Source organism: Delphinus delphis, chromosome 4 (assembly GCF_949987515.2).
Source record: "Delphinus delphis chromosome 4, mDelDel1.2, whole genome shotgun sequence".
NCBI classification, from domain to species: domain Eukaryota; kingdom Metazoa; phylum Chordata; class Mammalia; order Artiodactyla; family Delphinidae; genus Delphinus; species Delphinus delphis.
Window position 1 is genome coordinate 67,825,966 of NC_082686.1, and position 239,073 is coordinate 68,065,038.

The window sequence follows — 239,073 nt, forward strand, 5'->3', positions numbered from 1 at the left end:
AAAAGATAGTCCCACAAGAGAAACATGATCTTAAATCATGATTTTTAAAATATTCAGTCAACCTTGTTGGTAATACTTCACCTACTGGGAAGTTTCATTTTGTACCTAAAAATACAATTAGAAAAACTTTTGAAAAGTGATAAAACCCAAAGCCTGCAAATCTTGAGGAAAGTAGATATCATCCATTAATGATAGCAATGCAAATGGAGCCAGTCTTTCTGAAGGGCAAAATGGTACTTTATTGAAGGAATCATAAATATGCCTAACCCCCCACTAAGTAATAGAATTTATCCTGAGGAAATAATGTTTAATAAAAACCAAAAGTCTACATAAACAATGTTTATTTTATGATATTGAAACACTGAAAGAAAGCTAAGATCCTAACAACGCCAAAATATAGAAGCTAACTGTGATATATCAAAATGATATACTCTAGTGATATACTAAAAATATAAATATGATGCAGGAAATAGAAAACATTTGGTTAAATCACATTACATAAGAGGAAGAATACCAAATTGTGTATACACACCCATTATAATGGTAAAAGAACAATGAATATGTAGAGGTAAAGGAGGCAAAAGGACAGATAGAGGGGATGTTTCTAGTCGGGTTAAGATCAACAGACTTGGAGTGAATTATTCTGTAAAGTTGCTAAAATTACATTTCAGAAGAATTTAATATTGCTCTAATGAGAGCAAGATTTTCTTTGCAGGACATTGAACTGACTTACAGAAATACAGTTATTTGCTGCCTTCTTGATCGGATAGATGGAAAGATGGTGTTGTTTCCGTTTGGTTATGTGAACTTTACTGCAGCTAAAGGTCATAGGTAAATGATGATCGAGTGGCTCACCCTAGTCCAGGGGAAGAGAAATAACTTTCCTTCTACCCTTCTGAGTTCTTGGCTGAGACCCATGTAATAAAAGACAGATTAACAACAGACAGACAAACAGAAGTTTATTGCATGTATACCTCATGTATATGTGGGAGATACCCAGAGAGAATGAATAACTACCCGAGGTGGTTTAGAATCCAGACTTAAATACCATCTTAATAGGGAAAGAGGAGGGGGATGTAGATCTCTTAGGTGAGAGTAAATGAATTTTAGGAAAAATGAAGGGCCCTTAGAAGGATAGATGAATGGTATCATAGTTTGTGACAAAGTGTGTCTAGGTGAGGTGTTAACTTCCAGTACCCTCTCCTGCAAAAAGAGTTGATCACCCCTGGCTGATGAAACTTCTGGGGGGTGTGGGGTTGGGTGTGGGTGGATTTATGACAACCGAGTTCCTTTTGGAGGATCTGTCTTTAGGCAGATAAGGGGAATCAGAGAAAGCCTCGCCCTGCATTCGCTGTTTTATATGTGCCTACAGCTCAAAATAATCAAGATACCAAAGCAGGATGTTTTAGGGGTGGCACACCTTGAACTCCTACAGTCATATTTTGGGGTGGCATATTCTGCAGCCCTTTAGTTCAACTAAGACTGTTAGCAAAAAAGGAATGTTTCCTAGTAAATGAGCAGAAAGGAACTCTTAGGTCTTAGCCACATGCCACAAAGTAATCTGAGAAGTGGGATGGCAGTGGGTAGAATTTTGTCCCCAAAAGGTATGTTGAAGTCCTAACCCCAACCCCATAATTGTAACATTTGGAAACAGGGTCTTTTCAGAGGTAATCAAGCTGAAAGGAGCTCATACTGCATCAGGGTGAAGCCTAATCTGATGACTAGTGTCCTTACAAGAAGATGGGCGTTTGGACACAGGCAGATGCCAGGAAGGCACTATGTGACAATGGAGCCAGAGAATGGAGTGGTGAGGCTGCCAGCCAGAGAATGCCAAGGACTGAGGGCAACCATGAGAAGCTAGGGGAGAGTCATGAAAAGCCTTCTTCCTCAGAGCCTACAGTAGGAACCAACCCTGCTGACACCCTGATTTCAGACTTCTGGCTCTAGAACTGTGAGAGAATAAATTTCTTTCCTTTTAAGCTACCCAGTTTGTGATACTTTGTTACAGCGGCCCTAGGAAATTAATACAGGGACTAAATGTGTACAGTCTAGTAGAAATACTAATTAAAACAAAAAACTGACAGCAGCTGACTACTGGCTTCCAAGGCAGTGGCAAAATCCGTGGTTCACTGTTTTTAGGAAAGCACCTTATGTGGAATCCCCATCACTGTCAGAGTCTAGGTCAGGGGTTGGTAAACTATGGTCCGCAGAACAAATCCACCCCACGGCTTGCAAGCCAAGAGTGGTGTTTACATTGTTAAATGGTTTCAGAAAAAAAAATCAAAAGAGGAATAATATTTCATGGCATGTGAAAATTAAATGAAATTCAAGTTTCTGTGTCCACAGTAGTTTCATTGAAACACAGCCATACTCCTTTGTTTACATACATTCTATGGCTGCATAAGATCAAAGATGAATTTAAAAATTAACTTGCTCAGGTGTTGAAAAGGGAAGAAATCTCCCCTCCACTTTCCATTTCAGCTTTAGAAAACTTGCAATTGTTAATGCTTTCTCTGTCCCTTTGAGATGTACATAAAACTTTTGAAAGCTAAAAAAGGCCTCTGGTCAGTTTTACAACCTAAGAGTGTTTTCTCAAAGATATGGGAACCATCTCTTTGAAATGCAGTCATCAAGGAATGTGGAACTCCATCTCCCAATTTCCCTGGGAGGGTAGGAGCCTAACTTCACCAGCAACTGGCTCCAAGTTGTAACTACCTACCGGTCATAGAGATGTGAGAAGTTGTATTATTCTTTTGGATAAAGGCAATTAGCTAACACAGATGGACACCCCAATTACCAGGTGAATTTAGGATGAATTGTGTGTAACAAATGGTGTTGTCAGGGCCTCTCACTTGAGGACTAGTTATTTTTCTTGAGGCCATGCGTGTTAACGGGCTGTATCTGCCTGGCTATATATAAAGGTGAGATTTCTGTCTGTCTTCTAAATTCCTTTAGTGGATTGCCTGTGATGAGTACCACACTCTGGTTTAATACTTAATCAATAATAAAACTATTTTCTTTCTCTTCTACTTTGCGGAGAGGTCTTCTGGGTTGGCAGAAGATACGTTTTTTAATATTTCCCCAACAGTTGCTTTTGGTCCATGACAGAAGAACTGTATGGTTGTAGCAGAGACCATATGGCCTGCAAAGCCTGAAATATTTACTATCTGGCTCTTAATAGAAAAAGCTTGTTGACCCCTGGTCTAATTGACCAGGTGTATGAGCAAGATAATGAAAAAGCTGAGTTATTTAGTATCATAAAGTGAGTGGAATTTTGGGTTTGTGTGGGTTCTAAAGAGGAGGGATAGGGGCCTGGGGACATGGGGAAGGGGTGGAGGAGGAAGTGGATCTTAGGGCAAGGGGTTGCAAACCCAGATGTCTAGAGGAGCTGGAGGTTACTGTAATGAATGAAGTGGGCCAAAGGAACTTTCAATGACCAGAAGCCAGGGATCGGATGATACTGGCTACACTTACTTGATTGCTGACATGCGAGGAGGTAAACCGAACGTTGGTAACCTGTCCTGCCTTTTCCCGAGAGAAGCTGGAAATCTGAGGTTTAATGGAAACTCACACTGTTACAATGTTATCATCTAATGCAAATTTCGAAAGCAGGTCTTGGGGCAGGCTTCAGTTGGGTGGCTACCAACATTTAACTGCTGATCTAGAGAGTGGGAGAGGACCTCTCCATGTTAACACGGAGCGAGGAGATGGTTAGGTAGGAAATGGCTGATGAATTCCTGGAAATATTTATGAGTGACGTTGACCTGGAAGTTGATTCCTGCACTAAGATGTAATTAGTCCAAACCTTCAGTGAACGTGCTAGTGATGATTTGGGGGAAAAAGAGGGGATGGTGTCTCTAGCACAGGAGCAGTGTGGAAACAGGAGCCAAGAAGTAGATTTCAATGTGGACCTTCTCTGGAAAATGTAGTCCACTGAAAAGAGCTATACTGGGGAGGGACTGTCCCGCAGTGCAGTGGATGGGGACTTGAGATATTTTATTTGGATACTAAGTGAAGGATAATTCAAAACAGGATCGAGAACTTGGGAACTTAGATTACCAGCACAAAATAAGCTCTAAATAAATGTTGGCTCTTGTCATTTTTCTTGTAAGTTTTCTGGAATGTACACAGAAACAGGATCACGTGGTCAGAATGCAACACCAACTAAGAAAGAAACAAAGGAGGCTCAACTGCTTTTCTGCTCAAAAGGAGAAGGTTTGGCATATGCAGTAGCTTTAAAACATGTCAGCAGGGCTTCCCTGGTGGCGCAGTGGTTGAGAGTCCGCCTGCTGATGCAGGGGACACGGGTTCGTGCCCCGGTCCGGGAGGATCCCACATGCCGTGGAGCGGCTGGGCCTGTGGGCCATGGCCGCTGAGCCTGCGCGTCCGGAGCCTGTGCTCCACAACGGGAGAGGCCACAACAGTGAGAGGCCCGCGTACAGCAAAAAAAAAAAAAAAAAAGTCATCAAGTTCTTATAAATACTCCTCCTGTGAGGAAGTGGAGTCTATTTCTCTCTCCTTGAATTTGAGCTGGCCTTAGTGACTCACTTCTAATGAACAGAATGCTGAGAAGTGACACTGCGTAACTTTTGAGGGCTAAGTCATAAAAAGTGATACAGCATTGGTCTCTCTCTTCTCTCTTTCTCTTTCCCTCCCTGTCCCTCTCAACACGCCTTAGGAGCTGAGCTGCCGTGTTAGAAGTCCAGCTACCCTGAAGCTGCCATGCTGGAGAGGCCACGTGATGAGCCCACATATTGATGGTGGTGCCAGAGGAGCCCCAGCTGCTCCAGCCCCCAGCTGTCTGAGTTGTCCCAGTCTTGGCACCAGACACGTGTCAGGCTAAAACAGCCTTTGAGACGACTCAAGCCTCACGCACAGATTGACCACAGGCACACGAGAGAACTTGAGGGAGATTGCCTATGTGAGCCCAGAATCTGGAGAGATAATAGTAACAAGTGATTGTCATTGTTTTATATCACTATATTTGGGGGAGGGTTGTTAAACGGCAAAAGATAACTGGAATAATGTACTCAGCTCCTGCTGTGTGCCAAGAATTTTTAAAAGTTAGGTTCACTGCTGGATATAGAAAGAGAGTAATTTATACTGAAATTTCTTTACGTTCATGTCTTGATTTCACTGACAGATTACGGCAATTAGGGAAGAAGTTGATATGTAGGATAGATATTTTATTTCTTTTAATTCAGGCATAAGACTGGCCTATGGAAACAGAAAAAATTACCAAACCTCTTCCATAGAACAAAGACCTCTAGAATGTAAGGGTTGTAAGATAATGCACCTTCTTGTATGTAGACTAACTCACAAGATTGTACTTTCAGACCGAAGATAATATAACATCCAAATACCTTGAATTTGAGACTGCGAGGAGGAAGGACACTGCTGATTTCTTCAGAAGGTGCTCTGGTTGGGCTGGGAAAGACACATGGATTGAGCGGATGGCCCTTGGTCCCAGTTGCTGATCTGCCTTCATTCAATGGAATGAAAAGATGCTTCAAAATGTCCTACCCAATTACGTTATGGGCTGGCTTCTCCAGGGGTCAGCTGCTGACATAAAATGTAACATACAGGATGTTTACTAAGGAATGCCCTCGGGGTCAGCACCTGTAGAAGAGAGACAGAGAAAGCTGGATTGGGCAAAGAGGTCAAGCTGCAATGCGGGCCTGAAGACAGGCTCAGTTGACCCCAAGGGGTGCTTGAGCATTAAAATGGCCCATCAAGGCTTCCCTGGTGGCGCAGTGGTTGAGGGTCCTCCTGCCAATGCAGGGGACATGGGTTCATGCCCCGGTCCGGGAAGATCCCACATGCCGCGGAGCGGCTGGGCCCGTGAGCCATGGCCGCTGAGGCTGCGCGTCCGGAGCCTGTGCTCCGCAGCGGGAAAGGCCACAGCAGTGAGAGGCCCGCGTACCGCAAAAAAAAAAAAAAAAAAAAGGTCCATCAGAGTTGTCCCACGTTTGGCTGGGAAGGCTGGGTCTTTATATTCCCACTTGAATCAGTCATTGGATGGGGGCTGCCCCAGGAAGGGCGTGACCCTGGGCAAGGTAGCTCTGCGGCTGCTGTAATCCCTAGTGGGCTGAAAGCTGAAGGCTGTTGGCTGATAGCACTTCCTGCAGCTGAGTCAACAAGTCCCTCCTTAAAGTGGACCCTGGGTGGTGCATCACTGTGAGCACCTCAAAAGAGATTAAAACTGGGCTTCCCTGGTGGCGCAGTGGTTGAGAGTCCGCCTGCCGATGCAGGGGACACGGGTTCGTGCCCCGGTCCGGGAAGATCCCACATGCCGTGATGCGGCTGGGCCCGTGGGCCATGGCCGCTGAGCCTGCGCGTCCGGAGCCTGTGCTCCACAACGGGAGAGGCCACAACAGTGAGAGGCCCGCGTACAGCCAAAAAAAAAAAAAAAAAAAAAAAGATTAGAACTGTGGCTGAGTATGGATCATCCATTCTGTTTCTGAGTGACTTTGGACTTCAAACCTCAGGGTTCCCACCAGAGCAATGAGTTTCAAGTGCAACTGACTGAGCTATAAGAGAGGAGACTCAAGAACATGACATAGTCTCCCTGGAGTTTGGGGAATGATTTTTATGAACCTCTGAATTATTCTGAAATTTCTGGCTGTGTGGCCAAATTGTGGGCAAAGTTGTGTCAACTCAAGTCTGTGAATTGAATATTTTAGTTTCTGGCTGTGAACTGCATTTTTATGACTCTCTTTTTGGCTGAGTTTGGATTTGACCACTGCTCACTGGACTTGAGGAAAATTTTTAAAGTAAAATTAGTAAAGACACAGGATTTAATAAAAACAGATTTGGATAGTGCATTGTTAAAAGTCACTTTTCCTGTACCCTATGGCTTATTTAGTTATAAAAAGCTTGTAATTCCAGTTGACCACATTATATTTCAAGTTACTGCTTTGAAGAATGTGGTTTAATCCAATTGATTTGACAGGAACATGCTTATGCAGAAAGAGTTAATTAACACAGTTATCCTTAGAAAGGCCTGCTTGTAAGGTTGATCCTGGCTGACGTCTGATCTTTGATTTGCGGAGGGGTCTCCCAATTCCCTAACTGATAAAAAGAGTGGCTCACAGAGTGCCTGTCTGTACAAACAGCGGGATTTGTGCTGAATACCTGCTTTCCTTTAAGGAGTCGGGAATTTTGGTATGTGCTAGGTAGAGGCTGCCTGCATGATCAGCCCCAAATAAAAACCTTGGGCACTGAGTCTGTAATAGGCCCCCTAGTAGACATTTCACATGCATGGTCACAGTTCAGTGCTTGAGGAATTCAGTGCGTCTTATGTGACCCCACTGGGAGAAGACCATCTCTCCTCCAGAGTCTCCTCGTGCTCTGTTCCCCACTGCTAACTTTGCTTTGTATCCTTTCACTATAATGAATCGCAACTGTTGAGTGTTTCTGTACTCTGAATCTTTTGAGTCCTCCTAGAGAATTACTGAAGCCAAGGGGTGGTATAGGGACCCCCAACACAATGTCATTGTCGTACATGTAATTAAATCATATTTTTCTCCCTGATGGTCTACACCTGTAAATTGTAGTTCTCAATTACAATTTTTCCTTAATTAAAGCCAGAAGTAGTCATATTTACTCATAAAGTTAAGTGAATGCAAACTTTGTGGTTTATATAGAAGGCAAAGGATAGATTTTAAGGGCTAAAATCCGCTATTAGCCATTTCCACAGAACTGATATGATCTGGGAGCAAGAGCTGGTAACCAAGATTTCCAGTGCAGCATCTTCTTCTTCTTCTTTTCTTTCTTTTGGCCATGTCTTGCAGCTTGCGCGATCTTAATTCCCTGACCAGGGATCGAACATGGGCCCCTGCGGCGAAAGCGCCCACTCCCAACCACTGGACCACCGGGGGATTCCCTCCTCTGCATTTTCTAAGGAGCCCCAGAAGGAAGCCTTCACCTCATCACTCCTCATCACCCTCTCCCTACCTTCCCCCTCAAACAAAGGATGGGATGCCGCTCAAGCAGTACTTAGTGGAAAAATTATAACATTAATGCTTACAAAAAAGAGAGAAAGGTCCCAAGTCAATGGTACAAATTTCTATCTTAAGAAACTAGAAAAAGAAGAGCAAGTTAAACCCAAAACAAACCAAAGAAAGACAACCGTAGAGATAAAAGCAGAAAACAATGCAATCAAAAATAGAGAAAGAGTAGAGGAAAAAAACAGCATAATTGAAACACGTGAAGTCAGACAGTATATGATACTCTTTATATACTTATCTTTTTGTCTTATATAATCCTGAAAAAAACTTTTCCTGGCAAGTACTATTAAACTTATTTTTTAAAGTTGAGAAAACCAAGATTTATAGATTTTGATTAATTTGCCCAAGGTCACATAGCTGGTAAAATCCAGAATAACTCTTGAACCCAAGTCTGTCTGACCCAGACCTTAACCATCATATTACCCTAACTCTTAATACCTTGAAGAGGATACAAGGGTGTCTCCTCTTGTATCCTCATTTCAGGAATGACTAGCGTTTCTCTCAGTTGCTCGAAACATCTGCTGCTGACAGGTCACAGCTTCATCCCTCACTGGAAGTTCATCTGAGGCTGCAGAGAACTGCCTCCCCCAAGACTGGCTGATGTTTTCAGCTGTAGGCAACTGAATATAAAACTAAAGGGGGCTTCAACAACAAGGACGTTTACTGACTCAATAAGAAATCTGGAGGTAGGTGGTTTTAGAGCTGATTCTGTACCTCGATTATGCCCTCAAGGACCTGGGCTCTTTCTCTCTCTTCAATTTGCCATTCTCAGTGTTTCTGGCTGCAGTATCTCTCATCAGCATATCCCACCGGATAACATCCCCAAAAAAGGAGGGAACAGAGATTTCTTGTTAAGTGTCTCTACATAAGGAATGGATGGCAGACTCCCTTTGTATCTCTTTGCCTAGAACTGGATCACAGGTCGTACCTAAACCAATTCCATGAGAAGGGAACCGAGAGTCAAGTGTGTGTCTGAAGGGGCACTTCCTTTACCTCAGCACTTTGCTCCTAACAAGGAAGGAGGGACTGTCTTTGAGTAAGCGGCCAACCTACTCAAGATATCTGTAACACTTAGCAAGGACTAACCAAATTAAAGTGGTTTTAATATAAGACAAAATGGACTTTAAGACAATGAGAATTAATAAAGGAGAAAGAACAGCACTCACTAATGACAAAAAGAAACAATTCACTTGGATGATATAAAAATCTTGAACCAATATAGCCTTAAATTAAGCAAAAGCAGATAAGCAAAAAGTGGCAAAATTACAAGGGGAAATTAACAAATCACCCACCACATGAGAGACCCCATTTCCCTACACCCTCACTATCACAGCTTTGCTATTTGGGCCACATAAGTATGATATGGTTAACCTAGCCTGTGGGTAGAACTGGACTCAAATGTAGGAGATATAAATATTCTCTGCCATGAGGAAACTGTTGATGGGAAAGATGAAGCAAAGGTAAGGCGAGTGAGAGATCCTGCTGTGAACTGTCAACAGCTGATATGACCAGCAGCTGGGGAGTGGGTTTATTACCCTGTAGAAGGGATCTGAGCAGAACGTCACTGTGCAAGGGTATCGTAATGTTGAGCTCTAGGGTAAGGTTGCCTGGGTTTGTATCCCAGCTTAACCTTTAACTAGTTGTGTGACATTGGGGCAAGATATTTAACGTTTTTTGTGCCCCAGTTTCCTCTTAGTAAAATGGAGGTAATATTAATTTTCTCATAAGTTTGTTGTATTAATTATTACACTTTAACATTTTAAACTACATTTGTCCTTGTTTCATGATTTTCATTACCCTTTTATTTCTTCCAGGGTAGAATTCTCAAAAGTAATGAACAGATTAATGAATGTCTTGGTGACTAATTGTCCATAGGAATGAAAGGAAGCAATCAGCTTTAAAGCCTATTTGACTAGGAGAATATCAGTATAACACTTGTACTAAGGTGTGTGTGGGAGGAGCTGGGAGGGGCGAGAGCATACCATCTGCTCTATCTGATAATACTACCTCTGATGTGAAAAGAGTAGTACGGTTTTATGCTGGAGGTACAAGTCATACTGGCTCACCAGAACTGATTCTTCAATTTTCAAAAATTTTGTGAGCCAGTTATTAAAAACCATTATTTAGAATTACATTGTATAAACTTATAATAAAATGGATTATATTTTTAAAAGATTCATCACTTTCTAATTATTTCACTACACTTTACTATTATCTGTACTCTTGAGTTACTTGTGTCTACTGTATGGGAGAAGTATTATACAATGGTATGCTACTGTTCATCTCTTCCCAACTCTGCATTCAGTGCTATCACACTGGGAGCTTAAAATCAGCCATGGTGAGAATATTTACACCATGGAATTGAAAAACGCTACAAATCAGGGCTTAATTTATTGTTTTGTTGATGAAGACTTAAGAAAGTAATGGAGAATATGTTAATAAGGCAGACTAAATTTAAAAGTATGTCATGTCTGTAGCCATAACCTTGTAAAGGAATTATTCTTCTGGTAGTTGAAAACTATTATCCCATTCAGCAAAGAAGGAGCCCATGGCATTGACAAATAACAAATTCTGACACATGTCTTCATTGTTTCATCTTCATCTCCCTTTTTAGTGTAGACAAAAGTATCGACCAACGACCAACGTTTATATCAGAACTACCCTCATTCATCAATTGCAACCATAGATTGGGTACAAATATGAGAGTTGGGCAAACATCTTTGAAACATTCAGTGAGAATCAACTATCTGAAATTTACAATAAAGAATATTATACATTTTATTATTATTTGTAAACTATGTGCTATACAACCTTTATGTCAGTAAAATTTATAATAACGTACACATAAATGTAAACTTTTTTTTTTTTCCCAGAGAGCAAGTTGTTCAATATTTAACAGCACATCACTGGGGATCATGCATGATATGGTGTAGGAATAAAATATTGTATGCTTTTCTTTTTTAGTATGATCTAGGTTGTACTCTCTCTGATAGTTAATGCCTGTCTTGAGACACGTGCATGTCTGTCTGATTCAGTACCTACTGAATGGCCAAGAAGGATCTTTACTCTGCTTTACTCTTCCCATCACATGAACTTGGAAAGATCAAGTCGGCTCTGGACTCTTCTGCAGAAGTCTCCCTCCACTTCCCAGCAACTATAGTATTAATGAACCTCAATGACCTTTTTTCACTTGGAAACACCCCTTATTTTTTAAAAAATAAATTCATTTATTTATTTGTTTTTATTTTTGGCTCCGTTGGGTCTTCGTTGCTGCGCATGAGCTTTCTCTAGTTGAGGCAAATGGAGGCTACTCTTCGTTGTGGTATGCGGGCTTCTCATTGTCGTGGCTTCTCTTGTTGCACAGCATGGGCTTTAGGCACACGGGCTTCAGTAGTTGTGGCATGTGGGCTCAGTAGTTGTGGCTCACGGGCTTAGTTGCTCTGCAGCATGTGGGATCTTCCCGGGCCAGGGGTCAAACCCGTGTCCCCTAAGTTGGCAGGCGGATTCTTAACCACTACGCCACCAGGGAAGCCCCTAAATGACTCTTATTTGGGAAAATATACCATTAGGGATTACCATACTAGAGAGTGGGGGCATCAGAGACATTCCTTGTGGAAGAGTGAAGAAGATGAAACTCCTAAAAGGGATTGGAGCACAGGGAATAAGTCCACAAACTGGTGCGTGTCCATCAGGTGACTCCATCTGAGGACTGAACTTGGAGTGGTAACGGGCAGGGGAGCTTGCCTCACTTCTGAGGTCACATTCTGTTTTGGGGGACCAGGCCAGCAGTTGCAGGAGCAAAGTGAGGCAGAGAGTTCGGCATGAGGTGCTCACAACTCACTGATTCAGGACAGATGGGAAAGCCAACCCCTTCCCCAATATATACTTCAGCGGGAGAAATGGGGGGCCTGATGCTGGCTTGTGGAGAACTTGAAAGGAGTCTGATGCTAGGTTATAGAAGTCTGTAGAGAGGCTGAAAGGCGAAATTTAGATGAAGCAGAGAAAGGGAAGTTCAGCCCCCAAATGCGGATGTGGGTTGTTCTATTAAGATCAGCCAGGACTTTTTGGTGGAAAGACAAACAGGGAACAGCCACGTAAACATGGCCGCCTCTCTGCTGGAATCTGCTCTCCCCCAGGCCCTGAGAGGATGCTTGCTTCCTTGGAAGGAAGTGAGTTTCAGGAGGCAAACACCCTATGGAGACAGAGAATTGAGAGAGGATAAGCACACTGGGGGAGGAGGGAGGGTATGGGTTCAACAAATGAAAAGGGTCAAAACGACTGAGGAGAGAAGACAAAGTACTTCAGGGGCTAATGATGGTTAGCAATTTGCTCCTTCTAGAATATTTTTTTTTTCCCTTGGCTTTCAAGACCTGACATCCTGATCCTCTGATAGATTCTTCCCAGTCAACCCAGGAATAATGAGCAGCCCATGTGTGACAAAATACACTGCTAATAATTAAATAAATCCTTGAAAGCAATCCAGAAATGGCCTGCCACAACTTCTACTATAGTTTATTTCTGATTTTATTTTTGTAAAACGATGGTGTGAGGAAAAAGATAAACTGTTTGCCCAGTTTAACCCAAACTGGTTAAAGGAGAGTGCTGATTTTAGTTGTGGTTTGAAGGGAAAGGGTGACAATGCCCTGAAGAGAAACAGTCACCACTGTGGCTGAGAGCCCTGGCTGGCTGTTCTGTATCTTCCCCACTTCCCCCTGCAGGGGCCCAGGGTGGTTTGGACTGGATGATGAGCGCCACCTGCAGGAAGAAAGCTGCAGGTAGGAGAAAATAGCTGAATATTGTTTAGCATTATTATGCATCAGAAATTAAAGTCCTGTAACCTCTCTTTGGCCCATCTCTGGTTCTCTTCTTCCTGAAATTTTGTTTCATTGTGATTAAGAGATAATACATAAGGTCCAGCCCTGCAGGGAGAAGCAGCTCTAATTTTGGCAGTGCCTAAGAGGCCTCATCACCTTCTTCACAGAGAAAACAGAATCTATCAGGAGAGAACTTACAGACCTTCCCATCGGCAGTCATTCAAAATCACCTACTTCTGTACTCCAGCTCCTCCTTCCTGGTGCAGTGGGAAAAGTGTCCCTTCCTTGGGCCAATGCCCCCAGGATCCCCTCCCACCTTCTCCCACAACCTGTGTCCTCAACCTTCCTTTTACTTTTCTAACACTATTTAAACATTTCTAAGCTTCTTCCAGCTTAAACATATTTTAAAAGCCAAAAACCAAAAATAACAACACCTCCCCGATTCTATAACCCCAGAAGCTGCTACCTAACTTCTTCCCTTTCACAGTCACACTTCTGGAAAGAGCTGACAGCGCTTGCTGCCTCCCTTCCCTTCCTTTCGGATCTCTGTACACCGCCCTCTACTCCCTCCTCACCAGAAGACAGCGCTTGCCAGGTCCTCTGAGTCCAAGAGACATTTCTCTCACCTGATGTATTGGTTGTATTTGATTTGAATGATGATCCCTCCTTCTCACTTGAAACATTCCCTTACTATGGTCAAGGATACACACATTCCTAGCGTCTGTCCCACGTTAGTGCTCCCATCGGGTAGATGCCACTTTATCTAGCCAGCTGCTCAGGCCATGCATGGATGACCATGGAATCACGCTTGAGTGTCTGCTCTCGCTTTCCACATCCTTCCGCAAGTCCAGTATCAATTCGGAACCCCACCCCTTCTCTGTCCTCCTGGATCAGTACCCTGGTCTCAGTCACCCTCATCTCTCCCCTGCGACACTACAGTAGCCACTTGGCTGGCCTCCTGCCTCTATTCTGGCTACCGCCCAGCAGCTCAAGGGATCCCATACAAGTAAATCACACGGAACTCCCCTCTTCCCCACCCGCCAAGGTTATCTCCAATCACCCTTGGCTTCAGGTTCCATGTTGCCTCCCCATAAACCCTCCCTGAGCTCCCACACCTGGGCTAGGAGCCCCTCCTAATTTGTTCCAGGAACACCTGCGTATTCCTTCCAAAAGCACTTATTCCACTGTGTCCTAACTGCTCTGCATCCCCACGGCTTCATGAGCGCAGGGAGGGCACAGACGGTGTCTGTTGGTTGAATCCATTCAGCGTGCGTGGCACCTAGCCAGTATTCCATAAAAAGACAGCTGTGAATGTACTGTCTCCCCCACGTCTCTAGACACAGAATATTAACAGGTCAGGAGGGAAGCAAGGTAAAATTCTGATAATTAGGTGACTGTCGAAAGAAGACTGAAAATGGGCCCCAGACATTCTAAAGAATCAGAGTTTGTAAAATGGCGGCCTGCGGCAAAAATTAAGCTTTCTTCGTGTTTCCGCAAGGTCCAGTGACCAGAGCTGCTGATTTCACCTGTGGCTTGGGTGAGTGGCAGAGAGTGCCCTGATCTTAGGGTCCCGCGTATACAGATGCAGGGAGGCCACGAAGGCGATACCACCTTCTGCCGTGGTCCAGAGATGAAGGTGAAGAATTGGGGAGGAGGCGTCGGGAGGACGGTGGTTTCTAGTCCCAGCTTGGGGCAGCTGGGGAAGTTCCAAAAGCAGGAACTAAGGGTGGGAGGAGTGTTCTGGGAAACGAAAGCGAAAGATGTTTAACCACCGGGATCTGGGAGGGGCCTGCAGTCGGAGCCAGACCAGCGGAGAGGAGGATGGCTGCGCCTGGCTCCTTCCCGCTGCTGGTCGAAGGGTCCTGGGGTCCTCACCCCCCGAAGAACTTGAGCACCAAGTTGCAGATGTACTTCCAGAGCCAGAAGAGATCAGGAGGCGGGGAGTGTGAGGTCCGCCAGGCGCCGGGGAGCCCGCCTCGTTTCCTTGTGCTCTTCTACCTCGACGACGGTGAGGGGGGCAAGGGGTGCGGGGGAGAGGGGACAGCGGGGGCTCTCCTTCCAGGGAAACTTGGGGCTGGGGCGCGGGGCGGGAGATTTCGTCCGGCTCCGGCAGCAGGTGTAGGAAAGAGCGTGGGGCGCGCAGAATAGACAAGGCGCGTCGGGGACGCTGCGTGCGCGGCGCTTCCAGGCGCTCCCGGAGCTGGTGGCAGACCGCCCAGGTGGTTTAAATAAACATTAGCACCGTGTGACTGAAGGGAGCTGCCTGAGAGCTGGTGCACCCACCTCATTTTACGAGGCTACATCGTGTAGTGGCATCGTGTGTTAGGGGCAGAGCTGCAATGCCATTGCAATTTTTGTCTTCTTCCTATGAAAGCCGCAGTTCTGGAACTCCAGAGGTTTTATGGGAACACAATTTGAAGGGAAGAGAAGGTTTCCAGGAAAGTCACATCTAAACTGACTCCTGAGGGTGAATTCAGTTCTTGATAGGCGAGATACTGGGGAGGGCTCTTCAGATGGGAGCTGACTACAGTGCTGGGGACGGGAGAGCAAAGGCATCTCCAGGGAAGTGCTGGGCGCCCTTGGGCAGCTTTGGTTTGAGGAATGAGCCCTTTCCTTATCTCTGTGCACAAGCGAGGTCTGGAGACTGGCTCTAAAAAGAACAGGTGGGATCTGGGAAATTTTATAAGATTACAAAGGGGGTGCTTGTATTTTAAAAAATCTTAGGCCTTCTTTTATTAAACTTCCTTTTTAAAAAGAAGTGGGGTGGAAATTAAGGCTAATAGAATATTGGGTTGAGATAAAAGAGGACCTTGCATGACGTGCTAAGGAGTATGAACTTTCCCCCACAGGGAGGCAGGGGAGAGCCATGTCCAAATATACTTTTGGGAGATAAGTTTGGTTGCAGATAAGTACAGTGATTTCTGTTGGGAGAGACCATGGACATCAGACCTTTGAAGCGTGTCATGCAATGTCCAAGTGAGGACCAGTGAGCCCTTGAACAAGGAAAGTCAGCATGGGGATGGAAGATGCATGTTTGCGTACCGTCTGGATTTGGTAACTGATTCTACAGGATGCTCCGCTTGGGAGAGAGAGAGAGGGAGAGCCCCTGTGCTTTCTCTTATTTTTTAGATGGGGAAGGATGGAGGGAGCTAAGCAATGTGAGGAGTCACAGGGATTTCCCCATGGTGGAGATTCCCAGTGATTCTGGGATCACTTGGGAGAGGGGCAGAAGCACTGCCTAGAATCTCATTGTCTGCATGTAAATATAGAGACTTATTGGAGGGGAAAGGCAGGTACTGTTGATCAGTGCACCGTATCTTCGTCGAGGATCTGCTGGAACCTCTCCAGTTGGTTTCAGGGTGGTCCTCAGGCTGGGAGCAGGGGTGGCATTCTGAGTTGATTGAGGGTTAGGAGTTTTGAACTTTGAGGGGGAAGTTCCCTCCCCATAGGCAATTGAGCAGCTGAGTTAACCTCTCCTCATGCTGTTGCTATTAGGGAAGCGGGAGGACAAGTACCCACCAGTTATCTGCTTGCTCGAGACACCTACCAGGTCTGCACTGGGAAGCACATGACCTGCTGTTCTCCCAGTGCACAGTTTTTTCCATCAGGATCTCAAAGGCAAGGATGTGGGCAACCACTGACCCTGCCTTCCTGTTGCTGGATTTGGAGAAGCATTTGGGTCAGAGGAGAAGCAAGGAGCCTTACGAGGCCATCAGAGCAATTGGAATGCTCTAGGGCAGGGATGCAGAAAGGAAAGAATGAAACCCAGAGAAGAGAGGGGTGCACAGACCCGTGTGAAGGAAGCGAGGTGGGCAGGGGTCAGGAGACCTGCCTGACTCAGAGCCCTTAGAACAATGTCAAAAAGTTTTCCAAGGGTTAATTTCACCAAGCAATGCTCAAAAGGGCATCTGTGCAATGTAAGCCGTTTCCCCGGGGCTTCACTTTTCCTCAAAGGATTTTACCATTTTGATTCCGATTATCAACATCACCATGGACCTGGCCCTTAGGGACACTTCTTTCTTCTTTAAAATCCCATTATCCTCCAGAGTAGTCCTCACATTGCGGCAACAGACCCCCTGCATCCAAATCACAACGGGTTAAACAGGCACATTCCCAGCTCTGTCCTAGAGACTCAGGTACCCTGAGTGTGGGGTGGGTGGGAATCTGCATGTTTAACTGCACCCCAGATGACACTGATTCGCTAAAGTCTGAGAATCCCTGTTGTTTGTTGATGACCCTGAATGAACAAAAAGGGAAATAATTGTAGAAAATACAAACCTCGTAAAAATACAAACAGCAAAAATATAATTGTGTGGTGATAACATCATTCTGTTCTAGTCCTCAAAGCAGAAGTGATTTCAGTCTCCCTGCGAGGTTTCTTCCTTCCCATCTCCCAGCCTGCTTTCTCCCTTCACCCACCTCTAGACTGCTCTAATGCCCTTCTTGCAGTAGTACCCACCCAGCCACACTCACAGCTTAGTGCAGCTCTTTGTATGGTCAAAGTTCTTAGGCGTGGAAAGTCCCTGTTCAGTTTTGGTTTCCTCCCAGAGGAATGGCTTTCTCAGAAGCAAGTGGTCAGGAGTTTGCTAACATCATATTACCTACCCCAGCACTGTCCCTCGGACAAAGGTCTTCTTCCACAGGAACACCCTCTGCCTTCCAGGGAAGGAAGTGGCCACAACAGGTGCAGGCCTATAGTGTAACACAACTTGATTCTTATCATTCACATAATAAGAATGAGCCCCAAAGCACTCCTCTGTAGAAATGAGTGGATAGCAAACAGAAACTACTTGGAAGCTGTGTACTTCTGTATAATTGGCTGAATTTCCGAAAAGTCGAGTGTAAATTGCCTTGTCAGATTTTAAATCCCGGGCTTCCCTGGTGGCGCAGTGGTTAAGAATCTGCCTGCCAATGCAGGGGACACGGGTTCAAGCCCTGGTCCCGGAAGATCCCACATGCCGCGGAGCAACTAAGCCCGTGCGCCACAACTACGGAGCCTGAGCTCTGGAGCCTGCGATCCACAACTACTGAAGCCCGCGCGCCTAGAGCCCATGCTCCGCAACAAGAGAAGCCACTGCAATGAGAAACGTGCGCACCGCAACGAAGAGTAGCTCCCGCTTGCTGCAACTAGAGAAAGCCCGCGTGCAGCAACGAAGATCCAACTCAGCCAAAAATAAATAAAAAAAAATTTATATAAAAAAACGATTTTAAATCCTGTTTCAGATGTGTACGTTTATCATCTTTTCTGGTCATAATTTTGCTCCTGATTATTGTCAGCTTCTCCTTAAATTAAATATGGATGGTCTGAGATTGGTGCAGAAGAGAGCCTGTCCACATGGGTAAGGGTGTTTAGATGGCAGCATTTCAGCTCTTCTTCCTCCCAGATTCACTTTCTCCTTGTTGCGGATCACTTGCTGTTACTGCTACCACTTGCTCTCTTAAAATAGTTGTGCCCATACATATTACACACAATCTCAGAACACGCTGGCACATGTAGATACCTGGACAGGACTCTACCAAAGTATAGGGAGTATTAAAAGGAATGTAACACAGAGGTCCATGACTCTAGATAGCTTGGCTTATAAAACTTAGCCTGCTCTCTGGGCTCAGGGGTCCTATCCAGTCCTTAGTCCTCACTCCAGCTTAGGACAGCTTATCAGGAGTCCATGCAAAAACACCCACCCTGCTCACAAAGAATGAAATTAGAGTCTGGCATTCCTTCTCATACTGTTTTTGAGGTGGCATCCAATTAAGTCATTACCTCCCTCATCCTCTGCATGGATGGTTGAGGTGGGAAAGCTATTCAAGTCCCTTTTTTTTTTTTTTTTTTTTTTTTTTTTTTTTGCGGTACGTGGGCCTCTCACTGTTGTGGCCTCTCCCCTTGCGGAGCACAGGCTCCGGACGCGCAGGCTCAGCCATGGCTCACGGGCCCAGCGGCTCCACAGCATGTGGGATCTTCCCGGACCAGGGCACGAACCCATGTCCCCTGCATCAGCAGGTGGACTCCCAACCACTGCGCCACCAGGGAAGGTCTCAAGTCCCTTTTGATGAAAGATTCTACCTGTATCTTCAGCCTCAGCAGGCAACCATATCAGAATACAACATAGTAGCCCAACATCCATAGCAGAGCCACACCTGTGAATGCAGGGCACTCTCCAGGGTTCTCCTTCGCCCTGACCTCTTCGTACCGCCTGACTACGTTGGCCAGGCCTCCTCCTGTAAACTCACTCATTCCCTGTTCTCCACTGTCTCAGATACACTGCTTTTCCTTTTCTCTCTCTGACTGCTCCTTCTTATAATTGTACAATAACTTACAGTTACACAGCTCTTATGGGTGTCACAAAATTCATTCACAGACACTGCTTCACGTATGGAAACTGAGACGCAAGAAGTTAAGATATTTTCTCAATGACACAGCTAGTTGGTGGCAGAGTTGGAATTTGAATCCAGGTCTTTGGACTCATGTCCACTGTTCATTTTTTTCTTCCACTACAGCCCAGCTGCCAAATATGTGTTAATTTTTTTTTTTTTTTTGGTAAGAATCTCTCCCATCTTATCATCACAGGTTAAAGAATTGATTGAAATACCTTTTTAATGAGGCTCCTCGCTATTCTGCTTATGTTCACCTGAGTCACTTTCCTAAAACATGGCTTTCATAATGTCATGTCCTAGCATCCCTGGCTCACAGTGAGGGATGCTTTAATTATTTCCTTTCACTGTAGAATAAATAATGTTACCTTTCTGAGTGCCTACTGGGCATCACATACTGTACTAAGTTCTTTATAATGTTTCTTGAATCTAATCCATGTTAACACCCACACAAGACAGTCTTCATCAATTAATAGACAAGAAGACTGAGATTTTGTAAATAAGGCTTATTAAGGAACATGCTCAGGGTTAAAAAAGTAAGTTTAAAGATAGAATTCAAATCTGTGTCTGCTTGCTAAACTTCCCCCTTTTCACCACACATAGCCTCTCTTGAGAAACTGACCAAGCCGTTGACTGATGATGATGAAGCCTACAGAAATCACAGAATAATTTTGTGAACAAAGATTGCTTTAACAGTTGCCTTTTTTTTAAAAAAAAATTTCAGTTCGGCAGCAAGTTCTGGCGAGAGAGAACCACGAGTTAGTATGGCCAGGAAAAGGAACATTCAAGTTAACTGTCCAGTTGCCGAGAGCCACGGATGAAGTCCAGGAGGGGAAAATTCCAAAAATGGTAAGGAAAGGGGTGATTACAAGGGAAGTAGGGTGTTCTCCCAAGGTGTGTGGGATGGGAACCACGATGAGGAAATACAGTGGAATGAGAAGTACAACTCAAATTGGGGTGAGGAAAGCAACTTACAGATGTGGAGGGAGTGAGAGTGGTGATAGGGTAGGTATGAAATAATGGAAGAAGAAGCACTTTTTGTTTGATTTTTGACGCTTTTGAAAATTCAAGATTGGGGGGTTACCATAATGGTGGTTTGAGATGTAAAATCTTGGGTCTGTTTGTCCCAGGTACTTGCTATATTGGTTTCATTTTCACATGGTTTAGAGGGGCCAGCGATCTATACTGTAATGTGCTAAGTATTTCCTCAAGTGTAAAATGGGATAGTAGTAGTACTGACCTCTTTGGATTATTGGGTTGTTGTGAGGATTAAATGAGACAGCCTTAGGAAAGCACATGGCCTAGTGCTTGTTAATAGTACACACTCAATAGATGTTAAATGGGAAAACGAACATGAGCTAAATTATTTCTCTGACTTAGGTCTTACCTCAGACACTTGGTGCTCCTTTGGGGTTTCTTTTATTTGTGACTCGTTTTTACAGGTGATTTGTGTGCTATATATTAAACAGCATCATTGCCTGTGCTTTTAGTTATAATTTCTGTAGACCCTACATCTCCAGTCTGGTCCTAGGGACACTTTCTTAATGTAAAGAGATTATTAGTAATTTATTAATGCTACTTTATTGTTTGGGTTTCAGGAATCCAAGACCAAAGAACATGTCAAAGAATCAGGTAACTTTTCATCCACCAGGCAGTTTTGCTTTCAATATTAAACACTATGTGTTGCGGAGGTCATCCTTCTCTTCTTGACTTCACAAGGCAGGGTTTGTTAGCTGAGAGATGCTTTGGGCTGCATCATCTCCATCCTCCTAGCCAGTTGTGCAAGGGTTGCCTCTTGAGCCCTAAGGGTTCAGGTCAGAAGGATGGGAACAGCTCTCTCTGTGGGGGCTGGGAGACACCTTGCAATTGATGGGAGGATAAAGAGGTACCCGGGAGGTGGATGAACTGACCTTCAGAGTCTACCTGTGCCCATCCAGCCATTGTGAAGCAAGGACATGATGTGACAGTGGGTGCTGTGTGTGGCTAAGTCAGTTAGTGTTGCTTTCTGAGCGCTGGGTGCAGGATGTGGGTGTAGCTCTCCAGACCAGCGGCAGCTCTTCTCGTCCCATCTGCCGTAGGAAACAGTCAGCAACCTAGTAGCTATACAGTAGGACCTTGTTGTTTATCCACCCTATATATAATAGTTTGCATCTGCTAATCCCAAACTCCCAATCCTTCCTTCCCTTACCCCTCCTCCCCCTTGCCAACCACCAATCTGTTCTCTATGTCTGTGAGTCTGTTTCTGTTTTGTAGATATGTTCATTTGTGTCGTATTTTAGATTCCACATAGAAAGACAAATACCATATGATATCACATACGTGGCCTCATTTCTTACACCTCTGCACAAGTGCTCCTTAAGCTTCATTTGTCAAATTGCCACCATTTCCTAAATGGTTTTGGTGTAGTCTCGGCACTCTGCCTATACTTCTGTTGCTCACAATACATTCTACTCCACTTTTCTCTACCTAAATTCTAGGATAGTCTTCAGGATCTACTCAGGTTCTTCCTCTTCTCTGAAGCCACTCCAGGCCAGCCCAGTTCCTTCATCTCCCTGGTTTGATTCTTGGCTTGATCGTTGACACAATCAAGTTGACTTTATTTGGCAGTCAACCAAGCCACTCTTGTGATGAAGCTTCTAATAGTCATGGGGTTATAAACTATATTGGTGGAAAGGCTCTTTCCATTCACTTAAGTCCAATCATCTCATTTTGTAATTAAGAGATGTGCCCAAGGTCACGTGGCTAAAGAGTGGCAGAGTCAAGGGTCGAGCTCATATAGCTCACCCCGACTCCGGTAGTCGTTCTGGTTTGTCATGCCTGTCTCACTGAATGCTAATTTATGTTGTTATCGAATCCTTAAGCTATTTTTTATTTGGCATGAGTGTGTGTTTGTGTGGTGTCACATCCAGCACATAACAGGAGTTTTTGTCAGGGTCATCTAACTGCTGTAACAAACAAGCCCCCCAGATCACAGTTCAGTGTAGTCGGCAGCTAGGGTGGTGGGGGGAGTCTAGACTGCTTCACACAATTATTCAGGAATCCAGGCTCCTTCCATCTTTTTGACACCGTTATCTGTGATATGTGGCCTTCAAGGTCACTGCAAGGGAGAAGGAGATTCACATAAAGGAGATTTGATTGGCCAGGTCTGGAAAATGGAATTCACCAGATCCACCCATATTCCATTAGCCACATGAACTCTACTGTAGGAACTCAACTGTAGGAAGTCTGGGAAATGTTGCCTAGGAAGGAAACAAAATGGATTTGGTGAGCACATAGCATTTTACTCTGCCATGATAAACATTTACAAATGTCAGTTCCATTTCTTATTTATTTATTTATTTTTGTATACATCCATTAGAAAACTGGTAATTTCCTTTTCTAGCATTTTTTGTATGCACCCATCCCCACACAACCAGTGCCTTGAACATAAGGGTGCTAATTGGATAGTTGCTCACAGAATGTCTAAAGATCATAACATACTCATTATGCTTCATTGCACAATCAGAGTGAGACTGACCTCCTGTATACAGTTAACCCTTGAACAACACGGCTTTGAACTGCGTGGCTCCACTTATACGTGGATTTTTTTCAATAAATATATTTGAAAAATTTCTGGAAATTTGAAAAAACTCACAGATGAACTGCATAGCGTAGAAATATTGAACAAATTAAGAAAAAATTAGCTATGTCATGAATGCATAAAATATATGTAGATGTACATATAACATACAAAAATATGTGTTAATCGACTGTACTGTTCATGTTATCAGTAAGGCTTCTGGTCAACAGTGGGTTATTAGTAGTTAAGGTTTTGAGAAGTCAAAGTTACACGCAGTTACTTGGCCGTGCAGGGGGTTGATGCTCCTATTCCCCGTGTTGTTCAAGGGTCAACTGTATATGTAACTCACTTATGGCCAACGATGAAGCAGAACAAGCTGGCTTGGGTGGTTGCTATTCTGTAAGTTTGAGGTATACCCATAATTCTCTGGGCCATTTTATCTTCCATGTGCATTCCTTAGTCATTCACCGTAAGTATCCTTTTTCTCTCCAGTGATAGGAAATTATTGCTTTTCAGAGCATAATGTGTTAGGTGATGCCCAAATATGGGCATGGGATAGTCTTGCTCTTCTCCAGTGACCTAAGCAGTAATTCTCCAATTCAAACATTTATTGAGCCTCAACTATATACCATATGCCATCCATACAAAGATGAATAAATATGTCCCTTGCTTTGGAGTAGCTTGGTTCAATAACTGTAATTTGGTGCTGTGATAGAAATATATGTCAAGTGCTATGAAAAACAAGGCAGGTTCCTTAGAGAAACAAGGCAGAAAAGAGTGTAATAAAATTGAACATAATCATCATCATATTAATAGACAATTAAGTACTATTTTTTATTTTAATTATATTAAGCTAAAAGTCCTCTAAGATCTGTTTTTTTTTAAAAATATATTTTTTTATTTGGCTGCGTTGGGTCTTCACTCTAGTTGCGGCCCCTGCGGCATGTGGGATCTTATTTCCCTGCCCAGGGATCGAACCCATGTCCCCTGCATTGGAAGGGGGATTCTTAATCACTGGATCACCAGGGAAGTCCCCTAAGATATGTTTTATTTGAGTTAGCCAAGAGACCAGGAAGGGAACAGGGCAGTGTAATTAGCTTATGATAATTTACTTTGCTAAGAACATGGTAGATAAATATAACATCTTGTACCCTTTTTGTCTCCCTAAAATCAGATGCATCAGAAGAACTAGATGCAAATATCTCTCTCAACAGAAGATCAGAAAAAAAGGAAGACGCCCCCAAAGAATGTGAAAATATTTCCTCTTTGGTTGCATTTGAAAATCTGAAGGCAAATGTGACTGATATGATGCTAATCTTCTTAGTGGAGAACATAAGTGGCCTGACCAATGATGACTTTGAAGTGGAATTAATACAAGATTTTAATGTTGCTGTAGTTACCTTTCAAAAATATACTGGTAAGATCGAAGGATGCTCCATTTGTCAGCCTACCTTGCACTACACTTTGGGATTTGGGACACCTAGATTACGGAACGTTTCTGAAAGCTTCACTCTTTCTAATAGCTAGTAAGAGAGGACTCCAAGTTAATACAGATGCTTTCTTATTTTGAAAGAGAAGCAAATTCGTTCTGAAACCAAATTCTGATTTTTTTAAATAAGTTTATTCATTTTATTTATTTATATTTGGCTGCGTTGGGTCTTTGTTGCTGTGCGCAGGATTTCTCTAGCTGCGGCGAGCGGGGGCTACTCTTTGTTGCTGTGCGCGGGCTTCTCATTGTGGTGGCTTCTCTTGTTGCAGAGCATGGGCTCTAGGCGCGCGGGCTTCAGTAGTTGTGGCACAGGGCTCGGTAGTTGTGGCTTGCAGTCTCTAGAGTGCAGGTTCAGTAGTTGTGGTGTACGGGCTTAGTTGCTCCGCCGCATGTGGGATCTTCCTGGACCAGGGCTCGAACCCGTGTCCCCTGCATTGGCAGGCAGACTCTTAACCACTGCACCACCAGGGAAGTCCCTCTGATATGTTTAATAAGTCAAACTTTATTGTATGAGTTTGTGTGTGCGTGAGAGAGAGAGACAGACAGACAGAAAGACAGAAATAACACACCGAAACAGAAATCTAAAGTCAGGTTATTAAAGAGATTCCAAGCAAAGGACTCAATGTTTTCCCATGTGTTATCTCATTGGGAGGAGTAAATATTGATCTGTGTTACTAAACTGGACTTATTGGAGAGTAATAATAACAGCAAATACTCATATAGTGTTACTATGAGTCAGGTACTATGCTAAGTTTGTTCCATGTATTAATTTATTTGTTCCTTTCAACAACCTTTTGAGATTATTATTATTCCTCATCTTACAGTTGAGGAGACAGAGACACAGAGATGATAATCAGAGACAGAGATGCTAATAACTGGAAGAACTGGATTTGAACTGAAGCAGCCCACCTCTGTAGAGCTTGTTCTCTTACCCCTTTACCATATATTTCCTTAGTGGGGTTGGCTAAAAAGTTCGTTTGGGTTTTTTGTAACATTTTACGGAAATACTTTCATGGTTGTCACATATGCAGGGATGAGTAAGTGCATGTGACGCAGAAAGTGAGTGCTCTTTAAGGTCTATGTGAGGAGTCTGTGGACAGTTTCTGAGATTGGAAGAGCCATCTCTGGAAGTCAAGGAAATTTTCCAAATCCAAGCCCTCACCATTCCACGGCCATGGCAGTGGAATGGTTGATCTTAATCAACCAGCACAGGTCATGAAGTCAAAATTCTAGTTCCACCATTTAACTAATTATCTGAGGTTGACCACGTTACTACCCTCTGTGTGCTTTACTTTCCTCATCTATAAAATGGGGACAATAATACTTACCTAATACAGTTTCTGTGAGGATCAAATAAGATGGTGTTTGAAAAGCTCTTAACATAGTACCTGAGACATGATAAGGACTCAATAAAGGGAGCTATTATTCAAATTTATGATTATTTCTTATAAAGGTAAAACTAAGTTGACTTGCTTTTGTTCATTGATCAAAAATCTTGATACCTACTATGTGCCAGGTACTTGTCTTGCTGTAGGTACATAGATGAATTTTTTGGTTCCTGCTCTTGAGGAACTTGTGTGGAGCAGGGAGGAAATCCATTCATAAGTGAACAATGAAGATGCAAGAGGAGAAGCTGCTTCCCTCATCTGTGAACAGCAGGCTGTGGGGAATGGGAGGAAAGAGGACACAAGAATGGTGGCTTGGTTTTTCTTTGAAGTTTATACTCCAGCAGTACCAGGCTATCAGGTCTCAGATGTGCTGTGTTGCTACACACCCCTGCTGGTCCCTCTGCCTGAAATGTTTCCTCCCCTTAAATACCCGGTAAACTCTTCTTCATCCTTCAAAACTCAGATCAGTGACTACTTACTCTGGGAATCCTTGTCTGATTCCCAGTATTAATCTTCCCACCTCATTTGATCCCCAAATAGGCCATTTGTTTGCTTTCAAGACTTCCTCCCTCCTGGATGGTGAACTTTCAAGGAGCTGTTATATCCATCCCCTCTATCCCCGGATCCTAGCCCGGAGCCTGTTACATCATGGGCTCACCGTCAATATTTATTAATTTGAAAGAGATAATTGGGCTGAGTCTGGAAGGAGGAACAGGACCAGGGTAAAAAAATTGGAGAAGGGCGCTTTAGACAGAGGAAATTGTATATACAAAGGCAAAAGAGAATGTAGTTTTCAAAATAATCACTGGGTTTTGTGGCAGTGTGGAAAATAAAATGAATGGTCGGTAATAACAAGAGGTGACATTTAGAAATTAGTTTGAAGTCAGATAGCCAAGGGCATTGTAAGCCTAGCCAAGGAGCTTGAACTCATGCCTGCAGGTAATGGGGAGCCGAGGAAGGAGTGAAATGAGGAGATTTGTATTGTAGAGAGTGCCTTCAGGTGGTGATGTCAAGGAGGGGTGGAAGGGGCTGTGACTAGAGGCAGGCGCACGACTCAGTGTCAGCAGTCCAGGTAACACGTTCCTATGTGCATTGCTGTTCAGAGACTGGAAGCTTTAGGCATGTAGATTCTCATGTGGGAATTAAAATCTTGCATTTAAAAATTGAGTGCTTAGCCTCCCTCCTTTATCTCAATTAATATTCAGTTTCTTCTATATAATATAAAGATATAATCATAATTTTTGATTGATTGATTAATTGATTATGGTTTGTAGATGCCCTGAAATTTGTTGATGAATGTGTCAAGCACCATTCAGTGAAAGAACTTCAGCTTTCTGCAAGACTTCTGGAAGTGACAAAAACAGTCCGAGTTGAAAACCTGCCACCTGGTGTTGATGACCATGATTTGAAATGTTTATTTGAAAATCCTCGTAACGGAGGGGGAAGAGTGGCCAGCATTGAATGTTTTCCTGACGAGAGTTCAGCACTGATTGAATTTTTCGACAGAAAAGGTAATACCTATTAGCCTAATTTTGTAAACCTTACCTAGCATAATTAAAACCATTTTAATAGATCTTAACAGTTAACAGTTGAATTCTGATGTATTTTATTTTTATCTGTATATATTTTTGTTTTTTTTGTTTTTAAAATTTATTTATTCATTTATTTTATTTTGGGCTGTGTCGGGTCTTAGTTGCGGCACACGGGACCTTTGTTGTGGTGCGCTGGCTCAGTAGTTGAGGCGTGCGGGCTTCTCTCTAGTTGTGGCGAGTGGGCTCCAGAGTGTGTGGGCTCTGTAGTTGCGGCACACAGTCTCTCTAGTTGTGGCTCGTGTGCTCAGTAGTTGCAGCACGTGGGCTTAGTTGCCCTGTGGCATGTGGGATCTTAGTTCCCCGACCAGGGATCGAACCCATGTCCCCTGCACTGGAAGGCAGATTCTTAACCACTGGATCACCAGGGAAGTCCCTCCATATATATTTTTGGAAATCCAAGTAGCAATCCCGTACGTCTGGTATATCATGCTAAGTGAATCCAGTGATTCAAAACTTTAGAGAAGTAATGTCAAGTTTTTGAAAGATATGAGGAGATTCTCTCATGGGTCTGTACTTGTGACAGACTGAAAAATATATAATTCTTAGAGTCTTTGAGATACCGTATTTAAAGAGGTGATCTCTGTTTTAGCTATACATTTGGTAGAAATTCTCAAGTTAACTTCAACAAGATTAGGTAAAGAAATACTCAGAAACACACAGTTCCTATAAAGTATCTTCACTTCCTGCTTCACTTGTCAGTGTCATCATTCAGAAATTAATAGGGGTGGTTTCACATGATCAGTGGACGCCTGCTGGATTGTGCTTTGCAATGACCCTGTGAAAACCTTGCCCAGCTGAACCTTAGGGAAATGTTTCTGAGGGATTCGTAGACATAGATTGCCAGTTCTCTGAGGCATGTGCAAGGTCAGCTTGGAGATTCCACTGATGTTCAGAGGTCAAGGCTGAGGAGTAGGAATTAGGGAGCCGGACTTCTTAGGGAAAGAAGGAACGTTGTGCTTGGGATCAACTGAGGGAGGATGAGATAGGATCATGTGGAATGCCACTCACTTAAAGTAAACTGTTTCATAGGGGTACTTGGAGGAACCTCCTTTCAGCTGTTATGAGTTGGGGAAATTGTGGTGAAGGTATGGTTTGGATTAAAATGGAATGAGAGACCTAGCGTTCCTTGGGCAGAGGGATGAAAGATGAGCTTCTGTTGCGTGTTCTTTAAATCTCTCTCAGGGAAATTTACCTTGGGCCCAGGGGGAGAGCTACATAGAACTGTTACTCTAGAAGTTAACCTCCCAGCTTATGATGGGAGTTGACAACTATGGGGCTTTCGATCATCTTGAGGGCATGGGGCAGTTGGGTGTGTCCTCAGAATGTCTATGTTACATGTGTATGAATAATGATAGGAGCTATTTTATTCAGGTTTATTTTATGCTAGAGCCACACTCGTAGGGCACTCTCAAAAGTTGCTCTTTGCCCTGACCTCTTTGCACCATCTGACTATGTTGACCACACCTTCTCCTCAAAACTCACTCATTCCCTGTTCTCTGTGTCTGAGATACACTGTGTCTGATTTTCCCTTTCTCTCTCTGGCTGTGTCTTCTTATGAATATGACTTACACTTGCACAGCTCTGCAGGGTGCTACCAAGTGCATTCTCAGACACTGCTTTATGGGCGTTGCTATTATTGTAATCCCTGTTTTACAAATGAAGAAACTGAGGCACCGGAAGGGCCAATAACTTGACCAAGGTTACACAGCTAGTAAGTGACAGAGCCAGGATTTGAACCTGGGTAGTCTGGCCCCATAATCTGTGCTCTTAACTTCTCCACTTTCCCCCAATCTCCTGTACATCTATAACATTAATTTTTCTTGTAGGATATTTCACCACTTACAATGAGTTAATAATGAGGCAAACTGTAGATAAAGCTGAATTAAAAACAGAATTTATTTAGCAATATTGTACTTTATATAGATCATTTGAGAGGAATAAGTTAGGCAGTTTACTCTGAAATTATTTTGTTCAACTTCACAGAATCCAATTCACAAAATCTTAAGGAAGGGAACTCTTATCGAATGCTTGTTGTACATGAGAACTTTTTTTAAAAAAATATTTTATTTATTTATTTATTTGGCTGTGCTGGGTCTTAGTTGCGTCATTCGGGATCTTGAGTAGCGGCATGCGAACTCTTAGTTGCGGCACGCATGTGGGATCTAGTTCCCTGACCAGGGAGCATTGGGAGTGCAGTGTCCTATCCACTAGACCACCAGGGAAGTCCCTACATGAGATCTTTTGCTGTGTTTTCTGCCATGGTATCTCATCACTGAATCCTCCTAAGAACCTGCACAGTTATATAGTGTTTTTTTTTTTTTTTTTTTTTAACAGAGGAGGAAAACAGGATGGAGAGCTTAAGCCACTTTAAGGTGATATCTGTGATGGTTCTTGGGTCAGACAGACCTGAGTCCAAATGCCTGGCTTTGGTGCTTACTAGCTTTGTGATCTTGGGGAAGTTACTTTAACCCACCAAAGCCTCTGTTTTCCGTCTGTAATAGAGGGCTCACATTACTACTTACCTCAGAGGAATGTTGTGAGGATCAAATTAAATTGTACCTGCAGAGTGCTTGGCACATGGTGGTACTCACTGGTACTCAGAATCTGTTCCAGGCCATGGTGGGAAGTTGAAGCCATGAGTCTGGGCCTCTGAAGGCCACTTTTTTTTCATTAGGTCTGGCTCCAGGCCTAGGAGCCAATCGTGCACAAGGTGAAGTTATTTTTAACATCTTTTCACAAGATGCTGTTTTAATCCAAGTTGTTACTGGAGTTCATTCTAATTCCCTTCCTGCTTAGACCCCTTGTAGCTGTCTAATAACTAACACAAAGTGAGGAGGGGTTTGGGGGAGAAGAGTACCCCTACACACACACAGGGACTGTCATAGTAAATGTGGCAGAAAGGGGATTAGAGCAGGGACAAGGGATGTACAGGACTTATTGAATCAGAGTCTCTGGGGCTGGGCTCTCTGATGACTGTGAGGATGCTCTTTGTTTGGAACCCTTGGAACAGGGGCAAGAGCATGGGCTTTGGGGTTAGACAGACACTGGCTTGAATCTTAGCTCAGATCTTTACAGTCTGTGTGACCCTATTCGAGTTACCTAACATTTCCTAGCTTCAGTTCTATCAATTGTAAAAAGGGATGATAATAATCGTGTCTCTACCTCAGAGGTTTGTTGTGAGCATTAAATATATGTAAACCACTTAGAATATTGTCTGACACGTAGTAAGCTGTTATAATTATTATTATGCTCCTCCTCTCAGAAGTATTAACAGAATCTAAGTCATCTATGAAATCTAAAACTGTGCAACTGTACAAGAAGAAATAAATAACATGATTCTTAGATTAGCTTTGCTTTGAGCTGGAAAGTATTCTTCACACTGGAGCAAACATTATCCCCTTGCTGGTGACCAAACTCTTCTCTCTCTCTCTCTTTTTTTTTTTTGTTTTTTGCATTTCACCACTATTTTTTTATTTTTTATTTTACTTATTTATTTATTTATTTTTAACATCTTTATTGGAGTATAATTGCTTTACAGTGGTGTGTTAGTTTCTGCTTTATAACAAAGTGAATCAGTTATACATATACATATATCCCCATATCTCTTCCCTCTTGCGTCTCCCTCCCCCCGACCCTCCCTATCCCACCCCTCTAGGTGGTCACAAAGCACCGAGCTGATCTCCCTGTGCTATGCGGCTGCTTCCCACTAGCTATCTATTTTACGTTTGGTAGTGTATATATGTCCATGCCACTCTCTCACTTTGTCACAGTTTACCCTTCCCCCTCCCCATATCCTCAAGTCCGTTCTCTAGTAGGCCTGTGTCTTTATTCTCGTCTTACCCCTAGGTTCTTCATGACATTTTTTTTTCTTAGATTCCATATATATGTGTTAACATACGGTATTTGTCTTTCTCTTTCTGACTTACTTCACTCTGTATGACAGACTCTGGGTCCATCCACCTCACTACAAATAACTCAGTTTCGTTTCTTTTTATGGCTGAGTAATATTCCATTGTATATATGTGCCACATCTTCTTTATCCATTCATCCGATGATGGGCACTTAGGTTGTTTCCATCTCCGGGCTATTGTAAATAGAGCTGCAATGAACATTTTGGTACATGACTCTTTTTGAATCATGGTTTTCTCAGGGTATATGCCCAGTAGTGGGATTGGTGGGTCATATGGTAGTTCTATTTGTAGTTTCTTAAGGAACCTCCATACTGTTCTCCATAGTGGCTGTACCAATTCACATTCCCACCAGCAGTGCAAGAGTGTTCCCTTTTCTCCACACCCTCTCCAGCATTTACTGTTTGTAGATTTTTTGATGATGGCCATTCTGACCGGTGTGAGATGATACCTCATTGTAGTTTTGATTTGCATTTCTCTAATGATTAATGATGTTGAGCATTCTTTCATGCGTTTGTTGGCAATTTGTATATCTTCTTTGGAGAAATGTCTAAATAAATTTATTTATTTATTTATTTTTGGCTGCATCAGGTCTTTGTTGCTGCACATGGGCTTTCTCTAGTTGCAGCGAGCAGGGGCTACTCTTCGTTGCCGTGCGCAGTCTTCTCATTGCGGTGGCTTCTCTTGTCGTGGAGCGTGGGCTCTAGGTGCGTGGGCTTCAGTAGTTGTTGCACAAGGGATCAGTAGTGTGGCTCGCGGGCTCTAGAGCGCAGGCTCAGTAGTTGTAGCGCACGGGCTTAGTTGCTCTGCTGCCTGTGGGATCTTCCCGGACCGGGGCTCAAACCCGTGTCCCCTGCATTGGCAGGCGGATTCTCAACCACTGCGCCACCAGAGAAGTCCCTCTTCTGTCTTTCTTAACCTGGTGGTGATATATCAGTGTTATCAGAAAAACAGAAAATTAGAATTTATTTAACAGAATTTCAACATAGAGTGTTCTTGGCTGGAAAGTAATTATTCCATGAAATAAGGAATCCCTGTGCAGTGTTAATACGTATCAGTTTATATTTGAGCACTCTGGGAGTAGTGCTGCTTTTTAATAGCATGTAACATCAAAGTTCTACAAACATTAGGATTTTTTTTTTCTCTAGAATAGGAAAGCTTGTTTGCTTGTTTTTTCATCTGAAACATATTACACTGAGATTACTTAATTTCTTTCCTTTAAGTGTTAGACACCATCATGACCAAGAAACTTGACCTCAATAATATGCCGCTCTCTGTGTTCCCGTACTATACTTCTTTGGGCACAGCCCTGTATGGACAGGAGAAGCCTCTGATCAAGCTTCCAGCGCCATTCAGAGAATCACTGGATCTTTCCTTATGGAAGTTCTTGCAGAAGAAGAATCACCTGATTGACAAGATAAATGATGAAATGAGACATTGTCACTGTGAGCTAACATTGTGCCAGCTTGGCAGTGAAGTGATCATCAGACCTGCAGCTACCTTAGTCAGTCAAGGAAGACCAAGAATCAAGACCTGGCAACAAGATGCTTCTACAGTATTCTCTGGTATCCGGTCTAAGTATACAGTGACCTCATTTAAAGTGGATTCAAAAGTATGGGACATCATAAAAGACAATTTAGAAGATGATAGGATTTTGATTGAGTTTGATGCACTAACAGGAATTGCAACCTTAGTGGGGAAATCAGAGGATGTACAGAACATTGAGCCACAGATCAAGGACTTAATAGAAAGCACCATTCTAGAAATGAGAAGAGAAGAGCAAAGTCTGAAGCAAAAACTGGCCATTTCTCCAGGAAGGTATTCACTTCTGTTGCACAGCGGTGTACTGGAGTATCTCCACACGGAGTGCCCAGAGGTGGAGATTTTTTATGATGAAGCCTCTCAACACATGTACTTCAAAGGACTCCCTGCAGATGTGTATAAAGTAAAGTGTGAAATCCAGGAAAAGGTATACACCATGGCTCAGAGAAACATTCAGGTTCGCCCAGAGGTTTTTCAGTTTCTGCAACAGGTTGACTGTGCAGAATTCTCTAAGTCTCTCTTTATAGCACAGAACATTCTTGCAGTTTATGAGCTAGAGGGCACAACTGTTCTCTTAACTGGTGCTTTTTCTGAAGTCCTGTTAGAAGCTGCAAAGCAAATGGTCAGAGCCTTAAAATATAAGTGCATTGACATTGAAGACAGGGAAGTTCTTAACAGTAAGAAATGGAAATGGCTCATTTGCAATTTGCGTAAGAAACACAATTCCTCCTCAAAGACTGTAATAATCCATGAGGTAACTTCAGCAACCACAGCCCAGGTCATCATCACAGGCTGTGTGAGAGAAGTAAATGAAATCTATGACTTGCTTTTTGACTTCCTGGAAAAACACACAAAAATAGAGAAATTGATTGAAGTAAAGCCTTCCTTAGTTATTGATTACTTAAGGGCAGAAAAGCTACTGTGGCAAAAGATAAAGAAGATGAATGTTCAGGTAATTTTTAATCCTGAGAACAAGCGAAAAGGCATTTTACTAACTGGCCCAAAGACCAAAGTCCTGGAGGGAAAGAACATTGTCACGCAAGCCTGGGATTTGGTCTGCGTTAAAAGCTTCCATATTGATAAGCCAGGAGCCAGTCAGTTCTTCCAGGATAAAGCACGGTATTATAAAAGTGAGGTCAGAAGGTTATTTGGTTGTTTTATTGAACTACAGAAGGATGGTGGGCAGAGGTGCTTGTTTCAGACAGATTTAGCCCCTGGAGTCTCGCTGATTGTGCAGCAAGGAGACTTGACCCAGTTCCCCGTCGAGGTGGTGGTGAATGCGGCCAATGAGGAACTCAAGCTCAAGGGGGGCTTGGCGGCTGCTCTTTTAAAAGCAGCTGGCCCTGAGCTCCAAGAAGACTGTGACCGGATAATGAAGACAAGACAGGCCAGGATCTTACCTGCCTGTGCCGTCATCTCGAAAGCAGGAAAGCTCCCGTACCACCACGTGATCCACGCAGTAGGGCCCCAGTGGAAGAGTGATGATACCCAGAAATGTGTGTGGCAGTTAAAGACTGTTGTAAAAGAAAGTCTCCATTTGGCTGTAAAACACAAGTACCGATCCATAGCCATCCCTGCTATTAGTTCCAGAGCCTTCGGCTTTCCCCTACCCCAGTGTGTGCAGACCATTATTTTGGCGATCAAGGAATGGTTCCAGTGTAAACAGGATGGATGCAGCTTGAAAGAGGTTTACCTTGTGGATATAGCTGAGAAGACTGTTGAGGCCTTTGCTGAAAGTGCAAAAATTATATTTAAAGACACCCTGCCTGATGTTACTTCCCTGCCCAGTTTACCAGCAGCAGTCCAGCCCAACTTGAGAAAAGATCATGGAAAAGGAGCAAGTCTGGTGTCCCCAGAAGGCCTGAGGATCCTGTTGGTGGAAGGAGATGTGCAGAGTGCTACAGTGAGTGCCCCTGTTTTCAGAACACCCACCAGCGTGCTGGGACTCCAGTTAGCCTGTTGCTCAAGGGAGATTAAGATCAAGGGGAGAATCCCATGCCCTCCATCCCTGCCTTGAAACAGGTTTCCTTAGAAAATTGGGCTACTTCACCAAGGCATTCACTAATTGAGATTGGCCAATTACCCGGGGGAGCTGATAGCATGTTCCGATCACTAGTTTCCAGTAAGTGTGAAAATCCACAATAATACCTAACATTTACGAGGCCCTCTATGCTTTTTCAGTGCTCTTACACCTGTCATATTTTGGCAAATCTAAGGTTAATTTCCTGTCACATTCACTGATAGCAGATGCAGAAAAATTAGAGCATAACACGGGGACGGAAGACGGTAATCTTATCAGCGGAACTGAACCAGAGGGTTCTGAGTTTGAGGGACCATCAGCTCCCAACACCATTAAGAAAATGTAGGGAGGAAGGTAGAAAGTGACCTGGGGAAGGTCTGGGTATTATGTGGGGACAATTCTTATAGCTCTGCCAGGGGGTGACATGTTTTTTAAAAATACTTAGCATTTAAAGTATTTAAAAATACTTTAAAAAGGTACTTAGCAACCTTTTCAACACAGGCTCTAACTAATCCAAACAGTCCTGGAAGCCCCCTGCTGTGCCAGGTGTTAACTTTCTGAGCTGGACGAATATGCGCAGTCCTGGGGCAGGGATGCTTAGGGAAGGCCATTTGCATATTTATTTGGAGAAAAGTCTATTCACATCCTTTGCTTACTTTAAAATTGAGTTACCTTTTTATTATTGAATTTTAAGAGTTCTTTATATATTCTGGATACAGGTCCTTTAACAGATATATGATTTGCAAATATTTTCTCCCATCCTGTGGGTCATCCTCCTGTTTTGTTCAAGTTGTTACTTGGTTTAAAATATTTTTCATTTGGTTTAAAATATGGAAAGAGATTGTAAAAAATTAGATCTCTACTTACAGTAAGCTTAAATCATAATTACAAGAATAATAGCTAACACTGTTTACTATGAGCCAGGCACTCTACTAAGTGCTTGACATGCATCTTCTTATTCAGTGCCATGAGGCAGATTCCAGGATTATTATTATTCTCATTTCACAGATGAAGGAATGAGATTTAGAGGGGTTAAATAATTTCCCCAAATCCCACATTTAACAACTGATGGAGCTAGGGTTGGAATGTGCGTTGCTCTATTTCAAAATATTAAAAATAATTTTGTTTCTCATTGAAAAGAACAAGCAAATAAACAAAAATCTCTTTTGGCCAAGGGTCAGTAATTGGAGTGAGTTCCAATCCTCATTCACCTTGAACGCTGAGTAGTAAGACATTCCTTCCGTGCCTTTCACTCCCATAGGTGTGTGCCCTCTGAAGCCAAGACCTGCTCTGCATTACTCCTCAGTGACCCACGTGGGGCAGCTTTGACAATCACTTGGTCACAGTCCCTCTCCTGTCTCCTCTTGGTGTCTTAGTCAAGCCTGATCAATCTGCTCACATTAACTGTCCTGCTGAAAAAGCTCCCATGGCTCTTCACTGCTGCTGGGAAGTCCAGTTGGCTTGGCACTCGAGGCCTTCTGTAGTCTGTGCTCAGAGTAACATTTCTAAACTGGCTGGCACCATTTTGCTGCAGAAGCTCTCTATCAGGTCAAACTGATCTCCTTGCCGCTCACAACCTGCCATGCTTCTGTCCATGCTGCTGCCCCTCCCGAATGACTTCCCCATCTCTGCCTGCTGCAACTATTCCCACTTCTCGGACACCACATCGCTCATAGTGTCTTTACTAGCCTCTGAAGGCACTTCCTCTGGACTCCTTTGGTGATCCCATACCATTTATGTATTGCTCTTTGACAGCTCTCTTTTGTCCTAGAGTGTTATTTAAATAAGTATCTAATAACACTCTCTTTTGGGGTGGTATTTCAATCTCTGAAAACTTAATCATCTTAGTTGTCCCCCATTGTGCCAAGCCCGGGGGCTCAAATACAGTAATCCTTGATGAATGCTTTTTCTTACAATTTGAAACAAATTGTTGGTTTTGTCTTTAAGACCGATGTGGTTGTCAACTCCATTTCGTCGGATCTTGAGCTCAATAGAGGGCCCCTTTCCAAGGCCCTCTTGGAAAAAGCGGGACAAAAGCTCCAGGAGGAGCTGAAGACAGCTGGACAAGGGGTGGCTGTTGAGGTCGGCACAGTTATCCAAACCAGTGGTTGCAATCTGCACTGCCACCGTGTGCTTCACGTGGTGGCTCCGGACTGGACAAATGACAGCACATCTTCACGCAAGGTGGGACCTGGTTTTAAATTCTCCAGGAAATTAAGTAGCCCTTTGGACTCTCCTTTCAGTAGAATGTAGCTTGAACCCTGGCTGTGTCTGTTCTGTAATAACAGCACATTCTCATAGCCATTTCTTTCAGCTGTAGCTGACTTCTCCCAAGGACCAGTTAATAATAGAAATTGATTACAGTTCTCAACCATTGCTGGGACTCGGGGAAGAATTACTGAAGATAGCACTCTTTAGTGAGGAAGGAAAAGTGAGGGCATGAAGAGTGGAAGAGACTGAAGGAACAGAACAGTAGCTGCTTTGCGTCTTTCCTTCATTGCTGAGTGAGTTTGAATCTTTTTGGAGGGTCTCACACGTTCTTCTTTACTTTTCCTTTTTTACTCTTCTGTTTTCCTTTCCCCTTCTGACTGCCCTTAACCTGCCTTTTGTTGAAAGGAAAAAGGAGTAGAGAGAGATCACAGAGTTGCTAAATTCTTGTTCTTTTTGTTCGAACTCTGATTTCCAGGCAAAATGTATAAGAATGTGCTTTGTGCTTTTCAGATCATGGAAAACATAATCAGAGAATGTTTGGAAATCACTGAGAGTTTGTCCTTAAACTCAATTGCATTTCCAGCAATAGGAACAGGAAATCTGGGGTTTCCTAAAAACATTTTTGCTGAATTAATCACCTCAGAAGTGTTCAAATTCAGTAGCAGGAATCAACCCACAACTTTACAAGAGGTTTGCTTTCTGTTGCACCCAAGTGATCATGGAAATATTCAGGTACAGTCTTTCTCATTACTCGTTATTTTGGCAACTGAGCCCTAACGTGTTCAAGTATCTTCTTGGTCTGATAGGTTGTTTCTTTCATGTATTTTCATACAGGAAAGTAAAAGAGTAGTGTAGACTAGTTGCAGCACGGCAAATTTCAAGCACATTTTTGGATATAGAAAAAAATTTGACTTCTTATTAAGAAAAATTTGAAACATATGCAAAAGTAAACCAAATAGTATAATGAAATCCCTTGTACCCATCGTTCAGCTTCATAGTTATCAACCTATGCCCAGTATGTTTCATCTCTATCTCCATTTATTTCCCTTCCGCCCATACTGTTTTTGAAGCAGATCCCATATATACCTTTTACCCATAAACAATTCAGTATTTGTTTTAGACATTAGGATTCTTTTTCAAAAGTAATCTAAGTACAATACTATTTCACACCTAAAAGAAATTGGCAGTCATTCCTTTATTTCATCGATTATCATGTCAGTGTTCACATTTCCGACTGTTTCGTAAGTATTTTATTTTGTTTTTATAGCTTGTTGGTTTCAATCAGAATCCAAATAAGGCCCAAATAGTGCAATGGAGTTGACATATCCCTTAAGCCTCTTCTAATCTATAGAATTTCCTTCCATATGAACATAGAAATTTTAATACATAATATAAAAGCTCAGTTGTGGTCCTACAAATAGGAGAATGTCAGAATAAGATACAACTGAAGGCTCAGCACATCCCCATAGGAGTAAGACGGTTGAGACCAGAAATACCAGAACCATCTTTGATCACAGAGAGTCCATCAACCAGCTCACGTTTGCTGAACACCAGCTGTGAGTAAGCCTCTGGACTCAGCATTATGGGGGAACAAGAGGCATTTAATATGAGGCCATTATTCCTGCCCTGCAAGTCCTTAGAGTCCAGGAGAGTAGATGATATTAATTGTTTGAAAAGTTCCATGATAATGCAAGAATTAAACAGATTAAGGCTAGCAACCCAAGAGATGTCCATAGATCATTGGACTAACTGAATTTTTAGGTCATACTTAATTTTTTTTCTGGATCTAGACACTACCTTTAAATACTTTGGAAGCAAACAAATCTAAATTCTAATCAGACAGCTAAACCACCTGGGCAAAATATGTGGTCCATTTAGTTGGCCTGCATAACTACAGTCATTTCTAGTCAATAAATGCTTTGTGAACAACCTCCCTATGACTTGCATTGTACAAAGTGATGTGGATTACAGAATGGGTATGTTGCATGTACTCTCCCTCCTATAAATCATAATTACTTTGGGAGCTAAGATTTATACACATAAAATGAACTAGAGACATGAAGTGCTGAGAGTTTTTGAATGAATGGCTGAGTTCATTGTAGGGAAGTGAGTCCTGTGACATGGATCTGAACCCTCGAATCTCACTCTTTCTGTGCATCGTCAGCCTTTGTTATCTTTCCTAAAGATTCAAATTCTGCAAGTATTTTGTGAAGGGATTAGTCTATACAGACATCTTTATTGCCATCGGAAATAGTACTGATTCTCCATACGTGGCTGTGACAATTTTTCTCTTAAGACTTTTAAAGACAGTTAAGCTTTGGTCATATTTTCACAAAAATCAGCAAAACTTATTGAAATATTTATAGGTGGAGACTGTAACAGAGGTTGCACACAGCAGCCTATGGTCGGAACATAGCCTTTAGATGTGCTTTATTTGGGCTATTTTTAAAAAATTTGAATCAGTTGCTGGCATTTAAGAACCAAACTTGTCACATACAACTCCAGATGTCCACTGGGACCTAAAAATTCAAAAGTTCTGGCACCTTGGACATGGATTTCTGCCTGAACAGTTCGCTGTGGCCAAATGGCAGCTCCTCTCTAGTTCTCCAGAGTCAAACCAGTCCAGCTTTACACCTGTCCACCTTTACACCTGTAGATCACGTGCCTGGTGCCTGGAGAACCCTGGCTCTGTAGTCTCTCCTGGTCCTTCTCCCATTATTGTATCAGCCTTTTAGCCAAGATGTTACTTGTTTTTTTTTCCAACAAAATTTCCTTGCTTGTTTACAAGGAGGAAGAAAGTGATGATTTTGGGGTGTCACTAACCAGGCAAAGAAATGGAATTCCAGCCTCTTGCTCCAAAAACACTACTCCCCTAGCTGTTTCTCTCCTGGTACAAATAAGAAGTTAAAAACTGAAGTGTTTGGGTCCTTGTGATTGTCTTTCTCTTAACACTGTAGTTTTAACAACAACAAAGTATTTACTTTTACTGATTATGAAAGTAATACATGTTCATTGTAGAAACTTTAAACAATAAAAAATGCATAAATTCTTTTAGTTGTATTTCATCTTAGTCTTCTTTTATATATGTGGACTTTTAAACGTGGTATTATATAATGTAATTTAGTATCATTCTTTTTTCATTTAATAGTATGAAATAAGCATTTCCCTATTCCATTAACTATTCTTTGAAAACATAGTTTTTAATGGCTGATAAATACTCCAACATATGGACATACTAAAATTTATTTAACCATTTCCCTGTTGGATTTTTAAACTGTTTATTTTTTTCTCAATTACAAATAGTATTGTAGTTATATTTTTGTTCACATCTTTGATAGTTTTCATAGTTTGTATTTACAGAAATAGAATTTATGAATTTTTCATAACGTAAAAATCTATAATGAAAATACATGATACTCTGAGAATTGTTCTCTCCTAAATATTTGTGCATGTAGGATCAGAAGGTCTGATGAATCAAATTCATTCATCTACAGAGAATTGTAGTGATTAAAACTGTCTTTGTATTTCTAGGCATTCTCAGATGAATTTGCCAGAAGGGCTAATGGAAATTTCATCAGTGACCAAGTTCCCAAGGCTGAAGATACACAAGGTTCAATAAAGCTTTTAAATAGAGAAATTATTTTTAGTTGCTAAATAAGTATTCAGTGTTAAGTGAAAAATGATAGGATAATTTTTATGAAAAAAACAATTTGTGATAAAGAAGATAATAAATTATACTCTACACACCTGAGCATGCAAGACACTGGCCATGTTTATGTGATCTGGGGTGAAAGAGTAGGCAGGCCAGATTATATAATCTGTACAATGGGTCTTTAAGTGGTGATGATGAGGCTACTATTTTCTAAGGATGATGTGATAAGTGTTTTCAGAAATAGACACATTTAAAGAGATGATACCAACCAAATGCTTCTCCTCTGTCAAAGCTACTTATATTTGAGTTTATCCTATTTGGAGTTTGCTGAAGCTTGTTAAATCTGAGTATGTATGTCTTCAGATCTGGGGATTTTTCAGTCATCTCTTCAGATATGTTTTTCTGTACTGGTCTCTCTCGCCTCTCCTTCTGGTGCTCCAATAACATGAATGGTAAGCCTTCTGATAATGTCTCTGAGGGTCTGTTCTTTTTTTTTTTTTTTTTCCCAGTCTTTTTTCTCTTTGTTCTTCAGATTGGATAATATTTATTAATCTACCTCCAAATTCACTGATTCTTTTCTCTGTCTACTATACTATTGAGCTAATCCAGTGAATTTTCGATTTCAAATATTGTATTTTTAAGTTCTGAAATGTCCATTTGATTCTTATTTTATAGTTTATATTTCTCTGCAGAGACCCCTATTTTTCCATTCATTCCAAATCATTTCCATACATTCAAGTGTGTTTACTTCGACCTCAGGGAGCGTAGTTATAGTAGATGCTTTGAAGTCTTTGTCTGATCATTCCAACATCTGAATCATCTTGGGATTAGCTTCTATATTGAGTGTCTTTATCCTTGAGAATTGGTCACATTTTCCTGGTTCTTTGTATGACAAGCAATTTTGGATTATAGAATGGGCATTTTAAACATCGTGTTGTAAGACTTGGGTCCTGTTAAAATCCTCTGGAAAATGGTGCTTGTTTTGTTTGTTTGTTTGAGCAGGTAGCCAATCAGTTAATGTCATTCTACAAGTTCTGCCTCACTTTCTGTGTGGGCAGTGGTTCCAAGGTCAATTCCATTCTCAAGGCCTTTGCTGTGCAGCTTGGGTCTGCCCCACGTGCACAGCTCTGGGGTGAGCTCAGGGTTGACTCCAGTCTTACACAGAACAGGGGGTCACCACTCCAGCATTCCCCTTACATTCTCTGACTTGCAAAAGCCCATTTTCCAGGTCTTCTGGCCAGAAGCACAAGGTTCTCTCAGAGTTGAAGCTGCCTGTTCTGTTGCCTCATTATTCTGCGTCATCAGGGGTGCCCTTGGGCAAAGCAGAGGGGGTGAGGGTTGAGGGGAGGGGACCAAATAAACAAAAACACAGGGATTTCCCATACACCACATATACACCTTTCAGACCACAAGGCCCTTTTTCCTGGTTCTTCTGGATAGAAATACAGAATGTCTTTCAGAGTTTTAGCTCCCTGCGGTGCCACTGTGGAGTTCTGCAACCGGGGCACCTTGGTACAGGGCCTGGATTTAAAAAGGAAAAATATGGAAAATAATGAGGCTTCTCTGCCATACTCTTCAGCTCACAGGGACCCATATTCCCAGTCCTCTGGCCGCAAAGACAGAGATTCTCTGAGAGTTTTGCTGCCTGTTCTCATTGTGTAGTTCTGTAACTAGGGCCATGCTTGGGTCAAAGCTGGGAGAGAAAAGAGGAAAAATTTCAAAACAAAACAAAATGGGAAGCAGCACAGGCTGCTCCTTCCTTTTTTTTTTTTGCGGTACGCGGGCCTCTCACTGTTGTGGCCTCTCCCGTTGCGGAGCACAGGCTCTGGACGCGCAGGCTCAGCGGCCATGGCTCACGGGTGCAGCCACTCCGCGGCATGTGGGATCTTCCCAGACCGGGGCACAAACCCGTGTCCCCTGCATCAGCAGGCGGACTCTCAACCACTGCGCCACCAGGGAAGCCCTCCTTCAAGTTTTGACTCCTTTCCCCAGTCTGCCTGCTGTTGTGCATGTCTCAGTTCTCAGAGTGGCTTTTTGTATTTGTCCCATGTTTTTACTTGTAGTCAGTGGGAAAGAAAGGCTCAAGTGGGCTAATTCACCTCAGCCAGCAGCAGAAGGCCATGTTTGATATGTATTATATTTTATAATCCTTTTCCAGAAACAGACCATCAGGGGCTCAAGGCCAGGGCCAGGTTAAATGCCAGAGATCACAGAGAGAGAGACAGAGAGAGAGAGAGAGAAAGAGAGAGAGAGAGAGAGAGAGGGAGAGAGAGAGGGAGAGAGAGAGGGAGAGATGAGAGGGGCACAGGTGAGAACCATGAGACCTAAGTCATTCTTGCTGTTGTCGACTTGTTACTGAGTCTATTTTTTTTTTCTTGTCAGGTTTATATGGGACTATTTCTAACCCTGATTCAGGAGTGCATGAAATGAAGATTGGGCCCATCATTTTCCAGGTAGCCTCTGGAGATATCACCAAAGAAGAGGCAGATGTGATTGTAAATTCAACATCAAAGACATTTAATCTCAAAGCAGGTACTTGACTTATGGAATTTTGACTAGTGTAATAGTCACAGTAGAGCCTGTGAAGGAGTTGCTATAGCCAAACTGGTTTCTACAACTTTGGCTTCTTGCTATTAATTCATCATTTAAAAATTATTTTGACATTGTTTCTCATAATCGGGAACAGCTCTTTTATGAGTTTTTCTCCTTTGTTATCAGAAATACCCAAGTTATAGGGTTCCTTTGATGATGGGGAAAGCATTTAGATAATTAGGCAATCATTCTGATCCAGATGTCCTGTAATTTTTTTTATTCATGTGTGTAAACATCTTGCTTTTCTCATGCAGGGGTCTCCAAAGCAATTTTAGAACATGCCGGGAAAAGTGTGGAAATGGAATGTTCTGATCAAGGTAAGGCACAATGCTATCTTTTTGGTTCTAAGTTTTAAGTGAAGACTGAATAGGGGAAGCTACGGAGGATGAGGAAAGTCCTGGGATTGGGGAGACAACATATTGATCTTAAAATCATACCTTTTACTAAAGAATTCCAGTTGTAGAGAATTAGAAGTGAAAAGTCATCTCACAGTTAAAAAGAGAAGCGAGAAAGATTCATCAAAGTTAGTATTTCAGGAGTTTCTTATTCACATAAAATGCTTTATCTGCCAATTCAGACATTTTGTTTTTTAAACAATCAAAGAGTGGGTTCAAAGTCTAAATCGACATTTCACCAAAGAAGACATGCAGATGGCCAAGAGGCACATGAAAAGATGCTCAACATCACTAATTATTAGAGAAATGCAAATCAAAACTACAATGAGGTATCACCTCACACCGGTCAGAATGGCCATCAACCCCAAATCTACAAACAATATATGCTGGAGAGGGTGTGGAGAAAAGGGAACCCTCCTGCACTGTTGGTGGGAATGTAAATTGATACAGCCACTATGGGGAACAGTATGGAGGTTCCTTAAAAAACTAAAAATAGAACTACATACGACCCAGCAATCCCACTACTGGGCATAGACCCTGAGGAAAACATAATTAAAAAAGAGACATGTACCACAATGTTCATTGCAGCACTATTTACAATAGCCAGGACGTGGAAGCAATCTAAATGTCCATTGATAGATGAATGGATAAAGAAGATGTGGCACATACATACAATGGAATATTACTCAGCCATAGAAAGAAACGTAATTGAGTTATTTGTAGTGAGGTGGATGGACCTAGAGTCTGTCATACAGAGTGAAGTAAGGCAGAAAGAGAAAAACAAATACCATATGCTAATGCATATATATGGAATCTAAAAAGAAAAAAAGAGGTACTGATGAACCTAGTGGCAGAGCAGGAATAAAGACGCAGACATAGAGAATGGACTTGAGGACACGGGGAGGGGGAGAGGGAAGCTGGGACCAAGTGAGAGAGTGGCATGGACATATATACACTACCAAATGTAAAATAGATAGCTAGTGGGAAGCAGCAGCATAGCACAGGGAGATCAGCTTGGTACTTTGTGACCACCTAGAAGGGTGGGATAGGGAGTGTGTGAGGGAGGTTCAAGAGGGAGGGGATATGGCGATATATGTATGTATATGGCTGATTCACTTTGTTGTACAACAGAAACTAACACAGCATTGTGAAGCAATTATAGTCCAATAAAGATGTATTAAAAAGAGTGGGTTCAGCATCTAATTTTGCATCTTTTTGTCTTGTGTTTCCCAGCTCAAGGGGGCCACAGAGATTATATAATTACCAAAGGTGGATTATTGAAGTGCAAGAATATTATTCATGTCATTGGTGGAAATAATGTCAAGAGATCGGTTTCCTGTGTTTTGCAAGAGTGTGAAAAGCGGAATTACTCATCCGTTTGCCTCCCAGCCATCGGGACAGGTTTGTAGCCTCTGGCTGTCAAGGCTAAATCCGAAGGTGACCAGTTTCCCTTGGAACTGGTGCTGATGGCTAATGTACTTATTGCTGAGTCTACATCAGGGCAGCTTCCTCAAGCCAGGGCAGCCCCCGAGGGAAGGAGCAAAGTCTGTGGATAGTTTAAGTAAAAAAGAGAAAACTGAAGAGAGTATTGGGATAGTAGACATTTGCTTTCTAATATGGAAGGGAAGGGAGAGGAAGGGAGGGGAAAGGAAAGAAAGTCCATCTCTCATTGCTTTCATGAGCTCCTTTCTCTTTTCCATCCTCTACACATCCCCCATTATTTAGTCTTTGACTTCCCCTCCATCCCCTCTCCATGGAAACATCAGTGCATGGACTTCCGCCTCCCCATGGCCGACTCTCAGACAGCATGGCTGTCCATCTTCTCTTACCTCCTTGACAGTGGGCTGGCTGTGGGGCATTGCGACCTCTCAGTTGCCAGAATCCAGTGGGTTCTAATGGGTCAGAAACTCTCCACCTTCCTCCTTTCAGCTTGCCTGCCTCTTGGAAGTTTCTTATTTTCCTTAAACTACATAATGATTGTATGAGTCTTCATTTACAAGGATGGTGCTTTGGGCTTATCATTTGTAAGGTGATGCTCTTTGAGCTCTTTCCCCAGCAATCTGAGTCATGTGCATTAATCAGGGATTCCTGCTTGGTCTCCTTTAAGAGAGCTGCTCAGGGGAGGCAAATACTCTCAGGCTTGAAGTGGAATGGAGCTGACTGGTCCCAGAAAGAGAAGGCTCAGCACTGGATTAACCATTCCACTGCTCAGGAATCTAAGTTTGAGTGTCTCACACTGGCATTCTAGGCCCTCCAAAAGTTTAGCCTTAATAAACCTAACCATCTTTGTCACTTTCTGGGCCTTCTTCTAATTCTCTTTCCCATACTTTGATTTCTCTTATTTTTCATTCCTCTTAATGTTCCCACATAGAATGTTATGTCTCCTTAGCTCTCTGTTTCTGAAAGTATAATTTATATTCCCTTTATGCTTTCATTCCCCTTGTAGTATCATTCAATCCTAGCAGATTAGCCAATGTATTATCTGTCTGTCTATCATCTATGTATCCTCTATCTATCGATCATCTATCATTTTCTATGGACACCCACTAATGATTCCCCAGTCTCTATCTCCATCTGCTTTTTCCTCTGAGCTCTTGTCTTGTGTTTCCATCTTAACTTTATTTGTGCCAAGAAAGCAGGCAGCCTAAGGGTGGCACAGACCTTCCCAAGGGAGTCCCTGGCTGGAGTCAAAGAAGAAATAAGGAAATGAGGCAGTTTTAGTTTTGTATAATTACTTCTGGCTTACTGCAAACCTGTTGTTTTTTCCACTGACCTGGTTGCATTGCTGGTCTGCACAAGTAAATCAAGGTTAGCAAATTCTCCTTCCTCATCTTCTTTACCTGTCTCTATCACCACCTGAGCAGGCCCTTAGACTAACAGATGGGGAGCTTTCTCCCTCAGTGGTGATTATGAGTTGAATTGAGACTGTGATTGAGACAGTTGCTGGCAGTAAAGGAAGCCCTCTCACTGTTCCTCACAGGCTTGAGGGGAGAGAATGGGTGCTCACTGGTACCTGCAAGTACCTCAAGCTCAAAGCAAACTCCAAACTCCAGTTCATTGTCTTCTCCCCCACACCTGCCCTTCCTCTTATATCCCTGAGCATGTTAAAAACATCACTTTCTATCTAGAATCCTTGACTCTACCTTCTTCATCACGCCTATGTGCATTAGTTGATTAATTAGTTCGATTAAATATTTACTGAGTGTCTGCATGTGCCGGGCACTGAGCTGAGGCAGCGGGGATAGAAAGATGACTAAGAAAAGGGGCACCTGGTGTCCACAAGGGGCACCTGGCCTTCTGTGAGACACAGACATGTCAACAAACAACTGCAGTGCAACAGGACTTATGAAATACACGTGAAGGCTGTGGGTGGCAAAAGACGGGGAACAAAGGGGCAAGTATAAAGCCAGTTGGCCACGGTCCTGCTGACTTTACTTTCTAAATAACTCCTCAATCCCTACAGCCAGCTCTTCATTCTGGCCTCGTCTCTTTGTTCAGCTCTTGTCTTTTGCCTAAACCTTTATTTAAATTCTCCTGTTTAGACCTGGCTCCCTGCTCCAGTGCCTCCTCCACCTACCCCCCTACCTCCCCCGTTTATCTTTCTCAAAAACAAACCTGTTCCCCTGAACACGCCAGGTTCAACATATCACACTTCTTACACAGTTCTGTCTGGTGTAGCCTTTCCCTCAGGTGTCCATACTTCACCTGTTGAACACCTGTTCATCCCCACATATCACATCCTCTGTGTCCCAAGTGCTTAGGTTATTGAGAGTGAATGGATATATCTGAACATTCCCATTTAAATTCTTCCAGATAGCATGGAATAACTACAACATTGCAATGGAGAATCTCCCTCTTTCCCCGATCATCTAATTAAAAAAAAACAACCTTCACAAACCTTCTAGGTTAGTTTTATATGGGGATTGTCTACATTCCTACAGTTGTCCCCATAGCCAAGCCACAGAGGTCTGCTCTCCTTTCTGCAGTAATAGTGGGCACGGTCAACAGGGATAACCCAAGTAGGCCCTTCGTCTATCACACCAAGTTGGCCAGAGGACTTTCACATTGCCCACTCCCCACCCCGCAATGTGACAGCTGCTATTCACCTGGAACTGCTTCCATGGCTTTTCGTGAGCCTTTTCAAGGAACTTTTCATGATCTTACCTAGCCAGTAGGCTTGAGAAACAAGATGTGGAGCATGCTTAAAATAGGAAAAGACCTTGCTCAGGTGGCAACCTTGAACCCTGCAGGTCAGCTAAAATCACAGTGACCGTGGGACGAAAAACTTTTGGAGGCTCATGGATAACTTGTATGCAAAGAATTATAGATTATAACAAATAGCTTATGGCTCTAGGTGTCTTACGAAATGAGCTCAGTTTAAATCAGGTCCCCAAAGACATCTGAGAGAATAAGGATATATACATAATAGTCAAGAAATGACTGAACAAAAAATAATGCTGTTCTCTTTATTTTTTAAGTTAATTAATTTATTTATAATTAGCTCTCTTTTATTTATTTACTTTTTGCCTGTGTTGGGTCGTCGTTGCCGTGTATGGGCTTTCTCTAGTTGCGGCAAGTGGGGGCTACTCTTTGTTGCGGTGCATAGGCTTCTCATTGCGGTGGCTTCTCTTGTTACGGAGCACGGGCTCTAGGGCACGGGCTTCAGTAGTTGTGGCACGCGAGCTCTAGAGCACGGGCTCAGTAGTTGTGGCACATGGGCTTAGTTGCTCCACAGCATGTGGGATCTTCCTGTACCAGGGCTCGAACCTGTGTCCCCTGCATTGGCAGGCGGATTGTTAACCAACTGTACCACCAGGGAAGACCTGTTCTCTTTAAAGAGCATGACATTTCAACATACATTAGCATCTTTTGCTTTTTGTGGATCTTTTGAGGACACCAGTGAGCCAAGAAAGGTTAACTGTGCTCTGTAACACAGAGGAACATAGTGAGCTGGGATCAGCTGAATAGAGCAAATAAGATATCAGACACCAAGTTATGTTTCTGGGCCCTTTGTTCATTGTTGGGCTGTTCCCGACATCCTGGAACAAAAACTCCCCGTTACATCTAGGACTTCAAGGGTGTCTGCTGATGCATTTTAGAAAAGTCCATGGTGATGAAAGAGTTGAGGAGTGGGAATTTATTCTGAGAATCAGAATCCCTAATTTATTCCTCAGCCTTCTCCAGTTGGGTCTTCTTTTACAAATCCAGTTGGATCTTTTTTTTTCCCAATCATTTTTATTATTTGCCTTTCTAGGAAGTGCCAACCAAGACCCAGATAAGGTTGCAGCAGCCATAATTGATGCCATTGAAGACTTTATTCAGAAAGGATTGGTCCAGTCTATGAAAAAAGTTAAAGTTGTTATCTTTCTGCCTCAATTACTGGATGTGTTTTATGCCATCATGAAAAAAAGAGAAGGATCTCAGGCTTCTCCCCAGCAGTCTATGATGTCTAAAATGACATGTGAGTTGTTCATTTTTATGAAATACATGTTCCTAATATTGATGTCACATGAGAAATAGCTATTTTTTTTTCTGGTAGTTTATTAGCTTTTTTCCAGCTTTATGGAGATAGTGTTGACATACATCACTGTATAAGTTTGAGGTATACAGCATAATGGTTTGACTTACATATATTGTGAAACGAATACCACAATAAGTTTAGTTAGCATCCATCATGTCACACAGATACAATAAAAAGAAAAGAATTTTTTCCTTGTGACAAGAACTCTCTTAACAACTTTCATATCTATCATATAGTAGTGTTAACTACAGTCATTAAAGAAGGTTTCTGGACCCAGTTCCAATGTGTATGGAGGCTTCCCTGTGCCTACAAGCAGTTCTCAGACACCAGCAGGGTGTCTGAGGATTCAACTCAATTCTGACATCATCTACCCAGAGATGGAATCAGATTCCACAGGTAAAGGGCTCAGTGCCCAAGACTGCCTTCCGCTTCAGATACCAAGCACAAGCCAAATACTGTATATATGGGAAAAATATTTGGTCATTCTGACCAAATATATTTTTTCATATATATATATATGTTTTTTTTTTTTTTTTGCAGTATGCGGGCCTCTCAGTGTTGTGGCCTCTCCCGTTGCGGAGCACAGGCTCCGGATGCGCAGGCTCAGCAGCCATGCCTCACTGGTCCAGCCGCTCCGCAGCATGTGGGATCTTCCCAGACCGGGGCACGAACCCGTGTCCCCTGCATCAGCAGGCGGACTCTCAACCACTGCGCCACCAAGGAAGCCCTATTTTTTCTTATAAATCACAATATTACAATCATCATTCTGTACATTACATCCCTAGTACTTATTTATCTTGTAATTGGAAGTTTGTATCTTTTGACCGCCTTTCTCCAATCTCCTCCCACCCTCACCCCGCTTTACTAGGAGTAATTTATGGTTACTCCTAGTAACCATAAATCTGATCTCTTTTTCTATGAGTTTTTTTTTTTCAGATTCTGCATATCAGTGAGGTCATACAGTATTTGTCTTTCTCTGTCTGACTTGAAATAGCTAATCTTTAGTGAACTGTCACAGAGATATTAAGAAAACAATCCCATTTATAATTGCATCAAAAAGAATAAAATACCCAGGAATACATTTAACCAAGGAGGTGAAAGACCTGTATCATGAAAATATACAACATTGATGAAAGAAACTGAAGAAGATACAAATAAATGGAAAGATAGTTCATGCTCATGGATTGGAAGGATTAATATTGTTAAAATATCCATACTACTTAAAGCAATCTACAGATTCAATGCTATCCCTATCAAAATTCCAGTGGCACTTCTGAGGTAGAACAAACAGACTTGAAACCATAAAACTCCTACAAGAAAACATATGGGTGAGCTCCTCAACACTGGTCTTAGCAATGATTTTTTAGATTTTACACTAAAATTACAAAAGCAAAATGAATAAGTGGGACTACATCAAACTGAAAATCTACACAGCAAAGGACATCATAAACAAAATGAAAAGAGAACCCACTGAATGGGAGAAAATGTTTGCAAATCGTATATCTGATAAGGGGTTAAATCCAAAATATATAAAGAACTCATACAACAATAGAAAAAACCCCAAACAATTTGATTTTAAAATAGAGTATCTGAATAGACGTTTTTCCAAAAAGATATACAACTGGCCAATAGGTACATGAAAAGGTGCTCAACATCATTAATCATCAGGGAAATGGAAATCAAAATCATAATGAGTGATCACCTCACATGATAGAACAGCTATTATCAAAAAGACAAGGGAGGGACTTCCCTGGTGGCACAGTGGTTAAGACTCCGTGCTCCCAATGCAGGGGGCCCAGGTTCGGTCCCTGGTCAGGGAACTAGATCCCACATGCACGCCACAACTAAGAGCTCACATGCCACAACTAAGGAGCAGGTGAGCTGCAACTAAGGAGCCCGCCTGCTGCAACTAAGACCCAGTGCAACCAAATAAATAAATAAATAAATAAAATATTTAAAAAAAAGACAAGGGACTTCCCTTGTGGTCCAGTGGTTAAGACTCCATGCTTCCACTGCAGGGGACATGGGTTTGATCCCTGGTCAGGGAACTAAAATCCCACATACCACATGTCACAGCCAAAAAAAAAAAAAAAAAAAAGTATTAAAAACTCAAATGTTAAGACCTGACCATAAAACTCCTAGAAGAAAACATAGGGGAAAATAAATGATTTAAAAAAAAAAAAAAGACAAGAAATAACAAGTGTTGGTGAGGATGTGGAGAAAAGGGAACCCTCATGCACTGCTGGTGGGAATGTAAATTGGTGCAGCTACTGTGGAAAACAGCATGGAGGTTCCTCAAAAGTCTAGAAATAGAACTACCATAGGATCCAGCAATTCCACTTCTGGGTATTTATCTGAAGGAAATGAAATCACTCTCTGGAATCCATGTTCACTGCAGCATTATTTTCAGTAGCCACAACATGGAAACATCGAAAGATGAATTATAAAGAAGATGTGGTGTATATGGAATATTACTCAGGCATAAAAAAGAAGGAAATCCTGCTACATGCAACAACATGTGTGGACCTTGAGGGCATTATGCTCAATGAAATAAGACAGAGAAAGACAAATACTGTATGATAGCACTTATACAAAGGACAGATTGGTTATTGCCGGTGGGTGCAGGGGGTGTGGGAGTTGGGTGAAATGGGTGAAGTTGGTCAAAAGGGTAAAAGCATCCAGTTATAAGATAAACAAGTCCTAGGGTTGTAATGTACAGCATGGTGACAAAGAAAGAGAGAGAGGAAGAGAGGAAGGAGGGAGGGAGGGAGGAGGGAGGGAGGGAAGAGGGAGGGAGGAAGGAAGAAGGAAAGAAAGAAAGAGCTAATCTTCCTTTCTTTTCTTTTTTAGCATTCTTGGGCTTCTCAAGTAAATCTCCCCCAAAACAGACTCCTTTGGTTTTAGAAAAGAAAACAGAATCAGCAATATTTCAGGTATGTGGTGAAAATGTAAAAAGTGTAGAAAACGTCCTCTTCTGGATACAGGATCTCATTCAAAAGGAACAGTGTCCCTACACCAGTGAAGATGAATGTATCAAAAACTTTGATGTAAAGGAATACCAGGAATTGAATGAGCTTCAGAAGAAGTTAAATATTTCCATTTCCTTGGACCGTGAAAGGCCTTTGATTGAGGTTTCTGGAATTACCAAAGATGTGGTACAGGTTAGAAATGCAATTGAGGACATGATCAAGAGAGTTAGATTGTCCAAAGAACAGGAATACCTGGCAGATCGTACCAGTGATTTTGTGGAATGGCAATATAAGGACGATAAAAATTTTCATAGTTTTGACAAAATTACCAATATGCAACTGGAGGATGCAAAGAAACAAAAGAGGAAGACAATTGATGTTAAAATTAATCATCAGAGCTACACAGTGGACTTGAAAACATACACTGCTACAGATGCAAAGGGAAAGAGTTTACCTGTTCGGCGCCATACAAAATCTGAAGGTGAATCAAACTTTCATGCTTGTTGTCCATTACTTTATGCCTGTGATGTGTGTTGTACATACATCAAAATGTTGTTCAAGTAGATAAAATCCAAGTACCCTTATGGAAGAAAATAGAAAACTTGGTCTCAGCTGAAGGAGCTTACACTTTGGCCACGAAAATATAGCACAGGGTGTACCCAACAGCTGATCATTATTATCTTAATGGTAACAATAGTCAAATGTTGCATTTGTTCTCATCTCTACAGTTTACAAGCTTCCCGGAGCCAGTTTTGCTGGGGAGGTAATGGCTGCTTCTGTCAGGAAAGGGAAAGCCATGGGCTGTAAAGAAGCCCAAGCCTTTCTAGAACAAAAGACTGAAGACAGCCTAGTCAGAGAGTGGGCACTCTGTGTCTGTGACTGATGACCCAGAGTGGATGGGGAGCCTGAAGGATCTTCTCCCAGAAGTCACTGGCTCCTCTGCCCCGAGGATAAGATTCTTTGACACACACATGAGGAAGCAGTCTTCAAGATTCCTGAGAAGGGAATACTTGTCTTGTGTAGTCAGCTATTCCTGCCTTTGAACCACATAAATCCCCCACTGAAAACTACTGAATTGGCTTTCAGTACATTGAGAGATCAATGTGAACGAATTCCTCAGACTCTGAGCAACCCTGGGGAAATGACAAGTCAAATACAGTATTCTGTTTAGCAGACGGGGAGACAGAGCTGCCACCACAACCTGCCATGTAGCAAAACCTCCCACCCACCCAACTGTTAAGGATGCTGTGAAGAATAATGAAAGAATAGATGTGGAAGGCCTGGTGGTTGTGGTGAGTTCTGGCAAAAAGCCATGCATTTGTAAGCAAAACATTAATGACTATTTATTGAAAACATTGTAGGGAAATCATTTATATTATATGTAAAATTATTAAATTATGACAGATTAGAGACTCAACAGAATATGCAGCTGAGTTACATTACACCGATAGTTCTCAAATCTGAGCATGATCAAACTTGTTAAGATGCAGGTACCCAGGTTCCACCCTCAGAGATTTTGATTCGGTAGATCTGTGAAGTTTTTTGTTTTGTTTTGTTTTTTTTTTTGCGGTACACGGGCCTCTCACTGCTGTGGCCTCCCCCGTTGCGGAGCACAGGCTCCGGACGCGCAGGCTCAGCGGCCATGGCGCACGGGCCCATCCGCTCCGCGGCATGTGGGATCTTCCTGGACCGGGGCACGAACCCGCATCCCGTGCGTCGGCAGGCGGACTCTCAACCACTGCGCCACCAGGGAAGCCCTGTGAGTTTTTTTTTAAGCAAGTGTTATAGTTGGTTCTGAGGCGGGTTATCTGTGGTCCACATTTTGAAAACATTCTTCTAGAAAGATAAGGGGCTTCTTGAACACCTTGAATTAGGAGATTGTAAAACAAGAGCACAAATGATACTCAGTTTTTCAAAGCATACCAGGAATGTGGACTATGCGGATGAGCCTTTCTAGGTGCGAGGGAGTTTTCAAATGTCTACTTTGCAGTTGAGATCCCCTTATACTGGAGTGATATGAAGCAGCAGAAAGTCCGTGTGGTTGAGCTACAGCCTGATAATTCAGAATACAAAACTGTGGCAAGCAAGTTTAATGAGACCTGTGCACACCTCATCATAGAGAAGGTAAGCCTTCCGCTGACATGGAGTTTCTACACGGTGGAGATAGAGGTATCATCGTCCTGGATAAATACACTTTCATTCACTTCCTATCACATTTTTACCCAGAATTAGAAATATTTTACGGCAATTAGTTTTTAAATTCTAGATTCTACTCATGTCACTATGATTACTGAGACACTGAAATTCTTGTGTCAGTTATTACAATATATTAGATTGTAATATATTAGAATAATAAAGATATATGTTTACTTTGTGAAGCAAGCTAATAATAACTCCTAGATATGGCTCCACAGTTGGAGTTGATAACTAGCAAAGTTGGAGTTGATAACTAGCACATCAGATCAGGATTATGTGCTTCTGCTCCTTGCTTCCTTGATAATCCAGCGGTCCTTTCCCTGTTCATTTCCCTTATTTTGGCATCTTCTGCTTTTAAACATTAATTTAGAAAGTTTCCTTTTTGAAATTATTTTTCTCCCTTGACTTCTAGGACAGTATTATTTTGATGCTTTCTTCTCCTTCTTTAACTAATGTTCCTTTCATTTTCACTGGCATCTGTTCTTCCTCTAAACCCCTAATCCTAGGTAACCCACAGGATTTATATTTTGGTATTCTGTCTCTGCAGTTCACCAGGGAACGTTTTTACTCTTCTTGGCTGCAGCTATTATTTCAGTGTTGATAGCTCTCAAATCAACATCACCGACCTGGATCTTTGACTCAAGTTCTAGAACTTGAGTTCCCAAGTGGCCTAAAAAAGTCTCCACTTGAATATCTGTCTGCTAAATCAATTTCCCTAAAATCTAACTCATCTCATCATTTCCCCTTCCTTCCTGCTTTCTGTCTTTGGTTCCACCACTTTCTGAGTAAAGCTAGAGATCTTTGAGTACCTTCCCTTCATCTGTAATAACAAGTCTGCCAGTAAGGCCTGCATTGTCTTTCTTTGCAAATTTTCTCTTATTCCCTATTTGTACTGCCACCACTCTGTTTATTCATGTACTTAATAATACATATATTATTATTATTACATAATAATTCAAAAAAGATTTGAAGCGTACTACAAAGATATACCTTCAGATAACATAAATATGGACAAAAAGAAAAGTAGGGCAGGGAAATTAAGATAATTACAGAGGTATTGTTAGTTCACAAAAATACATAACATGACGTCCTAGATAGTTACTAGAGGAGGCCCTCAAATTTGTCCTTGATCTGCCTAGTAGACAAAGTAAAGAAGTAAACACTCAGCTATAAGATTCATAATGTCCATAAATCAAAGAGCAAAGCATTTGATCAGGAGACTCAACAGTTTTTCACAATACTGAGACTGACTCCTGAAAGAGTTCTCCTGTGAATAAGTACTAGAGAACATCTTCAGAATCATCCTCACAGTAAATTCAGTATCAAATTTTATACCATTTGTTTTTAATCCCGCAATGTAGGAAGGAGAGGCATAGGTTAGAGAGATTGCTGAGTCACAGGTATGAAATGTGCAGTGTGGGTAATATAGTCAATAATTGTATCATATCTTTGTATGGTGACTGATCATGGCTGGGCTTATCTTGGTGATCATTTTGAAATATATGGAGGTATTGAATCGCTATGCTGTGTAACAGGAACTAGCAGTGTTGTAGGTCAGTTATACTTCAAAAATAAACAAACTCATAGAAAAAGAGATCAGATTTGTGGTTACCAGAGACAGGGGGTATAGGGAGAGGGAACTGGGTGAAAGGTAGGCAAAAGGTACAAACTTGCAGTTATAAGATAAATGAGTACTGGGGATGTAATGTACAACATGATAAATATAATCAACAGTGCTTTCATACACTATATTATGTGTGAAAGTTGTTGGGAGAGTGGATCCTGGGAGTTCTCATCACAAGGAAAAAATTTCTTTAATTTTCTATCTATATGAGATGATGGATGTTCACTGGACTTACGATGATCTTTTCATGATATATGTAAGTCAAACCACTATGCTGTACATCTTAAACTTATACAGTGCTATATGAACGTAAACTATATCTTAATAAAACTGGAAGAATAAATAACCTTGCCAAGTAGATAGATCCCTGTATGTTGAGCAAAACAATTATATGTGGTACCAAGAAAATGTAATTCAAGTACGCAGCTCTTTCATGGTCTGGTTCTGAGACAATAAGTTTCATTAAAGATACCAATTACAGTCCTCTGGGAGTGGCTGACTGGCACACTGTGATGAGATGTCAAGTCCAAATTGAGCAGGACCACCCAGTTGACCAGAAATGTCTGCATGGGCCCTGGAGTCTTACCATGTGTTGGCAGACCTTCACCAGAGAAATGACTTCACTACCCTTTTGTAGTGGAACCCTTTTTTCAAATAAAATCTTATGTGAAATCCCAGTCTATGACACCAGTAAAAGCAGAGCTAGGCTGTACTTAAGGCACCTCTGTGGAGGTGTCTAGTAGTGCAAAAGCGCTAACATGAGAAATGGGTGGTCTGTCATCCTTCATGACTGTCATGTCTTGTGACGACGATTTTTTAACACCCATGAACTTCCACCTAGATTCAACAATTTTGTAACATTTGCTTTTTTTCCCCTCACTCTGTTTTTCCTGAAACAATTGAAAGTAAGTTGCAGATATCATGACACTCCTAAATATTATAGCATATGTATCCTAAGAATAGAAACATTCTCTTAAATAACACAAATATCATTATCCTTTATAATAATATCCAATAGAAGGTCAATATTCAAATCACCCCTGTTGCTCTAAACAGCTTTCTTATAACTTCCTCCCAATCCCTGCCCCCAATCTGGACTCACACATTGCATTTTGTCATTGTGTCTCCTTCATCTCTTCTGATATAGAACAGTACTCCTGCATTTTTAAACATTATATTTCATGACATTGAAATTTTAGAAGAGTTTAAGCTAGTTGTATTGTAGAATGTTCCACATTCTGGCTCTGTCTCACCTAGATTTTTTAAGAATCCAAGCAGTTTTACAGATTCTAGATTTGTCTGATTGCCCATGGTGTCATTTAATTTATTCCTCTATCCGCTTTATTTATGGTAAGCTTGGAGTTAGGTTGAAAGGCTTGGGTAAATTCAGATGAATATTTTTTGCAAGAATATATTTTGTAGGTGAGGCATCAAAGAAGCTTTATTTATTTATTTACTTTTATTGAACTATTGTTGATTTACAATACTGTGTTAGTTTCTGGTATACAGCAAAGTGACTCAGATATGTGTGTGTGTGTATATATAATATGTATATAATTTTATATACATATTTACCCTTTCATCCCACTACTTTTCAGTCCTTCTTGTATTTCTGTGCCTCATCTGGGGTCATTTTCCTCTGGCTTTAGTATTTCTTCTAGTGCAGGTCTGGTAGTGATGAATTCTCTCAGTTTGTCTGAAAATTTATTTCACCCTCATTCTTTGAAGGATATTTTTGCTGGGTACAAAATTCTGAATTGGTAGTCATTTTCTTTAAGCACTTTGAAGAAGTTACTCTGTTATCTTCTGACTTTGTTTCACTCTGCACTTCCCTTCTCTCCAGGAACTTGGCTCAAATCCTTGTTGCCTTCAAACAGACTTTTTTTCCCACTAGCTCTTCTAGTAGTTGTTGGCAAGAAGTTTGGTCTGATACAAGTAGTCTATCATAGCCAGAGCCTGCTGCTAAAATAAGCCTACTAAGTAAAGCTTAGAATTTATCCTACTAGGAATACAGACTCAGATTACTGTGTTCAAAATTACTTGAAATAATTTTCTTTGTGTGGTTATTAAATTTTAAAAGGGTTTGTGCTCACTTCAGCATATACACTAAAAAAGGGTGAGAAACAAGAATAAAAGGACTAAGAAATTAAGAATGGTTTCAAAACTCGGTGTGAATAAAATTTTAAGGCTTTTAAAAATGAGTAAAATAAATAAGATTTAAAGTAAATAGAAATAAATTGGAAGTAGTTTGAAGATTAGAAACTCAGTTGTAGGTAAAAGGAAAAATAAAATTTAAGATTATAAATTGGATCAACAAAATACATGATAATGCTGAGACTTGGAACTAGAGGGAAAACTGTATCTTTTTTTTTAATTAATTAATTTTATTTATTTTTGGCTGCACTGGGTCTTCGTTGCTGCACGTGGGCTTTCTCTAGTTGTGGCAAGCGGGGGCTACTCTTTGTTGCAGTGCATGGGCTTCTCATTGTGGTGGCTTCTCCTGTTGCGGAGCACGGGCTCTAGGTGCCCGGGCTTCAATAGTTGTGGCACAAGGGCTCGGTAGTTGTGGCTCGTGGGCTCTAGAGCGCAGGCTCAGTAGTTGTGGTGCATGCAGCATGTGGGATCTTCCCTGACCAGGGCTCGAACCCACATCCCCTGAATTGGCAGGTGGATTCTTAACCACTGTGCCACCAGAGAAGCCTGCAAACTTAATTGTATTATGGTGTATTAATTGTATCTTAATTAAAAACGGGAAACCCAAAACTGAAAAAAAAAAAAAAAAGAAGAACCCAATAAAGGCAGGTAATAATAGTGTCAGACTCGAGAGTTCCCTGGACTGGAAGATTCTGACCACATGGAACCTTCACCTTGTGCCTGTCCATGAGGGTCCTTGCCTCCCTTACCCACCCTTCACTCTTTCCCAAGTCAACCTTATGAAACTGCCACCACCTGGTGATTAGGGGAGTGTAGAAACTGATCTGCAACCCAAGACCCAAGGAGTTTCCACCACAGCCCTGGAGGCCAAAGAGTATGGTCAAAGCATGGCCACTTTGGTCTATAACCAGATCCCCTCCCACCAGGATTCATGCCCCACTCTTCCAACTGGACCAGAGATTAATTTTCACTAATTAATATCCTTCTTGCCTAGACACTAGTGCTTCTCCCACTATTAGAATACTCTCTCACTGGAGGAGAGAGACAAAGTGACATAGTGAGGTAGATGGCAACAGGAGCAGTTAGGAGTTGAAGAGGCTTTGGTCAGCCAAGTTCAAATAATGAGGACTTAAGATCCTAAACACTGTCTGCTCTCATGTGGTACATAAAAGATGTTTAAAATTAAATTAACGTTCTTACCAAGGCCTGTTTCTGTGAAACTCTGGATCTAAAAAGACTTCTGAATGTAGAAATTTGCCATCTGGCATTGAATTTGCTGTTTTTTGTAGTTTGTATATACTTATGAGAAATAATGGTCGTGTTTCATCTGTTGTATCTTGCCAAGGGCTCTTGGCACTGACAGCAAATTTTTCCTTATTGATTTGCAGATTGAGAGGATCCAGAATCCAGAGCTCTGGAAACACTACCAGACAAAGAAAAACAACATGGACGCCAAAAATGGCCAATTAATAAATGAGAAGCTGCTCTTCCATGGGACAGATGCCGACTCAGTGACACTTGTGAACGGAAAAGGCTTTAACCGCAGTTATGCTGGAAAGAATGGTAAGGACGCAAGTAATCTGGCTGCTTCAAATGAGGTGTCAGCCATGAGAACCCAAGCTGGCTGGGGACAGTGTGGATGGTGGTGTGTTCTCTCATTGTTGGGGGCCATGTTACAGCCAAAGTTTTAGGTTAGACTCACTATATTTCATCCCGAAGGGACTGACTGGCCCTTCAGGGTGGGGGAATGATTTTTAAGAATAAAAAACCAGGGACTTCCCTGGTGGCACAGTGGTTAAGAATCTGCCTGCCAATGCAGGGGACACGGGTTCGAGCCCTGGTCCAGGAAGATCCCACATGCCACAGAGCAACTAAGCCCGTGCGCCACAACTACTGAGCCTGCGCTCTAGAGCCCACGTGCCACAACTACTGAAGCCTGTGTGCCTAGAGCCCATGCTCCGCAACAAGAGAAGCCACTGCAATGAGAAGCCCGCGCACCACAACGAAGAGTAGCCCCCGCTCGCCTCAACTAGAGGAAGCCTGCACGCAGCAACGAAGACCCAACATAACCAAAAAAAAAAAAAAAAAAAAAAGAATAAAAAACACACACAAAAAATTTAAAAGAAGCTTTAGAGAGAACTGAACATTATTTTAACATTATTTGACATATTGGGTCAACATGTCAAATTATAGACTAAATTGAAATCCTTAAAGATGTTTTGTTTTTCTCTTCACAGCTACGGCATACGGAAAGGGAACCTATTTCGCTGTCAGTGCCCATTATTCTGCCAGTGATACATACTCCAGACCGGACGCAAATGGGAAGAAGCGTATGTATTATGTGCGAGTACTCACTGGATCCTACACAGTTGGAAACAAGTCATTAATTGTGCCTCCTCTAAGGGACCCCCAAAATCCTACTGACTCATATGACACTGTCACAGATTGTGTGCAAAATCCAAATTTATTTGTGGTATTTTATGACTACCAGGCTTACCCAGAGTACCTCATCACTTTTAGATATTAACATTTTGGTATCCTTTGCAGAAGATATTCATCTATACATAGCTAACTGTAAAGCAAGCTGTAGGTTTTTTTTCTCTTAACAGCTTTTTCTAAGATCAGAGGACCCTTGTCACTGAAATCAGACATTCTCCAGCCTCTCTTTCAAAACTGGAATGAACCTCTCTTGAGAATTTGAGAATTTAATTGGATAACTTAGAGTTACAACTGTGTGTCCTCAACCATGGATATCACATCTGTAGACGTACAGGTGTTTATTTCCAGGAAGGAGAGTATAACATTAATCTGTCTTTTTTTTTAAATTGGGGTATAGTTGCTTTACAATGTTGTGTTCGTCTCTGCTATACAACCAAGTGAATCAGCTATGTGTATACATACATCCCCTCCCTCTTGGATCTCCCCCCACCCCCCGCCACCCCACCCATCTAGGTCACCACAGAGCACTGAGCTGAGCTCCCTGTGCTATACAGCAGGTACCCACTAGCCATCTATTTTACACTGGTAATGTATACATGTCAATCCCAATCTCCCAGTTCATCCCACCCCCACTTCCCCCTCCACGTCCACACATCCGTTCTTTACGTCTTCATCTCTATTCCTGCCCTGAAAATAGGTTCATCTGTACCATTTTTCTAGATTCCACATGTAAGAATAACATTAATCTTAAAGGCAGAGGACACAGTGATATAACTTCAGCTGCCACTGAGAGACAGCTGGTATCATGTCAGGACTCCATACTGCTGTGGGGAGCACAGTATTACTAAGTGGGTGGGGCTGCTGTCTTCCCTGGGTGCAGGGATGGCGTCTAATTTTCTTTATCCCTGGGCTGAGGTCTGTGCCTGATGTACAATAGATGCTGCATAAGTGTTTCATAAACCACTTAAGAATGAAGAAGCCCTGTCAGACTCCTAACCAAAGTGGGAACCATCTCTTCAACACCCTTGACTTATTGTCACTTTGCCTCAAATCGATGAGATTCCATGGCAGGGAGCTTTTTCACAAAGCAGCCTATGGACATGTGGGACAGCTCTGGTCAGGGCTCTGGGACTGCAATGCAGCCACGTCCTGCACAGTCTAGGGGGCTGTGGTCTAGCTTGGGGACTAGGTGAGCTGTATCCCATGGAGTTGTGCAGTGCAGCAGCCCTGTTTCCAATTGGTTCTTTCTAAAGTTGAACCCAAATCTGCCTTTTTATAACTTTTATTCATGGTCTTAGTTCTGCCCAGTGGAAAAAAGGGATAATGCCTGCTATATTTTCAGTATGAAGCCCTTCTACTATGTTAAGATTAAATGAATCTAAGGGTATTAAATAGCACATTTTCCTTGGCAGCCTAGCTTCTGATGATTTTAAAGCCTTGTGCATAAATAAACCAAAGGAATTAAGCAGTCATATTACTAATTTGCTAACTCAGTAGCTATAGGATAGTAATGGAAAGTTTCTTTTTTAACTTCCTCAGGTAAATTTCAGATTCTAAAACTGTTTATTGAGTGCCTCCATTAACCAGGTACTATAAGAGGTGCTTTCACATAACAGTATTTATTTTCTTCCCCCAAACACTCTTGTGAGGTAAGAATTATACCCCCATTTTAAAGCTGAGGAAACTGATGCTCAGAACACAAGAAGCTTCCTTGCCTTAAGTTGCCTGGGTAACAGGCCTCAGAGCCAGCAACTGAATCTGGGTCTCTGTGTCATCAAGCCCCTTGCTCTTCCCACTATAGAACATGGCTTCTAGATTAATGTTACTGATTCAGGAATATCTCAGACAATCTGTGAATTATCCTCATATTTCCTTGGCCTTGTCCCTTCTGGCTTTGGTTTTCATTGTAGAGTCTCTTTATTTGAAGTTCTATAGGCCAAGAGGCCAGAGCTATGCCCATGGGGAGCCAGGACAGATGATGAACTTGGATGCTAGGGGTCACCAGGAGGATAAAGGCCCCAGGGAGCAATGCCTGCACTTCAAGAAAAGGAGGTTGAGGGGGCCATAGTTGCTGCTTCATTAAACACAGATGTCTTGAAATTTTTCTTGCTGTTGCTGTTTTTTAAGTGGATTGGCAAAGACTTCTTATTGCTTAGGAGTAGCTTCCCAGCCACTGGCATCTGAACTTGGACTTGACAATGAATGTAAGAAATAAAAAAGGAGAGACGTGCTCTCTAATTTGTTCTTGTTCTCCAGTGGTTTGGTTAACTTAGGCAAGGCTGAATATCAGGGTGTATTGCACCAAGTATGATGATTCAGTCTGTAGATGTTATAGTTACCCTCAGTCTAAAGACATATGTCATACAACACAGGGAACACGGCCAATATTTTATAATAACTGTAAATGGAGTACAACCTTTAAAAATTGTGAATCACTGTACTGTACACATGCAACATATAATATACATCAACTATACTTCAATAAAAAATTTTTAAAATAAATATTTCCTCCTTTTTGAATAAAATGCTTGGAAAATGTTATTTGGTGGTTAAACATCTTTATCCTTTAGGGCAAATACAGGAGAGCTTGATGATAAACACAGGCCACTGCTGATAAAAGACCACAACTAAACATGACAGCATCAAGGTATCCTCACAGTATCAATAGCATTCAGCTGAAAATTACAGGAAGGGCACAGTACAGCTTTAGTTCAGTAAATCTGAAGGGCAGATTGACCCCAAGAAGTAGCCCCTGCTAAAACACGCCCACTTCGAGCCTGTGTTAGGTCTTGGTGGTCTACTCCAGGGCCAGAGATTCTTAAACTTCTTTGCTATTTGAAGCACTTCAGGTGCTTGCTGAGACTGCAAAATCTGGCCCATCCCAAAGGAGGCAAATTCTATAGCTCTAGAGTGGTACCCAGACATCTGCATCTTCAGCAAGCCCCTCAAATGATTCTGATATCCCTGATACCCAGAGCTGCTTAGGACTTTCATGGGCCCCAGGCAATTTTGCCTTTGTAGGCCCCTTACTCCATGAAAAGTATTAAACATGATACTTCGCTACTGCATTGGTATAAACATGAAGGTAATGAAACTAGATTATATTCTTTTTTTTATTTTTAAAGAAACTAAAACATTTCTGTAGACCCTAAAAGCTCAGGGGCCCTAGCTACTTTGCCTTCCGGATAGATCACCCTGCTTATACGTGGATACTGTAACTTTAGGTGTAACACTTCAATCCCTCTAACCCCTGGAGGGTCAACGTATTAATATTTATTTAATAATTGAGTTCACTCATTCGGGCAGGCTCTTCTGAGAAATGCAGGATGAAATGGGACCCTACTTGGTGGCTGACCATCTCTCCCTTTGACTGTTTTTTCTCCTTCCCACACTCCCCAGTTGCAGATAGCCAGGATCTCTTGCCGTGTCATAATCTCTATCTCTACAAAATTAGGAAATTATCTCCCAACACCCATTTACATTTCGAATGCATTCATATCAATGTCTTAACTCTCTACCCAGGTCTCTGCATGCCAGAAACTACTACCTCTAACTGAAATCAATACTTTGCCCTCAGAACAGCTTTCAAACCTTTCTGACCCTAACATACACTAAGAAATACATTTTATATCAGGCCCAGTACACACACAGATATAACTGAAAAGATTTATGAAGTATATTTACTCTGAAAGAAATTTTTCCTGGACAGTTTCACAAAATAATACTTATATTTTCTATTGAATTAACTGAAATTACATATCCTGCTCCATTAAAAAAAAAATGCTGGTCTCACCCACTAAATTGATTTTATGACTGGTTAATGGGTCACAATCTACAACTTGAAAAACACTGGTCCAAGTAATAGCAAATATAATAAAATATCTGGGAGGGAGCGGGGGAGGGAACCCTGGGGGAGGGAGCGGGGGAGGGAATTCTGTGTGAAGGAGGGTATGGGGTGCTCTCAGTGAGGGCAGGTGTAAAAAAAATATATAGCTGAAGACAAATGTCTATTTCTGCGATAGGGATATACCTACTACAGGTAACAGACATCTCACCTTTAGCCACAACATCCTCTGCCCCAGTGTTTCTGAAGGAGTATCAGCCAACAAGGTCTCCTTTTTAAAAAATCCACTCAAATATTTAAGCAGCACCTACCATGTGCTGGGCACTGATCAAGACTCTGCAAATATACAATAATCAAAACAAAGTCCAAACCTTCATGCAGTGACATTCTCGTTGGGGGAGACAGTAATCAAATAAATAGGCAAATATATAGTAGTCAGATGGTGGTAAGTGCTACAGAAGGGTCTTTTTTCAGACCCTTCTTTTCCTGGGCATGTTCATTTCCCTTCCTCCTTTCTCCCAGAAAGTACGTACTCTCTTGGGATTTACTGATACCATCAGTTTGACCTGAGAAGGATGGGGCCAGTAGTCAATTCTTCTTAAAAGGTGACTTTGTGTATCTTTTCTGTTTTGAATGGTTACTGAGTTCAATATGTTTTTATAATTTTTAAATTCTTACTTAGACGGTAATGATAATAATTACCCCACATACTGCAAATGTAATGAGAGTGGGATCAAGTTCACTAAGCCAAGCTTTTAGTTAGTTTCAGGAGTCAGTAGCATTTGGTCCTTTTTATTCCAAGGCTGGTGTTCCTAGATGTCCCAGTTCCTTACACAAGGAGGCCTCTTATTGGGCCCCCACCTACTTTTCTCCTGATTGGTATTCTGCTCTGGATTACAGGGGTTAACCAGTGAGAATTCTACGGATTTGAGAAATGTGATCACTTCAGATCAAGGCTAGACTTCAACCTGCATTTGAATTAAGAGATCAAGAACTTAAAACAATCATAAATCTTCCCACACCATCTTATGACAAAGAATCCATGATAACTACTGAAATTAACAACTGCACCCCTACCTCCCAAAAAGCTAGAATTCACCCAATGGATGCATTAGATCAGGAGTTAGCAAACTTTTAAAGTATTTTCAGCTTTTCAAGCCATACTGCCTCTGTCACCACTCAACTCTGCCACCGTAACCCTAAAGCCACCACAGACAATATGTAAATGAATGGCATGGCTGTGTTCCAATGCAACCTTATTTACAAAAACAAGCAGCAGGTGACCCCTGCTGATGGAGACACTATTTCTTGGTGAGAACACTAGGGGCTTACATTTGAGATAGGCTGATGAGATAGGAAAGGAAAGGCAAAGGCACTGAAGAAAGAGGCCTACCAATAACAAAGAGCCAGGTTGTCCAAAGAGCAACGTGTATGCAAGAAGGTGGCAAGAGACTAAAATGTTAATTAGGTGAGAACAGGACATTTATAAGCATATGCAAATTGCCCTTTTGCCATTTCATCTTTTATTTTAAAACTATATTATTTTAAAAATATTCTTAAAGTATTACTGAAAAAGTTATTTTCTATTAGAGTCGCAAACTTCTTCCTTGAATCAAAAGTTGTGCCACTATCCTGGTTACCTGTGGATTCACCAAGCAATCCAGCAAGTCATCTGTAGAAATGAATGTTTGGGAAGGGGCCACAGTACTATTTGAAGCAATTTGTTCCACAACTGCATTCTCACTTTCACTCATCATTCGTTGTCTCTTGGTACAATGCAATTTTCCAAAGCGTTTTCCATTTTTGCCAACAAAGTCTTCACCATCACTTTCAAACATGCCTCCTCTTTCTGAGGGTGGTTCTTGGGAACCTGGTATCACAGGAACCAGATCAGGACCAAAGGGACTTGCTGCCTCCTGTTTAACTGTTCCCAAGGTTAAGTTGTGGCTACTAGTTTGTGCTCCCTCCACGTGGTTGTGCACATTTAATTCTTCCTTTATCACGTACTCTCCGTCTGTGCTCAGCGCTTGGGTTTCTACTACCTTAGATGTTCCATAATGATCAAAAAAAGCAGAAACGGCTCCATTTAAGTAGCGACAGTTGACTTCATGGGATGTTTCCTCAACCTAAGGAAAAAGAAAAACTCTTTAAAATGGCTATAGGCACTTACATAAATTGGAAAACAAATGTTCCAGCCGGGATTGGTTTATCACAGGATACTAACTGCCATGATGAAAACCAGAAGGGACCTACCTCAGTTGGGTTTAACCAGGCTCTAGTATCATGTGGATTCTCTGCAGTTTTCAGGGCACACACAAGCATGCGGGTGATTGCCTCTTCTACCCGGGCTTGGTGGTCCTCTTCCTAAATCAAGGTTAAAAAAAGACACATTTTTTCATTTGTCTCTGTGTCTCATTGCTTAAAACAGAGTAGAGTCTCTTAATTGTGTGTTCTGTTCTCTCATTAACATAAGATTTGTTACTGAAGGAATATGTTGTTGGCAGACCACAATTTTTATGTATTCACTCTCCTCTGCCATCTAGAAGAGTTTCAGAATATTTCACCAACCAAATTTAAGTGTGTATCCTATCTATAGACATAGACCTTAAGTATGAACCACCTTGTGGTTTTTTTCCCAATATTTTCCATTCTCTGACATGTTTAAAGTTAAAAAAAAAAAGAGTATTACATACAAAGGAATAATCACTGTAGAGCAGTGGTCCCCAACATTTTTGGCACAAGGACCGGTTTCACGGAAGACAGTTTTTCCACGGGATGTGGGGGGTGGATTGGTTCAGGCAGTAACATGAGCAATGGTTCAGGCGGTAATGCAAGCGATGGGGATCAATGGGGAGCGGCAGATGAAGTTTTGCTCACTTGCCCGCTGCTCACCTTCTGCTGTGCGGCCTGGTTACTAATAGGCCGTGGACCAGTATCGGTCCGCGGCCCAGGGGTTGGGGACCCCTGCTATAGAGGATCATTTTGATAAGCTAATTTCTTGAGGAACGGGAAATAATTATAATAAACATTCTTGGCCACAATAATGAGATGACTAAATATCTAAATATGTCTTTTTAAAGAGACAATAAGTATAAACTATGGTATTAATGATAAATTACATTATATATATATATGTGTATATATATGTAAAATTTTTGGGCTTCCCTGGTGGCGCAATGGTTGAGCGTCCGCCTGCTGATGCAGGGGACGCGAGTTTGTGCCCCGGTCCGGGAGGATCCCACATGCCGCGGAGCAGCTGGGCCCGTGAGCCATGGCCACTGAGCCTGCGCATCCAGAGCCTGTGCTCTGCGCTGGGAGAGGGCACAACAGTGAGAGGCCCGCGTACCGCAAAAAAAAAAAAAAAAAAAAAAATTTTCTTTTTTTGGCCATCTTTTTTCTTGGCCATGCTGTGTGGCTTGTGGGATATTGGTTCCCCAACCAGGGATTGAACCCAGGCCCTCGGCAATGAAAGCAAAGAGTCCTAACCACTGGACTGCCAGGGAATTCCTAGTGATAAATTACATTAAAATCAATAGTTTCGTTCATCAAAAGATACCATAAAGGAAAAGACAAGCCAGATGTCTGTAACATATATAAGTGATAGGAGATGAATATGCAGAATATATAAAGAATCTGCACACATCAATAAGACAAATGACCTAATTTTTAAAAAATGGGCAAAAGACATGAAGACAAACATGTCAAAAAAAGAACAATTATAAGGTTAAAAACACAAGAAAATAGGCTTAGCTTCATTCATAATCAGGGAAATGCAAATCAAGAAACCCATGAAACTGGCAAAAGAGGGTCTGATAATTCCAAATGGTGGAGCAATGTGCTTGACAGGAATCTTGTTGATGGTGGAAAAACATGTAGGCATTATTTTATAAACTTGAGTATTGTGTACCCTATAGACCAGCAACTCCACTCCTAGATATATACATATATACATATTCTCTAGAGAAACTCTTGCACATGTGTACAAGAATATTCTATTTATAAAAGCAAAAGAAATTGGAAACAACCCAATTATCAACAGAAAAATGAATCAAATTGTAGTACATTAACACAAGAGGATATTATATCATGGTGAAAATGAATGACCAGCTACGTGTGACAACACAGATGAATCTTAGAAACATAATGTTAAATTAATAAAATAAAGGCAAATCCCCAGGATGAGATACCACTTCACACTAGGAAGGCTATAATAAGCCAGATAACGACAAGTGTTGGCGAGGATATGAGGAAATCAGAATCTTCACAAATTGCTGGTGGGAATGTAAACAGTACAGCTGCTTTGAAAAACAGCCTGGCAATTCCCCAAAGGTTAAATGTAGAGTTACCAGACGGTTAATTTTATAAGTCAACTTGGCTAGGCTATGGTGACCAACTGCCTAGTCAAACACTAGTCTAGATGTCGCCGTGAAGGTGTTTCGTAGATGCGATTAACATTTATAATCAGCTGACTTTAGGTAAAAGGAGATTATCCTCAATAACGTGGGTGGACCTCATCCAATCAGTTGAAGGCCATAGGAGTAAAATTTAAGGTTTTCTGGAGAAGAGATTCTGCCTCAAGATTGCAACAGAAATCCTGAGTGAGTTTCCAGCCTGCCAGTGAGTTTCCAGACTGTTCTACAGATTTTGGACTACAGACTGCAACTTTAACTCTTGTCTGAATTCCCAGCCTGCTGGCCTGCCTTGGCCGATGTACCATATGACCCAGCAACTCCACTCCTAGGTACATACCGAGAGAAATGAAAGCATACATCCACACAAAAACTTGTACACGAATGTTAACAGTAGCATTATTCATAATAACCAAAAGTAGACACAACCCAAACGTCCATCACTTGATTAGTGGATAAACAAAATGTGGTATATCTGTACAATAAAAAATTTTTTAGCCATAAAAAAAAGGAATGAAGTACTGATACATGCTACTACATGGATGATTCTTGAAAACATTATGCTGAATGAAAGACGCCAGCCATAAAAAGTGTCCCCTTCAAATAGCTAAAACAGAAAAAAAAAAATTCTGTATAGTTTTAGAAGTAATGGGTATGGTTACAAGCAGGCAGGTGACAGCTCCACGATGGAATGAGCTATCTTGGGAGGCAAAGCATCTGTAAGGCTATTGTAGACGTGACTTTGGCACTGGGAGTGGAAGTGAACTCCTGGGAGTGGAAGTGAACTCCACGCATTCTACCTTGATATTTGCTCTGATTCCAATACAGCGTGCTGCAAGCAGAGTTTCTTTCTTTCTTTTTTTTCATGTATAGTATTTTTAAAGGTTTATTTTATACAGCAGTTTCTTATTAGTTATCTATCTGAAACTATTAGTGTATATATGTCAATCCCAACCTCCCAATTCATCCCCCCACTCTCCACCCGCCTGCTTTCCCCCCTTGGTGTCCATACGTTTGTTCTCTATATCTGTGTCTCTATTTCTGCGTTGCAAACCGGTTCATCTGTACCATGTTTCTAGATTTCACATATATGCATTAATATACAATATTTGTTTTTCTCTTTCTGACTTACTTCACTCTGTATGACAGTCTCTAGGTCCATCCATGTCTCTACAAGTGACCCAATTTCATTCCGTTTTATGGCTGAGTAATATTCTATTGTATATATGTACCACATCTTTATCCATTTGTCAGTTGATGGGCATTTAGGTTGCTTCCATGATCTGGCTATTGTAAATAGTGCTGCAATGAACATTGGGGTGCATATGTCTTTTTGAATTATGTTTTTCTCTGGGTATATGCCCTGTAGTGGGATTGCTGGGTCATATGGTAGTTCTATTTTTAGATTTTTAAGGAACCTCTATACTGTTCTCCATAGTGGCTGTATCAATTTACATTCCCACCAACAGTGTTAAGAGGGTTCGCTTTTCTCCACACCCTCTCCAGCATTTGTTGTTTGTAGATTTTCTGATGATGCCCATTCTAACCGGTGTGAGGTGATACCTCATTGTAGTTTTGATTTGCATTTCTCTAATAATTAGTAATGTTGAGCAGCTTTTCATATGCCTCTTGGCCATCTGTATGTCTTCTTTGGAGAAAAGTCTATTTAGGTCTTCTGCCCATTTTTTGATTGGGTTGTTTGTTTATTTACCGTTGAGCTGCATGAGCTGTTATATATTTTGGACATTAATCCTTTGTCTGTTGATTCGTTTGCAAATATTTTCTCCCATTCTAAAGGTTGTCTTTTTGTATTGTTTATAGTTTCCTTTGCTGTGCAAAGCTTTTAAGTTTCATTAGTTCCCATTTGTTTATTTTTGTTTTATTTCCATTACTCTAGGAGGTGGGTCAAAAAAGATCTTGCTGTGATTTATGTCAAAGAGTGTTCTGCCTATGTTCTCCTCTAAGAGTTTTATAGTATCTGGTCTTAAATTAGGTCTTTAATCCATTTGGAGTTTATTTCTGTGTATGGTGTTAGGGAGTATTCTAATTTCATTCTTTTACATGTAGCTGTCCAGTTTTCCCAGCACCACTTATTGAAGAGACTGTCTTTTCTCCATTGTGTATCCTTGCCTCCTTCTCATAGATTAGTTGACCATAGATAAGTGGGTTTATCTCTGGGCTTTCTATCCTGTTCCATTGATCTATATTTCTGTTTTTGTGCCAGTACCATATTTTCTTTTTTTTTTTTTTTCATATTTTCTTGATTACTATAGCTTTGTAGTATAGTCTGAAGTCAGGGAGTCTGATTCCTCCAGCTCTGTATCTTTCCCTCAAGACTGCTTTGGCTATTTGGGGTCTTTTGTGTCTCCATACAAATTTGTTTTTTTCTTTTTTTTTTTTTGCGGTACGCGGGCCTCTCACTGTTGTGGCCTCTCCCGTTGCGGAGCACAGGCTCCGGACGCACAGGCTCAGTGGCCATGGCGCACAGGCCCAGCCACTCCGCAGCATGTGGTATCTTCCCGGACTGGGGCACGAACCTGTGTCCCCTGCATCAGCAGGCAGACTCTCAACCACTGCGCCACCAGGGAAGCCCTCCATACAAATTTTAAGATTTGTTGTTCTAGTTCTGTAAAAAATGCCATTGGTAATTTGATAGGGATTGCATTGAATCTGTAGATTGCTTTGTGTAGTATAGTCATTTTCACAATATTGATTCTTCCAATCCAAGAACATGGTGTATCTCTCCATCTGTTTGTGTCATCTTTGATTTCTTTCATCAGTGTCTTACAGTTTTCTGAGTACAGGTCTTTTACCTCCTTAGGTAGGTTTATTCCTAGGTATTTTGTTCTTTTTGTTGCAATGGTGAATGGGATTGTTTCATTAATTTCTCTTTCTGATCTTTCATTGTTAGTGTATAGGAATACAAGAGATTTCTGTGCATTAATTTTGTATCCTGCAATTTTACCAAATTCATTGATCAGCTCTAGTAGTTTTCTGGTGGCATCTTTAGGATTCTCTATGTATAGTATCATGTCATCTGCAAAGTGACAGCTTGAATTCTTCTTTTCCAATTTGTATTCCTTTTATTTCTTTTTCTTCTCTGATTGCCGTGGCTAGGACTTCCAAAACTATGTTGAATAATAGTGGTGAGAGTGGACATCCTTGTCTTGTTCCTGATCTTAGAGGAAATGCTTTCAGTTTTTCACCATTGAGAATGATATTTGCTGTGGGTTTGTCATATATGGCCTTTATTATGTTGAGGTAGGTTCCCTCTATGTCCACTTTCTGGAGAGTTTTTATCATAAATGGGTGTTGCATTTTGTCAAAAGCTTTTTCTGCATCTGTTGAGATGATCATATGGTTTTTATTCTTCAATCTGTTAATACGGTGTATCACATTGATTGATTTGTGTATACTGAAGAATCCTTGCATCCCTGGGATAAATCCCACTTGATCATGGTATATCATCCTTTTGATGTGTTGCTGGATTCTGTTTGCTAGTACTGTTTTTTTTTTGCGGTACGTGGGCCTCTCACTGTTGTGGCCTCTCCCGTTGCGGAGCACAGGCTCCAGGCATGCAGGCTCAGCGGCCATGGCTCACGGGCCTAGCCGCTCCGCGGCACGTGGGATCTTCCTGGACCAGGGCACGAACCCATGTCCCCTTCATCGGCAGGCCGACTCTCAACCACTGCGCCACTAGGGAAGCCCTGTAATTTTCTTTTTTTGTAGTATCTTTGTCTGGTTTTGGTATCAGGGTGATGGTGGCCTCATAGAATGAGTTTGGGAGAGTTCCTTCCTCTGCAATTTTTTGGAAGAGTTTGAGAAGGATGGCTGTTAGCTCTTCTCTAAATGTTTGATAGAATTCACCTGTGAAGCCATCTGGTCCTGGACTTTTGTTTGCTGGAAGATTTTCAAGCACAGTTGCAATTTCATTACTTGTGATTGGTCTGTTCATAGTTTCTATTTCTTCCTGGTTCACTCTTGGAAGGTTACACCTTTCTACGAATTTGTCCATTTCTTCCAGGTTGTCCATATTATTGGCATAGAGTTGCTTGTAGTAGTCTCTTAGGATGCTCTGTATTTCTGCGGTGTCCGTTGTAACTTCCCCTTTTTCATTTCTAATTTTATTGATTTGAGTCCTCTCCTTTTTCTTGATGACTCTGGCTGAAGGTTTGTCAATTTTGTTTTTCTTCTCAAAGTACCAGCTTTTAGTTTTATTGATCTTTGCTATTGTTTTCTTTGTTTCTATTTCATTTATTTCTGCTCTGATCTTTACGATTTCTTCCCTTGTACTAATTTTGGGTTTTGTTTGTAGTTCTTTCTCTAGTTCTTTAAGGTGTAAGGTTAGATTGTTTATTTAAGATTTTTCTTGCTTCTCGACGTAGGATTGTATTGCTATAAACTTCCCTCTTAGAACTGCTTTTGCTGAATCCCATAGGTTTTGGACTGTCGTGTTTTCATTGTCATTTGTCTCTAGGTATTTTCTGATTTCTTCAGTGATCTCTTGGTTATTTAGTAATGTATTGTTTAGCCTCCATGTGTTTGTGTTTTTTACGTATTTTTCCCTGTAATTTATTTCTAATCTCATAGCGCTGTGATCAGAAAAGATGCTTGATATGATTTCAATTTTCTTAAATTTACTGAGGCTTGATTTGTGACCCAAGATGTGATCTATCTTGGAGAATGTTCCGTGTGCACTTGAGAAGAAAGCGTAATCTGCTGTTTTCGGATGGAATGTCCTATAAATATCAATTAAATCTATCTGGTCTATTGTGTCATTTAAAGCTTTTGTTTCCTTATTAATTTTCTGTTTGGATGATCTGTCCATTGGTGTAAGTGAGGTGTTAAAGTCCTCCACTATTATTGTGTTACTGTCGATTTCCTCTTTTATAGCTGTTAGCATTTGCCCTATGTATTGAGGTGCTCCTACGTTGGGTGCATATATAATTGTTATGTCTTCTTGGATTGACCACTTGATCATTATGGAGTGTCCTTCCTTGTCTCTTGTAACATTCTTTATTTTAAAGTCTATTTTATCTGATATGAATATTGCTACTCAAGCTTTGTTTTGATTTCCATTCGAATGGAATATCTTTTTCCATCCCCTCACTTTCAGTCTGTATGTGTCCCTAGATCTGAAGTGGGTCTCTTGTAGACAGCATATACACGGGTCTTGCTTTTGTATCCATTCAGCCAGCCTGTGTCTTTTGGTTGGAGCATTTAATCCATTCACGTTTAAGGTAGTTATCAATATGTATGTTCCTATTACCATTTTCTTAATTGTTTTGGGTTTGTTTTTATAGGTTCTTTTCTTCTCTTGTGTTTCCCACTTAGAGAAGTTCCTTAGCATTTGTTGTAGAGCTGGTTTGGTGGTGCTGAATTCTCTTAGCTTTTGCTTGTCTGCAAAGCTTTTGCTTTCTCCGAGGATCTCTGAATGAGATCCTTGCTGGGTAGAATAATCTACAATATGGTTGTAGCTTCTTTCCTTTCATCACTTTAAATATATTGTGCCACTCCCTTCTGGCTTGTAAAGTTTCTGCTGAGAAATCAGCTGTTAACCTTATGGGAGTTCCCTTGTACGTTATTTGTCAATTTTCCCTTGCTTTCAGTAATTTTTCTTTGTCTTTAATTTTTGCCAATTTGATTACTATGTGTTTCTCCTTTGGTTTATACTGCCTGGGACTCTCTGCACTTCCTGGATTTGGGTGGCTATTTCCTTTCCCATGTTAGGGAAGTTTTTGACTATAATCTCTTCAAATATTTTCTCGGGTCCTTTCTCTCTCTCTTCGCCTTCTGGGACCCCTATAATGCAAATGTTGTTGCATTTAATGTTGTCCCAGAGGTCTCTTAGGCTGGTCTTCATTTCTTTTCATTCTTTTTTTCTTTATTCTGTTCCCCGCTGTGAATTCCACCATTCTGTCTTCCAGGTCACTTATCTGTTCTTCTGCCTCAGCTATTCTGCTATTGATTCCTTCCAGTGTATTTTTCATTTCAGTTATTGTATTGTTCATCTCTGTTTGTTTGTTCTTTAATTCTTCTAGGTCTTTGTTAAACATTTCTTGCATCTTCTCTATATTTGCCTCCATTCTTTTTCCAAGGTGCTGGATCATCTTCACTATCATTATTCTGAATTCTTTTTCTGGAAGGTTGCCTATCTCCACTTCACTTAGTTGTTTTTCTGGGGTTTTATCTTGTTCCTTCATCTGGTACATAGCCCTCTGCCTTTTCATTTTGTCTTTCTGTGAATGTGGTTTTCATTCCACAGGCTGCAGGATTGTAGCTCTTCTTGCTTCTCTATATATGTGTTTAATTAATTTTGATTCAGTTTTCTGTGGATAATTTTAATTAACACTTGAAGATGAGTTGAGGTATAGCAAATTAAGCCATTCACTTTGATGTTTGGATTTCATGGTTTCCAATCCCTGGAGTGCCTTCAGAGTTGGAGAAGCTGGCCTGCAGTGGCTCTCCTTCTGCGCACCTAGTATTTTTTATTTATTATGTATAAGACCATGCAGTAAAGAATAGTATGTTGACTACCCTTAGAGACAAAGAAATCTTATCTTAAAAAAAATGTAAACATTAATAACATATTTCAGATAATGGGCACAAAAATAATTCAACTGAGATGTCCACCTCTGGCTGTGATAGAGTAACAGTAACTTAACTACTTTCCTATGATAAACAACTGGAAAACTAGACAAATACATATCATTAAAGGATTCCAGACATTGGATTACAGGCAACATAAAAATGTGATCTCTGAGAAAAAGAAAATAAATGACTTAAGTACTATAATTGACCAACTTCTTTTCAGAGGGACATTCTGAACACTGGAGCAGAAAGGGGAATACCAAGCAAGGCAATCAGTTAAGCAGCATTTCTAACTGTAAGTCCATTGATCTCCCATTATACTTCTCACCCAAGGGTTACGACTCTTCTAAGCCACACAATAGAGCTTCCTGTTACAATGTTCCGTATGCTCCCCCTGTGCCAAAGCCCTTCCCATTATCTAAGGATAAGAAAAGTCTGAGTGAGAGGAGGGTGCAGCAGCCAAAGAGAGGAGAGAGATGCAATCAAGGTTTTGGGTACAGGAGAGCAGAGATGCATTCGAGGCCTCAGGTTAACGAGGGCACAGGTGCAGTCAAAGCCTCTGGTTAAAGCATACAAAGATGCAATGACACCTCAGGTGGAAGAGACAGACTTGGGCCATAAGAGTAGCCATTCTAATCGTCAAGTAGAGCAGGCAACCAGGATTAAGCACAGCATATTGGAGGGGAAAAGCCTTTGGGAGAAATAAAATGATAACACCTAGCACTGAAAGACTGCTCTGAGAAAATGTGTAAGTCAGGACTGAGAATTCTGCAATTATTAATGAGGACACTGAACCAAGAAGCAAGTATTTCCAGCCCAGATGGTGGGGGATGGGACTGGCAACGTGGGACACACGTGGCAGGTCCAGCCAGGCCCAACATGATTCTCCTAACAACACCGGTCAAGGGAGAAGACCTGGCACACCAACATCAGGGCCCATTTTGTGCCCTTAAAAGAAAGAGAATGGTGTGTCACAAAAATCCTATTTCCAACCTCACTATTCATCAACAGCACAGAATACATAAATTATGGAACAGTAAAACAAAGTAACACTGGAGTGTTGGTGAAAATTAATCACCAAGTTCTATAGACAGACACTGTATATCTTAAAAGCAGGGAGATTACATTTATTAGAAAAAAAAATACCAGCTCAATCCATGAGTTTATACTGACAGTGACAGGATCAATGGATTCCACATAATGCCACCAGTGTCTGGGGACAAACAGAACCTGAAAACCAAACAAAAAATGGTTAGCACAAGAACAGAACATTTTATTTTCATGTCAGAATCAGATCTTAAATGAAGCTGCTAAGGAAAAAAAACAAACTCAAATGAATTTATACTAAGATTGTAATAGGAAAGGGAAACAAGAAAAAAACCCCACAATCCTTTTATTCCTTTTCTTAAATTAACAAGTTGCATGTTCTACAAAGGATATTACTAGCTTCTCCAGTCTCTACTCTCCTTTATCCTGGACCTTCTCTGTCTGCATCCAAATCTTAGTAAAGGATTCTGAGATTGCAACTTTTCCTCCTTTCCATCACATAATAGTTGTATGAGTTCTGAGAAAGGGCAGAAGTAAACACATAGGACATAGTTTCAGCCTTCTCAAAGTCTAAAATCTAGCCAATGAAAATATATAGAAAAGTGGTAAATCACTTTTTACCACTTATGTAATTTATAAATTATGTAAGTGGTAAATCAGAGGAGGGGACACTGGTGCTAGAGACCTTCAGAGGTGGGAGAAGCAGGCATGCTTCTAGGGAGGTTAGGGGCAACCTGGATGGAGAAAGTGTGATTTGAACCAGGACTAAGAGAGAATGAGGACATGCCAGGACGGAGAAGTGGGCAAGGGAGGTGGGACTGTCGAGGGACAGCAAGTAGGCCAGTCTTACTACTGCAGAAGGAGTGAAGGGGAATAAAGTGGGGGATCAGGTTAGGGCCAGTGGAGGGCCCTGAGTTCAGAATAAAGAATCTGGATTTTATCCTGTAGGCATTTTGAGTTGCTGAGAAGTTCTGAGTAGGGGGATGGTTAAAACAGTGACATTGTGGGAGAGTCTGGGAAGGACAGGAGATTCTTGCAATGGTCCAATTATTAAATTAAATGTTAAGATTTAAATAGGAGGATATAGCAAACAAAAGCAATGGGCAGAATCAAGAAGGACTGTATTTATCCAGAGTCATTACAAGAGTCTGTGGAAGGCTGAGTACAGCAGACGGAGATGATCTGAAGCTTCCGGGCTTCAGATTTAGGAAAATGGTGGCACCTGCTATGGACAAGGTGGAGATGGGAAGAGACCTCCTTTTAAGAGAACTAAAGTGAAGTGAAGTGGACTAAAAACGTCCACTTCAGCCACTGGGTTTAGTCATTAGGAGGTCATTAATGTCCTATCATAGAGTATACTTTCAAGTCAAGTGGTAAGAGAGAGAGCCAGTTTATGGTGGATTCAGGAAACAGCATGATGTAAGGAAGACTGATACAATAGACAGAAATACTCATTCAAATTTGGCTATTAAAATAGAAGAAAAAAAGAATTAGCAGCCACTTCACACCCACTAGAATGGCTATAGTTGTAGTAATATAATAATAATAAAGGAAAATAACAAGTGTTGGTGAGGATGTGAAGATAGAACCCTCATAGATTGCTGGTGGGAATGTAAAATGGTGCAGCTGCTGTGGAAAACAGTTTGGCAATTTCCCCAAAAGTTAAAAAACACAGAGTTATCATATGACTCAGCAATTCCACCCTTACGTGTATACCCAAGAGAACTGAAAATATATGCTCATACAAAAACTTGTACTCAAATGTTTATAACAACATTATTCATAATAACCAAAAGGTGGAAACAACCCAAGTATCTATCAGCTGTTTAATGGGTAAATAAAATGTATATCCACATAATGGAATATATTCAGCCATAAAAAAGAATGAAGTGCTGATAACATTCTACAGCCTGGATGAACCTTGAGGATAATTATGCGACGTGAAAAAAGCCGGACGTGGAAGTCCACAGACTGCACAACTGCACTTATGTGAAATGTCCAGAATAGGTAAATCTATACAGAAAGAAAACAGAAAAGTGGTTGTCAAGGGCTGGGGGGGATAGGTGAATGGGGAATGACTGCTGATGGGTTGAGGAAACTTAGTGAAATTGTTTGAGCTAGAGCACTCGAGTGTAAAGGAAGCAGGAAGAGCCAGTGAGAAGGGAGCAAAAGAAGGAACACAGGCAGGTCAGAGGGATAATTAAAGGAATAAAGTCTCCTTAAGAGACTAAGAGGGCCTCCCTGGTGGCGTAGTGGTTGAGAGTCCGCCTGCCGATGCAGGGGACACAGGTTCGTGCCCCGGTTCGGGAGGATTCCACATGCCGTGGAGCGGCTGGGCCCGTGAGCCATGGCCGCTGAGCCTGCGCGTCCGGAGCCTGTGCTCCGCAACGGGAGAGGCCACAACGGTGAGAGGCCCGCGTACCGCAAAAAAAAAAAAAAAAAAAAAAAAAAAAGAGACTAAGAAAACCTTGCAAATGTTACTAAAATATCAGACAGCAAATGCCAGTGTTGTAAAGGTGCTATTCCCCACTGGTTAGCAGCACTAAGTACTAAACCTTTGGAAATGTTTCAGAGACAGTCTATTACAAAAGTAACATCCATTCTTGCTTAAAAGCAAATCATTCTCAACAAATATTATATGGTATCACTTATATGTGGAATCTAAAACATGATACAAATGAATCTATATACAGAACAGAAACAGACTCACAGACATAGAAAACAAACTTACAATTATCATGTTTGGTTATGCGGAAAGGGGTAACTTAGGAGTGGGGGATTAACAGACACAGAGTACTATACATAAAATAGATAAGCAACAAGGATTTACGATATAGCACAGGGAACTATATTCAATATCTCGCAATAAATTATAATGGAAAATAATCTGAAAAAATATATATAATTGAATCACTTTGCTGTACACCAAAAACTAACACAATATTGTAAATCAACTATACTTCAATTAAAACAAACAAACAAAAAACCCTAAATCGTTCTTAGTTCATTCTGCCTTTGTTGGCCCACTAACTGGATGCATTCGAACCTGTGTTTGTGTGTCTGGATTTTATCGTGGTTGAACAGATATTAATTGTGAATAAATGTTCCAGAAATGTTCAAGTACTCATGCCTTGACACCTTCTCTTAACCTGAATAAAAATAACTGAGTTTTTGGATCTTCCTCCACAGGCCATTCTCCTCTTCACCAGCAGGAGGAGCTGTGTTCCCTCCTCCCATCTCCCTCCCAGGACCTGTGAAGCAGGGATTGTGTGTGAAGCCTATAGCTGGGGAAGCTACCTTCCAATAGCAGAGCAGCAGGGAAGGAACCATTGTCATTTGTATTGATAGGGAGGCACGTGGCATAAAGACTTGAAAGAAGTTATAGCTGGGGTGTCCACTGACAGGTCACCAATGTTTTAAAGCTCCCATTACCTGTCCGGGGCTCAGGGTAACCATATGTCTTCGAGCCTTCCAAAATTGAGGAAAACGTTTTAAATCAGGATTGACAACATTGATTTTACTGAACACGCTAGATTCCTCATAAGGGATTCTAGTTGGATAAAGGAAAGGAGTATCTTCAGGAGGAAAGAGATGCCATCTTTTCCTAGTTAAAAAAATAAGATACAAGTTAGTACTCTAAACTTGAGACAAAACATGTAAGAAGGCAGCAGCTAAGTGCTCAATTTCACTCATTTTCATTCAATCCATAAAGGAATACAGGAACTGCAGGGGTCACCTGGCCCATCTCTCACTCAGGGCTGGGATCTCCTCTGCAGACACCTGGTAAAGGAAGGGCAGCAACTAGTGGGTATCTCATGATGCCCTGAGCAGCCTCTTTGCAGGGACAGAAGCTCCTTTGTAAGATCATTCTTTATTATCTCAAATCAAAGTCAGCCTCCTCATAAACTGTTTCCATCCCTGAGTCTAGAGCTCCCCAGAATAATCTCTACCCTTTGAAATCTCTGGATTCCTCTCTTATGCAGAGCAACCATTCATCCAGAGTAACTACCCACCAAATCGTTTCCAGACTTCTCCCTATTGGGGTTGCAAATTCCTTAACCTAAACATTTGTTAAGTTGACCCATTAAGGAAGAGAAATGCACGAATGATGCCACACAACTAAAAAGTAGTATAATATAGGAATTTTCAAAAAGAAAACTGTAAAATGTTTCAGTCACTTTAAAATTTTTTGAAAACTGGAAGTGATAAACCTTAACTCACGAAACACTAGACACACCAACACTTTGAGCCAACAGAGCGAGGACATCTGAAGCAAAGGAGGGAGAAGTGTGAAAAAGGAAGAGACACAGACAGACAGAAATATACAGATGGGGAAGCAAAGAGAGAGGGAAAAGAACCTAGTTCTGAGACAAGCCCTAAAGCCCTCTAGTGACCCCTGACAGTTACAGAGGGGCTATCATGTCTTTTCAAAACATGTCCTTTCAAAAGAGCTGACTGCTCTTCTCAAACTAGGAAATACAAAGTCTTATTTTGCCTTAAAGATGATAAAGCTGCTCCCTCCCACTAGACCTATGACTATGACTAGTTTGGGAGAATTTTTGGCATTTAGGATGTTCAGAACGTTAGAGCTGGAAGGACCCTTAAGAGATCATCAGTCTAATCTTACATTCAAAGAAGTGGAAGAGGGAGTCAGGGTTTGCTCAGTGTCATTCACTGGGCTTGTGTTAGTGGTGGACCCAGTACTAGGTCACAGATCTCCAGACCCCTGCACTATAGCTGTGTTTCCCAAAGGAACAGCCATGATGATAACCATCCCATACAATTTGCTTTGCTAAGTTTAAAATGTAATATATTTGCATCCTTGTGTTCTTAATCATAAAAGGTAGTCAATCATCATGTCATCCCTGGCTCAAAAACCTCTTGGTTCTGATGCTGAAAGAACAGAGAATAAGCAGTATTTGCCTGGGCATTAAGACCCTCAGGCTCCACCCTGCCTTTCCTACTAATCCTCTGTCTCTAATGCACAACTTACACGGACAACTCACTGGGGCCTCTATATACCCCACGCTTTCCTGGGGCTCTGCTCATGCTGGTCCCTTTGCTCCTCCCACCTGTGTCTTTTGAACATTCACCCACCCTTTGAAACCCATCCCAAATGGCAACTCCCCTCTGAAATCTTCCCTAATCTTTCCAACAGGAACATTTTCTCTTCTCCTTTTCAGTTGCATGGCTCTATGAAACCTTCCTCAAGGGCATGTTCATTCTGCCTAGATATATCACAGCAATCCATGGGCTTCCCTGCACTCTAACTGTACATACACTCTCTTAGGGCAGAGAGGTGTCTTACTTGTTCACCTCTGTTCCTACTGTAACACATGGTATCTGCACGGCAGGATACTCAATAAATATTTCCTGAATAGTTAGTTATTTTATTACTCCAGAGCTATATGAGGCCAGAAAATATGGTCTACGACAAAGTTAAAGTAAAGCTATATTAATTTTATATCACAGAAAGAACCACGTATTTTTTGGTAATGTTTTCCCAACTGAATTTCTTTGGCTTATTTCTCCACTCAGAACACACGGAAAGCAGCTACTTAAAATGATGCCCTCTCTAACGAAGTTTAAGGTTCAGACTATTAACTCTATAAGGGCAGGGACCAGGCACACTTGATTCACTGCTGTAACCATAGTGCATTAATAATGTACCCAGACGTTCTAGGCTGCTTAATAAAGACCTGAGGAATCCAGGAGGAACTATCTCATACAGTTTTATAGTTTTCAAAGTATTTCACACGTGGGGGGAGCAGTTCAAAGACGGTAGCAGAGGAAGACCCTGAACTTACCTCCTCCCACAGACACAAAAAATACACATGTGCATATAGACCAGTTCCCTCTGAAAAGAACCTGAGAACTAGCTGAACACGTGCTCCACAATGAAGAATAAAAAGGACTAACTACATCGAGATGAGCAGGAGAGGCAGAGAGACGCTCCCGCCAAAAGCCCCAGCCCCCGCGCGGTGGCACACAACAGGAAGGGACCTCACCAGACAAGGCTTCTCCCGGGAAGTTAGGGGCTGGCACCCCACATCAGGAGCCCCGGCCCCTGGGATCTATACCACAGAGATGAGCCCCCGTAACAGCTGGCTTAGGAAACGAACAGGACAGGTGTCCAAGTGTCCCCAAGTGCTACATGAAACTGAGACTCCCCTCGTAAAGGGTTCACGTATATCTCACTTGCCCCAAACCCTAGCAAAATAACAGCAGTTTGAAAAGTGTTGAGACTACACGTGAAGGAAAGTCATTTAGAATCTGACAGTATCCACCGAAGGGGTGGGAAATGATGGAAATGCTCCCCCAGGATGGAAGCACTGGCAGACGCCATTGTTGTGCTCCTCACCTAACCTGCGGGCACAGGTGGGCAAGCTCGGATGCAGGGGCGAGCAACTGTGGCTCCACCCTGCCACAATGCTGAAGCCAGAGAGCTCCAGTGACCAGAGCACTTCCCCAGCCCTGGAGCTGGCAGGTGGGCACAAACGGTCCCGGCATTCTCCTGCTCCCTAGCTAAAGTCTGTGAGTGTGGGAGGCTGCAACACAGCCCTGGCCCCCGGCTGGGGCTGGTGCACATGAGCAGTCACAGCGTTCTCCTGCTCCTGAAAAGCCAGCACGCGTGCACGGACGAGGCAATCTCATGCCGCACCGCTGAAGCCTGCGGGCACGAGCCGTCATCGTTCTCCCACTGCTCTCCTAAAACAAGAGAGCAAGTCCCACCCCCTACACTCTACAGCTACTAACGCAGACTCGTACGTTATAGAGCTAAGCAGACAACTGTCTGGCTGAACAGGGAGTGTACTCCTAGAGTTCTAGGATCAGCTTGCTGACAGTAATCCTGACCGTGGCTGAGAGACACAACACAGACACCACCGTCTATATTGTTCCCCTTATCTCACAAAGGAGGAGACTGAACCAGAGGTTAAGAGATCTGCCCCGGTCATGAGGCAGGCTGACAGGATGGAGCAGGGAGTCCTGCCCTCTACCCGACACCCATTCCTCTTCCTGTGCAACACACAAAGACACACACACACACACACACACACACTCTCTCTCTCTCTCTCTCTCTCCCCCTCTCTCTCCCTCTCCCTCACGCATGTGCATGCACATGTACATTACCTTCCTTGTACCTGGAATACTAGGTTGCAACCATAGGTGTCCAGATGACAGGGTGTATGGGCCCCCATGGAGCCGATCCACAATGTACTTTCCTGTCCATTTCTTCCAGGAAACCCAAAGTCAGACCACATCACATCCTGTTTTGAAAATAAAGTCACAGTCCATCAAGAACCATCTGTTGTATAGGAGTGTTACACATTTTCACTTACACATCTGGTTTTGGGCACTTGGAACACTCTCCTACAGAAATTGCTATAGATGGAAGGGGTCAGGTTTCCAGAGCAATTCAAGAAGTCTTTTTAACCAATAACATATCTGAATAACCCCAATAATAGTAGTTATTCAACAAATATTTACTGTCTGCCTATAACATGCCTGGCACTCTTCTAGAGCATGTGATGAATCAATGCACAAAATAGACAAAAACGCCCACCCAAATGAAGCTTACATTTCAGAGGTTGGAGACTGACAATAAACACTAGACACAGTTATGCAGATATATGGGGGAAGTGGCTCAGGCAGCAGGAACAGTGACTGCAATGGAAATAGTATTTTTTTAAATCTCTGAAGCTTAACTCAGGAATCCAAAAAGGCACATTCCCTCTAAGCAGTGCAGATATTTTGAGGCCTAAGTAATGTACTAACTTTTTGCACTTTCAAAGACCACATGAAAGAAGGCTTCTCCTAGGTTAGTGGAGTTATTTAAAATTATAGATGCTGGAGCATCTATAGTAGTTCATACCTACTAAACTGGAGTCTCCAGGTGGGGGAGACACAGCATATCTTTTGAAATACTTTTGCTATGCTCCTCAAGGTCATTAACTCTTTAAGTGTAAAGAACTTGAAAAAGAGACAGCACAGTGCTTTCAACTTGGCACTCCTTATGTCTAGTTCTGTGGACAGATCCTACCCAAGTCAACTACTGATCCATTAAATACCATCTGGTCCAGTAGTTCTCAAACCAGGCTCCCTGGCATCCCCTTAGGGCACTGGGGATAGCAGCAAAGGCTCTTTCTTTCAGCAAACTGCTCTGCTTGATTTTATTTAGGTTTGAAGAAAGGGTGTTCCTGCTTTTAAATAAAAGTTAGAAAACTATGAACGTAGTTTGACATAAACTCAAATCCATGGAACTTAAGATATGTATAAGCTGAAAAAGAAAAAGAACACACTAGTGAACCAGGCAGGAAAGTTTTGCTTTATTTTTTATTTTATGTGTTTTGAATCATGAATTTTTCCTTTTGAATTTTAAAAAACAAAACAAAAGCACCTCTATGTGCAGAACATGGTCCTAAATGCTGACACTACTCAATATCTTCAAACTATTCTCTTTTTGGAGGCAAAGCATTAACACTACTCAAAGAGAAAGAGGATTTTGGAGAGACATTTTTAATGGATGGTTTTAAGGAAGACTAGAAAAAGCTTGTTCATTTTTGTTTTGAGTGGTAAAAATAGAATATGCGCATATAACTAATATCTGTTATAAAAAGGGGAGTTTTTGCAAGGTCAGCACTATTGTAAATGCATATGGCTCAAATGCAGCAGCTCCAGGGCGTGGCAAAAATCACGTCCCCTCTGGATATAGCCCATATGCTCCATGAAGGGAGCTTACCTCTGTTTTCCCAGTGCCTAATATAATACCTGGCTCAGGTTAAGTGCTTAAAACCTTGGCTGCTTGGGAGGGAAAGAAGAATCTGTTGGCTTATTATGGGTAAATGGTTCAGATCAAGAACATTTCTGAGCATCTGTTACATACCTGGCATGATGCTGAATGTTTGGAATATGAAAATTAATACAACACAGGCCCTCCCTTCAAATCTCATAATGGAAGATAGTCCCATAAATGGACCCTTCCGATATAATGCAGAAAGTGCTCTCACAGCAGTGAGCAGAGAGTGCTCTATGATCACAGAAGAAGGGCTCCCAGTCCAAGCAGGGAGCTTAGGGAGGCTTCCCATGAACCTGGTCCTTGTTGAACAATTCACCACACCTCAGTTTGGAATTTAACTAAAGGTAGATGAAAGACACGCAATATAAAAACAAAAAATGGGGATCTGTCTTACCTAAGAAGAGGCTGGTTTAAGTGACTCTTAATCTTCTTACAGATACACCCCTTTGGGAGTCAAATGAATGCTGATATCCCTCTCCTCAGAGAAATGAACGCACACGCACACGTGAGCGCGCGCGCACACACACACACACACACACACACACACACATACATACACACACACAGTTTCACATACACTTTGAGGGAGTCGGTGGACCAACCCCAGGTGAGAAACTGTTCTAGAGCACTACTTCAGAAAGACTCACAGAAGGAAAGTTTTTCTGCTAGGTCGGGGGGTGACTATATGAAAAACTGACGTGAGGCTTCCCTGACCTCTTACCTAACACAGTAATGACTAAAAAAGGAAAAATTATTTTGGAATGATTAGATCAGGGTGACCTAAACTTCAGCTGCAAACTGGCTGAGAAAACCAGAGGGTGAAGGGTTTGGGGGCAAGTGGCAGAGAGAAAGTCAAAGTAAATTTGTCAGAAAATAGATAGCACCGAGTGTTACCTATTTTGGCTTTCTTTCCCCACAGGCTCTTGAGAGTTGGGATTTCTTGCCAATTGAGTTCAGCTATTTACAGGTAGTCAAATCTCTGAAATGAGTGCAGGCCCAGGAGGAATCTGCGTTGGGTCTTGCTAGAAACAAGTGACCCTGTTAGGCAGCCACATCGGTGAAACTAACACAGGTGACTGGCGGGGTGATCCATCCTGGAGTCTATTCCCACATCCACTTCAAAAGTTGAAAAAGTCTTTAGAAATCGTCTCTATCCATGGAATTCTATTCTACATCATCCCTGAAAAGAGCAAGCGTCTGGTTGATTGCTTACTACAAAATCAATATTTGCTTTCTTGTAACTTCCAGAAGAAGGTCCTAGATTTGTTTTCCACAAACAACAGGTTTATGTTCTCTTCTGCCAAAAACTGTTGTCTTTAAATTATCTGAAAAATGGTCATGTCTTCTCTTATCATTTTTTTCAAATATCTAGACTCAGTAGCATTAAATATTCCTTCCAGTTTCTCTCCTCTTGACTACCTTTGTCAACAGCCCTCTTAAAGCCTGGCTCTCAGAATGAACGCCAGACACAGCCTATGTAGTTCCTTGCGTATGGGTCTCAACATTCCATGATCTGGACATTACACTATTAATACACTGTCAGACAGTGCTTTTTTTTTTTTTAAAAAAAAGCAGCTGAATTATACCATGGCTAATCTAGGCTTAACTGCCTTTTTCTTATGAACTGTTGCCTAGCCATATCTCTTCATCCTTGATGTTACAGAGTTTAGGAGAAGGCCACGGGACCCTACTTTTATCCCTCTTAAATTGAATGTTAAGTTTCTGCCTGGTGCTTTGCAATGTTTAAATGAACCTACATACATGACTCCTAAACCTTCATCTCCAGTCCTAGCTTCTCTTCTATTTACGACTAAATCTATATTTTCAACTGCTAAACATATATTTTCAGCTGCTAACTATCAGGTTATTGAATCCATATGGTGGGACAGGCCCTGATACTAACGTTTTCTTTGTATCATCTCATTTAATCCTTATGAGATTGAAGGTAGTTATAGCTACTGTACAGGTGTGGAAACTGAGGGACAGTTCTGTCCTTTTGTTAAAAAACATGGCGACATTTTTGGTTGTCATAATAAATAGGAGGGGGGTGCCTTGGTATTCAGTGGATGGGGGTCAGGGATCCAGCTCAACAAAACAACAGAAGTTTTGTATCTTGCACAATTTTCATAACACTGAAAAATCTGATTTTAGTTACCTGAGATTAGAGCTCTGACTCTTTTTTTTTTTTTCCTGCGGTATGCGGGCCTCTCCCGTTGCGGAGCACAGGCTCCGGATGCGCAGGCTCAGCGGCCATGGGATCTTCCCGGACTGGGGCACGAACCCGTGTCCCCTGCATCGGCAGGCGGACTCTCAACCACTGCACCACCAGGCAAGCCCCAGAGCTCTGACTCTTAATTTCATATATCCTCAAAGGACTTTTGCACGGTTTTAACACATACTGAATTTTCTAGAAACACAATTACTAAGTAAGTCGAGGGAGGACTGTACTTTGTGTTCCTGCAGCTTCATCAAAAGTTGTTCACCGTTTTGAAAAATTAAGTCACCAGCAGCATTGAAACTCATTTGATATTTGATTTAGCAATGTATACACCAATATCAGTCTGTGCTTATACTGTCTCATCAGGGTGACTCTGTGTATAGATACAAACATACTCATTTAGCCTTATTTCAAAATGTTAAATATAAAATATTGGAAATATTCTATGGAATTTTATCTTAACTCTTCAAAACTGAACCTTTTCCTTGTAGGTAGGTACAAGCATCTGATTAATTCATTATGTCTTCTAGTATAGAGATGCTTGAATATTTACACATTAAATCACATACTTCTGCTTAAATTCTCCTATATTTTATAGCTGGGGTAGTTTAATAGTTTTTAAAAATTATTTGTGGAAGTAATTGTATCACCTGCAAACTGCATTTCAGAACAGTAAAGGGGTTGCAGGTTCTGGTATGAGACTATTGCTACATTACCTCTCTACTGCTCTCCCAGCATGGGCTACACACCTCCCTGCCTTTGCTTCTGCTGTTCCCTCTGCCTGGCTGGTCTCCTCGCTGCCCTTCCCACACCCCAATTCACATTTCTCTTTCAAGACCCAATGTAAGTTTCATGTCCTTGAACCCTTCCACACTCCCCACCACAACCCCTTCCTCCCCTGCCGCATGCAACCTGGTCATTCTCTCTTTTGGTCTCTCTCTCCCAAAGAACTTTGATTCTTTGCCTGTCTGACCCATTCTCCTCAAAGCAGCAAAGAGTGATCTTAAAATATTAAGTCCTGTCCCCCCTTTGCTCTGCACTTAGAATTAGATCCAAATGCCCTCTATCATGGGCCTGTATGACCAGGCCCCTCTCACCTCTCTGACACCTCTAATCCTCTCAGTCTCACTGGCCAGGCATCAATCACAATGGCTTTCTCTCTTTTTTTCCAAAAAGGCAAAGTCTTCTCACATTCAAGGGCTTTGAACTCTGCTTAGAAAGCTCTTGACCCTCCATTCACTTGGCTAGCTTCTCATTTTTTAGGAATCAGGATAAATATCACCTCCTCAGAGAAGGCTTCCCAACTTACCCTTTTAGAAGTCCCTCTGCTGTACTGATTTTGGCCCATTTTTGTTTACTTCATAACAGTTAGGACAATCGGTTAGACTCACTTGTCTGATTTCACTATAGAATATGAGCTCCCTGAGGAGAGGAGACCAAGGCTGTGACTCTCTAGCCCTAGCACAGTAGTTGAAAAACAGGCGTTTGTAGAGTGAATATACAATCATGCACATTTTACAGTTATTTTCTGTCTTTTGAACATATATTCACCTCACAGACCCCAGCAACTGGCAGAGTCCACAGCACACAACAGAGCTTGAATCTAGTTTCTGCATTCATCTACTCTCAGCTTTGGCTTCATGTTTTTTAATCAGCTGGAAGACTTATTACTCTGCTTCGCCTTTGGAATTTTTTTCTTGGGAAAATACAGGTCTGGTGGGTATGGTCCTGGAGCTCCTTGGTCATCCCAGGCCCGTGCCCAAGTCTAAACAATTCTCCCAACACACAGTGGCTGACAACAGCCACCTGCGACAACCTCACAGAGAACTCAGCGAGCTCCCCCAGGGTCTGCAACATCAGAGGAGGCGCATCCCAGACCACAGCGTGCATCAAGGTTGGGCCTGGTTTCTGGAATAAATGGACTATCCATTCAAAATCATTATATGTTGGCTTTGGAGGTCCACTTAATCACACACCTGGACTTGACTATGTTGTTATGTCTTCTAGCGTAGTTATTGAGCATTAACACATCAAAATATATGTTATTATAAATTACTTCCTCGAAAATTCTCCTTTATATTATGGGTAAGGTATTTTAACAATTTAAAAGAATTACATGTGTAGGTAATCGTATTATCTACAAACTGTTTAAAGGGAGTGCAAGATCTGGGAGAGTTGAGAATCACTGCTATAGCACAACTATTAGAAACAAAAACTACTGACTGATAATATATGTGATATGCTAATAGGGGATGGAGCCTCAAAAAGTGTAAGGCATAAACATCTCTATTATCAAGAACTCTAAAATCCAGTTGAAGACACCAACTTGAAATAACAACATAAGCAAATCAATTACCCCCTCCCTAATATGCCAGAAGGCAATTCTATCATGATCACACAACTGTACAATAAATTAAGAGGTCAAGAATGCTTGATATTTGCTTTTGTCTTTCTCTGTCTTGATCCCTCAATAAGTACTAATGCATTAGTACTTAATCGAGAGAGATGAACTTTGTGCTTTTCCCTTCCTCTCTTCAGTGAGACGTATAGCAGATTGCTAACCTATCAACTTAACCACTAAATAAAATGACCATCAATCATCCTGCCCCAGGGATCTGGCCACAGGGGCCCCCCCTTGAAACTGCCAGCCCTATGGCTGCCTAAGAAATCCCTCTGGCTTCAAAATCCTCTCTCCCCAGCTGACAAGGGCATTCTTACCTATGCACTAAGGATGGCTGTACAGACTCATTCTGGGAACCCTCCCTTTAATGCTGCAATTCTCTCTGGTCCCTATACTTGCTGCCTGCAGAGGCCCTGGAATAACTGTACTTTTTGTAGAAATTGTAAATCTTCCTTCAATTTTTCATGTCCTTCCATGAACAGAGTGCGCCATAAACTGCCTACTTTTCTTAATATCTCATTCCCAACTTTATTCAGACAGATAACGTGCCCAGCTAAGAGACATCTGTTTTCTAGCCTGCCTTGCAGTTCAGTGGGGCCATGAAACTAAATTCTAACCATTAAGCAAAAGTTGTTGGATGGGACTTCTGGGACAGTTCCTTAAAAGAGAGGCAGAGAGCCGGGAGTACACGTTTGTCCTTCCTTCCTCCTTTCTGAAATACAGTGTGATGGCTCTCTTGGAATACAAGATGGCTTTGAGGATGAAAGCCACATGCTAAAGACAGAGTAGAAAGACAGGAAGAACCTGGGTTCTTTGGGATGACAAAGCCTCCATTCCAGCTCCGGCCAGTGTACCTCCAAACTTTCCTTAGGTGAGGAAAAAATTCACCATTATGCGTTTAGTTAGGCAACTTCCATTCTGGGATTTCTGTTACAAGCAACTAAGCCTAACCCAAATTGATTCAGGAGGTTAACCCATGAAACGTTGTCTTTCCCCAATAATCTCATTCTGTCAGAGCCTTTATCTTGGGTTTGCAGTTATGCCAGTCCTAAACCCTATATCAGAGAAAGATATCCTTGAAGAAATACGTCTGTAGACACTTCGGGGTGAAAGTAGAGAGAGTTTCATGGTACTATTCTTTGAGCATATTATAAATACAGTAGGCTTCCCCAGGCTAGCCTGGAGAACTAACCGCCAAGATCTGCATTGTTCCTCCAGGAAAAAAAAAAAAAGTTCTGAGTCCAAACAATTGATATACAAATAAAATGTGTAGAACACAAGCAATGAAAATTACAAAAGACAGCAAAAGAGTAGAAAGAACCAAAAGGTCTTGATAATCAACTCTTTAATTAAAAAATAAGACCACAGTTACTATGGAAGTGCTAATGTAGGGCTGCAGTACTACAATTTAGTAGTCCATTAGATACTCTAGTGGTTAGGGGTAATTCTAGAAGACAATATCACATGTTACCCCAGTACTTAAAGGAATTAACCAGGAACTCAGTCCTGCTTTTTCATCCTCCCCCACATCCAACCACAATGGTTTCCTATCAGCCCCAATTCCTGGCCTCTTCCCAGACATATTCTGGGAAATTTATCTGCAGTTTAAAGACACCTAAGAGAGGGACTTCCTTAGTGGCGCAGTGATTAAGACTCCACGCTCTCAACACAGGGGGCCCAGGTTCAATCCCTGGTCAGGGAACTAGATCCCACATGCATGCCACAGCTAAGAGTTTGCATGCTACAACTAAGAGCCAGCGAGCCACAACTAAGGAGCTCTCGAGCTGCAACTAAGGAGACAGCCTGCCACAACTAAGGAGCTCGCCTGCTGCAACTAAGACCCAGCGCAACCAAATTAATTTTTTAAAAACTATTAAAAAAAAAGAGAGACACCTAAGAGGGATGGAAATAACACACTACAGTGTTTCAAGACCAAATATGGCACAGCTTCTGTACAGAACGAGAGTTATAAGCAAAATTCATCATTTACTCATAGTTGAAAACTGGCTGGCCAAAGAAAATGAACTTGGTTTATAACACAAAAGTAGTACAGATACTTTATTCTCCTCTTTCCTCTGGATGGTTCTGCCTTGTCATGATGTCCTGAACATAATATGTAATTTATAAATAACAATGGTTTTATTTCTTGTGTACATAGAGTGATCATATTTCCCAATAAAAAAACCAGGACATAAAGGATGACAATGCACTTTTGTGCTACCTGTGAAGATAAGAGTTAGTTGGGGAGAAACTGCTTAAATACCAACATAAGGAAATATTTAGAAACAGTACATTTTCCACTGCCTAGTTTTCTTTTTAAATTAATTTCATTGAGGTAAAATTTATATACAATAAAACATACCCATTTTAGACTACAGTTCAGCAAGTTTTGACAAATGTATATACTGGAATAATCACCACCATGATCAAAATATAGAATACTTCTACTACCCCAAAAAGTTCCCTCTTACTCCTGTGCTTTCAATCTGCCTGCCTCTACTCTCAGCCCCAAGCAACCACCGATCTACTTTCTGTTATCCCAATATTTTGAAACTGGATTCCTTTAAGTACACATAACAGCAATGAGGATGAGTTTTAAAAATTGCTTAATAAAATTGTCTCCAACATTTTAAATAAGAGAATCTAAAAATCTGGTTGTAATTTTAAAAGTTCAAGAAAATGTATATGCTTCAATCTTCTTGATTATATATATAATATTCTAAAACTATTGCAATCATTTAAATGATAAAATAGTGTCAGAAAAAGTACTAAAGTCTAATAGCACATTTTACACTTTTCTGTCTTAAGGCTTGGCTCCACATTCAACTTTAAACTCCCACGGGAGCCAAGTCTTTTATTCAAGTTGGCATCCCTGGTACCTAACACAGCACAACGAATGTTCAAAAATTGCTGAGTTACTGATCTAGGTGACTAGATCTAATTTTATGCTGAAACTAAGTCGCTCCTAAACCTGTTCCAATAAACAAGTTAAATAATTGTTGCAGACTCAAACACCATTTAAAAAATGCTGTACAAGCAACCAAATCTTCCAAAATTTTACAGGTTTTTTTAAAAAATTTGTTTTTGGCTGCATTGGATCTTCGCTGCTATACGCAGGCTTTCTCTGGTTGGGCGAGTGGGGGTGCTCTGCCTTGAGGTGCACAGGCTTCTCATTGCAGAGGCTTCTCTTGTTTCAGAGCATGGGTTCTAGGCACGCGGGTTTCAGTAGTTGTGGCACGTGGGCTCAGTAGTTGTGGCTCACGGACTCTAAAGCACAGGCTCAGCAGGTGTGGCGCACGGGCTTAGTTGCTCCGTGGCATGTGGGATCTTCCCAGATCAGGGCTCAAACCCATGTCCCCTGCATTGGCAGGTGGATTCTTAACCACTGCGCCACCAGGGAAGCCCAATTTTACTGTTTTAACCAAAGAACTTAAGAAAAACTGGTAAGATACTGATAATACAGAATAGTGGCTTTTTTTAAAGCCTACCATGACCAGAAAATAATTCATTCTTAATTTGTTTACCACTAAAAAATGGTGTATTTTGAGTTGGAGTGTTCTCAGAGCCTAGATTTGGTGTGAGCTAGTATAAGCTCTAGGCTCTGAGAATACCCCAATTCAAAACTATTTGTTCTTTTACCGGGCTGTTTGGGTGACTTGTGGTCATGGTTAATTGGAGTCTATCTATCATGTTAAAAGTTGTCTCATTCTATTTATTCTCCATGCCTAGATCACACACATAGGAAAACTGAATATACATAATACTGTAATGAACTTACATCTGAATAAAAAAAGAAAAAAACCCCAAACAAAAATGGAACTTTAAAACAGTATAATTAACTATAATTACTATGTAAAACTTATAAAGGATAAATACTTCAAACAGCCCCTTAAATGAACATTATAAATTAGCAAGTACTTAAGGCCCTTTTCCCCTTGAAAAAATTACCTCAGGTAACAAACAGAAAAGAGGTAGTTAACTCTACCCACAGATAGGCTTGGATAAATACCCAAATTCTTACATTCCAATTTGCCTCATCAGAAAGCATCATGGGCCATCAAACCCCTTTAAACATCACTAAACCACCTGGCTCAATTTCAACATACTCTCATAACTATGTTATAAAGCCCAGGACAGGCTAGAACTAATCTTCCATGTGCTGCATTTTGAGATTCTGTGTCCTGGTGACTTAACAAGGCCCCTGACTCTCAGCAGTCAATCTGAATCACAACATAAAATGGAATCTACCTGGGAAATGTTCTTGGGGCAAATCCCTTTTGCTATATGTTGATTCTTAATAGCTTCAATTACGATGATACTTATAGATGATGATAAAATGTAACACCTGTCATTCTTACCTAATGAGTCAGAGATAAAGAAATTTTATGGTACTGTCACAAATTCCCTACCTTCCTCACGAAGTAGAGAATAAAATGTTCCAAATAGATGCTTTACTTAGATCAGTCAATGATATGATGTATAGCTAAACGAGGCCAATTTCATTTGTCTTATATGAAAGTCAGTTAAGTGTCAAAATCATAATTTTTGGCCAACTTTAAGGCTACAGGATATTTTCCAATAATACCACTATATTTACCAGTGTATTTATCAGTATATATAAATATTACATATTTATCACTGAATGAATTTAAGTAGAAGCTGTAAGTAAAAACTTATAAAACTCGTCAGAAGGCTGAAGAGAGCCAAGAATTTCTTGTCAAGATTGAAAAATGCTACAATTGATTAACTAGAAGCCACAGAAAACTGGACAAGGGTGAAGGTGGGGTTTAAGTTAAAACACCCTCTGAAGGGCCCCTAAAGACCAAATAGCAAAACAAGAAATGGTTAAGACTAGGGGAAAAAAAATACACTTATATGATCACTGAAATACCCATTATGGATTCAGCACTATGTTAGCAGTTTGGGGGAATAAAAAATTATACAACATAGTCCCTGTTCCCAAAGAGCTTACAATGCTGTTAGAGAAACAAGTCATAGGCATTCTATGTCACACGCCATTTAAATAACAATCCAAATAAAACATACAGGAATGAAGGCAAGGAATGGATGGATGTAAGTACAAGTGGTTGAGAAGGTTTCATAGCCACGGAATCTGAGCCGGGCCCTAAGAAGTTGAATTTTAATAGGCAGAAATTGAGAAGAGCATGAGCAAAGGCCAGAAGATGAGAGAACACGGTGGTCCAGCACTCTGCAAGGAGACTACTCAGGGACACGTGCAGAGGAGACAGGTCATGTCAGTCATACTGAGGAGAGTCTTAAATGCTATTATCCTTACACAATTTAAAGGCATGAAATGTCTGTGAATATAATTAACATATTTAAATATTTTCATAAGAAACTGTTTTGGAAATAATTAGAGGAGGAGTCAGAACTAGAGGAGAGTAATTTCAGAAAGGATGATGTAGACCAGAGGTTCTCGAAGTGGTCCACAGACCTTGGGGGGGGGGGGTCTCTGAGACCCTTTCAGAGGATCTGTGAGGCTGAAACTATTTTCATAATACTACTAAGATGTTATTTTCCTATTTCACTGTGTTGACATTTGCACTGATGGCACAAAAACAACGGTGAATAAAACTGCTGTTGTCAAGCTGTGGAACCAAAGTGTACTAATAGCATTGCATTCTTTTTTTTTTTTTAAACAGCCTTATGAGGCATAACTGATGTACAATAAACAGTGTATATTTAAAGTGTACAATTTGATGAATTTTTTACATACGTATACACCTGAGAAACCATCACTACAATCAAGATGACATTTTGATCATGTCCAAAAGTTTTCCCATAACCTTTTGTAACCTCTCTCTACCCCCTCATTCTTACATAACCACTGATCTATTTTCTGTCACTATACATTTGTTTGCAAGTTCTACAATTTTATATAAATGGAAGCATATAGCAAGTACTCCTTCTTCATGCTAACACTAACCAAAGGCAAACTAAACAAAGCAGACTTTGGACAAAGTAGACATCAGAACAAGGAAGAACTCAGGAAAGAGAGGATCATCACATCTTGATAAAGTATCAATCCATTAAGAGGACATAATAATCCTAAATGTGTATGACCCTAAACTGTTACTAGCTGCAAAACAAAAACGGACTAACCTAAACTGAAAAAGAAATAAATATGCAATTATAGTTGAGAAATTTTAATACCTGTCTCTACATAATGGGTAAAACAAGTGTACGTAAAATCAGTAGGGATACAGGGGACATGAACAATCAACTTAATTGACATTTATAAAGACAAAAACAGCAGAATACACATTATTTTCAAGTGCCCAAGCTATCAAGATTGACTATATTCTGGGCTATAAAACAATAAATTTAAAAGAACTGAAATCATACAAAGTATGTTCTCTGAACACAATAGAATTAGAAATCAATAACAGAAAGACAGCTCGAAAATCCCCAAATATGTGCAAACTAAACATTATACTTCTAAGTAAACCATAAGTCAATGAAAAAATCGCAAGGGAAATCACAAGAAAATATTTTGAATAGAATAAAAATTATCTTGGAAACTTGTATCTTGAAACTCATCAGCTAGAAAGCTTCCTAAAACTTAAAAGACTTTTCTGATGAGAATGGTGATGCTATTAACAAATGTCACTTTTTTTATAATAAAGTATACAAAGATGCATCAACATTTCGAAGATCTATATAGCTTAGTAAACCAATATTTTCCAAATGGCCAATGAAAAGTATTACAAAAGATCCATTCCATGCAAGATAGACCAATGGATTTTACTGAAAGACTAGGAAGGGTTCATTGATCACGGATTCAGATTCTTTTTTTTTTTTTTTTCTTTTTTTTGCGGGGGGTACGCGGGCCTCTCACTGTTGTGGCCTCTCCCGTTGCGGAGCACAGGCTCCGGACACGCAGGCTCAGTGGCCATGGCTCACGGGCCCAGCCGCTCCACGGCATGTGGGATCTTCCCGGACCGGGGCACGAACCCGTGTCCCCTGCATCGGCAGGCGGACTCTCAACCACTGCACCACCAGGGAAGCCCATGGGTTCCGATTCTTGATTGCAACAAACGAACGTTTAAGAGACTACTCATTAGTGGTAGAAACAACCCAAATTTGGTGGAGTATCAAAAAAATCCACAATTATCTAAAAAGGTTGCCAAATGCTCCTCTCTTTTTCAGCTGCACATGTGTGTAAAGCAAGATATTCTTCGTATACTTAAAACAAACCAAAAATCGCAAGACTGAATGAAGCAGGCAGAAGAAACAAGCTGTCTTCTATTAAGCCAGACACTAACGAGCCAACAATGTAAAACAATGCCACTACTCTCATAACATTAAAAAGAAATTTGGAATATAATTACTTTCATAAAAATGTCACTTAAATTCACATACAATGAGTTTATTCTAAATAAACATTTAAAAAATTATCAGTTTTAATGTTTAACTACCCACCGTTTTACGACAGACGGAAGAAGGCTTGAAACAATAAGTAGTAAGATTTAGTGACTGAATCAATTATAGTGGTAAAAGTAAAACAACTTAGGCACCTTTGATGTAAGATCACTTCATGCTCAGAAAACCCTGAGATAAAAAAATGATATAATCTTAATGGACTTGGTTGTTCACAGCAGATTTGCCTGTTCTAATCTAGAGAATTAATCAACGTAATGTGAGCTGAAGAAAACTCATTAACTAAAAATATCATATTTTATAAGGGCTCAATTAGAATTCCAGCACATTACCAAAAGGCTGCCTTTTATACCCACACTTAATAAATAGGACACGTTTCTGCACAGTGCTACCATGCCTGGGCTGAAACAGAACAACTGATGGGGTCAGATTAGAGATTCACCCAAGGCAGAGTAAGCCTAGATCCAGCACAGACAGAAGTCCTTCATCCCAGCTGGGTAGTCCTCACAGGACTGAACGTATCCAGACCCCCTGCAGGCATATAGTGCAGTAGTTAAAGCTTGTGGAGGCAGACTGCTTAGTTTATTCTTTTCTTAGTTGTATAATTTCAGAAAAGGTTTAACTTAATCTCTTGGTGCCTCACTTTTCTTTTTTTTTATAAATTTATTTATTTGTTTGTTTGTTTATTTATGGCTGCATTGGGTCTTTTTGCTGCCCGCAGGCTTTCTCTAGTTGCTGCGAGCAGGGGTTACTCTTCGTTGCAGTGCATGGGCTTCTCATTGCGGTGGCTTCGCTTGTTGCGGAGCACGGGCTCTAGGCACACGGTCTTCAGTAGTTGTGGCTCGTTGTGGCTCGAGGGCTCTAGAGCACAGGCTCAGTAGTTGTGGCGCACGGGCTTAGTTGCTCCGTGGCATGTGGGATCTTCCCAGACCAGGGCTCAAACCCGCGTCCCATGCATTGGCAGGCGGATTCTTAACCACTGTGCCACCAGGGAAGCCCTCATTTTTCTTAAAATAGGGATAATTATTAAATCATAGGGTTACTGTGGGGATTATAAAGGAAAAGCACTTAGAAAAGCACCAAGTATGAGTACTTGGTAAATATTACTATTACAGTGTTTTACCTGAAATATGGAGTAATAAACTACTAGTCTAATATACAGGGTTGGTTAGGGTATGAGAAATATTAATAAGATACTCTAAAAGTTAACTGTGATATCTAAAAGGTCTAGGATTAAAGATCCATAGAGTAATCACAATTAAGGTTATTAAAAAAATTACATCGAAGTTATCATTTAAAAATGAGTAAATAATAGATTTGGTATAGACTTTGGATTCAGAAAACATCTACTGAATGTTTTCAAAACCAATGCATTTCTTTTACTGTTGTGAGAAAAAAAAAGTATGCTCAACTAACAATTATGGGGCAAGTGATGTGTTTTTCCTTTTTTTTTTTACAAAAACCAAAATTTAAGTAAAACATTAAAAAATTTAATAAAGGAAAGATACAAAGTATTGATAGCTGTATGATAATATTATAACTATGAAAGCACCAGCATCCAAACCTTCACTCAAAGTGAAAAAGAAAAAATATAAGCTGAATGGAAAATGACTCAAGAGTCCAAGGACAATCAGCCTGCATGAGAGGAAAGTCCAGAGGGAGAGTGGTGGTGACCGGCAGGAGAAGAGCAGGTGGGTGAACAGCCTCCTGTGATGGCAAAATATATCCTGTAGGGGCAGGATGAAGGACTCTAGAACCTTGACCTGACGCTGGGCAAGGCAGAGTCATTCAAACAGCTTTCTGGGACTACTCCCATTGCTGGCCGATGCCTAAGACACACAGAAACCAGAGCAGGGAGTTTCCAAAATCACCCCACAAACTGAACTGGCAGTTTGAGGTAGAAAACACTTTGAAAAGAGGATATGGTAGTCTGCAAACTGCCGTCAGTTATGTCAGCGCGTGGCAAAGAACGTCCACGTTCTTACTTCTGCAAGCACCCCCATCCTTCTGCAGGACTTCTACAGTCAAACACTGGGAGCCCAGCACTCTCTGCTTCGGGCCATAAACCTGTACTAAACACCCCAGAGCAGAGAGAGACGGCAGCAGCAGCCCGGAAGGCTTCTAGGATTCTAGGAATGCTTGAATGCTTCTTCATGTAATCAGCTTTGTACCCCTATCTGCCTCACTGACAGAACAAGGACTTAGATGTAGGTCAGGAGGAAAGGAAGTTGGACACACAGTCTATGTTTCTGATATACTCCAAATCAGCTCAGGTGCTGTTTAAAGGCAAAGGAGAGAGTGTGCAGGAAGTCTGGTGACTAGGAAAATAAGAAGGCTGCTCATCTTCGTAGGCCAAACATTATACTTCCTTTGAGCAAATCTCTGGGCTTGAGTAAATAGGATAGTCAAGACTCACGGTGACTACTTTTCAGAGAAAAAGACAGTGAGGAAAAAAAGTACCAAGGAGATTCTAATTTGTGATCTTTTCTCAAGAACAAGTTACACTATGATTAAAAGAAATGTACTGACTTACCTGGAAAATATCTGTCTTGTCTTCAAATAAACTGACAAAATATTTATAGTCAGCATAAGCCCAGAATTTGGAATGATCATAGTCTCTAAATGGTCCAGAAATACTAGATCGGTCACAGTTCCAGGTCAGAAACTCTTCAAGTGTAGCTTCTACGTAACTACATGTGGTTTCAAACTGAGGAGCTGCAATGTAAGAGAACCCAACTTTAAATGTACATTGAACACAGTTTCCAAATATTCTTGTTTTCTTAAATGAGGATAATTTCAACCAGGAAGTATTAACTATTATTTAACATTAATTAGAAATTAATTATGTACTTGCTAAATAATTAGAACCATTTACAACACTTAACAATACTCTTGATTAAATTTAAAAGTAAAAAACACAATTTTAACCTTAAGATTAAAGACTACCCTTTCAAAAACAAACAAAAAAAAAAACTACCCTTTCTATAGCCTGATGCAGTAATCCAGTGGAATACTTTAGTTTATCACTTCTCCAAGAACTTTTCAGGGGTCTGTGAGGTCTAAACTATTTTCATAATACTACTACGACAGTATTTGCCCTTTTCACACTTATTCTCTCACAAAAGTACGGTGTTTTCCATGGGCTACACAAATTGTGTTGACGTCACTGCTCCGACAGCTAGTGGACTGTGTGCTTATGTTCTTATAGTTTTAAATGTCCGTAAATAAAGAGGAACAAAGAGCGTTGCTCACCAAACAGTTCTACAAGGATTAAGTCATAACCCACTGCAGTCACTGACCAACCAGTGCACTCTCAGAGGAAATTAAGACATAACAGGATGAAGCACTCTGTGCTTCAGATAGAGGAAATTAAGACCATAACAGCGTGCTCTGTGCTTTGGACAAGCAAGCCTCTTAGTGAGATGTATATCTCGGGAAGAACTTCAATGACCCCAGATTCTTGCATCTTCCTAAAGAAAAGCACTAAAATCATTAGCTGTAGATATTTGTTATTTGTGACTAGCAGTAATCTTTTACCAAGATGTCTGCTTGACTGCACACGTTCCCTAGCCAAAAATCATATGCATACAGGCTTCTTCCCTACCCTTCGGAGAAGTTTTCTCAGAGCTCCTGAGAGGCTATCTCCTGTGCCGTAGTCCTTTAAGACCCTGAATAAAACTTAAACTCACAGCTCTTACAATGAGCATTTTTCTTTAAGTAGACATGTCTTGGTTTTAATTTCTAATAATGCTAAGTATCACTAGATATAACCCACATTGACAAAAAAGCTCACTCACTGGGGTACTCAATCGTTTTTAAGTCTAAAGGAATCCTGAGACCAAAATGTTTGAGAACTACTTCTTCAAATAAAAAAAAGGCAACAACAAAAAACTGTCTTTTGAAAATTTTCAACTTTATACTGCACATTTATCATACAGAGCTCCTCAATCATTAAGTAGACAACAGCTATTTAAAGTCTGTTAAATTATTCATTAGCCCATTTATTTCAGAATCATTTATTAAGTACCTAATTTGTAACTAGCATTGGGCTCAGGCTTGCAGGAACATAAAAGAAATAGATAATACTCTTGAGTTTAGACTATATTTAGATAAAAAGAAAACTTCAACCAGAATAATAGGGAATTTGAGGCATCATATAACTAGATCCCAAATTTTGTGCCATAGACACCTAGGAAAAGGCAAAGACCACCGGAGATGAGGGCTGATCAGGAAAGCTTGAAAAGTCTACTGTCTGTCCATAGTGGTTTGTTATTATGGGTAGAACTCATTTATACAAGAATTATTCTCCTAAATAGTGATGAAATGAGATTTTTTTTGCAATTAGCTGAATACTTTAAATGTACATTGGGATGTTAATATTCAAGAAACCTGATTATGATCTATTTTGGAAAACATGAAATCCTTTCAAAAGGAGATGTAGATCTAACACATGTAAATCAGTCAGCACAATGCTAGACACATAGCAGATGCTCAGTAAAAGTTAGACACTATTATTAGTACTTTTTATTATTCATTCATATATTTACTTGGGGCACTTTAAAAGTTAGCTGAATTGGTAGTAGGAAGAAAAGGATATTCAAACATCTTTTCCATCCATTTCTGCTCAAACTGTTTAGGATTATCCCAATCACATTTCTCCCTCCTCCTCTCTTTATCCTAAAACCGTATAATGGCAGAGAAATAATGGAGGGGAGGGTGTGTGTCACCCTTATTTCATTTACTTCATCAACTTGTCACCTGACTTTAAGAAGCAGGAAAACTTTACTAGGCTACATTTATCTAAAAGATAAAACCCTGCAGATTTAAGAACTATTTAAACTTGAAAATTTTTGAGAAGCATTTAGAATAGTGGCTGGCACACACTGACCCATCAATATATAAAAGCTCTTAATATTATCAACATCATCATCAAGAATTTAGCATAACAGCATTGGAATACACGGTTTTTTAACAAACAAAAACCCATGTAGCAAGAAAGCTGCTTGGTGATGGAATCATTTCTAAATCATTTCAGTAAGCTCCAATGTGAGCCTGAACACATTCTACTGTCCTGTAAGTTTTCACTTCACAGAATTCAATCCAACTGATCCAACGGAATACTAAAGCCATTGCTTGAGCCACCTGCCCCTAGGGTAGACTGAGGACTTTTCAGTTATGACCAGTTTTCACAGGCACATCCGTACTGCACCCTCATCAGAAGACTTCATTTTCTATCACAGCAAGTTCTGTACTTAAAAGAATGAAAATCTAAAAATGCAAAAAACGACACGTGAGAACTGTTACTGTCAGGGGAAAATTACAATGAATGGAATGAATGAAAATGACAGACTTTTTCATTTACATAGTGATTTCAAAATAGAATCTTTTCACCCGTTCCTGGTAATAATGGCACCAAAGGCACTGTTTTCATTCTGTCATCATGACAATTTCTTTCTGTGTAGTACAGTTGTTTTTCTTAGTTTATTCTATGCAATGGAATTACTCCTTTCTAACTTGATTATTATTGTTCTTTCGTTTAACATTAAAGTAGCCTAGGCAGCTGCAACTTTCATCCTACTTACTGTCAAAATGTTAGGTAAGAGGAAGCTCAACTGAGTTTAGGATTTGGAAATAGTGTATAAATTGAGTTTGCTTTTGACTCTCATAAAAGGAAGTCCTAAAATATTTTTTTGCACAGCAGTGAAACAAACATTTCTCCATTTTGTTAGACTTCATCACTTCACAATCAAGAAACACTTGGAATGTGGGTACCGACTATGACTTTTGCTTGTTACTCCACTCCCTATCAACAAATGTTTAGGATTATTTCTACATCTGCTTGCCAGATCACTGCCAGCTGAGGTATAGTGTTGTCACTGAGAATATATGTTGGCAAATGAATCTGATCCAAAATGTTTCAAAGAGCTACTATGACGTCATTATCTGCTTCCTAAAATAAACTAAGAGACACATTACAGTCAAATATGCTAGTTATTAATACTATTATTTCAAGCATTCTAGAAAAATTCTAACCAAAACCTAAAACAGAAATAAACATGCTCAATAGAAAGGAAACAAAGTTATCATTGCTTCTAAGATCATATGCCTGTCTTACTAAAAAGCCCACAAGAATAAACTAAAACACTAGGTACACTATTAACTGGCTGCATAAAAAATAAACATGCAAAAAATAAATGGCTTTTATTTGTATATCAATCACAGTTTGAAAAACAAAAGAGGCAAAAATATTTCCTGACAGCTACAAAAATTTTATAATATTTTAAGAAATTTGTAGACTTATATGAAAACTCCAAATCTTTTTTTTTCCCCCAAATCTTTTTACTGAGGTAAAACAAACTAGGTAAGTGAAGATTACACATTCTTGTGTAGTAAGATACAGTATTGTCACAAGGCAGATTCTTTTCAAATTACATAATTTATAGCACTTCGTGAATTTTCATTTAAAATCCTGTTGACGGAAAGAAAAAAAGAAAAACACATGACCTAAAAGTTGCAGGTTATGTTTTATTCGGGTATCTTACCGAGGACTATAATCTGGGAGATGGCCTCTCAGATGCTCTGAGGAACTGTTCTAAAGAGGTAAGGGAGGGCTTCCCTGGTGGCGCAGTGGTTGAGAGTCCGCCTGCTGATGCAGGGGACACAGGTTCGTGCCCTGGTCCGGGAGGATCCCACATGCCGCGGAGCGGCTGGCCCTGTGAGCCATGGCCGCTGAGCCTGCGCTCCGCAGCGGGAGAGGCCACAACAGTGAGAGGCCCACGTACCGCAAAAACAAAACAAAACAAAACAAAACAAACTGTCTCTGGTTTCAGTATGAAGAATGGCTGAGGCGGGAGGGCAGGGAGTGCACAGGGCCTAAGGACGAGGCTACTCCAACCACGGAGGTGAGAGAGCAGGGTAACCCCAACTGGAGGATGGCCTCGGACAGAGAAGCAGGTGGATGCTGGATACTTCAGGTGTAAGTCACCAAGTCACCAGACACCACTTAGAGAGGCCATCTGAATGACTCAGAGCTTTCTGGCATAAGAAGCTTCTTGGATAGTACTGCTCCTGGTGATAATGTTCACACCCTTTGACCCAGTCATTCTCCTAGGAATCTGTCCTAGGGAAACAATCAGAAACTTGCACAAGATTTATTTTCAAACATGTTCAGTACAGTCTTATTTATAAATTTAAAACTGCTAAGCAATCTAAGCAAAATAGGAGAATTTTAAAGATAAATTATGGTACTACCATACAATGGAATATTAGGTAGCCATTTAAAAGTCATATTTATTTAATGTCAAGAGAAGCTGCTCAGAATATGTTAAGTAAAAAAAAGAGAAAACGCAGGCTGTTCAAATTAACACAATTTTATTTTTAAAATACAGAAAGGCCTGCATGGACATATGTAATTAGTGATTGCCTCTTGGTAATGTAATTAGTGATTGCCTCTTGGTAATAAGACTAAGTGTTTTTAAATTTCTTTGGGTCTTCCCATTTTTCCAGTGTTCTCTAAAATGAGAAGGTATATTTTAATTTTTGAAATTATTTCTATTTTTAAATAATATTTTTTGAGCATTTACTATGTGCTAGGCACTGTTCTAAATGTTTAATGAATATGAACCCATCTAATCTTGAAAACATTTCTAAGATACAGAAAAGTTAAGTGACTTGCTCAAAGTCACAGAGTAAGCCAAACTTTGAACCCATGCAAGCTGACTTGAGTCAGCTCTCTTACATCACTACCCTACACTGCTTGTGGAAGTACTGTATTTATACTCAAAGAAATAACTTTAAAAAGAACAAATTATTAAGACAACCCACATAATGGGAGAAAATATTTGCTCATCATATATCTGATAAGAGTTAGTATCCAGAATATATGAAGATCTCTTTTACCACTCAACAACAAAAAGGCAAAAAAACACACAAAAAAACACACATAAAAACAAAAAAATCTCAATTAGAAAACAAGCAAAGGATTTGAATAGACATTTCTCCAAATTAGATATGCAAATGGTCAATAAGCCCGTAAAAAGATGCTTGACAACATTAGTCATTCGGGAAATGCATCAAAACTATAATGAGATAATACTTCACACCCACTAGGATGGCTAGAATAAAAAATGGAATAAGTATCGGCAAAGATGTAGAGAAACTGGATCCCTCACACGTTGGGGTGGGAATGTGAAATGGTTCAGCTGTTTTGGGCAACAGTTTGGCAGTTCCTCAAAAGGTTAAACATAGTTGTTGCATGACTCGGCAATTACACTTCTAGGTTTAACCCAAGAGAAGTGAAACCATATGTCCACACAAAAACGTGTATCTAAATGTTCACAGTAGCATTATTCATAATAGCCAAAATGTGGAAATAACCCAAACGTCCATCAACTGATGAATGGATAAACATTTTGTTTATCCATATGATGGAATATTATTCAGCAATAAAAAGAAAATATAGATACATGCTAAAACATGGGTAAATCTTGAAAACATGATTCGTGACAAAAGCTAGACACAAAAGGCCACAACTGTATGATTCCATTTATATATATCCAGAATAGGCAATCTATAAAAACTGAAAGTAGATTAGTGATTGCCAGGGGCTGGAGAAGGGGGTGAATGGGGAGTGACTGCTAATGGGAACCAGATTTTTCAGTGTGACGAAAATGTTCTGGAATTAGATAGTGGTTGTGGTTGCACAACATTGTGAAGATGCTAAAACCACTGAATTGTATACTTTCAAATGGTGAATTTTATGTGAATATCGTCTGAATTTTAAAAAAGAACAAATTATCTTTAGTAAAAACTCAGAGCAGTTTCTCTCAATTGCAGAGACTTTCTACTTCCCTTTTTCTTCTATGCTGCAGTACTAACTTTAAAATGTCAAATTACTGTATCTCCGCTATAAAACAGGATAATAATAGTACCACTCCAAGTCGGTTTGAAGAAGATTAAGAGAGTTAATGTGTATAAAGCCCTCAGAACAGTGCCTGACACAATAGTTCTCAATAGCTGTTAGTAACAGTATTGTATTTGGAGTCTAACCAGGAGGTGAAAAAAATTACAATTTCTATTTTTCTTCAAATTATTGTTTAACAGACACTTCAATGAGTGGAAAATTTATCTGACTAAATAAAATCAAGAAGAAAAGAGCACAAGCTGATTTTTACATAGCTGCTGCTGGTCTAGCATTTAATTTAAAAATACAATAAACATTTTGGTCTGTGACTAGAATGAGATGCCAAAGAGTTTCGGGTCTATTAATCCTGCTCTACCTGTCACTGGAGTACAAAGGGGTTCCAGACACCAAAAACCCAATAATTATATGAGATATACTAGAAGATCAACATGAGAAAACAAAGCCTGGAGAAGCTGGAAGAGAAACTGGGTAATTTTCTAGTTCCTTCTAAGTTATTAATAGATATTCTTAGAGCCACTTCACAGCAATGCTTAAGACACTATGAATTTCTAGACTATCAAATTTACCCATATTTAAATAGAAGTTAAACACATATTCTGAAGCCAGACAGTGGTCATGGACTTCTTTAGATTAGAAACAGTTTCTAATGTAAATTGTTTCTTTCCTATAAACTAACTGTCTTTAGATTAACAGTAATTGCTTTATCTGGCTTAAGGCAAAAAATCAAGCTGTTACAAGTCTTCAGGGATGAAGAGGGAGCTGGCAAAATCAGACTGCTTAAGAGGATGAAAAAAACAGCTTCACATATGTTTCACATTTATGTAATGCAATAGAGGTCAGGCAGCTGATAAAGCAGAGAGGTAAAATTACACCCAGACTGAGCACTATAAATAGTGAGTGAGGCGACAAATAAAAGGAAACATTGCACATGAGTCAAAAGTAGAAAGGATTGTTAGATTAGTATTGGTCTCTTTCAATCACATAAATAATAGCACATTAACAAATATTTATTAAGTGTCTACTATGATCAATGAACCATGATACATGAACAAATACATTTTATGTGGGGTTATAAATTATAGGTTGTTTAGTCTAAAAAAATTATCTTAAACTGTCCTTTTAAAATTTCTAATGAAGTTTTCCTATCTGAAAATGGTCCAAAAGAGGATTCAAATAAAGGATTCTCTAGAGATAAAGAAACCACAGTTGAGAATGTGGGAATGCTACTGAAGAGACATTATGATGATGATTCCTTGTAGTCCTACCTGTATCTGTGCGTTTCGTTCCCATCCTGAATCGTATCTGCTTGCCCTGAAGGACCTCAGAAAGATGTTTTGCAGTCCAGTGTTGGGCTGGCCAATCAAAAACCATGTTACAGAAGATTGCAGGTTGTTGTAAAGACATTATAATTTCTTTCGCTTTCTCTGGTGTAAAAGGTTTGACATGTTTACCTAGGGAGAGAAATAAATAACTAAAAAGTTATTTCATATAATATGAAGAATAAATAGCTAATATCATTTCTATTATGGCAAATCCTTCTGTGTAATTGCACTTCATTTATTACTCTTTACATAAATATTTGGCCTCAAACAGCCATAATTCTTCAACGATTTTTCTCAAATATTAAATTGTAAATGTTGGAAAATATTTACAATCTTCAATGTCAAAAATGTTTTTTTAAAAAGGCTTTCCAAGTATTTATGTACATTTAAAAGATGCAAGTTTTTGACAATATTATTTCCTAAATAGAGAATTATGTAAGAAATGCTGATGGAACCTACTCTTGAACAACTAGTGTTGCTGGACTCAGCAACAATTCTACTTGATATAGCACATGTTCATGCCAAAAAGGCTACCGCATTCACACAGCAGTGGATGGGGAGCGGGAGAGGGGATTATTTTATTGCAAGATTTAAAAAGATAAAATATGTGCTAGGGTGGATATCAGTGTTAATCCTTGATTCTGACTGCATCTATAAACTGTACAAGGGAATATGCACAAACTAACACTGTGACTTACTGAGGACTTCAATAAATTTCAATCATAGAATGTTAATCCGTGATAGGAGGGTAAAGATTAATATTTGTTAAATAAAAGAACAAGTGGGGACTTCCCTGGTGGCGCAGTGGTTAAGAATCCGCCTGCCAATGCAGAGGGTACAGGTTCGGGCCCTGGCCTGGGAAGATTCCACATGCCACGGAGCAACTAAGCCCACAGTAGTGCGCCACAACTACTGAGCCTGCGCGCCTAGAGCCCGAGCTCTGAAACAAGAGAAGCCACCGTGGTGAGAAACCCGTGCACCAGAACGATGAGTAACCCCCTCTAGGTGCAACTAGAGAGAGCCTGCGTGCAGCAACGAAGACCCAACGCAGCCAAAAATAAATAAATAAATTTATAAAAATATATATTAAAAAAAAAATTAAAGAACAATAAGTTTCTCTTTAAAGACATCTCAAGATGAAAGTTTGGGGGGAAAGTTGAAAAATGCTTCATACTCTGATCCCCAAAACATGAATTTATGATTCTCTAGTACAATCAGCTAACCCCTCTATTTCAGTTACCTAATCTGTAATTACACTTACTCAAAAAATTACGAAAAGCTCATGAATAATCCAAATTCCCCCTTCAACCAACCTTCTTCTAAACTTTCTGACAAAAGGAGGAGGGATGGAGAAGGACTCATCGAGGAACCTGAGTAATTTGTAGTTGTCTGAATGTGAGGCTTGTTTTTAAAGAAAATGAAAATTTAGGTCAGTTTGGCCCTCCTTTCTCAGACAAGGACAAAACCCAGAAACCTCTCCCAAACCAGTGGTGAAAGCGAGCAGGCTCTAAGCCCTCAGGAGCTGACATCTAAGAACACTGTGGCCCCTTCTGGGTAGTCAGGGCTCTCATGTGAGGACATCAGTGTGGCTGCTTCAGGGGATGGGCAGGTGCCAGAGGTGGGGCTACGTGGAGTAGGGAAGACAGAAGGCACTCTTAGGTCTCTATGTAAAAGAAGGCCCAAGTTTATCTTTAAGTGACCTTTACCTACTGAAGAGCCCTGTTAAGGAAAACAGGCTGTAACCAGGAATTGTTTAAAAAAGGTCTTAACCCATGCCAGCCTATAAATGTAAGCACAGGGGTACCTAGATTGCAATGTACCAAGTCTTCCTGGACTTGGAGTGCCTGGATTCCCTGTGTATGAAAATGGACAAGCCACATTTTTTATTATATATTTTTAAAGTTTTGCTAGACCATGAAAAGCTACAATTCATTCATGATAATATCTGTTGCTTGTGACATATAAATTAGTACTACCCTTTGGGAAACAACTGGGAAAATGAAGCAAAAGTCTCAAAGAACCACCCATTAACCTAATAACTCATGTTAGAGGAATTTGCTTTTAACAAAATAATCATAAGCCACATACATATTCATTTATAGTATATATATGTACACACATATGCATAAAATATCTATTACTATAATAAAAAAACCCGAAAATACAAACAACCAAATGTCTCAAAAGTAGAAAAATAATTTACTAAATATTTCTCCCATAGTACAGTCCCCTGGTACATTCAATTCATTAACAATAAAAATGAGGGCTCTGTAGCAATGTGTGGAGCTGTAGGGACTGGAAATGACTCAGAGAGTTATTGCAACAGCTAAGTGAGAGGAGTGGTAATAAGGCCCTGAACAACAAAGGGTGGCAGTGAGGAAGGCAGAGATGGTAGAGATGGAGAAATACTAGGAGAACAACGTCAAAGACTATTACGACTGAAGAGATGTGGGGTAGGAGGCAGATGCAGCTGTAAGGAAGACTGAGGTTTCCAGACTTTGTGACTTGCCACGAGAGAAAGGTTAGGAGTGACATCTCCTTCTGTTAGGAAGATGAGAGTTTGGTTTTGATCATCATCATCATAACAATACCATATATTTACTTGTATAAGGCTCTACTATTTGCCACACACTTTTATATACATTAAAATAAAAGTGCTCATTGGATCCTCTAAGAAGCCTGTAAAACACAGGTACAGAAGGTATTTTATTTCCATTATCCAAATGAAGAAATGGAAGTTCAGATGTCAAAGGTCAAAACACCAGTGATGATAGGACTATAGGTCAGGTTCCCTGATTCCAAGTCCAATGCTCCTCCTACTGCATAATCCTGCTTCCAGAGAATTAAAACTGTAGGACTTACACTAGCACTAAAAACAGAGAGACAGTATAACCCAAAAAGATAAGCTGGTGCAGGGAAGCTTTAGATGGATCCAGATAATAAATCCACATGTGCTGTTGGGGAGAGAGGAATGTTCTGGTTTGTGCACATGTTTGTATGTGTGGTGGGGGGAGTAGTTAATATCTACAGTAGAGATTGCTAGTTGCCTACCTTACCCACTACTGCTTTCTTCTTCCTCACTAACAGAACTTTGGGCAATGGGAGCGGCTGAAAAATTACATTTCCCAGATTCCTTTGCAGATAGGAGTGGCCAGATATATATCTGGAAGTTGCTGAGTCAGCCTTTCCCCTTTATCCTCCTCTCCTATATCCTGCCTGGAAAACAGACATCATGTTTAACCATCTCAACAGATAAAAGAAAGGCCCAGGAAATTGCAAACACCGGCTGAAAGAATGCAAAGATGTCCATCTTTGTGCCCCGGAACCAAAGCCAGCAAAATTGTATCCCCTGAACGCTTTCATATAAACACATTAACTCATAGTCAGGACTCTGTTATTAGTTCATAACTGGTATAGCACCTTGCCTTCTGAGGCTATGGTTTTCAAGGACAACCATATTCTCCCTAGAGAGTGCTCTGTGGCTTAGGCTGGATGAATCATGGCTGGTGTGACTCACTGTAACATTCTTTCAGTTCTACGTTTGTAAAATGTTCAAGCTTTGAACATTTTGCTTCTAGAACTTTAAAAGGCAGAGAAAAACAGAAGCACCAGTCCTTTGGGGGTGACGATTTATTTATGCTGCTTATCTTAAATCAGAGCCAATAGATCACACGGCTTTGAATGTTTTCAAAACAGTTCTCATATCTGTACACCTAAGTACGCGGGCATTAGTAACACGAGTAGTGTTTTGACAGAGGAGCTTCAAAGAAGTAAATAAATATTTTTTCCTCTAACATAACATTAAATTTTCTAAAAAAGTATTTAATGATCTGATCAAAAAATGCCAAACATCCCAAAGGTTATTTAATAGGAGACTCTAAAAACTAAAGTTTGCTGAGAAAGTACCAGGCCCAGTGATTGGAATATATTAAATGCTCAAACATTTGCTAAATGAATGAAAAGTGCTATAAAGCATATGCAGAGTAGATCAGTACGATGCTCACCATAATAGGAAATTAGCATATTTGAAGAATTTCAGGTCTATCAGTGAAATAAAACAATCAGCTGGTTGTGAGATAAAAGTAATCTGGGTTCTGATCGTTTAATCAACAATGAACTGGGCTATTAACAAATTGAAGTGTTACAATTTTCTTTAAAGAAGAATACAGTCTATACTGTATTAATTAAATAGCCTAGGGATGCACCCAATCATTCCATGCCAGGGATATTTGCAAAGAGCTATAAAAATTCTGAAGCAACCTCAAAAGCCTTTAAAGAATAAATGTATTTAGGTCTAAACTTGCAGCAAGTAGCAATTTCTAACAGAAACTGCTGGAAAAAATGATTAGTGATCTAGGTGTCGCACAATAGTCTCTTCTCCCTCTAAATGTAGCATGTTATTCAGATGATTGATTACAGCTTTGGTAACAATTCTTTGGAGATGGTGAAACACCATCAAAAAGCAATTTACTTTTTTCTCAGTTAATTTTTTCTTTAATTAGTGCAAAGGACAAGATAATTTGAAACCTAATTTCTCTGAATTTGCTAGCAATCTGGCTTCAGTCAATTAACATCTGGCTTGGATTTGTATCTGAGATTTAGAATTTAAGACAAGAAATATCAAGTTTCCAGAATATGCTCCTAATATTGATAGAATACAACAAAGACAAAGATCCTGAAATTGAAATTAACTCGCTTCTCATGTCAGGTATAATTTTAATAACTATTAATTTTAAATTTAATAGTTTTATATTTTATTAAAAATTTTTCAGAAGGTGACATCAGAGTAAGCGTCAAGTTACAATGCAGAGACTCACCACAGTGATACAGTATGAACAAAAAATTGGGTCCTAGCATTGGGAGCTAATTTATTTCTAAATATATACAGGTAAGTCTATGATGGCCTTCATCAATCTGATGACTACTGTATATACACACAAGGGTCATCTACCATCTGGAATGGTAGATATCAGCGTAAAAAATAATGAACATTTAGACCAGGTCAGAAAAACGCTGATGGAATTATGCAAGTACTACTTAACAAAATGACTGTGTTCAGACTGAAGACCAAATGGTAAAACTTACACCAAAGATGATTTTAATTTTATAGTCACTATTTTAAAATGTCAATACGAACTAAGAAAATTCTGCTGCTCATGAACTGTCATAAACCCTTTGAATTTCAAGATCTAGAAGGTGGTGCTGACGAAGAAACCACAAAGTGTTGAGGCTGTGTTGACATGACCTTGCCAATACCAATGCTCGGTGTGGTAGTGAACACCCAACCAGGTTCAGGCTGGGGACCGGAGACAGTTACATGCTGGACATTTACCATCCTCTTCTTCCCATCTTCTTACACTTGTAACTCTTGCCCAGTTAAGCCAGAAAATTGTCTTCTCCTCCTCACTTGAATCCATTTATGAATCAGAAAATGACTCACAGCGCTTGTAAGTTCCTAAACCTAAAGCAAGATAAGTAAATCTATATTTTAAGTGAAGTTAATACTCGAAAGATTGGTGCCTCAAAGACTGGAGCTCTTTAAAATGCTTCGAAGTACCTTCAAAATTTCTACCAAAATGTTTCCATTTCTTCAGCCTCCACTAAGTAAATTTTCCGTAATTCAGAATAAACTGGGTATTTCATCTCTTTTCATCAAAAATATTCAACAGAAGAGTCTTGAAGAGGTATGTGGACACTGACATTCATAGTAGCACTACTCATCATAGCTAAAAGATGGAAGCAACCCAAACATCCATTGACAGATGAAGGGATAAACACAATGTTTATACAGGCAGTGGAATATTATTCAGCCTTTAAATGGATGGAAATACCGTCACATGCTACAACATGGATGAAACTTGAGAACATTTTGCTACATGTAAAAAGCCAGCTGCAGAAAGACAAATATGGTATTATTCTACTTACATGAGATACTAAAATAGTCAAATTCAAACAGAAAGTAGAATGGCAATTACCTTGGGCTGAGGAGAGAGAGAAAAGGGGAGTTATTTCCTAGGTACAGAGTTTCAGATGTGCAAGACAAAAAGGATCTGGAGATCTGTTTCACATTAAAATGAATACACTTACTACTGAACAGTACTCTTAAAAATGGTTAGATGATAAATTTTATGGTTTTTTTGGGTCACAATTTAAAAAATACTGAACAGTTCTGTTCAGTAATTACTGAAAAAATTTAAAATATTTATTTATTTTATTTATTTTTGACTTAAAAAATTTATTTATTTTTAAAAAATTTATTTATTTTATTTACTTTCTGGATGCATTGTGTCTTCATTGCTGCACGCAGGCTTTCTCTACTTGCAGTGAGTGGGAACTACTCTTCATTGGGGTGCACGGGCTTCTCACTGCGGTGGCTTCTCTTGTTGCGGAGCACAGCTCTAGGAGCATGGGCTTCAGTAGTTGTGGCACGTGGGCTCAGCAGTTCTGGCTTGCGGGCTCTAGAATGCAGGCTCGGTAGTTGCAGCACACGGGCTTAGTTGCTCTGCAGAATGTGGGATCTTCCTGGACCAGGGCTCGAACCCCTGTCCTCTGCATTGGCAGGTGGATTCTTAACCACTACGCCACCAGGGAACCTCTATCTTGCAATAACTTTTAATGGAGTATAATCTGTTAAAATGCTGAATCATGTTGTACACCTGAAACTAATATTATATATCAACTATACTTCAATTAAAAAAATTAATCAGAAAAAAATTTTAAACTATCAGAGCCCAATGGAAACAAATACAGTCTCAGTCTGAAAGACAGATTCAAAGTATTGATTTTTAATTTCACTGAAACGCTTCAACCAATGTATGATCCTAGAAGTAACATCTCACATTCAGAATTCGAGTTGATTCTTTTTTTTTTTTTTTTTTTTTTTTTGCAGTACGCGGGCCTCTCACTGTTGTGGCCTCTCCCGTTGCGGAGCACAGGCTCCGGACGCGCAGGCTCAGCAGCCATGGCTCACGGGCCCAGCTGCTCCGCGGCATGTGGGATCTTCGCGGACCGGGGCATGAACCCGTGTCCCCTGCATCGGCAGGCGGACTCTCATCCACTGCGCAACCAGGGAAGCCCCTCGAGTTGATTCTTAACAGTAAGTAGTTTCATGTTTGTTTAAGTCCATTTTTTTAAGAGTAGTTTTGGGTTTAAAACAAAATTAGGGGCAAGTACAGAAAGTTCCCATATACCCCCTCCCCTCATACATACATGGCCTCCGCGTTATCAACATTACTCACCAGAATGGTACATTTTTCACCAAAGATGAACCTAAACTGGCACATCATAATCACCCAATGTCCACAGTGTATCTTAGGGTTTACGCTTGGTGTTGTGCAGTCTATGGATGTGAAAAGTATAATGACATATATCCACCACTACAATATCCTACGAAGTACTTTCACTGTCCCCCAAATCCTCTGTGCTCTGCTTACTCATGTGTGTTTTTAATAATTTCCAAGCTGTTACTTCAGACAAAAAAAATAACACATCCTTGTGGTACATATACATACAATGGAATTTTATTCAGCCATTAAAAAAAAAAGAGAAATTTTGCTATTTGCAACAACATGGATGGATCTATTGGGTATTATGCCAAGTCAGACAGAGAAAGATAAATACCATATGGTTTTACTTAATGTGGAATCAAAACAAACAAACAAGCAAACAAAACAAAAACAGACTCATAGACACAGCACAAACAGGTGGTTTTGCCAGAGGGGAGGAAGGTGTGAGTGGGGGAAAAAGGTGAAGGAGAGATTAAGAGGTACAAACCTCCAGTTATGAAATAAATAAGCCATGACAACGATATAATATACAGCATAAGGAACACGGTCAATAATATTGCAATAACTTTGTATGGGGCAGATGGTTACTAGTCTTATTGTGGTGATCATTTCATAATGCACGCAAATGTCAAATCACTATGTAATATATGTGAAAATAATATATTGTATGTCAATTATACTTCAGTTAAAAAAAAAATCACATCCTTGGAAGCAAACCCATTACTTTGATATCCATAGAGCTTAGCATAGGGCTTGGCATAAACTAACACCAAATAAATGTTTTCTGAATTCACAGCTCATTTTTAACAATGCATAAAACTTTACTAAGATTAACCATTTGTTTTCTCCACCTTTGTAAAACGAACTATTGAGCATGCTCACAGCAGTCTCAAAACAAAGGGATCAGTTCCTCGATTTCATGCTCACCTCCACTGGTTCCCTCTCCAGCTCCTGATCACACTATTCGCCACTAATTGACTCCTAATCATCCCTGTCCCAACAGCAACTTGACAAAGCTTCTTCACTCTCAAATCCCCAATACCTCTCTCCACTCCCTCATTCAGGGCGGTGCCTTACCCTGTTCTTCTGAGAAAAGTGAAACCCACGACTTCCTTCTTCACTTCAACGTTCTGGTTCACCCTGCTCCTGTTTGGTCTCCAAGGACATAATCTTCCTCCTTTCAGCTGTGTACCCTGCACATTCCACTCCAGTAGCACCGGTCTGTCTCCTCGCTTTTTTCCCCACCCTCTGCCCTCTATGTGCCTTGGGCTTTTCTCCACTCGCTTCCACTCCTGGCCTCTCCTTGCCAGAAACAACTTCTTCCATTCATTTCCATATTCAAACTACAGTTGTCCCTCAGCATCCGAGGGGGACCGGTTCCAGGACCCCTGAGAATACCAGAACTGTTGAGCGCTCAAGTCCTTTAGAGTGGGCCTGTGGGACCTGAGGCTGCGTGCAGAATGAGGACTGTACACCAAACCTTCAAAGTACTCGCAGAAGCACAGACCAATCCAATTTGTATTCGTTCTTTCTCCTCTCACACCCAAAGCATGTAATGTGTGTAATATTTACAACCCATCTAACTGCCTCCTGCCGTGCGAATATGTATTATACTACAAGTCTTTTAATCTGTGTTCTTTTCCCCCAAAGTATATTTATAGGGTATTTTAGAGCAAGAACTGTCTTTAACCTCACTGTAAAAAAGAGTCTCCTGTTCATAGTATACGTTCAAATATTTTTTGATAATGGAGTGGTAATAAGTTTGCTCAAAAATTAACTTTTCTATGACCCCCACAATATTCGTTACTATACTAAACATAGTGAAACTTTCACATGCATTTATTTGATGTATGTATTTTTCTTACCCTTTATTCACATAAGCCTTATCTAATTTAAAGCAAAGTCTTCTCTTCCAGTAGGATTTTGCCCATTTAACTTACTTTGTAATGGTAATAAGCAGTCACCCCAAAGTGGTTTTTCTGGGGAGCATGACAGTTTAAAATAGGGTTGAAAGTTCCACAGATAGGATTTGGAGAATCCTTTAATACAAAAATTTGAAGTCACCTGCAAAGATGTGTACACATGCTATATTGTTCAGGGGAGCAAATCCATACTTTCATCAGTTCTCCTTAGGACTTCAAGATGAAGGGTCACCAGTTTCCTCAAAAAGTTAAATATGGAATTACCACATAGCCCAACAATTCCACTCTTAGATATATGCCCAAGAGAAGCTGAATACATATGTTCCTACAGAAACTTGTAAACAGATGTCCATAGCAGCATTCTTCATAGCAGCCCCAAAGTGGAAACCCAATGCCCACTGATGAATGGATACACAAAATATGGCATATCCATACTACAGAATATTATCCAGCCACAGAAAGTAATGAAGTACTGGTACATGTTACAACATAGATGAACCTTGAAAACATGGTGCTGTGTGAAAGAAGCCAGACACAAAAAGCCACATATTATATGATTCCATTCACATGAAATGCCCAGAACAGGCAAATTCATAGAGACCGAGTAGATTAGTGATTGCCAGGGGATGGAGAGAGGATGAATGGGGAGTGACTGCTAATGGGAACCAGGTTTCTTTTTGGTGTGATGAAAATGTTCCGGAATTATAGTAGTGATGGCTGCACAACTTTGTGAACATACTAAAAAACATTTTAAAAGGGTGAATTTATGGTATTTGAATAAAGAATAAAAACCTCCTCTTCCCCGGCTACATGCTTAACATCTTCTTTTGCATCATCCTCCCAAACCTAAATGTTATGCATTCACATTAAAACTCAACAGTACTCCCAACCACCTCCTTCTTCTTCAGGTTCCTAATTTACATGTAGTTTTCTCAGGCTGAAAAATTTCAGAGATATTTCCAATTTCTTTTCTCTCAGTTTCAACATCAGTCAGTCACCAATGCCAGCACTTTTTATTAACAATATAGTTACCGTTATTGAATATGTAATTCCTGCCAGACATTTATGCTAGATGATCTACAAGTATCTTTAATTTTCACAATAGTTATGCACGTTAGAGAGGAGGATGCTGTGGCTAAGGGGGTTTAAGTACCTTGTCCTTCAGTCTTTCTCCCTCCAAGCTATCCTCCACCCTTCAGCCGCAGTGATCTTCCTAAAACCAAATCTTATTGTGTTATTCCCCCATTACTCCCCCACCTAAAGCTCCTCAAAGGCTTCACACTGTCAGACTCCTTAACTTGGTATAAGGTGCCCTTCAGGATCCCTGTCTCTTACATTCCTTACACCAACTTCTTTCAGTTCCTGGACTATGCCATGCTCTTTCTCCTCCTGCCTCTGGACTTGGCACGGGGTTCTCTTATTCATTCACTCAACAAATATGTATTAAGTGCCCCCTAGGAGCCTGACATTGTATTTGCTGCTTGGGCAAACGCTGTGAATGACACAGATATATGTTCTTCCCTCAAGGTACTTAAGGTCTAAGGGAAGAAACGATAATAAACAAGTAATTACAGATTGTGATAAGTGAAATGAAGGAAGCAGGATGCCGTATTATAAAACATCTAGGGTAAGGGTCAGGGGAAAACTATGATGACTGTTTTAGATAGGTTAATCTGGTAAGGTCTCAGGTGGTGACATACCTTAAAATCTGAAGACTAAGAAGTCAGTTATATGAAAAGCAGGTAAGAGCAGAGGGGGTGATGAGTGACAAGAGATGCTCCTGGAGACATCAGCAGAACCCAGACCAAGGATTTTTGTAGGCCGTGGTTAGGAGTTTGGATTTTAACCTAAGTTCTTAGTGCAATGGATTTCACTGAAGAATTTTGAGTAAGAGAGTGTCACTTTTTGCCACTGAATGGAGAAGGGATTGGAGGGGCACAAGAAAGGAAACGGGGACACATGGCCCAGAGATACAGTAGTGGTTTAGGTGAGAAATGTGGATGATGTGGACAAAGGTGTGATAGAGAAGGAGGAAAAAAGTAGACAGGCTAGATGCAGAGTTGACCTGACGAGCAAAGTCATCAGCTGGAAGTGAGGAAGAGATGAAGAGAGGATATAAAGAGTTTGGGGAATTGCCATTGGGGAAAGAAAGTAAGGTTACTATAGAAACAGAGGATCAGAAGGATCTCAGGCCCATACTGAGTGAATACGCAAGAGGTTGACCATTTTCATTTTATAATGTCATCAATTTGCCCAGGACTTTTTCAGTGTGCACTAATAGTATTCACGTTACCAGGCATTAGTCATTCTTTTTCCTTTCCAGGCCCCTCTACTCAACCGGGAAAAGGCATTGTTATATACAATCAAAAGTCTCTGGATCCCATGGCAGTTCCCAGAACAGTGCCAGGCACGGAGCAATCATTCAATAAATGCTAACAGGGATCTCAGGCTAACCGGCCTTCAAACTTCATCCGTTCTCTAAAGCAGGATTCCACTGAAATCATACTCCTGTTCACAAAAGTCCCAGATATCTCCACTTATCTCAAGGGTGGTTCAATCTACTGTAACAGTCACAACACCCTCATGTGTGAAACAGCACTGGCAGGATGGGGGGATACTGGACCTATACGATGATCAAAAATCTGGGTGCTACAATCTGAAAACAGACACGTTCAGTAGAAAGCAAACAGTTTTCCTCATCGCTTACTGCAGGGCCGAAGGGACAAACGGCCACATGAGAGGTGCCAAGAGTCAGCTGGCACAGCGTTGTACTCACGGTCTGAGTTCTGCCTAGCACCTACCTTCTTCCTCTCCAGATTCAGAGTCCTCATTAGCGAACGCCCCGGAGTCTGCTGCCATGGAGATCACTACACGGGCTCCACCCGAAACCAAAAGTGAAGTGGAGCGGGAGCCGGGTCAGAAAGAGGCCAAAACCCGGGGTCTGAAGCCGCAGCACAGGCAAGAGTCGCAGCGGCTGCTACCGGGCTCTTCCGGAAGCGGCACGCGCGTGAAAGTCATGTGACGGGCACTGGGCGGGGCCACGCGGTTTATTTTGATTCTTGAGTGGTGGAAATGTAAGCACGTGGTCGCGGTTGTGGTGCTTTTTCCTTTCCCCAGACCGTAATCGTCTTCCGGTGTAGACTTTTCTTGGCTTCTTTTCTGGTTTTCCTCAAGTCCTTCTTTTTCGCCTTGGCGCTTTCTTCCTCCCAACAGTATTGGAGTTTTAGGGAATGGTTTGCTTTTTGTGGGGCTCGGAGCAGTGGAAAGTGGCTCGGCGTTTGCTTATTCTGCAGTCGCTTGGATATCAGGAGAGCTCACGCTTCTCTTCCCCTTCTGTTCCCGACTCTTGCCCTTCTGGTAGCAAAATGATCCACCTGGCTTTCGTGGCTACCGGGCAATGTGAACCTCAGGCGCATGTTCTTTAATTGAGTTGCCTGTGACTCATTTCCCGACCAAAACAAGCCAAATCGCTTGACTTAGGTTTTCAAGGACACTAACCGACAGCTGTCAGGCTTTTGGATTTGTATATCAAAATACCCGGTTGCTTGGTCAAGAGATTGACAACCTCCACTCTTCTTGTTTACTCTTTGTGTAGTCAAAATCATAATAACTGGAGATGAATCTAGGTCATTTGGGGGCAAAAATCTTTCAGCTTTAATCAAAATATCTTTATTGCTCTTCTGTTAATAACAGGCAAAATAGTAGAAAGAGATCTGTATCGTATATATACATGAATGAAATTGACTCGTTTTAAATTTCCTCATTGGGTATGTAAAGCACACAAAAATGGCTGATTTAACAGGGCTGTACTTACTGTACATAAAAAACAAATGATTTTCATGCGGCAATCCTCTGGGTTCCCTACTACGCCTAAATCTTATCCTATCTCCCTCTCTAATTTATGAAGTTATAAACCCAACAGAAATGAAAATAAACCCAATATAGAAGCAAGCAATATATGGCTTAAGTGACTGGAGATCTCCGAGTTGTTTATTAGGCACAGGACGTAAACTTGTACACTTCCCCCAGCAATCCCGGGTTCCTAGCCCAGCCTCCTGTACTACAGCCCCTCCGGGAGTTTCCTTTTCCTGGGGCTCAGCGGCGCTCCTCCCTGCCTTCCCAATTCCTCCCGATCCCCGCTCTGGGACACCGGCTCCACTCCCTCTTTCGCCGAGGTTTTCTCTCCACCGCCCGGCGAGAGGCTAGCCCGGCTCCGCACCCCAGCCCCCTCCTCGCCCGTCGCACCTGCCCCGCCTCCCAGACCGGGGCCGGCTCGCGCAGCGCAGGCGCAGCAACGCGGCCGCGAGGCCGAAGGCGACCAAAGCAACCTCGGCCTCCACCTTCTCTGACGGTATCCGCGCTGGGCAGCGACCCCGCGTGCCGCGCGTCGTAATGGGCTCGGGCTGGAGCAGCGAGGAGGAGCGGCAACCGCTGCTGGGACCCGGGCTCGGGCCTGCGCCGGGGGCTGCTTGGAGAAGCAGAGGGGAGGCGGCGGCGGCGGCGGCGCTGCCCGCGGCAGCCCCGAGTCCCGGGAGGGTGTACGGGCGCCGCTGGCTCGTGCTGCTGCTCTTTTCGCTGCTGGGGTTCGTGCAGGGCCTGGTCTGGAACACCTGGGGCCCCATCCAGAATTCGGCGCGCCAGGCCTACGGCTTCTCTAGCTGGGACATCGCGCTCCTCGTGCTCTGGGGGCCCATCGGCTTCATGCCCTGCTTCGCGTTCATGTGGCTCCTGGACAAGAGAGGTGAGGGGGTACCGGGAGCGCCGGCCGTTGATGTCACCCCTAGGGAGCCGCCTCCCTCGGCTTCGTTTTAGGGGTTGTGTGAGGTGACCGAATGTTGCTGGCATCCCATTCCTGACTAGGAACACTCTGTACCCAAAGCGACAAATGAGGGAAGGCTTCTTTGTAGATACAGTGTTTTCATCGAGGCCAATTATGCAACAGCAGGGATTAAGCGAGCTCTAAATGTTCAAGTTTTTGCATATTTGGACATCAGAGCATCCCCGTGCACGTGCTATGTGTGTTTTTTACACCTGACAAAAATGACTGATGCTTTGATTTCAAAGGGATTTGGGGATTTTGAGGGTGAAAGGTCAGAAAATAGACTGATGATGCTCAGATACAGGGAAGTAATGAGCTGGCTTTGCATAATAGATGACTCAAGCCCAGGAAGAGCTGTTGGAGAACTCGGATCTGACGCTTTGGTTTCTGGCAAATGGTTCTGGAAAATGGTGCACAGCAGCTTTAAAGTGTGTGTATGTGACTAGGTGCAAGTGTCAGTTGAGATTTTTAACTCTCAGATGAAGCTTGCAGATGAATGAAGACTCTCTTTTCATAGAGAATACTTTGGACAGACATCTCACGTTACCACTTGCCAGTATGATTCTGTGAGGAGAACAAAAGGTCATAGGATTGAATGATTAGGCATTGAATTACACCACACAAGTATGGGTAAATGATTCATGATCAATGTGATGTAGCTGCTAAAAAGTGCAGGACAGTTTTAGGCACAGAAGTGTAGTATCTAAAACAAGAGAAATAGTTTGAAATGCTCTATTCTAGTGTTCAGTTCTGAGCGTTAATTTTTAGAAGGCCATGGGCAAACTGGAGAGCTTTAAGAGTTGTGTGACAAGAATGTAAAGGATGTAAAAATCAATGTGTCAGATGAAGGGAATTGGGTGTGCCAAGCTTCAAAAAGAAACTTGAGGCAGAATATAAATATGTGAAGACCAAGTAAATGAGGAATTAGGCTTAATGTGCATAGTTCTAGAAGGAAGAACTAAACTGAGTGAAGTTACAAAGGGCTGTAACTCAAAGGGATACAGGGAAGAACCTTCTAACAATGAAAGTGTCCAGCCCTGGAAGGTGTGGAACTTCCAGGTAGAGCAAGTACTTAGGCAGAGATATGTGCTAGATGCTGAGGAAGGGTTTCTTGTACTGAATGGAGGTTTTCTTTGTTTGGATTTGTTTGTTTTTAAACTAAATTTAGACTTTATTTGGATTTCACCAGTTTTTCCACTAGTGTCTTTTTTTTTTTCCTGTTCCAAGATTCAGTCGAGGGTCCCAAATTGCATTTAGTTGTTATTTCTTGTTAATCTCCTTCAATCTGTGACAGTTCCTCTGTCATTCCTTACAAGGTTGGATAACTTAAGGGGAAATGCTATTTTATTGTTTCTTTTTATTAACTTTTTATCAGGAGCATTTTTCAATATTATTCCCTAAATTTAGCCAGCCTTGTTTTTATGGTACAAAAATGTTAACTTTGTCCTTTTTATTATAATTATATCTACTATCCATGGCCAGATAAATTTGGGACTACCTATTCTCTTTATAAAATAAGTTACTTTAGGAGTTCTTTCAGAGTTTCTATGACTATATGGTGAATTCTATTTTATGTTTTCTGTTGGTTAGAGCAACAAAAAATAAATTTAAAATTCTCTCACTTAGGAAGTGGTTTCCTTTTCAGTAGGAGAAAGCCAGTTTCCTTCCATATGTTGGCTGTCCTGCTACCTATGTCCTCTTTGCATACATAAAAGTAAGTTCCTGGTATCCCTGGGTACTAAAGTATCTTTCTCCCTAGAGGGTAGGTCTGGTCTTCCTACTGCCATGGGTCCACCCAACTTAGTAGAAGACCAGGTATCTTTCTGAAACCGGTTTTGTACCCTCTCAGTCCTTTTCATTTTCCAGCAAGGAGATAAAAGGGGACTACCTAGTGAGATAATAGGAGACCAAAAGTGAGTGTGCCCTAGAAGCTTAGTGAAGAAAATTTCAACAAGGAGATAACACCTAAATTTGTGCCAAGCTCTAGGGAGATAGTCCTCATGGAGCCTACATTCTAGTGAGGAGATCCAGGCAAAAACAACAATAAAATTAAATATTTAGTGTGTCAGATGGTGATAAATGTTTTAGAGAAAAATGTTTTAGAGAAAATGTTTTAGAGAAAATGTTTTAGAGAAAAATGAAACAAGGCAAGAGAGAAAGGGGATGTGATTGGGTGATACTCTCTCTAGAGTATCACAGAGGGAAGGACTTACTGATAATGTGTGTTTGAGCAGAGACCTGAGGGGAAAAGGAAACATACCTTGTCAATTCTGGACAGGACTGTTTTGGACAAAGACAAAGGTCTTAAACTTGTTTGGCATATTCGAGAAAGAGCAATGAGGCTTCTGTGGCTGAGTTGAGCCATCAAGGAAACCACAGTAGAAGGTGAGGCCAGAGAGGTGGTGAGAGGCTGAAATCATGCAGGGCCTCCTAGGTCACTGTAAGGACACTGGCCTGAAGGAGTGAGGAGGGCTCACTCCACTGGAAGGTTTGAGCAGAAGAGTAAAATGACGACTCTGCTATTGTCTTGAGAACAAGAGCCAGAGCAGGGAGACCGGTTGGGAGGCTGTTGGAACAGCTCAGATGGGGCTGATGCTGACTTCCAACTGGGGTGAGAGTAGTGAAGGATTTGAGTATTGTTGATGGATAGGCAGAGGTGGAGTGTGAGAAAAGGGGAAGATTTAAGATGTTTCTCAACTTTTTTAGCATTAGTAATTGGGAGAACCAAGCTGCAGTTTACTGAGTTGTAGAAGATTGTGGAAGGAGCATTTGGGGGTAGACGGCATGCAGATCAGGAATCTGAAATGCCTATTAGATATAGGACAAGCTAAACTGTCAGTTTATTCCCTGAGCAATAGATTTGGGATTTGTCAACCTATAATGGTATTTAGAGTCTTGGAGCTGAGTGACATCACCTGTGGAGAGGGATCTTGCTTTAGAAAACTGAGCCCAGGGGCATTGCAGCATTCAGAGCTTGGGAAGATAAGGACGAACCAGCTAGTGAGGACTGAGAGTAGAGCCGGGTTTAGCAACATGGAAATCTTTGGTATCCTTTAAAAGAATAGTCTCACTGGAGTGGTGGGGGTGAGTTCACGAGTGTAGACATTATGTCAAACACACTTTAAGGGGCAGCAGAGACATGAGGGAGTAGCCAGGGGGAATGTGGCTACTGAGAATGTATTTTTAAAGATAAGAGAGAAAGAAAAAAAAGAGAGAAAAAAAAAGATAAGAGATACTAAAGCATATCTCTGGAATGCAGTATCCTAATGGATCCAGTAGAAAAGGAGAAATTGACAGTGCTGGAGGGAAGGGGAAGAACTGCTGTAGCCATGCCCTTGACTAAGCAAAATGGGATGCAGTCCTCCAGAGTACAAGTAGACAGGTTGGCCTTAGATAGAAGTGTCCACAGCTAATTCTTCAGTAGCAACAGAAGAAAAGGTAGAGTGTATAGATATGGATGCACGTGGTGGGTGGTAGGAGCTCGTGGGAGTTATCTTTGTTTACAGTTCTCAGAAAATAGAAAGCAAAATTACCACCTGACAGCGAGGATAGAAGAACAATTCTTGGAAGATTGAGGAGACACGATAAGTTGTAGTACTAGTTCCTAGGAAAGGAGAGAACACACGGACTAGAAAATTGTAGTGGGATTGTTGGGCAGCTCAGAGGGCCTGCTTTAGGTGACTGGGCATTAATTTCAAGTGAGACCAATCAGCATGGCCGTTTGTTTTCCTCCAGCCTGTTCTGTTGGGCAAGCACAGGCATGGGCAGAGTTGGCAGAGAGAGAGATCACCAGAGTTGCGGTTTGCCAGGTGTGTAGGACTAAGAAAGTGCAGGCCAGGAGTAGAGGATTATGTAGAGAGTGATATAACAGTGGACTACGGGATCTAAGCTGGGTAAAAAAGAAAAGGAAACACCTGAGGTAGATAAGAAAAAGTAGTAGCCTCCAAAATTGTCATTCCCAATCGATGAAGAATTTAGAGTACTAGAAGGAATGAGTGGGAAGGAGAGGAGGTCATGGTTGAAGAATGGGACGCTTGAAATTGGGATTATGTCGTGGACGCAATTAGGGTAAAGATAAGGTCAGAGTATAACAAAGAGAGTGGACAGCCGAGGTAGGGTAGAGGGCATGATTGTGGAATAACAAGTCAGGGGACTGAGAGGGCAGGATATTGAAAGGATCATATCTGGTATTGAAATCACCAGATTCATGAAAGAAGTAGTGTCCTCAGGAGTAGTAACGAGCCAAAACAGTTTCAAGCCATGAGGGCGAATGACGTGGAGGCAGGTATGTGGTGGTCTGCAGACAACTGCAGCAGGGAGTGGTGAGTATGACAGTCAGATAGAATTGGATCAAAGGCTGTTCTGGCCATGATGGATTAACAGGAACTGGATTTATCCTTCCATCTTAAACAACTAAAAACAGAAAACAAAATCAAAGTATACGAAACAGTGGTTTTCAGACATTGGACAAAAGGTAGAGGTCAGTGATCCTTACGATTACTTCTCACAGAGATCTGTAGTTCAAACAGAGCCCCACAGTTTTCCCAAGTCGAGGAGACAGTTGAGAAGTCTTAAGAGGCCACCATAGCTAGAATTCTTAGGGTAGAGTACCAGAGAGGAAAAGGGTTCACAGAGAGAGAGTTCTAGATCTGCAGGGAGTTCCTCTTGAGTCTTCAGCTGGGCACTGATTAGCAGTTACACATGAAGAAATTACTTAAGTCTGAGAAAAGGACTATGAAAAAGGAACAGGCAGAAAAATTCTCGCAGTTCACATAAGGCTGGGAATTGTTCACATTCCCAATAGCCAGAATGGGAAAACCTCATAATACACAGGAAGTTTGGTTGAATACTCAGAAGGGTGTTGCCTCGGCAGTAAAGACAAACAGAGCTCTAAACTAAAGGCTTCTCTGGTTCCACCTAATAAAGCTTAAAAGTACTGCTTGAACAGATTAAAAATAACTGTATCCCAGAACATTGTTCAAAAATATTTAAAGGAGTTGAAAAAAAAAATCCATCACCCAACAAAATTCAGAATTCCTGACATCTAAATCAGAAATTACCAAACGTGCAAAGAAGGAGGAAAATACAACACATAAAGAGGAGAAAAAGCAATCAGTAGAACAGATCAAGAAATATTACAGATGATAGAATTAATAGACAGGGACATCGAAGCAGCTACTGTGAATAAATATACTACATATATTCAAGAAGACAGAACAAAGCATGTTAAGGAGAGACATGGAAGACATAAAAAGTCCAACATTAAATTTCTGGAGATGAAAATGTAATCTGTGTCTGCACAGAAATACACTGGACAGGATTTAAGAGCAGATTAGACATTGTAGAAGAAAAGATTAGCAAACTTGAAGATGTAGTAATAAATACTATCGGAAGTGGAACACAGGAAATAAAACCCAAAAAACCACAGGTATCAGGGAGCAGGACAGTTTTAAGTGACCTAATATACATATTAGAGTCCCAGATGAGAAGAGATTGGTAAAGGGAGAGGGCATGGATTGAGATAAAATGGGGAGGAAAAATTGAAGAAATAATGGCAGAAAAATTTCCACATTTGATGATATCCATAAACCCAGAAATCTAAGAAATTCAAGAATCCAGTTTGAGGAAACAGCATGAAGAAAAAAACCACACCAAGCAAATCTCAGCGTGCCTAACACTACAGCAAGGCACCTCGTAATCATAGTTCTTAAACCAGAGGAAATCAAAGCATCGAGAGAAACCTGGGAGCTTTAGGGGGGAGGGAGTAGCAATGATCTGGAAGGGGCTGGGGAAGCACTGTCCTCAGGGAAGAGGTTTCAGAGTAGTAAAAAGGGGAAGACGGTGAAGAGCTTGAAAATATAGGGATTCTACTGATCCGCTGATTCTGAGCGCTCCAGGAGTCACAGTGGAAAGATCTGGGGGGTTGAGGCGCTGGCAGAGATGAGGTCGGATTTGGGTATGCATGAAGCCCTGTTGGGACGAGGATGACCTGTGAATCTTGGGTCTCTTGTGACCAGTGTGAACAGGAAAAGCAGGCATGATGTGGTTAGTCCTCCTGGTGTCCAAGGCAGATCGGGGTGGCGAGGCCAGGCTGTAGCTGTTGAGGGTAGGGACAGGTGGTCTTGCCAGGCGCAAGCAGAGCTTCACTCCAGCTGATGGAAGTGTGGGGCCTGGGGAGGGTGGTTTTAGCAGATCAAACTCATTTCCGTGTATCTACTACACATAGTTTGTGTGGTGGGGTGTTTTTTTACTTTTGGTTTTTTTTTTTTTTGCCATCATGTTTTTAGGCACCGATTGTGGAGACTCTCTTCCTGTACCCAATAGGTTCCTGGCATAAGGAGTTATCTCATCCATTGGAAGGGGGCTTCCTGCAGAGTCTGGATGCCATATTTGAGTAGAATTGATTTTTATTTTCAATCATGTTTGGTTTTCTGAAATTATTCCCGTACCTTTCATCAGATGGTTTTTGCACTCACATCCTAGTACTGTAATCACTTGGGATCTATTTATATGAAGGGCCTAGATGTCTCATAAGCATATTTTCCTGGGGTCCTTATACCTCTCCTTCCCAAAGTCAGTTGTTATCTTTTTGATTACATGGAACTGCAGAGCCCTGCTTTATCAAGATCCAAATGAGATCAAGAAAGCATTCTATTCAAAACTGAGCAGCAGCTGAGGTGGATTAAGTAATACTTGGCAACAATTAAAAGTAAGCAAGCCACAAGTTGTACCTGCAAGGTTGCTTTATAATAATCAGCTTTTCACAACTTCTTTATTCTTAAAAGTTTATATTAGCTGTTATATTGTCATATGTTTGATAAAAGTCATAATTGAGTAAAAAAGTGTGCTAGCTTTCAGCAGTTGTAGTAGGAAACCTAGTTATTTGGACCGTAGGGCCATAAACAGGGTCCCACTGCCCACTTGGTGGCTGTTTACCTTAATTACAAACCAAATATTAGAAAAAAATAAACATCATGTTGAATGTAAGCCTTATAGTCCCAAATCTATAAAATTTTATCTCATAGGGCACCCAGTATAACCTTACAAGAGCAGCATTTTGCAAGTTTAGGATATTTATGACCATGAATGTTCTTTTTATTAATTACACTCTATTTCCTGTGGCTATAATGTGGTTTTAAAATCTATGTTCTGTTAGTAGACACAGTAAATGAGCAGTATGTATGCATTACTTGTTCCTGAGAAGCACAGTTTTCTACCGGATTACTTCTGCCAAATTATATTATTCATATTCAGATCATATAAAGCTCAGTTCATATCACAAATTGCCCTCAATGTAGCGTGTGTGTGCCTGATCTGAATCTCAAGTTTATTTTTCTTGCTGTGTTTAATCTGCATAATTATAGTTTTGTTGACTTCCAATTTCCTTCAAGCAGAGAAGCCCTTTGAAAACCAAACATTTAACCGTCTCCCCTTGCCAAAAAAAAGAAAGATCTGAAAAAAAAAAAAGAAAATTTGCATTAAATAGTTTAAGTCTATTCACTGTGAAATGGTTTCAGGGAGGTGCTGAGTTTGGGAAAAATTGTAAGAAATGTTGCCACCTTTGCCACATACTCAGTGTAAGCCACCTCTGTGACTGCTACAAGCAGTAAGGCAGCATTGATCTAGTAATAGAAAAATGCAGCATTCCAACAGTAAGAAGATGTAGTCCTGTTATATTATTCTGCCATAGATAGACTGTTGTGTCTAGTTTTGGTTACCTTAGTTTTTTTTCACATTCTATTTTTAATTTTTTAAAACATCGTTATTGGAGTATAATTGCTTTACAATGGTGTGTTAGTTTCTGCTTTATAACAAAGTGAATCAGCTGTACATATACATACATCCCCATATCCCCTCCCTCTTGCGTCTCCCTCCACCCTCCCTATCCCACCCCGCTAGGCGGACACAAAGCACGAAGCTGATCTCCCTGTGCCATGTGGCTGCTTCCCACTAGCTAGCTATTTTACATGTGGTTACCTTGTTTTTATATTTTATATTCTCTTTTGCCCTGTTATCCATGTAACCGACCATTGGTGCATATTTTCAAAATAATTGATTGTATTTGGAATACAAAGGGAAAAGCTATCTGATCCGCATTATCTAAAACCCTAAACCATGCTTTTTTTTTTTAACAGCATCATTCTATAAGTTGAAAGCCATCCAATGAATCAAGAAAAATTAAAAGACTATTATTGTATTAATAATCAGAGGGTTCTAATGGACCATCTCCTAAGACCCTATAACAAACTTGTTCTCATTATAAGATAAAAGAAGTAATTGGCCACTTGTCATTTTTTGAGAAAATTTAAAGCATTCTATCATCTTAAAAAACTTTTCAGGGGCAGTTTAGAATTTTTTTATTAACAGCTTGCATTCGAAAATTAGAAATTTTATATTTGAGATATAAAACTAAAATACCTTGTCTTTTAAAATTATTTTCTATATTTTTTATTGTTATATCTGAACAAAGCATTCTAGCCATTCATTTTGAAAAACCGGAGCTAATAGAACTTTTTCCTCTATCCTCGATGTGATCATTCAAGTTTTCTATTAAAGTTAGAATCATTTCATTTTCAGCATGAGAGTTTTTTTTCCCCCATATTGGGAGTTATAGAGTAAAGCTTTATTAGAATATAATACCAGTATGACTGAGTAAAAAATCTTTGTTCTTAACATTGACTTACTTGAAAAGAAAATAGAAAATAATCCAGATATTTTTGTTTCCTTTCAGGTCTTCGGATAACTGTGCTTCTGACATCTTTCCTTATGGTTTTGGGAACTGGTCTAAGATGCATACCTATATCAGACTTAGTGCTTAAAAGAAGGTAAATCATATAAATAACTTAAAATTTTTCTCCACATTTTTCTCTTTCGTTATGAGTATATTATATATGTTTAGTTATAAGCTGTTAGTAAACAGTTCCATTTTTTAGATCAGTAGAGGGTCATATTTATAGTAGCATTTTTTTTCCTGACGTGATTAATTCAGTGGGCATTTATTAGTTGTCATGTGGAAGACACTATACTCGTTGTTGTGTAAATAAATAGAGAACAAGTTCATCTTCACACTATCTGGGAGCTATAACCATGGGAAAATAATAGTATAACATAAGAAAGAATAATGTAGTTAATGCCATAGAAGATTTATAAAATTGCCCCAAGAGACTAAGGTAAGTTTTGGCTGAGGATATCAAAAGGAAGGGCTCATGAAGAAGGTGATAATTAAAGTAAGCATTGAAGGATACGTAGAATTTTGATAACTATAGTTAGGGGAATGATATTCCAGGGTAGAGGAACAACAGAAACAAAGGCACAGAGGCAGGTAAGCACAGGCCTCTTCCAGGATGGGGTAGGTAGCTTCATTTCTGTACAGCAGCATTTCTGTACCTGGGATCCATGGATTTATTCTCAGGGGCTGCAGGGTATATGAAGATTTAAAAATTTTTGTTTTCCTTTTGGTTATAATATTAAAAGATTTTTTAACCAATAATAATCTGTAATTAAAAGACATTTTTATTAACCAGGATGTCAGTTTCCTAGTGTTTATCTAACTGGGATCCTTGGATTTGACCTTAAGAGCCATTGAGAAAATTTTTCCCCTTAAAAAGGAGCATAAATTACTCACGTTTGGGAGACACTGGTGTAGAGAATAAGACATAAGAATGGAATATAAAGAGATGAGTTTAGAAAAGGGTATCTTGAATGTGAAGGATATTGATGCCATCCTGTAGAACTGTAGTTTCTCACTGGACAGTTGGGAGCCACTTAGGTTCTTAATCTGAGCAGCAATAGGATCAGATGTATATGAGGTAAACTATTGATTTGAAGTCTGTAGGATTGATTACAGAGGGTTGAGAGTGCCAGCAGGAGGCCTGAAAAGATGCAGTGAGAGCCCAAGCTGGAGTCATTGTTTTGCTTTATTTCTTTGTTCATTTATTAGTTCATTTATTCGACAAAATTCACTGAGCTCCTCCTGTGTGCCAAGCTCTCTTCTGCACATGGGGAATATAGCAGAAAACACAATAGAAAAATCTGTACCTCGTGGAGTTTACATTCCAGTTGGGGAGACTGGCAATAAACTAGATAAATAAGTTAAAGATATAGTATGTGCTATGGAAAGAAAAATAAAATAGGAAAGAAGGATTTGAAATGTCAGTGGAAGGATGGTGAAATTTCAGAAAGAATGGGCAAAATAACTCTTACTGGGAAGATACGTTTTGGGGAGAAAGCTTGAAGGAATGAATGGACAATGCATTATGTAAGGGACAAGCATTTCAGGCAGAGAGAAGAGCAAGTATAAAGGGTGGGAAGGGAAGAGCACACCTGGCAGGGAGGCTGGTGGGGCTGGAGCCGCTGAACCAGAGACTTCATGGGAAGAGTGGTAGGAAATTAGACTAGCGCAGTTATGGGTGGTGGCGGGAGTGTGAGACCAGGTTCTTCAAGACCTCGTAAGGGGGCTTCCCTGTGGCGCAGTGGTTGAGAGTCCGCCTGCTGATGCAGGGGACACGGGTTCGTGCCCCGGTCCGGGAAGATCCGCGGAGCAGCTGGGCCTGTGAGCCATGGCTGTTGAGCCTGCGCGTCGGGAGCCTGTGCTCCGCAACAGGAGAGGCCACAACAGTGAGAGGCCTGCGTACCGCAAAAAAAAAAAAAAAAAAAAAAAAAAAAAACCTCATAAGGAGTTCACTTTTTTCTGAGCTAGGAAATCACTAGCAGCTTTGAGCTGAGGAGGACGATGGTCACAGGCTGCTTTATTGAGAATAGACTGATGTTGAAGGTCTAGGGCAAGAGTGAGGAGACCAGGTAGGGAACCAGTAAAATAAACCAGGTGAGAGATGATGGTGGCTTGAGCCATAGTTATGGCCGTGGTGGTGGTGAGAAGTGGTCAAATTCTGATTATATTTTGAAGGATTTGCCAGTGGATTGAATAAAGGGAATAAGAGAAAGTGAGGAGTCCAGAATTACTCCCTTGCCCTGGGAAGTTGTAGGAATGGAAAGGATAGCACAGATGCGAGAGAGAACATGAGAGAAAGGTATCAGAGGTGATATGATTGAGGTTGCACTCTGGAGACTCTGAAATTGTTGATTCCATTAACAGAGACATGGGGCACAGGAGGAGGAAGGAATGGATTTTAGGTATAAGATGTTGGCTTTCATTTGGAACAGAATTTTTCACTTCAAAATAAATGCTGTTCTTTTTCAAATTTTCAAAATACGTTATCTTTCCAGAAAATTTAGAGTACATGTGTTTCATATTTTAAAAGGCAGATAGCAGAATCATTTGGGTTCCTGTGGAACATTGGTCTTCATTTCCTATCCTTCTGAGTGAGGTTTTAACAGATGAGTTTCATTGTGTTTGAGATGTTCTTAATTTTTCAAATATCCAGTTTTTTTTAAAGCATCTACAGTCTTTAAGTACAGATTTCAGTGTAAGCTTAAATTCAACAATGAGTTCTTTAAAAATGCCTACTGATATTTTTGTTAGTTTTTCTTCTGTTTGTGCCATCCATTCTATTGCTTCTCTCTAATTTTATATCCCTTCATATTCTTTTCAGATACAAAATTATAGGAATAATAAAGAGTTGACTCTGTTGGTAGAGAAAATGGTATGAAAAATAGAGCTCATAAAGAAATGTAAGCAAAGATAGGAAAGGAAAGAAAGAGAAATAAAATAAAGAGTTACAAGAGGGCTTCCCTGGTGGCGCAGTGGTTGAGAGTCCGCCTGCCGATGCAGGGGACACGGGTTCGTGCCCTGGTCCGGGAAGATCCCATATGCCGCGGAGCGGCTGGGCCTGTGAGCCATGGCCGCTGAGCCTGCGTGTCCGGAGCCTGTGCTCCGCAACGGGAGAGGCCACAACAGTGAGAGGCCCGTGTACCGCAAAAAAAAAAAAAAAAAAAAAAATTATGAGAGATTGAACCTTTCATAAAAAGAAAGTAGAAGGTGAATTTTCTGTCTTTGTGCCTTCACCTATAAGGAATGTTAGGATATTATCCCCTTGAAATGAGACTTCACTTTATGTCCATACATTATTTCTTTAGAGCAGTATTATTAACAATGCATATGCAGCTATTAAAATGAAAATGCTGCAATTTGAATGCATATTTTCACTAGTAGTTTCAATAGATCACCACTTTTAAGCTTCAGTCTCCATGACACTGAAGAGGAGGGGATAGAGACCTTTAGTAGGCATTTGGCTAGCACTGAAACAAGTATTTAGCGATCTTTTTCTGTGCCCTGTTCCACTTGGAGCTTTTTGAGCTTCTGACCCAGCCTTCTGAACAGTGTCCCTGCACCCTTTACTTCCTGTATTTTATCTTCTATGAGTCTTAAAGACATGAGAGTAGCAGCTTTCTGACAAGCCCTTTCCTCAATACACCTATTATTACCACCTTCCTAACCGTGGTCTACCTCTTCATAGTATCAATATTTCTTTCATCTGCAGAGTACCAATGAAAATTCAAGAAAAATTATTTTGCCACTTTTATTAACATCACAAATAAATAAAGAACTTAGAATAATGAACTATAAAGCATGTTTTCTATGATTGGGAAGCAAATCATACCAAAAACATTACAGGTGGCATTGCTCTATCGCACCAGATGGCATTACTTTATAGTGTGAAATACGATATAGCATGCCCAGTAAACAATTTACAAACTTCTAGAAGGTGAACTTATAGTAGGTCATATCTGCTTTTAATCATAGGGTGTATCCAGTGATTCTCATAACATTATCTTTCAATTCAGTGTAATTTTCATTAATATTAACAATAGATTACTAACATGCGTTAGATAGTTAAATAGTATGGTTCTAGTAAACACAGATTTTCTAGAAATACACTCCATTGTGAAATGCTTTGTAGCTGGCAATATTACGTTTAAAATGACCATACTAGAAAAGACGAATTGTTTAGTAAATGGTTTTATGATAATTGCTCAGCTATCTGAAAAAAAAAAATGAAGAGCCCTAAATCTCTGCCTTACCACTTAAGTAAATTCCAATTGGATCAAGTATTTAAATATAAAAAATGAACCATAGAAGTATTAGAAAATGAGACTCATTTTTAATAATCTTAAAATGGGGAAGACCTTCCAACTAAGACACAAATCCCAGAAGCCATAGAAAAGCTTAATACTTTTGACTACATAAAAATGTAGAATATCTGCATGATTAAATACACTATAAAACAAAGTCAAAAGGCAAGTTAAAAACTGTGAAATGTTTGCAACAATAAGACAAATGGATAATTTCCTTAGTTGAAAAGAACTCTGTTAAATCAATAAGAAAAATAGCAAGTCAGTAGGAAAATGGGTAATAGATATGAGCAAGTAATTACAGAAATTGAAATACAAATCTTAAGATGCGCAACCACTTCATCATAATTAAAGAAATGAGGGCTTCCCTGGTGGCACAGTGGTTAAGAATCCGCCTGCCAACGCAGGGGACACGGGTTCGAGCCCTGGTCCAGGAAGATCCCACATGCCACGGAGCCACTAAGCCCATGCGCCACAACTACTGAGCCTGCGCTCTAGAGCCTGCACTCTAGAGCCCGCGAGCTGCAACTACTGAAGCCCGCACACCTAGAGCCGGTGCTGTGCAACAAGAGAAGCCACCACAGCGAGAAGCCTGTGCGCCGCAACTAGAGAAAAGCCTGCACACAGCAACGAAGACCCAACGCAGCCCAAAATAAATAAATAAATAATTTTTTTAAAAAAAAGAGGCAAACCATTTACAAAAATAATTAAAGAAATGAAAATTAAAAGAGCAATAATATGTTGTTTATTGGCAAAGATGAAAAAGTATGATGATGTGCTGTGTTGCCCGGGGTATAGGGAAAAATAGGCATTGCTGATGTGCAAGCAATTTGGGGCATCCTATTTAGAGGGCATTTTTGCAGTATTTATCAAATTCAAAATGCACATGTCCTTTAACCCAATACTTGTCATTCTAGAAATTAGCCCACATATAAAGCTCTACCAGTTTGTAAGGAAAATCACATTTGTGTGGCTTTGCCTGTAATAGCAAAAGGCTGGATGCAACCCAAACGTCTTCCACCAAGGACTAGTGATGGTGAAGTATATAGTGGAATAGTATGTAGCTGTGAAAAGGAGGTGAAAGTTCTATAAATGCTGATTTGGAAATATCTCCAAGATACATCATTGAGTTTTATAAAAGACAAAGTTTTTAATGTTATGTTTAATATATTCCTACTTAGAAAAAAATGGGAGGGATGTATTTGGTAAGGACTGTTTCTGAAAGAAACCATTACCATTGGTTGTTTCTGAGGAGGAAGCCTGGTAACCTGGAAGTCTGGGGTGGAAAGGAGATTTACTTTTTGTTTTATACTCTGTTCTCTGCTTGAGAATATTTTTACCATGTGAATATATCACCTTTTGGACTGAAAACACTAGTTAAGAGAAACTAAAATGGACACATCAGATCTTCAATAATGAGAATAAGAGAAGGAAAGGCAAGGAAGGGTTATATGTAAATTTCCCCAGTATAGAAATATAAACCCTTTGATATAAAAATGAACAATTGGTAGATTTAAGAACGAAGACTCTTCTCTGTAAAACACATAGGATTCTGATCAGTGTGTTCTAAAAGTATGGTCCACAGATAAGCTGCTTATTAAAAATACAGATCCCTGGGCCCCACCCCAGTCCTACTCATTTAGTCTTAACAAGTTCCTTTAGTTAATTTTATACTCATTTTAAGTTTGACAACCTGACTGCCCTAGGTGCGTAGCATCCTCACTTTAACTAGTAACTGCATTGTGCTTGCCCATCCTACAGTATAATCACATAATATTTTTAATGTCTTATTTTAAAGCAGATTCTATTTAATAGTTTTATTTGCAATTTGACTCTTAAAACTCCAGAGGTCAGATTTCATGAATATATTTCTCCATGATGGTCAGCTGGGATTCAGATAAGAAAGATTGGTAGGAGATTAACTCCTCATAATAAGCATTTAACAGGGGAAAAAGCCAATAGAAGATATGTAAAGTGATCTTTAGAGTTTTGGAAGATACTTTTTTTCCCTTTTGATTGTCTTTGGAATGTGATTATTTCTGAGACATTTCTTCTAAGGACCTATAATATCATATATGAATTTTTAAATTTACTTTTTTTGTTGTTAAATATACATATAGAAGAGTACATAAAACATCTATGTACAGTTTAGTGAAATAATCATGAAAAAGACAGCTATGTACCCATCACCCAGGTTACAAATCCAAAAATCCCCTGAGACCCCCTCCCTGATTTATAACCCTGTCTCTCCTTACTGTACATAATCATAATCACAAATGTTGATAGGATTTTCAGAGTAAACTGAGTTGAAAGTTATGGAGAATATATTCAAAGTCTGTTGCAAATGTCTGTTTATTCTTTTCTTCTGAATAAAGATTTGCCATAGATTTTCTTTCCTATTAATATGGAAAGGCACAAACAAGTAAAAGATTATTTTATCTGCAACAGAATGATTACAGGAACAAAATAGGCCAGAAGTAGACATTGGTAATAATTTAACATATAATAATAAACACATAAATCAGTAGGGTTACTAAATAAAGCATATTTTATTAAATAGATCTATCTATTATGTGTTTGGGCAAATTGGTTACGTATTAGAAAAAGAAATGTGGATACTTAACCATACAGCGTGCATTAAAATATATTCCTGATGGATTGATGAGCTTCATAGTTAAAATGAAACAGTGTAAGGGAAAATTAATCTTATCCCTAAAGAGATTGCTTTTCCAAGTATAAAGACAGTGAAAGAAATCATAAGGGAAGCATTTGTAGATTTGACTACATAAACATTTGAACCCTCATGTTTCTAAAAGAAATCATAAAATTAAAATACAAACTAGGAAAAATATGTGTTGCAAATATGATATCTAACTTATAAAATAATATAAAAATATAAGCACTTCTGAAAAGAGAATGGGAAAATGAACATAATAGACATTCTTAACAAATGTTGGTTTGCAGATTTCAGATTTCATTATTTAAATTCATAACTGGGCAGTCAGCATTTATTGACAGTCTGTATTTGTAAAGCATAGGCTAAGCTGTGTAAAGAGATAAAAAAATACACAAGCTCAATAAATAGAAGTTTATTTTTCTACCAAGAAACAGTCTAAAAGATAGTGGGCTGCTCCAGGCATGTAGAGAGCTCTGTTCCAGGGACCCAAGTTCCTTTTCTGTTGTTCTAACATCCCCTGGGGTGATATCCTTGTCCAAGTGGTCAAAGCTGGCTCATCATCAGTGCTTTCATTGTAGCCCACAGGAAGGGGAAATAGGACATGCAGGGCAAGTGACTACGTCTTTAGGTGATGACTAGGAAGCTGTATGTATCAATTCTACTCACATCCCATTGGTACAGACTTAGTACATGGCCACACGTATCCGCAAGAGGAGCTGAAAATGTAGCTCAGCAGCCATGCCCCCAGTTAAAATGCAAGGATGCTTAAAAAAAAAAAGATATAGCTATCACAGCATAAACAGAAATAATGGTACAAGGCACTAAATTGGCACTAAATTAAGCAGTACTCCTCTGGGTAGGAAATCTCAGCTAGAAACAAGTACTTCCTGTTAGGAAGATTGTGGAAGTCTCATTTTTGCCATGGAATGTCACATTTGATTTCTTTTTGTAGAAGTGGGAGGATTTGTTCTCTGTCCCAGGTAACAAAGTTGGTTTGAAAGTAATTTTAAGAAATAACAACAAAAAATGCATGGATGCTGTAACAAAAGAAAGGGAGAATGGATGTAAGGACACAGTTAGTAGTCTCTGCTATCAAATGTCTCCATGTATCCAGGTACCCCCTCTTCCCATGCAAAAAACATATTCATCTTTCCTCAAAGGATAAGACCCACAGTCCAGTCCAGTTATTGTGTCCAACTCAAAATCCAGAGTCTCTGGCTTCTATCAGGTCTTTGTGGTTCTCTGGGAGTGACCCCTTTGATTGTTCTTTGTGATTTTGGCTTTATCCTCGGGAAGGCTCTTTTTTGGTCCATTCTTCTTAGTGAATACACCTGAAGTTGGAGGCTATGCCATTCTTAGGGGCTACACAGCTGTGGTGTTTCACTTTCTGCCTGATACTGATTTGGGGACCTCAGGATTACTTTAGGAATCAAGCATCTTAAAGCTTCATAGAACCGTTTTGCGGTGTCTTTGGTGATACACTTCCCTCAAACATTTAGTAGGCTTCTCTATTTACATCCAGTGGGTTCATGTAAAGGTAGCCACATCCAAAGATTTTTACTTATGGCTGTGTTTCTTACACCTGCTGAATCTCCTTTCCTTTACTCCTTCTGTGCTCAGCTCATCCCTTTTCCCTCAATTTCGTGGTGGCTGCCAGGATGCCATCTGATAAAAGGACTGGGTAGGAAAATAACACCTTTAATTTGATCTTTGCTGCTAGACAGGCTCTGAAGGATGTTATTTCCTGCCATTTTAGGATACAGAAGCAACCTGAGGCTTCAAATTCCTGGATTCTCATTAAATTTGGATAGTAGGCCTTGGGCAGAGAGAAACCCCCTTAGCAGAGCTCTTGTCCCTTCCGTCTGTGCTTGCAAACCAGCTACCACTTGCCTGGCTCCATCTCTCTTGTAGTGCCATCCTAAAAGCGGCAAGGGGCAGGAAACAGAGTAGTGTTCTGATTTTTTTCCAGCCAGTTCCAGGTAATCACAAGCAGTGGTTTTGCTGCATCTCACAAGTCACCTGCCTTTTCAGCCTGCAGCCTAACCACTAAATCAGTGCCAACTATGTTATGCCTTTCTGAATGCAGAATTCTAATTCTGGAGCTAATTTCTCCATCAGGGAACAGTTAAGCTGTTATAGTGAGGAGTCTCAAAATATAATGGCTGAAACAAGATAGTATTTCTTTCTTATGTGATAGTCCAGAGTTGGCAGGTGGGCCAGGGCCTAGGCACCTCTGTTCTACAAAGGAACCTAAGTTCCCTCTATCTTGTTGCTTCCCTAGGGAAATGCCTTGGCAGGACAGTCCAGAGTGGATTTATCCACACTGTAGTAACATTTCATCCCACAGGAAGAGGGAGAGGGAGACCAGGGAGAGCATTTTATCCTCAAGGAGGTGACCTTGAAATCCTCCCACTCTCATCACATTGGCCCAAACTTGGTAACAAGACCCCACCTCACTGCAGGGGGAGCTTGGAAATGCAGACTGTAGCTCACCCCAGCACAGACTTGGGGTGCTCTGTAATTAAAAGGAAAATAGAGAGAATGGACACTGGGGGATAGTTTATTGTCTCTACCACAGGCAAACTGGCTGTTTAGGGGGAAAAGTTCAGTTTATATCCTCTTTTTATACCATGCATCAAAATAAATTCAGATGAATTAAATGGTTAAATATTTAGTTGGAAAACAATATATAGGAATATTTATCTGATCTCTACATAGGAATTTTTTTCTAAAGCATGAAAAACAGGAAAATTATAAAGAGAAAAATTGATCTGACCACTTACAAACTGTTGAGTGTACAAATTGTTAAGCTTAAAACAAAATTGACCAACAGGAGAAAATATTTGTCAAAATAAGGGCAAGAACAGGTAAATAATACAAATAAATATATTAAGCACTCATTGAAAATAAGAAAAATTGTAATATACCAATGGGAAAAAAGACCAGTAGTCAAAAAAAGAAATGCAAATTAAAACAAGGAGATCCCTGGACTTCCCTGGTGGTGCAGTGTTTGAGAGTCTGCCTGCTGATGCAGGGGATATGGGTTCGTGCCCTGGTCCGGGAAGATCCCACATGCTGCAGAGCGGCTGGGCCCCTGAGCCATGGCCGCTGAGCCTGCGTGTCCGGAGCCTGTGCTCCGCAACGGGAGAGACCACAGCAGTGAGAGGACCGTGTACCGCAAAAAACCACACACACACAAAAAAAACAAGGAGATCCCTTTTGGCCTTACCAAGTGTGACAGACAGAATAATACCCCCATCCCCCAAAGATGTCCATGTTCTAATACCCGGAACCCGTGAATGTGTTCTGTTACATGGCAAAAGAGAACTACGATAGTAGGTGGAATTAAGTTTGCTAATCATCTGACCCTAAAATAGGGAGATTATCCTGCGTTATCCAGGTGGGCCCAATGTAATCACAAAAGTCCTAAAAGGAGAGATAGAAGAGGAAGTCAGAGAGATGCAGTGTGAGAAGGACTCAAACCACTGTTGCTGGCTTTGAAGACAGAAGAGGGGGGCCAGGAGCCAAGGAATGCAGGTGGCTGCTAGAAGCTGGGAAAGACGAGGAAGCATATCCTTCTCTAGAGCCTCCAGGAAGGAACATAGCCATGCCACACCTTGAGTTTAGCTCAGTGAGACCCATGTTGGACTTCTGATTTACAGAAATGTAAGAGAATAAATGAGTGTTGTCTTAAAGCCACTAAGTTTGTGGTAATTTGTTATAACAGCAATAGAAAACTAACACACCAATTTTGTGTGTATGTGTGTAATTTTTATTTTTCTATTAAACATTTTTTTTTAATTTTTTTCTTTATTTTTAGGTGAGTATTTTTTAAATAGTGGTATTCAATGCTTGGTGAGGCAGGCACTGTTGACCACTACTGATGGGACTGTAAATTGCTACAGGCTCTTCTGAAATACAACTTTGGAGTATATTTCATAAGATCTAAAATGTTCATACCCTCTGACTTATCGACCCTAAGGAAATAATTTGGAAATGGCAAATATTTTTATACAAAGGTTATCACAACACCATTATTAATATTAACAAATAAGTAACAAACATTAGGAAAATGTTAAATGAGTTTTTGTACATCTGTATGATAGACTATCAGTGGAGCTATTAACAATTATGATATAAAGAATGAAATGAGAAATGCTTATTATACACTATAAAGTTAAAATGATTTAGTGCATAAAACTGTATATTCAATTTGATATCTATGATTACCTGTGCCTGTCTTGATTGAGAGATGCATTGGAAAAAAAAACTGAAAGAAAAAAAGACTGAAAAATCAAAATATTAGGAATGGTTATATGAGTTACTGAATCATTGAATTTATGGACTTTTTCTTCTCTATGCACTTCTTTTCTACTACGAGTATATATATAAAATACTTTTAAACTAAGAGGACAAAATAAGAGTTATGAGACAAAAAAAACGTTATGAGACAAAATGGGGGGGAGGTAGGTCTCTCTCAGACCAGGACTAAGTCCATTTTTCTCCCGAGCTTTGCTGAGAGATTATCGTATTTGGCCTTAATAAAAATCCTGTGAGATAAAGTACGTTTGGGGAAATTGAAATGAAAGAGAATAAGTGATTCACCAAAGATTATACAGTTAATAAATTTAGATAAGTCTAGAAGCTGAGTCTTTTGATATCTAACCCAATATTCTTTTCACTGTGTTTTTTAATGAACTTTCTGTAACTGTACTTGATATGTTATTATTATAAGCTTCTTTAGGCCAAGACTGTAGTTCTTATCTTTATATTCCTTTTAGTGTCTGCTGTAGGTGCCTTGACCATAGTAGGTATGCAGTAGATATTTTTAATTGGATCATAATTGGCCAAAATTATTAAAGGGTACAAAAGGGAAATAGATTTTCATAAAAGAAAACTGAGGCTATGGTAAAAATCTTTAGAAAGCTCATTCCTTTTCACCATTTCAGTCTGTTTCTCCCTTCCTAACTTCCTTTTTCCTGTAATTAATTCATAGCATCTCTGACCCTTTTTATTGCCTTTTTGGGCTAAATAAAGGAAAACTACTTCTAGCACTTTAGACCATTTTCAATATCCAGGAAATCCTGTAACACATGAGTTTATTCTCATGCAGGATGATTAGGAATGGGGAATTGGGAGAAAGCTTGTGAACCATTGGCATATTGAGTGTTAGAGATAAGTATTCTTATTCTAAATCATTTCTCATTAAAAATACATAGAATTTAAGTTAAGAATGCTGGATTTACACTGAGGAAATACCTGCTCAGTTTCTAAAAAGCCAACTCGCTAATGTTATCCCCAGTGCTAGTCATAATAAAGGTTTATAAAGTACATCTCTGCATAGAATAAAAATATGCCAGCCCATGCACCGCCACAAAGAGTAACGCCTACTCACCACAACTAGAGAAAGCCCATGTGCAGCAACAAAGACCCAATGCAGCCATAAATAAATAAATAAATAAATAGCTAATAAGAACCTGCTGTATTAAAAAAAATTAAACTTAAAAAAAAAGGGGGCTTCCCTGGTGGCTCAGTGGTTGAGAGTCCGCCTGCCGATACAGGGGACATGGGTTCGTGCCCCGGTCCGGGAGGATCACACGGGCTGCAGAGCGGCTGGGCCCGTGAGCCGTAGCCGCTGGACCTGTGCGTCTGCAGCCTGTGCTCCGCAGCGGGAGAGGCCACAACAGTGAGAGGCCCGCATACTGCAAAAAAAAAAAAAAAAAAATTTGTGGACTGGTGAAATCACTTTTAATTTTGATTTCTAGTCCTGGCTTAGCCATTAGCTAGTTATATGACTTTGAAACTCCCCTCACAAATAATTTTTGAAGAAAAGAAAGTTATAAATAAGTTATAAAATAAGTGTGATTTTAAATGTATTATTAGCTTTTCTGGAACTCGGTTTTCCTATAAAATCAAGAGGGTGGGTTATCTAGCTGAGGTTTGAAGTTTCTTCCAACTATAAAAATTCAAATTCTAAAATATCATATTATTTTAAGTAGAAAATAATTTAAGAATCATGGGTATTTGTTCCAGAATGTCAGGAAGCAAAAGGTTGGGATACCAGAATATCATTAAATACAAGCTAAAATGTCAAGTACATGAAAACACATGAACTTACAGGTCTTCAGTTTGAACTTTAGCTATTGGCATTTGTTTGAAAAGCTATAGTATATTGAATAATAAGAAAAGGAATGCAGCTGTGCAGAAATGCCACACTACGTGCCCCTGAGCCTTGGCCTCTCCATGGGCAGGGGCAGCAATTGAGGGCTGAGGTGCCCAGGGCCGTGGCAGATGTGGCCAGGCCATGCTAGGTGTCCTCATGCCTGCCGTGGGCCAGCCAGCCTCAGCAGTACCGACACTGGTGGGCCGCTCCCACTTCCTAGTCTCTACCATCTGGTTCTGCTGATGCTGGAAAAACTCCCAAAGCTCTGATCTAATCTTCTTCTCAGCCCACAAGGGAAATTCCCCTATTTTCCACCTGGCCTGTGGGGACAGTGTAAACTAGGCCTCAGAAGTAGGCAGAAGCTACGTAAGGAGAAAAAAAAGGAACAAAGAAAAAAGACCCAAGGGAGAAGGGAAGAAAAGGAAGTTGGGTGGGGAGGGGGAGACAAGGAGAGGGAGTCAATTAAGGGACCAGTGAGAGGAGACTGGGATGAAGGAGAGCAGTACCCCTGCGCCTTGGCACGTCTGTCAGGGCTTGACCTGTGAAGGTCAGGACACCTGCAGTCTCCTAACTGTGAATATACGAGTATACCCATCTTCATCAGGCATGAAGTTTCAGGCAAGGAAGCAAGAGTTAGACCCCTTGAATTAACTAGTCAGCTTCCAGAGAGCTCCCTTTCTGCTACAGAGCTTTTTGCCCAGGAGACAAAACTACGTCCTCATGCTGCTAACTTCTGCCTGCCCTCCCCGGGTGCACTGTGCTGGAGACAGTGCTAAAACCTTGGCCTCGCTCTAACCACTCTCATTTTCTTTTTCTAAAAGTTTTGTTTCCCAAATATTAATCACCTTGTTTTTTGTATTGCTGAATAGAAGCTTTTTAAAATTTACAAGTGGAACTGATGTGATGTATGTGGTGGAACTTTGTGAGGTTTGTACAACACAGGTTAGTTGTGTATTTCGGTGACCCCACTTCCCTGTACTTGGATCCTGGAGAGCATCCACACTGCCTTCGCACCCTGGGAGGCACTCTGGGGAGTTTAGAAACCGTGGTCCTTACCCACAAGGAACTTAACTGCTACTTGCAAAACAAAACTGAAGCATGTAATCATGACAGAAAAATTAACGTTAAGTTATGTAATCTACTTCACTTAACGGAAGGTTGTGAATCACACCTCTTTTGTTGTTCTGTGTTGTTGTTCTTTGTTTTTTTTTATTTTTACATCCTTATTGGAGTATAATTGCTTTACAATGGTGTGTTAGTTTCTGCTTTATAACAAAGTGAATCAGTTATACATAGGTTCCCATATCTCCTCCCTCTTGCGTCTCCCTCGCTCCCACCCTCCCTATCCCACCCCTCCAGGTGGTCACAAAGCACCGAGCTGATCTCCCTGTGCTATGCAGCTGCTTCCCACTAGCTATCTATTTTACGTTTGGTAGTGTATATATGTCCATGTTGTTTTTAACAGTCAGCCCAGATCAATCGGTATGAGTTTCTGAAAGCCAGCTTCCTTCAGGAGTGCTTCAAAAGCATTAGGACAATCACAACAAGTTGCATTTATCTTTCAGCATGTGAAGGCAGAGAGACTTTTAAGTTCAGACTGTTCATGTAAGCTGGGTGTTTTTCCTTTTCATACTGTCAAGTTCATATACCTAATTTTTGTTCTGGCATCTGTTTTTAACAATTAGAATGAATAGTCTAATTGTAAATTTCCATTTTCTCATGTATCCAACTTCCATCCTCAGCAGTCTCCTGAAACTGCTTCTGCTCAGATCATGCAAGACCTCCTTGTTGCCGAATCCAGTGGTTACATTTCAGTTAAACCCTCTTTCTGTTTGATCTGAAATTATTGGTACCTCACTTTCATCTTCTCTAAACCCTTCTCTCCTTAGTTACTATGACACCAGGTTTTCCTGTTTTATTTTTTTTCTGCCTCTATAATTACTCCTTCTCAATTGTCTTTCTAGACTCCTCTTCCCCTGACTATTTAAATGATGGTATTCTCCAGAGTTTGTTCCCCAAACCCAATGTATATCTCTCATCTCAGACCTCTTTCCTTAGCTTGCAACCTGTAGTCAACCACTTATTGGACATTTCTACAGTTATGGGTACCCCCCTTTATATCCAGTCATTCACTTAACTATATCTATTATACCACCTTAACAGCCCTCCAAACCATCCCTCCTCTGTACCTCACTGTTGTTGCCAGTAGTGCCACCGGGTCCTTGTCCTGGACTCCATGCCTAAGAGTGTTCCACTCTGGTTTTCCTTCAGTTTTGCCATTCCTTATGGGGTGAGGAGTCTGTAGAGCCGAAGAGATGTGTCTGCCCTGCCCATCACCACTTTCAAGCTACACAAGACCCCAGCAATCCCTGCAACATACCTCTTTCCCAGGTCTGTTCTTCCAAGAGTGAACTGCATCCCTGGGGTGTGCTCCCTAGGCCCAAGGGGTAGCTAAGGGGCAGGTGTTTGGAAGGGGATAGCTGGAGCTTGGATGGAGTTGGACCTTAAGGTTCATGTGCATGTATGTGAAGCCCCTGATGTTATAGATCAGAACCAGAGGTCAGAGGAGAAGGAGGGTGTGCAGGGACCTCTACTAGTACTCTTGTCCCAGGCCCCACAAGCTTAGGCCTAATTATTGCCTTATTTTTCTTTATATTCCTGATAGAGTACTGGTAGGTTACTCTTCAACTACTCTACTTAAAAAGTTTTAGCTTTTTAATTTTATATTCCCATGTACCCATGGCTATCACAGTGCCTACCCAATACACAGTGAATACTCAGTACCTCTTTGTTAAATGAATTAAATAATACAACTTGTATTGAACCATTTATAATTATTTCCTCTCCTTAATTGTCATTTTAAAGAATTTACGGTAATGTTTGTATGATTTTATTATGTCTTAGGGCCAGTACTTTTCCAGAAAAAAAAAAACCTCTGCATTACTATTAAATGGGAAAACAAGATTTTATATATATAACTGAATTATTTTTAAATATATTTTTACAAACAAGTTAATTTCATAAAATAGGGTAAGTTTTCTTTCCCCCAAGGCTTTTTTTTTTTAACATCTTTATTGGAGTATAATTGCTTTACAATGGTGTGTTAGTTTCTGCTTTATAACAAAGTGAATCAGTTATACATATACATATGTTCCCATATCTCCTCCCTCTTGCGTCTCCCTCCCTCCCACCCTCCCTATCCCACCCATCCAGGTGGTTACAAAGCACCGAGCTGATCTCCCTATGCTATGCGGCTGCTTCCCACTAGCTATCTATTTTACATTTGGTGGTGTATATGTGTCCATGCCACTGTCTCACTTTGTCCCAGCTTACCCTTCCCCCTCCCCGTGTCCTCAAGTCCATTCTCTAGTAGGTCTGCATCTTTATTCCTGTCTTGCCCCTAGGTTCTTCATGACTTTTTTTTTTTTTAGATTCCATATATATGTGTTAGCATACGGTATTTGTTTTTCTCTTGCTGACTTACTTCACTCTGTATGACAGACTCTAGGTCCATCCACCTCACTACAAATAACTCAGTTTCGTTTCTTTTTATGGCTGAGTAATATTCCATTGGATATATGTGCCACATCTTCTTTATCCATTCATCTGTTGATGGACACTTAGGTTGCTTCCATCTCCTGGCTGTTGTCACTAGAGCTGCAATAAACGCTGTGGTACATGACTCTTTTTGAATTATGGTTTTCTCAGGGTATATGCCCAGTAGTGGGATTGCTGGGTCATATGGTAGTTCTTTTTTTTTTTTAATTTTTTTTTTTGTAGTTCTACTTTTAGTTTTTTAAGGAACCTCCATACCGTTCTCCATAGTGGCTGTATCAATTTACATTCCCACCAACAGTGCAAGAGGGTACCCTTTTCTCCACACCCTCTCCAGCATTTATTGTTTGTAGATATTTTGATGATGGCCATTCTGACTGGTGTGAGGTGATACCTCATTGTAGTTTTGATTTGCATTTCTCTAATGATTAATGATGTTGAGCATCCTTTCATGTGTTTGTTGGCAATCTGTATATCTTCTTTGGAGAAATGTCTATTTAGGTCTTCTGACCATTTTTGGATTGGGTTGTTTGTTTTTTTTGATATTGAGCTGCTTGTAAATTTTGGAGATTAATCCTTCGTCAGTTGCTTCACTTGCAAATATTTTCTCCCATTCAGACTATACTACAAATCTACAGTAATCAAGACAGTATGGTACTGGCACAAAAACAGAAATATAGATCAATGGAACAGGATAGAAAGCCCAGAGATAAACCCACGCACATATGGTCACCTTATTTTTGATAAAGGAGGCAAGAATATACAATGGAGAAAAGACAGCCTCTTTAATAAGTGGTGCTGGGAAAACTGGACAGCTACATGTAAAAGAATGAAATTAGAACACTCCCTAACACCATACACAAAAATAAACTCAAAATGGATTAAAGACCTAAATGTAAGGCCAGACACTATCAAACTCTTAGAGGAAAACATAGGCAGACCACTCTATGACATAAATCACAGCAAGATCCTTTATGACCCACCTCCTAGAGAAATGGAAATAAAATCAAAAATAAACAAATGGGACCTAATGAAACTTAAAAGCTTTTGTACAGCAAAGGAGAACATAAACAAGATGAAAAATAGGGTAAGTTAATGGTAGGTGACGGAAACCAGTGTCAGGCAAACATGAAAATCTTTATATTACAGATTGGTGTTATGCCATGGTTACCAGACGGCAGTGCTTATAACCACTTAGTAAGTGTCAGGCCCTGAGGGACTCTAAGATGTAGGTGCAAGAAGGAGCAGAACTAAGATCTGGAAAATTTAAAGATTCTGGGAAGAGCAGGCACTGGATTTCCCTGCCAGGTTTCCCATGAATTCAGAGGGTAACTCAAAATCCTATAGGTCCCAGTTCTCCTACTGAGCTCATTTATGAGGAGTGCATTTATTTATGATGACTTTAATGCAAAAAAGCACTTACTTATTTAAATTAGAATAATTTTGAAACGCCAAAACAGCTTGTTTTTCCCTATGATTTTTCACTTTGATAATTCATGTTTTAGGTTGGCCTTCCAAGTTCGGTGACCTTTTAGACTTAGTAGCCATCTGTAATGTCCCTAGTGCTATACGTGCTCTGGATATTTACTTTAGCAGGTATACATGTTATAGTGAGAAATATTCTGATCTGAGAATTGAGTAAACTGGACTTGGATGATCCTTACCTTATCTCAAGCTCACATGTTCTATGACTTATGTTTGCTCCTTGGAAAATAGTCTATTCGTGATTTCACTGAGAAGTAGCAAAGAGTTAAGCCATGGCAATGATTTGAGTTTTATACCTTAGTTTTCAGGATTCATACTGTTTTATCAAGGTTTTTTTTTTTTTTAATAGGTCGTTTCTTCCATGTTCTCCTTCTACGCTTAACATTTTTAGGCATAATAAATCTTACTCATTCCAACCCTTCTCCTTCTAGATGAGATGAGTCTTTCAGGAATACCTCATTAAAGGTGTTAAATGTAAAACCAGTTACCTTTATGAGCCGTCATGTGTCGTTTGATTATTGTACCATCACGAGTCATGATTAAAACCACTTAATGACAGTGTTTCAAGAATACTTCTATGATGAAATTTCTGTGTGACAGCTGGGGACCCTCTGGCATTTGGAGGAGGTATTTGGTTTATAAGCAGTTTCATTGTGTTTGTCATCTAGAAAATACTTCCCCCTTACGCAAGAAAGATTTTAATTGTCTTTGGTTTTCTTAATTTAGTAATATTAACGACGCTTGAAGCCATTTTGCCTTCGAATAACTTTTCCAACATATACAAAGATTTGAGCAGATGTAATTCACATATTTCACTTCCCACTCACTTATGCTTCTACGTTAGGGCCCTACCTCTCCTCACATGCCTGTTTATTATTTCCTTGTACATTTGAAAAACTTTTTCTAAGTAGCTTAAGGTGGTAGTTGCTAAAAAGAGGATTTGGCACCCACATGGTGACTGAAAAGCAAAAGGAACAGAAAGAAAAAGTAGTTAGTATCATGTGTATGTCACATACACTGTTCCTTCCCTTTCCTCTGCCTCCAAGGTAGAAGAGGTTGACTCACTTCCCATTCTTGTCTGCCACCGCTTACCCCCTTGGTGTCCATACGTTTGTTCTCTACTTCTGTGTCTCTATTTCTGCCCTGCAAACCGGTTCATCTGTACCATTTTTCTAGGTTCCCCATTCTTGTCCGTGCTTTTTGGACTTCTGGCTTCTTTTCTCCTTCAAGGCTACTCTTGAATGTGAATGTATATTTTGGGGGTGGAGGAAGAAATGTGGGAAAAGGGTTTTCACGTTCCGTGTTCAGCAGGGAACAGGATAGAGCACTGAATAGAATAGTGAGGAAGGATGAGCAGGAGAACAACTGGAATGGAAGCAAGAAACTACTTTTCACTAACCCTTACAATTAAAGTCATGGTCAGAAGATTGGGACTGGAAGGGACCTAGTGATCTGTGATTATAGTACCTTAACCTAACAAATGCTCGAGGCATGAATATTCAATTTAAACTAATCTCATCATTTTAGAGGAGAAGGGATGGAATCCTACAAAGACGTATTACCCAGGGCCATTCAACTAGTTAGGTGCAGACTAGATCCTCTGATTCCTCTTCCATTAGAAGATTCTGTAATGATTACTTTCTTTTTTGTATTTCCATCACCTGGCACAGAGTAGGGTGTGGAATGTTGAGCTCAACGAACTGTGTTATTTGTAGGGCTGGCGGCACTTACTAGGTCTCTGTGAGTGGCAGTCTAATAGAGTATGGATTTGGGAGTCAAACCTGGGTCTAAATCTTAGCTTGCCTGTTAGCACTTGGGCAAGTTTCTTTATCTTTCCAAGCCAAAGCTTTCATATCTCAATAAATGGGGATAATAATAGCTTCCACATAGTGTTGTGATAACAAATGAAACAAGTTATTGGAAGTATTTAGTTTGGAATGTGACACAAATCAGAGGCTTTGGTAAATATTTGTGAAATGAATAAGGGGTGACTATTGCTGTATTTTATCTCCCTCACAGAGAGTCACCATACTTTGCATTTCAGATGTGTCGTAGTCTTTACAGATATGTATTCTTATTGCCATAGTTAACTGCAGTGTGGCTAACTTCTCTTTGTCTAGAAGATTCCTGTCTCAGCTACCTCACAGCCTTTTAATTTGTTTGATTGCAGACTAATCCATGCAGGACAGCTGTTAAATGGATTGGCAGGTCCGACTGTAATGAACGCAGCTCCATTCCTCTCCACAACGTGGTTCTCTGCAGACGAGCGGGCCACTGCCACAGCTATTGCATCAATGCTCAGTTATCTTGGGGGAGCATGTGCATTTTTAGTTGGACCACTTGTTGTTCCAGCTCCCAATGGGACGGCGCCTCTTCTTGCTTCAGAGAATAGCAGGGCCCACATTAAAGATCGCATAGAGACTGTATTATATGCAGGTATTTTGAAGTTTATTTTCTTCCTGTTATGTTTTGTCTTTTATCCCCATCATCTTCACTCTACTTTCTGTATACCAGACCACTTCTTATGAAGTAGAGGACTAATCCATACATATTCATACATGTGCTTTCCTTTCATGTAATATGGAGATGCCTATTTAAAACTGACCCTTTCTTGGAAGTTATGAAGTTTAAAATGTATTATTGCTACATGTAAGGTTATTTCTTAACTTTGCTCTTCCTGTCCATACAGTTAAGCACTGTGGTGTATTTTCTAGGTACCAGTATAAAAAGCTGAACATCACGATCCACGATAAATATTTGTTAAGCATCTGTTGGTAGGTGTTAAGCCCATTGTCTCCCTTGCAGTTTCCCTGTCATTGGCCGTGTTCTCTCACCTTATAAACCGGTATCACCCATGATTTATCCTTTTCATTTCCTACTCTCTGTATGTTTAGTCTATTCATAAGGGACGTTGATCTTTTCAAAATATTCTCCTGGGTCCTTTCTCTTTATTTCTAGAGTCAAGCCCTAGTCCACTCTTAGATCTCCTTAAATATATCCCCTCTGGGGCTTCCCTGGTGGCGCAGTGGTTGAGAGTCCGCCTGCCGAGGCAGGGGACGCGGGTTCGTGCCCCAGTCCGGGAAGATCCCACATGCTGTGGAGCGGCTGGGCCCGTGAGCCATGGCTGCTGAGCCTGCGCGTCCGGAGCCTGTGCTCCACAACGGGAGAGGCCACAACAGTGAGAGGCCCGCGTACCACAAAAAAAAAAAAAAATATATATATATATATATATATATATATATATATATATCCTCTCTCCCCATGTGCCTGTTTATTATTTCCTTCTGCATTCAGAAAACTTTTTATAAGTGTTTACTATATATCAAGGACCTTGCTAAGCACTGGGATTTGGTAAGATCACTGATGAGATCATTATAATACAAATAAGGATATACAGAGCTTAGAAGGCCTAATTGACTTGGCTTTGGGGAGAAGTTGAGGAGTCAGGGAAGGCTTGACTGAATGTTCAAGCGGATTAAGGTTCCTTATAGAAGGAACAGCAAGTGAGAAGGCAGAGAAGGTATGAGAGCTCAGTATGTCCAGGGAACTGCACGTAATTTGCTGTGACTAGAGTGGTGTAAATATGTGTTTGGGTGTAGGTAGCAAGTGGCAGAAAATGAGACTGGAAAGATAAAGGACCAGATTATGATGTACTTCATATTAGTTCATGTATTTACTTATTAATTTAACAAATATATTTTGAACTCCTATGTATCTGTCAGTGTGCTAGGCCCTGAAGTAAACATGGTTCCTGACCAGACAGAACTTACAGTGTCCCAAAGGATACAGACAAACAGTTGTAAAACAGGGTGGTAAGGGCTATAACCAAAGATCTACAGTTGCTTTGAGAGCTCAGAGGAGAAGCACCTAACCAGATTTTGGTGGTCAAGTAGAGCTTCCTGGAGTTGCACCATCTAAGTTGGAACCTGATGGATGAGAGTTACCTAACTATAATGGGCAGAAGGAAGAATACATTAGAAAGACAGAGAGAACCATGGAGGAGAAGCCCAGTAATGGCAGGGAGAGCCTGCTGCATTCAAGCAACTGAAAACCCAGAGTAGCTTAGATCTGGTGAGAGTGGTGATAGATGAAGCCAGAGAGGTAAGCCATACCACACAAGCCTTCTAAGCAGAAGTAAAGGGTTTGAAGTTCATCATGTTGTAGGCAAAGGCCACACTCTGGAGAATTTTACACTAGAGAGTTCTCTAATGGAATTTACATTTCAAAACATTGGCCTGGCCAAAACTTTCGTTTGGGTTTTTCTGGAACATGGAGAAACCCAAACGAATATTTTGGCCAACCCAGTAGGATTTGGAGGGAAGAAAAGTGAAATTAGAGGTGGTGGCAGTAAATAAAGCATTTAACCCCCTGTATACAGCTTACTCCTTTTCTTTTTTTTTGTTTTATTTTGGGGACCCAATGTTATTGCAGAATGCGCAGGAAATTTGGTATTTTCTGCTTACATTACTCTTCAGTCTCCCACTTTATTATATAGGAAAAGGCATGACTTGTTTTAAAAATTTAATTTCATTTATTTTTTTATACAGCAGGTTCTTATTAGTCATCCATTTTATACACATCAGTGTATATATGTCAATCCCAATATCGCAATTCATCACACCCTCCCCCCGTGCCACTGCTTACCCCCCTTGGTGTCCATACGTTTGTTCTCTACTTCTGTGTCTCTATTTCTGCCCTGCAAACCAGTTCATCTGTACCATTTTTCTAGGTTCCACATATATGCGTTAATATATGATATTTGTTCTTCTCTTTCTGACTTACTTCACTCTGTATGACAGTCTCTAGATCCATCCACATCTCAACAAATGACCCAATTTCGTTCCTTTTTTTTTTTTTTAACATCTTTATTGGAGTATAATTGCTTTACAATGGTATGTTAGTTTCAGCTTCACAACAAAACGAATCAGTTATATATATACATATATTCCCATATCTCTTCCCGCTTGCGTCTCCCTCCCTCCCACCCTCCCTATCCCACCCCTCCAGGCGGTCACAAAGCACCGAGCTGATCTCCCTGTGCTATGCGGCTGCTTCCCACTAGCTATCTACCTTACGTTTGGTAGTGTATATATGTCCATGCCTCTTTATCGCTTTGTCACCGTTTACACTTCCCCCTCCCCATAGCCTCAAGTCCATTCTCTAGTAAGTCTGTGTCTTTATTCCTGTTTCACCCCTAGGTTTTTCATGACATTTTTTTTTTTAAATTCCATATATATGTGTTAGCATACGGTATTTGTCTCTCTCTTTCTGACTTACTTCACTCTGTATGACAGACTCTAGGTCTATCCACTTCATTACAAATAGCTCAATTTCGTCTCTTTTTATGGCTGAGTAATATTCCATTGTATATATGTGCCACATCTTCTTTATCCATTCATCCGATGATGGGCACTTAGGTTGTTTCCATCTCTGGGCTATTGTAAATAGAGCTGCAATGAACATTTTGGTACATGACTCTTTTTGAATTATGGTTTTCTCAGGGTATATGCCCAGTAGTGGGATTGCTGGGTCATATGGTAGTTCTATTTGTAGCTTTTTAAGGAACCTCCATACTGTTCTCCACAGTGGCTGTATCAATTTACATTCCCACCAACAGTGTAAGAGGGTTCCCTTTTCTCCACACCCTCTCCAGCATTTATTGTTTCTAGATTTTTTGATGATAGCCATTCTGACTGGTGTGAGATGATATCTCATTGTAGTTTTGATTTGCATTTCTCTCATGATTAGTGATGTTGAACATTCTTTCATGTGTTTGTTGGCACTCTGTATATCTTCTTTGGAGAAATGTCTATTTAGGTCTTCTGCCCATTTTTGGATTGGGTTGTTTGTTTTTTTGTTATTAAGCTGCATGAGCTGCTTATAAATTTTGGAGATCAATCCTTTGTCAGTTGCTTCATTTGCAAATATTTTCTCCCATTCTGAGGGTTGTCTTTTGGTCTTCTTTATGGTTTCCTTTGCTGCGCAAAAGCTTTTAAGTTTCATTAGGTCCCATTTGTTTACTCTTGTTTTTATTTCCATTACTCTAGGAGGTGGGTCAGAAAGAATCTTGCTGTGATTTATGTCATAGAGTGTTCTGCCTATGTTTTCCTCTAAGAGTTTGATAGTTTCTGGCCTTACATTTAGGTCTTTAATCCATTTTGAGCTTATTTTTGTGTATGGTGTTAGGGAGTGATCTAACTTCATACTTTTACATGTAGCTGTCCAGTTTTCCCAGCACCACTTATTGAATAGGCTGTCCTTTCTCCACGGTACATTTCTGCCTCCTTTGTCAAAGATAAGGTGACCATATGTGCGTGGGTTTATCTCTGGGCTTTCTATCCTGTTCCATTGATCTATCTTTCTGTTTTTGTGCCAGTACCATACCGTTTTGATAACTGTAGCTTTGTAGTATAGTCTGAAGTCTGGGAGCCTGATTCCTCCAGTTCCTTCTTTCGTTCTCAAGATTGCTTTGGCTATTCGGGGTCTTTTGTGTTTCCATACAAATTGCAAAATTTTTTGTTCTAGTTCTGTGAAAAATGCCAGTGGTAGTTTGATAGGGATTGCATTGAATCTATAGATTGCTTTCGGTAGTAGAGTCATTTTCACAATGTTGATTCTTCCAATCCAAGAACATGGTATATCTCTCCAACTGTTTGTATCACCTTTATTTTCTTTCATCAGTGTCTTATAGTTTTCTGCATACAGGTCTTTGGTCTCCCTAGGTAGGTTTATTCCTAGGTTTTTTATTCTTTTTGTTGCAGTCGTAAATGGCAGTGTTTCCTTAATTTCTCTTTCAGATTTTTCATCATTAGTGTATAGGAATGCAAGAGACTTCTGTGCATTAATTTTGTATCCTGCAACTTTACCATATTCATTGATTGGCCCTAGTAGTTTTCTGGTGGCATCTTTAGGATACTCTGTATATACTATCATGTCATCTGCAAACAGTGACAGTTTGACTTCTTCTTTTCCAATTTGTATTCCTTTTATTTCTTTTTCTTCTCTGATTGCCATGGCTAGGACTTCCAGAACTATGTTGAATAATAGTGGTGAGAGTGGACATCCTTGTCTTGTTCCTGATCTTAAAGGAAATGCTTTCAGTTTTTCACCATTGAGAATGATGTTTGCTGTGGGTTTGTCATATATGGCCTTTACTATGTTGAAGTAGGTTCCCTCTATGCCCACTTTCTGGAGAGGTTTTTTTTTTGGTTTTTTTTTGGTGGTACGCAAGTCTCTCACTGTTGTGGCCTCTCCCATTGCGGAGCACAGGCTCCGGACGCGCAGGCTCAGCAGCCATGGCTCACGGGCCCAGCCGCTCCGCGACATGTGGGATCTTCCCAGACCTGGGCACGAACCCGTGTCCCCTGCATCGGCAGGCGGACTCTCAACCACTGCGCCACCAGGGAAGCCCTCTGGAGAGTTTTATCATAAATGGGTGTTGAATTTTGTCAAAAGCTTTTTCTGCATCTATTGAAATGATAATATGGTTTTTATTCTTCAATTTGTTAATATGGTGTATCACACTGATTTGCTTATATTGAAGAATCCTTGCATCCCTGGGATAAATCCCACTTGATCATGGTGTATGATCCTTTTAATGTGTTGTTGGATTCTGTTTGCTAGTATTTTGTTGAGAATTTTTGCATCTATATTTATCAGTGATACTGGTGTGTCATTTTCTTTTTTTGTAGTATCTTTGTCTGGTTTTGGTATCAGGGTCATGGTGGCCTCATAGAATGAGTTTGGGAATGTTCCTTCCTGTGCAATTTTTTGGAAGAATTTGAGAAGGATGGGTGTTAGCTCTTCTCTAAATGTTTGATAGAATTCACCTGTGAAGCCATCTGGTCCTGGACTTTTGTTTGTTGGAAGATTTTTAATCACAGTTGCAATTTCATTACTTGTGATTGGTCTGTTCATAGTTTCTATTTCTTCCTTGTTCAGTATTGGAAGGTTATACCATTCTAAGAATTTGTCCATTTCTTCCAGGTTGTCCATTTTATTGGCATAGGGTTGCTTGTAGTAATCTCTTAGGATGCTTTGTATTTCTGTGGTGTCTGTTGTAACTTCTCCTTCTTCACTTCTAATTTTATTGATTTGAGTCCTCTCCCTCTTTTTCTTGATGAGTCTGGCTAAAGGTTTATCAATTTTGTTTATCTATTCAAAGAACCAGCTTTTAGTTTTATTGATCTTTGCTATTGTTTTCTTTGTTTCTATTTCATTTATTTCTGCTCTGATCTTTATGATTTCTTTCCTTCTGCTAACTTTGGGTTTTGTTTGTTCTTCTTTCTCTAGTTCCTCTAGGTGTAATGTGAGATTATTTGAGATTTTTCTTGTTTCTTGAGGTAGGCTTGTATAGCTATAAAATTCCCTCTTAGAACTGCTTTTGCTGCATCCCATAGGTTTTGGATCATCGTGTTTTCATTGTCATTTGTCTCTAGGTATTCTTTGATTTCTTCAATGATCTCTTGGTTATTTTGTAATGTATTGTTTAGCATCCATGTGTTTGTGTTTTTTACGTTTTTTTCCCTGTAATTCATTTCTAATATTATAGCATCGTGGTCAGAAAAGATGCTTGATATGCTTTCAATTTTCTTAAATTTACTGAGGCTTGATTTGTGACTCAAGATGTGATCTATCTTGGAGAATGTTCCGTGTGCACTTGAGAAGAAAGTGTAATCTGCTGTTTTTGGATGGAATGTCCTATAAATATCAATTAAATCTATGTGGTCTATTGTGTCATTTAAAGTTTGTGTTTCCTTATCAATTTTCTGTTTGGATGATCTGTCCATTGGTGTAAGTGAGGTGTTAAAGTCCCCCCCCATTATTGTGTTATTGTTGATTTCCTCTTTTATAGCTGTTAGCAGTTGCCTTATATATTGAGGTGCTCCTATGTTGGGTGCATATATATTTATAATAGTTATATCTTCTTCTTGGATTGATCCCCTTGATCATTATGGAGTTTCTTCCTTGTCTCTTGTAACATTCTTTATTTTAAAGTCTATTTTTTCTGATATGAGTATTGCTACTCCAGCTTTCTTTTGATTTCCATTTGCATGGAATATCTTTTTCCATCCCCTCACTTTCAGTCTGTATGTGTCCCTAGGTCTGAAGTGGGTCTCTTGTAGGCAGCATATATATGGGTCTTGTTTTTGTATCCATTCAGCAAGCCTGTGTCTTTTGGTTGGAGCATTTAATCCATTCACGTTTAAGGTAATTATCAATATGTATGTTCCTATTACCATTTTCTTAATTGTTTTGGGTTTGTTTTAGTAGGTCCTTTTCTTCTCTTGTGTTTCCCACTTAGAGAAGTTCCTTTAGCATTTGTTGTAGAGCTGGTTTGGTGGTGCTGAAGTCTCTTAGCTTTTGCTTGTCTGTAAAGCTTTTGATTTCTCCATCGAATCTGAATGAGATCCTTGCTGGGTAGAGTAATCTTGGTTGTTGGTTCTTCCCTTTCATCACTTTAAGTATATTTTGCCACTCTCTTCTGGTTTGTAGAGTTTCTGCTGAGAAATCAGCTGTTAACCTTATGGGAGTTCCCTTGTAATTTGTCATTTTTCCCTTGCTGCTTTCAGTAATTTTTCTTTGTCTTTAACTTTTGCCAATTTGATTACTGTGTGTCTCGGCGTGTATCTCCTTGGGTTTATCCTGTATGAGACTCTCTGCGCTTCCTGGACTTGAGTGGCTATTTCTTTTCCCATGTTAGCGAAGTTTTCGACTATAATCTCTTCAAATATTTTCTCAGGTCCTTTCTCTCTGTCTTCTCCTTCTGGGACCCCTATAAGCCGAATGTTGTTGCATTTAATGTTGTCCCAGATGTCGCTTAGGCTGTCTTCATTTCTTTTCATTCTTTTTTCCTTATTCTGTTCTGCAGCAGTGAATTCCAGCATGCTCTCTTCCAGGTCACTTATCCGTTCTTCTGCGTCAGTTATTCTGTTATTGATTCCTTGTATAGTTTTCATTTCAGTTATTCTATTGTTCATCTCTGTTTGTTTGTTCTTTAATTCTTTTAGGTGCTTGTTCTGTAATTCTTCTAGGTCTTTGTTAAACATTTCTTGCATCTTCTCGATCTTTGCTTCCATTCTTTTTCCAAGGTCCTGGATCATCTTCACTATCATTCTGAAATCTTTTTCTGGAAGGTTGCCTATCTCCACTTCATTTAGTTGTTTTTCTGGGGTTTTATCTTGTTCCTTCTTCTGGTACATAGCCCTCTGCCTTTTCATCTTGTCTATCTTTCTGTGAATGTGGTTTTTGTTCCACAGGCTGCAGAATTGTAGTTCTTCTTACTTCTGCTCGACAGCTCACTCCTTTTAAAGAAAGAAGTTGAAATGTAAAAGTAACTAAGTAAATAAAACTGAAAGTAGGTAAAACATAAATTTTATTTAAATTAAAATTTATAAATATATATATATTTATAATTTATATAAATATATATAAATTTTATATATAAATTTGTTATATCATTCTTTTTATTAAAGCTTAAGAAATCATTATATCTTTTAAATGACTGGATTTTAGGCATTATTAGGCATGTATTAATGCTCTACATCCTCTGCCTTATGGTTCCCATGCAGTCAAGCAGAAATCCCTACTCAAAGCTTCCAGCTATTGCTTCAGTGCTTTTGTATTTTCCAGTTTGCCTCCCTGAGATAATGTCCCATGACCCTTCATTCCATTAAAAAATACTTTGCTTAGAATCATGATCTTAAGAGATTAATGACTCTTAAACTAAAATTATTTCAGACAAAGACATCATAAGTAAACTTTTGACCAATATATGTAGGCCCACAGTTTCTCAACAAAATACTAGCAAACCTAATCCAGTAAAATAATAAGGATTATACACTACCAGCAAATGGGATTTATTCCTGGAATGCAATTTGGTTTAACGTTCAAACTTCAGCTAATGTAATATGTTAAATCAATAGAATGAAGGAGAAAAACTATGTGATCATCTTAACGGATGAAAAACAAAAGCATTTGGGAAATCCAGTAACATTTCAAGATAAAAGCACCCAACAGATTAGAAATAGACAGGAGCTCCCTCAACCTAATAATATTACGGCATCTACAAGAAACCCATAGGTAATATATTTAATGGTCAAAGACTGAATGCATCCCCTCCTGAGATCAGGAACATGTCTACTTAACATTGTTTGGAGATTCTAACCAGGATGACTGAGTAAGAAAAATAAGTAAAAGGCATCTATATCAGAAAGAAGATTGTAAAGCTATCTCTTGAAAATGACGTGATCTTGAATATAGAAAATCCTCTGTAAGCTAGAATAAAACTATTAGATCTAAAAAAACAAGTTTTAGGGTGCAAGATTAATATATAAAAATCAACTGTATTTCTACACATTTGCAATGAACAATCCAAACATGTAATTAGGAAAACAGTGCATTTGCAATAGCCTCAAAAAGAATAAAATATTTAGGAATAAAATTAACAATATAAGTGTAAAACTTGCACTCTGAAGACTATAGAGCACTATTGAAAGAAACTAAAGAAGACCTAAAGAAATGAAAAGACATCCTGTTCATGTGTTAGAAGTTTTAATATTATGAAGGTGATAATACTCCCCACATTTATCTACAAATTCAGTGCAATCTCAATTAATATTCAGCTGCCTTTGTTGCAGAAATTGGCAAGCTGATCTTAAAATCTGTATGGAAATGCAAGGGACTCAGAATAGCCAAAACAACCTTAAAAAGGAACAAAGTTGGAGAACTCACAATTTCCAGTTTCAAAGCTTACTACAAAGCTACACTGATCAAGACAGCATGGTACTGGCATAATGATAGACATATAAATCAACAAAAGTGAGATTCCAAAAATTAACCATTACATTTATAGTCAATTGACTTTTGACAACAGTGACAAGACAATTCAATGGGGAAAGAATAGGCTTTTCAACAAGTGGTATTGGAATAACTGGATATGCACATGCAAAAGAATCAATTTGAATCCCTTCCTTACCCCATACATAAAAATTAATTCAAAATAGGTCATAAACCTAAATGTGAGAACTAAAACTATATAAACTCTTAGAAGAAAACATAGGAGTAAACCTTCATGACCTTGGGTTAGGCGAAGCCTTTTTATAAGGGATAAATGGCACAAATGGCAAAAGAAAAATAGAAAACTAGGATTTCATTAAAATTTAAATCTTGTGCTTCAAAATACACCATCAACAAAGTGAAAAGACAACCCATAGAATGGGAGAAAATAATTGCAAATCATATATCTGATAAGGAACTTGTATCCAGAATATTTTTTTAAATTCTTACAATTCAACAACAAAAAGACAAACAATTCAATTAAAAGATGGGCAAAGGACTCAAATAGAGATTTCTCCAAAGAAGATACACAAATGGCCAAGAAGCACATGAAAAGTTGCTCATTGTCATTATTCATTAGGGTAATGTAAATCAGAACCATAATGAGTTAAACTTCAACCCAGTAGGGTGACTATAATCAATAAAATGGAAGATAACAAGTGTTGATGAGAAAGTGGAGAAATCGGAACCCTCGTACTTTGCCAGTAGTAATATAAAATGATACAGCCTCTTTGGAAACAGGTTGGCAGTTCCTCAAAATGTTAAACATAGATTACCATATGACCCACCAATTCCATTTCCAGGTATATGCCTAAGTGAGATGAAAACATACATCCATGCAGAAATTTGCACGCAAATATTTGTAGTAGCATTATTCATAATAGCCCCAAAGTAGAAACAATCTAAATGTCTGTTAACTAAGTGTATTTAAAAATGTGGTATATCCATTCAGTGGAATATTATTTGGCAAAAAATAAAGTACTGCTCCAACATGGGTGAATCTTGAAAACATTAAGTTAAAGAAGCCAGTCACAAAAGATTACATATTATATGATTCCATTTATTAGAAATGTCCATAGTACTCAAATCCACAGAGATTGAAAGCAGATTAATGGTTGCCTGGGCTAGGAAATTTGTGGAGTAATGGATACAGAGTTTCTTTGGGGGATGATGAAAAAATTTTTTAATTGTGGTGATGGTTGTAAAATTCATTGAATTATGCACTTTAATGTGTGAATTATATGTCACACGAATTATATCTCAGTGAAGCTGTTTACAAAAATGCCAGTAGTAAAATGGGCAAAGAATACAAACAAGGCAATCACAGAAGAAATACAAATGGCCAATAAGCATATGGAAGATGCTCATTCATTGTTACGAATAATTAAAAGGACTGTAAATTAAAGCAATTCATTTACTTCTTGTTGTTCCTCAGATTGTCAAAGAATAAAGACATTATCTGTGGTTAAGTGTCTTATAGAAATATTGTACCTTTTGCTAAGAATATAGCCCTAGAATTAGAATTATCCTACTGAAAGGATCTCTAGAAATCACTTAATCCGTTTCCTTTATTCGCCCAGAAAGAGTAAGGGATTCATTCAATTTATAAGTTAATTAATGGCATGGATAGGTCTATACTCCAAGGCTTCCTGACTTTTCTACTAGAGTCATGCTTTTCTACTAAATTGGGCACAGTTAAAAGCTGGAGTTTCCATGTGCCAGAACTCTGGAGGGAATGATCAGGACTCCTAGGAACCTTTCCTTCTGTAATGGTGCCAAACTAAGATTGTTCAGATGTTCATTTTACTTCTGATTGTTTAATAGCCTACATTAGCTAGTTTGTGTTTTTTAAATTTTGCTGTCTCCTGGTTTCTTTCTTTCTTTTTCTTTTCTTTTTTGGATGCTTTCCTGTTTTGTTCCGATTTCCCATGTAGCCTATAAATTGAGTCTGTCCTACACAGTGCATCAGAATATCCTGTCATTGGTCAAACAAACCTTCTCCTATTCTGTTCTTAGCAATTTTCTATTATATTCTTTACTTCTTAGGACCATGCTTATTAGACAGTCATCCTAGACCTGTTTAAAGATCTCTGTTATAGATAGTACTGTTGGTTTTTAAGGTGTTTCCTCCAGAGTAACATTTGTTTACTGCCTCAGTCCTCTTTCTGTGTAGTGTACTATACCATAAGTCTACCATACTTATTTCCTTATGACTTCTTACCTGCTAAAAGTTACATTTTTATGTATCAGTCTTTCTCACAATACTGAGCTATTTTGGCTAGGCAAGTAGTATATTTTGCTTATCTTTATATATCTAAAGCTTCAATGATGTGCAATAAATATTTGTTAGATAGATACTTGAGATACTGAACTTTTTGTGTTGTCTGATTAACATGTTACTTTTTTTTTTTTCAGAGTTTGGAGTTGTCTGCTTACTATTTTCTGCAACTCTAGCTTATTTCCCACCACGACCTCCTCTTCCTCCCAGTGTTGCTGCAGCTAGCCAGCGGCTGAGTTATCGGCGGAGCTTTTGTAGATTATTAAGGTAAATATACTTAAACTCACTTACTGGTTTTGACTAGCACCTTGAAGATAATTCCACATTTCTCTAAGATAATTTAAGATAGTAGTTTTTCAACAACCTACTAATCAGGTTGTAAATAATTGATAAAATATTGGTTAAATATTTTAGAGAGATTTCTTATCAGAAATCTATCTTTAAAAATTGCCCAGGACAGGAATAAAGATGCAGATGTAGAGAATGGACTTGAGGACACCGGGAGGGGGAAGGATAAGCTAGGATGAAGTGAGAGAGTGGCACTAACATATATACGGTACCAAATGTAAAATAGATAGCTGGTGGGAAGCAGCTGCATAGCACAGGGAGATCAGCTTGGTGCTTTGTGTCCCCGTAGAGGGGTGGGATAGGGAGGGTGGGAGGGAGATGCAAGAAGGAGGAGATATGGGGATATATGTATATGTATAGCTGATTCACTTTGTTATACAGCAGAAACTAACACAGCATTGTAAAGCAATTATACTCCAATAAAGATGTTTAAAAATTAAATAAAATAAAATAGAAACAAAAAAAATAAAATAATTAAAATTGCCCAAAGCAAAAACCTCTATAGTTTTTGCCTTCTCTATATACCACCCATATTTAAAAAATCAAACCTTTTGTTTAAATAAGTTTCTTTTATAAGGAAACATCATATAATAGTATCTGTGAAATCATGTGTTTTATGTGTTTATTATATTTTTCCTAATATGCAAATTATTTTTATTCATTATGTGTTTCTTGATACACATTAAAATAAACAAGTGCTATTTAATACAAAGTGAATAAAATAAATAATGTTTATTTACATATCACCTAAAATCATCTTGAACCTCCAGTGGGATCATATTTTGAGAAACTTAATTTCTAATTTTACTTTATTTTATTGGTACAACTTAAATGTAATTCGATTAAATTCTACACTTGAAGGCTTCAAATACTTGAAGGCCCAGTACTGAATTTGATTCTTTGGATATATAGACCATTTCTGATGATTATGATTTGTAATTGGGCCACTAGAACTTACGTTTTGGATTTTTTTCTCCAGTTAGTTGTGATGAGTTTTTACTGATTCATCAACAACTCTCCCTAGTTAGTTCTTTCTTTTCTAGTCTTCCTCTCCCACCAGATGGTAAGTTCCTTGTGGTCAAGAACTGTCTTTGTATCCTATATATTAATAATGTCTGATAGGAATATAATGGGAGCCACATGTGTAATTTTAAATCTTCTAGTAGCCTTATTTAAAAAAAGTAGAAAGAAACAGGTAAAATTAATTTTAATAGCGTATTTTATTTAACTCAATATATCTCAAGTATTATTTCAACATGTAATCACTATTCAGAATTATTAATGAGATACTTTACATTTTTTTATTCATAGAAAATCTTTTAAATCCAGTGTGTATTTTATACTTACAGCACATCTCAATTTAGATGCTACATTTGCATTAGAAATCTAAATGGTCTGCATTTAGATTTCATTAAATTTACAATTAAAACAGTTTTCATTGAGCAGTGTCTCCCATATTACACTATTTATCTAAAGTTAAAAATAACTACCTGCAGTTTTTCAAATTTTGAATCAATACATCTTTGATATTATTTGAAAGGTCTTATATTCTACAGGCAATTGTTTGGGGCTTAATTGAAGATCTTTCACTTCCATAAAATACATTTTTTTCTCTTCATAATTTTAAACAAAACTTCCATAGCTAAAAGAACAATTTATTTTACCATCTCTCCATCTAAAAATCTTTTTCTTCTTGTGCAGGAATCCAAACCATTTTATAGCTGACCAAAAGTATAAGCTCAGATCTGTTCAAAATTGTTTAAAAATGTTTGTTGAACATTTAATTTAGATTTCAGACAACTAATCTTCTTGATTCTTTTTTGACTTTAAGAAGAAACTTCTTATAAAATTTATTGTGTAATTGTTGAACATGTCCCTTAATATTATCCACTTAATTATCCTAAAAATTTTTTTCCATAACAGACATCAATTTGACTCTGCTGCAGTAAGTTGCATCTACCATTTATTGTGAAATTTGCATCATACTTCATCTCGTAGTTTTCTTCCTGCATAAAATATTCATAAGCAAATTACAATGTTATATCAGTGTGTAAAAAATAATGAGAACTGAGTTAGTTCATTGACACCAAGAAGATCAGTGACGGGTTATAATACTAGAAACAACATATGCTACCACGTGCACACTACAGTAATATCTTACCCAATGCAGCAGTTAAAGTGAAATGTACTTCTGCCAAAACAATAAAGTTGTGTTTAATGGAAAAATACTTTTCACTGTTTCTGTTTTTAAATTGGATTTTAATTAATTAAAATGAAGTAAAATTAAAAATTAGTTCTTTACTTGCACTAGTCACATTTCAAGTGCTCACTAGCCACATTTGACTAGTGGCTACCATGTTAGACAGCATAGCTATGTAACATTGTTTTTCAAACTTTGATTCATAGCCAACCAATTTAGAGGGTTGACCACCTTTTTTTGATTAAAAAAAGTAGAATGGAATAAAAAAGAATTGAAAATATTATTGCATCTCCTATAGTAATGATACATATTTTTGTGATACTTTTGTTTCAGTATTTATGTACTGAATATTGGTAGGTAGAATATTTCTCATTCTGGAGTACAGTAAAAAGTTTTTGAAAACAACATCTCTGTAGCAGCTAGTAAATTGCCTTCCACATAATAGGCAAGAAAATCATATTAGTTCTATTGAATTGTGATCAGTAGAACATATTTGTAAGATGAGAGTTAAAATGATACTTTTTTTTTTTTAAGATGCTATTTAACTAAATTTTTCTCCATGCAGAGCTAGAGGTTAGAGAGCAATAGGTAAGGCTAGAGAGGTAGGTTAGGGTCAGATTACGCCATACTAATAATTTTGGACTATTCTGTGGGAAATGAGGAGTAACTGTAGGGTTTTAAGGTAAGGAGTTATGTAAAAGATTGTTCTGACAAGGAAAAAACAACTTAAAATGATCCCTTTGACCACAATATACCCTGTGTTTGCTTCTAATTACCCTAGAGTCAAGATCTTTATTCTCTGTTCAAACTATAGAGTATAAGATCTTTCTTCTCTATTAAAAACCCTTTACACTAATGCCTAACATTCCTTTGTCTCTTCCCACGTTCATTCGTTTACTGTGCAGGATTGCCTGCTTCTACTTTGGGCTTTCCAGGGGACTTCTTTGGGCCTGCCACGCTCCATTCCCCTAACCTACCTGTGTAATTTTCCCTGGTCCTTCAAAGAACTCCTGATATCATTACTTCCTGGATTAATCAGAATAACTGCTTCTCTAGATGCTAATTCCATTGTCTAGGCAGAAAAAAAAAATCAGTGGTTATGCTCCAAAGGTTCCACCACAATTATTTATTTACTGTCCATATGATTCCCATCACTTAACGTGCGTTTAACCTGTGTAACCTAATGTAAACATTTTTCTCCCTTTATGTATCAGTTTAATGTTTGATGATGGTGGTGGTTGTCTTTGCCTTTTAGACTTCAAGAGTGGAGAGCTGAGTTGAACGTGTTCCTTACTTCAGGATACATGAACAGGATACATGAACACGTTTATTCATTCATTCTTTTATTTATATTTCTCACTCCCATTCCCTTCTCCCTACCTAGGATACCTCTCAAACGCATTTGACGTGTATCTCTTTGTGCTCTGCGACATGTGTGTTGTTTTGTATGTGCCTGTCTGTTTAATTTATCTAAATGATGGCACATCATGTATCTCATTCGGTTTTGACGTTTTTTCACTAAACACTACGTGGTTTTTTAAATTACTTTTCATTTTGGAAGTACAAAGGTAGAGTAGTATAACATCTGTATCCCCATAACCCAATATCAACAGTTACCAATTTATGACCGATATTGTTTCATTTGTACTGTACCCACTTCTCCCCTTCCTGTATTATGAAGCAAATCCCAAATGACAAATCATTTCACCCATAAACATTTCAATTTGTATATGTTAAAAAGATAGGGACTCTTTTTAACATAAATATGGTACCACTGTCACACTAAAAACGTCTTAGCAGTAGTTTGCTACTGTCAAATCAGTGTTTCAATTTCCAACTGTCTCATAAATGTCATAAGTTTTGGGGTTTTTTTTAACAATTTGTTTGAATCAGGATCTAGATTAGGTCCACGCATTGCAGTTGGCTCAAATGCCTTATAATTTGTAGGTTTCCTTTCCATCTCTCTCTTTCCCTTGTAATTTATTTGTTGAGGAACCAGCTCTCTTGTCTCCAAGATCTGGATTTTGTTGATTGCCTCTTTGTAGTACTTTGCCAAGTTCCTCTGCCCTTTGTATTTCCTATAAATTGTTAGCTAGAGCTATGTTCTGATTCAGGTTTTGGTTTTGGTTTTGATTTTACAAGACCACTTCATGGGTGATGCTACTTTCTTCCATCAGGAGGCACATGATACCTGGATAGCTTTCATTTTGTGACATTAGTGCTCTGTTTTCAAGATGTGTCCCTGTGCTATGTGTACACCTAGTTCTTTGTACTCCATGGTATGAAACCATTGCGTTTTGTATACCCACTTCCATTGTGTACTCAGATTGCCTCCAACTCATTGTCACCACAGATAACACTGCAGTGACATCCTGCACATCACCATAGACCTAAGAATTCTTTGGAAAACAGACCCCACAAGATTGCTGGGTCATAAGCTACTTTAAGCTTAATTTGCCAAGTATTGCCAAATTGCTCTAAAAAAAATGCCTGCACTTGTCTATACTTCCATCCACAGTGCCCATTTCCCTATATGCTTACCAAACTTGGCATTATCCATCTTTCTAATTTTCACTAGTCTAATGGGTATAAAGAAATATATCTTTTGTTTAATTTGCATTTTCTGGTTATTGATAAATTTGAGACTCATGTGGTTGTTTGCCATTTAGGTTTCCATCTACTGTAAATTCCTCTTCTGCCAGTTTCTCAGTGGTAGTTTCTTTTTCTTAATGATTTACATATTCTAGATATAAGTTCGCTGTTGATTTTTAAAAGTCAAATTTCTATTTGCTATCTGTCTACTAATTTTGTCAATGAATTCCTTATTTATCAACTTTCTGGTTTTTTCTTTCACATTTACGTTTTCATCCCACCTAGAATCCACCTTAGTGTATGGTGTTAACTAATGATACAGGGTTTTCATTTTTCCCTCCATAAAGTGAACTAGTACCATTCACTAAACAATCCTTGGCCCTTTGATTTTTGTAGTGCCGCCTTTATTGTAGATTGAGTTTCTGTGTCTTAGCTCTCTTTTTTCCTTCATTGCTCTCTTTGTTCTTGAGCCAATACCATACTAATTTTATTACTCTGGATGTGCAGTTTGTCTTAATATCTGTCAGGACAAGGGCTTCCTTTTTCGTATTTTTAAAGGATGAGTTAGTGTTCTGAGGACTTTTATTTTCCCATATGAACTTTGGAGCAAATTTGATAAGTTTCTAAAAACAATTCAACTGGAATTTTAATTGTGATTGAGTTGAATCATGAATTCGTTTGGGGTGAATTGACAGCATAGACTCTGTCTCCATTTATTTAAATCATCTTCTGTGCCCTTATGTGCTTCACCCTCTCCCACCCATAGAGGTCTTGGGTCTTCCTCGTTTATGCCTAGATCCTTTATAGTTCACATTTTTTAAAAAATTGTTAACGGTATCTAATTTTTATTACATTTTTAAATTAAACTTTATTTTGAGATAATTATAGATTCACATGCAGTTGTAAAGAATAATACGAAGAAATAACATGGACCCTTTACCCAGTTTCCTCTAATGATACCATCTTAGAAAACTACAGTGCAATATCACAACCAGAAAATTGACATTGATATAGTAAAGATATGGAACATTTCCGTCACACGGCTCCCTCCTGTTGCCCTTTTATAGCCATACCTACTTCCCTCCCACTCTACTCCTTTAACCCCTGGCAACCACTAATCTCTTTCCCGTTACTATAATGTCACTTCAAGAACGTTATATAAATTGAGTCATACAGTAAAGAAAATTTTGGAGTTAGCTTTTTTCACCCACAATAATTCTCCGGAGAGTCATCCAGGTTGTTTTGTGTACTGGTAGTTATTCCTTTTTACTGCTCAGTAGTATTCCATGGTATGGATGTACACAGTTTGTTTAACCATTTAATCTTTTTTTCCCTCCACCTTGTTCATCAGAAGAAACAGTAATTTATCCTTTCAAATAGGAGCTTTTTAAAAAAAAAAGTGAATCTGCCTACTCATTCTAGGAAATAATGTTAGTAATTCATCTGTATAATAAACATTGAAATTTTTAAACTATATGAACAAAAAGATTATTCTTATAAATATAAAAAATTTAAGGAATTTATTAACAAACTGACAAATATTTTCTATTTCTGATTCTGGTGTTCTAATTTCAAAATGACTTACTTTTTTCTATGAGTAAGAGTTTAAACTCTAGATTTTGAATTTGTAATAATGTTTTCTTTTACTCCTCTTTTACAGCAATTTGAGATTTTTGATGATTGCTTTAGCATATGCCATACCACTTGGTGTATTTGCTGGCTGGTCTGGAGTTCTGGACTTAATTTTAACACCAGTGCATGTCAGCCAAGTAAGCATTTTATTTCTTTATATCTTGTAGGTATTTTTAGTTCACTAAAATTATAAATACTGTCTACTTGTTCTTACTTTTAGCTTCAAGGCCTAGGTAAAACGTTATCCTGTGTCACTGCTGCAAAAGGAAGATCCTTACGAAATAGTTATAAATAATATTGATTTTCTTCCTGGATTTTGTTAACCACCATGAATTTCACATTTATTTGGGTATGATTACTTATGCTAATAAACAGAAAAATAAAGAAGGAAAATCTTAGAATCCTTGATTCTTGGTTTATAAAGATGAAGATCTCGTCATTAAATATATGGCTATGCCTACATCTAATCCCTCACTTTCTCTTTAGCCTCAGTATCTCATTTCCTTAAAAATAACCGTTTTAGGGCTTCCCTGGTGGCTCAGTGCATGAGAGTCTGCCAGCCGATGCAGGGGACGCGGGTTCGTGCCCCGGTCCGGGAAGATCCCACATGCCGCGGAGCGGCTGGGCCCGTGAGCCATGGCCGCTGAGCCTGCGCGTCCGGAGTCTGTGCTCCGCAACGGGAGAGGCCACAGCAGTGAGAGGCCCGCGTACTGCAAAACAAAACAAAACAAAACCAAAAAAACCCATTTTATCTATACGCTTATGACATCCATTCCTTCTCCTTGCTTCCAAATAGCATGGTAGAAAGGGGTAGAAAGATTTGGAAGGTCAAATGGAAGAAATCCAGCACACTGATGTGATATTCCATTGTATGAATAAACAACAATTTGTCCAATCTGCTTTTGATGAACATTTGGAATGTCTGCATTTGGGCTGTCATAAACAGTGCTGTATGGATATTCTCATATATGTTTCTTGATGCACCTCTCTATACATTTCTGTTGAATATTTATCTAGGAATGGAATCGCTAGTTATAGGGTATGCCTGCTTTGATAGATGAGGCCAAATTTCCCTAAAGTAGTTGTATTAGTTTATAGTCCGACCAGCAGTACATGAAATTTCTCCTTGTTGCACATCGTTACCAGCACTTGGCAGTGTTAATCTTTTTAAATTTAGACGTGCTGATGACTGTGCAGTTGTGTGCCATTGTGGTGACTTCCATGACATCTTTTTAAGTGACATCCTTTTTTGTGACATACCTGTTCAAGTTTCTTGCCCACTACTGGGTTACCTTTTTCTTACTGATTTATAAAGAAGAGAGCTGTGTGAAAGGGCGCTCCCCAGCAAGTCCTGGCTGCAGAATGGACTGCACATGTAAAGGGCAAAGCTACCAGAGATTTATTAGAGAGACTGTTGTGGGGTGGAAAGCAGAACAAATATAGTAGAGGGCAGGCAGTGCAGGACCCTTGAAGTTCTGGCCCAGCCAGAGTGGTATGACCTCATTAACACCTTGTTAATATCTTAGGCTTCTGCTGAGACACCAGAAAGGACAAACTTTAGAATCAAGGACCATACCCTAGGTAGAGTAAGGCCTATTCTACTTAGACCCACCATGAACAAAGCCTAAAACCAAGCCCTGACAAAAATTTGCAGAGGGGATAATTTGGAGATTGAGTCCTGCCAGGTGAAAGGAGCTTGGGAAACAACTTGGTTTCTAATATTCCTCCCTAGTAAAGCACAAAATCAAGCTTACACAAGTTCAAGGTAATTGAATGGCCTACTACACAAAAATGAACTATTTTATAGAAAGATAAAATTATCCAGAATCTCGATATTGTATCACCCACAGCATATAGTATACAGTTTTTTAAAAATTAGACATACAAAGAAACAGGAAAATATGGTTCATATTTTTAAAAGAAAAAAGTAGTCAATAGAAACCAATTTAGAGATAGTCTAGATATTGGATTTAGCAGTCAGAGCCTATAATGCAAAAGAGAGAGTGAGAGAAATCTTTTCTTGCTCCAAGTTCATAAATATATTCCCCTCTGTTATCTTGCAGAACTCTGTTATCCAGTACAGTAGCCACTAGTCACATATGGCTATTTAATTTGAAGTTTAAATTAGTTGAAAGGAAATTAAAATTAAAAAGTCACTTCCTCATTGGCATTGGCCACTTTTCAGGTGCTCAGTAGCCACTTGCCACTTATGGGTACCATATCGGACAGTGTTGACATAGAACATTTCCATCATCACAGGAAGTTCTATTGAACGGTGCTGTTCTAGAAACTTTATTGTTATTCCTGTCACATTTAAACCTAGAATTGAATTTTGTGCTTGTTGTAAGGGTTAAGTTTCTTTTTTCCCACATAGTTCTCCATTAACCTCATATCAATTTTTGAAAAGATTGTTCTTTCCCTATTGCTCTCTAGTGTCATCTTTGTCATAATGAAGTGCCCTTATGTGCATGGATGTTTCTAAATTCTTTTTCTCATCTAGTTTATTTGTCTATCTCTGTGCCAGCACCAAATTGTCTTAAGTATTCTAGTGTTAGAATAAGTTTTGGTGTTTAGCAGAATAAATACTCCCCTTATTGGGATTTAGATTAGAATTTTATGAACCTATAGATCAGTTCAAGAGTTAACTTTTTTTGTAATAGTTCGTCTTCCAAATCATTACTATTATATCTCTCTTCATTTACTTAGGTCCTAACGTCTCTCTAAATCTCTTTTCTGCAAAAACACCGTCTATTTATTTGTTAGATTTATTCCCAGGTATTTGATGCTTTCTGAAGCTATTGTAATTGGTAACTTTAAAAATCCTATTTTCTGTTGGTTGGCATGTAGGAAGTATACTTGGTTTTTGAAAGTGATTGAACTACAGCTTGTCTTATATCCAGCAACCTAATTAAACTCACTTATTTATCCATAGATACTTTGGCCTCTCTGCATACATCTCATATCGGTTGTTACTAATGACAAATAGATGGAGAAAAATACATTTAATAAAATTCAACATTGAGATGATCATATGTTTTTCTCTTTTAAACTGCTAATTTGGTGAATTACATTTGTTGATTATAAAATGTTAAACTACCTTGCATTCCTGTACTAAATGCATTTTGTCAGTGATTTATTATACTTTTTATATATCACTGAATTCAGTTTGCTTACATTTTGTTTAGGATTTTTTGCAGTTAGGTTCATGAATGAGATTAGTCTATCATTTTTTTTATCTTGTCCTGCCATTTCAATTTTTTAAAATCTTTATTGAAGTATAATTGCTTCACAATACTGTCGTTAGTTTCTGTTGTACAACAAAGTGAATCAGCCATATACATACATATATCCCCATTACATACATATATCCCCCTATCCCCTCCCTCTTGAGCCTCCCTCCCACCCTCCCTATCCCACCTCTCTAAGTCATTGCAAAGCACTGGACTGATCTCCCTGTGCTATGCTGCTGCTTCCCACTAGCTATCTGTTTTACATCCGGTAGTGTATATATGTCGATGCTACTCTCACTTTGCCCCAGCTTCCCTCTCCCCCTCTGCCTCCCCCTCCCCGTGTCCTCAAGTCCATTCTGTATGTCTGCATCTTTATTCCTGCCCTGCCACTAGGTTCATCAGTACCTTTTCTTTTTTTTAGATTTCCATATATATGTGTTAGCATACAGTATTTGTTTTTCTCTTTCAGACTTAATTCACTCTGTATGACAGACTATAGGTCCATCCATCTCAGTACAAATAACTCAATTTTGTTTCTTTTTATGGCTGAGTAATTTTCCATTGTATATATGTGCCACATCTTCTTTATTCATTCATCTGTCAGTGGACATTTAGGTTGCTTCCATGTCCTGGCTGTTGTCAATAGTGCTGCAATGAACATTGTGGTACATGACTCTTTTTGAATTATGGTTTTCTCTGGATATATGCTCAGTAGTGGGATTGCTGGGTCATATGGTAGTTCTACTTTTAGTTTTTTAAGGAACCTCCATCCTGTTCTCCATAGTGGCTGTATCAGTTTACGTTCCCGCAAACAGTGCAGGAGTGTTCCCTTTTCTCCACACCCTCTCCAGCATTTATTGTTTCTAGATTTTTTGATAATGGCCATTCTGACCGGTGTGAGGTGATACCTCATTGTAGTTTTGATTTGCATTTCTCTAATAATTAGTGATGTTGAGCATCTTTACTGCCATTTCAATTTTAGTGTCAAGGTTTTGCTAGTCTCATAAAGCAACTTCTGAAGTGTTTCCTCTTTTTCTATTATTGGAAGAGTTTGTGTAAGTTTAGTGGTTTGGGGCTTTTGTTTTTCCCTAAATATTTGGTCGAATTCGCTGATGAAGCCATCTAGTTTTCTTTGTGATATGAATTCAGTTTCTTTAATAGTTATAAAATTATTCAGATTTTCTACTTATTATTGTGTCAGTTTAAGAAATTATACCTTTCTAGAATTTGTCCACTCCATCTCAGTTTTCAAATTTATGGTATTAAGTTCTTCATTGTATGATATTATTAGGTCTCCAAGGTAAGTCATTGTATCATTCCAGATATTGATTTTCTGTATCTTCTTTCTCATATTTTCCCTTGAATAATTTCAACAGTAGCTCTTTAATGAAAGTTTATTTTTTATTTCATCAGTTTTTGATTTTATCTTACTTTTTTTCTAGTCTGTTTTCTTGAGTGATGTCACTTTGCTTTCATTTTTCTAACTTTTTAATATGAATGCTTACATCCTTGATTTTTAGCTTTTCTTCCCTAATACATGCACTTTAAGGCTATTTATGTCCTTTTAAACACAGATTTAGCTGCATTCCATACATTCTGGATTTTCATTATTATTGAATTTAAGATATTTTCTAGTTTCCAGAGTTATTTAGAAGGACATTTCTTAATCTACAAACTGTGGAAGATCCTCTAGTTCTTTTTTTCTTAAGTCCTAGCTAAATTGCATAAATGTGGTCATAAGGATGTACTATGATTTCAGTATTTTCAAATTTGTTGACCCAATTTTTGGTGAACTATTTTCTATAATTCTTGAGTGTAGTGTTTTATATATGTCAACTAGATCAATTCTGTTAATTGTGTGTTTCGTATCTTCTATCCCTTACTCATTTTTGTCAGCTTGTTCTATCAGTTACTGAGAGAGGTGTGTTAAGATCCTACACAATTATTTTAAATTTGTCTATTTCTCCCTTTTATTTCTGTCAATATTTTCTTTATATATTTTAAGACTGTGTAATTAGGTGCGCATAAATCTAGAATTGTAGTATCGACTAATGAATTGAACCTTTCATCCGTAGGAAGTTTTTCTTTTTTTTCTGGTAATGCTTTTTTGCCTTAAAGCCTATTAGTTGCACCAGCTTTCTCTTCATTTGTGTTGGCATGGTATATCTTTTTGCATTTTTTTACTTTCAAACTTTCTTTAGGTACACCTCTTATAAGTAGGATATCATTTTTTCTTTAATTCAGTCTGATAATCTTTGTGTTTTAATTGGAATATTTAGTCCATTTGCAGTTAATGTAATTATTGATAAATTTGAGTCTAGATCTACCACCTTACTATTGGTTTTTATTTTTTTCCAGTCCAGTCTATCCTTTTTCTCTTCCTTCTTACCTTCTTCTGGATTAAGGATTTTTTACTACTCTTTTTTCCCCCTTTATTAGCTTGGTAGTTATAGTCTCTTTTACTATTTGGTGGTTACCCTAGAAAGTACAGAATGTACACTTCACTTATTAACATCTATTATAAATTAGAACTTTTACCTCTTCCAGGACTGTCCAAGGTCCTTAGAACCCTTTCACTCCATTTAAGCCTCTACCATACTTTGTGCTATTATTGTCATATATTTTAAACTGCCCAAGACACATTTTTATTGTTATTTTATAGTCAATATTCATTTAGATTCACTCTCATATTTCCATTTTGTTGCTCTTCATTCTTTCCTTAATCTTCAGTCTTCCATCTGTGATCATTTTTCTTCTGTCTAAAGAGCATCCTTGAGAGAGAGAGAGTCAGTGTGTGTGTGGTGTCTGTGTGTGTGTGCATGTGCGTGTGTGTATGTGTATTTTGTGTAGGTCGGCTTACAACAAATTCTCTTGTTTGGGGTTTGTTTTTTTACTTTGGTCTGAAAATGTCTTCATTTGACCTTTGTTTTTAAAGATTATTTTGTATTGCATATAGAATTCTTGGTTAGCATTTATTTTCTTTTGTTTATTTGAAAATACCATCTTCTTCTGGCCTCCATTGTTTCAACCAAGAAGTCAGCTCTCAAATTTAAAAGCTTGCTGCATTTAAGATTTTCTCTTTGTCTCTTTGTCTTTGGTTTCAGCAGCTTAACTAGGTGGCAAGTTTTTAAAATTTTATGCTGAATGGATAAAGAAGATGTGATATATATATATATACACACAATGGGATATTACTCAGGCATAAAAGAAAATGAAATTCTGCCATTTGCAGCAACATGGATAGACCTAGAGAATATTATGCTTAGTGAAATAAGTCAGACAAAGACAAATACTGTATGATACCACTTATATGTGGAATCTAAAAAATAATACAAATGAATGTATATACAAAACAGAAACAGACTCACAGATATAGAAAACAAACTAGTGGTTACCAAAAGGAAGAGGGAAGTGGAGAGAGGCCAAATTAGGGGTATGGGACTAAGAAATGCAAACTACTATGTATAAAATAGATAAGCAACAAGGATATATTTTATAGCACAGGGAATTAGAGCCATTATTTTGTAATAACTTTTAGTGGAATATAATCTGTAAAAATACTGAATCACTATGCTGTATACCTGAAACTCATATAATACTGTAAATCAGCTATACTTCAGTTTGAAAAATAAAAATAAATAAAAAGTAATTCAAAATGGAAAAAAAATACATTTATTCTGCTTGAGGTTTGTAGGACTTCTTGAATCTGTGGCTTGATGTCTCTCACCAGTTTCAGAAAATTCTTAGCCAATATCCCTTTGAAGCTCATGCTCCGTTTTCTCTATTTCTCTCTCCTTCAGTAACTCTAACCGTATATGTTATATTTTCACACTGTCTGTCCTATGTCTCTTACTCTCTGTTCTGAATTTTCTATCCTTCTGCCTTTCTCTGCTTCAAACTGGATATTTTACCTAGCCTCTCTTCCAACTCACTATTTCAGTTTTCAGCTCTATCTAATATGCTGTTAAACTCATCTGTGAGTTGTTAATTTCAATTATTATATTCTTAAGTTATAAAATTTTTATTTGATGCTTTTTCATAGCTTCCAAATTTCTGTGGAAATGCTTGATCTTGTATTTTATTTTTTTGAACTATTAAAAATAGTTATTTAAAGTCTGTATCTCCTAACCCCTTTATCTGGATCCCTGTGTGTCTCTTTATATTTGTGATATTCATTCATGTTTTCTTATTTCCTTATGTGTTCAGTGATTTTTGACTGAGTGCTCAACATAGTATATTAAAAGTTGTAGAGATAATTTAAGCTTCAAATGATGTTCTTTTCCTCCAGAAAGAACCTATGTTTTTTCTTAGGAGTCTAGGGATACTTAATCTAGTTTCAAGAATTGAGATCATTTAAAGCTGGGTTTTAGTCCCTCAGAATACAGTTCCATTTCTTCCTTCCTTCCTCCCTCCCTTCCTCCCTCCCTCCCTTCCTTCCTTCCTCCCTCCCTCCCTCCCTCCCTCCCTCCCTTCCTTCCACAGTTCCATTTCTAATTCACACTGCTCTTAGGTATAACTCTCAGAGTTCCCAGCTAAAGTCTGGGGTTTTCTACAAGGCCAACCACCTTAGAGCAGGCCTCGAACTCGTATTTTTTTCTTCCTAGATCCATGAGGCTGTCAGTAACTTTTTAGCCCCTTAGCTACCTTTTCTGAAATCAGCAGACATACCCCTGAGGAAAAGTGTCCCCCCATATCAGGCTTGCTCCTCTGGGCTTCCTTCTCATCCTATATCATGGTTCCAGAATTCTGGATTACCTTCTTGGTTCTCTGCCGCCTTCAGATAGATTTTCCACCCCAGATTTTCTGCTTTTTCAGCCAGAATATTAATCCAAATTACCTAGTGTGCCTTTACTATAAGAAGAAAGCCTTCTTTTAGTTTCCTAACCTATTTTTCTGGATGGCAGGTATTCCAAGCATGCTCAGTTTCAAGAAGGAAAGTGTAGCACCCATTTAGATGATGCTGATTTTACACATCTTATGATTCATGTTATAAACCCTGAGAAGCCCTTCCAAGTATGTCTCTTTGTACAAACTCTGAGAGATACAGAGACCGTGAATCATACCAGGTATTAAATAAAATGGAATTAAAAATTAAAAGCAGAGCTTCTGTGTTGGTGGACAAATGAAGGTGCTGCTCCCCCCAATTAATTAATTAAATTCAAGCAAAGAAAAAATTTAATTAATTGTTGGGTAGAAGAATGTTATTAACTAAAGCAAATGTCATGAACAGGGGAAGGAGAAAAGCACAAAATGGCCTGAAAGGACCAGGGCTAGTACAGTCAGATACACAGTGATTTTTCACCTAATGCAGGACCCCACTGACCTAGGGGTTAGATGAGAATGTTTGTGGGGGTCTCATAGTATTAATGGACCTTAATCCATAGTATTAATGGATGCTAAATGCAAGGAGAGGGGCATTCTGAAGAACAGAGAATTCTCTTGCCCTTCATGCCAGTAGTATGAAAAAAATGTAGAGATAATTTAAGTTTCTGGTGTTATCTTTCTCCAGAGAGCATTTATCTTTGCTTCTGCAACCAGACACTGGTAGAGCAAGAATATTTGTATAAAGTTATTGTATTACTTAGAGTAGACTAAGAATCCCCAAATTCTGAGACTTAAGAAGAAATTCGTTTCTCATTCATATAGCAATCTAGGACAGTTTGCATAATAATCTAGGACAGTTGTTCACAGTTGGGACTACTCTTTTCCTCACACTGATTTAAGACCTAGGTTGCTTCCACTTTGCAGGTCTTCTGTCTCCTAGGACCTTGTCATTATATGCATGGGTGCAGTGGGATTACCATCCAGATTCCAGCTGGCAGAAAGGGAAAGAAAGCATGGAGGGGGTATATAGCTGTCTTCCAGGTTCTAGCCTAGAGGTGGCACACCTCACTTTTTCCCCTTCCATTAATGAGAACTTAGTCATGTGGTCACATGTAGCTGAGTAGGGGCTAGGACATGTAATCTAACTAAGTACCCTGGTAGAATAAGATATAACATATCTTGGTGGACAGCTGACAAGCTCTATCACAGCTGTAATGAAAAATATGAGTAGAAAAATAATAAAAGGTAGAATTTAGTTTGGGCAGCTCTCAAGTGCCAGGTCAAGTTTGGACTTTGCCCTATAACTACAAGGAAAGCCAGTAACTGTTTCTGACCAGGGGAGTGGAATGATTGGGATAATTATTCTGGCAATAGTGGGCAAAAATATTGCTATTACAGGAGTCCAGAAGTAAGAAATAAGATAGTAAGCAAGTGTGATGGCTGGGGGAAGGGGAAAGAGGAGACAAAATGCACCGATATTGTTAGGGACACACGGAATGTCAGGTATTGACAGCTAACAGGTCTTGAGCACTTTGCATTTATTAACTTATTTAATTCTCAGAAAAATCCTTACTATCCCCATTCTACTAATGAGGAAACTGAGACTTGGGGTGTAGTTGAGATAGAAGCCAAGTCATAGTAAGAGTTAAAGAAAAAGACTCTGACAAGTACAGGTTTCTGGTCACTGACTATACTGCTGAACTGAATGAATAAGCATTTTCAGAACTCTAATGGAAAACTGATGAATTCATAAAAGTGCTAACAAAAGATCAAGATGAAAAAAAAATTAATTACATGGGACTGAGTGAACTGATGAGGATGATTATAATTTTTGTGACTTTCTGTTTGAATAATAAAAAAAGAGAGATACATGAGTGATTAGGAAATATGGGCAGCATTTGTAGATTGCTCTGAATAAGTTTGTCCATGAAGGTAGGAAAGAGACAAGACATTAGATGATAGAGAAACATCATCAAGTAAGCATAACAGCTCTTTTATTGAGCACTTCCTGTATGTCGACTGCTGATCGAAGTTCTATATGCAGATTCTCTCATTTAGTCCATTTTATAGGTAAGACGACATAATTTGCCCAGAGTCACAAAGCTAGTAAATGGCAGGGCTGGAAATGTTTTCTTCAAGAGTGGAGCGAGCTATCCATTTGAAATCCAGCTCAAATTCTTTCTCTGTCTAGTTTCACCAGGTGCTGCACCCATATTCTCTCTCTCCCCGCCCCCCAATCCTCTCTTTCCCATACTCTTCTGTGTTTCTCTTAATACATTTTTACTTGTGCCAGACATTTTAGCACTTAATTATTGCCTAGTAGTTTCCTGTATCTTGGCTGTATTTAAGCTTTTTAGGTCAGTGACCATCTTTTCTCCTTTGCCTGTTTTCTTAAGAGTTCCTGGTACAATGCCTGGCATGTAGAACACATTTGAAAAATATCTGTTTGTGACACTGAGTATTTTGTTGATTTAAATATTCCAATAAAAAGTTAATCAATGATGTATTTATTTAGGTAAGTTTGTATTAATTAGTCACACATGAATCCTTTCATCTGATTCATTTTCTTAAATAGTGTTTCCTAGATTTGCTGCCATTTAGCTATTAACATACTGATTATAGAGGATTGTTTTCCATGCCTTCTAAACTTCAATATGATAATCTTGTATTAAATATGTCTTCCACTTTCTTAACAGGTAGATGCTGGCTGGATTGGATTTTGGTCCATAGTTGGAGGCTGTGTTGTTGGAATAGCTATGGCAAGGTGAGAATATTTTACGTTAAACATGTTAGTGGGCAGAACCAAAAAAAGCCCAAAGGGAGACTCCACTCCCCTAGATAAACATTAAAATTGAAGGAAAAGTAAAACAGGCAAAAGTCAGATAAGGGCACTTGTTCAGGCTATAAGAAAATTCACATGCAGTAGGTAGAATTTGCTGCTACAAGAAACCTTCACAGGAGTAGTCCATCCTAAAATGTTTTTGGAGACTAGAGATGTATTTCCAGTATAATTAAGCTGACTTTCTCCATATTATTAGAGAGCAACATCTACAAATGGGAAAGAGTATACAATAATAAAGGCAAATTGATAGATTTTGAGATTAGAAAAGAATTGAAAGGAATCATTCATAAGAGCATCTCTAGAACTTTCCATGAAAAGTCAGTATCCTGATTAGCAGATATTTATTTCTGGTCACTTTTGGCAGGTATGACTCTATAGTTACCACATTTTGATGAAAAATGTCCATAAAGACTTAGAGTTTCATCAAACTCCCTCTGATCTTAACCATTATGACAACACATTTTTAGAATGAGACAGAAGAAGGAAAAAGCCTCATTTATTCTGAAAAAAGAAAAGAATGAAAATGTCACTCATGTAGGTAACTACCTATAAAACTACTCTTGGTGTTTCCAGTGAGATAATATTCTTTCACTTTCCAAATCATTTTACCCTGTTTAATCAAAAACAAAATTGGACAGTCAACTTTAGCAGGAATTGGGAGAATCTAATTACATGTTTGGGGAGATCAAATAGGATATGTGAAGCACCTTGCTATCTAAATATTTAAACACAGTTGACACAGGATAATATTATATCTAAACCTTACAGTTTGCCTAGTGTTTCTGGGCTAATGAAAGAATAAATTGTCACTGTAATTTCTAAATCACTTTATCTGAGGTTTTTATAAGTTAGAAAAATATGAGGATAAAATCGAAAAGCTAAAGAATAGGAGCATAGCTATTTGTAGGAAATCACTACACTGATACTAGAATACATTGACCTATCACATTTGATAAGAACCGTATCTAATTTTTCTAATTAAATCTCCAAGCCAATGATAGCAAGTCATCATTTACCAAATCCTTTTCTGAGCACCACATAGGTCAAAGAGGGACACATTATGTATCAGAAATGACATCTCAAATGCTCCTTTCTCTTCATTTTGTTCTACAAACCCTTAATTTTAACTATATGGAAAAGTTAGAATGAGGACGTTTCTGTTTTTAAATTGTTGAAATGGCAGTTCTAAAAAGTACTGCCCTTACTCTGGGATCCAAAATCAGTTGTAGGTATCTCCTAAGCCTAAAATCAATTTTTAGATTATATTCAAAACAGCCTTTTTGGGATCCCTAGAACAGAATCTCCTTATAGATATGAGTGCTTTGGGTGGTTTTTTTTGTGATTATATTACTAAAGGTTACTACTAAATGTAATACTTTTGTCCTAACTGTACACTTTGATGGTATAAGCCCATTTGAAAGGACTAGGTATCTAAAATTGGTAGACCAGAGTAGTCAGTTTATTCTTGTGTGATCAGGCCCTGGAAAACTTACTCACTGTTCAACTTCACTCAATTCTGATTGTACCAGAAAACTGTTTTATTCTCTCATACCTGGCCATCTGCCCATCTGACAAGTAAGTTCATGCAGCATAGCAAAATATAAATCAGAAAAGTGGTGAGCATGGAATTATAACAAAGCATTTGGATTTTCTTGAGGGGCATTTCCATCAAGCTGTGGAACCTTTTTCAGAGTACATAAGAATTTTCTGTTTGTGAACTTTCATAACAGAGAGCTAACCAAAGTCACTAGGCAAAGGTGCATCCATTTTTCCCACCAAAAGGTGGCATCAGCTCTCATAGGAAGTCGTTTTAGTCTAGATAACACTTTACAAACATGATTAGCCACATCACATTAAATAAGTGCAAAATGAAAGATAGTATTGCAAGTCATATAATTACAGTAGAAATTAAAATCAATTTAAAAAACAGAGAAAACATGGTATATGTTGTATTTGGGATGGGATCAGTTTTTCTACAATAGGAACAATTCTGAAGGACAGAGTAAGCTGTGTACAGGCACAGCAAGAGGATTGTGCTTATATAATCAACGGTTCATCAGTAGATGAGGAAAAACAGTTGGCAAATGGAAAACTTTTTGGTCATTACTAAACGATAAGCATCTCAACCAGGAGTTTCATGTTAATTCAAGACAAAGCAGGATTTTTGAGAACTTAAAATGCTGTGAAACATTATACACAAATTTTGTAGAATAAATTCACTATTCTAGAGCTAGGTTTTTGCTCTTACAAAGCTTATAGTCTGATAGGGAAGACAAACAATAAATGCAAAAACAAGAGAAATTCCAATAGAGTTAAATGCTATAGAGAAAATAGAGTGTGGAGTTGGGATGGGGAGGGCTTCCTCCACAAGCATGGAGAGCCTGCCTGAACTGAGACCCAAATGACCTGAACAATAAGCAGGAGTAAGTCATATGAGGATCTGGGGGTACCAGCATGAGGATCTGGGGGTACCAGAAGCTACCGTTGCAGTGGGAAACAACCTTAGCATGTAGGAGAAACAGAAACAGGGCTGTGCAGCTGGAGAATAATAAGGCAAAGGGAAAGTGGAGGCAGAGACCAGATTGTATAGGACCCCAAAGGCTCTGGTGTAACCATTTGTATTGGTTCTCTAGGCGAGTTTGAATTTTGGGAGAGCCATCTTTGCAAGTTTACATCAACAAGTTAGCCTGTTTTCTAAAACTAGGACAATATGTGCTCATTATAGGATGTTTGGAAATTATAGAAAAATATATAAAGAAAGTAAAGTGGCAATTTAAAACTCAGAATCCATCCTGTAACTTACAGATCCAGAACAGAGATCACATTTTATGTGTTTTGTAAGAGAAAAAAGAGCGCATTTATCACGAAGCAACATTTATCACACACACACAAACACATAAAATGTATTGGTTTAAAAAAATCAAAAAACTTGCATTTAAAAGCATTGAAATTTTTTCAGGAAATTATTGTTTAATGAAAACGTGTCATTGATGTAAATGGTATTTTAAAAATCCAGCTAGCATTAATAGAACATTGTTTCTTTTCAGGTTTGCAGATTTTATCAGGGGTATGCTGAAACTAATTCTTCTCCTCCTGTTTTCTGGGGCTACACTGTCATCCACGTGGTTCACCCTGACCTGTTTGAACAGCATCACACACCTGCCTTTAACCACAGGTGAACACAGACTGGTTTGAACTTTGAATAAATAGTTTCAGTTTATAGAAGTATATACACACTGACAGTAGGACTTTTTCCATAAGTAATTGTTAAATATACAAAAAGGTCTCCCTTGTCTAGCCATCAGACCATCATCCCATCTAAAAAGAGCTCAAGAAATAACTAAAAACATTTCCATTGGATTTTGCATATGGAAATGTATAATCTTTAGCCTAAGCTTATATAGCATGGAAAAGCTTATATTCTTTTAAAAATCATATCAGAGCATAATACAAGTATTTTTTATCTGGTTTATAGCCATTACATGGTTGTTAAACAGGAAGGAAAATGAACATGAACAGAGGCAAAAAGCTATGATGTTTCAAGTACACACCAGTAAAATTCTTTGAATGAGCACCTATAGGTTTATTTTCTATTTAGCCTTTTTAAAAAAATTTTATTCAGTTTATTTAAACTAAAAACAAAAACCAAACAGTTCACCATTTCTCCTACCGCCCCACCCACTTCTTGCAACCACCAGTCTGTTCTCTGTTTCTGTGAGCTTGGTTTGTTGGGTTTTTTTGTTTGTTTGTTTTTGATTCCATATATAAGAGAGATCATACAATATTTGTCTTTCTCTGTCTGACTTACTTCACTTAGCATAATATCCTCAAGATCTAAACATGTCACAAATAGCAAGATTTCATTCTTTATGGCTGAGTAATATTCTATTGCATATATATTCCACAATTTCTTTATCCATTCATCCATTGGTGGACACTTAGGTTGTTTCCATATCTTTGCTATTGTAAATAATGCTGCAGTGAACAAGGGGGGTGTGTAGATATCTTTTTGAGATAGTGATTTCAATGCCTTCAGATAAGAAATGGAATTGCTGGATCATATGGTAGCTCTATTTTTAGTCTTTTGAGGAACCTTCATACTGTTTTCCATAGTGGCTGTATCAATTTACATTCCCACCAACAGTCTAGGAGGGGTTCCCTTTTCTCCACATCCATGCCAACACTTGTTATTTCTTGTCTTACTGATAATAGCCATTCTGACAGGTGTGAGGTAATATCTCGTTGTGATTTTGATTTGTGTTTCCCTGATGATTAATGATATTGAACTTCTTTTATGTGTCTGTTGGCCATCTGTATGTCTTCTTTGGAAAAATGAGTATTCAGATCTTCTGCCCATTTTTTAATTGCATTGTTTGCTTTTTGGTACTGAATTGTATGAGTTCTTTGTATATTTTGGATATTAACCCCTTATCAGATATATGGTTTGCAATTTTCTCCCATTCAGTAGGTTGCGTTTTCATTTGTTGATGGTTTCCTTTGCTGTGCAGAAGCTCTTTAGTTTGATATAGTCCCAGTTGCTCATTTTCACTTTTGTTCTTTCGCTTTTGGTGTCAGATTCAAAAAATTATTGCCAAGACCTATGTCAAGGAACTTACTGCCTATATTTTATTCTAGGAGTTTTATGGTTTCAGGTCTTACATTCAAGTCTCTGATCAATTTTGTGTTAATTTTTGCATATGGTGTAAGATAGTGGTCCAAGTTCATTCTTTTGCATGTGGTTGTCCAGTTTTCCTAATATCATTTATTGAAGAGTCTGCCCTTTCCCTATTGCATAGTCCTGGCTTTTTTGTTGTAAATTAATTGACCATAAGTGTGTAGGTTTATTTCTGGGCTCTCTGTTCTGTTCCATTGATCTATGTCTCAGTTTTTGTGCCAATACTATACTATATTAATTACTATAGCTTTGTAATATTGTTTGAAATCAGGGCATGTGATGCCTCCAGCTTTGTTCTTCTTTCTCAAGGTTGCTTTAGCTATCCAGGGTCTTTTGTGGTTCCACACAAATTTGGGGATTGTTTGTTCTATTTCAGTGAAAAATGCCATTGGAATTTTGTTAGGGATTGCTTTGAATCTGTAGATTGCTTTGGGTAGTATGGACATTTTAACAATAGTAATTCTTCCAATCTATGAGCACAGAATATCTTTCCATTTATTTTTGTCTTCTTCAGTTTCTTTAATTAATGTCTTTAAGTTTTCAATATACAGATCTTTCACCTCCTTGGTTAATTTTATTCCTAGGTATTTTATTATTTTGATATAATTTTAAATGGGATTTTTTCTTCATTTCTCTTTCAGATAGTTCATTACTAGTGTAGAGAAATGCAAGATTTTTCTGTTGATTTTGTAGCCTACAATTTTACTGAATTTATTAGTTCCAAGTTTTTCTTTTTAAAGGATAACAAATGGCCTTTAAACTTTTTTTTTTAAAGACTAGTCCTTTGTTTTATTAATTAATTTATTTATTTTTGCTGTGTTGGGTCTTCGTTTCTGTGTGAGGGCTTTCTCTAGTTGTGGCAAGCGGAGGCCACTCTTCATCGCAGTGCGCGGGCCTCTGACTATCGCAGCCTCTCTTATTGCGGAGCACAGGCTCCAGACATGCAGGCTCAGTAGTTGTGGCTCATGGGCCTAGTTGCTCCACGGCATGTGGGATCCTCCCAGACCAGGGCTCGAACCTGTGTCCCCTGCATTAGCAGGCAGATTCTCAACCACTGTTCCACCAGGGAAGCCCCCAACAGTTTTTGATGGAGTCTTTAGGATTTTCTGTATATAATATGTCATCTGCAAATAGTGTCAGTTTTGCTTCTTCCCAGTTTAGATACCTTTTTTTTTCTTGCCCAATTGCTGTGACTAGGACTTCCGAATATCACGTTGAATAAAAGTGGGGAGAGTGATTATCCTTGTCTTGTTCCTGATCTTAGAGGAAAAGCTTTCAGCTTTTTACCATTGAGTATAATGTTAACTGTGATCTTGTCATGTATGGCCTTTATTACGTTGAGATACATTCCCTTTTTACCTGCTGTGTTGAGCATTTTTATCATAAATGGGTGTTGAATTTTGTCAAATGCTTTTTCTCTGTCTATTGGGATGATCACATGATTTTTATCCCTTCATTTTGTTAATGTGGTGTATCACATTGACTGATTTGCAGATGTTGAACCAGCCTTGAGTCCCTGGAATGAATCTCACTTGATCATGGTATATGATCCTTTTAATGTATTGTTGAATTTGGTTTGCTATTTTGTTAAGGATTTTTGCATCTGCATTCATCAGGGATATTGGCCTGTAATTTTCTTTTTTTGTGGCATCCTTATCTGGTTTTGGTATCAGGATAATGCTGGCCTTGTAAAATGTATTTGGAAGTTCCCCCTCTTCTGTTTTCTGGAAGAGTTTGAAAAGGATTGGTATTAGTTCACCTCTGAAAGTTTGGTAGAATTCACCAGTGGAGGCTTTTGGTCATGGACCTTTCTTTGTTGAGAGGTTTTTGATTACTGATCCAATCTCCTCCTAGTAACTGATCTGTACAAGTTTTCTATTTCATTGCAATTCAGGCTTTGTAGGTTGTATATTTCTAGAAATTTATACATTTCTTCTAGGTTGTCTATTTTGTTGGCATATAATTATATCATAGTAGTCTCTTGTCCTTTGTGTTTCTGTGGTATCAGTTGTAACATCTCTTTCATTTCTCATTTTATTTATTTGAGTCTGCTCTCTTTTTTTCTTGGTGAGTCTAGCCAAGGAGTATAATATAGGCAGTTTACTTATTATTAGCTCACCTAATTGACCTGAAACATTTATAGCTGCAGTTGTTTTTAATTGTTATTAGTATCATTTGGGGGTGTATATTAGTCTTTCTATGGCTGCTGTTAATAAGCTACCACAAACATAGTGGCTTAAAAAAACCACCAATTTATTATCGTATATTTCTGTAAGTTAGAAGTCCAACTCGAGTCTCCCGAGGCTAAAATCAAAATGTGGGCAGACACTAGGGAAGAATTTGTTTCCTTGCCTTCTCTAACTTCTAGAGGCTGTCCACATTCCGTGGCTCGTGGCTCCCTTCATCCATCTGTAAAGCTGGCAACAGCAGGTCAAGTCCTTCTCATATTGCATCTCATATTGCATTGTTCCTTCCTTCCAAGGTAACATCTTCCTCTGAACTTCATATTCTGCCTCCTTCTTCTACTTTTAAGGATCCTTGTGATTACGTGGGGTCTACCCAGGTAATCCAGGATAGTCTCCCAATCTTAAAATCAGCTGATTAGCAACCTTAATTCCATCTGCAGCCTTAATCCTTTTTGCCGTGTATGGAAACATATTCACAGTTTCCAGGAATTCACACATGAATATCTTTTGCGGGAAGGAGGGGACATCATTCCGCACAGTAATGAGTGTGGAACAGGAAATGAGAGTGGCAGTGCCGTTCTGATTACAAGATTTGAGAAGTTGTGTAGTGCCTGTCAGATGTACACATCCCATTAGTAAGTAATTGTGGTTGTTTAAGAATGAAGTAAAAATCTATCTCTTTCAATATATGAGTATTTTTTAATGGCCACTAAATTGTTAGGACATATATATATTTATTAAATTGTTTGGACCTAACCATGTAATTAACAGAATTGTTAGCTATTTCCTTTGGCCTCGAGGCACCACTAAAAAATTACTGAGATACAAAGGGTGCTGAGAAGGAAGGTTTGGAAACCTCTGCTCTGTACCGTCCTGCTGGGATTCCCTCTTTTCAGTGTTTATTGCTTTGCCTATAAATCCCAGTTGTCCAGAGTAATCTTTCTTTGGATACTTTGCACTTTTAATATACTAACATTCCTTCATTAGGGTTTTGAGCAATTTTGTTGAGTGTCCTGAGCCAGAATTTTTTATTATTCTGGTATAGTTTCAACTTTAGCAGCTGTACAACATTCTGGTGGAACAGTTTTAGTTTACAACTCTGTTTGTTCATAGCATTACACTCAAATTTTTTTTCTGATACTGTATGACATGTATGCATATGTTAGATTTCACAAGAATATAGTCGTGAGTACATGATGAACAGATTTGTTCCCTTGAATTAAGTGCAGAATATTCATTATAAGATAATACGTTCATTAAATTTCATGTATTTTCTATTTAACCTGATAAAATTAAGTTTTATCTCTGGATGGAGATTTAGTTTTTTACCTCCTTTTTTTTTTTTTTTTTTTGGCGGTACGCGGGCCTCTCACTGTTGCGGCCTCTCCCGTTGCAGAGCACAGGCTCCGGACGCGCAGGCTCAGTGGCCATGGCTCACGGGCCCAGCTGCTCCGCAGCATGTGGGGGCACAAACCCGCATCCCCTGCATCGGCAGGCGGACTCTCAACCACTGCGCCACCAGGGAAGCCCCTTACCTCCTTTTTTGTCTGGATTTGTAACACTGAATTTGTTTTACTTTTATAATCAGAAAAGATATATATATTTGAAAACTATGCATCTTTTTATTTTATTTTTTAACATCTTTATTGGAATATAATTGCTTTACAATGGTGTGTTACTTTCTGCTTTATAACAAAGTGAATCAGCTATACATATACACATATCCTCATATCTCCTCCCTCTTGTGTCTCCCTCCCACCCTCCCTATCCCACCCTTGTAGGTGGTCACAAAGCACTGAGCTGATATCCCTGTGTTATGCGGCTGCTTCCCACTAGCTATCTATTTTACGTTTGGTAGTATATATAAGTCCATGCCACTCTCTCACCTCGTCCCAGCTTACCCTTCCCACTCCCCATGTCCTCAAGTCCATTCTCTACATCTGCATCTTTATTCCTGTCCTGCCCCTAGGTTCTTCAGAACCTTTTTTTTTTTTTTAGATTCCATGTGTATGTGTTAGCATATGGTATTTGTTTTTCTCTTTCTGACTTACTTCACTCTGTATGACAGACTCTAGGTCCATCCACCTCACTACAAATAACTCAATTTCATTTCTTTTTATGGCTGAGTAATATTCCATTGTACATATGTGCCACATCTTCTTTATCCATGCACCTGTCGATGAACACTTAGGTTGCTTCCATGTCCTGTCTATTGTAAATAGAACTGCAATGAACGTTGTGGTCCATGACTCCTTTTGAATTATGGTTTTCTCAGGGTATATGCCCAGTAGTGGGATTGCTGGGTCATATGGTAGTTCTATTTTTAGTTTTTTAGGAACCTCCATACTATTCTCCATAGTGGCTGTATCAATTTACATTCCCACCAACAGTGCAAGAGGGTTCCCTTTTCTCCACACCCTCTCCAGCATTTATTGTGAAAACTATGCATCTTCTTAAATCTTTAAAGAAAATTGATGTAATTGACCCCAGTCAAGACTGTTTTCCCATTCTGTCCTTAACAATAATTATGTTGGACAGAAAGGAAAGCAGAATTCTAAATTAAATCAAGGCTAGAATTGGGAGGTTGAGTTTGAGGTAGACATCTTAACCATTGAATTTATAAATTCTACTGTTTTCGAATGTAAGTCTGTTTATTAATGTCACTTAGAAACTCCTGAAAGGCGCATTTTTGTAATACCTTTATTGGAGTATAATTGCTTTACATTGTTCTATTAGTTTCTGCTCTACAAAGATGCATTTTTAACTTACAAATGCACTGGGTTAAGGACTAAATTTGTTCACATACCTTCTCTGAATTATCATAGTATTCTTTTTCTCTTTCCTGATACCACTTAATAGTTACTTGAGTATATGTCTTATCTCCCTACCAGTCTGAAAATCTGGAGCATGCACTTTTGCCTTTTAAATTCTGACCCCCAACTCCCACACCAGTACCTAGCATAAGCCCTGAATAATGAATGAATGAATGAAGTATATTTTGTCTCTATTTTGAATCTCAATAGATATGACTTATTGCCAATAATAGTCAGGAAGCTTAGCCACTCTGTTATTCAGCACTAGCTGTAAGAAGGCAAAAGGGCATATTTTAATGGAACAATGGAGAATTTGAATAAATCTGTCATAGATACTCTTACTGCCTTTGTAAAAATCTGACCTAATTCCTTTTAAGTAAAAAAGGTTTCATGAAAGGGAACTTACTACAAAATCTAATTATAGACACATCTAGACCTTTAGGCTGATATTTAAAGTCAGTAATGGCAAATTCATGTTTCTTTTTTTTACCAGAGTCATTCTTTTTTTAATCAGGAAAATGTCTAGTCTTTTTCCAGTTTCTAGCAAACTTAGTGTTTCTATTATTACTTTTTATAAATCAGAAGAATTTACATGAAAAGTGTTTGAAAATATACACATTAATTATAACTGTTGACATAATAAATTAAAAGCTATTAATTTTGTTCAACCCTTGTGTTGTAAGTGCTACTACTGCTAGAACCTTCTAATGCAATCTTTCTGTAGTCCACTGATCTTGATATTGCTGTTGCCATCTCTATAGAAGAAAAGCTGGATCATTCCATTCTATCTAAAGGTGTACTATTTTGGTATATGTACTTGCTTACATACATCCTCTTGGAGGCTCTCAGTGGTATGCTTTTATTATTTCTTTAGAGAAACTCAATATTCAATATTGTATTATATCTTCATTAATTGAATTAGCTATAATAGAGCAGTAAATAAACTCATGACTAGGTAATATGAGTCTCAAAATCTTGAAGCTTATGCTGTAAACAAAATTATGAAAATACATTATTCACCTTATCTGAGAACTAGATGTCTAGCCATGCTAGCCACAATTCACATGTCATTTTTCACTGAATAGATGAATACTTTGAAAATGACATTTTGAAAAATGTTAGCACTTTGGTGTTGAGTTTGCTGAAACAGTGTAATTTGACTGTTTAACAGAAGATGCTTTGGGGGAGGTTCTTCATCGAATGCAGGTTACTAAGATGCCATGATGGTGATGTCGGAAACAGATAATGGGTGGGGAGAATAAGGGGAGGTGATTAGCTAGATAGAAGCCCCTTGAGGGTGATAGCCGACTACAAGCTGGCTTTAAGTGATAATTGAAGAAAGGAAATATATTTGGTTGTATTGAAAGGCATGTGACATGTATAGGCTAGAGAGTAATCCTCTTAATATATTTTCATGCATTTTGCTTTCGTTAAGATAATTATGTCCCATTTTAATAGCATGCAAAGAAATAAAAACATACACTTGCCCAAAAATGGGGAGAAATGAGAAAATTCAGAAAAGGATGAGCATGATTAAAGAAATGCACATTATTAAGGAAATTAGGGATTTTAAACTTTAAAGAAAGAAGGCTAAGGAGTGAATTATTATTTTCAGTTTTATGAACTAAAAGTGAATTACTCATGTTCATGACTGATTAAGAGGCAGAAATAGAACATGGATTAAAAGACGAGGATGGATTTGTGAAATGCTCAGATAAACGCTTCTTACTGAGGTCATGTAATGTTTATCCATGGAGATTTTCAAGAAGAGAAATAAGTCTTCAAGTAGAATTTGTGTTTCTTGAAGGTAGAGGGTTTGACCAGGTGATCAGTCAGTGTTCCATGAGTTAATAGTACATTGCCTTCTGCAGAACCATATGTCATTCTTTGGGAGCTTCAAGGTTACTGATAAACCTATACTACTTAGGATATCTGATTTCCCAACCAATCTCTACTCTGGACCCACTGTTTCAAAGAATTATTAGTTGTGCTTCATTTCTGCAAGATAATAACTGTGCCTTCCAGTCATAAGGGACTCTAAACATAACTGTCAGTCTTTATAGGACTAAACTTTGCCACCAAAGGGACTAAACAAGGGATACCCACAAGGTAATAACACGTGGAAAGAAAACCATCACCATTAATGAATATTGCAGCAAAATATGCCCCCTTCTCTTTTGGAACCCCAGTTTCATTACTGCATATTTTATTTTACTTTATTTTATTTATTTATTTATTTATTGTTACGGCTGCGTCAGGTCTTAGTGGTGGCACGCGGGATCTTTTATTGCGGTGCGCAGACTTCTCTCCAGTTGTGGCATGCGGGTTTTCTCTTCTCTAGTTGAGGCACACGAGCTCAGTAGTTCTGGCACGCGGGATTAGTTTACCTGCAGCATGTGGGATCCCAGTTCCCCGATCAGGGATCGAACCCGCGTCCCCTGCATGGGAAGGCAGACTCTTCACCACTGGACCATCAGCGAACTCCCGTACTGCGTTATTTTAATTAGTGATAGACCATGAAGGCCACAGTAATCATTTTTAGGAAGAAAATGTGAGGCTGAGAAGAAAGGCACAGCTCAATGATATAGAAATGTATATCAGTGTATGTGTATATACACACATATGTATTCTATATATTCAACATGCCCAAAACATAGAAAAACTCTGTAGTTGGCAAACTTTGGAATGTTTACTGTTTGCCTTTACGTGTATGTCTTTATTTCCAAAAGGAGTATTTTCACTTGCAATATCAAGTTTAATTTAGTTTTTATAAATATTTTTAATAAATGTCTAATCTAATAATCCCCAGTTAACTTTCTTAACTTTTATCATGAAATAAAAATTCAGTCAGTGTGCACAATAATAAAAATTTATCTAATAAAGTGTATTAATGTTATAAACCTACTATTTAGGGAAATTTCTTGATTCTAATCATTAAAATAATTTATGATAAAAATGTATTGTTATTTTATAATCCTTATTTCATATTTATAATGCTTCTTAATAAAACTAAAAAAAATTGCTATTATTCTTACCCACTAAGAAGCACCTTTTAGGTTTTTGTTTTTAATATCCTAGTTAAGCTCTTTACTTACATGTATCTAAATTTGTTATTGATCTACTTAAATGAACCTTAGTCATCATCTGATATAACTTACTCAATAAATGAGTCTCTTCCATTACAATCCAGATGTATGTTCATATGACCACAACTTGAATGAAAACCTCCCTTGTTAATCAGCTCTGGGTCCTGGGAAATTCTTCCTCCTATCAAGCTATTACTTTTTGGAGCAACACAACTCCCACAGAGCAAGTCGGCCACCTCCCTCTTCTGTTGACAGCCCTCAGAACATTTGAATATGTCAGTCATGCCTGGACTTAGCCACTAATCTAAACATCCCCCAATTCTCATAACCTTTCCTCATCAGACATAGATTCCACACCACAAACAAGCATAGTCAGTCTTCTAAACCTACCATAGCTTGTCAGGCTCCTCCTTAAACAGTATTACTAGAATTTGGCACACTTTCCCTGCTGCACTTGGCACCTAATGCTAGGAGGCCGTGGCTTCTCATAGCTTTTTTTGGTTTCTTTTAAAGAGAATAAAGTATAATTATCTTTACACTGTGCATATAAATGGCTGCTGAGCCCATAGGTGTCCATCATATTCCTTTAGATTAGGAATGATTTGAGATTTTAGATTAGGAATGATTTGAGGATAGAGTGTCCTATTTACTGTTCCAGCGTAGCTGCTTTCATATAAGAGGCACTTGATAAATGCTTTTTTTTTTTAATGGTTTTGAAGAAAGGCTTAAGCTAAATTTTCCCTATTATATACCTAAGCAATAATTTTTGGACCCATTTTACATTTATCATGATTAAATTTCATCTTTTTTGTCTGTAACCTTTTGGTGCTCTGTTTTTTATTCTGTCATCTGTCTTATGAGCAGTCACTTCCAGCTTCTGTGTGGAATACAGATTTGAGAAGCATTCCTTTTGTGTCAATACCATTGAATAAAAGAAATATTATAAAAGAAGAATTTTTTTTCAATCTGATACAGTGGCTTGGTGGAAAGCACGCTAGATTCTGTAGGCCTTAATTATACTATTGTTATTAGCACTGGTAATTTACATTGTTTCTATATAAGTCATTTTGACTTTCAGAATTTCAGACACTTCATCTTACTTTACCTGCCTCAAAGAGTTGATAGGATAGTCAAGTATGATAATATTTTTAAAAGCAGTTTTAAAAACTGTTTAAAAAATTCTATAAATTTAAGTCAGTTCTGAGTGGCAATACATCTTCACTGAAATTTTGTGATTTGTTTTATAACTACTGATCACCTAAGGTTTGAATAATTTGATTAATAAAAATGTATTCATACATAGTTTTACTTCCCTAAAGTTTAGTAATTTGGTTTGTCACTGGAAGCAGGGGTGGAGAGAAGAGTTCTTTCAAGGTTATGATCCAAGTCATATTCTTGAAATACAGCCTTTGTTACTGTATTTTGTGCTACAGAGGACTTTGTTTTTTGCAATTGAAATTATGAGCCTATGAAATTTTATCAGCTTCTTTGAAAAAAAAATCTGTGTCAGCATTGTGTTTGTTCTGCTAATTTACCTTGACTTTTTTTTTTTTTTTTTTTTTGGCGGTACGCGGGCCTCTCACTGTTGTGGCCTCTCCCATTGCGGAGCACAGGCTCCGGACGCGCAGGCTCAGCGGCCATGGCTCACGGGCCCAGCCGCTCCGCGGCATGTGGGATCTTCCCAGACCGGGGCACGAACCCGTGTCCCCTGCATCGGCAGGCGGACTCTCAACCACTGCACCACCAGGGAAGCCCTTACCTTGACTTTTATTGAAAGGCAGTTTATTTTAATTTTAGTACCAGTACTATGGAAAGTCATGGAAATATTTAATGATCATGTATTGAACTTCTCTGATGAGCAGGAAATTATCTTGTCTGCCTGACTTTTAATAGATGACATTCACCCACTGGATCTGCCAAACCAGTGTGTAAAGATACTGTATCAGACTCTTAACTGAAAATTCAAATAGAAGTCAAATTCAGACACATAATAATCAGGTTTTACTTTATGCATGTCCCAGAACACTGGGGAAAATATTAAATCAATCCTGACACAGCTACCTTTCCCCCATTCTGATTATGAAGATCTTAATTTAACCCTTTCCTGTGTAAATTTTTTTTATTTTTTTTATACAGCAGGTCCTTATTAGTCATCCATTTTATACACTTCAGTGTATACATGTCAATCCCAATCTCTCAATTCATCACACCACCACCCCCACCCCACCCCCACTGCTTTCCCCCCTTGGTGTCCGTATGTTTGTTCTCTACATCTGTGTCTCAATTTCTGCCCTGCAAACTGGTTCATCTCTACCATTTTTCTAGGTTCCACATATATGCGTTAATATATGATATTTGTTTTTCTTTTTCCAGCTTACTTCACTCTGTATGACAGTTTGTAGATCCATCCACGACTCTACAAATGACCCAGTTTCGTTCCTTTTTATGGCTCAGTAATATTCCATTGTATATATGTACCACACCTTCTTTATCCATTCGTCTGTCGATGGGCATTTAGGTTGCTTCCATGACCTGGCTATTGTAAATAGTGCTGCAGTGAACATTGGGGTGCATGTGTCTTTTTTTTTTTTTTTTTTTTTGCGGTACGCAGGCCTCGCACTGTTGTGGCCTCTCCTGCTGCGGAGCACAGGCTCCGGACGTGCAGGCTCAGTGGCCATGGCTCACAGGCCCAGCCGCTCCACGGCCTGTGTGATCGTCCCAGACCAGGGCACGAACCCGCGTCCCACTGCACCACCAGGGAAGCCCAAGAATTTCATTCTTTTACATGTAGCTGTCCAGTTTTCCCAGCACCACTTATTGAAGAGACTCTCTTTCCTCCATTGTATATCCTTGCCTCCCTTGTCATAGATTAGTTGACCATAGGTGTGTGGGTTTATCTCTGGGCTTTCTATCTTGTTCCATTGATCTATATTTCTGTTTTTCTGCCAGTACCATATTTTCTTGATTACTGAAGCTTTGTAGTATAGTCTGAAGTCAGGGAGTCTGATTCCTCCAGCTCTGCTTTTTCCCTCAAGACTGTTTTGGCTATTTGGGGTCTTTTGTGTCTCCATTCAAATTTTAAGATTTGTTGTTCTAGTTCTGTAAAAAATGCCATTGGTAATTTGATAGGGATTGCATTGAATCTGTAGATTGCTTTGGGTAGTATAGTCATTTTCACAATATTGATTCTTCCAATCCAAGAACATGGTATATCTCTCCATCTGTTGGTATCATCTTTGATTTCTTTCATCAGTGTCTTATAGTTTTCTGTATACAGGTCTTTTGTCTCCCTAGGTAGGTTTATTCCTAGGTATTTTATTCTTTTTGTTGTTATGGTAAATGGGAGTGTTTCCTTAATCTCTCTTTCAGATTTTTCATCATTAGTGTATAGGAATGCAAGAGACTTCTGTGCATTAATTTTGTATCCTGCAACTTTACCAAATTCATTGATTAGCTCTAGTAGTTTCCTGGTGGCATCTTTAGGATTCTATATGTATAGTATCATGTCATCTGCAAACAGTGACAGTTTTACTTCTTCTATTCCAATTTGTATCCCTTTTATTTCTTTTTCTTCTCTGATTGCCATGGCTAGGACTTCCAAAACTATGTTGAACAATAATGGTGAGAGTGGACATCCTTGTCTCGTTCCTGATCTTAGAGGAAATGCTTTCAGTTTTTCGCCATTGAGAATGATGTTTGCTGTGGGTTTGTCATATATGGCCTTTATTATGTTGAGGTAGGTTCCCTCTATGCCCACTTTCTGGAGAGTTTTTATCATAAAAGGGTGTTGAATTTTGTCAAAAGCTTTTTCTGCATCTATTGCGCTGATCATATGGTTTTTATCCTTCAGTTTGTTAATATGGTGTATCACATTGATTGATTTGCATATATTGAAGAATCTTTGCATCCCTGGGATAAATCCCACTTGATCATGATGTATGATCCTTTTAATGTGTTTTTGGATTCTGTTTGCTAGTATTTTGTTGAGGATTTTTGCATCTATATTCATCAGTGATATTGGTGTGTCATTTTCTTTTTTTGTAGTATCTTTGTCTGGTTTTGTTATCAGGGTGATGGTGGCCTGATAGAATGAGTTTGGGAGTGTTCCTTCCTCTGCAATTTTTTTGGAAGAGTTTGAGAAGGATGGGTGTTAGCTCCTGTCTAAATGTTTGATAGAATTCACCTGTGAAGCCATCTTGTCCTGGACTTTTGTTTGATGGAAGATTTTTAATCACAGTTGCAATTTCATTACTTGTGATTGGTCTGTTCATAGTTTCTCTTTCTTCCTTGTTCAGTATTGTAAGGTTATACCTTTCTAAGAATTTGTCCAGGGCTTCCCTGGTGGTGCAGTGGTTGAGAGTCTGCCTGCTGGTGCAAGGGACATGGGTTCGTGCCCCGGGTCGAGAAGATCCCACATGCCGTGGAGCGGCTAGGCCCGTGAGCCATGGCTGCTGAGCCTGCGCCTCCGGAGCCTGTGCTCCGCAACGGGAGAGGCCACAACAGTGAGAGTCCCGCATACCACAAAGAAAAAAAAAAAAAGAATTTGTCCATTTCTTCCAGGTTGTCCATTTTATTGGCATAGAGTTGTTTGTAGTAGTCTCTTAGGATGCTTTGTATTTCTGTGGTGTCTGTTGTAACTCCTCCTTTTTCATTTCTAATTTTATTGATTTGAGTCCTCTCCCTCTTTTTCTTGATAAGTCTGGCTCATGGTTTATCAATTTTGTTTATCTATTCAAAGAACCAGCTTTTAGTTTTATTGATCTTTGCTAGTGTTTTCTTTGTTTCTGTTTCATTTATTTCTGCTCTGATCTTTATGATTTCTTTTCTTCTGCTAACTTTGGGTTTTGTTTGCTCTTCTTTCTCTAGTTCCTTTTGGTGTAAGGTTAGATTGTTTATTTGAGATTTTTCTTGTTGTTTCTTGAGTATAGCTATAAACTTCCCTCTTAGAACTGGTTTTGCTGCATCCCATAGATTTTGGATCGTCGTGTCTTCATAGTCATTTGTCTCTAGGTATTCTTTGATTTCCTCTTTGATTTCTTCAGTGATCTCTTGGCTATTTAGTAACGTATTGTTTAGATTCCATGTGTTTGTGTTTTTTATGTCTTTTTCCCTGTAATTCATTTCTAATATTATAGGGTCGTGGTCAGAAAAGATGCTTGATATGCTTTCAATTTTCTTAAATTTACTGAGGCTTGATTTGTGACCCAAGATGTGATCTATCTTGGAGAATGTTCCGTGTGCACTTGAGAAGAAAGTGTAATCTGCTGTTTTTGGATGGAATGTCCTATAAATATCAATTAAATCTATGTGGTCTATTGTGTCATTTAAAGTTTGTGTTTCCTTATTAATTTTCTGTTTGGATGATCTGTCCATTGGTGTAAGTGAGGTGTTAAAGTCCCCCACTATTATTGTGTTATTGTTGATTTCCTCTTTTATAGCTGTTAGCAGTTGCCTTATGTATTGAGGTGCTCCTATGTTGGGTGCATATATATTTATAATAGTTATATCTTCTTCTTGGATTGATCCCTTGATCATTATGGAGTTTCTTCCTTGTCTCTTGTAACATTCTTTATTTTAAAGTCTATTTTTTCTGATATGAGTATTGCTACTCCAGCTTTCTTTTGATTTCCATTTGCATGGAATATCTTTTTTGATCTCCTCACTTTCAGTCTGTATGTGTCCCTAGGTCTGAAGTGGGTCTCTTGTAGGCAGCATATATATGGGTCTTGTTTTTGTATCCATTCAGCAAGCCTGTGTCTTTTGGTTGGAGCATTAATCCCATTCACGTTTAAGGTAATTGTCAATATGTATGTTCCTATTACCATTTTCTTAATTGTTTTGGGTTTGTTTTAGTAGGTCCTTTTCTTCTCTTGTGTTTCCCACTTAGAGAAGTTCCTTTAGCATTTGTTGTAGAGCTGCTTTGGTGGTGCTGAAGTCTCTTAGCTTTTGCTTGTCTGTAAAGCTTTTGATTTCTCCATCGAATCTGAATGAGATCCTTGCTGGGTAGAGTAATCTTGGTTGTAGGTTCTTCCCTTTCATCACTTTAAGTATATCATGCCACCCCCTTCTGGCTTGTAGAGTTTCTGCTGAGAAATCAGCTGTTAACCTTATGGGAGTTCCCTTGTATGTTATTTGTCATTTTTCCCTTGTTGTTTTCAATAATTGATCTTTGTCTTTAATTTTTGCCAATTTGATTACTATGTGTCTTGGCGTGTTTCTCCTTGGGTTTGTCCTGTATGGGACTCTCTGCACTTGCTGGATTTGGGTGGCTATTTCCTTTCCCATGTTAGGGAAATTTTGACTATAATCTCTTCAAATATTTTCTCGGGTCCTTTCTCTCTCTCTTCTCCTTCTGGGACCCCTAAATGCGAATGTTGTTGCATTTAATGTTGTCCCAGAGATCTCTTAGGCTGTCTTCATTTCTTTTCATTCCTTTTTCTTTATTCTGCTCCACAGCAGTGAATTCCACCATGCTGTCTTCCAGGTCACTTATCCGTTCTTCTGTCTCAGTTATGCTGTTTAATCCTTCTAGTGTAATTTTCATTTCAGTTATTGTATTGTTCACCTGTTTGTTTGTTCTTTAATTCTTCTAGGTCTTTGTTAAACATTTCTTACATCTTCTCGATCTTTGCCTCCATTCTTTTTCCGAGGTGTTGGATCATGTTCACTATCATTATTCTGAATTCTTTTTCTGGAAGGTTTCCTACCTCCGCTTCATTTAGTTGTTTTTCTCTTGTTCCTTCATCTGGTACATAGCCCTCTGCCTTTTCATCTTGTCTGTCTTTCTGTGAATGTGGGTTTTGTTCCACAGGCTGCAGGATTGTAGTTCTTGCTTCTGCTGTCTGCCTTCTGGTGGTGAGGCTATCTAAGAGGCTTGTGCAAGTTTACTGATGGGAGGGACTGGTGGTGGGTAGAGCTGGGTGTTGCTCTGGTGGGCAGAGCTCAGTAAAACTTTAATCCACTTGACTGCTGATGGGTGGGGCTGGGTTCCCTCCCTCTTGGTTGTTTGGCCTGAGGCAACCCAACACTGGAGCCTCCCTGGGCTCTTTGATGGGGCCAATGGAGGACTCTGGGAGGGCTCACGCCAAGGAGTACTTCCCAGAACTTCTGCTGCCAGTGTCCTTATCCTCACAGCAAGACAGAGCCACCCCCCCGCCTCTACAGGAGACCCTCCAACACTAGCAGGTAGGTCTGGTTCAGTCTCCCCTGGGGTCACTGCTCCTTCCCCTGGGTCCCCATGCACACACTACTTTGTGTGTGCCCTCCAGGAATGGAGTCTCTGTTTTCCCCAGTCCTGTCAAAGTCCTGCAGTCAAATCCCGCTAGCCTTCAAAGTCTGATTCTCCAGGAATTCCTCCTCCCGTTGCCGGACCCCCAGGTTCAGAAGCCTGACGTAGGGCTCAGAACCTTCACTCCAGTGGATGGACTTCTGTGGTATAAGTGTTCTCCAGTCTGTGAGTCACCCACCCACCATTTATGGGATTTGATTTTACTGTGATTGCACCCCTCCTACCATCTCATTGTGGCTTCTCCTTTGTCTTTGGATGTGGGGTATCTTTTTTGGTGAGTTCCAGTGTCTTCCTGTCGATGACTGTTCAGCAGTTAGTTGTGATTCTGGTGTTCTCCCAAGAGGGAGTGAGAGCACATCCTTCTACTCCACCATCTTGAACCAGTCCCCTACGTGTAAATTAGTTTGATTCTTTAGTTTCTACAGTAAAAAGTGATTTCAGCATATATATCCAGCCAGTGTAAAACAACCTTGTGGTCATCATTTTTATAATAATACAAGAAGCAAACACTGAGAATGAGAGAATTGAATGAAAATGCTTGGTTTTTTAATTTCTGGCCTCTGAAGTTATATCAGCAGTCTCAGCCCACTTATCCTACATATAATAGGACTTCTAATAAATAAGGTGGGAATATTTCTGTCGAGGATCCTGGACCAAGGCTGGGTTATATGGCTTCTGGGTGTAGATACCTGGTGTGTGGGGCAGCTCGCCCAGGGATAACCATTTCTGAGTCAGGGAGCTAACAAACCTGCATGAAGTAGAGTTGGATTAGCTGCCAATTCATTAGTTTACAATGACATTTCTCTTTTTTTATTTTGTTAAGTAGGCAAGATATGCACATAGTAAAAACTAAATTCAAAAAGTAGGAAAAGGGTATACAATGAAAAATGTCTACCGTCCCATGGCCCCCAATTTCCCTCTCTAGAGGCAGCCTTGAATGTCAGTTTCTTGAGTTTTCCCAGAGAACTCTATACATTTACAAACAGGTGTATATGTGCGTGTGTGTGTGTGTTTGTATCCCTTAACACACTTTTCTGTGCCTTTTTCGCTTATATATCATTTGTTTTAAAGTGTTTCTCTTTATTTTATTAGCTTTAAAAACCTAGTGTGTTTTGTGTTTTGGGATAAATGCTGGGTGTATAATGACTAATAAGTTCTTCTTAAAATTAATAACTTTTATTAATTAATAATAATTTTAATTGGAGTATAGTTGATTTACGTTGTTAATTTCTGTACAGCAAAGTGATTCAGTTACATATATATATATATATATATATTCTTGTTTTTAATCTTCTTTTCCATTATGGTTTATCATAGGATACTGAATATCTGTGCTATATTCAGTGTTTTTTCATCTTAAACTTCTAGGCTCATCTGTTTTGGAGTCAGTAGTGGTCTCTGCTCTGGTTACCATGACTGACCATAAATTAGTATAAAGTGTTTTGTAGATAGAATACTCTATAAAGCTACCAGTGATATTCCATCCCTAGATTTCCTAATGTACCACTAATGAGTCATGTGTAAGAAGTATTGATTGATTTGCGTGATCTATGTCCAGCAAATATACAGTGAGCATGAGGTGTGGGGTTTTGTTTTGTTTTTAAGAAACTCTTGAAAAGTGCTTCATGTTTTACATGTGTTTATATCCATCAGATGCTTCTCATGTAATCCTATGAATAGCCTGGTCACTGCTTTAGCCAGCAATGCGTTCTTTATTCACCATCATCCTTTTGTTCTCTATTTCCATGTGTCTTCTAATCAAAGAAACTCAAAGTAATCACCAGCTATTTGTGGTACTAGGATGTGTTAAATATTTTGTAATCCTGAAAGGCTAGTGTAATTGGAGGGGGAAGTGTGAGTTGAGATTAATTAGAAAAATGCTGTTAGAAAACAGTAGATACAGTTTTCGTTTTTACCTCTTCAACAATGTTAGGGATTGTTAATGATTGCAATCGGGTGTGGTAAATTCTGGTAATTTGATATGTTCTATGAATAATACATAACAGATTTAGGGTAATTCCCTCACTTTCTGCAGTTCCTGCACAGAAATTTTTTTACTTAACAAATATTTTTATTAAAAATATTTTCCTGGTAACTTTAAGGTTAGAATAATTGCTACACATTATCATCAGTGGGCATGATATACTTACTAGTCTAAGGGGAGATATTTTAGGTTTCTAAATAGGATGTCATTTTTTCCTCATTGATTCTGTTTTTACCTTCACATTAAAATTATTGAAGGTTTGTATACAAACAGCATTAATAAAATTATTTGGAGTGGGGTGCATTTCTCTAAACATTCTTCTAAGGATAAGAATAGTGTGCTTATTCAAAGATTTCACTATAGATTGGGTTAATAGGCTATTTATTGGCTAATCTGGGATCCTAGCCACTATTAATGATACACTTCTAGGTGAAATTATTTTCTCTGTTCCAAAAAAGTCATGTATTTTTTTTAAAAAAAACTCTTGACATGAAACTCATTCTAAAATTGAGGACTATTTCTATTTTAAGTGTTTCTCCAGGAATTACATAGCAGATAATTTTTATTTTATGCTTGAGGGCTGTTATTAACCAGTCTTAAGATATGTAATTTTTAGTTACACTTAATGTTTCTTACATTTTTTTCTTAGATTTTTAACTTCTCTTTAAAATTAAAGAATGAGTCTAGATTTTGTGTTAATTTGCTATATTTTACTTGTCCCTCAGTATGCCAGGAGTGTGACTCAGGGGAAAGAAACCTTTCAATTATAGTGGTAAAAATTGTTGCTGTGGTTTGGAGTAATCCACCAGAAAGATAAAGCAAATAAACTGGTACTCATCCAGCAAGAGAACCTTTTCCTATCTACTCCACAAAACCTGTGTGAGGAGCTGACAGATGTGTGACGCTTTGTGGAAGTTCTTCAACTACCACTGAGAAGAGATGCAATTCCAGAGTTGATACTCATGAAAGACAACACCCAGAATATCCATCTGATGTGACTCACTGCTGCTCTTATGAAACTAAAATGTTTGTGTTTTTATTTTAGTGACATTGTATGCCTCCTGTATTCTCCTGGGAGTGTTCCTGAATAGCAGTATACCTATATTTTTTGAGCTTTTTGTGGAAACTGTCTACCCAGTTCCAGAAGGAATTACTTGTGGAGTTGTCACTTTTTTAAGTAATATGTTCATGGGAGTACTTTTGTTTTTTCTCACATTTTATCACACAGGTAAGAAATTTGACTTTTTATTTACTATCTAAACGTGTTAGGAGAGAGGTTTGTGGCACTGATGTATAGGGAATTTATATGGAGAATTCCCACTAAGGCAAATTACTTTATTTGAGCTTTCACATGCGAAGAAAAGAAAATATCTTCTGTTGCTTTTCTTGAAAGGCATCCAGCCTGATGGAATGCATCCTCACTGCCCGCCCCCCGCAAAGTTTCTGATTTAATTAACTTGGGGTGGGGGGGGGTGGCAGCATTTCTACTTTTAAAAGCCAACCAGCTGATTCTAATATGCTGGTTCTCATTGAGAACCACTGATGTCTTGCTTTTAAAAGAAATACTTCAACTCTATTGTCTTAACGTTAGGTAGAAATTAAGGTCAGGCGTATATATGTAGTTTAAAGCTTTGCAGATGAATGAGAGATCACCCAAAGAGTGGATCGCCTGTATAGGACAGCTCTGTCCAATGGAACATTTTATGATAACAGAGGTGCTCTTTATCTATGCTGTCCAGCATAGTAGCCACTAGTCCATGAAGCTAATGCAGCTAGGGAACTGGATTTTTCATTTTATTTCATTTTGATTAATTTGTTTACATTTAAATTGCTACATGTGGCTACCAAATTGGTCAGTGCAGGTATAGAGTGAACAGAAGGTTGCAGTTAGAACCCAGGGGTACACCTTTAAAGAAGGGGGTCGTCCTTACAGAGGAAGAAGGGTTGGGTTCCTGAACCCAAGTGGAGGAGTTAGCCTTGGACGAAAGGAGGTGGAGATAAGGCAGTGTGTGTGGCATAGAAGCAGAGGCCTGTGCTGAGCACATTGTTGACGGAGCTCCTTCTTGATGGCACCAACTTTCGGCTTAGAAGCCAGTTCATCTCTGAAGAGTTGGTGGGAAGGTAGTGGAGAAGGGGCTTAAGGAGAGAATGAAACTTTAAAATAGCTTTTGAGGGGGTGGGCGGAGATGCTGCAGGGACAGCTGGCAAGCTCGCTGGGCATATTGAAGGCAGGCCCCACTGGTGTTGAGGTCTGCGGGTTTGTAGTGGCTCTGTTTTGCAGTTGTTTGGTTTTCTCTGATATTCTCTTTTCCGTGGTCCAAATTCTGTCTCACTATTTTAGAAAATTGGGGCACAATTATCTAGACTTCTTTTTTGCATGTTAAAATAAGGATTTATACTTATTTTATACATCTAGACTTTTTAAATTTTATACTCGTGAGTCTTAAATATAAATCTTTAATTTCTACTAGGTTTATATCCCATTTTATTTCCTTGTCTTAAATAATTGAATATTACTACTTTTTTTTTCTGGTTGCTGTTTTCTTAACTACTCATCAGATAGAGTAAATTTGGATAATTTGTACATGGAGGAATCTAATTTATAAGACTTAAATATAAGAAATGCTCTAAAATGTGACACTCCAAGAGACCTAATTGTTTCTAGGAATTCTGACAGGCTTATAATTGCAATAGTAGCCATGATAACCTCCTTGACTGGAAAAAAAATTTTCGAAATGTTCAAAGCTGATGAAACAGAATCTCCCTGGGTTTTGGACAGCTTTTGACATAGCACTTTCACCTAACAGCAAAGAGCGTCCAAATGATATATTAATTTTGTAATATAATTAACAACAAACTAGATCATTTCTGTCCATCAGTAATACAGGTAAAGAAGGTTTCAACTTTGCTAAACCTGATATACGTTTGGTTTATCCTATGAAAGAGAGTGACATTTTCGAAGGCAAGTGATATTAATAAAGTCAGACCACTCTTCACTGTCCTCCTGGAAACGTGTTTCCATTAGGGAAAATGCCATCACCAGGTATAGGGTCTTTGCCTTCCATTAGTTTTCTAAACAGAATCACCTAACAGTTATTACATTATCAGCTTTAACCCACTTCAGCTGTGTCATAGTTGAAACTAGGCGGCTCAGTACCTCTCTTTTTTTGCCTGGTAAAGTATCAGAGATGGCTGTTGCCCTTAGAGTTGTAGAAACGATTTTCCACCTCATGGACACAGGTGGGCTGAATGGTCCTTGCAGCCCGTCTGAGCATGGTTTCTCCTGTTGGATGGAAATTGTTTTGTCTTCCCAGCATTTAAAAACAACAACAGTAGATGCCAGATCATGTTATCCCCTAATAGACCTCTTGCACGTGGTCTATAGAATATAACAAACACGTATTTATTGGTCAGTTTAAAGCAGGAACTACCCCTGTGCTGTCTGACTGTGGAGGAGCCCAGTGCACTCCTACCATTGTGCCCAGCAAGCAGTGTCTCTATCACTCTCCTGGGTCTTGAGTGTGCAGCTTCCAGTTTGTTCAACAGAGACTGGTGTCTGTACATCAGCCAGTGCTCACTCCTCATTTTGCAGATTTATAGTGACCAGATACAAGCAGACATTTTTGGTTCTTTGGCACAGGCAGTGGAAGAAACAGCACCATTTCTGCTAATTTCTATCTCACTGATACAATCAAGGATTTATCTAGCTGGGGGGAGAAAGCTTCCCCCTTCTCGGTTGGTTTCTGATCTTATGTTCTTATACATATCTATGTAGATGTTAAAGGTTTCTGCCTAAACTCCGTGAGTATTGTGAAAAATAAAACTTTAAATAAAAATTAATCTTAATCGAACAGGATGGTTTTCAGGACAAAAAGAACCTCAGTGTGTTTTGACATTTTAGAGTTAATGAGAAGATGAATGTAAAAGAGCTTAGACCAGTGCACAGCTGGCACTCACCAAATGTTTTGTTTCCTTCTGGATAATTAGCTGGGGATGATAGGAATTTAAACATCTAGGCTTCTATTTTAAAGAGATGCTTTTATGTGCTTATTTGTCAGTGCGTATAATGAATACACACAAACATACCCCACAACTCTCTAAGGCTAAAAAGTTCCTAGAACTATGAAAACTCTGTTGAGATTCTTCCACTTATAATTAGTTGATCTCGCCCCAAAAGTCCCACAGCAAAAGTCCACATGCCTTATAGCTGAGGTATGATGATACCTAAATTACAAATCTGGAAACTGTATAAAATTATTTCCTAAATTTTTAGTTCCGCAGCCCAGTCTGCTAAACATTTTATATAATGAATTCCCTTCCATTAGAGCCAGTGTTTGAATGTCATAATTCAGTCATTTTAAACTTGAAAAACTCACCCAGAAGTTAGTTATGTCAGAATTCAACTATTAGTGACATGATTGGAGGGCTTGATTTTTAATCATCATAAAAATAGGCTTTTTTTTTTTTTTTTTTTTTTTTTTTGCGCGGTACGCGGGCCTCTCACTGTTGTGCCCTCTCCCATTGCCGGAGCACAGGCTCCGGATGCGCAGGCTCAGGGGCCGTGGCTCACGGGCCTAGCCGCTCCGCGGCATGTGGGATCTTCCCGGACCGGGGCACGAACCCGTGTCCCCTGCATCGGCAGGTGCACTCTCAACCACTGCGCCACCAGGGAAGCCCCAGATAGGCGGTTTTTTAGGTCACTTCTCAAGGAAGTACTAAACTTCCTGACCAGAGTTTTTGGTTTCCCACCATGTGCTATCTGGTAGATGACTACATCAGATATGGCTTTTCAGGGCTGTACAGACTAACCCCAAAATGACCACATTAGAGTGCCTTGCCTGGCAAGATAGGCTCCACTGGTGAGTTGCTTGTTGATTATGGCCATTGCCATCATCGATGGCGAATGTCATACAGGCTTCTATACCAACGCCACTGGCCTATTTAGAGCCCTGGGTCACAGAGTTTCCCATGTCCTGTGTTGACTCTGCTTTGGGAACCTGGACCATGTCAAAGATTTCTTGGAGTTTTTCTGACTTGGGTTTTTTAAGGGCACTTTGAAAAAAAGTTACTTGCTCCTTAATATAAGCATATTTACAAAACGGAGTTGCTTCCCATAATGTTTGCTTTGTGAATCTCAGCGAGTATTTCAGACAGCACAGTGATGTTTTATTCTAATAACTTCACATACAAAATCAATTTGGAAATGCCGTTGTATGCTTTATATGCTCTGAAATGTATTCTAATGTTCTGTTTTACAGTTTGTAGCTTGTTTTGTAGTTTGTATTGGCTGTTATTTTTGGTTGTTCTTGTTTTTCTAGAAGGTTTGCAGCAAGCTTTGGCTAAAAACATTAAAGGTTTTACCTCAGTCCTTTCATTTTGAAGTAGCCAACCAGGAATTAGAGGCTGCATTGCGTGCTGAGGAGGGAGGTATTGTCTAGTGGTTACCAGGAGCACAGGTTCAACAGATGTGGACTAGTGAGAAGTAATTTTCTATCTAAGAAGTAAAATAATGCAATGTGCTGGTCAAAGCTATCGGATAATTAACCTGGAGGGAAGGGAGCAGGGCATCACACTGTGAAATTGTGGTGTCAGCTGGCTTCTCTTGAGAAGGAATGGAGACAGTTTTGTTAAATTACCATAATTTTGGTTGAATCACCAAAGAAACTAGAAGGTTGGTTCTGGAAGATAGTGTCTGGAACCAGACAAGTACTTGAAGCCAAAAGTGTGACATCACTGCAGGGAAAGATGAGGTCAAAAGTAGAATGGTACTTCATCCTAATTAGTTCAGCCCCAGCAGAGCCTCACCATTTGGTGCAGAGCTCTGAGTAAACTATAGCACCCACCTCACTGGAAATTGGCAGAGTCCTCAGGCTGCAGCACAGGAGATGGCAGAGAGCCAGCAGAAATGTAGAGGCAAGTCACGGGGGCTTGCGGTATGGATTTATAGTTCCTCTAGTGAAAGGCAAAGGGAACGAATGTTGGAAAGCTGTGCTCACTTTAAAAGATACAAAAGAAAATTTCGATGGGTAAGGACTCTGTTGGTTTAATTACGTCATGGCACTGGGCTCCAAAGGACCACAGCCAACTTTGCTCTGCCAAGTCAGACTGAACTTTTTTTTTTTTTTTGTGCGGTACGCGGGCGTCTCACTGTTGCGGCTTCTCCCGTTGCGGAGCACAGACTCCGGCCGCGCAGGCTCAGCGGCCATGGCTCACGGGCCCAGCCGCTCCGCGGCATGTGGGATCTTCCCAGACCGGGGCACGAACCCGTGTCCCCTGCATCGGCAGGCAGACTCTCAACCACTGCGCCACCAGGGAAGCCCCCAGACTGAACTTTTAAGCAAGCCATTTCCTGCACATTAGAGCCCCTTAGGTGTGGTTTATGTGAATGGTTTTCAGTGGGGACATGCAGAGATTTCCATCCCTGACCTTTTTCCCTCTAAAAAGGCAAAAATTTCAAAGAACACTGGTAGCTGGTTAAGCCAGGTGAACTTAGTGAAGGGTGGATTTGACTTCTCAGAGAGAGGCACAATAGTGAAAAACAACCAACCAACAAACCATGACACTAAAGAGCAATTTTGAGTTATTTTTAGAGATTTCATCTGAACCCAGGTAGAAGGAATCGTTTTACAATCCTGATGAAATAAAGGTCTGCTTTGGCAATATTTGACTGATTTCTAGGTTTAAGGAGAGCTAGGACAAGTTGATTGTTGCTGCATGTGTGTTGCTCTAGCTCCCTGTGAAATAGTCTCTAAAGTTTAGGAAACACCTTTGTTGTAGACTTCAAGTGCCATACTTTCTTATATTGCTTAAAATGCGACCTTACAGTAAAAGACGCTCAGTTTTAGTATAAACAGTACGCTGTTATCTCTATTTTACTACTTTTTCTTTTCGTATTTTTTCACTGCTTCTTTTCGCTTGTTAAAATTATCATCAGAAATCCAGAGGCTTTATGGTTAATATAAAAGCAGAAAATGCTTGGTGCGTCATTTCAGGGAATATTAGAATAAAGACAAGATCCCAGAGATCACAGCGTTTCTGAGTGTTTAGATTCTAGTCAGTCCAAGTAAAGGACAGAAAACAGCTTTGCATGAAAATACCATTGAAATATACTTCTTTGTTCTGTGCTATAGAATAGCATGTCTGACTTTGAAAATGTAGAAATTGAGAGGTTAGGGAGGCTGCTTTTGCGAACATATTATAGGAAAAAAACGTACTTCAGCACCTTTTCTTACTGGTTGGTTTTCTGATTTCCGTTCCTGAGCATAAATTGCTCTTTTAGCCATATGAATTATGGATTAATCTAAAGCAGCAGCATAGAAATCTTTAGGATGATTTTTGAAGATTAAGGCAGTATTAGCATTCTGTAGAAGCACAGAGGGAAAATATAAACTTATAGCAGTGCCCAAAGGTAAAAATGTACCAGGGAACCTGTTTCCTTCATTTTTTGTTGTGTTTTTATTTTTTCATTGAAATTGCTAAATGGATATTAAACTAGAGACGTTATCCGCCACCCCCCCCCCCCCCCGCCAGCCCCTTTATGCCAAGAAGCTGCTCACTTCTGCCTGGAAGCCTCAAGTCTGACAGAGGGGGTTGGGATAGAAGGAAGCTGCACAGATGCCTGGCTCCAAGGCCCCCGGAGCCAGAGGAAGCAGCTAGAGACAGCACAGTCGGCAGGGCAAGCATGTGTGTTCGGGTAGCAAGAGGCCCAGGATTGGCCTGTTGGAGAGTCCTGAATTCGTGAATGAGCATTTTTGAAGAAGCACGTTCTCAATTCCATTAAATTAAAAAACAACATTATTTGAATTGCCTGTTTAGATGATTCCTGTAAATCTTCTGGTAATTGGCATCATACATAACCGTTACGTTAGTAGGAAAAAAAGACTAGAAAGAAACCAAAGTATTCACAGTAGTTTCTCTGAGAGTAGAATTTAGGATTCATTTTTTACATTTTACTTATTATATATATATATGTATTTTCTACTCTGTTTTACAGTGATTACTACTTGATTTTTTGCTGAGAATTAGATATTTCTTTCCAAAAAAATTTAAAAGTGTTATCTCAAAATTCAGGTGATTTTGTTGTTTGTCTTTCTAATCCATCAGATATTTCTAAACAAGGACAAGAGTGATGGTGATAGGGGGCACTTTAAAAACAAACTAACATTTAAAGGTGATTGATTTTTCTTTCTTTGAAGTAATAGATTTTTTTTTTTTTGGCCACCAAAGTCAAGTTGGGTTAAATTGATGAAAAGTCATTAACAATACTGATTAAAAATATTCCACAGGAAAGCCCTGTAACATATTACATGCATCACTTAGACTCCACATTTGTCACTGTTTATTGAAAGCCGGTTTTCAGGCCTCCCAGGGCACATTTATTATAAGTGCTTTTGAATGCAAAGCAGGTTGCTCCCAGCAGCATACAGGTGGTGTTCTGCTGGTGACACATGAATGCTTACAACTGCATGTTTTTGTCTTACAGAGTTGTCTTGGTTCAACTGGTGCCTTCCCGGGTCGTGTTTGCTCAGTCTCCTCCTTATTCTGTGCTTCAGGGAATCCTATGACAGACTCTATCTTGATGTGGTTGTCTCAGTTTAATAGCACAGACTTGAAGGAGTCTTTAAAAAGAGACTGGAAATCAATACTGCATACTGCACATTTGCTTGGACTTGCACATCTAACAGGAAAAAAAAAAGGAGAAGAGAGAAACTTCATTCAGAGGTTTTGTTAGGTTACAGATGATCACATTAATTTAATTACTGCTAGGTAATAATAATGTGGAACTTGAGTGATAATAGTGTATTTAAAAACTGTATCAATGGCATACGTGTGCCTGAGTCTGGGGTTAGAAGTGTGATGTCTTACACAGAAAGCACTACCTAGGTAATTCCCTCTATGTTTTGTGCCAGTGCTAAACTACTGATTAATTGTAACTATGAAAAGAAATGAAGGGTGTCTATTACATGAAGATAACTCCTTCCCTAAGCCACATATCAGAAAAGGAAGAAATGCCACTAACTTCTAAAGAAGTTTAAACCCTATATCAGATTTTAATTATAAAATAGCCAAGAGGTGTATCAATGATAGATATTAGCCACCTGTACACTACATTTTTTTCAAATAAAGCCATTTCTTATATGACTCCTTATTTCTAATTAGCTCGGAAACCTTTGGCCACCTTAATTATGGTGATCAAGTGCTTTCCAGTGACCGCAGAGCACATACTTTACTTTGTGTCTCGATCTTAACTTATCCTTGTTTCTGTGAAATACAATTTCATCTGCTAGGCTCTTAAATGATTATATTAAATGTGACTAAATGTTTAATACAGTCGCATTAAATGCTGTATGAAAAATGTAATTTTGTTCCAATTTAGCACTTTGTTAAAAGTGAAATGACAGATCCCATAGAACATCCTGTGTCTTCGGGCAGATATATATGTGGTGGCATGGGATGGAAAATCCAGCACCAGCTGTTGCTTACCAAGGTTGCATTTTATTAAATGACCCTTGTTTGAAAATAACAATTTATAGCATTGAAACTTTCAGCTCTGTTGAGTGATTTCTGAATTACTTTCTTGTATCTCAATTCAGGTTATAAAATATTCAGTTCTATATAGAGTGTATATTTGAGAGGGCAGTATTTTGCCGATACCTGCCTTCCTTCTGTGGATGACAGCTTTTTCAAAAATAATACCCACTGGACAGCTCTCAGACGTGTATTTCACTATGACATAAAATATGCTCTGGTGGGGTTATGATGGTACCACTATTCAGATTTACATAATTCCCCTCATGCTGGAAAATCAAACACTTTCTCAAAAAGTGAAGAATGATGTTTTATCTTCATTGTTCTCAGCTTCCTCCAACCCCCTCTCTCCTTTTTTACTCACTTGAAATTGTATCTTCACTGTCAGCTAAATATATATTTTATTTGTCTTCTTCTGGACAGCAGAGTGTAAGGCAGCTCCTTCTATTAGCCAAGGTGGTGAAGTATGGTTAAGGGGACCTGGTCAGCACTTAATTGACTCATCGCCACCACATTCGCACACACCATCACACACAGTCCCAGATACCCCTCCTTTCCCCCTTGGTAAGTTGAAGGCTATGCTTTTACTAACCTCGGTCCTAGAGGAGGATGCTATTACCGTCAGGCCTTCTAAGATCCGAAATTGTGCAACCTGGAAAGTAAGAAAACCCTCAAATTTAACATCTGTCTTCAGTCACCTTTAGACCATCCCCCTTTAGAACCACCCTGCTAATAACTTAGCAGCCAGAACTGAAAGACCTGAGGAACTTGCTAAAGAGAAGAAGAAAACCTGTGAAAGCTAGGCTTAGTTCCTGTTAACTCTGTCGTTCTTCTCAAATAAAAATAAAAGGAAAGCAAAGCAGAATTCTTAAGGATAATTGAAAGCCAGCCAGTCCAGGTATCAATAGTCCATGACCCAGGTGCTAAAATAACCACCACCCCTTCCTGTTTAGAATGAATCTAGAAAGGTGAGGGACGAATTACGATGCATTTGGTTTTAGTCAGAACTGTTGTGTTTGAGGACTCTCCTATATAAAACTTTGCTATAAAACTTCTCATACAGAGCATTTTAATTATGGTTAATTCTACTTTTAACACATAGTGAAAAATAACATTAAAAAATATTACCTAAATGACTGATTAGTTCAAAGACAGACCAAATGGGTAGTGATTTTAAATTCTTGCGTTGTACCAGGCACCAACCACTCTTTTTAGCATACGTGAGATGAGATGAGTTGAGATGAGAGGTGTCCATTTGTCTCACTTACATCCGCTTAACCCCTCCAGCAGATAATTGTTCTAATCACAAGCTGCAGCTGTTTTAAATGATCAAGATTTCATGTACCAAACCTGATAGAAAGAGAACCAAAATCTTCTAGGGGCAGGGGGAGGATTACACATTATTTACCTACCTGTATATGTCATAAATTTTTTTTTTACTTTTGTATTTCTCACGTGCATCAAAAGACCAGCCATAATCTTTGCACTCTATAAACAAACATTAAAGAGTCCTAATGAATTTTATAATTGAAAAAAATCTTAACCCTCTACTAGTCCAAGCACTCATTTTAAAATTTATAGGAACAGCCCCAGAGAGGTAAAGGATCTTGCCAAAGGTCACAATCCTAGTTAATGACAAAAGTAAAACGAACTAAAACCCACATCTTCTGACTCTCAAAGCAGTCTTTTTTTCTCTACCTCAGAGAATTGCAGCTTAATTTGGACATTTTGGGGTGTTCGTGAATACTCTTTCATGTTCAAAAACGATGGGGCTAAAGAGTAAGATACTGTTAAAATTAGGTGATTGCTTGATTTCTAAGTAAAATCTGTCTTTTTTTCTTCATCGCTATCCCGTTGGTGCTCTAACATCTCTAAGTCTTAGCTTGCAGTGAGTGACGCGATCTGAAAAGTTTCTGATGAATAATTCAGTCCTCATAAACCAAGTCAACAGCATTATTAATTGGTAAGGACATGTTCCAGTGTAAGTTCCCTGTGGCTTATCCGTGAATATTTCACAGTTGATGGGAAGAAGCATTTCTTAATGTGGTCCCTGGTGGAGATATAGAACAGAAAATTACATACACAAATGCATTTCACTGGGGGGTAGAGCTAATAAAATAACAAGAGGGAGTCATTTTGTATATTTAAGCATATATGGCCTAAGGGCCATGTTTTATCATAGATCATACGTTCATGTTTAATTATTGAGAATGTTTACAGCTTGCCTTTCTAATGAGGGATTCAAGCGAAGAGATTTTAAATTGAGATTAAATTCTCATCTACTCTTCCTTTTTTTTTTTTTACTATTTTTACTAAAATCTAGGCATTCATCTTGCTGTTTGCATAAGTACAAGCTTCACTTTAAACTCAAGATCAAGTGCATAGTAGATGTTTTAACTTAATGTTAAAAATCACATTAATTCCACATTTGTCCGAGAAACAATAAGTACAGGAATTACTGTGATTATACCATATTATCAAGCAAGTGCAAAAGCTGTGACATGAAGAAAGTGTCCTATTAAAAAAGAAATATATAGAAAACTATGAGGAAATTTCATCAGACCTATTTCATAAATGTAGGAAAAATAGAATTCCACTTTAACTTGTATGATTATAATCATATAGAAAAGAGCGAGATAAAGCTTATTTCCATACTGTCAACAGTTTGCTAATCTGTTGGGAAATAAAAACAATACTGACGGGGGAGAGTGTTGGACCATCCCAGAAGGACAAAACTTGACAGGGAAAGTTTTAGGTGCTCTTTTAACAGCATCCATTGGGTAGTCTGTGCTCAACAGTGGTGAGTGTCTGCTCAGTAAGCAGACATCTTGGCCATCCTGAGCACTCATGTCCTTTCAGGTGTCTTCCCGGTTCAGTTGGAACCTCAAACTTAGGAGATGACCTCTAGGAACTAATACCAAGGCCCTTAAGAGACTCTTGAGGGTGTCACCTCTGGCCAGGGGATGAGAATGATAGAGGCTGTGGGCAGAGAGTACAGGCAATGACATGCCCTAAATCTCTCCCCTGAACCACTTCTCTTTTTATAAATAATTTTAGTTTGCTCTTGGTCAGGACTGAAACATCAGCCCCTTGTTTCACCTGAAGTTTCCTGAGGTTCTTCGCTTGTCCTCACTGCCCTGTACCTCAGCTTTCTGAACACTTGCATGAATCTGCCCTCTGTTCCATCCTGGTCTCCGCTTCCTTGAGCTGACTTCCTGGCATAGGCTTCTTTACCCTCAACCCCTCCCTAAGCTCCAGGGCCAAAAACACAGTCTCCTTCCTGCCTAGTAGTAAAGCCATACACCCAGGCTGCCCTCTGATGAACAGGATGCTAGCATGAGCAGAACATAAACAAATCCAGGCACTCCGGAAAGATTTAACAGTTATTCTCACAGCCAAGTCGTATAAGTTAGAATATTCCCCTGAAATGGGAAGGGAATTACAAAAGTCTCTAACAAGTTTCTTGTGTTATTATTTCTTGTACTTTTATTTTTTTTTAATGCCTTTTGTTTCTTTGTTTATTTATTTATTTATTTATTTATTTATTTATTGGCCAGGCAGCATGCGGGATCTTAGTTCCCCGACCAGGGATCAAACCCGCGCCCCCTGCACGTTGGAAGTGCGGAATCTTAACCAGTGGACCACCGGGGGAGTCCCTATTTGTTGTACTTTTAGAATGTGGACTAACTTGCCTCGTGTAGTCTTTCTCTTGTGTCTCGGAACCTGGTAGGCCTCAGACAATAGCCTTCCATCTCAGCCAACACTCAAAAAGAGAGCAAAAAGCTGCCCCACCCTAGCTGTTCTGTTCATTCAACAGGGGAGAATTAATTTTTTAAAAACAGCTAAAAAATGAAACAAAACATGAAATTCATTTCAGCAACCTTGGAAAAATGATAAAAACACATCAAACCATTTTAGCTCTAAACATGCCACGTTTGGTACATTGCGAGGCTTGGGGCTCCAGAAGGGATGCCGGAAGATCAGCCCTACAGCACAGCACTCTGGGGGTTCCACCAGGCTCTTCCAGTTTACAAGCGAGGCTTCTGCAGTCTTGATCAAAATGGCAAGAGTGACTTGGAGGCACTTTTGATTTACCTTAATGATAGAAAATGATGCTTTTTTAAACTACAATTTAATTTAGACTTCCTCTAGTTCAGATTGGCTTTCTTCCCATTTACCTGAAAGAATTGTAGAATCAGAGATGAGGATTTAATCCAACACCCCATTTTACAAATAAGTAAATAGAGAAGATTTCAGGTTAAATGACAACTCAGTTTTAGCAGATCACTCGACTCCTACACCAGCCTTCTTTCCATAAGTGATCAGTGTGTTAACCAGAAGTAATTTAAGTAAAATTTCTTTAAAATTTTTGAAAATTAAAACACGTGAGTGTGTACCCATTATAAAATACCAGTACAGAAATATAAAGTGAAGTCTACCTCCAAACATATGCTGGTTGATCCATTCTCCTTTTCAGAGATAATCCCTATGCGTCCTTTCAGAAAATTTTCTATGCATTTACCTACATCAAGTATAAAAACAGAGAGGATTTAAAATCAAGTGATCTCAGGAACTATTTCTTAAGACCATGTTGGCATGAACACTTGGGCAGGAGTTTCTGAGCTCCTTATTTTTCTCCAAGACAAATCTGTATCAACTGTAGCAGTGGTTAATGGAGACATTTTACAGACCTGGTTATGTACCATCAAGCTCTATCATATTCTGAAGTTTAAAGGTGAACTTCAATATGCAATATTGGTTTTCTTATTGGAAATATAGACAGTTTTTAATGCTGCCAACTAAGGCCCATGCCCCGTGAGAGAAGAAAATGAATGATCTACCCCCAAAATCCAAACGGATTTTCTTGACAGGGTTTTCTTGGCTGTCCATCTCAGCAGAGGCACGCCATACTGTAGAAAGCAGAAAGTCGAGAAAGACAGCTTATGCCATCCCATTTTTTAGAAAAATAATAGTTAATGAAGATTCTGGTAATCCTTAACTATTTTCCTGGTCACCTTCCTTAGCTGTTCTAACTTTCAAGCTACCAGTAAAATTGATGAACTGTAGTAGGACAAGAACTTACATTTGTTTGGTCACTTCTTTCTTTCCTGCCATCTTTCCCATCAGGCTTTCCCCTTTCTGGTTGTATCTTCCTATTTATTTCTGACTGTGCTTGGAAGCAAGCTGTGTGAAACCCACATTGTCTGAGTTGCCCATATTGTTGAAGAGAGCTGGCCAATTTCTTCATGAACTAGACTAGAGAGGACAGAAAAAGAGCCCTAGCCTAGGAGCCCCAGGGCCCAGCTCGTGGCCAGGCCTGATGTCTTCAGCTGTTTGACCCTGACCAAGTCCCTTCATTCCTCATTTACCCACAATTCTAAAATGAAGGAGTGAACAAAGATATTCCCTAAGGTCTCTTCCAGTTCAGAAATTCAGGTCCATTCTATTTAAATATTAGGAAATGACTGATGTACATGCACCTGTTTGTGCAGTAGCCCTCCTCCTGTGAGTCCCTACACGTGAACACACAGACTCTTCCACCACGCACACATTCAGCAACAAGAAGAAATGGCTCCTTCATTGCCTGTGCTAGAAGATAAGCTATAGGTACTGTTTATTTCCCCAAAGGACCTTATATATGAAATGCAGCATTTATTAAATTTATCAAATGTGATACGAGAAAATCTGTCATCTGCTGTTGAGATAGCATCCTGGGAGCCAGGTCAGAGTACTGCATTTGCTCACTGGAGTCAGGACAAACCAGAAACCCATCCTTTGGTTTGGTTTGACTCATCGTGAGTCAGCAGCGACTTGGCACCTGTAGAAATCAAACTGTTGGATCAGGTGGTAAAGCTGATCCTTGAACTGATGATATTTCTAGAGTTACAGCACCGAAGAATTGGAAGTTGCTCTGCAACAGTGTTGTCTCCAATGGCCAGATTCTGCCAGTAGAGCTGTGCATATATCTTTTATAGAGTGAGAACAGAGGTTTAGTAGGTCATGTCTGATCTGTACCCAGGTGTTAGGAAACAAGGCTTCACTGAAATTATAACATGGGCACAAAAGCTGTCAGAGAAATGAACCAAAAGTCCAGCCTGAGAGTCAGGAGGCCTGGGTTTCAGTTTCTCTCTCCAGGGCAGCTGCTGAGCACCTTGGGGCTTTGGAAAAGTCACCTGTTCTCTCTGGACCCTGGCTTCCTCTAAAATAGAAGGGTCAAGTGGATGTTCCTTTTTGCTGAAGAGTTTTATAGCATCTAATATACACTTATTTGGTCACACACCAGACAGAAAGTAGAAAACAACACAAGTGCAATACCTTTCCACTGGTCCTTCCAGTTACACATTATCTTTCAAACAAGCAAGGAGCTTCTACAAGGAAGGCCCCATTAGTTATGCATTATAGGTGCCAGGCAGTTATGGAAACTCTCAGGCCACCGACATATCCACTATTCCTTCATTCACGCTTTTATTCATTCTATATACAGAGTAATTACATGTGTGCAGTGTGTGCCTGTGAAGGAGAATCAGAAAAACAAAAGATGTTTCTACCCTTCAGGACATTTTAGACAGATTTTTTTAAAAAAAACAAATACTCTCCTGAACTAGCTAGAAAAAGGAATAATGAGAGTTTCCCAAATAATTATGCATAGCAGGAACCCAATTTTTTTTTCTTGTACCATCATTAACCATAACTGATTTCAAGGGAAGGTATTCTGTTCCATTGGAATTTCCACCATAGGCAGAACCTGTATCTGTCTGGGAGCACTGAATCAATTTTCACATGAGGAATCCCAAGCCTTCCCATCATCCCATGGCTGGGGAGTGGTTTACTATTCCTTTAGGAAGTTGGGAAGATTGTTGGCACCTCCAGCTTCCTCTGAAGACAAGACTTAATTACAAACACACCAAGATACACATAAGGCCTTGTGCATTTCCTTTCTAAAAGGAATTTGAATTTTAACAGAGAACAAAGACTAAACACCAACAGAAAGGGTTTCTAGTGATAGAACTTGGGACATCAGCCCATCAGAGAGAGAAGGGCTGCTTTGGGGGCAGGAGACCCTATGGGAGCCCTTCAGCTGTGTCCACACTTGAGGCATCGCTATTGCAGTCCTGGCCTTCTAAGCCTTTGCAGAAACCTAAAGATGCTCAAAAGGGCAGGTTTTAGTTCTGCAGATGGGTTTATTTACTGCCAATGTCCCCACCTCCAAATTTACTTCCCTCTTCACCGGAAATAAATCTTTTGGAGGCTTATGAAAATTAAGTATTAGGAAAATTCTGCCCCCGTCCTACTAGATTGCATCTACAAGTCCAAACAAAATCGCTTCCTTGACTTACATACCTATAAGGTCAAGGAAGGTCTGTAACTCGGAGGAGCGGGCCTGGAAGAAGTCAGGGCAGGTGCCTGATCCCACCCCTCCTGCTATAGGCAGCACGGGGCTGCCCACTGGAATCCTGCTAAAATGGAGGGCTGTGCTGGGGTGGTCCTTTTCTCTCAGTCCTTCCCTGAACTCACTAATTCACATTACACTGCTCTTCCTGATCAATAACTTATTGAGGAGAAGATCAGTAAATGACGTAAATGTCTCCAGTGGAGCCGTCCCCCTCCATGACCCCACTGTCCTTTTAGTCTGCGCCTCAGAATCCTCATTCCGTGTCCCATAGAAACGCAGTTACCCTTGTCCTTTTCAGGGAAAAAGACATTGATTGAGAGCTTAGCCCTGACATTTCACCCTCTTATCTCAGAACACAGAAGCCCCTTCACGTTTGTTGTCTTTTTTACTCAAGGTTAATATAGATCCCCAGGCACTGGCAACTCCATGCTGCATTCTGTTGCCTGTAATTGTCCTTCCATCTAATTGGGCGAAAGGCTACTCTAATGAACCAGCTACTGATTCCCTTACCTATTCACTCTTTTATCAGTATTCCTTTACCAGTAAATTCTTTGTTATCTAGGTCCTGAAATTTATTTCATGTTTTTTTAAACTTCAAATTTTTTCTTACAAAATTGCTTCTTTTATCTTATAGCAGACTGTGATCTTTTTGCTTCTGAGTACTTTATAATACAATTCGAATATAATAGAACATTCTAAAATAAAGCCAGGCAGGGATTTCATCCTAACCACTATTAAATGCTGAGAGAGGCAGATCATATTTTTTTAAAAAGAGAGGAGAGCTGGGATGGAGGAAGCTGGATCTCATAATTCAACCAGTATATTTCGGGCTCCGGCTGCATGCTGAGCACAGGGCTAGGCTCTGAAGATGCAGAAACAAAGAAGACAGCATCCTGGCCCTCAGAGAGATTCATATTCTGATGAGTCCATTCATAACAACTGTAATTCAAACCTAGCAACACCCCCAAAAGCTGTTGGAAGCTTTGTAGCTTATTTCTATGACTGTCTATGGGATCGTACTCTGGAAAAATACGCTCTAAACCCTGCTTTCTTGGGCCGTTAGAAATCCATGCTTGTCCCTAATCCGTTTTTATAGTTACATGTAACCTTCATAGAGTAAAAAATGCGTCTGGACGGCTTTTGAAGTGTCAGGCAGAGAAATCTGTTTTGATGGCTTGAAAAGAAGTGGAAAAGTTTTAGGGAAAGCTAACAAGCTTCCAAAGAGTTTAGATCTGCTAGTGTCCAGACATGGGATTAGGCAGAGGGAAAAGCCTTCTAGCAAGTGGGAGCTGGGGCCATGTAAGCATGGAGACCCCACTGAAGGAGTCAGTGAGAGAGAAGCCAGGCTACAGGCGTCTGTTGATATGTCTGCTGAGTGAAAGTGGAGAAGGAGGTTTGGAGGCAGGGAGTTGTGGTGGAAGCAGATTCTGGAAAACAGAACCCCAAAACTGGCTTGTTCTCAGAGTCATCTGGCCCAGCCTCCCGCCTCCGAGCACATCCCGCCTGTGCTGTGTCTGGCCAACTGCTTTTTCAGCTCTCGAGGGATAGAGATTCCACAACCTACCCTGTCATCTGTTCCAGAGCCACCCCCGCTCTGCACTTAGAAGTTCTTGCTTTTAAAGAATGGAGGCAGGAGAGAGGTGGTCCAAAAATGGGGAGACAACAAAGCAGGGCAGAGGAACTGTCGTAGAGCTTGGAGATGGGGACCTCACACCCCAGTGCGGGTGGAGACACTAGAAGGGGAGCCAGCCATCTGGGAACCGCCCTCGCGGAAGCCCTGTCTGGCGGAGCGGAGGTTCCCGTTCTGCTCCACGAAAGCAGTGGGAATCTAGACATCCGCCGCCTCTTACGCCTTCAGTACCCTATTGCATTTCATACACTCCGCCCGAGTCATTTCTTTTCATACCAATTCTTGGATGCAAAGAAATCTTGGGCAGTCCAAGTGGATTCTAGAGCCAAGTCAAGTCACCATGTCTTACTCCATTCAGACTTTTCCATCTGCCTTCACCCTCTCAGTCACACTCCTAGAAGCAAACCAGAAAGTCCTTGCAACCAAAATCACTATCTGAAAGCCCAAGAGCTTTCTTGTTCTCCCTCTGATCTCAAGCCAGTGTGTTGGTCTGATTTTACTCCATTTATAGTTCTCTGGCTTTCATGGCTCTGCACCACATGACAGAGCAGGAAAGCAAGCAGAGGCCAGAGATCAGGTGGAAGGAAGTAGAGGCAGGATGGCTGCAGAAGCAGAGCAGAGGCAGCTGCTGACGCGGGAGCCTGCAATAGTCCCATGGCCACCGTGATCCACACTGGGGTCCTAGTGTGCCATACAGGCTCTCGCATTCCCTGGGTTTCCCGGAGGCGGCCCTTCCCTCAGCCTTGGGCCTCCCCTTGGCGGTGAGTCTCATTGCAATTCATGCCCTCCCTGTCCCCTCCTCCCAGTCCCAGGCTACACTGAAGCCCCTGACTCCTTTTCAGTCTGCGGAAGAACAGAGTCCCTGCCTGTTGGGATCCGGTCCACTCTGGGGATGCTTTTTAGCTGAAACTGCTGCAGTTGAGCACAAGGAGTTCTGACTGCCAGAGTGAAAGGGTACTCCAGCAGGCTGCAGCAGCTTCCCTGCCTCTGGGGCTGTAAATAAGGGAACGGTCCAGGACCGTCCCAGAGGACTAAGGATAGACCAGATGATCTCTTGAGATTCCTCCCAGCTCCAGAACCTGGCTTTTAAATAGCAACACTAAGATCCAGGTGACATACAGGCTCACTGACAGCAGGTACTCCTCCTCCCGCGACACCCCATGTACCTGGGCAGACATTCTTCTCCCAGCAGGAGACATGATGCAAAAATAGACAGGTGCAGGGAGGGGGCTTAAAATCTGCCCACACTGAGCCTTGATGCCAGGGGATGTGCATATCTGCTGGCCCAGCTCTGTGACCTGGTGGGTCTATGCAACTGTCAAAACATGAGTGTGTGTGATAAATTCCCCTCTGACGCTCATCACAACTTCTGAGTGTTCTGTGCATTTTTAAATAATTCTTACCATGTAAATATTATATTACATTTTAATAAAAAGATTTTTTTTTTGCATTTTACTTTTGTAATATTTGGGGTTTTATAGATTTTTATTTTATGGCCAAGTATACTTTTGTAAGGAAATGTTGAAGTCTTGAGTATTTTTATTCTTTTCAAACTACAGTTAATGTCAACTGTAAGCACTGATAAATATTATTCATATGCGGTTTTCCTTCCTTTCCATCGGGTCTTTTTAAGGAAATGTGTTTTGGCATAGCTTTTTATTTAAAACTCTGCTTCATTTTACACATTGTGAATACTGAAGATTCTGAAAAATAAAGATGCATTTAAAATCTCTGTGCTGTTACATTTTAGAAATGGTAATGTGCATTGCTTTGCCAAAGTGGTAATTAAATGTTTAATGGTTTAGAACTCCTAGTTCAGAATGGGGCTTCTAGTCATTATTCACAGTACGGAGCCTCCGTGTCAGCCCCCGCTTCTTGGGAGAGTGCACATGAGAATGGTGATTTCCTGCTCAGTTTGGAAATATGGTTATGTTGACATTATAGTTACTGTGCTGTGGTTTTGCAATAAATGTGTATTGAAAGCACTTGTGATGACGTGGTCCGCATTTTGTTTTTAATCAAACTCCAAATGGCAGTAGGAATGGAGCCAAAGCTCCTTGAGCATTTGGGCAGCGAGATGTGGTGGGAAAAAACACATGAGTTCGGGAGCAGGACAGGCTGGGCCAAATCCTGCCCCTCCACCGACAAGCCCTGAGACCTGGGAATTCTTTCAGCACTTCTGGAGATCCTGTGTTCTCATCCATTAAAAAATAGAGCTAAAATAAAGGAGGGGGATACTTATACATTTTGTGATGATGGGATAAAGTGACGAACCTAACAGACCTGGCACATTCTGGTTGCCTGATAAGCGTTATTGGCCTTCTTCCTTTTCTTCCCTCTTACATCCCTCCCAAAGTCTTCATTTTAAAAAAATTAATATTCAAGTTAAAAACGTATTGACCTTCTGAGTAAGGCGATAGTATTATATATGTAAGGGTTAATAACTTTCTAATTTATCATAGAAGTTAATTCCCAAAAATGTTGATCACAGCTGGATTGAGACAGTATTTGGGAAACGTGGCAATGTTTATATAAGCACACCACATTATAAGTCTACTGGCGATCCAAAGGGATTTGCCTTTGTGGCATTTAAAACAAAAGAACAAGCAGCAAAAGCTCTGAAGGTAGGTCCAGAGTCATCACAAAAATGTGAAAGCACTTATTTTTGTAGTTTCAAAGCAAGCACATCCCAGGTTAAGTAGTGGGGAGCCCGTTCTTGGAAAAACTTGGAATCATGAACATCCGTTAACCTTTTGGAGGAAAGTTTTTCTTAACCTTCCTGGACTAGTTATCAAATAGTCCTGTTCTCTTCTTGAAGTTTCCAAAGTCTTCATTTTTGAAATACAGAAAACTATAATGCTTTCTTTACATCTTGCTATAAATGTTTTTAGTATAGAACAGATCAAAACTGTATTTTTGTTTTATATCCTTAACATATCACGGACATTTTCCCATGACAAGGGAAACTTTTATAATTTGAAGTATTTAATTTTATTGTTGGACATTAAGGCTGTTTCTGCAGAATACATTGTTGTATATTTATCCTCCTTCTACTCTCTGATTATTTTCTTAGAAAAGATACGTAGAAGGAGAATTACTCGGCTCAGGTATGAAGGCTTTTAGCTCCTAAAAAGTATCCCCATATTAATTTAATTATTTATCCAGCCTCAATGGAAAAACCTGTTTCTTCTCTACACTCGGTACTCACTTCTGACCCCAGATATGTGGGTTTCTCCACACCAAGCAGTTCTCCAATTCTCAGCAGACACCAACAGTTGAACTCACTGCTGATACTAACTGCTTGGAACAGGGTAGACCCCACAGGTTAAGGGCTCAGTCCCACCGGAGTACCCCTCTCCTCCCTCCTCTTTAGACTCCAATTGCAAGTCCAAGTTGTCACCTCTGCTTCTGACCAGTGAAAGGCTATAAATCACGGTTCCTTAATCAAATAATGGGCAGAAGACCTAAATAGATATTTCTCCAAAGAAGACATACAGATGGCCAACAGGCACATGAAAAGATGCTCAATATTGCTAATTATTAGAGAAATGCAAATCAAAACTGCCATGAGGTATCAACTCACACCGGTCAGAATGGCCATCATCAAAAAGTCTACAAATGATAAATGCTGGAAAAGATGTAGAGATATGGGAACCCTCCTACACTGTTGGTAGAAATCAGTGCAGCCACTATGGAAAACAGTATGGAGTTTCCTTAAAAAAAAACTACAAATAGAGTTACCATAAGATTCAGCAATCCCACTCCTGGGCATATATCTGGAAAAGATTAAAACTCTTACTTGAAAAGATACATGCACCCCAATGTTCATAACAGCACTATTTACAATAACCAAGACATGGAAACAACCTTAATGTCCATCAACAAATGATTGGTTTAAGATGTGGGGTGTGCGTGTGTGTGTGTGTGTGTGTGTGTGTGTACACACGCACATACATAATGGAATATCATTGAGCCGTAAAAAAGAATGAAATATTGCTATTTGCAGCAACGTGGATGGACGTAAAGATTATCATCCTAATAAGTGAAGTAATCAGAGAAAGATAAATATTATATGGTAACACTTATATGTGGAATCTAAAAAATAATACAATGAGCTTATTTACAAAACAGAAACAGACTCACAGACATAAAAAACAAACTGGTTACCAAAGGGGAAGGGGGGCAGGGGTAAATTAGGAGTTTGGGATTGACAGATACACTATCTATAAAATAGCTAAACAACAAGGATTTCCTGTATAGCACAAGGAACTATATTCAATACCTTGTAATAACCTATAATGGAAAATAATCTGAAAAAGATTATATATAGATATAAAATATTATATAATATATATAAATAAAACTGAATCACTTTGCTGTACACCTGAAACTAACACAATATTGTAAATCAACTATAGTTCAATAAAAAAGGAAAATGAGGGGTTCCCATGATGCCCTCCTTGAGGTTGATAATTTGCTAGAACGGCTCACAGAACTCAGGAACACAGTTTCTATACTAGGTTACCACTTTGTTATAAAAGGATACAACTCAGAAACAGCCAATGGAAGAGATGAATGGGCCAGGGTATGGGGGAAAAGGGCATAGAGCTGCCATGACCTCTCCAGGCACGCCATCCTCCCAGCACCTCCCCGTGTTCACCAACCCAGAAGCTTGGCTCCTCAAAGCCCTTCAGTTAGAGTCGTTTATGGAGGCTTCACGACAGGCACAACCGATTATATCATTAGCCCTTAGTGATTAACTCAACCTCCGGTCCCTCTACCCTCCCAGGAGGTTGGAGGTTGGGGCTGAAGTGCCAACCCTCTAATCACCTGGTTGGTTCCCCTGGCAACCAGCCCCCATCCAGAGGCTACCCAAGAGCCCCCAGCCCCTAGCCACCATTACCATACAAAAGACATGTCCTTCAGAGAGCTCAAGGGTTTGGGGATCTGTGTGCCAGGAAGTGGGGGCAGAGACCAAACGTCTATTTCTCATTGTGTCACAAGTTCCATTAGGTTCCACCAGAAAATGAGTTATTGATAATTTCAGGGATTCTGCTCAGGTGGAAAAAATAACAAGGAGAGGTGACAGGAGGGCGGATCATACTGGCCGCTCCTCCTTCTTGTTCTTTACTTCACTTCTCATAAACCACACAGCTTGGCATGGGCCCTATTACAACCTATTAGTTTTTTCTTCCATTAAAACACTGGGGGCTTCTCTGGTGGCGCAGTGGTTGAGAGTCCGCCTGCCGATGCAGGGGACACGGGTTCGTGCCCCGGTCCGGGAAGATCCCACATGCCGCGGAGCGGCTGGGCCCGTGAGCCATGGCCGCTGAGCCTGAGCGTCCGGAGCCTGTGCTCTGCAACGGGAGACGCCACAACAGTGAGAGGCCCGCGTACCGCAAAAAAAAAAAAAAAAAAAAAAAATCACTGGACCTGGCTTCCCTGGTGGCACAGTGGTTAAGAATCCGCCTGACAATGCAGGGGACACGGATTCGAGCCCTGGTCTGGGAAGATCCCACATGCAGTGGAGCAACTAAGCCTGTGCACCACAGCTACTGAGCCTGCGCTCTGGAGCCTGTGAGCCACAACTACTGAAGCCCGCGCGCCTGGAGCCCATGCTCCGCAAAAAGAAGCCACTGCAATGAGAAGCCCCCGCTCGCCTCAACTAGAAAAAGCCTATGTGCAGCAACAAAGACCCAACGCAGCCAATAAATTAATTAAAAAACAAACAAACACTGGACTTGATGATCTTTAAGAGCCTGATCAATTCTGAATTCCAGCAAGTAAGAGGCAGAAAGGAGGCAATGCAGGAAGATGGGCTGCACCCCGCAGGCCTACAAACCCAAGCTGTACTTGCCCAGCTTCAAGACCAAAGAAAGAGCTCAGAGTCAGCAACAGAGATGTTGGTGGTTTAATGGTTGGGGGAACTTACATGTCTGAAGCAAGGTCCTGGAGCAACACCCCACGGTGTGTGGCAGACAGCAGGCAGGACCTGGCGGCAGGCTATTTTCCCCAGGCAGTGGGAGATTACTAGTTGAAGGGGAATTGACTTCAGGTGGGCTCATTGGTTACCTGGGAAACCAGCAGAGGAGCATGCCCCCTCACTGCCCCTTTGATAAGCTATCAGGTGGAGACGTTCTGATCTAAAGATTAGAACAGCCATTAGCTGGGCCCAGGGGCAAGTATGTAGGAAGGTCAGTCATGTGAGTAGGGTGTAGGTGAAGTAGGCGCTGGTAGAGCAGGAGATGTAGGGAGAGCAAGAGAACAGCCATCTTGGGTGTCCTGATCGTACAGAAGGGATGGAGGGAAGGAGGGAAATTCTCAAGTTCAGATAAATGGAGATGGAACGGCCCTTATATGGGAGACTTTGTTTTCTTTCACAAGTGGTGTCTTTCAGAGCTGTTTCATGGGTAATTTACTGGACTGGTATCATTTGTTCCCCAAAGGAAGCTAGGGCATATTTTGGAATTTTGTCAACAAAACAATTTTTATGAAGCTCAAGCCCGTATTTTCCATATTTCCATACTCGCCTGCCATATCAGTAAACAAAGGATGTTGTGGGCATCAAGCATCCACTGCAGCTGCCCCAGATTGTGCACCTTGAGGGAATTCAGGATGGAGAAAAACGGAATACTGGCCCAGATAGTTAAGGTGCATATCAAAGGAATGATTTCAATGAGCCCAGACTCTTGCATCTTCTCATACATAGAAAAGCGCAAAATTCATTAACTTGAGATGTCTGGTTTTCTTTAATTAATGGTAATCTTTGATGTTCTGACTGTGGTTTTTGTTGCAAAACTATATATCCTGGCTCCTCTCTTACTTCTTTGGAGCAGTCCCTCAGAGCTATCTGAGAGGCGGACTTCCAGGTGAAGTTTCCGGAAATTTCGCCAAATAAACCATAATTCTCAACTCTTAGGTTGTGCATTTTTTTCAGTCCACATATATTTACTTTGACTTCCCAGTGACTCAGATTGCAGAGACAAACCTAACCCCCATGCTTAGCTCAGTAACAACGGTAACAATTTTGGGTGCTTGCTAAGTGTCTGATACTGTTGTAAGCACTTTCCATGCTTCAGCCCTCACAGCAAACCCAGAGTAGGTTCTATTATTAGCTCCATTTTGCACAAGAAGAAAAAACATAGGCGGTGAGCCAGGGGTTGTATTTGAGCCCAGGTTGTGGCTTCAGAGCTCTGGACCCCCACCAGGAGGCAGTAGGTCCTGGATAAAGCTGTGTCTCACACACATACACACACACACACACACACACACGCGCACACACACACACACACACACACACACACGAGTGAAGGAGCTTTCCCAAGGGCGGTGTATTTGTACTGCCGGGCTTTGTACAAGGCCCTGTTCTAGAATCATTTTACTTTTCACAACAGTCCTGCAAGGTAAGTGTCACTGCTCCCACCTCACATATCACAGCTGGTAAATGGTGGGTCTAGAAGTCAAAAGTCCAGGATCCTCATGGATGCGCTGGGACCTGCCACACTTTACCGGAGTGCTTGCACCTGGACAAACATCTCTTCGAGCAATGGAATACAAAGAAACTATAAGGGACTAAAAGTAACTGCACTCAGGCAGCAGCTGGGGCAATTATGAACAAGATACAAAAAGACCACACACTAACTGCAATTTCTGAGGTGCCAAGAGCAAAAGCAGGGTACCCTGTGCATGATCTCTGCACGCAGCACCACCAAGAGGGCGGGCGGACCACCTAAGCTATGCTTCCTGCCCAGCCCACAGAACCACCCCTGTTGTTACCCCATTAAGGACCCAAGCAGCTCCTCTCCCAGAGTGAGCAAGGGCACCTGTTACCTGTTTTTGCTGCCTCGTGCTGCAGCTTCAGCCCCAATAAAGCCTTGCATGGAATTCTCATCTGGCCCCTTACCAATTTCTATTGATTAAAGAAAGAGTGCAAGGGCCCCGTTTACTGACAATCCCTTAGTGTCAGGAGCCTTCAGACCAGGGCGCGTGAGTACAAGAGGTTCACAGCATGATAGACTTAAAGGAACCAAGTACTGCCTTTCCTCAATCCATCTGAGACAGCTCCTTCTGACTCGAGGTCAGGGCTGGGTTCTGCTGTCCCACCTCCCCTTTCAGATTTGTCCTTTTCTCACTTTACAAATAAAAGGTATATCTCTCACAATTAGCAATATTACTATGGAGGTCCTGGGGTGTAAAAGCCTTCCCACTGCCAGAAAAGGGGGGGAGGAGGAAGGATAATTAAAAATACATCTGTCCAACATATATATATAACGGAATATTATTCAGCCATGAAAAAATAATGAAATCTTGCCATTTGCAACAACATGGATGGACCTAGAGGGTATTATACCACACAGAAACAGAGTCAGAGAGAGAACAAAAAGGTGTTTACCAGAGGGGAGGGGTGAGCAGAGGAGAGAAATAGGTGAGGGAGACTAAGAGGTACAAACTTCCAATTACAAAATAAATGTCACGGGTATGAAGTGTACAGTGTGGGGAATATATAGTCAATAACTATGTAATAATATCTTTGTATGGTGACAGATGGGAACTAGACTTATCAGGGTGATCGTTTTGTAATGTGTAGAAAGATCGAATCACTATGTTGATTCAACATGATGTTGAAGGTCAATTATGCTTCAAAAGCAAACAAACTCAGGAAGAGAGATCAGATTTGTGGCTACCAGAGGTGGGGGGCAGGGAGGAAGAGGTACTTGATGAGGTGGTCAAAAGGTACAAGCTTCCAGTTATAAGATAAGTCAGTACTAGGGATGTGATGTACAACATGATCAGTATAATTAATACGGCTGCATGTTATATAGGAAAGTTAAGAGTAAATCCTGAGTTCTCATTGCAAGAAAAAAATTTTTTCTATTTCTTTAATGTTGTATCCATATGAGATGATGGATGGTCACTAAACTTATTGTGATAATTATTTCGTGATATAATTCAGTCATTATGCTGTACACCTTAAATTTATATGTGCTGTATGTCAGTCATATCTCAATAAAAATGGAAGAAAAAAATATGTGTCTGCAACACCTCCTGTGACAAGTTATCATGAACCTAGGGTAGGGCTTCACATCTGTCGCTTTCTTACATATATTTCTGTTACAGACAATGTGGCATTCAAGTGGGGTGCTTTGACTCCTGTTGAGATGCAGAGAATTCAGATGTAGAATAGAACGGGAGAGCAGGAAGGATGACAATTGTTGTGTAATAACCTCACCTTTTCCATCCCCCGACTTCTGTGACAGATCACCAAACTCCAGAGGGAGAGTTCCAAGAAAGCAAAGCAACAGTGAGATGGTAAAGGTGTCAGGACCCTATTTCTCCCATGTGACCTGTGCATGTCACGACTGCAGCCTTATCTAACTGTATCTGTCTTAGAATGTTCAAGATTGCAGTGAAGCACACTGCTTTGGAAGCTCATCCTCTCTGCCTCTTCCCCACTCTCAGCTGGAGGAAGAGCTTTGAGAGTGTTCTTTTTCACCCAGCCCTCCGTGTGGGCAAAATCGAGAGCCTTTCAAATCGGGGTAGGAAGGGATTTCCCTATGCACTTCAGACAGCTGAATAGTACACCTTCAAGTAAAGGAAACATTGTAAGAGCTAAGCTAATATTTTAGATTTTCTTAGGCATTTATTCACACTTTTAAACTTTATTGAGGTAGCATTGACATGCAGTTAGCCTCAGGTATTTAAAGTATACAATATAAGCTTTGTGACACATGTACATACCCATGAAACCACAACCACCATCAAGATAAGTGAACTTATCACCCCTTTAGCATCCCTCGCTCCACCTCCCCGTCACCATACCCCATCCCTAGGCAATCACTGATCTGCCTTCTGCCATTATAGATGTTTTCATTTTCTAGACTTGTATATAAATGGAAAAATACAGTAGATATTCTTTCTTTTTGTCTGGCTCCTTTCACTCGGCATAATTGGCATAATTATTTTTTTTTGATTAATTTATTTATTTATGGCTGTGTTGGGTCTTTGTTTCTGTGCGAGGGCTTTCTCTAGTTGCGGCGAGCGGGGGCCACTCTTCATTGTGGTGCGCGGGCCTCTCACTATCGCGGCCTCTCTTGTTGCGGAGCACAGGCTCCAGAGGCGCAGGCTCAGTAGTTGTGGCTCACGGGCCTAGTTGCTCCGCGGCATGTGGGATCCTCCCAGACCAGGGCTCGAACCTGTGTCCCCTGCATTGGCAAGCAGATTCTCAACCACTGCGCCACCAGGGAAGCCCTGGCATAATTATTTTGATACTCATTCATGTTGCTCCATGCATCAACATTTTGCTCCTTCTTATTGCTGAGTATATCCATTGTAGGAATACACCACAATTTGTTTACCATTCACCTGGCGATGGATATTTAGACTGTGTCCTGTTTGGGGCCCTTACCAATAAAAGTGCTGTGAACATTTGTGTCTTAGTTCTTGTGTGGGCGTATACTTTCTTTTCTCTTGAGCAAATACTTATGAGTGGAATGACTGGATTCTATAGTAAATGTATGTTTATTTAAGAAGCTGCCGAACTATTTTCCAAAGTGGTTGTTCCATTTGACATTCTACCAGCGTGTAGGAGAGTTCCACTTATTCCACATCTTCACCACACTTCATATGATCAGCATTTTCAGTTTTAGACATTTTAATAGCGTGTTATGGTACCTCATTGTGGTTTTAATTCATGTTTTTCTAATGGCAAATGGCATCTTTCCACATGTTTATTTGGCATTCATAAATCTTCCCTGGTGAAGGGTCTCTTCAAACATTTTGCCCATTTATGTTGTTCTCTGTTTTCTTATTACTGCATCTTGATAGTCCTTCATATATCTGGATTTGCCAGTATTTTCTCCTCACCAGTGGATCACCCTCCTTTTTTTTAGTTTGGCTGCGCCGCACGGCTGTGGGTCTTAGTTTCTCGACCAGGGATCGAACCCGGGCCATTGGCAGTGAAAGCATGGCATCCTAACCACTGGACCACCAGGGAATCTCCAGCCCAATGAATTATATTTTAACTCTTTTAACAGGGTCTTTCAAAGAGAAGTTTTTTATTTCGATGAAGTATGATTTATCAATATTTTCTTCTCTAGATTGTGCTTTGGGTGTCATATAAAATCCTTGCCTACCCCAAGCTCATGAAGATTTTCTCCTATTCTTTCTTAGAAAAGTGTTATTGTTTTTATTAAATTTTGTCAAAAGATTACCAAATACCACAAAACCATACTCATCTTTTACTTGGGTACAAGCCTCCTTGTTATAACTGCCAGCTTCTCTATCGTTTTAAATTCCTACCATAGATTTCAATGTCCACACTCTACCAGGAGTATATTGTAGATTCTTCTGTAAATAACGCACTTGACACTAATCATTGATGTTAAGTCCTAATACTCTCACTCTCTCTGTCTCTCTGCTGTTAATCTTTCTCATTCTAGTGATAAATCACATTTATTCTAAACTGCTGCTCTCTAAAATATAACTTTACATTTAATAATTGTCAAAATTCAAGTATCTCTATGTTTGATGTTAATAATAATCATGATATCTTGATCCCAAATAATTTTTAACTTATAAAAATTTTTTAAATTAACATTTCAATTCACATGTATATTTTAGTTGCAGAGAAGTATGATAGTGCGAACAATAAAAGACTTTCACGCTTAAAAATATATTACGTTAGGATGAAACTCTGTGGGAATATATAACATACATGTTCGAAGGGAAAAAGGAACAATGTAAATTTTCCAGTTGTGAAAGTAGAGCTCTTCTATATTTTTAAAAAATGCTCTGTTTGTTAGATGCTATTAGTTACATTTAAAAGAACAGTTTTATTTTTAAATGTCAGTATTTGCAATATGCCAGAAATTACATCCTTTGCAGCTCTTCAAGCTATGATGAAAAATTCTAGATATCAACGTAAAAATTGTAAGGGTGTAACTAAATTTTTCAAAAATCTTTCAGAAAGTATGTAGTTTAAAAAAAAAAAGGTAATACTACTACTACTAATAGCCACCGCTCTACCTCACATAAAAGAACTAGCGATGGGTGCCGGGTGGTGACTGAGCGCTGGGCTTGCTTCTGGGAGCGGGGAGATGCCACACTCAGGAAGTGGGTTTACCTCGGCACATAGACTGTTCCTGGATGGGGCCCAGGTGTCAGACACGAACGTCTCAAACTCCTCTTTTCTCTAAAAGGGAATTTAAAGGTAAAGGCCATAGATCAAGTCAGTCTTACACCCTGGGGGTGTAGAATCTCCTCAGCAGGGTACTTGGGAGAAGCGGGAGGTGGAAGAGAACAGGCCAGGAGAGGAAGTTCCGAGCCACACCCACGAGGTCCACCAGGGAGTGTGCTCCTCCAGTTATGAGAATCCTAGTTATCTCAGCCATCTGGAGCCAGGAGAAGGGGCAGCCATCCTTGCCCCACCCCGCCTCTGCCTGCCCATCTCTGTCTGCTCCTTTCTTCTATTGCTACCAACCAATCTTTTCATTCTCCAGCCCAAATCCCACAGAAGCCAATCTGATTGGTTTAGCCGATTTCCCTCTGGGCTTTAGGCACAGGCCTTCATGCCAGGCCACCCTATGGCAGGTGCAACCAATCAGTGGCCATCCTCCTGTAAAGACCAGCCTAACGTTGCTCGTCTGATGGGAGGAAGACTGGTGTGGGTGTGGGGCTGTTTCAGAGATTCGGGAGTAATGAACTTGACAGGACTCATTCATTTGAGTGTCTTTCTCTGTGGTTGAGATGGAAATCTTGGCTTCCCCATGCTTGCTTGTCCCAAGCCCCTCCCACAAATCAAGTAAAAATCATGGCCTAGGGACGGACCATGGTCCTATACAGACATTAAAATGAAGATTAAGAGAACAAAGGAACTTTCTAAATTGGAAAAGATGCCCTAAGCAGCAGGAGGGACCCTGCTCCTTGCCCAGTGGAGGGTCAGGTGGGAGCCACGGAGAAATTCCAGGAGCATCAGACCTTTTCCCAACGCCTGGAATAAGAAAAGAGGTAGAAGAAAGGAGGGTCATAGTGTCCCAGGCAGCTTTGACGCAGAGGGCTTTGGGAATCCCTCTGCTCAAAATCTCTGTCTCACCCGCCAGGAAGAGTTCCTAAAAGTCCCAGCCTCATTTACTTCTTTGAGGTTAGGCTTTGAAAGCCTTAATTATAATGCAGTGTCAACCAATCACACCGAAACTGGATTCTGCTTATCCAGTTAGGAGAACAGGGACCCAGGAAACCTATGACATTGAGCGGGCAAGCTTTGATGGCAAAAGTTGAACAGGTGTGGTGGGACCCTCATAGGGGTCTGCCCAGGTAGCTGGGGGACTAGGACCATGGTGGGGAGGAAGGAAGAGAGTGCCTTGGCGATGGAGGCACAATGAAATCACCTTGATTGATTCTCTTTCCCCCAGACTGAGCCCAACCACTAAAACTGGAGAACTACCTCTAAAACAGAGAGACAGATAAAACCAGAAGGTGCTAAGTGAGGTGCAATAAATTGGATCATCTATAAAATTTTAAATGTGTATACTCATTGAGTAATTCTATTTTTAGGAATTTATTCTGCCATTATAGTTGTACATATACAAGGATAGTCTTTGCAACACTGTTTGTAACAAAAGACTGAAAATACCCTCAAAGTCTATCATTAGGGGTTGGGTTAAATAAATGGTGGTTTAATTGTTAGGAAAAGAAGACAGCCACAAAGCACTCTGCAGGGAGATGGGCAAATGGACAGGCTGGTGCTGAGCAGTGTGTGCCAGTGGCCTTTTACGTTGCCTGGAATGCACACTGGGGCAAATGCTAAGATCAATATTGGGTTAAAACTGAGGCCAAAGCCAGATAGCACCATCTCAAAACAAAACATCTGGGATTCAGGAATTAATCTGAAATCTCACCCCAAAGACTGTAATTATTCTTATAATTTTGCTATTAAAATTATATTAATACTAATTAAATCAAATAATTAATATTACATAAATTTTAAATTTGACATTACAGTACAGGAAAAGTAATTGCTTGGCATAGTCAGCTGCAGTTTTGTGGTGCTAAGTAGATGCTCACTTCACTGAGAACAGTAGAGAAGCCAGACATTTTTTTGGATATCACATTTTCCTGGACTTTTTTCTTTTCTCCATCCCTTTTATGTTATTTATTATGTCTAGATTAAAGGTGATTTATCATGGAAATTATACATGATTTGGTAATTTTTTCTGCCTACCTATGAAATGTTGAAGTAGAAAAACTGACATTCTTTTCTAGAAATCCATTTTCATAAGATGTGAATTCCCAAACAGAATTTATTCTTGAAAGACTCATAAGCTAAATGAAATTAAATACCAAAATTAAACCTAATGGTTAAAGGTTATTTTGTTTAACATAATGAATGATAGACACCAAGCCAATTGGAAAATATTGGAATTATGACTTAATCAAATCTCTATTATTCTGCCCTGTATTTTTTTTTTTTTTAATTTTTGGCTGTGCTGGGTCTTCCTTGGGGCGCATGGGCTCTTTGTTGCGGTGCGTGGGCTTCTCTAGTTGCAGTGGCTCTCAGGCTCAGTAGTTGCAGAGCTCAGGCTTAGTTGCCCCACAGCACGTGGGACCTTAGTTCCCCGACCAGGGCTCGAACCTGCGTCCCCTGCATTGGAAGGTGGCCTCTTAACCACTGGACCACCAGGGAAGTCCCTGCCCTGTATTATTTTAAATTAACTCTTTTTTTTTTTTTTTTTTTGCGGTACGCGGGCCTCTCACTGTTGTGGCCTCTCCCGTTGCGGAGCACAGGCTCCGGACGTGCAGGCTCAGCGGCCATGGCTCACGGGCCCAGCCGCTCCGCGGCATGTGGGATCTTCCCGGACCGGGGCACGAACCCATGTCCCCTGCATCGGCAGGCAGACTCCCAACCAGTGCGCCACCAGGGAAGCCCTTAAATTAACATTTATTAGTTCACAAAGACTGTAATGTTTTCCTAAAGTTATCTAGCTAACGTTCTCTCAGTATTCTTTTTAACTCTGAGTCTTGTTCCCTATTTATCTGCTATTTTAAAGGGTTTAATTGTGTTTGAACATAAAATTAGCAGCTTTCACAATCATTGTTTATTATTGGGGCATTTTACTCTTACAGTACTAAATATGCATATATATAGTTCAACTGACTAACTGAATTTTAACATATGAAGCATAAAGAGATTTTTCACTTCAAGATTCATCTAGACATTTATAGTGAGTGTTATCTACTAACAATAAATCTAAATAGCGTGCCCTGTGCATGTCACCAGAGTTGATGAGCTGATTGAAATACCGGTAACCTATGTAACCATGGCTGTAGCTCAGGTACAAGCTCGAGGGTGCTCTAAATGATGAAGTACACATTCAGCTATTTATGTTACCGAACGAAGTCTGTGTGCCTGATGCACAGTGAGGGCAAACAACACCAAAATGTTGGAGTTTGGAGCAGACAAAGGTTTATGGCAGGGCCATGCAAGGAGATGGGTGACTCATGCCTTAAAAACCCAGAACGAAAGCTTTCAGCAAAGCCCTTTTACAGGAAAGGTGAGGGAGGGGAGTGGTTTAGTTGTTGCAAACTTCTTGGTGTCAGATCCTTTGTCCTTGAGGTCAGGTCACGGTCAGGTCACTATGTTCCTGTAAACCTCCACCAAAACAAATGTTATTTCTCTGTTCCGACGAGAAAGGGCAAGGTCCCAAGGCTCAACCTTCACCCTCCGTGGTCCAGGTCCTGGCTAAGAGGACGGGGTCCCTGCGGGGGCCGGCTACCCTGCCCGGGAGCATTCATCCAGCACCCAGGCTGGGTCCTCCCACCAGTGCCCAGGCCCGGCCCACCAGGCAGATCTCAGCTTGTGGCGCCCTCAAGGCCAGGTCCCCAGACCCTGCCCAGCCATCACCACTGAGGACGCCGGGCGCCCAGGACCCAGCCGGCCCTCAGGCTTTTCATTTACACTGGAGAGAATCATTTGTGTAGGATCATTTGTGATCCTACACAAAATCATTTGTGAAGGAGTACATGTTGTGGCGAATACCAATCAGGCGAATTCACAGCTCACCGTCGCCCTTCTCTGAGAACAGCCCACCACAGAGACGGACCTGAAGAAACGACGGGTGACGTCCTTGCAGCCTAACCCTGACCTCTGGCCGCCTCCTAGGGGTAGACAACCGGTCTCAGCGTATCAATTTTTGAAACTTGAACGGAAAGACTGAAGCTGGTTGAAGCTGTTACCTTAATGGCAGTGTCCATATACTCCAGTTGCTGAGGCCTCCATGGACTGCGACCCATGGAGACTGTCACCGTTATCAGGTCGCAGAGCTGGGTCCTGGGCCCGGCCAGTGGTCGGCCGTGGCGAGGGCTCTGGAGCTCTGCGGGACACAGCCCTCAGCCTGTCCCCGGGCCCCCCAGCTCACCCACCGGCCCCGAGGCCAGGGGACACGGAGGGCCCCAAGTAGAAGGCCGGGATCCGCCTCTCACCGCACTCTGCCAGGAGAGCCCTGCGAGGCTGACTGCTGGCGGAGCCTGACCTCTAACTACTGCGCTAAGGTCTCACCCTAATGTGCGTGCACTCCACCCGTTACAGTTGAACTTCCAAAAGCAGAGGCTTGTGGGACTCGAGGGACATTGTTCCAGCTAATGATTAAGAACTCTCCAGACAATAGGGGCTTCTTAGACAATGGGTGAATTTCCAGGATGTCCGGCCCCCTTCCGAGAAGGAGGGAGATAACAAAATGTAAAAAAGGTGTCTGTCAAAGACCAATCAGGCAGCTGGGGAGAAGGAGGGAGATAACAAAATGTAAAAAAGGTGTCTGTCAAAGACCAATCAGGCAGCTGGGGACAAGTTCCCTCTCTGGTCCGAGCCTAAGCCGGGACCAATCAGCAGGAGAACACAACCAAATCTATAATTTACATACGGGGAAGTGGGAACCTATAAAACTGACATATTCGCGCCCAAAAGGGTTCCTTCTTCGACCTCCTGCGTGAGGACCAAGGAACCCCGGTGCACCGGCCTTCAATAAACCTCTTGCGTTTTGCATCGACTTCCGACTCTTGTTGTTTCCTGGGCGAGTCGAAACTCCTAGGAGACCGCGCAGGTCTAACAGGCTGAAGGCCAATTCACAGATTTTGGGCTGAATAGCAAGGTCAAAGCCAAACTTCAGTGACACACAAATACACATCATATGCATGTGTATCCACTGTCCACCTCTATCCGCCTCAATGAAGGGGAACTTGGGGCCCAGGAATCAAAAATGGGAGACTCTGAGGAAGACATTTCCCCAGGTTCCTGTGTGAGGACAGCAGGTTCAGGATGCCTGGTTTCCCCTGAAGATGACCCAGCCCTGAGTAGCACAGCCGACTCTGAGACAAGTTAGAGGTGGCAGAGACAGGGCCAGAGTAACACTGGAGCACTTGGCTAGCACCAAAGAGGAAAAAGCACCACGTACAAGAATTTTTCCCAGAGCTCTAGGAATCACAGAAGTTGGTAGAGACTCTGGGCCCAACCCTGACATGATATAGGCCAGAAAACTGAAATCCAGAGAGGGAAGAGATTTGCTGAGGTCACACAGCTGGTGAGCAGTAAAGCTAGAGACTGAGCCATCCTCCCACACAATGAATAGGAAGAATGGCTACTGGAGGAAGATTGCTTGTCCAGCTGTCAAAGCAAGTTTGGTCAATATCCTCTCTCTCCAGACGATAGGCGCTAAATCAAACTAAAATTTAACTTTGAATATAGAGGCTTGAATTGTGCCGTGTGACTTTTGAACCAGGACTTGGAATCCAGCCTCTAGTCGGGGAAGCCCAGATCCTCACCCAGGTGTACTGCCTCCTGTCAAGGCCACCTGCCTGACCATGTGGGGAGATGATCTCTTTCATTGTTAATGGGCTCCTAGCCATCGATGCTTGAGGGTCATATTTGACCTGCTCAAGGACTGGGCTGTGAGACAAGGACCCTGTACTCTGGGTCCCAATAACTGTCCACCACATGGCCAGTGTCTGCCACCAGAGAGAGGAGCCCAGTTTTTGTTTCTTGTCTAAATTTCACCTGCCCTGACAGGTAGAGGGGACCCAGCTCTACTTCCTCCTCCCAGAGAAATGAACCTCTCAACACACACTCTGTTCTTTTTCTCCCTCTAAGGCACCCCTTCCTCTGGAGTGCATAAGGCTGTATGCTCCCCTAAGTCAAGTCCCAAACCAATAGATCCCCAGCCTGGATCCTGTCTTTGTTTAGAGTAACTGACACTATGCAGCATATGCAGAAGGAGAGAACTGTGTCCCCTAAAGCCTGCATCCCTGAGATTCATGGTGGTGACAGTGAGAAAACTCATTACTTCAGATTCATTCAAGCAAAATCCGTATAGTTTCCTTTAAAA

At 39.9% G+C, this 239,073-nt stretch overlaps 3 protein-coding genes across 4 annotated transcripts; 2 read left to right on the top strand and 1 right to left on the bottom strand.

Moving 5' to 3' along the window:
* Positions 1 to 14,628: 14,628 nt before the first annotated feature.
* On the top strand, positions 14,629 to 63,932 carry LOC132424742 (protein mono-ADP-ribosyltransferase PARP14). Its single transcript, XM_060010761.1, has 17 exons — positions 14,629 to 14,831; positions 19,917 to 20,041; positions 20,791 to 20,824; positions 23,926 to 24,168; positions 26,903 to 27,139; positions 32,352 to 34,573; positions 36,638 to 36,874; positions 37,412 to 37,633; positions 40,433 to 40,511; positions 42,936 to 43,085; positions 43,400 to 43,462; positions 44,774 to 44,941; positions 48,795 to 49,001; positions 51,912 to 52,511; positions 54,021 to 54,154; positions 59,393 to 59,567; positions 60,242 to 63,932. The coding sequence occupies exons 1-17, from the start codon at positions 14,645 to 14,647 to the stop codon at positions 60,529 to 60,531; spliced, it is 5,373 nt and encodes a 1,790-aa protein (XP_059866744.1). The 5' UTR covers positions 14,629 to 14,644; the 3' UTR covers positions 60,532 to 63,932.
* Positions 63,933 to 65,862: 1,930 nt separating this feature from the next.
* HSPBAP1 (HSPB1 associated protein 1) lies at positions 65,863 to 119,592 on the bottom strand. 2 transcript variants are annotated; one of them, XM_060010762.1, is made up of 8 exons: positions 119,406 to 119,592; positions 107,340 to 107,525; positions 99,685 to 99,866; positions 83,466 to 83,602; positions 79,767 to 79,938; positions 76,434 to 76,517; positions 66,541 to 66,651; positions 65,863 to 66,413 (listed from the first exon to the last, which is right to left on the bottom strand). In XM_060010762.1, the coding sequence occupies exons 1-8, from the start codon at positions 119,461 to 119,463 to the stop codon at positions 65,874 to 65,876; spliced, it is 1,470 nt and encodes a 489-aa protein (XP_059866745.1). In that variant the 5' UTR covers positions 119,464 to 119,592; the 3' UTR covers positions 65,863 to 65,873. The 2 variants fall into 2 exon arrangements, with proteins under 2 accessions (XP_059866745.1, XP_059866746.1); XM_060010763.1 differs by lacking the exons at positions 79,767 to 79,938; positions 83,466 to 83,602.
* Positions 119,593 to 120,729: 1,137 nt separating this feature from the next.
* On the top strand, positions 120,730 to 212,459 carry SLC49A4 (solute carrier family 49 member 4). The gene is made up of 9 exons (XM_060010764.1): positions 120,730 to 121,345; positions 130,155 to 130,248; positions 150,506 to 150,771; positions 162,589 to 162,718; positions 169,252 to 169,360; positions 179,974 to 180,041; positions 183,167 to 183,294; positions 203,197 to 203,379; positions 210,634 to 212,459. The coding sequence occupies exons 1-9, from the start codon at positions 120,997 to 120,999 to the stop codon at positions 210,747 to 210,749; spliced, it is 1,443 nt and encodes a 480-aa protein (XP_059866747.1). The 5' UTR covers positions 120,730 to 120,996; the 3' UTR covers positions 210,750 to 212,459.
* Positions 212,460 to 239,073: the final 26,614 nt, after the last annotated feature.

Excerpts from the sequence above, each read along its gene's own strand:
- LOC132424742 (XM_060010761.1), top strand. The coding sequence starts at position 14,645 with ATGGCTGCGCCTGGCTCCTTCCCGCTGCTGGTCGAAGGGTCCTGGGGT. Across the intron at positions 43,463-44,773 it reads AATGGAATGTTCTGATCAAG|CTCAAGGGGGCCACAGAGAT; the intron begins GTAAGGCACAAT and ends TGTGTTTCCCAG. Across the intron at positions 59,568-60,241 it reads CAGTTATGCTGGAAAGAATG|CTACGGCATACGGAAAGGGA; the intron begins GTAAGGACGCAA and ends TTCTCTTCACAG.
- HSPBAP1 (XM_060010762.1), bottom strand. The coding sequence starts at position 119,463 with ATGGCAGCAGACTCCGGGGCGTTCGCTAATGAGGACTCTGAATCTGGA. Across the intron at positions 107,526-119,405 it reads TGAATCTGGAGAGGAAGAAG|GTAAACATGTCAAACCTTTT; the intron begins GTAGGTGCTAGG and ends TTCTCTCCCTAG. Across the intron at positions 66,414-66,540 it reads CCTGGTTAAACCCAACTGAG|GTTGAGGAAACATCCCATGA; the intron begins GTAGGTCCCTTC and ends CTTTTTCCTTAG.
- SLC49A4 (XM_060010764.1), top strand. The coding sequence starts at position 120,997 with ATGGGCTCGGGCTGGAGCAGCGAGGAGGAGCGGCAACCGCTGCTGGGA. Across the intron at positions 130,249-150,505 it reads GACTTAGTGCTTAAAAGAAG|ACTAATCCATGCAGGACAGC; the intron begins GTAAATCATATA and ends GTTTGATTGCAG. Across the intron at positions 180,042-183,166 it reads GTTGGAATAGCTATGGCAAG|GTTTGCAGATTTTATCAGGG; the intron begins GTGAGAATATTT and ends GTTTCTTTTCAG.